The sequence below is a fragment of the Rana temporaria genome, chromosome 9 (genome assembly GCF_905171775.1).
Source record: "Rana temporaria chromosome 9, aRanTem1.1, whole genome shotgun sequence".
Taxonomy (NCBI): Eukaryota; Metazoa; Chordata; class Amphibia; order Anura; family Ranidae; genus Rana; species Rana temporaria.
Window position 1 is genome coordinate 149,235,706 of NC_053497.1, and position 288,358 is coordinate 149,524,063.

Consider the following 288,358-nt stretch of genomic DNA (forward strand, 5'->3'; position numbering starts at 1 on the left):
CGTGGAAAAAAAAAAATCCTATCCAAAATTCCGATCGTCTGTGTGGAACTCCAACAGAGAAAAAAACATGCATGCTCAGAATCAAGTCGACGGATTCTCGGAAGCATTGAACTTCATTTTTCTCGGCTCATCATAGTCTTTTACGTCACCAAGTTTTGGATGGTCGGAATTTGGTCTGACAGTGTGTATGCAAGACAGAAAATAAATGGAATACCCGCGCTTAGGATAAGAGGTGGGAAATGTAAATCATGTAAATTATAAGACTGCGGCCCCCCCCTCTTTTGTATCCCCCAAGAGGATACAAATAAAAAAGGAATAAAATTGGGGTGTGGGGATAGTGGCGCTGTCTGTTCAGTAGCCACTGGCTAAAGAAAAAAAAAATAAAAAAAAAAAGAGAGACACACGGCAATATATATGCACTAGTTCCACCAGAAATGGCGTCCACCAGCCTGGAATTATGATATAATGCTAGGCACAGCTGAGTATATCTAAACCAAAATATGAAGCAGCATCTAAACCAAAGTAATGTAACTATATAGTGAGTCACTAGAGTGGAAAACTATTGCTAGTTAGACCAAACATACTATGTGGATAAAAATAGGCGCATATGTGTGAAATAGATGCAAATAAAAATAAATTGAACTAGAACTCCGCTAGCAAAATATAAATATATGTGAACCTAAAGTGAGATAAAGTCCTGTGATGCCCGTAGCATAATAGTTGAATATAAATATAGTATGCGCACAATTGTGCAAAAAACATCAGCATATATCACCAAAAAGTATTGAATCCTGTGATAACCAGAGTTGGATATATGTACCCAACTGTGTTGGATAATGAAAAGTGTAACACAAAAACACCAAAAAGTGAAACCAAAAAGTCATAAGGTCAATCCAAAAGTATGTGTAAAAAATGTCACAAAAATCAGCAGTAAAGTTATGAATCCTCAAACAGTTAATTGAAATTCAAATTCAGCTTGAGTGCAGTAATCAACTTGAAACAGTGCTTCTTGCTGTGCTGGGTGATCACACTATGCAGTTTGTGTAAGCGCGGTGGTCCCGGTGCTCCCCCACTTGGGTCCCCACTCACCAGAAGCCCTCACCCCTGCAGGGGTAGGGTGCAAAACACGCTGCGATGTCTCTCGATCCCAATCCTTCCTTCCCTGAGCTCTCTGGGAATGACTTCCACCAGGTGGCAAAGATCTTCCTAATCGTCCAGACTCCTCCAGAAAAAAAGACAGGCTCCCATAGCGTGATATGTAAAAACCAGGGTAAGCTTTATTGCACTGCCAATAAGAGCTTGGCGTGCTAAATAAAATATGAGCGTGTACAAACAGTGTATAGTATTGCCCATAAACTAATCAGGACAAGGATAATTAAAAATAAAATTGAATAAAAAATAAAAAAGTTGAAAAAATAGTAAATAAGAGATGAGCTGTCTGCGATAATCGCAGATGTGCAGACACGGCACTATCAGTCCGGTATGTATGTGGTAGCAGCTGCCGGACGCCGTGCGCTCCACTGAGCTAGTTAGCTGTTCCACCCGGAAGTGCGTGTAACCGCTTTACGCGCGTTTCGTAAGGTAACTTCTTCTGAAGCGGGTCACATGCAAGACAGCTTGAACGGAATTCCGACGGAAAATGTTATCAGATTTTATCCCATCGGAAATGCCGATCATGTGTACAGGGCATAAGGGTTGCAATTCTTCCTCCGGACCACCAATGTAAGGGGCATTTTCACAATTAACGGGTTCCCTGAGATCTAAAAAAATATTTTTGGGGTTCTTATGGGGTAAAAAAGGTTGAGAAAGGCTTCTCTGGAGAGCTGCTGGAGATATAATTTAGCTGACAGCAATTCTGGTGGCATTTAGCAGGGCTGTCCAGACTAATCCATAAAAAGCCACAACAAAGCCTTAATTTCGTGTGATTATTACTCTAACATAAATATTAACTAACAACTGGACAAACTTAATTATATTCAGAAATGTTTATTTTTTGTTATATAAAACCTCATTCTATCTAGCAGTGGTGGAGACCCTTGTGTGACACCAGTTTTTGAGCCAAATTCACAGCTAGCTAGAAGTTGGCCATATCCAGGTCTATATGACAGCAAGAAGGGGTCTCAGCATCTGTAATGCCGCGTACACACGGTTGTAAAAAAATGACGTTTTTAATGGTCTAGAAAAACAATGTTTTTTTCAACCCAATCATTAAAACGGCCTTGCATACGATCCTGAAAAATAAAATGCTCTAGCAAAGCGTGGTGACGTACAACACGTACAACGGCACTATAAGGGTAAGTTCCATTCGGATGGCGCCACCCTTTGTGCTGCTTTTGCTGATTCACGTTTTTTTAACGTCGTTAAAGCCCACACACAACCATTTTTTACAATGTTAAAAACTACAACGTTAAAAACGATGTGAAAAATTAGAGCATGTTCGAAATTTTTAATGCCCATTTTTAACGACCTGAAGACAGGGGAACAAAACAGGAAGCGCCACCTAAGTGCAATATGTTAGTCACAATTTATTGAGTTAAAAAGGAAATGCACTTACAAACATGTATAAAAAACAGGCTCATCTGTGTGCTGTATACACAGTGCGGTCCGGTCTCAGGTGCATCCAGGCTCAGGGGTAGGCAGGAGAGTGTAGAAATTCATCCTGTAGTAATCAGGAAGCCAGCCAGAACCAGCGTGAAACACAGACGATGATGTCACAGGAAGCGGAACCAGAGAGAGCACCAGGTGAAGGACAGTATGAGGCAAACCACTGAGAATCTAGGCTATGCGCTCGGAGCCTTCTGCTCCTTCTAAAGGCCTAACACGGTACTGCAGCTATTGTGCTATTTATGTGCTGTGACTGTCAATGGGACAACAGGTCCCAGCACACAAAATAGAGGCAGTGAACAGAAGAAAAAAGAAACATGTTAAAGTGGAGTTCCACCCATAAATAAAACATTACATCAGTAGTTGTAATTAGTCCTTTACGGGGAAAAAATTTTTTTTTAGATGCCTTCAGAGTGTTGTTGCTAGGCAGAATAGTTAATCTTCCCACTTCCTGCACCTAGGTGCTTAATGCTTCCTAACCTACACCGCACAGACTCCTGGGAATGTAGTGGGTGTAACTTTCCAGGAGTCTGTGCACTCCCCAGTCTCAAAGAATCATGTGACTTGGACAGCACAGGTGCTGAAACCTGATCTGACACTGCTTGTGCAGCACTAAGCATGTACGAGATCTGCAAGGCTGAAATCCAGGAAGTCATACAGTCTGGCTTCATGATGCCCACACTTAAGATGGCCCCAGTCAATTTCTATTTTATAAAGTGTCTAAATGCTGTAACAACCTAACAAAACGGACCTTAGTTTACAGACTAACTTTACTAGAATACATTAAGCTTGTGTATTACAGGGGTATTTATATTTAAAAAGTGAAATTGTGGCCGGAACTCCGCTTTAAGATACCAAGACCCAAGGAGAAGGAAAAATCAGATAAAGGGGAATAGCAATGGGAAAAGAAAAATAAAGAAAGAAAAATTAAACTAAAGATATTATATAAACAATATAAAAAAGGTCTTAAAGCGGAAACAACCGCTAAAATAGGAACAATCATAAAAACGGTATCTCCACCAAGTGATACACGTCAATAAATGCATACCGGTGTATACTATGAGAATACACTTAAAACATATATGTGCATATACATTAAATAAAATACATTCTCATATAAATGTTAAGACTAATTAAAACTAATTACACCTAATTAAAATGGATCACATATCCACAATTCTGCACTGATATTCCACATGAACTGCTAACCAACAGTGGTGGGATAGGTTTTTTCTCTAACAGTACACCTCCTGTAAAATTTCTCCGAGGGGTCTTAGGAATTTAAAACAATGTAGTTTTTTGGACCAAGACCTGCTTAACGAGTGGTCACATATTTCAGAATTCTGCACCACCAAATGGATGGATATTATCATCCAGCAGAGAGAAAGGAAATTTCTCGTTCTGAAAGAAAAAATCCACTGCTTATGCACTGATATTTGCAAGGTTGTTCCACATTTACCAAATACTTGGCTACAGACGCTAAAGAGAAATATCATTCAACGTGAGGACGACCTGATTCGTAATAAACCTGACAAGTTTAGGAGAGATCTAGATGATTATAACCTTAAAAGGGTATTTTGCTGGAAAAAGCCCAGACATAACACTGGTTTAGTTCCACTCATGTCCTGCCATCCTTACGGCAGGAAGCTTATCCAGCGGAGCTCCACCAATCCCAATATGGGATAATTTCCAGCCATTCCTAACTCTCATGTACAACCTGTTCCTTTGGTTCCTGCGCCAAAGCCACAACGTTATAGATAATCCCCTAAACGGATCCCCGCTCTCAATAGGTTGTTCAGCCAGGTGGTCTTGCCCCCATCCACTTTGGACACCTCTAGGTCGATCATAGCCCATTCGAGCATACCCTCAGTATCCCCTGCCTCTCTAGATGTGATCAGTCTTCCTGACCACACATCTGACCCATCTCCAAGGCCCTTAAGTGTGTCTGAGAGCATAACAGTACATGTGCCTCTCAAAAAGAAAACACGTAGAAGAGGAAGGGAGAGAGGGTCGAAGTAGAAAGAAGAGAGAAGATGAAAATGAGCAAACTGTAAAAATTTACAATTTGTCTGGCATGGAAGTATCACCCTTTGATATTTCCCTACTTAGCAAGGGACTTACATTTGCACCCACTACCCATCCAAATCCTTTTACTTTGTTCAAAGATTTGAACAAATTTATTAGAGATTTGACTGTTCAAAGGTTCTACAACATACAAGCTACCAAAAACTCTAAACCTTCAGATATACGAGAACCCACCAGTCCAATGTCCACTAATATTTCCCCTGATACAGATCTTGCTGTTCTACAGGAACGTTATGATGAAAATTTTCACGATGAAGTCTAATGCCGCATACAGACGGTCGTTTTTTGTGATGAAAAAAAACGATGTTTTAAATCATGAAATAAAACGACGTTTTTGAAACATCATTTTCAAAAACGATGTTGCCTACACACCATCGTTTTTTCACAATGCTCTAGCAAAGCGAGGTTACGTTTCACCACTTTTTTCCATTGAAGCTCACTTCATAACTAGCTTCTGGGCATGCGCGGGTTTAAAAACGTCGTTTTAAACGTCGTTTTTTGGTACACACGGTCAATTTCTGTGAAACAAAAAACGACGTTTTGAAAAACGACACCAAAAATTTGAGCATGTTCGAATTTTTTTTTGGTCGTTTTTTTGAAGACATAAAACGACGTTTTGCCCACACACGATCATTTTAAATGACGTTTTTTAAAACGTCGTTTTTTTTCATCACAAAAAACGACCGTCTGTACGCGGCATTAGAGTGGCTAACTCAACATGTTTCTACACCCCCCCCCCCCCCACTATACATACCTCCCTAAGGCCAAAGTCCATTTTTAATTCCACCCATTGCAAAGGCCCCTATTTACAGTCTTTTTATCAGGTAGTTTACACAGACTTAATTCAAATGTGCAAACAGGATTCTTCCCATTCTCAGTTCAGATCTAATCTTAGTAGTATGGAACGTCAGTCTTTGGAACAGCTTACCAAGAATGATAGTATTATAATCAGATCAGCAGATAAAAGAGGGAGTATAGTTATCCAAGATAAAATTGAGTATTTAGATGAATCTCTGAGACTTCTGTCAGATACTAGCACATACAGAGTACTTGCCCATGACCCTACTAATCTTTTCTCCATTCTGGCACCTTCTCTAACTCTCTAAAACAGACTAGTCACCCCCATACTTAAAAAGCCTTCCTTGGACCCCACCAATCTTAACCTACGCCCCATCTCCTTGCTCCCCTTTTCCGCCAAACTCTTAGGCCTAGTACACACGAGAGGATCGATCTGGCAGATTTTGATCTCATGGTTGTACTAACCATGAGATCAAAATCCCAGCGGAATTCCCTCCGCGGTGACGTGTCGCGCCGTCGCCGCGATGATGACGCGGCGACGTGCGCGACGCTGTAATATAAGGACTTCCATGCATGCGTCGAATCATTACGACGCATGCGAGGGATGGAATCGGACGGATTGATCCGCTGAGTCTGTACAGACCAGCGGATCAATCCGCTGGACTGGATTCCAGCGGATAGATTTCTTAGCATGCCAAGAAATTTTGATCCGCTGGAAATCCATCGGCCCGAAAAAAATCCGCGGATAAATATCCGCTGGATCGTACACACCAGGGGATCTATCCGCTGAAACCGGTCCGCGGATAAATTTCAGCGGATCGATCCTCTCGTGTGTACGGGGCCTTAGAATGCCTGGTCTACAACCAAGTAACCACCTCATTAAGAATAACCTTTGTGATCCCCTTTAGTCTGGATTTGACCCTCAGCACTGCCAAACTCATCCACCTTACCACCGCTCAATGTCCTCTCCTCTCTGCCATTCCCTCCACTGGCTGGCACTCACCCAACTAATTAAATTCAAAATACTAACAACAACTTACAAAGCCATCCACAACTTACCTCCCAGGTACATTATTAACCTCTTCATTCCTCCTCTCTAGCTCCCTCGTCTCCTGCTTCCCTACAGAGCCTCTTCAATCCTATGGAACTCCCTACCCCAATCTGTCCGACTGTTTTTTACTCTGTCCACTTTTAGGCGATCCCTAAAAACCCTTCTCAGAGAAGCCTATCCCACCTCCACCTAACAACTGTGGGCCATATTCTGAGTAAAGTTACGATGGAGTAACTCAGGATACTCCATCGTAACTCCCTTTTTTGACCCGTGTATATATGCTCCTGATTCTCAGAATCATTTTTGCATAGATACACTTAAGATCCGCCATCTGTAAGTCACTTACACTGGCGGATCTTAAATGCAATGACGCCGGCCGCCGCTAGATGGCATTTACATGAAGGAGTCATTTGCATATGCAAATGATCCTTCTACGCCGATTCACGAACGAGTTCGCGTCGCGTAACCGTCGCTAACGTCGTTTGCGTAAGCGGAAACTTACCCCTGCTATATGAGGGGTAAGTTTCCGCAAGTCTCACGTAGGCCATGTTACGGATGGCGTCGGGTCCCCGTCGTGTTTTTTCGTCGGATACGTCGTTTACGTAAGTCGTTCTTGAATACGACTTTACGTCAATGACGCACACGTCGGCGTCATTGACGTTTTCCGCCGAGAACTGGAGCATGCGCACTGGGCTTTTTGCAGCCCGGCGCATGCCCAGTTCTTTTGCATCGGGGGCGCGCTTCATTTGAATAGAAGCCGCCCCCTTGGAGATCCGCCAGGCTACGCCGGGACACTTACACTCCGCTGTCCCAACTTATGGAGCAAGTGGTTGGGGAATACAACACCTGCTCCAGTAAGTTGGGACAGCGTAGTGTAAGTGCCCTAAGCGAAGCAGGCGGATATTTAGAGAAAATATGGCCCTGTATCTCCACCAGCTCATCCCCCGTAGCTACTACTTGACTCTCCCTTTCAGATTTTATGCTTTAATGAGCAGGGCCCTCCGATTCCTCCTGTATTGTAACTGTACCATGTGCCCTCATGATGTAAAGCGCTGCGCAAACTGTTGGCGCTATACATTGTAGAATAATGAGCTTGCTTTTGCAGCTCTTTTTGTTTAACTGAAACCTCAAATTCAGTTGTCTGATAAAGGATGAGTCACTCTTCTGGCAATTCATTGAATTATATAAAAAAATGCTTTAGCTGTATAGGCAACTGCATAATATTAAATATTTATACCCCTGGTGCCCGAACGGTGGCCTGCAGGCCATATGATGCATCGCTCTTGGACCTCAGTAGCCTGTAGTGCAGGGGTGTCAAACTCAATTTCATTGTGGGCCCCCATCAGCATTATGATTGCCCTCAAAAGGGCCGGCTGTACCTGTAAGATTAGATGTCCAGCGCATCCCCTCCCCTTTACATTCGATGTCAAGAGCCACCCCAACATCAGAAGTTGAGTCCCCCACTCTTCCTTACATCACAGAGCACCCACCTTTCCTTATGCTGCTGCTGGGAAGAAGCTGGATGCATTGATTAAAAGCAGAAAGTAGGGGTCTGGAGTAGGACCAGGAGGGCTGGAGTTCTCCTGCAGCTGCAGGAGAGGTGCGAGGATCACATGAAATGGCCTGGAGGGCCTGATTCGGCCCACAGGCCTTGTGTTTGACACCTGTGCTGTCGTGGGAACATTGATTAGGGCAGGGGTCTCCAAATTTGGAAAGAAAAGGCCAGTTTACTGCTCTGAAGACTTTAGGGGGGCCGGACTGTGCCCAGTGGAAGTAAACAATGCCGATCTTTGGTATTAGAGAGGGAAAATAGTTGGTGTCAGTAATAATGCCTAAGGGCAGAATAAAGGCAAAGTTTGAAGACCACTGGACTAGAGTAATTGCATTGATCTCTACTAGCCTCATGTAACAGGTTTCCCATTTTCGTATTGTCTTCTGCAGGATATCTCCAGCCAAAAATGTAGCATGTCCCCACTCTCTGACCCTCATTTCTACCATTAGGTCTCTCAAGCATTACATCTATTAAACATTATGTGTGGACCTTTGGTGATGTAAGGGGCCGCATTTGAGGCCACCTTTAGCGCATAAGTTAACCATTAAATTATAAAATATTTTATATATCTGTCAGATCAAAAAACAAATACAAAATAATATTGAAATTCTGCTCTGAACACAATATGTTAAATATGTAGTAGACCATTATACATTCCCTAAAGGTAGAGATGCACTTTAGGGCAAAAAAGGAAAAAAAGAAGACAAAAACCTGTATGCATTAAAGTATTTACTAATTCAGAAATATCAAAATAATAAAAAAAGGTAAAATAAGCACATAAACATTGCAACAATCCTGTAACCATCTAAACCTGTCAATGAAACTTCTAATATGCAAGCACAATTCTAAACAGCATTCCTTGTGGTACCAGTTCTGGGTAGGAGTGAGACAGAGAGGAAGATTTACTAAAACTGGTGCACACCAAATCTGTTGCAGCTCCGAATAGAAACCAATCAGCTTCCAGGTTTTATTGTCAAAGCGTAATTGAACTACAGGATTGGTTACTACGCACAGCTGCGCCAGATTATGTGGGCACCAGTTTTAGGGAATCTCCTAAGAGTGTTTAGGGCCCAGACACAGCTACAGCTTGATGCCCCAAACGACTGACAGCACTATTGGGCATTATCAGATGCATACATCCTTATACACCCCTATGGTGCATGTACCTCGCAAAAGAGACTCTATACTGAATAATAAAAGCTGTGGACAGGTTTAAAGCGCAATTACCCAAAAGTGCAAAAGCTTTTCGTAACCTCGGCTGCACCTGAATTCTGGACAGTTAGAATCAAGCAAAGCTCCAAAATTTATGGGTAGGGTCAGAGCGCGCCAGTACACCACACCCAATTTCTATTGGCCCATCAGACGGTTTGCCTTACTGGCCACTAGGAATGTGAAGGTGGCAAACAAGCAAGGGGAGAAGTTTTGCCCAATCATGACTGCCTGGCGCTCAGGTGAAGTCATGCTATTAAAGGAGAATTTGGGGGAGATTTGCTGAAACTGGGGCATTTAGAAACCAGTGCAACTGTGCGTGGTAGCCAATCAGCTTCTAAGTTCAGCTTGTTCAATGAAGCGTTGACAATAAAACCTATTGGTTTCTATTTGCATAGTGAAAATATGGAAAGCTGCTGCAGGCATGGGTACCTGCGCTATTAAACAGTTTGATTTGGACCTTACATTCAACCCAGGTTGACACTGATGCAGGCTTCTCCTGACCGGTTTCAAAAGCCAACAAAAGCTGGTCAACTCGGGCCCTAATGCTGCCAGTGCTTCCTAAAGCTGATGTCCATGTTTCCGGTCACTTTAAATAGTTTGTGTGGACCAGGCTGGTCCAAATGAACTATTTGCTTCACCAAGTACTGCAGCATCTCTGAGCACTTTATGTAGTTTAGCTACATACAGTGCTGGATTCCGGCTGTGAAACAGAGACTTACCGTCTCACATTTTGAAAAAAAAATATTCATATGCAGTTTTGTATTCTGTGAATGGGCACCATCACGCTCTCTGACTCGGCCAGAGGAAGATTTGTATTTATTCACAGAATACAAAGCTGCCTATGAATTGCTGAGCACTGCTCGGCCAGACTCTGTTTTGTTCCAGGTATGAGACGGGAAGTCTGTCTCACAGCCGGAAATCCAGCACTATGGGCCAGATTCACCAAAGAGATACGACGGCGTTTCTCCTGATACGCCGTCGTATCTCTGTTTCTATCTATGCGACTGATTCATAGAACCAGTTACGCATAGATATCCATAAGATCCGACAGGTGTAATTGTTTTACACTGTCGGATCTTAGGATGCAATACCGCGGCCGCCGCTGGGTGGAGTGATTCAGGCACTTGCGATGAAAACTTGCGGCTGTGTAACGTATCTACGATACGTTACGCCGCCGCAGTTCTGTGTGAATCTGGCCCTATGTACTGTATGTAGCTGAAGCTACATGCAGTACATAGAAGTGCTTAGAGACACTGCAGAACTTAGTGAAGCAAATAGTTCATTTGGACCAGCTTGGTTCAAACAAACTTTTTAAAATGACATGAAACATGGACATAAGCTTTAAGCTTACCTACGTCTTGCTGTACCTGTGTGAATGGGCCATTAAAGTGGTTGCGAACCCTTTTGCCTTACCTTTTATCTATAGGTAAGGCTTACCTATAGAGGAAAGATCTCCTAAAACGTGCACCATTTAGGGGATATTTCACTTGTAGTGCGCCAATGTTGTCATCGGCGCATGCGCTGTGAAGAAACTGACCTCTGTACAGTTTCTTCCCTAGCGTTTGCCGCGAATGCGCGGGAGTGACGTCATGCGGCTCCGGCCAATCACAGAGCCAGAGTCTGCGGCCCCGTAAAAAAGAGGGGTGAAGATGGACGCGCGGTGCACAGCGGATGGCGTGGGCTTCGTTTGCAGGCAAGTGTCATAATGGGCTAGTATGCGATGCACTAGCCCTTTATGCTTTTCATTTGCAGGGCTTACACACAGCAAAAGAGGAAGTAAAACCTGTCAGGGTTTACTTTCTCTTTAGAGTGCAAGTTACATTTTTTGCAACATTTCACAAAAAAGCCCCCCTATGCAGTTCCAGATCCCCTGAACAGAACATAGTCGCTACAGCTAGAGAAGGAGCGAGCTCATTGCAGATGCGCACAGATTTAACAGGCCCAGGCAGCCGCTAAGGTTAGGGTTGCGTCCAGCCCATCCTGCAAACTTTAGAACACAGAAGGGATTGGAGGGTCCAGCAGTTTCTGCAGAGAGCCTCCCTACATCTGCAGTGGAAAGCAGGTGCAACATTTGAAAAGGAGGACTATGTACCATTCAGGGGGATCTGGAATTGCATTGGGGAATTTTTGTAAAGTGCTGCTGAAGGTGACCTTACACTTTAAGTTTATGTATAAATCAAAACTTTTCTTTTCAGTATAGGGCAGGGAAGTGTTAAAACCCTATACGTTTATTTTTTGCAGTCTGTCTCATTAGGGGCATTTATTTTCACTTCCTTGGATGCAACAGGAAGTCAGAGGTGAATTCTCCTTTTAGACAATATCGAAAGAACAGGTGTGCTCATGGGAAAATTTCCCCTCACTTCCTGTTCTGGTGAGGGCTGTAAAAATCTGACAATGGTCAATGTGAATCAATGCTGCAGAGATACAAACAGCAATGAAAACTTGGAAAGGGGGGTTCTAAGCTTTCCTCTATCAAAAAAAAAAAAATAGAAAATAAATTGTCTATGCATACAATTTAGGAGAAGAAATTGCGACACTGATGAAATGTAAACTTGTTAAAGCACAGCTACTTTGTATCGCTGAATAGTGACATTTCGCAATGTATGAAGAGTGGGTGTAAGCCGAGACGTCAGCGCAGGAGAAGTTGTGCTTTGGTCCCCTGGGATTTCTGAGGTTGTGGTCTATTGTGACGGCAAGTCTTCAGATTGTTTCAGGCTCTGAAGTCTTCAGGGAGGTGGTCACAGTTTGTTTGGATTCACCCATTTGTATGTTCCTTCATACCGGAAGCCAGCGTTCTGCATTAACACGTCACTCTCTGCAGGGCCCCGGCTGAAACAGAACAAGGTCAGAATCAGGAGAGACATCAGATCTAAAAGTGCGCAAGTGGAGTTCTAAGGAGATATAGGGGGACATTTACTAAAAGTGGAGCACTCAGAATCCGGTGCAGCTGTGCATGGTAACTAATCAGCTTCTAACTTCAGCGTGTTCAATTAGGCCCCCAGTCACACCAGCGCGACTTGTAATGCGATTTGACAGTTTAAAATTGCATGCCAAGTCGTACCCCGTTGTCTGCACTGGAAGCAGTCAAATCTGTGCGACTAGTCGCTTCCGCACTACTTTTTGCAAGTTCAGGTGCGACTTGCATAGACATCAGTGCATGAAGTCACACAGATGTCTTCCAAGTTGCACTGAAATGCTACTTTGATATCGTGAAACTTCAAGAGAAGTAGCAAAATTTCAATGTCACAATCAGTTTGATCTGGGTGTAAAGGATAAGTTCACCTTTTGTAACATGTTACACCCATATTCAGGATGTTACAAATGCTGGACACAAGTTACGTGCCCGCCATCATGCAGGGTTTTGTTTAAGGGAAGAATAAAATATCTGTTTAGGAGCTCAGGTTCAACTTGCCTTGGGTTTGGCAGACCCTGTTTAAAATTCAGCGCACCCAAACTGAGCTGCAAATCACATTACAGTCGTTTTGGGGCAATGCTTGTTTGAATATTGTTCCTAATGGGCAGAATTTACAAACTACTGTGAATAATAAAAAAAAAAAAAAAGGCATTAGAAGATGTGCACTGCCATGGGTGACGTGTATCAAAGTCAGGTAGAGGGTCTTTTCATGAGGCTTTAGGGGGCAACATTAACTATACACAAATAAAGAGGTTGTAAATTCTAAACTTTTAAGGTAAAAAAATGTTTAGGTGTCAGAGTGGCCACGTGTCTTGTTAAACTCCCTTCCACAAAAAGTCCCTATTGTGAGGTCACCAGTACGGTATTTGTAAATTTAAGTCATATCCCCTCTCAAGCGTCTCTTCTCCAGAGAGAATAGGTTACAAGCACTGAACTTTTCTTCATAACGAATATCCTCCAGACCCTTTATTAGCTTTGTTGCCCTTCTTTGTACTCTGTACTCGCTCCATTTCATCCTTTCTAAGGACTGGTGCCCAGAACTTAGAACTGGATGGCATACTCCAGGTGCGGCCGGACCAGAGTCTTGTAGAGCAAGAGAATTATCGTTTTATCTCTGGAGTTAATCCCCTTTTTAATGCATGCCACTATTCTGTTTGCTTTGTTAGCAGCAGCTTGGCATTGCATGTCATTGCTGAGCCTTTATACTACTAGAACCCCCCAGGTCCTTTTCTATCCTAGATTCCCCCAGAGGTTCTCCCCCCAGTGTATAAATTGCATTTGTATTTTTGCCACCCAAATGCATTATTTTACATTGAACCTCATTTGCCATGTAGCCGACCCCATTATTTGTTCAGATCTTTTTGCAAGGTTTCCACATCCTGCGGAGAAGTTATTTCCCTGCTTAGCTTAGTATCATCCGCAAATACAGAGATTGAACTGTGTACCCCATCCTCCAGGTCGTTTAGGAACAAATTAAACAGGATTAAGTAACTCTTCACTCTTCAACCTTTTAATCCTGTTTAACCACTTAAGCCCCGGACCAAAATGCTGCCTAAAGACCCAAGGGGTTTTTACAGTTCGGGAACTGCGTCGCTTTAACAGACAATTGCGCGGTCGTGCGACGTGGCTCCCAAACAAAATTGGCGTCTTTTTTTCCCCACAAATAGAGCTTTCTTTTGGTGGTATTTGATTACCTCTGCGGTTTTTATTTTTTGCGCTATAAACAAAAATAGAGAGAAAATTTTGAAAAAAATGCAATATTTTTTACTTTTTGCTGTAATAAATATCCCCCAAAAACATATATAACATTTTTTTTTCCCTCAGTTTAGGCCGATACGTATTCTTCTACCTATTTTTGGTAAAAAAAAAAAATCGCAATAATCGTTTATCGGTTGGTTTGCGCAAAATTTATAGCGTTTACAAAATAGGGGATAGTTTTTTGGCATTTTTTTTTTTTTACTACTAATGGCGGCGATCAGTGATTTTTTTTCGTGACTGCGACATTATGGCGGACACTTCGGACAATTTTGACACATTTTTGGGACAATTGTCATTTTCACAGCAAAAAATGCATTTAAATTGCATTGTTTATTGTGAAAATGACAGTTGCAGTTTGGGAGTTAAACACAGGGGGCGCTGTAGGAGTTAGGGATCACTGTGTATGTGTTTACTAGTGTAGGGGGGTGTGGCTGTAGGACTGACATCATTGATCGTGTCTCCCCTATAAAGGGGATGACGCGATCGATGCGCCGACACAGTGAAGCACGGGGAAGCCGTGTTTACACACGGCTCTCCCCGTTCTTCAGCTCCCGATCGGACCCCCCACCCACGTCAAGCAGAGGACGTACAGGTACGTGATTGTGCCTGTCCGTGCCATTCTGCCAACGTAAATGTACATGAGGAGGTCGGGAAGTAGTTAATGTACCCCCTATCAGGTTATTTTTGTCTGAGTGCTACTGGAAAGATTTCCCTTCACTTTGTCCCAAAGATGCATCCGAAGAGGAGAGGAAATCTCTCAAAAGTGAATGGAATTCCCTCTTAGCGAGTTGTCATAGGAATGGGTGTCCCCACTGGAGGATTTTCCCCATTTCTTGCTCTAGTGACAACTCAATGTATGGTATTCCCGCCTACTTTCTGCCTCGGTAACAGTGGTTATTAGGACAAAAAGAGTGTGAATCCTGCCAAAGAGTCCAAACCTTCCCTACGCTATCCAAAATTAAACAGAAAAGCAGTAAAAGTTTTTTTTTTTAAAAAGCTAATTTATTCTCTCTCATGTGATTATTATCTCCAATGTGATTGGCTTACTCACCTCCCATATTTGTAAGGCAGGGGTTTGATCTTTTCTTGCTCCAATTTGTGCAGAATAGGAGTAAAGATTCTCCAGGCTTCCCGCAGCTCATCACTAGAATAAAGAGACAAAACAATTACAAATACAGGACTAGAGACATCCACCTACCTCTCTGTTATATGGATAGGGACCTACCTGCGCACAAAGTGCATCTGACTCCCACAGAACACATCCAGGATTAGTCTCTCATAAGCATCTGGCAACTTCACATCCTGAAAGAGCACCAGAGACGGACAATGGGCAACAATTCCACTAAACGCAATGATATGGGAACATGTAATTCTTATGTATGCAACAGATAATTAAAGTGGAGGTCCTGCGAAAAAAAAAAAATATATTAAAAGCCAGCAGCTACAAATACTGCAGCTGCTGACTTTTAATAAATGGACACTTACTTGTACCTGTCCAGGGTGCCCGCAATGTCGGCAGCAGAAGACGAGCAATCGCTAGTCTCTCGGCTGCCCCTGCCGCCATCCTTGGTGAGGGAATCAAAACCCCCCCCCCTCCCGCTACACACGGCGGTCGGGTTCCATCGGGGAGCGATCCGGGACGACGGCACGGCTATTAGTTTATAGCCGCTCCGTCGAGATCGCTCCCCGGAGCTGAAGAACGGGGAGAGCCGTATGTAAACACGGCTTCCCCGTGCTTCACTATGGCGCTGCATCGATCGAGTGATCCCCTTTATAGGGAAGACTCGATCGATGACGTCATTCCTACAGCCACACCCCCCTACAGTTGTAAACACACACTAAGTGTACACTAAATCCTACAGCGCCACCTGTGGTTAACTCCCAAACTGCAACTGTCATTTTCACAATAAACAATGCAATTTAAATGCATTTTTTGCTGTGAAAATGACAATGGTCCCAAAAATGTGTCAAAATTGTCCGAAGTGTCCGCCATAATGTCGCAGTCACGAAAAAAAATCGCTGATCTCCGCCATTAGTAGTAAAAAATAAATAAATAATAAAAATGCAATAAAACTATCCCCTATTTTGTAAACGCTATAAATTTTGCGCAAACCAATCGATAAACGCTTATTGCGATTTTTTTTTACCAAAAATAGGTAGAAGAATACGTATCGGCCTAAACTGAGGAAATTTTTTTTTTTTTATATATGTTTTTGGGGGATATTTATTATAGCAAAAAGTAAAAAATATTGAATTTTTTTCAAAATTGTCGCTCTATTTTTGTTTATAGCGCAAAAAATAAAAACCGCAGAGGTGATCAAATACCACCAAAAGAAAGCTCTATTTGTGGGGAAAAAAGGACGCCAATTTTGTTTGGGAGCCACGTCGCACGACCGCGCAATTGTCTGTTAAAGCGACGCAGTCCCGAACTGTAAAAACACCTTGGGTCTTTAGGCAGCATATTAGTCGGGGCTTAAGTGGTTAAAGGAGCGCAATTCAATGATACTTGAACAAAAAAATATCTGCATGGTTGAGCTGCCAAAAGGAAGCCTTTACTGCGCCAATGCCACAAAAAAAGCCAAATGAGGCATGTCAAGGTGTTATTGGGCATATTGTATCCAGGCTTTTTTGTGGAACTTGTACAGTAAAGGCTTCTTTCTGGCAACTTGACCATGAAGCTCTTATTGTATCATTGTATTGTTCTCCTTAAAAACAACTACACCATCTTTTTCTAGAGCAGCCTGTATTTCTCCTGAGGTTACCTGTGGGTTTTTCTTTGTATCCTGAACAGTTCCTGTGGCAGTTGTAGCTGAACTCTTTCTTGATCTACCGGACCTTGGCATCAAGAGATTCCAAACTTTTACACTTCTTATTAAGTGATTGAACAGTACTGTCTGGCATACTCAAGGCTTTGGATATCTTTGTATATCCTTTTCCATCTTTGTAAAGTTTCATTACCTTGTTAAGCAGGTCTTTTGACTGTTCTTTTCTATCTCCTCAAAGCTCAATGTCTAGCCTGATTAGTACATCCATGTGAGAGCTAACAAACTCATTTAGCTAGATTCAGTAAGAGTTAGGCCGGCGTATCAGTAGATACGCCGACCTAACTCGGAATCTGCGCCGACCTAAGTTTAAGTGTATTCTCAAACAGAGATACACTTAAACCTATCTAAGATATGACAGCTTGCGCCGTCCTATCTTAGGGTGCAATATTTAGGCTGGCCGCTAGGTGGTGCTTCCATTGCGGTCGGCGTAGAATATGTAAATCACTAGATACGCCTATTCACGAACGTACGCCCGGCCGACGCAGTACAGATACGCCGTTTACGTAACGCACTATCAGTCCTAAAGATATTCCATCAAATAGCTGGAATAGTAATGTTAAAGTATGGCGTCGAAATTCAGATTTACGTCATTTACGTCCACGTCGAAACCAATAGGCCCGTGCGGCGTATGTTGCCGCAATGCACACTGGCATATGTAGGCGGACAGCGCATGTGCCGTTCCAAAAAAACGTCAATCACGTCAGGTCAATCAAAATTAACATTAAACACGCCGCCTCAGCCTATTTTGAATTAGGCGCCCTTACGCCCGCCTGCTTTAGGCTACGCCACCGTAACTTAGCAGGCAAGTACTATGTGAATCATGTACTTGCCTCGCTAACTTACGGCGGTGTAGTGTAAACACGATACGCTATGCCGCTGCAAAGTTAGGACGCTCTTTGTGAATCTACCCCATTGACTACTTATACACAGACCCTAATTGTGATATGAAAAGTGTGAGAAATGAACCTTTAAATTGACATTTAATCTGTGTGTGCCACCTTCTGTGTTTGTACCAAGGCCAAACATTCCAGGGTATGTAAACTTTTTATCAGGGCTATTTGGGTGATTTGTTATGATTTAGAAAGGATCCCAAAAACTATAATAAAATCGCTTCATGTGATTGCTATCCTTAAATAAAAAAATGTTTTTTGGCATGATCATATTTTTAATACTAAATGCCAAAAATGTCACAATTTTTACCAGGGTGTTCAAACTTTTGAGCACAACTGTAGTAGCAGCTAGACAGAGATGCAGAAATAAAATGTAGCTGTGTGCAATATAACTATTGTGCAATTTTTATTTTAATCAAGGAGCCCCTCTAAGTATGAACCCCACATCCCATGACCAGTTCTCTACATGTGTTGCAGATACCTTGTATCTATTCCCATATGTAAGGTCCAACTCGGACTCCTCAGGATTAAAGAACATCCCTGGCTTCTTGGTCATCATCTTGGTGTAAACGGCTTCATTGGGCTGCACTCTTATCACCAGCTCATTCCTCTTAGACTGTCCCTGGAAAATGTCACCTGGAACATCTCGGAACTGCAGCCTCACCTCGGCCTTCCTCTCATTCAGAGCCTTCCCACAGCGCATGATGAACGGGACACCTGGAGTATGACAATCACACATGAGTGCTTCACCCTGAACGCAGTTTGTGATATTTAAAATTAGAGTTACAAAGAGCAAATATGGCTCATGTCAACAAATCAACTGTGCAAGGTGTCCTACTTCACCCAATCAGCTCTGCAAACTGTCCAACTTCAACCAATCAGCTGTCTTTGTATTCAAGTATTTATGGTTTCAGAATGACCAGATGCGTAGAGACGTTATAGGTGCCATCTTACTGCATATGTCAGGCATGCAGGGCAATCGCGGCCCGCATTCCGGTTTTGGACGGCCCGCCTGGTTATTTTGACATGTCTTTTGTGGCCCCCAACAAATCCCCGAGTGCCAGGGGCCACAAAAGAAATGCATGCTGGCTGCCTTGGAGGAGGCGGGACGAGCGCTGTGCATACAGGAGTACTTCCTGTTTACACGGCGACCTGTGTAAAAGGAAGTCCTGTCTCTTGCACTGCCATTGGACGACTGTTCTGTCCATCACAGGAGGTTGGACTTTCGATTAAAGAGGCTGCCAATAAAACAGAAAATTCTCCTGTATGCCTGTCGGCGCTTGTACTGCCCCCTCCCTGTCTCCTCCAATGCTGCAGATGAATAAATCAGGCTGCAATGGTGAGTCTGCATTCATGGCAAGGGGGTGCTGCATTCAGGGCAAGGGGGGTGCTGCATTCAGGGCACTTGTGAGGCTGTATTGATGGGCAGTGACCCTTATTTTGATTCACAGTTCTTTATTTAAAATTTAAGATTTTTTAAAGTGAAGGTGCGTGTTATATGCCGATAAATTCGGTATATCCAAATACGCCCAAGCTCATCTCCTCACCACACACAGCCACAAAGGCAAGAGAATTCTTGTTGGGCAGTGTATTAGTGCTCAAATGAACACACTTAGACCAAATTTTAATGGTTCACAGAATGTCAGGCAAAATGGCCGGCCCCCGCGCAAAATGGCCGGCCCCCCGCGCATGTGCACTTCATCAAATCTGGCCCTCTTTGAAAAAAGTTTGGACACCCCTAGCATATGTAAACATGAGCATAATCTAAAAATGCCAATATAGACGTCAGCCAGCTGTAGGCCTCACGCTGCAATATGAAATAAATATACTGAGAATGAGAGCACAGACAGGACAGAATGACCTCTTACCATCCCATCGTTCATTCTGTATATACAGCACAGCAGTGGCAAATGTTGGGGTGGAAGATCCTTTAGGTACTGTGGGATCGTCCAGATAGCCCTTTTGCTCTTCACCTTTTCCTTCCGGATTTCCAACGTATTGTCCCAAAACAATATTGGGAAGGGTCAGCTCAGGAACACACTTCAGTACTTTCACCTGCAAAGAGATCAAACTTATTTAAAGCCCAATGACTTTAGTTTGTCTGGTCTACACAGTCGTTTGCTTCGATAGCAGATGCACCTGCTGGTAGTGCTGTATAAACTGTATGTAGCTGATGCTGTATACAGTATACAGCGCTGGAGACTTCCCGTCCAATTCTCGGAACAAAATAGAGTCGGGCAGAATACTGCTCAGCCATTCACAGGAAGCATTGTATTTCCTCAAAGTAATGAATGGGCACACAGGCCGGAAGATGTCACAATCTCCACCTCAGCCAGAGGAAGCCCTGTTCTCATTGATAAAATACAATACTTCCTGTAAAATGGCTGATCATCACTCAGCAGACTTAAAGGGGCTGTAAAGGTAGAAAAAAAAAAATCCCTCGATTGCTTCCTTTACCTTAGTGCAGTCTTGAGTGAGTGAGTGAGAAACTTGTAAAGCGCAACACATGCGAACTGAATCGCCTCTGGGCGCTGTATCCATTTCATGGGTAAGGAACCCCTTGACCTCAGAAGAGATGGGTTTTAATCTTTCTCCTGAGGGCCAAGTGGTCCGACTCCAGTCGGATGGTGGTTGGTAATGCATTCCACAGGCGAGGTCCTTGGACTGCAAATCTTCGATCTCCTTTGGACTTGTATCTGGCTTTGGGTATCTGGAGGAGGTTTTGATTGGTGGATCGCAGAATGCGATTGGGGTTATGGGCTTTTATTTTTTCGCATAGATATTGGGGGGCGTTGCCTTGAATACACTTATGTATTAGGCAGAGTGCCTTGAAAGTGATTCTGTGTTTTACTGGCAACCAATGAAGGGATCTCAGTGAAGGTGAGATTGATTCTCATGGTTTTTTTCCGGTCACTAGTTGAGCGGCCGTATTTTGAACAACTTGTAGACGAGTGATTTGGTATTTGGGGAGTCCTAGATAGAGGGCATTTGCGTAGTCGAGTCTGGAGTTGATAATTGTCCCCACCACGACTGCAATGTCCTCTTTCGGGATAAAGGGGGTGAGTCTGCGTAGTAGGCGCAGCAGATGGTGGGATCCGCTGACTACAGACCCTATTTGTGCATCCATTGTCATGTAGGTATCGAAAATGACTCCGAGACTTTTGACTTTGGTGCTAGGGGTGATAGTTTTACCCAGAATGGGTGGGGGAGTCCATGTTGACGCGGGGTGATTTTTCCGGTTAGCGTGAAACAGGAGAAGTTCTGTTTTCGAACCGTTGAGTTTAAGATAACTGTTTGTCATCCAGTTATCTATTAGGCCCCGTACAGACGAGCTGACAGTCTGATGAAAACGGTCCGCCGGACCATTTTCATCAGACATGTCCGCTGGGAGATTTCGGTCTGATGGCTGTACACACCATCAAACCAAAATCCGCGCGGACAGAGAATGCGGTGACGTAGACGACACCGACGTTCTCTATCGTGCGAGTTCAATGCTTCCACGCATGCGTCGAATCAATTTGACGCATGCGCGGGATTTCAGTCCGCTGGTTAGACGTACTAACCAGCGGACATGTACGACGGACAGCTCTCCAGCGGACAAGTTTCTTAGCATGCTAAGAAACTTTTGTCCGCTAGCCTGTACACACGATCAGATCTGTCCGCCGACACTGGTCCGCGGACCAGTTTCAGCGGACAGATCCGGTCGTGTGTACGAGGCCTTAGAGTGAGGCATTTCTCTAGTCCAAGAGAATGATCCTTTTTGTTGCAGATGCGGAAATACAGTTGTGCGTCGTCTGCATAGGAGTAGTAAAGTAACTTCTGGTTACTGATGATTTCAAAGAGAGGGCGAAGATAGATATTAAACAATACGGGTGACAAGGGAGATCCCTGAGGGATTCCGCATGATACCGTACGTTTTTCAGAAGTGAAAGACCCCAGTTTCACTATTTGTGATCGGTTTTCCAAGAAGGAGGAAGTCCTCCTTCACTTACCTCATCCTTCCATTTTGCTTTTAAATGTCCTTATTTCTTCTGAGAAATCCTCACTTCCTGTTCTTCTGTCTGTAACTCCACACAGTAATGCAAGGCTTTCTCCCTGCTGTGGAGTGTCGTGCTCGCCCCCTCCCTTGGACTACAGGAGAGTCAGGACGCTCTCTACGTTGCAGATAGAGAAAGGAGCTGTGTGTTAGTGGGCGTCCTGACTCTAGTCCAAGGGAGGGGGCGAGCACAACACTCCACACCAGGGAGAAAGCCTTGCATTACTGTGTGGAGTTAGCAAAGAAAAATGGAAGGATGAGGTAAGTGAAGGAGCACTAAGGTAAAGGAAGCTATTTAGGGGGGGGGGGATTGTACCTTTACAACCCCCTTTAATTTTGTTCTGGGAACATTATTGAAAGTCCCCATACCATTGCCAGAACACTGCCAAGGCTACATACAGTTTATACAGCTCTCCTTCGCCTTCCTCTGGATCAACTGTGGTTTTTATTGGTTGAACTGGATGGACTTGTGTGTATTTTTTTAATCTGACTAACTAAATTGTAACTAAAGCTTGTGTAGGAACTGGTAAAATGAGAAATCGGGTTCATGTATCAGAAGGCACAATTTATTACAGAATACAATTGATTGGCACATTACCTTCTCATCTCGCACATCATCAGAGCTGGTAGACACCGGTTTCTCCATGGCTACCAAGCACATCATTTGCAGCAAGTGATTCTGCATCACATCTCTAGAGAACAGAGATACACAAAAGGATGAGATAACATCCCTAGGGGTGACCAACAGATATACCCGTTACACTGATATTACCTGATAATTCCAAATTCATCAAAGTATCCTCCACGACCCTGAGTGCCAAATGGTTCCTTGAAGGTCAACACCACTGAAGCGATGTGATCCCGGTTCCATAGCGGCCCAAATATCCGGTTGGCAAATCTAAAATACATCAAGGGACGGTGAGTAAAATATTAGAGGCAGGCATTATGCAAGTAAAAGGATCGTCCATTGATCTAACCTGAGCACCATGAAGTTCTGTACCATCTCCTTGCCCAAATAATGGTCAATACGATAAATCTGGTTCTCCTGGTAGAGTGAAGAGATATGCTCAGATAACGTGTTTGAACTTTCCAAATCCTTCCCAAAGGGTTTCTCCACAATCACCCGATTCCAGCCACTTCATAATAAGGAGAAAAAAAAAAACACATAAAACTCAAAATATAACAATAGATGAACTAAAGTTGACCGATCGTGACCAAATACCAAATATCACTTTGCCGCTATTGACATCAGCTGGTATCAGTAGAACTCCTAAGATACGAGTAATGAAAGCAATAAATAAGGAGTAATAAAATGTTCCCAGGACAACACAATCATAATTCTGCCAGTGGCTGTTCATTCATTCAACAAAAGAATGTATGGTGTTTCTGTAACTTTATTATTAAAGGGTCACTAAATGAAAAAAAATGTTTTGACTGAAATGACTGTTTACAGGGTATTTAGTTTTAGCATGTAATGCTGTATCTGTGCTGGACAGTGCCATAGAGCAGTATTGGTTTGAAAACGAAACTAAAATCTTCCAGTACTGTGGTGATCAGGAAACAGACAACCAGGAAGTGTCCAAAACAGAGGAGAATTACAGCTACATCAGAGCAAAAACCAACAATGAGGACATGAAACCAGGACTGCAGTAAGGTAAAAAATCCTTTAGTAACCCTTTAAGTGCAATTATTAATGTGGTTCTAAAGTCAAAATGTTTTTTTTACCTTAATGCATTCCCTGGATTAGGGTAAACCTTTCCTACTACCTGTTCTATCCCCATCCGTAATCGCTTATCTGGCTCCTGCCACCGCTCCAGCTGCAGCACCGCTGCTCTCTCTTCCTGGTCTCACAGGAGACACTGAGGGCAGCAGGAGCGACAGGCTCCTCCAACTGCTGTCAAACTCGTTAGGAGGGAACAGGGGCATGGCTTGCCAGCACTGTGTGTGTCCAGGGATGCACACAGCCCAGTTAGGGAGTACACACGTGCTTCCATAGCACCCGACTTGCTAAGGAGGCACCAAGAGGAGGGAGGAATGGAGAGCGCAGGCAGGTTAGGGACAGGAGAGGAGGTAAGGGACTTTTTTGTGCAATATAACATTACAAATTTACCACTTATAAGCCAGTAAGTTATATTGTTGAATCGATTCTCAAACCATTTTTGTTGAGACATTCTGTTGCTGTGAACAGTCCGTCGCTTGGAATCGCCATTTGTAGGGTTTGTGTAACTTGACAAGGGTGCACATGTGTACGACTCATTTGACAAGCACAATGCAAAATACTGGAACAGAAATGTACCCCATTCAGATCATTTGCACCAGACTCAAAACAGCCCAAGCACAGCCGAAAGCAGGAGAGGCTTGCACCGGTAATATTCAACTCCCTCTAACTGCCCATTCAGCCTATCACAGGGCAAGGGAAATAGATACATGGATGGATAAGGGTGATTTACAAATTGGACATATGAGCATTTCCTTTTAAATAGAATTGAAGTTTGGCTGTAACAGTAAGCAGGCAGGCTTTTGTGGCAGAAGAGACTTGCAATGTCTCTTTGGCAATAAAATGCCCCTGCTTTCCTGTTCACGATCTTCTCTGGTGCTGTAAACTGAGCTGTGCAGCGCAGCTTACAGTGCTGGAACAATGATGAGACGAGATCTGCGCAGGAGTGATGTCATTCTGCTCAGGCCAATGAAGATGGCCAAAAACTGGCACAAAGAAGAATACTCCGGCACCACTGAGGGAGCATTGGCAAGGCAAGTTTTGTGTTCCACTTTAATGCCCAACTCCAGGAATTAGAAGGGGAAAAAAATAAAAATAAATCTACGCTGGGTAGGGTTAAATAATTCCTATGTGTAGGGGGGTAGAGGAAAAGACAGGATTACTTACCCTATCCCCATCTAGAGCAAGTTCCAGCACTGCCCTCTTCTGCTCGAAGCTCCAGCCTGTGGGTGGTTCCTCAGTACAACATAAATACTGTATTGTACACGGTGGGGGTGAATAGGCGACCCTGTTCGTGAACGGCTTAGAGAGGAGGATGTGGGGGCTAAAGCATGGAATAAGGTAGGTATTACTCCTTATTCTGGCACCCCTAGATGTGTTTTTTGGGGGGCCCAGAGTTGGGGTATGAGAAAGTTGGGGTTCTTACTTTCCAATGGCCCATGTAGCCTTAATGCAGTGTAGCTCCATGTAGCCTGGGTGATCCAAATGTGATATGAAGGATTTTTTGACACTTACAAGGAATTAAACTTCGCTAAAAACCTAGGGCCAGATTCACAGAAGAGATACGACGGCGTATCTCCTGATACGCCTTCGTATCTCCGAGATACGCTTGTCGTATCTATGCGCCTGATTCATAGAATCAGTTACGCATAGCTAGCCCTAAGATCCGACAGGTGTAATTGACTTACACCGTCGGATCTTAGGCTGCAATTCTAGGCCGGCCGCTAGGTGGCGATTCCATTGCGGTCGGCGTAGAATATGCAAATGACTAGTTACACCGATTCACGAACGTCCGCTTTACCCGTCGCTCTAACTTTACGTTGTTTCCGTCGAGATACGCCGCGTAAAACTAAGGATGCCCTCTAGGTGGAGTAGCCAATGTTAAGTATGGCCGTCGTTCCCGCGTCGAAGTTTGAAAATTCACGCAAGTCGTCCGTGAATGGCGCTAGACACCATTTACGTTAACGTCGAAACCAATGACGTCCTTGCGACGTCATTTAGCGCAATGCACGTCGGGTAATTTGACGGACGGAGCATGCACAGTACGTTCGGCTCGGGAACGCGCCTAATTTAAATGGTGCCCGCCCCATTTGAATTAGGCGGGCTTGCGCCGAGCGGATTTACGTTACACCGCCGCAAGTTTGCAGGTAAGTGCTTTGTGAATCAGGCACTTACGCTGTAAACTTGCGGCGGTGTAACGTAAATGGAATACGTTACGCCGCCGCTGCGTAACAGAATTCTCTGTGAATCTGGCCCCTATTTTCTAAAATGCCCCCCCCCAGGAAATTCTTGACATAATATGCACTTCATCCGTCAAAGGAAGCCTCCAGCGTTGTGCTTGGGCACTTGCATCTTCTCCCGGTCTTCCTTCTGGGTTTGCACAGTTCAGCTGGTTAAATGGCCCGGCTATGATGATGTCACTCCTACACATGGGCACGGGAGTCACGTCATAACAACACAGAGTGGGTGACATAATGTAACCTGAGCTGTGCATGTACCGCTGACCAATAGGTTCTCTGCCGTTATAAAAACCTTGCCTGTCAGCGTTTTTTTTTATTTAATAGTACTTTAAAGCAGAAGAATGCAGCCTGCAAAGCATAGTTTGGGAACACGTCTGAGCATGTGACCCATGTCCTATAAACAATAATGCATCAACACTAAAGACAAGGAAATATCATTGCTTACATTGCACTCATGCAGGTTAACTTGATGTTCCGAGTGACGTCATGATACACGCTGGGTGGTACTGCCAAATAGAATAAGCGGTTAGCTTTGCTCCCATTAGGCAGTGACTGCAAATGCTGGTTAAGTGCTTTGAAAGAAGCTTCATCCGAGTACTGTCCAGATACATAGGAATTCCTCTTAAAGAAGGAGTCCAATTTCTGTGCATCACTTGCTGTGGCCTACGGCACAATAAACAGACAGACAGACATTTAGAAGTAGTAACATGGATATTCCACATGGTGGCGACGTCCGTCTTTGCATTAAAGTAGAGATTGTTATAAATCCTGAAATAGGATATCCACTCAAAGTGCAGAACAGGCACTTTAGAGGAAATCTTTGCTAGGATAACTATGGAAGCTTCCATTGCTGATCAGCTGTCAGGCAGTCATACTAATGCAGAGCAAATATGCAAATCAGGTGCTAGAATTTCACTGGCTGCATGCTCGTTACCAGCCAGCGCTTTAGAAGGCACTGTAGTTTGTAAAAGCAAGGCAAGTAGCCTTTTCAGGAAGGGCTAACATTGGCGGTGTATAGATTATAGTTTGTGCATGGCATGCATTACCCCTGGAATGATTTTCACCAAGCAAAGCCAAGTAACAGGCTTCCTCTGTCATGGTAGCCTTTAACTTTGTTAGGTCTACTTTAGCAGGGCTCCATAAAGAGCCATTCTCAGTTTTTTTTTTCCTGCTGTTGGTACACTGTTGGGGTGATTTGCCCTCACTTCCCGTTCCAAAGAGATAACAAGAAATGAGAGAAGCATTGCTTTTCCAGTACATACTAAACTAACTCAAAATTAAGCCTGAAAATTAAGCCACCATAGGACTTTGGCCTATGCAAGGTATATTCAGAACTCCACTGGATAATCTGCAATTTGCTACAATGCTTGCAATATGCTTTACCTGATCATAAACAGATGATCATCATCCATTGGGGCTCCGACAGAGCTCCCTGGACAGCTCTTCATGGAGGGGGAAAAAATTGGTCAGAGAAGTCTGAAAACCTTTTCCAACACTGAGATTGTGCCGTAGGTGTCTCATCCAAAATAATGAAGTGGGGCTATAGGTGCCCCCTTCCAAGATAATAAGATGGTGCTATAGATGGCCTATTTGAAATAATGAGATGGTGCTACAGGTGCCCTGTCCAAGTTAATCATCTGGTGAAAAACAAAGTGCAGCGCCTCTAAGGCTGGGTTCACACTACTACACTACTTTCATCCTACTTTGCTCTGCTACATTGGTCCTACATTTATCCTACATTGGTCCTACATCCATCCTACTTTCATGAACAGGATACTACTTTGGTCCGACTTCAATGACATTCAATGGGCCTGAAGTAGGATCAATGTAGGACCAAAAGTAGTACAGGGAGCATTTTCAAAGTCGGACCGACTTGTGTAGGACGCTACAAGACGCTCTCATAGGGAAACATTGAACACAGAGCAAAGTAGGATGAAAGTAGTGTAGTAGTGTGAACCCAGCCTAAGGCAAAAAGAAGGACCCCCACCGTAGGAGGAGTACTAAATAAGTGGAATAAATCACAAATGTGCAATAATAATATAAAAAAATAGACAAAATGAGATAATTGTCCATAAAAAGTGATGATAAAAAGACATCAAATTATACACGGAGAGTGAGACATGGTTCCTTGCAATATCCACGCAGAAAAATTCCCCTCAGGAGCATAATCCCCATCCGAGCAAAAAAAGAATTGGGTACTCTTATGGGATTTGATGGACCCAAAACACCATACAGCGGTGGGTCTAATGAGCATGGACAGCCAAATGACTGGTCTAGTTGATTCTGTTATCAAACTCCTCACTTTCCAACGGGGTGCAAATCTCCACGATGAATAGCCAAGTTGCCCAACCTCAAGGTTACCAGTTAGGATCCACTTGCCGTAATGGATTGAACCAATTTTCACTGAACTTGATAAGTTCCAGACATAAAAGAAAAAAAAAAAAAGAGGGGACAGGGAGAACGCCTCCCCAAAATTCCATACACAAGATAAAAATCCATTGGAAAGCATCCACATCAAAATAAAAGGTCAAAAAGTTTGCACAGCGTTGGAGTGCCTGGGGCCAGTGTATGTGCCTGACTGGTTTCGTCTGCTAAGACTTCAACTGGGGCATACACTCACCCTCCACTCCACTGTGCTTAAATACTAATGCAAACAATAAGGTGCTTACGTGGGACCCCGCTCCTCAGCACCATGTGAATAGAGCGTGCGTTCCAAACGGGAATCTACGGCCCCGTGGTGACGTCACTGCATGCGTACCAAGGACAGGAAGTTGCAATGAACATGAGCTCTCATAAAAATGCCCTAATATTCCCTTATAAATATATGAAAAGCCCCGATCCCTTGTAGCCACTCCTCTCCAAGTGTACCTCCGTAGGTGTGATCAGAAAAATATAAACAAAACCCAGGAGTACTTACGTCCCACGATACCGAACCGGCCAGAATCATGCTCCCACTCTCCGTGTATAATTTCATGTCTTTTTATCATCACTCTTTATGATCAATTAGTGCTATAGATGCCCCTTCCAAGAGAATGAGATGGCACTATAGGTAACCTGTCCCTTCAAAGATAATGAGATGGTGCTGCGAGTTCCCCTCTCAAGATTATGGGATGGTGCTATGGGTGCCCCTTCTAAGGTAATAGAAAGGGCACCTGATAATAAGATGGTGCAGTAGGAGTCTGCCCCAACCCTATTAAAACATGAGGGTCTATGTTGACAGGCTCTTGTTTGCTTCAAAAGGGTTTTGCATTCCCATGCAAGTATACAGGGAAGCAAAACCCATCAAATCAGGTGAAAAAAGGAGCTGCGGTGGCTCAACGCGATTGGCACTGCGCTGACAAGCCATTCACCTCTGCAGCTAGGGGTTCGGATCCCGGTCTCGGCTACATGTGAATTGAGTTTGGTGGTCTCAGCCCGGCTCCCGGTGGGTGTGCTATGCGAGGTAAGCCTGCGCTTAGTACGTCCACTCCCCTCCCACAAAAACCACCACACCTACACACACGCTTGAAATTGGGTTAACACACGCACTTTGACCACGCGGTCTCTAAAAGAGAGGCGAAGGACTAACGGGGCGGGTTGAGCGGGCAAATCCTCTCACTCCCTTATAGGGAGTCCCTCTGCCCCGTTGGGCTTCAAAGCGGAGCAGGTAGGGCGGGCTGTGTGGGAGGACCCCCTCACACACCCGCCATTGCCACCCAGGGCATGGAGAAAGGTGGCAGATTGCCTCTGGGGGAGGCCTGCCTACTCCCAACTCCTGCAGTCCGGCTCCTCTCTCGAGCACACGCACAAAATACACTTTAAAAAAAAAAAAAAAAAAAAAAATCAGGTGAAAAAGAAGGTCAACTGCACCTTTCAATGATTTCTTAATGATCTCAGAAGCATCTCCAACTGATGCAATTAACACAAGCCCAAAGCCAATTCGACACAGGCCCAAAACAGGAATCCCAAAATGTAGGGCACACCCAACCATCATCTGTTTCTACGGACACCCTTTATTTGGCCTAATTGGTCCATTTCCATTGGAATTTCATGCTATGGTGTGTAGGGCCTACCCAGTGTTCATGAAATCATTACCTTAAAGTACGATTCACTCTGTTTCCTGATGTCCTGTACATTGAGTTTTGAACGGGCAAAACCCACAATATAGGTATCCTCTGGGAGCAGTCCATCATTATACAGCCACCTGCAATACAGTAACAGAGTAAAATATCTCATTCCTGCACATCCACCACAGCATAGTGCTTAGTATTTCTTCCTGCAAGTACCATTCCACTAAGGTGCAACCAGGCTTGAAAAAGTATATCCAAATATATGCATTAACTTTTCTGCTTTAAAATCATAAAATTATGAGATCTGATTCTTATGGTTTACCGCAATTTACACATCACTGCTCTTTGTATTGGACTAGTAAATTAAATCTTTATAGACCTTCATTAAAAAAGGTGGCACACCAAGTAAACCGATAAATACTTATCTGAAAACTGTATAAATGTCAAAGGATTTGTAACTCTGTTCATCCAATTTTGTGATTTACACAACTTAAGCCACGTACACATGTACGGGTGTCCACGGTGGACTTTTTACTGCCGGGAAACCCGAGGGGAAAACCCGAGAACCTGCTCGGTAACTTTTTCCCCCCTACACACGACCGGGTTTCCCGACAGGAAATCTTCCATGAGAGCTTTGGTCGGGAATCCCGGCCGCGAGTATGCTCCATCGCAGGAAAACTGCCAGGTTAAAAACCGCCGGGAATCCAGATTGGAAAAAAAGAGAGCTGGTTCTCTTTTTTTTTTCCTCTGCAGTTTTCCTGTCGGGAAAACTGCGATGGAGCATACACACGGCCGGTTTTCCCGGCCACAAGCTTTCATGGCAGTTTTCCTGATGGGAAAACCGGTTGTGTGTACGAGGCTTAAGTCACACTGCACAGCCAGGTGGGAGACACATTATCTAGGTTGGCATTGCGGTTGCCTATGCTGCCTCCAGCCTGCTCATTGGACAATGGTTAAGTATCGTTACTTCTGTCCAAGTGGCAGGGAGGTCATCCACCTGGAAACATAAAACTGAACCAGGAATTTGTAGAATGAGGTTCCTGGCTGTACAAGGAGTATAGCAAATGTGTGAATCACAAGACCCCCAGCGTAAACTTGACCCACAAGATTCAAAGTTCCCAACTACTTCAGGAGTCCAGGCCAAGGTCCCAGAAGTCCAGCAACAGACCACTGCCCTCAACTGTGTCCTGCTCCATACAATAACTCATGGGCACCTGGTGGCGGTTTCCTGCTCTTTTCAGCCCTCTCCTGCAGGTGGGTTAACCCCCTTCAGGACCACTGTACCCATAGTCAGGATTGGAGGTTCTTTCCCACCCAAGATCTGAGCCTTTGAATTGCAAGATCCTGGAGAACTGAAAATCAGTTTTCCCTCTACTGGATCAAAGCAAACCCCCCCCCCCCCCCACCCTGCACAGGAGAGAACCCCAAACTGCCTCTTGTTGGTCCCCCTTAAAAGGGATCACAACCTGAATAGGAACACATACAGTACCTCCAGTCAAGGACCCATTCATGACTACCTACACAGTATACTGAACCTGTTGCTTTGCCCTGCAAGGGAGCCAGAAGCAGCTCAGAATTGAATAAGATGCCGGGCAGATATATAAATGGAGGGACTGCTTTATAAACAGAATCATATATTAAAATCTTAATAAACGGTACCCCTCTTACCATAGGGTTGGATAGATCTTCTTCTTGGCTAAATCACCCTGTAGAACACAAAAGAACAATGTCAATATGTTTTATGATGTCATCATTGTCATCTTGCTAGTCCATTATCACCCCCCTTCTCCAAGAGAATCTAAGCTACACACACTAAGCCTACTGTTTGAATGTGAAAACACCACTTAACATAAAACACAATGCAATTCATTAAAAGTTAAAAGTTAGATGTAATTAAAAGTTAGATGTAAACCATAACTGGAACATTTTATATGCTAAAGTAGTGCATATAATAATTGAATCCCCCCCCCCAAAACCCTGCTTCTGTCTTTTCTCATTGCTGCCGATCCTCTGTAGGAACTTTCTATCGACATGTACTCCAGTTAAGGCTGCACGGCATTTCAGGATCAGTTATTTTAAATCACTTAAAAGCTACAGTACAGACCAAAAGTTTGGACACACCTTCTCATTCAAAGAGTTTTCTTTATTTCCATGACTATGAAAATTGTAGATTCACACTGAAGGCATCAAAACTATGAATTAACACATGTGGAATTATACATAACAAAAAGTGTAAAACAACTGAAAATATATTTCATATTCTAGATTCTTCAAAGTAGACACCTTTTGCAGCAGACACATCTCTAGAACTGGTAAGAGAAGACTGTGAATCAGGCCTTCATGGTAGAATATCTGCTAGGAAACCACTGCTAAAGAAAGGCAACAAGCAGAAGAGACTTGTTTGGGCTAAGAGTATTTACATATTCTACGCCGGCCGCAATGGAAGCGCCACCTAGCGGCCATCCAAAATATTGCAACCTAAGATAGGACGGCGCAAGCCGTCCTATCTTAGATATGTTTAAGCGTATCTCTGTTTGAGAATACGCTTAAACATACGTCGGCGTAGATTCTGAGTTAGGCCGACTTATCTACTGATAAGTCAGCCTAACTCTTACTGAATCTACCTATTAGTTTCTAAATGTAACAATCATCATTTTGTTGCTAGAAAATGACATAGAACCCCCAAACACTATATATGTTTTTTTTAGCAGAGACCCTAGAGAATACAATGGTGGTCATTGCAACTTTTTATCTCGCATGGTATTTGCGCAGCAGTTTTTCAAACGCGTTTTTTTTAAAGAAAAAAAAAAAAACTGTTTTGTGCTTTCTAAAAAAACAAAACAGTAAATTAGCCCAATTTTTTTGCATAATGTGAAAGATGAAGTTACGCCAAGTAAATAGATACCTGACTTGTCATGCTTCAAAATTGCACACGCCAAAACTTCAGTACCTAAAAATACCAATAGGCAACGCTTTCATTTTTTTTACTGGTTACACTTTTGAGTTACAGAGTGGGTTTAGGGCTAACATTTTTGCTCTCGCTCTAACGTTTGTGGCGAAACCCCACGTGTGGTTTGAACACCGTTTTCATATGCGGGCGGGACTTACGTATGTGTTCGCTTCTGCATGCGAGCATTCGGGGACAGGGGCACGTTTAAAAAAAATTAAATAAAAATATTATTGTTAATTTTACGCTTTTCTTACTTTTCTTTTTTTCATTTTTGACACTTTTTTAAAAAATAAATACATTTTGATCACTTTTATTCCTATTACAAGGAATGTAAACATCCCTTGTAATAGGAATATGGCATGACAGGACCTCTTTACAGTGAGATATGGGGTCAGTCAGACCCCATATCTCACCTCTAGGCTGGGAAGCCAAAAAAACAATCACCGCTTCACAGCCGAAGCGGCGCCATTTTTTTGAATGCAGAGGACGGGCGTGACGTCATAACATTGTGCCCGACCTCCGACGATCATAGAGACTCCGGCAACAAACTGGTCAGCCGGAAATCTCTATGATCAGCATCCGGGGCCGGCGGATCCTGTCACTGACTCACCGATCGCACAGGTGAGTCGGTGAAGGACCGGAGGGCGGCGGGGGACGTCCCCGCTCACCGCCCGTAGGAACGATCAAGCAGCGTAACAGCCGCTATGATCATTCCTATGGTGTAGGCAATCGCCGGCTTAAAATGCTGATATCTGAATGATGCCTGTAGCTGCAGGCATCATTCATATATAGCCCCACAAAGCCCAGGACGTCATATGACGTCCTCTGGGCCTCAAGTGGTTAAAGACTTGACATATTTGGTATCCATTTACTCTACACAATTTCATCTTTTGCATTATACAAAAAAAAAAAAAAAATGGGTATAATAATATGTTTGCTAACACTAAAAATAATTTTAGTGTATTTTTTCATGAAAATGTGCATTTGATAAATAACTGCGGAATAAATTTCATGCAGCATAAAAAATTGAAACTGACCATTTTGTTCTCCAGGGACTCTGCTTCTAGAAAATATAAACTGTACTTTGCAATTTTTGTTAGAAATTACTGTAGATTTTAAAGTGTGCAAAAAAAAGAAAAAAGAAAAAAATTGCCCCAGTAGCAATTGGTTAATGTCAGCTGGTTTGCAAAGCCCTTCTAAAGGGTTTAAGTAAAAAAAAATAATAATAATAATCATTGTCCTTTTATTTACACATCAGCAGGTGATGGTATGTGATCAGGAGTAGAGTGTAGATAGAAGTAAATACATCAATGAACATTCTGAGCATAGCGGGTAGGGAGTGGCAGCCTGGCAGGACACCAGGGAATGGAAGTGCGTAACTCTCAGGCAGAGGGAATATCAGGACAATCTGCTGAGTAATTCTGACACAGCCCAGTAGATCTAGGAGTCTAAAAACAAAGACTGTGATAATGATTGCACTACAACAATCAGCCAAGAGTTATAGGCCCAGATTCTCGTATATGGGCGTATCTGATTTACGTTACGCTGCCGCAAGTTTTACAGGCAAGTGCTTTATTTACAAAGAACTTGCCTGTAAAGTTGCGGCGGCGTAGCGTAAATCACCCGGCGCAAGCCCGCCTAATTCAAATTAGCCGGGTAGAGGGCGTGGAGCATTTAAATTAAGCGCGTTCCCGCGCCGAACGTACTGCGCATGCGCCGTCAGGAAAATATCCCAGGGTGCATTGCTCCAAATGACGCCGCAAGGACGTCATTGCTTTCAACGTGAATGGCGTCCAGCCCCATTCACAGACGACTTACGCAAACAACGTAAATTTTAAAATTTCGACGCGGGAACGACGGCCATACTTAACATTGGTTGCCCCTCATATAGCAGGGGCAACTTTACGCCGCGCAAAACTAACGTAAACGTCGTAACTTCACTGCGTCGACCGCGCGTACCTTCGGGAAGTCGCGTATTCAGCTAATTTGCATACTCGACAGGGAAAACGACGGAGGCGACACCTACCGGCAAAAAAAAAATTTAATTTAAGATCCGACAGCGTAAGAGCCTTACGCCTGTCGGATCTAATGGATATCTATGCGTAACTGATTCTAAGAATCAGTCGCATAGATACGACGGCCCAGATTAGGACTTACGATGGCGTACATTGCGTTGCGCCGTCATAAGCCCTTTGAGAATCTGGGCCTTTATACTTAGTGCAGGGTGCCAACAGGCCTGAAGGGTGCATACAACAGCTAGAATGTCAGTTTAAAAGAGCACCTACTACCAGGCTATGGACCTTGTACCTCTGACAAATTTCTCTTATTCAAGGAGCCTCCTACCCCCAAGACGCTGGATGAAAGTGCAAAAAAACCAAAACTGAGAATGTAGAGTAGCCCAAATCTCAAAAGATGTTCCTGCAGAAGTGTTCCCAGGATATCACCCATTGCACTACAGTAGTTGGGTAAACGCATTTATATTATTTAATCCATCCCACGGGTTCTTTCTCTCTAGCTGCAAGCATTGTGGAACAATTCATTCTCAGGCCAAGTTCACAGCTTTTGGCCAATCCCAGAGGGGGCGCTGTTTTATAAGGTTAGCTTGTGGATTGCCAGGTGTTCAAGCAACGCATCCACACACTACCAACCAGACCCCCCGGCAGCCTTAAAGGGGTTGTAAAGGAAAAAAATGTTTTTTTCCCTAAATAGCTTCCTTTATCTTAGTGCAGTCCTCCTTCACTTACCTCATCCTTCCATTTTGCTTTTAAATGTCCTTATTTCTTCTGAGAAATGCTCACTTCCTGTTCTCCTGTCTGTAACCCCACACAGTAATGCAAGGCTTTCTCCCTGGTGTGGGGAAAGCCTCTTGAGGGGGCGAGCAGGAGTGTCAGGACGCCCACAAACACAAAGCTCCTTTCTCTATCTGCAAAGTAGAGAGTGTCCTGACACTCCTGCTCGCCCCCTCAAGAGGCTTTCTCCACACCAGAGAGAAAGCCTTGCATTACTGTGTGGGGTTACAGACAGGAGAACAGGAAGTGAGCATTTCTCAGAAGAAATAAGGACATTTAAAAGCAAAATGGAAGGATGAGGTAAGTGAAGGAGGAATGCACTAAGATAAAGGAAGCTATTTAGGGGAAAAAATAAAAAATTTCTTTACAACCCCTTTAAGTCTTGTACACGCGATCAGATTTCCATCGGACAAAGCGTAGGGCTTTTTTCCGAAGGGCGTTGGTCGTGAATTTGTCATGCATACAAAAACGGCAAAGAATTGCTGGCCAAACAAACACGAAACTATGCTTATTTTCCAGCTCTTTAGCTCCACCCTCTGGGTAACTTCTGCTAATGTTGTCGTTTGGAGAGGAATCCGATGCTTAATGCTTTTATAGTTTTGTGTGCTGGAAGCACCTAAAATGTGTGAGTACCCTGATGTTATGTTTTATAAATACGTTTTGAAACTAGCGATAATGCACTGTCCAGCCTCTTTCTTGTTTTAAAATTGAGGACAACGTCTCTGTATTTTCCTGTGGGATCCTGCTGAGCCAGTTTCACTTACAGCCCCACTTTTACCTACAGGTGGGCCTAGATTAAGGCTTACCTGTAGGTACAAGAAATATCTCCTTAAGGCAGGGTTTGACAAATTTGCTTGGAGTCTAGGAACCAACTAAAATAGTTAGGAGCCAGAAAACGCGCCCCGTCCCGCCAAGCTCACGCGCAGAAGCGAACACCCCTGGACCTCTTTACATTGCACAGCACCTCTAGACCCCTTTGCATTTTACAGCACTCTGGACCCCTTTACATTACACAGCACCCTGCACCTCTGGATCCCTTTACATTACACAGCACCCTGCACCTCTGGGCCCCTTTACATTACACAGCACCCTGCACCTCTGGACCCCTTTACATTACACAGCACCCTGCACCTCTGGGCCCCTTCTCAGTGCAAACCCCTCCTCAGTGCAAACCCCTCCTCAGTGCAAACCCCAGTGCAAACACCTTCCCTCAGTGCAAACCCCCCTTAGTACAATCCCCCCCCTCAGTGCAACCCCCCAGTGCAAACACTCCCCCTCAGTGCAAACACCCCCAGTGCAAACCCCCCCTCAGTGCAAACACCCCCCCAAGTGCAAACACCCTCCCCCAGTGAAACCCCCCCATTTGCAAACACCCCCCCCCCCTCCCGATTCAGTACCTCAGATCAGGGCAGCAACGGTCACGGCACATGGACAGAAGGTCCACTCCCCTTCTGTACACACAAACAGAGAGGAGGGAGGGAGGCGGCAGTGGCTTCCTCCCACGCGCACAGGATACCCCAGCTCTGCAGCCCCGGGCACCAGGTCGATAATTCTAGGCGCAACGGTGACCTGGTGCCCGGAATTTGTCGAACCCTGCCTTAAGGCCCCTTTCTTCTTAACCCCCGCTAGCGGCCGATAAAGGGTTAATACCGCAGTTTCCCATTGTTTTAAATGGGAAGGAGCGGTATACATACCGCTCCTCTCACCGTTTCAAAGATGCTGCTGACAGGAGATTTTTTCCTCTCCCGTCAGCGCATCGCCTCAGTGTGAAAGCCCTCAGGATTTACATTGAGGTTGCTCTAGGAGTAGTTTGCAAGATTTATATATTTTTATAATGTTGTGTTAAGGTTAGCATTGCTTCTGAGCATGCACATTCGTACTTTGGCATTTTGTACTTGTGTACACACGATCGGAAAATCCGACAACACACATTTGTCGCCGGAAAATTTGAAAGCATTCTATCCAACATTTGTTGGTGGAAAATCCGATGGAGCATACAAATGGTCGGATTCCACACAATTCCAGTCAGAAAATCTGGTCATGTGTATGGGTCTTAAAGCGGGGGTTCGCCCTGTAAAAAAAAAAAAAAAAGTTTTTTTTTATTAGACAATTAAATTCGGCATCGTAGCGCGAGCTACGGTATGCCGGTCTTACATTTTTTATGCCCGTACTCACTGCGGTATCGTTGATTGAAGAATCCGGGGAATGGGCGTTCCTCTGGTGAGAGAAGGTGATTGACGGCCGGCCCTGGCACGTCACGCTTCTCCGGAAATAGCCGAAATAGGCTTGGCTATTCACGGCGCCTGCGCATAGCCTGTGCGCAGGCGCTGTGAATAGCCGAGACCTACTCCGGCTGTCTTCGGGGAGCGTGACGTGCCAGAGCCGGCCGTCAATCATCCTCCCTCTCCATAGGCACGCCCATTCCCCGCGGGAGTCGGATTCTTCAATCAACAATAGCACAGTGAGTACGGGGTTTAAAAATTTAAGACCGGCATACCGTAGCTCGCGCTACGATGCCGAAAGTAATGGAATAATGGGGTGAAGGAGGGTGAACTACCGCTTTAAGTGTGTTTTCTCTATGATCATTATGCTACTAGGTTTCTGTGTTTGTATACCTCTCAGCTTTTTTCTTGCCTTGCTCCTAGGGTCTTCCTTGCTCCTAGGGTCCCAGTGTGCCCCAGCCAGCTCCCAGCCCCGTGTCCCCCTGCCTGTGCCCTGCTTTGTCACCTCTTACACTCTAAGGCCGCGTACACACGATCAGTCAAAACCGATGAAAACGGACTGAAGGTCCGTTTCATCGGTTAACCGATGAAGCTGACTGATGGTCTGATGTGCCTACACACCATCGGTTAAAAAAAAACTATCGTGTCAGAACGCGGTGACGAAAAACACACAACGTGCTGAAAAAAACTAAGTTCAATGCTTCCAAGCATGCGGCGACTTGATTCTGAGCATGCGCGGCCTTTTGACCGATGCTTTTGCATACTAACGATCGGTCTTGACCCATCGGTCAGGTGTCAATCGGTCAAATTTTAAAGCAAGTTATATTTTTTTTGACCGAAGGATAACTGACCAATGATCGGTTTGGACAGGACCTTCAGTACATTTTCATCGGTTTTGACTGATCGTGCGTACGCGGCCTTACAGGCACTCGGTTTCCTGTCACCTTCGTAGCTCTATTACTTGTTCCTCTGGACCAGAACGATTCCCCTCTGTATTCCAGTCTGCCTGGTTATCGGCACCTGGGTACTTCTATTCCATATCTCTTGCTTGTCTCTAAGTGTATCCCCGTGTTCTCTATTTTTTCCCTTTTGTACCATGCCATCTTGTGCCTCCAGCACCCCGGTGCTGCAAGGGTCTCACCTGCTTTTGGTTGCAGCCTGCTTGTGTGAACTGGAGGACTGCAACCTGGATACTGCCTGAAGTGCAACATCTCCACCACTAGGAGCTCTGGTAAAGAGCAGGCGGTATCTTAGATAATGTACCTCAGTCCTTTTCAGGACCACTCTCAGGACTGCTAAGCGAGCAACCATCCGAGTTCTATGTATTCACTCTGGGTCAGTGACTCAGAAAGTAGAGGGAACGTTTACATTGCCTTTTATCCCTTGAGATTCCTTCTGTTCCAGCTCCCTACATGGATTTTCCTTTACTACAAAAATATCTTTCAGTGTGGTCTTTGGTGGTCATTCCGGGGAAGGCTGTTTTTTTATTTTTTTTAACTAAAACGGTACATTTCTTAAAGTGGAAGTAAACCCTCCTATCATTTTCAGCCAAGGAAGCGGCCATCTTGACCTCTGTTTAATCTGCAACTGCCATGATGCTGTACATGTGACCTGTTATGAAACCAGCCATTGGATGGTTTGGCAGTTTGGTTGAGAGCACAATCAAATGTGACAGCTAGCATTTCCGGCATGCCGGGAATGTTAACTGTTTTTGTAACTATCAAATTGAAGGGTTTACTTCCACTTTAAGGCTGGATCAAACAGGGCACTGCACTGTGAGGGAATAACCTTCAGAGCCACAAAGTGGACACCAAATGGTTAGGACTGTGGGCTCAGCTCAGCCATTTTGGGAGAGTCTACATCTCACCATCAAGAAGCAGTGAGTTTCTTGGTTACCTACATGGCAGAGAGGTGGTAGTGAGCTTGTTGTTAGGAGTCCAAAGGTTATACACATACTACCATTCAGCATCTAGTATAGAAGCCAATTATTTTAAATCAGGGATAGGTTATAAAAAAATATCCCAAGCTTGTAACATCTCCTGGAGCTCTGTTCAATCCATCATCTGAAACTGGAAAGAGTATGGCATAACTGCAAACCTACCAAGACATGGCCGTCCATCTAAACGGACAGGCCGGGCAAGGAGAGCATTAATCAGAGAAGCAGCCAAGAGGCCCATGGAAACTCTGGAGGAGCTGCAGAGATCCACAGCTCAGGTGGGAGAATCTGTCCACATGACAACTATTAGTGATACACTTCACAAATCTGGCCTTTATGGAAGAGTGGCAAGAAGAAAGCCATTGTTGAAAGAAAGCCATACGGGTGGCACAGCAAACATGAGGAAGAAGGTGCTCTGGTCAGATGAAACCAAAATTGAACTTTTTGGCCTAAAAGCAAAATGCTGTATGTGGTGAAAAACTAACACTGCACATTACCCTGAACACACCATCCCCACTGTGAAACATGGTGGTGGTAGCATCATGTTGTGGGGATGCTTTTCTTCAGCAAGGACAGGGAAGCTGGTCAGTGTTGATGGAAAGATGGATGGAGCCAAATACAGGGCAATCTTAGAAGAAAACCTGTTAAGAGTCTGCAAAAGACTTGGGCAGAGGTTCACCTTCCACCAGGACAACGACCCTAAACATACAGCCAGAGCTACAATGGAATGGCCCAGTCAAAGTCCAGACCTAAATCCAATTGAAAATCTGTGGCAAGACTTGCAAAAATTGCTGTTCACAGATGCATGCCATTCAATCTGACAGAGCTTGGGCTATTTTGCAAAGAAGAATGGGCAAGAATTTCAGTCTCTTGATGTTTAAAACTGTTAGAGACATCCCCAAAAAGACTTGCAGTGAAAGGTGATTCTACAAATGCGGAATACAAATGCACGCCACACATATTTTATTAGTAAAACATTTTAAAAAAACATTAATCATTTTCCTTCAACTTCAACGTATGTGCCATTTTGTGTTGGGCCATCACATAAAATACATTTACGTTTTTGGTTGTAACATGACAAAATGTGGAAAATTCCAAGGGGTATGAATACTTTTTCTAAGGCACTGTACATGTAGCACACATTGATGGCTGTGCATGTCATGTTCTTACAGCAATCAACAGGATATGGTGTAGAAATCACTCTCTAAATTGGAATCTTCACAGCAAACCAGCGTGGTTGCCTAATGGTAATGAAGCAAGGTATTGTCTTCCTCTATTATGTTGCACAGCATGCACACAAAATGACACAATTCAGCAGTTGTGTGTGACAATGCTGGTGACCTGAACTGGGGGACCTCATTGCCCTGCAAAAACCATCCAAGCTTACATGACCTTCGACTTGTTCCCTTCTCCTTCTTTATGTAGTGAGAGCCATTTCTGAGTAAAATCCAGTTTTTTTATTTTTAGCACAGTATCCAGGATAAGATTTCTAAAACTTGGAAGCTGTATAATGATCAGATTTAAAGCGGAGTTCCACCCTAAAAATAAACTTTCTATTAACAGCTTGCCTTTAATGTAAAAAATAAAATAAAAAATTGAGTAAAAAACAAAAACACACACACCATGGGCCAGATCCAGATCCAGAGGCGATTCAGTTCGCATGTGCCGCGCTATATAAGTTTTTCATTCATTCATTCATTCATCCACAGAAGAATTACGCCGGCGTATCTATTGATACGCCGCGTAATTTAAAATTTTGCGCGTCGTATCTTTGTTTTGTATCTACAAAACAAGATACGACTGCATCTCAGATGGATCCGACAGGCGTACGTCTTAGTACGCCATCGGATCTTAGATGCAATTTTTCGGCGGCCGCTAGGTGGCGTTTCCGTCGATTTCCGCGTCGAGTACGCAAATTAGCTAGTTACGGCGATCCACGAACATATGTCCGGCGCATTTTTTTACGTCGTTTGCGTTCGGCTTTTTCCGCCGTATAGTTAAACCTGCTATTATGAGGCGTACTCAATGTTAAGTATGGCCCGCCTCGCATTTTGAATTTTTTACGTCGTTTGCGTAAGTCGTTCGCGAATAGGGATTTGCGTGGAATGACGTCACCGTCTTAACCATTGGCTTGTTCCGGTTTCATTTCGAGCATGCGCACTGGGATACCCCCACGGAGGGCGCATGCACAGTTAAAAAAAAAACGTTGTTTACGTCGGGTCACGACGTATTCACATAAAAAACGCCCCCATCACAGAGATTTGAATGACGCGCCATTACGCCGGCAAAGATACACTAAGCCATTACGGCGCGCATTCTTTGTGGATTTGGAAAAAAAAAATACGTTACGGCGGCGTAGTGTATCTTAGATACGCTGCGCCCGGCGGAAAGAAGCGCCGAGGTACGTGGATCTGGCCCCTTGTATTGTGAAACGCTCATATGCTGCGTTACTCGTAATCCAAGGTTTTACTGCTGACAGCCTAAAGATTTACAGCTGTTCAGGGGCTCCAGCCTCCAGCAAAAAAGGAAACAATGCTGGAGGCAATTTACAGCACACCAATTTTGGCGATTAAGAACATTTTTTTTTTTTTTTTTTTTTATCAAGTGGTTATGGGTAAAGCCCTATTTTAATACAATACATACCTATAAAGAGGGTCTCGTTCTACAAGTTAAATAGCTTTGTTGTCTATTACCGTTATTCTTATTTAAATTACTACGCAGTCAAAAGATAAATCATGCTTGCTCTTCTAAATGCTGGAGGTGCAGAGCATCTCGGGGGAGAATCACACATACACACCCCTTTTGGACTTGTCCTTATATACTGTATTTATCGGCATATACCGCGCACTTTTTTGCCCTGTAAATCAGGGCAAAATCGTGGGTGCGCGATATACGCCGATACCCGCTTCCCGCGCTGAGTTTGAACCACTGCGCCGGCATATACCGAGTCGGGCAGGCTCGGCCGAGCCTGCCCGACTATACCCGAGTGTACTGCGCTCGGTATATGCCAGCGCAGTGGTTCAAACTCAGCGTGGGAATCGAGCGGGGAGGACACCACGATGGCCGCAGAAGGACGCCGGACCCGACGAGGACATCACCGAAGCCGCAGACGGACACCAAAACTGTAAGCACTAAAATGTTTTTTTTTTTTTTTACAGGAATGCGGGTCAACTCTAGGGGTGCGCGCTATACGCCGGAGCGCGCAATACCCCGATAAATACGGTAGCTATTTTTTGGGTGGAGGTGGTGGATTTATTAAACTATAACCTCTGCTCCTTTACCGGTTTCAATGTCTGTTTGTTTGCTGGGTTTGGTAGAAGCTACTACCCCTATAGTGACTGAGCGAATATTTATTAATACAACACTATTCTATGCAAGAAAAGCCATTGCGATATATTGGAAGAAACCCTGTCCTCCTACGCTTTTCTATTGGAAACAATTGATAAATAATAATCTTCAAATTGTATAGAGACACCTATAGAAATAGGGGTTGCCCTAGTAAGTGGGCAAAGTGGTTAGACAAATCATACACAGCATCTAATATAGATGGGGGCAAGGACTCATAGTATGGGTGTTCCATATAGGGGATACCTGGGGCTATTGGTGATAGAGGGCAACAATGTTTACTTCCTCCTGTTCCTGCAGTATATGGGGTGAGGCTTGACATTAGAATGGATACATGGGATGGCCTAGATAGAATTTTCTCAGTAGATACGCCGTCGTAACTCCGAATCTGCGCCGTCGTATATTTAAGCGTATTCTCAAATTGAGATACGCTTAAATGTTGCTAAGATCCCCCATTGCCGTCGTATCTTAGCTGACTATTTACGTTAGCCGCTAGGGGCGTGTACGCTGATTTACGCCTAGAATGCGTAAATCGGCGAGATACGCCTATTCACGAATGTACGCTTGCCCGTCGCAGTAAAGATACGCTGTTTACGTAAGGCGTTTTCAGGCGTAAAGATAATCCACCAAAAAGATGGCGCAGCCAATGTTAAGTATGGACGTCGGAACCGCGTCAAATTTTAAAATGTTTACGTCGTTTGCGTAAGTCGTCCGTGAATGGGGCAGGCCGTAATTTACGTTCACGTCGAAACCAATGGCGTAATTTGGAGCATGCGCACTGGGTTATGTCCACCGACGGCGCATGCGCCGTACGTTCAAAACGTCAATTACGTGGGGTCATGCCTTATTACCATAAAACACACCCACCTCCTCCCAATTTGAATTAGGCGCGCTTACGCCGGCACATTTACGCTACGCCGCCGTAGCTTTCTCCAGGTCTTGGTATTCCAGCATGGGGCTCTATAGTTTGGAGATTCCATAGTGTCTTGGGTGGGACGGGATCTCTAACCCTGTGCCCAGATTTTGTAGATTACCAGCAGGGTGTGTGCTCAGGAGAGCACAGCCCTTATAATGAGAGAAGACCTCATGGCTCCCAGTTGGAGACTGATCCACACCAAGAGAGACAGGAGGTCTCCAGGAGGCAGAGGGGCTGCAGGAGGCAGTGCAACGACCTGAGGATTAAGGCCATAGCGCTAAAGGGAAGCCGCCCACATTGAAGAATCCTGTGGTCTGTGTGACCAGGATACAGAGCAGAGGTGCTGCTAAAGAGAGCCAGGTGGGCTAGTATTTTCTGTTGTGTCTATTTGCTGGAGAAGAACCCCTGTGTGGGAAATCTTTACTTTATAGACTATTATTTACATTTTTAATAAAAATGGGCTAAAATGCCCTAAAATATAGTTCCCGACTGGCTTGAATCACTGACAAAAGCATCAACCACAAGAGCTTATGGCCCCCCATGTTACAAATGGTAGAGTTTATCCAATTTTCGGAGTTGAGCTTTAGGATCACAAACAATCCAACACATGGTTAGGCCTCCCAAGGTAAGGGGACGGTATTAGTGGGTTGCCTGAATGGGCGCTACCCCATGATGTTTAATAGAAATAAAAAAAAATCTGCTCTGGAGATGGGTGTACTATATGTAGGTGGTGCCAGAGATAGTACAGGGAGGAAAGTGGGTTACTCGGTCTATACCTTATCCAGTCCTAAAACATCCTGTCCCAGAATACAAGGCTTCTGAGAATAGATGGGACAGGGGGAAAGGGTGGATGAAAATTTAAAATTTCCCCTCATCCAATCACAGAATGCCTTGGTATTTGAATAGAACACAAAACATTTTAGGATTGGACAATGTGGAGACTGTATCATTGTACTATTGCCAGAGCTATAAGTTCATTAGAGGATGTGCCCAGGGTTGGGATTACCAGTACTCAGTACCATCATTAGAGGATGTGCCCAGGGTTAGTATTACCAGTACTCAGTATCATCATTAGAGGATGTGCCCAGGGTTAGGATTACCAGTACTCAGTACCATCATTAGAGGATGTGCCCAGGGTTAGTATTACCAGTACTCAGTATCATCATTAGAGGATGTGCCCAGGGTTGGGATTACCAGTACTCAGTATCATCATTAGAGGATGTGCCCAGGGTTGGGATTACCAGTACCATCATTAGAGGATGTGCCCAGGGTTGGGATTACCAGTACCATCATTAAAGGATGTGCCCAGGGTTGGGATTACCAGTACTCAGTATAATCATTAGAGGATGTGCCCAGGGTTGGGATTACCAGTACCATCATTAGAGGATGTGCCCAGGGTTGGGATTACCAGTACCATCATTAGAGGATGTGCCCAGGGTTGGGATTACCAGTACTCAGTACCATCATTAGAGGATGTGCCCAGGGTTAGGATTACCAGTACTCAGTACCATCATTAGAGGATGTGCCCAGGGTTGGCATTACCAGTACTCAGTATCATCATTAGAGGATGTGCCCAGGGTTGGTATTACCAGTACCATCATTAGAGGATGTGCCCAGGGTTGGGATTACCAGTACTCAGTACCATCATTAGAGGATGTGCCCAGGGTTGGTATTACCAGTACTCAGTATCATCATTAGAGGATGTGCCCAGGGTTGGTATTACCAGTACTCAGTATCATCATTAGAGGATGTGCCCAGGGTTGGGATTACCAGTACTCAGTATCATCATTAGATGATGTGCCCAGGGTTGGCATTACCAGTACTCAGTACCATCATTAGAGGATGTGCCCAGGGTTGGTATTACCAGTACTCAGTATCACCATTAGAGGATGTGCCCAGGGTTGGGATTACCACTACTCATACTGTACTCAGTATCCTCATCATTAGAGGATGTGCCCAGGGGTAAGATTACCAGTACTCAGTACCATCATTACATTATGTGCCCAGGGTTAAGATTACCAGCCCTCATACAGTACCATCATTAGACAATGGTGCTGATAGGGTAAATGGAATAGCCCAGGGTTGGCATTACCAGTACTCATACTGTACTCAGTACCATCATTAGAGAATGGTGCCCAGGGCTGGGCTTTAGGGATGCAGCAGACAAAATATGAGCGACTTACCGAAGCACCAACCACAATGAAGATGTGGGTCTGTGTCTGATGGAAATCCTCTTCGCTGTACAGCTCTTCCCTCATTATACCGCACACCTCCGACCTGCTCAGGTGCACATGCTCCTGTGCCGCACTCATCTTGGGTTCTGTAGGGGGGGGGGAATGAGAGGTGAGGCACATGTGAGAAGTGTGATAAATGTCACCAACTACACATTCATGCAGTCTTGTACACACAAAGACAGAGTATGTAAGCTCTAGGGAACAACTAAATGGTATCCTTATTGTCCAAATGTATCCATACGTCACTACTTATGGCCTTGAAAGAAAGGAATTTGGTGGAGGCTGAGAAAATAGGAAGGGAGCTTTCTTGAGTTAAGAATACAAAGTTGCATTGCAAAAAGACCATCTAGGTCAACTTTTCTATTTTTTAAAGCAGAGTTTAGCGTTACTTTAACCACTTCAATACCAGGCACTTTGCCCCCTTCCTGCCCAGGACAATTTTCATCTTTCAGCTCTGTCGCACTTAGAATGACAATTACACGGTCATGCAACACTGTACCCAAACCATTTTTATGATTTTGTTCCCACAAAATAAAGATTTCTTTTAGTGGCATTTGATCATCTCTGGGGTTTTTATTCTTGCTAAATAAAAAAAACGAACATTTTTGAAAAAATAATAAAAATAATAATCAATTCTTTGTCTCCATTATAAAATGTAGTAAATAAGTACGTTTTCTCCTTCACTGATGGGCACTGAGGAGGCTGCACTGATAAGGCGACACTAATGGGCACCGAGGAGGTGGCACCAATGAGTTGTCACTGATCATCTCTCGCCTCGACTATTGCAATTCCCCCCTCATTGGCTTACCTCTGCATACTCAATCCCCCCTTCAAATCTATAATGAATGCTGCTGCCAGACTCATCCACCTTACCAATCGCTCTGTCTCTGCTACTCCTCTCTGTCAATCCCTCCACTGGCTTCTGCTTACCCAACAAATTAAATTCTAAATACTGACAACTACTTACAAAGCCATCCACAACTTAGCCCCCAGCTACATCACTGACCTAGTCTCAAAAATACCAACCTATTCGTTCATTTTAAGACCTCCTGCTCTCTCATCAACTCCTCCCATGCTCGTCTCCAGGACTTTCCCAGAACCTCTCCAGGCCTATGGAAATCCTTACTCCAATCTGTCTGTCTATCTCCTACTCTATTAGCTTTTATACAATCCCCGAAAACCCTCCTCTTCAAAGATTTGGTGCTTCTCCGTGCTCTCCCATGCCATCGGGGACCCGGAGAAAGAATCAGCTGCCGCTGGACGACCCTATTTTCCATCCGTCTGTCGGTCTGTTTTCATCCAATCCCCCATAGAGGAATACGGAGAATTGACAGGTCCATTTCTGAACAGTATGCGGAGACGGACTAGTCACCCGCCGGCTCAGCGGGGATCAACTGAGTGATCCCCACTGAGCAAGCGGATGTCTAAAAATGGATCAGTACGTGTGAAAGGGAGCCCCCCCCCAACTCTAAACTGGTAATCTGTAAAAAAATGAATACAAATGTAAGCGTTGCCTATGGAGTGGGCGTTCCTAACTTGCCGGTGATTGACGCGATGACCAAAAACGAGCTCCCCCCCGTCGCGTAAGGTGTGTCACGATTTCCGAAAGGAGCCGACTCACCATTCGGCTTCTTTCGGCAATCGTGACGCAGCTTATGCGACGGGGGGAGCTCGTTTTTGGTCATCACGTCAATCACCAGCAAGTTAGGAACGCCCACTCCCGCGGGATTCGCAACCCGGAAGCCGCGGGTGAACTAGCTGTACCGAGGTATGTACAGCATAAAAAAAAAAAATAGGAATAATTGTATTGTAATGTGTCATGACATTGTAATACTAGAAAGTAGTTTTAGGGTGAACCCCCGCTTTAAGTACTTAAGTTTGGCACCATTCCACGAGTGTGTGCAATTTTAAAGCGACATGTTGGGTATCTATTTACTCGATGTAACATTATCTTTCACATTATACAAAAAAAACGTATTTTTTATTTATTAAACTTTTTTCTTATTTTTTTAAGCATTAAAAAAATTGTTGTGCAAATACAGTTCGAGATAAAAAGTTGCAACAAGCACCATTTTATTCCCTAGGGTGTCTGCAAAAAAAAAAAAAAGGGTTGAATGTACGGAGTCGGACAATTGATTTGACTTCAGTACAACCAGCCTGCCCATCGATGGATCGAAATTCGGGTGGTTTAGCAGGAATTTCAATCGGTCTATGGCTGGCTTAAGCTTGAGTGACTTTTGGAGCATTTTTTTTATGTGTTTTTAGACTTGAGTGTTTTGTATTAGCCAATGGAAAGCTAGTTACTAGGAAGAGAAGATGGTTAAAGCGGATGCGTGCTCAAAAAAAAAAAATATTAAAAGCCAGCAGCTACAAATACTGCAGCTGCTGACTTTTAATATTAGGACACTTACCTGTCCTGGAGTCCAGCGGCGTCCGCAGCAGAGGACGAGCGATCGCTCGTCTCTCTGCTGCTCCCCCCTCCATCCACGCTGAGGGAACCAGGAAGTGAAGCGCTCCGGCTTCACTGCCCGGTTCCCTACGGCGCATGCGCGAGACGCGCTGTGCCGCTGATTGGCTCCCGCTGTGTGCTGGGAGCCGAGTGTTCCCAGCACACAACGGGGGGGGGGGGGGGGGGGGCAACGGGATGAGAAGCAATGCCCATCTTTTGCCCGTGAATGCCGAGCCGGAAGTGGGTGCAAATACCTGTCTTTACACAGGTATCTGCACCCCCCTCCTCCCTGAAAGGTGTCAAATGTGACACCGGAGGGGGGGAGGGTTCCGATCAGCGCGACTTCACTTTAGGGTGGAGAACCGCTTTAAGAAGAGAGGAGAATTCAATGTTTTTATTGAGGTCTGTTAGGGTCAAGAGCGGGCGATCATGCCCCAAAGAAGCTCCTGTAGTTCTGAGCATTAAAGTGACCAATCATTGCTCAGATATGAATAGACACAACAGAATGGGGTCTCCAAACTTTCTAATCAAAGGGCCAGTTCACTGTCCTTAAGGCTTTAATGGAGGCCAGACTGTGGGCAGTGGGAGTAAAAAAAATGCCCCAGCATCAGTGCCCCATTGGTTTAATGGGAAGAAAAATGCCCCGTTGATGCTGTCAGTAGGGGGAATGGTGCCCCATCATTGGTGCCATAGTGCCCCAAAGAACAAATAAAGACCAGCAAGGGCCACATCTGGCTCCCAGGCCGAAGTTTGCAGACCACTGCAGTAAAACATGGAAATTTGGTGTCAAGCATTGTGATGCCGCATACACACGATCATTTTTCGGCTTGTAAAAAAATGTTTTTCAGCCTCTAGAAAAAACGTTTTTTTTTAAACTTAATCATTAAAACAATGTTGCCTACACATGACAGTAAAAAAAAAAAAAAAAAAAAAAAACACGGTGACGTACAACACGTACGACGGCATGGATGACGCCACCCTTTGGGCTGCTTTTGCTGATTTCGTGTTAGAAAAAGACGAATCGCGCTTTTCTGTCTGTTACAGTGTGATGAATGTGCTTACTCCATTATGAACGGTAGTTTTACCAGAACGAGCGCTCCCGTCTCATAACTTGCTTCTGAGCATGCGCGGGTTTTTCATGTCGTTAAAGCCCACACACGATAATTTTTTACAACCCGAAAAACAACATCGTTAAAAAATAGAACATGTTCGAATTTTCTTTTTTTTTTTCGTTTTTCAGAACCCGAAAAATGCTGTGAAGCCCACACACGATCATTTGAAATGACATTTTTTAAAAACTTCGTTTTTTTTACAAGCCGAAAAATGATCGTGTGTACGCGGCATAACACTTTTGGAAACTTCAGATCGTTCGAGTGAGGACTAGTGAAGAAACAGCCCATACAAAGACAAACATTTATACATTAACTTATTAGAGCGGTAGTAAATAGTTTGCGCAGCGCTTGATAAAATAAGGCCAGGCCCAGGCCACAATGGCGCCACATGCACGTGGGAGCCCTTGGCTACGTCACGGAGTTCTGAAGGTCCGGCACCAGTGGTGCTCAAATTTTTGGGGGGGTTAAAAAAAAAAACACTTTACTACCACTTTAAGGGCCCTTTCACACGGGGCGGATCCGTGTGCGGGCTTCGCTTTGCTCAGTCAATCCCCCGCTGAGCAGGCAGATGACAGGTTGGTCTCTGCACACCTGTCAGAGCGCCGCTCTTCCCTATGGGGGATCGGATTATGACAAACCGTAGAGTCCGTTGTCATCCGATCCAATCCGCCAGACGGAAGGAAAAGTAGGGTTTTCCTCCGTCGCACTTTGGCGGGTCAGATGTCAGCGGGCAAGTCACTGCTGACATCGGTGGCTCCATAGAGGAGCATGTAGCGCCCGTTCAGGTCCGCCTAAAAAAACTGACAGGCGGACCCGTACGGTCCGCCCGTGTGAAAGGGCCCCAACTCAGCTATTCTTAACTAGGGCGCCTCCAGAGGTTGCTGGAGGTTCCTTGAGCTATGGCTGATCGACCTCCCATGTGATGGTCCCTCCATATTTCCACTTGAAGGACCAGTAGCACGACACCAATGATCTTTTCAGCTGACTGTATGGGGGGCCCTTCTTCCGACCTAAAAATAATTTCAGTGGGGTAGATTCAGGTAGATTTGCGCAGGTTTTACGGAGGCGCAGCGCACCGTTTTGCCGCTGCGCCTCTGCAAATTACCTGCGCTACCCTTGATCCACGGAGCAGTAGCTCCGTAAATTGCGTGGGCGCTCAGGCAAAATGCCCGGCGTAAGCACGCGCAATTTAAATGATCCCGTAGGGGGCGTGGATCATTTAAATTAGGCACGTTCCCGCGCCGAGCGTAGTGCGCATGCTCCGTCGGGAAACTTTCCCGACGTGCATTGCGGTAAATGACGTCGCAAGGACGTCATTTGCTTCAAAGTGAACGTGAATGGCGTCCAGCGCCATTCACGATTCACTTACGCAAACGACTTAAATTTCAAATTTCGCGACGCGGGAACGACGGGTATACGTAGCAGGGGCAGCCTTACGCAAAAACCGACGTACGCAAACGACGTAAACTGCGTATGTAGGGCTCGCGTAGGGTTGTGAATCGGCGTTAGTATGCAATTTCGCATACTATACGCTGACCACAACGGGAACGACACCTAGCGGCCTGCGTAAGAATGCAGCCTAAGATATGACGGCATAAGGAGGCTTATGCCAGTCATTTCTTAGGCTGCAGTCGGCGTAACGAGGTTCCTGAATCGGGAGCATTCGTAACGCCGGCGCAAGTAAGCAATTGCGCTGCGTAACTATGGTTACGCAGACGCAATTGCTCTTTGAATCTACCCCAAGGGTTCCTCTGAGGTAATAAGGTTGAGAAAGGCAACATGAGATTGTCTCTGCCACTTCAGGTTCATGCCCAGCATAATATATAGCTATTGCGTTTTACGTGAAGATGATCAGAAACGATTGGGAAGAGCAGACGTGACTCTCCTCTATGACTTGCAGGAATGGAGGTAATCCATCGTGTCTACATTAGAAGCCGGTTGTTGATATACAAGGCAAGCCCTGGCAGATCAAGGTGGCAGGTGTGGCCCCGGCATTGTCTGAAGGGGCAATCACACTGCCAAGGTACAAACACAGCCTAGGAAAAGCCTAAAACACACACAGAGGCAAAAGCAAAGTCATCGTGATACAGCAAACTGCTTCACCCACCCACACACACCCTCTCTCTGCCACCAGCAGGTAGATCCAGCCACTAACCCTTTCTGTGCTAGATAAGAGAGGGCGATGTGTCCATGGATTGTTTCAGAGACCCATTGTGCAAACACCTTTGTGTAACTGCTTTGTTATGCAACCCCAGTGCTGCAAGCGGTATGCCGTCTGACAGGCTGCTTGCCTGTCAGTGCCCTTTAACTCCTGTCTGTTCCGCAAAGTAAAGATTAACCCTTCGCTATGATTCTACTGTGCAAGATTGTGGAGAACAAGCCAAGAACAGAACAAACTGCACAGCAAAGCCTGGCATTAGAGTGTTTGAGGCAGATTGGGCAACGCCCAGAGACTGGAGAACTACAAGCCACAGCTTGCCCATTAAATCCCTGCCCCGTCAACCTTTTCCACTGAGCAATATGGTATTCCAAATCAAGGAAAGCAGTAATCTTAAAAAATAAATAAAATAAAAAAGTCCTGAACACACTAGCTGTCTTCTGGCTTTAGCACTTAACCACTTGCTTACTGGGCACATATACCCCCCTCCTGCCCAGGTGAAACGTCAGCTTTCGGCACTGCGTCGCTTTAACTAACAATTGCGCGGTCGTGCGACGTGGCTCCCAAACAAAATTGACGTCCTTTTTTTCCCACAAATAGAGCTTTATTTTGGTGGTATTTGATCGCCTGTGCGGTTTTTATTTTTTGCGCTGTAAACAAAAAAGAGCGACAATTTTGAAAAAAAATTCTATATTTTTTACTTGTTGCTATAATAAATATCCCAATTTAAAAAAACAAAAACAATTTGTTTTTCTCAGTTTAGGCCGATACGTATTCTTCTACATATTTTTGGTAAAAAAAAAAAAAAAAAAAAAATCGCAATAAGCGACTGGTTTGCGCAAAAGTTATAGCGCCTACAAAATATGGGACAGAATTATTATTTTTTATTATTTATTTTTTTTACTAGAAATGGCGGCGATCTGCGATTTTTATTGGGACTGCGACGTTATGGCGGACACATCGGACACTTTTGACGCCATTCACATTTATACTGCGATCAGTGCTATAAATATGCACTAATTACAGTATAAATGTGACTGGCATTGAAGGGGTTAACACTAGGGGGTGAGGAAGGGGTTAAATGTGTACCCTAATTAGTGTTCTAACTGTGGGGGAAGGGGGGTGACTGGGGGGGGTGACCGATCTGTGTCTCTATGTACAAGGGACACAGATCGGTCTCCTCTCCAGAGACAGCACCGCTGTCTCTGTGTAAAACGGCAATGAGAGATGATCTCATATGTTTACATATGAGATCATCTCTCATTGGCCGCAAAGATCGCATCGCAAACTGATTGGCCGTTCGCGGCGATCTGTGATTGGCTGTGTCCAAGGGACACGGCCAGCACAGCAGTTCCCCGCTGCGCGCTCTGGAGCGCGCGCAAAGGGGCGGACGTCAATTGACGTCCACTTGGATTTTGGGATCCGCGCTGTAGCCGTCATTTGACTATAGCGCGGATCCCAAGAGGTTAAAGTGTATGGCCACTTTTGTACTTAGTTTGGACAGATTGAGTAAGAGTTAGAATCCCTGTCAGGTTTTTACTGCTATATTAGGCTCTGTTAGAGACGGTTTCCCCTCACTTCCTGTCCTAATGACCACTAGCTAGATTCAGAGAGATGGCCGCAACTTTGCGGCGGCGTAGCTTAGCGTGTTTAGGCTACGCCGCCGTAAGTTAGCGAGGCAAGTACTTGATTCTCAAAGTACTTGCCTGCCAAGTTACGGCGGCGTAGCCTAAAGCGGGCGGGCGTAAGGGCGCCTAATTCAAATTTGTCTGAGGGGGCGTGTTTTATGATAATGAGGCTTGACCCGACGTGATTGACGTTTTTTTTTTAACTGCGCATGCGCCGGGCGCCTACATTTCCCAGTGTGCATTGCGGCTAAGTCCGCCGCACGGGCCTATTGATTTCGACGTGGACGTAAATCCCTATTCACGGACGACTTACGCAAAATTTTCGAATTTCGAAGCGGGAACGGCGGTCATACTTTAACATTACTATTCCAACTATTTGATGGAATAACTTTAGGCCTGATAATGCGTTACGGAAACGGCGTATCTGTACTGCGTCGGCCGGGCGTACCTTCGTGAATAGGCGTAACTAGTGATTTACTTATTCTACACCGACCGAAATGGAAGCGCCACCTAGCGGCCAGCCAAAATATTGCACCCTAAGATAGGACGGCGCAAGCCGTCGTATCTTAGATAGGTTTAAGTGTATCTCTGTTTGAGAATACACTTAAACTTAGGTCGGCGCAGATTCAGAGTTAGGTCAGCGTATCTACTGATACGCCTACCTGAATCCAGCTAAACGTTTTTTCAAAAAGCAAGCGAGAACTTTCCAACAGCAACATTTATAACCAAATAGATTTTCTCCTACTTCCTGTCTGGGTCTGGCAAGTGTTGTCACCCCATCCCTTTAAAACTGAAGACATATTAAATTACACAGGTTCTGTGGCTAATTAAGGTGGTAATTAAACTCACTTGGTGCCGTTTCTGCATTAAAAGGGGTTGTAAAGGTTCAAATATTTAATTAAAAAAACAAACATGTTATACTTACCTCCACTGTGCAGCTTGTTTTGTACAGAGTGGCCCCGATCCACGTCTTCTGGGGTCCCTCAGCGGCTGTCTCGGCTCCTCCCCGCAGGAGCTAACCCTCTTCATGGAAAGCTCTCTCCCAAGGGGGTTAGTTTCCCGGCGCACCGCGTCATTGGTTTAATTGACAGCATCGCGAGCCAATGGCTGCGTTGCTATCAATCATTCAATGAATGAGCCGAAAAGCCCAGTCGAGAAGCCTGCTTGTTCACGACGTGGGACTTTCGAGGAGGGGGGGACGGCTGACAAACATCAGATATTTTTTCACCTTAATGCATAGAATGCATTAGGCCCCTTTGACACTGGGCACGGGAGGTGCGGTGGCGGCATAGCGGCGCTATATCGTCGTATTATATATATTTAGCGCCGCTATATCGTCGCATTTACCGCAATATTCACGGTTACCCCCTGCTATCGGCCGAAAAAGGGTTAATACTGCCGGCAATACGTCTCTGCATTGATTTCAATAGGAAGGAGCGGTGTAGGAGCAGTAAACACCCCGCTCTTAAGTTTCGGCTAGCAGGACTTTTAGAGCGGTCTTGCTAGCGCACCACTTCAGTGTGAAAGCCTTCAGGCTTTCACACTGAAGACTGCAGGGCACGATTTTTTTCAGGCGGTATAGCAGCGCTATTTTTAGCGCTAAACCGCCTGAAAAACATGTCAGTGTGAAAGGGGCCTTAAGGTGAAAAAACATTAACCTTTACAACCCCTTTAAACTTAGCCTCAGAACCTGTGTAAATCATATGTGTTCGGGTTTAAAAAAAAAAAAAAAGGAATGAGGTGGCAACCTTAGTTGTCACTAGAGATGGGTTTGGGCTCCTAGTCCACCCACCTGCCCGATCCCACCAGGAAGCCGACACTGCACATCTTCAATTATAGGCAGTGAGACATTTCCTGGTCTGTGCTGCTGCCTCATTGCCTATCATTAGCAGTATGCAGGGTCAGCTTCCAGGCGGGACCAGGCAGGCGGGACGGGACTAGGATCCCGAACATGCCCTAAGCCCATCTCTAGTTGTCACCATGAGAGAAAGTGATGGGAAATTTCTCCAATGTGGCCCCAGAAAGCAGTAAAGACCAGACAGAGGTTCTAATCCTTCCTCACTCTTTCCAAAACTAGAAATAAAAGTTTTTGCCCGACATGCACTTTAACAGATCTCAGACAAGCATGTGATTGGAATGTATGTGGGCTACTCATCCTGACCTCTCCTTATGCCTGGATGTCCTGCTGATCTAATGACTTCAATATAATGGAAGCTGAGAATTCTGACTTTGATAACTGCATGCTTGTGTTGGTTCAGTGTTTTAGAAAACGATTGATGCGTGAGACAGCCAGGTAATTGGCATTTTCCTTTAAAGATATACCATCACCTAGTCCATCCTGACCGACTGATGCTCACTAAGGATGAGCTCTGGCGTGTTCGCATAGAACACGTGCAGAGCCCGCCAGGAAGTCGGCACCCGCGCTGCGCTAATCACAGCCAGGCAGACATTGTCCGATGCTCGGCTGCAGAGATCGGGAAATGTCTGCCGGGCTGTGATTAGCGCAGCGCGGGTGCCGACTTCCTGGCGGGCTCTGCACGTGTTCTATGCGAACACGCCGGAGCTCATCCTTAATGCTCACCTTGCCAGCGTTCCTTCTTCCAACACAGCCGGTGCTAAACTTGGTAGAGTTGGGCGCTGGTGAAGTGGTACTAGCACGCTCTCAGTCATGTGCCAGTGCTTGGGCCTAGTGATTGGTTGCTAGACCCAAGCACTGTCACGTTGGAGGAGGTCACACGTTCCCATAGATCAGTGGTTCTCCACCCTGTCCTCAAATAGCCCCGACAGGCCATGTTTTGGGAATTTCTCTTAGATAAAATAGCTGGCCAAAATACCAAGCCATTGACTCAGATTTAACCACTTGCCGACCTCCTCATGTAGATATACGTCAGCAGAATGGCACGGACAGGCACATGCACGTACCCGTACGTCCTCTGCTTGACGTCGGTGGGGGGTCCGATCGGGACCCCCCCCGCAACATGTGGCAGTCGGTAAGCCTCAGGGAGCGATCCGGGACGACGGCACGGCTATTCGTTTCTAGCCGCCCCGTCGCGATCGCTCCCCAGAGCTGAAGAACGGGGAGAGCCGTGTGTAAACACGGCTTCCCCGTGCTTCACTATGGCGGCGCATCGATCGAGTGATCCCTTTTATTAGGGAGACTCGATCGATGATGTCAGTCCTACAGCCACACCCCCCTACAGTAGTAAACACACACTAAGTGAACACTAAATGTTACAGCGCCCCCTGTGTTTAACTCCCAAACTGCAACTGTCATTTTCACAATAAAGAATGCAATGGTCCCAAAAATGTGTCAAAATTGTCCGAAGTGTCCGCCATAATGTCGCAGTCACGAAAAAAATCGCTGATCGCCGCCATTAGTAGTAAAAAAATAAAATAAAAAAAAAAATGCAATAAAACTATCCCCTATTTTGTAAACGCTATAAATTTTGCGCAAACCAACCGATAAACGATTATTGCGATTTTTTTTTTTACCAAAAACAGGTAGAAGAATACGTATCGGCCTAAACTGAGGGGAAAAAAACAATGTATATATGTTTTTGGGGGATATTTATTACAGCAAAAAGTAAAAAATATTGCATTTTTTTCAAAATTGTCGCTCTATTTTTGTTTATAGCGCAAAAACTAAAAACCGCAGAGGTGATCAAATACCACCAAAAGAAAGCTCTATTTGTGGGGGAAAAAAGGACGCCAATTTGTTTGGGAGCCACGTCGCACGACCGCGCAATTATCTGTTAAAGCGACGCAGTCCCGAACTGTAAAAACCCCTTGGGTCTTTAGGCAGCATATTGGTCCGGGGCTTAAGTGGTTAAAGCACCTGTGCAAGATAAAGGAAAACCTGCAAACATGGCCTGTTGGGGGTACTTGAGAAACTAGCACTAGGTATCATCTATAGCTGCAACAGGATTCCTAGGCGAGCAAAAATCACCATTTACCTGCTTCTCCATTGCCTCTCCTTTGCTGGTCAGCAGCATTCTGAAGCAGTTGGGCCTACAAGGGATCAGCACTCTGGAAGCAGGCCTGTGGTCTATTGCGCTCACCTGTTGCTGGCGTGTTGTCACTGATGACAGGTCCACCAGACTGACCAACCAATCTCAGCACTGCTTGATTAACAATTAGGGTAGTGGGGATGTGCAATGAACTGATAAAAGCCCATACACACGATCAGACTCTTTGACAACAACGGTCCGACAGACGTGTTTGGACAATGCGACCGTGTGTACGCTCCATCGGACTAGTTTTGCTTTTTCATCGGACAAATGTCCGCTGTGAATGCTCTCAAACTATTCGACAACAAATGTCCGATGGAGGAGAATCCTATCGTGTGTACACAAGTCCATCGGACTAATGTCCAAAGTACAAACACACATGCTCAGAACCAGGGCTGTGGAGTCGGAGGAAATTTTGGGGAGTTGGAGCTGGAGTCAGCAAACAATGCACCGACTCCAACTCCTACTAAATTTAGATTGTCGGAACATTTAGGAGTCGAAACATTTATCTACCGACTCCACAGCCCTGCTCAGAACCAATGCTAAAGATCAGACAACAATAGCAGACGTTGCCCAAAGGGTGGCGGTAAAGAGCTGAAAAACCATGATTTGGTGAAAGTTGGCTGAAAAAGTCCTACCCTGTGTATTAGGGTTGTCCCGATACCACTTTTTTAGGACTGAGTACAAGTACCGATACTTTTTTTCAAGTACTCGCCGATACCGAATACCGATACTTTTTTTTAAATGTGTCCCCAAATGCAGCCGTGTCCCCCCACAAATGCAGCCATGTCCCCCCCCAATATGCAGCCATGTCCCCCCCCATATGCAGCCATGTCCCCCCCCATATGCAGCCATGTCCCCCCCCATATGCAGCCATGTCCCCCCATATCCAGCCATGTCCCCCCCCATATGCAGCCATGTCCCCCCCATATGCAGCCATTCCCCCCCATATGCATCCATGTCCCCCCATATGCAGCCATGTCCCCCCATATGCAGCCATGTCCCCCCCCATATGAAGCCATGTCTCTCCCCATATCCAGCCATGTCCCCCCCCCATATATGCAGCCATGTCCCCCCCCCATATATGCAGCCATGTCCCCCCCCATATATGCAGCCATGTCCCCCCCCCATATATGCAGCCATGTCCCCCCCCCCATATGCAGCCATGCCCCCCCCCATATGCAGCCATGTCCCCCCCCATATGCAGCCATGTCCCCCCCATATGCATCCATGTCCCCCCCATATGAAGCCATGTCTCTCCCCATATCCAGCCATGTCCCCCCCCCATATCCAGCCATGTCCCCCCCCCCCCCATATGCAGCCATGTCTCTCCCCATATCCAGCCATGTCCCCCCCCCATATATGCAGCCATGTCCCCCCCCCATATATGCAGCCATGTCCTCCCCATATCCAGCCATGTCCCCCCATATCCAGCCATGTCCCCCCCCATATGCAGCCATGTCTCTCCCCATATCCAGCCATGTCCCCCCCCATATATGCAGCCATGTCCCCCCCCCCATATATGCAGCCATGTCCTCCCCATATCCAGCCATGTCCCCCCCCCATATGCAGCCATGTCCCCCCCCCATATGCAGCAATGTCCCCCCCCCAAAAAAGCAGCCATGTCCCCGCCGCATCCCCGCTTGGTTAATACGCGCGGGGAATATTACAGCTTTGAATAGGTGTAGTCTCTCGCGCCGCGCTGCGTATAGACACTCCCCCTTGCTCGGGATTGGACAGTTCACCCGAGCAAGAGGGAATGTCTATACGTGGCGCGGCGGGAAAGACTACAGCTATTCAAATGAATGCTGTAATGTTCCCCGCCCGTATTAACCAAGTGGGGATGCGGCGGGGGGGAAGTATTCTATTTTGGTATCGGGGGTATTTGCGGGAGTACGAGTACTCCCGCAAATACTCGGAATCGGTCCCGATACCAATACTAGTATCGGTATCGGGACAACCCTAGTGTGTATGCATACCAAGTTCACGGCCAACGCCCATTCGGAGCAAAATCCACAGGAAAGTCCGATGGAAGTCCGATCCTGTGTATGAGGCTTAAGGCACCCGAGTCACCAAAAGCTTCCTCATGTTTTTACCAACATGGCGGCACAAACGGCACGTCTCGGCAATCTTCAAGCAAATGTGAGTTATGAGCTATACCCACCATCCCGCAAAATGCAGCCCATACAGAGCAGTCTTCTGTAAGGTCAATGGTTGAAGGTGTTTCTATTTCACGTTGAGGGTTTGGTGGGTTGTTGGCCTGGACAGAATGCCGGCACATACTCCACAGCCACTGCTGTTCAAATATTTGGAGACGGGAGGTCAAGGAGGGAATGAGACCTTGCTCATATAGCATAGTTGGCAGGCAGAACAGTGATATACTGATGGAATCAGCCACATGCCATCTACATGCCCTCCACTGATGGTGACCGTGTCTACCTAATGAGTGTGGCCACCTCCTAGACTGCATGCTTTAGGGCAGGGGTCTCAAACTGGCAGCCCTGTTGCAAAACTACAAGTCCCATGAGGCATTGCATGGCTGACCGTTACAAGCATGACTCCCACGGGCAGAGGCATGATGGGACTTGTAGTTTTGCAACAGCTGGAAGCCACCAGTTTAACCACTTGTCCACCGGGCCAATTTTGGCATTTCTCTCCAATTTGCTAGAAAATTAATCAGAACCCCCAAACATTATATACTTTTTTTTTTTAGCAGACATCCTAGGGAATAAAATGGCGGTCATTGCAACTTTTTTTTCCCCTCGCACGGTATCTGCGCAATAATTTTTCAAATGCCTTTTTTGGGGGGGAAAAACGGTTTCATGAATTTAAAAAATAACAAAACAGTAAAGTTAGCCCAATTTTTTTGTATAATGTGAAAGACGATGTCACGCCGAGTAAATAGATATCTAACATGTCACGCTGTAAAATTGCGCACACTCATGGAATGGCGCCAAACTTCGGTACTTAAAAATCTCCATAGGTGACACTTTAAACATTTTTACAGGTTACTATTTTCGAGTTACAGAGGAGGTCTAGTGCTAGTGAATTGTTGCATGCGCTCTAACGCATGCGATGATACCTCACATGTGGGGTTTAAATGGCGTTTACATATGTTGGCGGGACTTACATGCGTGTTCGCTTCTGAGCGCGAGCTACTAGGGACAGGAACGTTTTAAAAAATAAATTATTTTACTTAATTTTTTTTTTCCCACTTTTTACATTTTTTTTCCTGGCGATAGAGGAATCGGGGAGAAGATAGAACGATGCGCGCTCCCGTCTTTAATCAGATGGCCTAGGACAGGGGTCTGCAAACTATGGCCCGGGGGGACGGATGCGGCCCTTTCCTCGCTTTTATCCGGCCCTTAGAGCATTTTTCATCCCACTATCAGAAACAGTGGGGCATAGTTCCTGCTACTAACACCGACAATGGGGAACTATTCCCCCCCCCCTCCCCACTGACAGACACAGGCAATGGGGCACTATTCCCCTCCCACTGACAGACACAGGCAATGGGGCACTATTCCCCTCCCACTGACAGACACAGGCAATGGGGCACTATCCCCCCCCCACTGACAGACACAGGCAATGGGGCACTATTCTCCCTCCCACTGACAGACACAGGCAATGGGGCACTATTCCCCTCCCACTGACAGACACAGGCAATGGGGCACTATTCCCCTCCCACTGACAGACACAGGCAATGGGGCACTATTCCCCTCCCACTGACAGACACAGGCAATGGGGCACTATTCCCCTCCCACTGACAGACACAGGCAATGGGGCACTATTCCCCCCCCACTGACAGACACAGGCAATGGGGCACTATTCTCCCTCCCACTGACAGACACAGGCAATGGGGCACTATTCCCCTCCCACTGACAGACACAGGCAATGGGGCACTATTCTCCTCCCCCCCACTGACAGACACAGGCAATGGGGCACTATCCCCCCCAACTGACAGGCAATGGGGCACTATCCCCCCCCCAACTGACAGACACAGGCAATGGGGCACTATTCCCCCCCAACTGACAGACACAGGCAATGGGGCACTATTCCCCCCCAACTGACAATGGGGCACTATTCCCCCCCACCCCACTGACAATGTGGCACTATTCCACCCCCTCACTGACAATGGGGCACTATTCACCCCCACTGACAGACACAGACAATGGGGCACTATTCCCCCCCAACTGACAGACACAGACAATGGGGCACTATTCCCCCCCCACTGACAATGGGGCACTATTCCCCCCTCCCACTGACAGACACAGGCAATGGGGCACTATCCCCCCCCCCCAACTGACAGACACAGACAAACAATGGGGCACTATTCCCCCCACTGACAGACACAGGCAATGGGGCACTATTCCCCCCTCCCAACTGACAGACACAGACAATGGGGCACTATTCCCCCCACTGACAGACACAGACAATGGGGCACTATCCCCCCCCCCAACTGACAGACACAGGCAATGGGGCACTATTCCCCCCCAACTGACAGACACAGACAATGGGGCACTATTCCCCCCCACTGACAATGGGGCACTATTCCCCCCTCCCACTGACAGACACAGGCAATGGGGCACTATCCCCCCCCCAACTGACAGACACAGACAAACAATGGGGCACTATTCCCCCCACTGACAGACACAGACAATGGGGCACTATTCCCCCCTCCCAACTGACAGACACAGACAATGGGGCACTATTCCCCCCACTGACAGACACAGACAATGGGGCACTATCCCCCCCCCCAACTGACAGACACAGGCAATGAGGCACTATTCCCCCCCAACTGACTGACAATGGGGCACTATCCCCCACCCCCACTGACAATGGGGCACTATTCCCCCTCCCCACTGACAGACAGACAATGGGGCACTATTTCTCCCCACCACACTGACAGACACAGACAATGGGGCACTACCCCCCCCCACTGACAGACACAGACAATGGGGCACTACCCCCCCCCCACTGACAGACACAGACAATGGGGCACTACCCCCCCCCACTGATAGACACAGACAATGGGGCACTACCCCCCCCCCCCACTGACAGACAATGGGGTATACCCCCCCCCCACTGACAGACACAGACAATGGGGCACTACCCCCCCCACTGACAGACACAGACAATGGGGCACTATTCCTCCCCACTGACAGACACAGACAATGGGGCACTACCCCCTCCCACTGACAGACACAATGGGGCACTACCCCCTCCCACTGACAGACACAGACAATGGGGCACTATTCCTCCCCACTGACAGACAATGGGGCACTATTCCCCCCCCCCCACTGACAGACACCGACAATGGGGCACCATTTCTCCCCCTAATACTAATGAGGGGGCATTGTTTACTCCCACTGATGCCAAGAAATGTTCTTCTCCCACTGGCCACAGTCCGGCCCCCTAAAGATGGAAGGATAGTAACCTTGCCCTCTGTGTAGAAAGTTTGGAGACCCCTGATCTAGGACACACAGCTGACAATTATCTTCTCCCTCCTCCATGATCCACATTGTGTAGAGTTCTCCTTTACATACTTAGAGGTGTAAACTTGTATGTGCCCCCCCCCATATACACACAGGTGGTATCACCCAGGTTATAACATGTCCTGGGCTGCCAGTATTTCATGATACTTCATATAAATCACAAAGGGGTTTTAGCGACCCGGATCTACAAATCGCACACAATTCTGGGGTATGGGGGGCGGTAAGAACAGACAATGCCAGCTGGCACTGCAGGGCACAGTCTTCTCTTTTGTGTAGATTGGAGAAGCTCAGATGTTGGCTATGAAGCTCAGTGCCCTCTCTGTACAGAGCTTGTGTGGCTTCACATGGAAGGGGCCCTGGGGCATAATGAAAGGAAGTGCGAGTGTACTTTGTGTGAACTCATCAGAGCACACACACACACAGATCAGATCTACAGAGGAGGGCAGAGATCGGGTACTCACTGTGGGTGGCTCTTCTTCTACACGTTCAGCTGGTCCTTATCAGGGGGCAGTGTGCTGTCACTGTGATCTCAGGATGCTGGGACTGAGCCTTGTGTATATGAGACCAGGAGGGGGCGGGGCTACAAGAGAAAGATGACATGTCCCTCCCCACAGAACACACCCCAAAGTCTGCATTCCCCAACTGTGTGCCCCGCCCCCTGCTTCCTCCCAGCACAGCCTGATCACTCCTACACAATGCACAGTGCTGGAGAAGGAGGAGGAGGAGTCACCCACACATCACCACACCCTCTATTAACCTCTTCTGGTACAACTCTCTGCAGCTGGGTTATCACTGATTGTCAGGATTTCCACTAAGAAAAGAAAAGAAACAAAAGATACAACTACTGTGTGTATAAAATATAAAAGTATGGAAAACAAATGGTGTGTGTGTGTATATATATATATATATATATATATATATATATATATATATATACCCATCTAACGCAGCCACTGTGCCCATCAAACATAGCCACTGTGCTCATCAAATGCCGCCACTGTGCCCATCAAACGTAGCCACTGTACCCATCGAATGCCGCCACTGTGCCCATCGAATGCCGCCACTGTGCCCATCGAATGCCACCACTGTGCCCATCAAACATAGCCACTGTGCCCATCGAATGCCGCCACTGTGCCCATCAAACATAGCCACTGTGCCCATCGAATGCCGCCACTGTGCCCATCAAACGTAGCCACTGTGCCCATCGAATGCCGCCACTGTGCCCATCAAACGTAGCCACTGTGCCCATCAAATGCCGCCACTGTGCCCATCAAACGTAGCCACTGTGCTCATCGAATGCCGCCACTGTGCCCATCAAACGTAGCCACTGTGCCCATCGAATGCCGCCACTGTGCCCATCAAACGTAGCCACTGTGCCTATCGAATGCCACAGCTGTGCCCATCAAACGCAGCCACTGCGCCCATCAAACACAGCCACAGTGCACATTGAATGCCGCCACTGTGCCCATCAAATGGAGCCTCTGTACCCATTGAATGCCGCCACTGCCAGAACGTGGATTTGTGTGTTTACACGCACACACACCCATTCTGGCTCTGTCAGGAGCGTTCGCAAGTGAGCACATCAGCTCCTCAGTAATGCGGCGGGCATGCCCCCAATACCCCTTCAAGCGGCTGCCGTACAGCTACGGCGATTTGCGCAGGGAAGCCATTTTGCGATGGCAAAAAAAAAAAAATAGGGAATTTTGCTAGTACATGATTGGATGAGTGACGATATCACTTTTGCCAACTGTACAGTCTTTATTTCTTTAGTAAATTGACCCCTGTGTCTTTTTTTATTTATTATTTTTACAAAAACTTGACAAAAGGAAATTCTACCTTCCTGGCTTCCCATACAAGCATTTTCCATTTTTAAACATGGCTCATGATTAATGACCTATTTGTTTTGTACTAGAGGTCTGCATAGAAACCAATCAGCTTCTAGGTTGTAGCCCTGGCTCACACCAGTGCGGTTTTGAAGTCCCACCACTTCAGTGCGATTTCATATGCAGCTTGCTGATATCTGTGCAACTTTATTTTACAGATGTCAAGTCGCACTGAAATCGCACAGGAATAGCCCAAGGACCTTTTTCAGAGTCGCAGCAATTTGAATGGTTCCACTGCCACAAGTGGGGTGCAACTTGTCATGCAACTTTGAACTGGTGTGAACCAATGCTTATTATGTAAAGCTTAATTGAACAAGCTGAAGTTAGAAGCTGATTGGCTACCATGCGCAGCAGCACCAGATTCTGAATGGGTCAGTTTTCGTAAATCCCATCTTGTTATCACACAGGGAGATTTTTACCTTCCTTGCAAAGGGGCTTAGTGAAATCAAGGGGTTTCATTTCCCCACACTTTCCGCACAAATAGGAACATTTTAGCGCAGTTTCACCTTTTTTATTTATTTTTTTAGCTGAATGCATTGGAGTCAGTGGGAGAAGGGAAATTACGTATTTTTTTCTACATTTGCACAAGAAAAGTGCAGATTACCGCTAGACTAGGGTGATCGGACATCCCCGGATTGTCCCCAGACCAAGTCAGTCCCTGGTTTTGTCCCCGGATTGGATTTGAACAGGGCAATTTCAAAGACAGTCAGTGCAGAATAAAAAAAAAAATCTGAATTGCAAGCCCCCGCTCCTACTAGTTTAGGGGGTGTATTATTTTTTCCATTATCTGTGCCCCTTTCTGATGATCATATGCTGGTCGGAGCAGAGGGACCATTTCTTCAGTTTTGGGTGCATGCCCATTCAACGGCCGGAAAAGGGTTAATACCGCCCGCAATGCGCCTCTGCAGAGGCGCATTGACGCGGTATTACCATGGTTTCCCATTGTTTGCAATGGGAAGGAGCGGTATACACACCGCTCCAAAGATGCTGCTGGTAGATTTTTTTTTCTCCCACCAGCGCATCGCCTCAGTGTGAAAGCCCTCAGGCTTTCACATTGAGAATGCAGGGAATTAGTTTTTCAGGCGGTATTTAGGTGCTAAATAGCCTGAAAAACTCCTCAGTGTGAAAGGGGCCTAAGACTTGACAGGCTATGAGGCGGGTGGCGGCGGCAACGGTCAGAGAGTCGCTGATAGAAACCAATCAGTGTCCAGGATTTGTTGCCAAAACTTAAAATAACCACTTCAATACCAGGCACTTACGCACCTTCCTGCCCAAGCCAATTTTCAGCTTTCAGCGCTGTCGCACTTTGAATGACAATTGCGCAGTCGTGCTACACTCTACCCAAACAATTTTTTATAATTTTGTTCCCACAAATATTTGATCACCTCTGCGATTTTTTTTTTTTTTTTTTTGTATTTTTTTTTTTTTTTAGATTTACGAATTTGCGATCATAACTAATGACCCAAAGAATGAATGAAACTAAAACTAAAACATTTTTTGGCAGCGCACATGTCTAAAATCCACCCCTATGTGACACTCAAATTAAAGCAAAGTTCCACCAAAAAGTGGAACTTCCGCTTATCTGATCCCTCCCTCTGATGCGACATTTGTCACCTTTTCTTTACCAGGTATCCTGTCCCCACTTCTGGGAGACCAGGCCACAGCAAAGAACGTCAGCAGCTTGGTCTCCCTACCGCCGGGCCAGTGAGTGAGCAGCGAGCTTTGCGCATTCGCAGTAGGGACCCGGGTTCCCTTAGTGGCAATGGTGGCGGCAGCACCTGACAGCTGATGGACGTCTGCAGTGCCGACATTGCTGGACTTCAGGACAGGTAAGTGTCCTTATGTTAAATAGTACCATGTACGGAAACATGCATTTCAGTCCCTTACCAGACTTCCCAAAGACAGTAGCCTGTATGGTCAAACACTGCATTTTATTGTATTGCTAGTGCAAATGAACCCTAAGGCCCCTTTCACATTGGAGCGGGAGCCGCGGTTGCGGTATAGCGCCGCTAAAAATAGCAGCGCTATACCGCCGGGATTGCAGCGGGAATCGGCCGCTTGCGGTGCGGTATTAACCCCCGCTAGCGGCCGATAAAGGGTTAATACCGCCTGCAATGCACCTCTGCAGAGGCACATTGTGGGCGGTATTGCCTCGGCTTCCCATTGTTTTAAACGGGAAGGAGCGGTATGCATGCCGCTCCTCTTACCGCTCCAAAGATGCTGCTGACAGGAGATTTTTTTCTCTCCCGCCAGCGCATCGCCTCAGTGTGAAAGCCCTTGGGCTTTCACATTGAGTAGGCAGTGAAGGAGTTTTTCAGGCGGTATAGCAGCTCTATTTTTAGCGCTGTACCGCCTGAAAAACTCCTCAGTGTGAAAGGGGTCTGTAACGGATTATGGACTATTCTGCCTGGACATTGATAATAACTGCAGGACTTGTTACAGTTGGATTTACCACATTGTATTCTGAGCACAAAGGGTTAATTGGACAAGTATCTTTTCATTGCTGGAATGCTAATGTTCCCTTCGCATAGATAATGAACCCTCTTTGTGTGCAGGTAAACAGCCCCCCTGTGAGGTGTATGCTGATGGGGATTATGTGTGAGTGATAATTGTTTTAAAGGTTAATTGAATTCTATGTGCCTGGCCAGGAAATGTTAAGTGGGGTGAGGTGCCGAAGCGGCTAGAAACTGGCCAAGTGATTAATTCAAGGAGATGTCATTGTTTCAGGGGGTCTGTGTTGAAGCCCCCTACTGGGAAAAGGGGAGGGCGGAAACTGTCATTGTTCTTGTAACAGTTGTAAGCAGATATAAGCAGGTGAAATATGCCAAATAAAGTCAGTCTGCTTGACCCTCCAAACGTAGCACGTCTCGTTTCTTGGAAGGGCGTTCGATGGGATATACCGGCGGTACCTGCATATCGCAGCTTGCCAGGGAAAAGGACGTCTCCAACGGCCGATACCCCTCACTACCAGTGGGTAGCCGTTACATTGGTTGGCAGTAGTGGGATGGTCCTTTTATCCAAAGAGCAAGTTCTGAATGGAGTCGCAGTACGCCAGGCTGAAAAGATCCACACTGAAAGATCTATTGGAGATTCGTGGTAGGAGCGCCAGCAACAGACCACGGAGGGAGCTGATAGCTGAACTGCTGGAGCTGGACGAAATGGATGGATCCATGGAAGGAACGGAGCCCCTTGCACCGGTCAGCGAAGAAGATGTAATTACTGGGATTGTACAGCGGAGATTATCCTTGTATCCAGAAACGTCCGTGGAACTAATCAACCAGCTGTTCCGGGAAGCAAGGGAAGAAATACAAACGAAGAGGGGACAAGAACTGGAACTGGTAAGAGCGAGACAGCCCATTACACCTGCAGTTCCTACCCCCCCACCCGCTGCTACAGGAAAGAAAATACCGTTCACTGCATTTAAAGCTTTTGTAGAAAGTGAGGAGGAAATCGATGGATATTTGGCGGACTTTGAGAGGCAGTGCTCACTACACCAGGTACCACCAGACCAATGGGTCACTATTTTGTCGGGGAAATTGTCGGGCAAAGCCAACGAAGCCTTTCGGGCTCTCGCTCCAGAGGATATTTTACAATATCAGCAAGTTAAAAAGGCGCTGCTAACCCGATATGCCGTAACGCCAGAAGCCTACCGCCGGCGCTTCCGGGAGTCCAAGAAGATGGCTGTGGACTCCCACATGGAATGGGCCAACCAGTTACAAAGGGTGGCATCCCTTTGGGTCCAAGGGTGCAAGGCCAACACCGGGGAGGAAGTATTGCAGCTGTTCCTAATGGAACATTTCTTCCAAGACCTGGCCGCAGACATACAAGACTGGGTACGAGATCGCCGTCCCGCTAACTTAAACGAGGCGGCTCGGCTAGCAGATGAGTACGCGGAGAGAAGGAATGTAAGCCAGGGTACGACGCGGCTGGCTCAGAAGGTAGAACCACGTACTCCAACCGTCACCCCACGCCCAGAGTTTCGGGCTCCAGTCCCACCACGTCCTCAGGGGCCTAGCAACTACCCCCGGGATTCGCCTAGGGTGACGTGCCATCACTGCAGCGACACGGGACATATTGCTCGTTATTGCCCTTTGAGATCTACAAATAACAATTGGAGACGCACAACACCCAACACAGAGGGCACTCCATCACGTCCCTCTGCAGCCCACTGCCTGGAGACCGAGGGGGGCCCTGAGGAATGTCTGGGAATTTGGTATGAGGCAGACCCAATACAAGCGGCCTCTCCGGATAACCGTCAGCATCACCGTCAGGAGGTACGAGTGAATGGACAAGTAGCACAAGGCTTAAGAGATTCCGGGACTACTATCACTCTGATTCAAAAACATCTGGTAAAGCCAGAGAACGTGTCCACTCGCACAGTTGCCGTCCGGGTCGCAGGGGGTGCTGTATTTCGCGTACCCACCACCCGTGTGCACTTAGACTGGGGAGCCGGGTCAGGAAAGACCACAGTTGGTATCATGGACAACCTACCTGCCGAGGTGGTGCTGGGTAACGACATTGGCCCTCTGACTTCGGCTTATTTACCTACACCTGCTGCTGCTTGTCCCGGGACCACCCGCGTTGCTGGAATCAACCCGCTTGCTGCTGAGAACCGGGTAAGACTACCTTCCCCGACATGTACTGTAGATCCGGCACAATATCACAGTCTAAAATGGGAATGTGACAAGTTGGCCAGTGAGAAATCAGAGATGCAACGACACTATGTCATGTATTATGAGATGTCCCGTGGCTTGAACATTGAAATGCACAAACAGGCGGAAATTGTCAAAAGATTAAATGGGATTTGCATCCAGGTGGTGCCGTATCTGTCCCAAGAGCATCAGCAACAGGTTTTGGGAGCCATTGAGAGAGCAAAGCAAGTGACTGTTCCAGAACTGAATTCTATTATTCACCGTCACCATCAGCTACCGACCTGGTAAGCCAATGGGAAGGCCGACGGACTGTCCAGGCAAACGGAACTTTTACCCTAACAGCAGACCGGACATCCCCAAGTTGATCCGAAAAGGATCAATCCGGGTCTGCCGAAGTGTTCCACAAAAGGGGGGCAGTGTAACGGATTATGGACTATTCTGCCTGGACATTGATAATAACTGCAGGACTTGTTACAGTTGGATTTACCACATTGTATTCTGAGCACAAAGGGTTAATTGGACAAGTATCTTTTCATTGCTGGAATGCTAATGTTCCCTTCGCATAGATAATGAACCCTCTTTGTGTGCAGGTAAACAGCCCCCCTCTGAGGTGTATGCTGATGGGGATTATGTGTGAGTGATAATTGTTTTAAAGGTTAATTGAATTCTATGTGCCTGGCCAGGAAATGTTAAGTGGGGTGAGGTGCCGAAGCGGCTAGAAACTGGCCAAGTGATTAATTCAAGGAGATGTCATTGTTTCAGGGGGTCTGTGTTGAAGCCCCCTACTGGGAAAAGGGGAGGGCGGAAACTGTCATTGTTCTTGTAACAGTTGTAAGCAGATATAAGCAGGTGAAATATGCCAAATAAAGTCAGTCTGCTTGACCCTCCAAACGTAGCACGTCTCGTTTCTTGGAAGGGCGTTCGATGGGATATACCGGCGGTACCTGCATATCGCAGCTTGCCAGGGAAAAGGACGTCTCCAACGGCCGATACCCCTCACTACCAGTGGGTAGCCGTTACAGGGTCTAAGGGTGACTCCTCAGAAGTGAGCATGCTCAGGTGCCCCCGCAGCAAGCTGCTTGCTGTGGGGGCACTTGGCAGGAGGGAGGGGCCAGGAGCACCGGCGGGGGACCCGAGAAGAGAAGGATCTGGGCTGATTTGTGCAAAATCACTGCCCAGAGCAGGTAAGTATAACATGTTTGTTATATTTTAACAATAAAAGCCAAACCTTTATTATCACTGTACATTTTTTGCTAAAAAAAATAATAATAAGTGTACATTTTTTTTGCAGGTAAAAAAATGGGCATTTTTTTTTTTTTTTTTTTTGAGCCTGCACCAGTGATGAGCCAGTGTATCTTCTTGTCTGTACATCCCGGTGCACGGGCAGGTCTGTTTGTAACATGTTACATGTTGTATCATGAATATGGGTGTAACATGTTACAAAAGGTGAACTTATTCTTTAAATACCCCCCAAGAAAAAAAAAATACCCTATAAATAAAGCAGAAACAAACAAAATATTTTTTCAAGAAAATTTTAACTAAGCAACTCAATGGGGTTGATTTACTAAAGGCAAATAGACTGTGCACTTTGCAAGTACAGTTGCGTTCATTTTTCCCAGAACTTAGTAAATGTGGTGAAGCTCTGCTGATTTCCATCATCCAATCATGAGCAAGCAAAAATGCTGTTTTCTGTTTTCCTTGCACCTGATTGGAAATTCTTTACAAAGTGAAGCTTCACCGCCTGCACTAAGCTCTGGGGAAAATTGGTGCAACTGTACTTGCAAAGTGCGCGGCTATTTGCCTTTATTTACTTGGCCCCAGTAAGTTTTCACTTCAGTGAAATGACAAATTTTGCTGTAAAATTTATTTTGCCAGAAATAAACGGCCTCATTCCTGGTGCTTCACTCCATTATTGCACAAATGGTGGGACTGAACTCTTCTGAACTCTGCTGAAACTGTTGAGTCATCACTACACTGCTGAACACATAAAGGCTATGGGCTGCAGTATGTACGGGCCGCAGTATGCATGGGCTGCAGTATGTACGGGCTGCAGTATGCACGGGCTGCAGTATGTATGGGCTGCAGTATGCACGGGCTGCAGTATGCACGGGCTGCAGTATGCACGGGCTGCAGTATGTATGGGCTGCAGTATGTATGGGCTGCAGTAAAGTGTTTTTTTTTTTTATTTTTTTTTTTATTTAATCTTTTTTTATCCCCAGGGGGCAAACGCAACCAACTGGTCCTTTCATGGTCACGTTCCTGTTGGTTGATTGAGACTGGGGTCACACTATAGATCGCAGCGGCTCACAGCAGGGGTCCGAAGCGTCCTCGTTCAGGTCCGATTTCAGCCCAAGGGGTAGATTCAGGTACCTTTTGCGGCGGCGTATCTCCAGATACGCCGCCGTAATTTGAATTCCGCGCCCGCGTAGCGTTACGCCAATTCACAAAGGCAGTTACGATGAAAAAATAGGCTTCCTCCGCGTAGAATTGTGTGCAATATAACTTTGGCCGCTAGGGGCGCTTCCGCTGTTGTCGGCGTAGAATATGCTAATTTCCTAGATACGCCGATTCACAAGCGTACGTGCGCCCAGCGTTCGTTTTTTACGTTGTTTGCGTTAAGGCTTTTTTGGTGTAAGGCTGCTCCTGCTATTAGGAGCCGCAGCCAATGTTAAGTATGGACATCGTTCCCGCTTCGAAATTTGAATTATTTACGTCGTTTGCGTAAGTTGTTCGCGAAAAGGGCTGGACGTAATTTACGTTCACGTCGAAACCAATACGTCGTACTTGGAAGCAATGCACACTGGGATATGTACACGGACGGCGCATGCACGTCAATCACATCAGGTCATCACATATTACCATAAAACACGCCCCCCCTTTCCCATTTGAATTACGTGCGCTTACGCCGGCCCCATTTACGCTACGCCCGCCGCGACTTACGGAGCAAGTGTTTTGTGAATACTGCACTTGCTCCTGTAAGTTGCGGAGGTGTAGCGTAAATACGCTACGCTGCGCCGCCGTAAATTATAGCGTAGCTTCCTGAATCTAGCCCCAAATGTTTGTCTGACTTCGGAACCTGAAACGGACCAAAATGCATCCAATTCGCATTAAAGTGTGAGCCCAGCCTATAGTGTGCCATGATGCCACATAATGCCACAATTAGTGGCGGGAATAATAAAAGGTGGGCGTTACCAAAAGGACATAGTTTATTGTGACATTTCCTTTTTACTTCTTCCAGCATCAGAGCCAAAAAAAGACTTGGTACTAAAAGGCTTCCCTTTTGCATGTTCTGCCATGATGGTGATAATCATTTTTCTATAACACTCTTCTACCTGGGGACTTAAAGTGGTTGTAAACCCAAGGGGGGGAAAAAACCCTGCAAGGCAAAGGTATAATGAGCTCTTATGCATAGCATCCAAGCTCATTATAAAATACTTACAGTGCCTTGCAAAAGTATTCACCCCCCTTGGCTTTTTACCTATTTTGTTACATTGCAGCCTTTAGTTCAATGTTTTTTTTATCTGAATTATATGTGATGATCAGAACACAATAGTCTAAGTCAGTGGCGGCTGGTGCTCAAACTTTTTTTTGGGGGGGGGGGGGGGTTGCAAACAAACGAAAAAAAAAAATCAATTGCAGCCTCACTGTGCCCATCAATTGTAGCCACTGTGCCCATCAATTGTTGCCACTGTGCCATGCCATCAAACGCAGCCACTATGCCATCAATTGTCGCCTCTGTGTCCATCAATTGTCGCCACTGTGCCCATCAATTGTCGCCACTGTGCCATGCCATCAAACGCAGCCACTGTGCCCATCAATTAATGAATAATGATGAAGTAATGAATAAGCACATCTTTGTGTGAAACGCGTCTACCATTTGAACTGTCTGTAAACACTTGGGTTGTTCGTTCATTAAATAAGAATTTTGATGGATCTTGGAGTGCTGCCATTTCATCTGAGTTGTGCCAATCAATTGTCGCCACTGTGCCATGCCATAAAACGCAGCCACTGTGCCCATCAATTGTCGCCACTGTGCCATGCCATAAAACGTAGCCACTGTGCCCATCAATTGCCGCCAGTTTGCCCCCTCAAAAAAACGACAGTTTGCCCCGTAAAATGCCACCAAATTGCCCCCTCAAATACCACCAGATTGCCCCCCGCCCAACACTTATCTTTCTTGGGTAAGCCATCGTCCCTCGATGTCTTCTCCCGCCCTCGATGTCGCTTCAGCCAGTCAGGTTAGCGATAACCAGACCGGGTGAACCTGATTGGCTGAGGCGCGTGTCAGTGTTAACCAGGGAACGCACACCCTGTGCATCCCCTGGTTAACTATTTGGAAGTCGAGTACAGCCAACAGCCGCTGGCTCTGATAGACACTTCCAAAGCCAATCAACTGCTGTTATTCAGATGGATGCAATGCATAAATCTATGTATTGTTGACTTGAGTGACAGGTGCAGGGGAGAGAGGGGGCGGCACTCCTGCACCCACTATGGACGCACCGCCACTGGTCTAAGTTGGTGAAGTAAAAGTTGAAAAATATATACATAAAACAATTTTTCAGAAAAAAATAACTGATAATTGCCATGTGCGTATGTATTCGCCCATAAAAAGCTCTGGTGCAACCAATTACCTTCATAAGTCACATAATTAGTGAAATGATGTCCACCTGTGTGCAAGTGTCACATGATCTGTCATTACATATACACACCTTTTTGAAAGGCCCCAGAGGCAAGCAAGAGGCACCACTAACCAAACACTGCCATGAAGATGAAGGAACTCTCCAAACAAGTAAGGGACAATGTTGTTGAGAAGTACAAGTCAGGATTAGGTTATAAAAAATATATCTAAATCGTTGATGATCCCTAGGAGCATCATCAAATCTATAATAACCAAATGGAAAGAACATGGCACAACAGCAAACCTGCCAAGAGACAGCCACACACCAAAACTCACGGACCGGGCAAGGAGGGCATTAATCAGAGAGGGAGCACAGAGACCTAAGGTAACCCTGGAGGAGCTGCAGAGACTGAAGTATATGTACATAGGACGACAATAAGCCATACGCTCCATAGAGTTGGGCTTAATGGCAGAGTGGCCAGAAGAAAGCCATTACTTTCAGCAAAAAACAAAATGGCAAGGTTTGAGTTTGCAAAAAAGCATGTGGGAGAACCCCAAAATGTATGGAGGAAGGTGCTCTGGTCTGATTAAAATTTTACTTTTTGGTCATCAAAGAAAACGCAATGTCTGGCGCAAACCCAACGCATCACATCACCCAAAGTACACCATCCCCACTGTGAAACATGGTGGTGGCAGCATCATGCTTTGAGGATGTTTTTCAGCAGTTAGGACTGGAAAACTGGTCATGCCTAGTACACACGATCGGTTTTCCAGACGGTCAAAAGACACACGGCCGGAAAACTGCGAGAAAAGAGAACATGTTCTCATTTTTTAAACCGCACTTTTCCTGTCGGGAAAACTGCTAAGGAGCATACACACGGCAAAAATCGGGGAAATCGATCGTGTGTACTAGGCATCAGGGTTGATGGATGGTGCTAAATACAGGGATATTCTTGAGCAAAACCTGTACCACTCTGTGTGTGATTTGAGGCTAGGACAGAGGTTCACCTTCCAGCAGGACAATGACCCCAAACGCAATGCTAAAGCAACACTTGAGTGGTTTAAGGGCAAATATGTAAATGTGTTGGAATGGCCTAGTCAAAGCCCAGACCTCAATCCAATAGAAAATCTGTGGTCAGACTTAAAGATGGCTGTTCACAAGTGCAAACCATCCAACTTGAAGGAGCTGGAGCAGTTTTGCAAATAGGAATGGGCAAAAATCCCAGTGGTAAGAGGTGGCAAGCTCATAGAGACTTATCCAAAGCGACTTGGAGCTGTGATGGATGCAAAAGGTGGCTCTTTAGGGGGGTGAATAGTTATGCACATTGACTTTTTCTGTTACTTTACCTATTTGTTGTTTGCTTCACAATAATTACGTGACTAAAACAGGGTAGGTTGGACAAGAACTTCTACACATTCCATAGTGGTTGGATCAAGGTGTTGGTGCTACCTGCTTAGATATAAATGCTGGGTAGTTTCTGGCACTCATTAGAACTGAAGAAGTGACATGGAGAAGCTATGAAACGCCTTCAGCATTACAGAACTGGTAAATGTGACTAAGACCTTTCACAGGGGCAGGGATGTAGATAAGCGGGGGGGGGTTCTTCAGAGGGGTGTGGTCCCCTTGACTTTAACCACTTAATCACAGCCCTATAGACGAAAGACGTCTACAAGGCGGTTCCTTAACTCTGGGAGGACGTCAATGGACGTCCTCCCAGAATCGCGCTCCCGCGCGCCCCCTGGGGCGCGCACACGGGAATGTCCGTGACCGCCGGGTTCTCCGGACCCGGCGCATCACGGTAAATCGCCGCTGATAGCGTGTGATGACGCCGGTTCCTCCCTCCCCTCTCTGTACCGAACGGTACAGTGTGAGAGGAGAGGGGAGAGAGCGGATGCAGCACGAGTGCTGTGGGCTGGATCTGTGACAAATGCAGTCACAGATCCAGCCATCCATCCCTGCTCAGCCATCCCTGCCCCATAACAATACTCTGCAACATAACCAAACTGTGCAATACTCTGCAATACCCCTCACTACTCTGCAATACCCCTCACTACTCTGCAATACCCCCACACTACTCTGCAATACCCCTCACTACTCTGCAATACCCCTCACTACTCTGCAATACCCCTCACTACTCTGCAATACCCCTCACTACTCTGCAATACCCCACACTACTCTGCAATACCCCACACTACTCTGCAATACCCCACACTACTCTGCAATACCCCACACTACTCTGCAATACCCCACACTACTCTGCATTACCCCACACTACTCTGCAATACCCCACAATACCCTGCAACGTCGCCTATGGGGATTTTTAAGTAGCGAAGTTTGGCGCCATTCCACGAGTGTGTGCAATTTTGAAGGGTGACATGTTGGGTATCTATTTACTCGGCGTAACTTCATCTTTCACATTCTGCAAAACAATGAAGAGAAAATACTAAATTTGCTAAATTTTATAACAGAAACAAAGAAAAATTCTTTTTTTTTTTACAGAATTTTCAGTCTTTTTTTCTCTTATAGCGCAAAAAATAAAAAACCCAACGATGATTAAATACCACCAAAAGAAAGCTCCATTTGTGTGAAAAAAAGGACGAAAATTTCATTTGGGTACAATGTTGTATGACTGAGTAATTGTCATTCAAATTGCGAGAGCACCGAAAGCTGAAAATTGGTCTGGTTATTAAGTGGGTTTACATGCCTGGTGGTCAAGTGGTTAATGGCTGATTTGGTTGCTAATCGACTCAGAACGACATGGTAATTTTTTTGTGGACATGGGTGGGTGACCAGGGGGCAGTAAAACCGGCGCAAACCCATCTGTTTTTACTGTCCCCTGACCATTCATGTGAAAGGAGGGCTTAAAGGGGTAAAAATATTTGTAAGCACTGAACTTTTTAAGACCAGTATCCGGTCTCGGAGGTCAACAGACAATTCCCTGGACTTCATTTTAATACATTTGAAAAGATTTTAAACAAATTAATTTCACGTTGTCATTATGGGGTATTATTTGTAATAATTCTACATTGCATCCAGAAAGTATTCACAGCACTTCACTTTTTCCACATATTGTTATGTTACAGCCTTATTTAAAAATGGATTAAATTAATTATCAAAACTCTACAACCAATACCCCATAATGCCAACGTGAAAGAAGTTTGTTTGAAATCTTTGCAAATTTATAAAAAAAAAAACACATTTACAGAAGTTTTCACCAGCCTTTGCCATGACCAGGGGCATACCTAGAGCATTTAAAACCTAGGGCGGATCCTATATCTGGCACCCCCCCCCCCCACCTTAAAATGTAAAAACACCCCACTGTGCCCCCTGCATACCTCTGTTCCTTCAAAAAAAAATGTCACTACTGTGTACCCCCTCTCCACAACTGCACCTCTGGACCCCTTTACATTACACAGCACCCTGCATCTCTGGACCCCTTTACATTACACAGCACCCTGCACCTCTGGACCCCTTTACATTACACAGCACCCTGCACCTCTTGACCCCTTTACATTACACAGCACCCTGCACCTCTGGACCCCTTTACATTACACAGCACCCTGCACCTCTTGACCCCTTTACATTACACAGCACCCTGCATCTCTGGACCCCTTTACATTACACGGCACCCTGCACTTCTGAACCCCTTTACATTACACAGTACCCTGCACCTCTGGACCTGTTTACATTACACAGCCCTAGTACCTAATGACCCCTTTACATTACACAGAAACCCGCACCTCTGGACCCCTTTGCATTACACAGCCCTTGTAGCTCTGGACCCCTTTACATTACACTGCACCCTGCACCTCTGGACCCCTTTGCATTACACAGCCCTTGTAGCTCTGGACCCCTTTACATTACACTGCACCCTGCACTTCTGAATCCCTTTACATTACACAGTACCCTGCACCCCTTTAGATTACACAGCCCTAGTACCTAATGACCCCTTTACATTACACAGCAACCCGCACCTCTGCACCCCTTTGCATTACACAGCCCTTGTAGCTCTGGACTCCTTTAGTTACACAGCACCCTGCATTTCTGAACCCCTTTACATTACACGGTACCCTGCACCCCTTTACATTACACAGCCCTTGAACCTCATGACCCCTTTACATTACACAGCACCCTGCACTTCTGAACCCCTTTACATTACACAGCATCCTGCACTTCTGAACCCCTTTACATTACACAGCACCCTGCACCTCTGGACCCCTTTATATTACCAATACAGACCCACCCCCTACCAATACAGACCCACCCCCTACCAATACAGACCTACCCCCTACCAATACAGACCTACCCCCTACCAATACAGACCTACCCCCTACCAATACAGACCCCCCTACCAATACAGACCCACCCCCTACCAATACAGACCCCCCTACCAATACAGACCCACCCCCTACCAATACAGACCCACCCCCTACCAATACAGATCCCCCCACAGTCCCACTATGTACCTCAGATGATCACAGCACTAGTGGACTGGTCGGGTCCTCCCCTCCCCCTGTGTCGACATAAAGGGGGCAGGAAAGGCAGCTTCACTCTGCTCGGCTGTGCCGAGACTGATCAGAGCCGCGACCACGTAGAGAAGGGGATCCGACAAGTCAGGTGTCACACACTCCGGTGCGGCTCGCACCCCTTCCCCCCGCAAAGCCAAGCCCCTACCTTACCTCAGGTTCTCTATGCGTGTGTTCAGCCTCACGAGCTGCCGTCTAAACCCACCCACTGCCTAAACCTGCCCGCTGTCTTTCAAGTTCAACCCACCCACTCAGCCCCGCTGTCTCTGCTTCAGTCACGGAGGGCGGGGTGCCTGCCTCTGCCTAAACCCGTCCACTGCCTAAACCCGCTGTCTCCGCTTCTCTGCTGCCCGCTCTCACCGCTTCAGTGGGGGGCCCAGCCTGACAACTTGATTGGCGTACAGCTTCGGTAAATTCAGTTGATTGGACATGATCTGGAAAGACACACATCTGCCTATATAAGGTCCCACAGTTTACAGTGCATGTCAGAGCACAAACCTAGCCATAAAGTCCAAGGAATTGTCTGCAGACCTCCGAGACGGGATTGTATAGAGGCACAGATCTGGGGAAGCAGAAACAGAAACATTTCTGCAGCATTGAAGGTCCCAATGAGCACAGTGGCCTCCACCAACTGTAAATGGAAGAAGTCTGAAAGCACCAGGACTCTTTCTAGAGCGGGCCATCTGGCCAAACCAAGCGATTGGGGGAGAAGGGCCTTAGTCAGGGAGGTGACCAAGAACCCAATGGTCACTCTGACAGAGCTCCAGCGTTTCTCTGTGGAGAGAGGAGAACCTTCCAGAAGAACAACCGTCTCTGCAGTACTCCACCAATCAGGCCTGTATAGTAGAGTGGCCAGACGGAAGCCACTCCTCAGTAAAAGGCACATGACAGCCCGCCTGGAGTTTGCCAAAAATGCGTATATAGGGGATCTAGGACTCTATGGTAGGTATATAGAAGATCTAGGACTCTATGGTGGGTATATAGGGGATCTGGGACTCTATGGTGGGTATATAGGTGATCTGGGACTCTATGGTGGGTATATAAAGGATCTAGGACTCTATGGTAGGTATAAAGAAGATCTGGCACATGGCAGTCGTTTGGTTCTCCAGGGATGACAGGATAGTGTTGGAGGAGGGTTCCCCTATAGCCATACCGCCCAATTTTTTGAGATGGGAATGAGGGACACCTATCAGCAAAAGTATGCAGGCATAGGACACACCCCTTGCCACATAGATATATAGGAGACCGAGGACTCTATAGTATGTATATAAGGGATCTAATACTCTGGTAGGTATTTAGGAGATCTAGGACTCTATGGTACATATATAGGGCATCGTAGACTCTTAGATCCCCTATATATGTACCCTAGAGTCCTAGGTCTCCTATATACCTGCCATACTCTATGGTACATATATAGGGGATCTAAGACTCTATGGTAGGTATATAGGAGACCTAGGACTCTAGGGTACATATATAGGGGATCTAAGAGTCTACGATGGTACATATTAGGGTTGTCCCGATACCACTTTTTTACACGTACACGTACCGATACTTTTTTTCAAGTACTCGTCGATACAGAATACCGATACTTTTTTTTAATCTCATGTGACAGCGGCACATGTGTCAGTAGTTTTTTTTTTTTTTTTATCTTTAACAATTTGTTTTTAATTTTTTACAATTTTTTTTTTTATTATTTTTTTTACAATTTGTTTTATTTATAATGCTTTCTTTTTTTAAGGGGGGTGGGGGGGGGGTTGGACCGTGTCGGGTTTTTTTTTTCTACAATAATTTTTTTTATTCTTTTGTTTTTTTATTCTTTATTTTTTTAATTTATTTTTTCAGCCCTGTTGGGGGGCTTTGGTGAGACATGTTCCCCAGTCCATTTCTTAGCAGCATTAGCTGCGCTGAAAATGAAAGGAGAGAAGACAGCGTCTTCTCTTCATTCATAAACTGAAACATTGTAATCACAGGTTACGATGTTTCAGTTATGTGAATGGATAGAGTCAGTGATCACTGACTCTGTCCATTCGGAGCAGTAAGGAGCCGGATTTACCGGCTCCTACCCCGCTCTCCATCCTGACAGTTCCAGGGGGTGGAGGAGGAGCACGGAAGGGGAGAGAAACACGGGGGGGGGACATGGAGGGAGGGAGACAGACTGCAGCAAAACAGAGGGGGGCTGGAGGAGGACACGGGACAGTCAGCGGTGATCGTATGTGGGGGAGTTACAAGCATCGATCACTGCTGATTTTAAAGCAGCTGAAAGCCGCGCGGGGGGAGGGGTGTAGAGAGAAGAGGAGAAATTACTTTTAAATCTATACAGCGGTGATCGGTGCTTGTAACTTCCCCACACACTGATCACCGCCGACAGTACAAGTACTCGGGCAAATGCTTGGTATCGGTCCCGATACCGATACTAGTATCGGGACAACCCTAGTTCATATATAGGGGATCTAATACTCTGGAAGATATATAGGGGATCTAGGACTCTATGGTAGGTATATGGAAGATCTAGGATCCTATAGTGGGTATATAGGGGATCTAGGACTCTGTTGGAGGTATATAAAGGATCTAGGACTCTGTAGTAGGTATATAGAGGATCTAAGACTCTGGTAGGTATATGGGAGATCTAGGATCCTATAGTGGGTATATAGAGGATCTAGGACTCTGTTGGAGGTATATAGAGGATCTAAGACTCTGGTAGGTATATAGGGGATCTAGGACTCTATGATAGGTATATGGGAGATCTAGGATCCTATAGTGGGTATATAGAGGATATAAGACTCTATGGTAGGTACCGTATTTATCGGCGTATACCGCGCACTTTTTTGCCCTGAAAATCAGGGCAAAATCGTGGGTGCGCGATATACGCCGATACCCGCTTTCCCGCGCCGAGTTTGAATACTGCGCCGGCATATACCGAGCGCAGTACACTCGTGTATAGTCGGGCAGGCTCGGCTCCTCTCGCGCTCACGTCCTGGACGTACAGGACATGAGCGCGCAATACCCCGATAAATACAGTATATAGGGGGATCTATGATCCTATAGTGAGTATAAAGGGGATCTAGGACTCTATAGTAGGTATATAGGAGAGCGAGGATCCTATAGTGGGTATAAAGGGATCTAGGATCCTATAGTGGGTATATATGGGATCTAAGACTATGGTAGGTGTATAGCGGATCTAGGAATCTATTATAAGTATATAGGGAATGCGGGAATCTATGGTAGGTATATGGGAGCTCTAGGATCCTATAGTGGGTATATAGGGGATCTAGGACTCTATGGTAGGTATATAGGAGATCTAGGACTCTATGGTGGGTATATAGGGGATCTAGGACTCTATGGTGGGTGTATAGTGAATATAGGACTCTATGGTAGGTATATGGGAGATCTAGGATCCTATAGTAGGTATATAGGGGATCTAGGACTCTATGGTAGGTATATAGATCTAGGACTCTATGGTGGGTATATAGGTGATCTAGGGTTCCCCTATAGCCATACCGCCCAATTTTTTGAGATGGGAATGAGGGACACTTATCAGCAAAAGTATGCAGGCATAGGACACACCCCTTACCACACACCCTTAAAGGAGAATTGTACAAAAAACAAGATTGGTTAAACACACAAGTGCCTTTTTTTACCACTACTATTCCTTTATATTGGCAGTTGGAATTTACAAATGCAGCAATTTAGAAATCAGATGAAAGGTTTAGAACAGGGAAACACTTGTTGATAGATAAAAAGTGCCTTTTATATAGATCTGACCACAATGAGGGACACTGCTCTACATCAGGGACAGTTGGGAGCTATGCTATAATATAGCAGATCACAGGACACGGACACGGACTGGATGTTTCTACATCTACAATAGGAAGGAGGACTGGAGGAGGAGTGTCAGGATCCTCCCCTCTCACTCACCCACACTGGCTCTGCTCCCCATTTCTGCCCACCTGCTCTGCTCCTCCCATCCAGTTCTATCCTCTAGTCTAGTCCTATCACATGCCGTTTCTGACGCTGGTGGGCGGGCTGCTAAAGACGACAGGTGATGGAGCAGAGATCGCGCCTCCTGCTTAGACCAATCAACACACACCCCAAAGGCGCGCAACCAATCAGGAGAAAACATCTCAGGTATCAGGAGAGCCGCTTACATATTGTACCGGAAGTTGACGTTTACTAGTCAGCCCCACTTCCGTCCGTGGGGGGGGGGGGCGAGTCCTGCCCCGCTTCCGGTGTGTGTTTAATTTTTTTTTTTTTTTTACAGTCTACTCACCGCCCAGAAAAAGTCCCTTAGTGACTACGTCATGTGGGAAGTAACCCGGAAGAGCGAGCGAAAACATCTGAGGGGAGGCTGTGCAGAGCCCGAGTGGTGTGCCAGGTACACAGAGCTGACTTCACCCAGGAGGTGAGTGTGGGGGGCAGGACTCAGGAGGTGTATAGAGGTGTGAGGGGGCACAGAACTACAAGTCCCAGCACTAGGACTCTATACACCACACAATGGGGTATTGGAGATTACATTCCTTCTCCCAGCAACACATTCATGACATTTGGGGGAAAAAAAACGTTTCCATTATCACTTTCTTTATTTTTGACCCAGTGCCATCATCACAGGTCTCTGTGTTTCTCTATGCACTGCTCATGACTGCTAGGAGGGGCTGGCAGGGTGTTGTACATGGCTTCCTGGAAACATCTCAGCCCCCCACTGCCCCAGTACTCCTCTCAGACGGGATCAGTGGCAGCTGGTGGTCAATATTTGGGGGGGTGTGACAAACAGACCTGGCCCCCTCCCTCACACTATCCCCCCGGCGGCTATCGATTAATCGATCTAAGTGGTGGTCCACTTGCACTACACCCCTCCCCCACTTCGGTGCTCGATGGCGCTCCACTCGCACTACCGCCACAATCCCCGGTAGAGGTGGGGGGAGGAGGACGAGGTGGTGGTGCTCTGCTGAATCCGGAGCTCCTTGAAGAGACTGTTACTGCCGGGCCATTGCTTCTCCTCGCGGCCGACCAGGAGGCGGGTCCTGAGTAAGGATGAGCTCCGGGGTGTTCGCACAGCCCACGTGCAGAGCCCATCAGGAAGTGAGCGATGCGCTAATTCCAGGCTGCAGAGATGGAGAAACGTCTCACTGCCTGTTATTAGCACAGTGACAGCTTCCTGGCGGGCTCTGCACGTGGGCTGTGCGAACACCCCGGAGCTCATCCTTACTGGCGGGCTCTGCACGTGGGCTGTGCGAACACCCCGGAGCTCATCTTTAGTCCTGAGACCTAATTGGCCGAGAGTACTCCCGGCCAATCGGGTCTCAGGACCTGCTTACTGATTGGAGGGGAGGAGAAGCAGGAAGACCTTAGTGAATATTTATTGGCTAATGTCACACAAGTGGGTGGGCTCAGGGAGGGGTGCAGTGCAGTGTTATGCACCATTTTTGAAGCCAATTGGAGACAATCTTGTGCTTAAAAAACAAAGCCCACATTGAAATCCGTACGTCTGGCTGCTCTACATGTAGAGGCCGGGCGCATGGATTAGAGAGGGGGCTACACCACTAATGGACGGGAGAAAGGAATCCCAGAATGACCTTCTACATGTAAGACATGATGTGTCCGGTACCACGTCTTATTAAAGAATCTACACAAAATAAATCCCTAGCAACTAGAATAAGGGCTTTAATGGTACAAAAAAGGGGTTGTAAAGGTTCGTCTTTTATTTTCTAAATGGGTTCCTTTAAAGTGGAGGTTCACCCCAAAAAAAAATGTTTTAACATTACATTCAGCCGAGTTGTCAGAATGACAATCGGCTGTTTTTTTTTTTATCCCCGTACATACCGTATTTTCACCGCCGCTACCGGGTATGTCTTCTGCGGGACTGGGCATGCCTAATTTATTGACAAGCTTCCGACCGTCGCATACTGCACGTCACGAGTTGCCGAAAGAAGCCGAACATCGGTGCGCAGGCGCCGTATAGAGCCGACTCGCAGTCCGGCTTCTTTCGGTAACTCGTGACGCACGGTATGCGACGGTCGGAAGCTTGTCAATCAATTAGGAACGCCCAGTCCCGAAGAAGACATACCCGGAAGCGGCGGTGAAAATACGATATGTACGGGGATAAAAAAAAAAAAAAAACAGCCCATTGTCATTCTGACAACTCGGCTGAATGTAATGTTAAAAAATTTTTTTGGGGTGAACCCCCGCTTTAAGCTTGTGCATTGTTGGTTCACTCACCTTTTTCTGTGATTTCCCTTCTAAATGTTTTTTTTTGTTTGAATTTCTCACTTCCTGTTTCTCCTCAGTAAGCTTTCCACCATCATCTGAGCGGTGGAAAGTCATTTAGAACAGCTTACTGAGGAGGAACAGGAAGTGAGAAATTCAGACAAAGAAAAAAAAACATTTAGAAGGCAAATTGAAGGAAAAGGTAAGTGAACCAACAATGCACTAGCTTAAAGGAATCTATTTAGAAAATAAAAAATGGACCTTTACAACCCCTTTAACCACTTAAGCCCCGGACCAAAATGCAGGTAAAGGACCAGGCCCCTTTTTGCGATTCGGCACTGCGTCGCTTTAACTGACAATTGCGCGGTCGTGCGACATGGCTCCCAAACAAAATTGGCATCCTTTTTTCCCCACAAATAGAGCTTTCTTTTGGTGGTATTTGATCATCTCTGCGGTTTTTATTTTTTGCGCTATAAACAAAAATAGAGCGACAATTTTGAAAAAAATGCAATATTTTTTACTTTTTGCTATAATAATGTTTATCGATTGGTTTACGCAAAATGTATAGGGTTTACAAAATAGGGGATAGTTTTATTGCATTTTTATAATTATTTATTTTTTTTACTACTAATGGCGGCGATCAGCGTTTTTTTTTTTCGTGACTGCGACATTATGGCGGACAATTTTGACACATTTTTGGGACCATTGTCATTTTCACAGCAAAAAATGCATTTAAAAATGCATTGTTTATTGTGGAAATGACAGTTGCAGTTTGGGAGTTAACCACAGGGGGCGCTGAAGGAGCTATGTTTCACCTAGTGTGTGTTTACAACTGTAGGGGGGTGTGGCTGTAGGAGTGACGTCATTGATTGTGTCTCCCTATAAAGGGGATGACACGATCGATGCAACAGTGAAGAACGGGAAAGCCGTGTTTACATACAGCTCTCCCCGTTATTCAACTCCGGGGACCGATCGCGGGACCCCAGCGGCGATCCGGTCCCGGAGCTTCGGACCGGGTCGCGGAAGCGCGCCCGCGACTCACGGCTAGGTAGATGTACAGGACGTACCTGTACGTACATCTGCCCAGCCGTGCCATTCTGCTGGTGTGTGTGTGTGTGTGTGTGTGTATATGTATATGTATATGTATATGTATATGTATATGTATATATATATATATATATATGTATATGTATATGTATATGTATATGTATATGTATATGTATATGTATATGTATATGTATATGTATATATATATATATATATATATATATATATATATATATATATATATATATATATATATATACACAGTAGGCCGTCGTTAAGTGGTTAAAATATATCAAATGTTTATTGTACAGAGGCTAAAAAACAAGTAACAGCAGGAAAGACTCATACACTGATATATAAAAACAACATCTCATACTTCTTGGTTGTTTCCTCATTATCCCTGCTGTAGTTGGGTGGTGGGTTGCTTGCTGTGACATCAACGCGTTTCACACGTTTTGTGTTTCTCACACATGAGACAAGAGATTTGGCTGCTTGGATCCATCACCACACACTTTCTTATGGATATATTCCTCACCATTCAGTGACACTGAATACTTCACAAGTCCATTCTGTCCTATCGGCTGTGGAAACTGAAAACGACTGGTCTTAACTGAGTATTCACCTTTTTTGTATGTTTTAACTATACAATAGAGCTTTGCTGTAGTTTTTCTTTCCTGATGAAGCCGACAGCATTCCGTGGAACACGTCAGTCACAGCAAGCAACCCATCGCTCAGCTACGGCAGGAATAATGAGGAAACAAGCAAACAGTGTCACATGATTTGTATATGGGTATATTGATATCAGTGTATGAGTCTTTCCTGTGGCTACATGGTTTTTAGCCTTTTGTACAATAAACATTTGATATATTTTAATCCAAAGGCTAACAAACAAGTAACCACTAAAAGCACTTGTACACTGATATCAATATACTCCTATATAAAACAACCTATCATACTATTGTAGTTGCTTGCTGTGACTCCTACTAGGGCCGAAACAACTAATCGATTGATCGACAACTAATCAATTCATTTTATAATCGATTACTATTTTCATAATCGATTAATCTGGCAGTAACATAATGGGGTTAAAAAAGTAAATTTAGCCCTTTATAGTACAAAAAGAGCAAATAATTGCTGCTGTAAATATTATGTTAATATGAACAATCTTTGGCCTTTTGCTGAATGAAAGAATGTTGTTTGAAAATTTCACTTGTTTTTAACATTCAGTTTTAAAATGAATGTAATTTCTGAACAAAAAACACATAGTCTGTAAATTCCTTTCGGCAAGAAGTTTTTTCTATTTCTAAATTTTCCCGTCACTGTGGTTGAGAAAGAACGTCGATTTGACCCCACTAACGATTCGAAAATCCAACAAACGTTCTTAAAATTCCGTATATACTCGAGTATAAGCCGACCCGAGGACCTAATTTTACCACAAAAAAATGGGAAAACGTATTGACTCGAGTATAAGCTGACCTTGCTGTGCCCATTGCAGCCTGACCTTGCTGTGCCCATTGCAGCCTGACCTTGCTGTGCCCATTGCAGCCTGACCTTGCTGTGCCCATTGCAGAATCCAATCTGTGTACCATGACATATTCGGACGGCGGCCGTGCAGTTTTAAAAACTCGCGCTCCTCCTTGTGCTGTGCTGTGCTGTTCTGTGATAGGCGAAACACTCGGTTTCCCATCACAGAACAGCACACGGAAGAGCGCAAGTTTTTAAAACTGCACGGCCGCCGTCTGAATATGTCATGGACTCGGGTACACAGATTGGATTCTGCAATGGGCAACGTGTGTGTGTGTGTGTGTGTGTGTGTGTGTGTGTGTATGTAATATATATATATATATATTACACACAAGTGCACTAAGGTAAAGGAAGCTATTTAGGAAAAAAGATTGTACCTTTACAATCCCTTTTAAAGCGCTTTTGTTTACTATTAGTGTTTTGATATCTGGGGATATTGTGGTTGCCGCTGCAATTTCTTTTTTAGGTAGTTCTACCAAGTACAGAGATTATATGATTTCTAAATATCAGAATGCCCTGATTGGTGGTCTGGAGAAGTGGGTGTTCCTAAGCAGCCTGTGTTTGCATTGCACCAGATAAGATGTGAGCCTCATCTGTTTCTCTGGCTGTCCCTGTCTGGCCTGCAATGCCTCTGATGGCTGCATGCCTGTTTGAGCCGGTGTCTTGTCGAGCTGGTTCCCCTATCGGATAGGTTTCTGGCCTCGACTGCACAGGAGCGGCGCATGCGCAGTAGGAGGCCACGGAAATCTCCGAGCCTCAACAGCTGATCGTCGGCTGTTGACGCACTCACTCCCGATTATACACGGCGCGCACTCATGTGATCTTCACACGCCGCAAGGGGCGGAGGACACGCCGCTCTATACTACACGCCGCTCTTTACTACACGCCACAACAAGGGCTGTAAAAAGGGGCGGAGCCTCACGTGATATTGAGCAGTACTTTTACTTGCTGCCCCTTGCTGTATAGAGTGGCGTGTATAAACAAACAAAAAAACACTGCTCAATATCGCATCTGATCCGCCGCTTGTTGCCCCTTCCTGTTATAGAGCAGCGTGAAGAATAAAGCGGCGTGTATAACTAAGCATCGGGAGCGAGCGCGTCTACAGCTGCCAAACAGCTGTTAAAGCTTGGAGATTTCCGTCGGCTCGGATTGCGCCTGTGCAGTCGAGCGGGAACCATATCGATAGGAGGAACCAGCTCAGCAGAACACCGACTCAGAGAGGCATGCTGATGGATGTCTGTGTGGACAGTGCTAGATGATGCTGGATATCCTCTATCCAGGAAATGAGGCAGGCTCTACTTTAAAATCTAAACTCAAACATTTCTTAAATTAGAGTGAGGAATAGTGTGTTGTGTTTTTTTTTTTTTTTTTTTTTTTCCAATGTTGGCTGTCTGTGTCCCCTTCTATCTTCTCTTCTGGTCACAGATACACAGCTGGTAGTAAGAAGAAATTCCAACATGGAGTATTGCGCCTCCTAAGAACTGCTGTCACCATTGGAAGATTTACCCTCACTTCCTGCTGCTGTAAATGTTACATTTAGAGCCCTTTCATACCGAGCAAAGTTAGATGCGTTTTTGGGCTGCAATCTAACTGCGTAGACCAGGGGTGCCCAACCTTTTGAAGAGCAATGGCCATTTAAGCGACTTGGTAACCAGTCGTGGGCCACAATGAGCGGAGCAGGTGGTTGGCAGCCCACTCAGCTCTATAGAGCCCGATCTACTCTCAGAACACCAAATTCGCAGGTAATAACAGAAATATATGGCTCAGTGCAGGTAACACCCAGGTGCACTTCTCTGTACCTGTGGATTAGTTTGAAAGCAGCCCAGTAACCTCTGCAGAACAGATATGCCCGTATATACAATGTGATTTTAGTAATTATTGTTATTATTATACAGGATTTATATAGCGCCAACAGTTTACGCAGCGCTTTACAACATCAGGGAAGACATAGTTACCATACAATTTAATACAGGAATGATCAGAGGGCCCTGCTCGTTAGAGCTTACAATCCAGAAGGGAGGGTCAAGTGCAACAGAGGGTACTAGATGTGGGGGGTGATCAGGTGGGCAAAGTTAAAATACAGTTGTTAGATGTGGTTAGGATAGGCTTCTCTGAAGAGGAGGGTTGTCAGGGATCCTCTAAAAGCTAATAGAGAAGGAGATAGACAGATAGTTTGGGGTAAGGAGTTCCATAGGCTTGGAGAGGCTCTGGAAAAGTCCTGTAGACGAGCATGGGAGGAGGTGACAAGTAATAAACATACCTTTTAATAACAGTATTCTACTCTATTCCATCCCAGAGCAGGGGGTCGTGGGCCACATCAGAGGGCTCCACGGGTCACATGTGGCCCCCGGGCCACTGGTTGGGCACCCCTGGAGTAGACAGTCCAAAATCCAGGCTATCCTATGGGCATAGCTTACACCATTGTACAGCATGCTGCATTTTTCCACACTACAAATGCATGGAAACGCACTGCAACAAATCGCAGTGCACGTAGAAGCCCAAGGAAAGAAAGGAGGTGATCTCACAGGACAAATACAGATAGAAAAATGGCAATAGACACCAGAACCAATGGGGAGATTAAACCTTCGACAGAGAGTAATGAAAACCTAGCATGAAGATGAAGCCAGCAGAGAAACCTTTCATTGACTCTTATGAGATCATCGTCCAAAGGTTATGTAAAGTGGAAGCAAAGAATTTGGTGCATAATGCTTCCTTCTGCTTTTTGGAACCTTTTGGATCATGACCTCATAAAAATAGTTTTGAGGTTTACGCTGTGGTGCTGGATTTTTCTTTATGTAAGTTTTTAGATACAGTATCACCATTGGCCATGCACTTTGTCATTGTGGCAGTGAGCGTTTGGTGCTGGATGGATTTGTCCACACCAGGATCCAATGCTTCCAAATTGTGTCCAAAGCAAGTTTTGAATTTTACATACACCTTTACCTTTACATACACCTTAACCGGCACTCATGTATTTTCGACCTATATAGTTGACTCTAGCAGGAGCTGCTTGTAGGCAGATATTATGAAAGTATAGTCATTGGGGGAGATTTAGTAAATCTGGTGAAGCTGTGCATAGTTAAAGTGGAGTTCCACCCATAAATATAACATTACATCAGTAGTTTTAAAAAAAATGTCATTAGTCCTTTACGATTTTTTTATTTTTTTTAGATGCCTTCAAAGTGTTGTTGCTAGGCAGAATAGTTAATCTTCCCTCTTCCTGCACCTAGGTGCTTAATGCTTCCTAACCTACACCGCACAGACTCCTGGGAATGTAGTGGGTGTAACTTTCCAGGAGTCTGTGCACTCCCCAGTCTCAAAGAATCATGTGACTTGGACAGCACAGGTGCTGAAACCTGATCTGACACTGCTTGTGCAGCACTGAGCATGTTCGAGATCTGCAAGGCTGAAATCCCAGAAGTCATACAGTCTGGCTTCATGATGCCCACACTTAAGATGGCCCCAGTCAATTTCTATTTTATAAAGTGTCTTAGTTTACAGGCTAACTTTACTAGAATACATTAAACTTGTGTATTACAGGGGTATTTATATTTAAAAAGTGAAATTGTGGCCGGAACTCCGCTTTAACCAATCCGATTCTAACTTCAGCTTGTGGTAGTAAAGTCGTTTCAGCCATTTTTACCTACAGGTAAGCTTATAATAAAGCCTACCTGTAAGTAGAATGAATATCTCCTAAACATGCACCGCTTAGGAGATATTTCACAGAGCAGCAGCTGGTGATGTTGTCAGCAAATGAGCCCTGAAGGAGCGGCATACCGTGCTGTAAACTGTGCCTCCATGCGCATGCACAGGAGTGATGTTATCCCAGCTCAGGCAGTCTGACTGCCAGAGTCCGCCAACGGGGAAGGAAGACCGGGTAAAGATGGAAGCCTGGTCAGTGGTGACAGTGCGCCATCTCTCATCATTATGATATTGCTTCGCAGGGTGAATTTTTTTTTTTTGGTCTACAAAGTCTATCACCGCTTTGAGCCTGGGTTCGCACATATGCAAAGACATTGCATGTGATTCGCACCGCATTGCTGGTGCAGATCACATGCGATGTCTGTGCAATGAGAATTCGGCCATACAGTTGTACAGCTGAACTCTTGCATTGGATTTGCACGAAATAGGTGCAGGAACCTTTTTTTTTTTTTCTGCACTGGAATCGGATTACACCGATTTGGGGGTGTCATTAACTTTGCATTGACACTCGCAGTGGTTCGCAGAGGGCAGTGTGAACTGCCTGCAGGGGAGATGTGTGAACCGGCACCGGAATCACGCTGGTTCCCGCATCGCAATCGTGTGAACCCTGGCTAAGAATTGACAAAACCTAGAAGCTGATTGGTCATAATGTACAGCTGGACCAGATTCTGTGTGCACTAGGTTTTGGAAATCTCCCCCATGGTGCGTCCCTAACTGTGAAGTGTCTCATGTTATGGACAATGATGGAGGCTGCATTACTGGAAAGGGTGGAAGGCTAGGCAAGGAGTATAGTGTCTTTTCTTCCTGGGACCTAATAGTTTGATGGATGCTTTGGAGGCCTGACAGGGTCTCTTTACAGTTGTGTGTCTGTGGTAAGCATAGTCCTGCTGATGGCCTGCCAGACTAACAGTTCCCTTTTTTGTTCTTTAGCTGAATTCCATTGCACTGGACAGAAGCAAAGAGTGTTCCCTAAGATATGACTGATCTGTGATAATCTGACAACCACACACCAAATTCATCTTTATTTTTTTTAATCAGGTAAGTGCGATGTTATGTTATTGCAATTTTTCTTTTGATAGTCACCTTGTTCTAAAGCGGTTGTATGCCCTGACCAAAACCCCCAAAACAACCTGAAAGGCATAATGAGCTAGTATACACTGCATACTAGCTCACTATGAAATACTTACCTTGGAACAAAGCGCCCGCACCGCCTTCCGGTCACCTCTGAGGGAGCTGACATGTTGCCTCTGAGTTTCTTCTGGGTTTGTGGCTCCGGAGCCGTGATGACGTCACTCCCGTGCAAGCGCAGGAGTCCTCTGTTCAGACAAGGGGCTCTGATTTTCTGGCAACATCCGCTGGACCTTCAGAGTGCACGCACCGTTGACGTCAGTGGCTGTATGCAAGGTGAATATCTCCTAAACCGTACAAGTTTAGAAAATATTAATTCTACCTACAGGTAAGCCTGTAAAAATGTGCAAGAGGAGGATACAACTGCTTTTAACTGATTATATATATATATATATATATATATATATATATATATATATATATATATATATATATATATATATATATATATATATATATATATATTTGTTTAGAATGTTTGTTTAGTTATTACTGCCATTACTTTCTTCTCCAATTTTTGTTTTTATTATGTGTGGTGACCTTGGTCACATTTTTACAGTTGAATAGCACAAAGTACTCCAAGTTCCAGTAAAGAAGCCTTCAGTATAACTGTCCAACCAAATAAAATGCAGCAATAAACGAAAACACTCTTAAGCGAAGACCCAGATGGACCATTCGAGCTTAAAGAAGAACTAAACCCATTGATCTGTTTCCCAAAACCATGATATTTAAGGCCTGATGTGAATAACTGTCACAGCTGCTTGTGCTCTCGACCAATTGTCAAGTCATTAAATGGCTGGTGTCATAATGTGCAGCGCCTTGGCAATTGCAAATCAAACGGGGCCTACAATGGCAGCTTCCTTGGCTGTAAATGATAGGAGGGTGTAGTTCAGCTTTAAGGTCTCATGCATAGGTGAACATTATGCTGTGTTCAGATTAGGGTTGTCCCGATACCAATACTAGTATCGGGACCGATACTAAGCATTTCCCCGAGTACTTGTACTCAGGGAAAATGCTCCGATACTTCACCCGATACCTGACTTTCCCTGTATCCTTCAGTTCCCCCCCCCCATCCGTTCTGCTCTCCCCCTCCACGCTCCGTGTCCCCCCTCCATGCCACTGCTATCCTCCTGGGTTCTGCTCTCCCCCACCATGCTCTGTGTCCCCCCTTCTGTACCGCTGCTATCCTCCTTGGCTCTGCGCTCCCCCTCCATGTCCCCCCTCCGTGCCGCTGCTATCCTCCTCGGTTCTGCTGTCCCCATCCGTGCCGCTGCTGTCCTCCGTGCTCCGCTCTCCCCCTCCATGCTCCGTATCCCCCCTCTGTGCCGCTGCTTCCCCCTCCATGGTGTCACTCTCCATGTCCTCCTTCTCCACCCCCTCTGTCAGGTTGGAGAGCGGCGGTAGGAACCACTGAACCCGGGTCCTACCTTTTCCGAATTAACAGAGTCAGTGATCACTGACTCTGTTCATTCATATAACTGAAACATCGTAACCTGTGTTTACAATATTTCAGTTTATGAATGGATAGGAGCCTCTTTCTTCTCTTCATTCATTTTCAGTGCAGCTGAGAAAGGGACTGTCCTTAGTCCCTTTCTCTGTCTCAAAGGGGAGATATCAGAGGTCTGTTAAGACCCCTGATATTTCACCAAAGCCCCCTCAACAGGGCAGAATGAAAAAAAAATTATTTGCAATAAATAATTAAAAAATTAAAATGTTAATAATAAAAAAAAAAAACACACTGACACTATCAACACCCCCCCACCCTAAAAAATAAAAAATAGTAAAAAAAAAATTGTGCAAACAAAAGAAAAATACCGCCACTGTTACATGACATAAAAAAAAAAAAAGTATCGGTATCGCCGAGTACTAGAAAAAAAGTATTTGTACTTGGTCTCAAAAAAGTGGTATCGGACAACCCTAGTTCAGATCCATACTTTGTACGATCATGCACACAGCTCTGTTATCAGTATTTTGAACTTGTTTTATGTGGTATGTGCATGCTTAGTGTTGCTAGTCTCTGATTCTGAATAACTATAGGCTGAAGTCATCCTGCGCCTGCTGTCGCTGCCTAGTGAATGACTTATAAAGTGTCTCTAAGGCAGTCCACACATTATGCATTTATTTTTATTTTTTGTTCAACCAGTGGATTGAACGAAAGAAAATCCCTTGTTTTCCCCATCCAAATCTCTCCCGCTGTGGTATTTTATTCTGACACTGGGGAGCCTTCCCCACCATCAGAATATAATCAGTGTTGCCACATATAGCTGACGGCACTGATTGTTTGGGAATAACCTGACCAGCTAATTGTACACATGTGCGTATAGGTAATATTGGAACTATGACCCCCTTTTTTTTTTTTTTTTTTTTTTTTTTTTAATGCAGGATCCTGAGTACATGCCACAATTTTTTACTGCTGCAAGTGAAGTCCTGCCCAGTTTTCTTCCACTAAACTTCTCAAGCCACACCCCTCCCCCCATCATAATCTACAACGTCAAAAATTGCTCTGTAGTCTCAAGATAACTGGGGAGACTCCTTAGGCTCCTTCCACTCCATTTTCCAGGCGGACCAGTGGACATGTGTTCGCTGTCCCCCGCAGGCATCTGATCCAATCCTTTCTGCTGAAAATAGCCAGATGGGGATGCGTTCGCCATCCATCTATCCATCACATCAGATGGAAACAGACATGCAGACCGTTTCCATTGGTCTGCCCCATAGAGAACAGGCTGTGTCCGTGTATGCTCTGCATATTCGTAGGGGACAAGGACCTGTCATCTGCCTGTTCAGTGGGGATCAGCGAAGAGCCTGACGCCGGAAAAGGGGCCTTAAAGTGATTGTGAAGTCAAGGTTTTTCACCTTAATACATATGCATTAGGGTGAAAAAAAACTTCTTTGCTAGCCCTTAGGCCCCCCCCCTGTTTCAATTTAAATTTTTAATGTGCAGGAGCACAGCGGCTCCAGCCACTGTCTGTCCTCATTGGGCAGCAACTGGCTCCCTTTGCTGTCGATCAAATCCAGTGACGCGGGGGGCGGGTCCAAGTCCCTGTCAATAGATGTAGCAGCGGGACTTGGGAGCGTGCCCGCATGGGTGCCCCGCAGGCAATGCAGCTTTCCATGGGGGGCACCTGATGAAGGGGAGGGGCCGGGACTGCTGACTGGGAACCCCAGAAGAAGAGGATCGGAGCTGCACAGAGCAGGTAAGTATTGCATGTTTGTTTTTATTTAAAAATAAAGTGAACCCTTTACAATTGCTTCTGAGACACAGGATAGTGTTTTTTTTTTTTTTTGGAGATATATATATATATATATATATATATATATATATATATATATATAATAAACGGCAAGCAGCCGGTGTGCCATGAAACATTACAGTCAACAGGGTAGTAACATTCAATGTAAATGCCACAATTTAGCAATATCTGCATATAGGACTGAAAAAGACAGGTATGTGAAATCAATAAAGATTTTGAAACATCTGAAAAAATAGAATCTAATAATGAATGACCATTGAACGGTGAACCATTGGCCCTGCTGCTTCTTGAACACAGGAGGTTGCTTGCTTGGCATGGGCACCATTCAGAAAACGTTGTTTTGTTCAAAAAACAAAATCTTTATACTCACGTAGGTGGATGCAGAATCGATCCTATCTGTCCCCTGCTGCCGCTACGCTGTGAACTGGGTGATCAGACCGTTGATTACTCTTGGTCTTCAGTAAGCCCTTGACTGTCAGCCAGGGGCTCTCTGCTCTGCCATTCTACTAGAGCTCTGGGCTGTGGAGGGGTCTGTGGCTCACTGAGAGGTTAAGCCAGCTGCCGGCCTAGGCACCAGGGGGGATACCTGCATTAAAGTAGGGGTTTCTCCAAAGTCTAGAGGGACAGTGCAGAATGAAGTGCACTCCTGTGATCCACATGACTAAGGCCAAAAGAGCTTTGGCCCTTCTTAGTTAAAAGCATAGTCAACCTTTTTGCAAAAAATGTAGCAACTGCGCCAGCATTGATCAAAATAAAACCATTTAATTACCAAATGTTTGCATTGAAGTCTGCAGAGCATTCCAACTAGTGGATATACTCCTGCAAAGTTTTTCCTTTACGAAGGTTTGCGCCTGTCTGGAGGGAATGCTGCTGAACAACAGCAGGGAAAAAGGACTGTTGGCTCACTTTCTACATTTCTACAATCTGCCGAGATGGAATTGTTAAAAAAACGAGCAGACTTGATGAACCACTTGGTCTCTTTCTCTGCTGTCACTTTACTCTGTTTCTGAATAGGGACTTGTAGTTAAAGCGATAATAAACCCTTTTTATATAATAATAATAATATTTTTTTTTCCTCTTGGGTAAAAATAACAAACACGTTATACTTGTCTCCTCTGTGTAGTGGTTTTGCACAGAGCAGCCCTGATCCTCCTCTTCTTGGGTCACTCACTGGCGCTCCTGGCCCCTCCCTCTTGTCAAGTGCCCTCACAGAAAGCGGCTTGCTATGGGGGCAACAGAGCCAAACCGCAGCTTTTTGACTCCATTCAGACACAGAGCCATGGTTTGGCCCCACCCCATCAGGAAGGAGAGTCCCAAACGGCTGAGGCTTGTGCAACATCGCTGGATCGAGATGGGGTCGGGTAAGCATGAATGGGGCTGCTGCACACAGAATATTTTTTATTTTTTTTATCTTAATGCATTAAGATAAAAAAAACCTTCTGCCTTTACAAGCACATTGAAAAAGTAAACCATAACACATCTGGGTCATGTGGCTGTTTTAGCAGAGGCATACGCAGCTACGTTGAATTAAATGAAACGGGATTCCCTGGAGGGTGCGCCCCATGAATCGGGAGAGGGGGTGGAAGTGTACAATGAAACGTGGTTTAAAAGGTGTACTATGCCTTGGTGTCATTTTTTACATGGGGGATTCTGGCTTTGGTGGGTTCCCTCTCCCAGCACACCTATTGCTTTTTCTGTAAAGGTGAAACTTGAAAAATTAGAATATCGTGCAAAAGTTCATTTATTTCACTAATGCAACTTAAAAGGTGAAACTAATATATGAGATGGACTCATTACATGCAAAGCACAATAGTTCAAGCCGTGATTTGTCATAATTGTGATGATTATGGCTTACAGCTCATGAAAACCCCAAAGCCACAATCTCAGAAAATTAGAATATTACATGCAATCAATAAAACAAGGATTGTACATAGAACAATATCAGACCTCTGAAAAGTAGAAGCATGCATATGTACTCAGTACTTGGTTTGGGCCCCTTTTGCAGCAATTACTGCATCAATGCAGCGTGGCATGGAAGATATCAGCCTGTGGCACTGCTGAGGTGTTATGACCAGGATGCTTCAATAGAGACCTTCGGCTCTTCTGCATTGTTTCGGTCTCGTGTCTCATCAATGCCCCATAGATTCTCCATGGGTTTCAGGTCAGGCGAGTTTGCTAGCCAATCAAGAATGGTAATCCCATGGTAATCGAACCAGGTTTTGGCAGGTGCCAAGTCCTGTCACAATTATGACAAATCACAGCTTAGACTCATTACATGCAAAGCAAGATAGTTTATCTCATATATTAACCACTTGCCCACCGCCTCATGTCAAAAAGACGTCCTGTTTTTAAAGATGTATATCTCGGTAACGGCAGCAGCTGCTGCCACAACCGAGGTATGCATCTTTAGTGCCGACGGTCCTGTAAACGATAACGACGGTCTCCACAGCGGATTCGCCGCGAGATCGCCGTTATCGGTGGCGGGAGAGGGGCCCTCCCGCCGCTCTCCCGCGCCTTCCGCCGCTTACCGTAGCCGCGGAGGCGATCGGGAACGTTCGGCAAGTGACTGGGGACGAGACTGAAGGAAAAATCTCCTTCGCCCGTCCCCATAGTTCTGCTGGGCGGAAATGACGTCAAAACGTCAGTCCCGCCCAGCGTCTTAAAGCAACATTTTTTTTTTCTGTCATTTAAAAAAATGACAGTTTAATTTTTTTTTTAAATTTTTTTGCATTTAAGCCTAAATATGAGATCTGAGGTCTTTTTGACCCCAGATCTCATATTTAAGAGGACCTGTCATGCTTTTTTCTATTACAAGGGATGTTTACATTCCTTGTAATAGGAATAAAAGTGATATTTTTTTTTATTTTTTATTTCAGTGTAAAAAATTATAAAAATAAAAATAAATAAAACAAAAAACTATTTTAAAACGCCCCGTCCCGACGAGCTCGCGCGCAAAAGCGAACGCATACGCGAGTAGCGCCCGCATATGAAAACGGTGTTCAAACCACACAAGTGAGGTATCGCCGCGATCGTTAGAGCGAGAGGAATAATTCTAGCCCTAGACCTACTCTGTATCTCAAAAAATGCAACCTGTAGAATTTTTTAAACGTCGCCTATCGAGATTTTTAAGGGTAAAAGTTTGACGCCATGCCACGAGCGGGCGCAATTTTTAAGCGTGTCATGTTGGGTATCATTTTACTCGGCGTAACATTATCTTTCACAATATATAAAAAAATTGGGCAAAAATTATTGTTTTATTTTTTAATTCAAAAAAGTGATTTTTTCCCAAAAAAAATGCGCTTGTAAGACCGCTGCGCAAATACGGTGTGACAAAAAGTATTGCAATGACTGCCATTTTATTCCCTAGGATGTCTGCTAAAAAAAATATATAATGTTTGGGGGTTCTGATTAATTTTCTAGCAAAAAAATTGTGATTTTCACATGAAGGAGAGAAGTGCCAGAATAGGCCCGGTGGTCAAGTGGTTAAGTTCACTTTTTAAGTTGCATTAGTAAAATTAACTTTTGTACGATATTCACATTTTTCGAGTTACACCTGTATATCCGGCCACAGTACACTCCATGCTTCATTGTATGCATGCCTGCAGTGAGATGATCTCTCCAGTACACAGGATTATCTTTGATGTATAGTGCACTGTATAAAAAGAGAAAGCATTAGAAACATCTCTTTTTTTGGGGGGGGGGGGGGGGGGTAAAAGGGGTGGAATATTTAAATTTTTACATTTTCCTGAGAAAGTTTAAAAATTTGGTCTATAGAGAGGAGTGGGCTATAGGACAGATCCATCTTTGTGTTTTCTGGCTGTTTTGTATACTTGTCTTTTGAAATGACATGGTAGGTTTTATATGTGTATGAAAGATGTAATAAAAATTATTGAAAAGAAACATCTCGCACGCGTTCAGCTTTATAGAAAACGTTTTACAGCTTTACAGAAAACGGGAGCATCCACTTTCAGGTTTTAGTGTATGGAGTAATTCACACAGGCTCGGAGGCCTGTACAGCATGTGTTTATTGCAATTGTTGGCCAGCAGCCTGGTAAAAATCAATGGCCTTGCTGACAGGCGCAGTGGCTGTACAGATATTCCCTGCAGCCTGTTAAAAAATCAATGACAGGAGCTAATGTATGTATGTTACTGAACATCAGAGCATTTACATCAGTTCAGGGACGGGTGCACAACTCTGGATGCAATCAGAGCGTGTCCAGGGCCATGAATTTGTTCTGTACGGATGTATATTCTCTGATGTGCAGTAAGATCCATACAACTGCTTCTGTCCTTGATATCTGTCATTCCCAGCTGCCTAAACACATAGGCCCAGATTCACAGAAAGCAAGGCGCACATAACGCCGCCGTAGAGCAAACACTGTATGCTACGCCAACGTAGCGCAGAGAGGCAAGCATTGCATTCAGCAAGCCAGTGCTCCCAACGCTGCCCCAGTGTGGCGTGGGTTTCGAAGGCGTACGCCGGCGTAGGTGGAAGTGGGCGTGACCCCATGCAAATGATGGACCGAGCGCCAGACAGGTATGTATTACGAATTGCGCATGTGCCGTGACGTGGACGCACCCCCCTGCGCCTGCTCATAACCACGCCGGCACAACTGCCTAAGCTACGCCGGATCACTGCTTACGCCGTGAACATAACGTACGCCCAGCCAGGCACACGTCCCACGCACAATACGCCAGCTTGTGTTCCCTGGTGCAGACCTGAGCATGTCTGTTGCTGCGTTGCACCTCCTTTATGGGGAATAACTTTACGCTGGACGTACAACTTGCGCGCATCTAGCGTAGCATTTGCCAGGCACACGCACGTTTGTGAATTGCCGTATTTCCCTCATGTTTGAATGGCTAATCAATGGGAGCAGCACCATGCTCCCAGCCTAAATGTGCGCCCACTCTACGCCAGCGTAAGCAAGATACGTCGGCGGGGTGTAGCCTGTTTTTAGGCGCATATTAGTTTGTGGGTCTGGCGCACAGATACGACGGCGCACAGTTGCACCTACGTCGGCGTAACTTGTTATACGTCGGCGTAAGTGCTTTGTGAATCTGGGCCATATACTCTACAGGCTTCAGTGCCTGTGTGAATAAGCCTCAACAATGAACTTCACTTATTTACTCCCTTTTTTCAGTCTTCTGACTATGCCTTTGATTTATCATATCTGTGCGCTAAATGTAAAAAAAAAAAACTCTGTTGATCCTACTAGAGATTTGTGATATACAACACCACTCCCTGTGCTTTGAGGGGCACAGGAGGTGTTCTCTCCTCTGGGCCAACAAAACTTCTCCATGATGTATGGTAATGGTTGTCACCCTAAATACCGTATTTATCGGCGTATAACACACACCTTCATTTTAAGAGGGGAGTTTCAGGAAAAAACCTGAAGGTTAAAAATAACAAACTTTGAAGCAAAGAAAGGGTCAGTACCCATCAATGAGGCCTGATCTATGCCCATCTGCAGCCTCACCATTGCCCATCAATGCAGCTTAATCAATGCCCATCTGCAGCTTCACAATTGCCCATCAATGCAGCTTAATCATTGCCCACCAATGCAGCTTAATCAATGCCAATCTGTAGCCTCACAATTGCCCATCAATGCAGCATGGTTAATGTCCACCTGCAGCCTCCCCATTGCCATGAATGCAGCCTGATCAATGCCCATCTCAGGGAGGGGGGTGGGATAAGTGCCGTCAGATTACATACAGCGAAAATCTCCTGTTTACTCAGCGGCCACTTTGAGGCACCGTACACACGAGGAGACATGTCCGATTAAATCGGTCTGCGGACCGTTTTCATCGGACATGTCTCCTGGGATATTTTGGTCTGATGTGTGTACACACCATCAGACCAAAATCCCCGTGGACAGATAACGCGGTGACGATGACGCGGCGAAGTGCGCAAACCAGGAAGTTCAATGCTTCCACGCATGCGTCCAATCACTTCGACGCATGCGGGGGATTTCGGTCCGATGGTTAGGCGTACTAACCATCGGACATGTCCGACGGACAAGTTTCTTAGCATGCTTAGAAACTTTTGTCCGCTGGAAACCTGTCCGCTAGGCCGTACACACGGTCGGACATGTCCGCGGAAACTGGTCTGCGGACCAGTTTCAGCGGACATGTCTCCTCGTGTGTACGGGGCCTCATACAAAGTCCCGACCTTCCTGTACCGGCTTCTATGATAGACAGAACACTGGTCCAATGTATGTAATCTGACGGCACTTGTCCTGCCCCCCTCCCCGTTATCGGTGTATAACACGCACACACTATTTGCAACTGATTTGCATGGTGAAAAAGTGAGTGTTATACACCAATAAATTATGTCATATGCATGATGGCCAGATTAAAAAAATAGGAAAAAAGCCTTGGAAAAAAAAAAAACATATTTAAGGACTGGTAATCTGCAATATATGTTATATGTGTTCTTGGGTTGAGACACTCTTTTAGGTACCCATTTTACATGGTGGATCCAAGCACTGACAGCGCAGAAAAATATGAAATGGGTCTTGGCTATTAGAAAAGCTTATATTTTTTTTTAAACTTTGACTACAGTGTTTTTTATAAGATGGGTGCATATGTTGTGGTTGCTCTGTTAATCATCCCTGCCTGGTGATGTAAAGACTTGCTAAAGACCCTGGCCCAGATTCAAGAAGCACTTGCGCCCGCCCAACCATAGGTTGCGCGGCGCAAGTGCTTACTTGCTCCGGTGTAACGAGTGCTCCTGATTCAGGAACCTCGTTACACCGAATGCAGCCTAGGATCTGACAGACATAAGCCTCCTTATGCCTTCACATCCCAGGCTGCATTCTTGCGTTGGCCGCTAGGGGGCGCGGCCATTGTGATCGGCGTATAGTATGCAAATTGCATACTACCACCGATTCACAAAAGTTGCGCGGGCCCTGCGCACGCAAGGTACGGAGTTTCCGTACGGCGACTTTAGCGCAAGGTTGCTCCTGCTATAGCAGGGGCAACCTATGCTAAAGTATAGCTGCGCTTCCCGCTCGTGAAATTTGAATTTCATGTTTACGTAAGTGATTCGTGAATGGCGCTGGACGCCATTCACGTTCACTTAGAAGCAAATGACGTCCTTGCGACGTCATTTGCCGCAATGCACGTCGGGAAAGTTTCCCGACGGAGCATGCGCTGTTCGCTCGGCGCGGGAGCGCGCCTAATTTAAATGATTCCCGCCCCCGGCGGGATCATTTACATTAGGCAGCCTTACGCCCGGCTGTTTAGCATATCGCCCGCGCAATTTACGGAGCTACTGCTCCGTGAATCGCTGGGCAAATCGAAATATTTGCGTGGGCGCAGAGAAAAATCTTTGCTCTTTGCCCACGCATATATTGCTCCATTCTACCTGAATCTGGGCCCTTGTATAGAATGGAAAGCATAGAGCAACGCTGAGTCCTAAGCCAGCTTAATATCTCTATAATTGAGGGCTATCCTGTGATGGCAGAAGTTCTAAAGCTGTGAGCACCTCCTGTTGCAGAGTATACAAGGAAGAATAATTAGAAGCTGTAATCTTTGACCCAGTGAAATATTTACAGAGGGAAACCACCTTCTGTGAATGTATCATCTATAACCTGGGTTTGCCATGTGGGTTTTCCCCATATTTTCAAGTGAAATTTTCTGACCTCAGTTCAACATTACACCATGTCATAGAGGAACATTCCACCCTTTTAAAGCAAGTATGACACTTGGTTTAAAATAAATAAAATTTTGGCTGAAGTTCTTTTGTAATGCAATACCCATTCTACCCTTCCAAAATGTATGCTTGGTGTATGGAGACCTGTTCTTATAGCATTGAGTAGATGTCTAGGGAACGAGAAGTTGCTTGCAGTGTGGGCTTGTATAACTTCTTGTTGGCAAGGCTGTGTTCAGGCCTCAGCTTTGCCTTCATCCCCTTGGAAGTCAGCTGTCCTGTCTCCCACGCCACAAAGTGGGGGGGGGGGGGGGTCGGATCAGGAGAGCAGAACCTCTTCTAAATCTATTTTCAGTAAAAGTGGCAGATTTTTCTTTAAGAACAAAAGTTGTTCCGCTTTCTCACAGGAGAGACGGTTTCTCTTCTCATCAAGAATATTAGGTGCTAGACTGAATAGTTTCTCACTCTCTGTATTGGTGCTTGGGGCAGATAAATATCTGCCTGTAATCTGTGCAAAGGAAAGCGTTGTTTGTTGATGCGCCAGTACTCAAGGGGATTGTCGCTTCTGGCGATGGGCTGTTCAGCTAAATGTCCAGCTGTTGGGTAGCTGCACTTGTTGTGGCACTGCTATGGACCGGGGTGCATTCATGTAAAATGTCTTCAAACATATGGATATGGAGGGAGTGTGTTCCTCTTCACTTGTATGCAACCGTTTCTTCTCACTTTCCTCTGTGCTACACCTCGAAACGCCTTCACCAGATGCTTCCACCACCTCCATTTGTTTCTGTATCATTTCCCATGCACGCTGCTTTTTCTCCACATTAAAATAATGCTCTTTTTTAAATTGAGGATCTAGAACTGTTGCAATGCAGTACAGAGGGTTGGACTCTGTGTCTTGTCTTGAAACCGGTTGGTAACGGCCTCCAGTAGAGTGGTTTTAGACGTTTTTATGCCATGGTCTGTTTCTACCTCTTTTCCTAGCAGACGCTTCAGTGCAGCAATCAAGGGAATAACTTCAGCAATGGAAGCATTAGTTGAGCTTATTTATTTTGTTAACTGTTCAAATGGAGATAGAAGAGACAAACTATTTTCAACTAACATCCACTGATGTGCGCTCATTGTTGCCGGCAGCTCGTAATCTGCAACGTATGCAGCTAAAACACACTTTTGTTCAAAAAGACTTTGCAGCATATAGTAGGTGCTGTTCCAACGAGTGACTACATTTTGCTGCAGTCGTTTCGGTGGCATTCGAAACTTTATCTGCAAAGTTTGTAATCTGGAGTAAGCAAGCGGAGAATGCTTAAAGTGACCCACAATTTTTCTTCCTTTTTGATACGATATCAGATATGGTGCGCTGACTCTGCAATCCTTCATTCACAGCCAATTGGAGCGAGTGCCGTACACTGTATGCTTAGGTTCACTGTCCTCTATTGCCTTTGCCATGTTCCATGCATTAGTCAGGTCCATAATTATTGAGACATCGACACAATTCTAATCTTTTTTGTTCTACACACCATCACAATGGATTTGAAATGAAGCTATCAAGATGTACTTTAACTGCAGACTTTCAGCTTTAATTTGAGGGTATTTACATCCAAATCAGGTGAATTGTGTAGGAATTACAACAGTTTGGATATGTGCCTCCCACTCTTTAAGAGGCCAAAAGTAAAGGGACAATTGGCTGCTCAGCTGTTCCATGGCCAGGTGTGTGTTATTCTCTTATTATCCCATTTACAAGGAGCAGATAAAAGGTCCAGAGTTCATTTCAAGTGTGCTATTTGCATTTGGAATCTGTTGCTGTCAACTCTCAATATGAGATCCAAAGAGCTGTCACCATCAGTGAAGCCATCATTAGGCTGAAAAAAAACAAAACCCATCAGAGAGATGGCAGAAACATTAGGTGTGGCCAAATCAACTGTTTGGAACGTCCTTATAAAGAAAGAACGCACCGGTGAGCTCAGCAACACCAAAAGACCCGGAAAACCAAGGAAAACAAATGTGGTGGATTACTGAGGAATTCTTTACCTGGTGAAGAAAACACCCTTCACAACAGTTGGCCAGATCAAGAACACTCTCCAGGAGGTAGGTGTATGTGTTTCAAAGTCAACAATCAAGAGAAGACTTCTCCAGATTGAATACATAGGGTTCACCACAAGATGTAAACCATTGGTGAGCCTCAAAAACAGGAAGGCCAGATTAGAGTTTGCCAAACAACATCTAAAAAAACCTTCACAGTTCTGGAACAACATCCTATGGACAGATGAGACCAAGATCAACAGAGTGATGGGAAGAGAAGAGTATAGAGAAGGAAAAGATGATCTCATGATCATGATCATGAACTCATGATCCAAAGCATACCACCTCATCAGTGAAGCGTGGTGGTGGTAGTGTCATGGCGTGGGCATGTATGGCTGCCAATGGAACTGGTTCTCTTGTATTTATTGATGATGTGACTTGACAAAAGCAGCAAAATGAATTCTGAAGTTTTTTACGGGCAATTTTATTATCGGCTCATATTCAGCCAAATGCTTCAGAACTCACTGTACAGCGCTTCACAGTGCAGATGGACAATGACCCGAAGCATACTGCGAAAGCAACCAAAGAGTTTTTTAAGGGAAAGAAGTGGAATGTTATGCAATGGCCAAGTCAATCACCTGACCTGAATCCGATTGAGCATGCATTTCACTTGCTGAGGAAAACTGAAGGGAAAATGCTCCAAGAACAAGCAGGAATGGAAGACCGTTGCAGTAGAGGCCTGGCAGAGCATCACCAGGGATGAAACCCCAAAAGTGAAAGTTTGATTTATGATTGTTAATCTGCTCCATTACTTTTTGTCTTTTTTTTTTTTTTTTTTAAAAGTGGGAGGAAAATATACAAACTGTTGTATTTCCTACACCGTTCACCTGACTTGGATGTAAATGCCCTCAAATTAAAGCTGAACGTCTGCAGTTAAAGCACATCCTGTTTGTTTCATTTCAAATCCATTGTGGTGGTGTATAGAGCCAAAAAATATATAGAATTGTGTCGATGTCCCAATATTTATGGACCTGACTGTATTTCGGGCAATCAAATACACTTCAGACTTCTCGATGTGCCAAGTGTCAAGCATGGTTTTTAAAGCGTCAGATATTGCTGCTGCAGTATGTGATCCAACAAACTTGTTTGCGTTAACTAGGATGTTTTGCAATTGAAATTTGTCATCTAGCCACTGCGCTGTTAGGCTAAGCATGCTTGTTGGACTGACGTCTGAACTCCAAATGTCGGTAGTAAAACTGATTGCTATGACATCGGTAGTCATGAGCTCATGAACGTGTTTTCTAACACTGCAAAACAATTCAGGTAGACGGGTATCTGCAAAGTAGCGTCTGCTTGGTAGTGAGTAATGCGGCTCAATACATTTTTTTTTTTTTTTTTTTTTTTTTAACCTTTTCAAAGACTGGCCACAGATGGTGTGAAGCCTGAGGCACTTATTGGAAGTGGTGCTGTTTTCTTGTGTTCTGGATGACATGTTTTCAGGTGTATCAAACCTGTTGTTGAAAAATGCCTTGGCACTGTACCCCCTCTTGAAATTTCTGCTGAGCAAAGACTGCAGACTGCAAAGTTGGGGTCTTTATCAGAAACTTTAAAATATTTCCACACTTCAGACATGGTCCACCTTTGCTAGTAGTGCAGAATAATCCAACCCCACGCTGAAGAAGTCCCGCCCATGGACGCAACGGTACAGGGGAGGAGTCACCATCTTTTTAGTTTGAAACTATTACACGTCTATATGCCGGCACTCGGTTTGAGTGCTATACAAGTATATTTCTTACCTTTTTTATTCATTTATTATCCATACAGAGAGCATTAAATAGTCTTCTGTTTCTGTACATATGCTGTGGACTCGGCGTTCATCAAAGGTGCTGAATTATGATTGATACCCTGAGTGTGGTTTCACTGCTGAATGATCTGTTTCAGGTCAAGTACATGATGTGAGAGGCCAAAATATCTGTGGTGGAGGGATTGATATCACCTGCTTATCGTCCTGCTCATCACTGCACCAATTGATTTGTGCTTCTTCCACATGCAGTAACTTTCATCATATGGACTTCTTATGATTCATTTTATGGACTTTGTTAGGATTTGATTGCACTGCACTATTTTGCTTTTATAAGCGCAGAAGAATTTTTTTTTTTTTTTTTTTTTTTTTTTTTAAGCGCACTCTTGCCATGCAAGGTAGTTATGTCTGCACTGCAGTACATCTGACTTGTACCAAAAAGATATGTAATTAAATTGATTAAATTTGATTTTTAAATGGAATGGATAGCATGCCATTTGTTTTCAATTATTCTGTTTGTATTACTAGTAAGTAGTACTACTATATTTATTACTTACTGTTATGTTTAAAAAAAAATTACAAGGCCATGTAGTAATGTTTGACTGCTATAGAAAGATCATAATTTCTGTAGTTGGATTGTCCGTTTTAAGTAAGTAAGGGAAAAGCGGCAATGCTCACGGGGAATAGTAGTAATGGTGTCCATCCAGGAGAGACAGTGCCCACTCTTGTACTATGCGTATGCTATGCAGCCCTCTATGAAGCCGTCTCTTGGGTCCCAGCAGCATTTCTCAACCACAGGGAACCTGCTTACGAGTGCGGCGTCTTAACCGCGAGGAACGTGCACGCCGTCCACACGAGTGATGTCACCTGCTGGTTCTCCCACCGCTACTGCGCATACGCCATTTTTGGCAGGATTTCTCTTTCGGCACAGTGACGAAAAGGCAATTTTCGGATGATATGTTTTCGGCCGCGAAATTTCAGTGCATCCCTAGTTCCTATCGATGTAGGCACACTCCCACAACTAACTACATATACCGAGAGCCTTTTCACTATGCACATGTAGTGAGAGGGGTGGAGATAGAGGGTGTTCTGTAGTTCAGCTGGCAGGACTGACAATACAGGTTGGCATTTCGTTGTAGAAAAGGCACTGTTGTCGGCCCAAATGGGAAGTAAGAAGCACAATGGGTCTCTGGCAGATCAGTGGCTATTTTTCTCTGTGTGCAGATATTTAATCCCCCTAAAATGTATCCTAAACATTAGCATGCTAAAATGTTACACGTTCAAAAAAATTTGCCTTAAAATTAACCCCCCCCCCCTAAATCTGTGAGCGGGTAAGGGTTAGAACCTCTCGGGTTTTTACTAATGACTGTGTGCTTATTGGCATCTAGCGGGCTGGAGCAGCCGGCATCTAGCGGGCTGGTGCAGCCGGCATCTAGATCAGCTGTGCATGGCAATCAGTCTGATCTATCTTCTTCCCCCCCCCCCCCCCCCCCTTTTTTTTTTTTTTTTTTTTTTAAAGCTTGAATGTGTTCTAAAGTTTAAAGTAGAAGTACAGCCAAAGCTTTTTGGGCTATATTTCTCCTATAGATCAGAAGTGCAATTCGTTCTGCACTCCTGTGACCCATTTTTTTAGCTGTCAATGGGCTGAAGGCCGATGTCGGCTGATGTTACTCATTCGGTTCTGGGTTGATCCCGACTTTACAGTCAGGATGCATCCAGATGCCTGGACCGTCAGCTGGCTTAGCCTCTCAACGAGCCACGGGGACATTAAGCCAGCCGCTCCCACCCCTTGCACAGCACGGTGCTCCAGTGAGACACCAGCTCTCTGTTCAGAGCAATTAGTGGACTTTAATCACTCAGTTCTCAGTGCAGAGGTGGTGTGGGGACAGATGCATCATCGGATCAATGCTGCATCTACCTGGGTGAGTATAAATGTTTTTCTGTAAAACCCATACTTTTAATATTAAACTGTGAGCAGGCAGGTTCTTTATTGCAGAAGAGACATGCAATGTCTCTTCTGCAATCCAATAAACCTTACTGCCTGCTCGCAGTTTTCTGTAGACTGTACCCTGAGCTGTGCATGCTCGGTTTGCATCCTGGCACAGCGCCTGTGTTGGGATGACTCCTGTCCCTACATGGGAGTGGTGTCATCCTGTGACAGCCTGGCACCTGGAAGAAGTTGGAAAGAAGATGCCGATGAGGGACCTCACTGGTGTCAGACCGTTGAAGCAAAGGTAAGTATCGTTGAGTTTACTCCCGCTTTACCTGAACCAGCTAAATGTAGAATCTGGTTACAATGAACAGCCGCTCCAGGTTCAGTTGGCATCTGTTTTAGTAAGTTCCCCCCAGATTGCCTTTTTAAAGGAGAAGGGACCATGTCTCCAAGTTCATTGTATTTCTTTTTAGGAGAATGGCCACCAATGAAGGAGGTGACTATTGTTTACCCATGAAACAAGCCCCAAGGGGGCGCTGCGACTGGATCTCAACACGGTGAACGTAAAAAACAGCTTTCCATCATTTACATATTTTATCTATTCTGTATTCCTTGAGCAAAAAAAGTGCTCACTGCAAACACATAGTATTACTGCATGAATCTGGAGCAGATGTCATGCAATGTTGTGCCATGCTGTGTTTGTTATCTATCCTTATCCTGTGATGACTTCCCTATGATTACTGTTTAATGCCATCAAGTGCCTTTATGGTGATTATTCTGTGTTATCACCACTGAATTTTATTGTCTTTGGCATTTCTCCACATCATATGACCTGGGAATTTTAAAAGGAAGTCAGCTGTCAGAGCTGAGAAATAAAAGTGAAAGCAGCAGATTAGAGAGACTGACACTGCAGCACGGAGGATTGTCTTATCATTGCATCATTAGCAACCTAAAGAATAATAGCTGCTGCCCTTATTGCTTGTCCATCAGATGATTCTTGTTGTCAGGCCTTCTGCTGTGTTACTGAGGAAAGGACATCTGAACAGGGAAAAGCTTCTCTTGTGCTGAGTGAATCAGACTTTAGAAAGGTCTTTACACCATCACCAGCTGTACGCCACATCACTGGATCATAATAACTGGAGATACTGAATTGAAATTTTAATGAAGGATATTTGTTTCATCCAAAAAAGGATTTCATGTGTTATTTTTTTCTTCTCTGACCACTCTTTGTGCAGCTTGGTAACCTGAAGGAACTGTGTGCAGTGAATGAGCGCCCGAGGGCAGACGGGGGAAATGGTTCAAACAAAGGATGGCCCTGAGGATGGGTCTCTGGGAAAAACGGACACTCTCCCACCTGAAGTATCCAGTCCTGAGGCCTATCAGCGCTTGTGGATTGAAAACCAGGACTTGAGAAGTGAGTAGTTAAGAACATTAGTTTTATTTACCACCTTCTTTATTTTTAGTGAGCGATCTCATAGTTACTCGTGTATAATGTAAACCCTGCTTCAACTTAAAGGAGTTGGAAAGTCTCAAGGTTTTTCACCTTCATGCATTAAGGGGAAAATTCTTCTGTGGTTCAGCTTTAAAATGGTTGTGGGAATTTGTAAATAAAGAGACTACAAGTCCCATCTTCAACTGCTGTAGATGGTTTGTAGTCCTCCATGGACTGTGAGGGTGCTAATTGGCAACTTTGTGGTCCACTGACACATCCAACTTTCTAAGTAAAGGCCCATAGAGTGGTATGGGCAAAAAAATGGAGTATGTATCTGCAGGAGCATGACATCGCCCCTGTAAGCCACTGATGATTAATTATTATTTTTTTTTTTCTTGCAAAAATGTGTATTCATTATTTTATTTAAGAAAGGGGGGGGGGGGGACAAACTTGACCTTTCAGCACAAACCTTAAGTCACAACCAATATGTGACATGGCATTTTGGGGGCACATAGGCTCCCTTTTATCAGGTTACAGTCACCTGATGAAGAGAACACACTTTGTATGTGTATGTCCAGGATATACATGCAGTGCCTTGCGAAAGTATTCGCCCCCCTTGAACTTTGCGTCCTTTTGCCACATTTCAGGCTTCAAACATAAAGATATAAAACTGTAATTTTTTTTTTTTTTTGAAGAATCAACAAGTGGGACACAATCATGAAGTGGAACAAAATTTATTGGATATTTCAAACTTTTTTAACAAATAAAAAAACTGAAAAATTGGGCGTGCAAAATTATTCAGCCCCGTTACTTTTAGTGCAGCAAACTCTCTCCAGAAGTTCAGTGAGGATCTCTGAATGATCCAATGTTGACCTAAATAACTAATGATGATAAATAGAATCCACCTGTGTGTAATCAAGTCTCCGTATAAATGCACCTGCACTGTGATAGTCTCAGAGGTCCGTTTAAAGCGCAGAGAGCATCATGAAGAACAAGGAACACACCAGGCAGGTCCGAGATACTGTTGTGGAGAAGTTTAAAGCCGGATTTGGATACAAAAAGATTTCCCAAGCTTTAAACATCCCAAGGAGCACTGTGCAAGCGATAATATTGAAATGGAAGGAGTATTAGACCACTGCAAATCTACGAAGACCTGGCCGTCCCTCTAAACTTTCAGCTCATACAAGGAGAAGACTGATCAGAGATGCAGCCAAGAGGCCCATGATCACTCTGGATGAACTGCAGAGATCTACAGGTGAGGTGGGAGACTCTGTCCATAGGACAACAATCAGTGGTGTACTGCACAAATCTGGCTTTGGGAGAGCACTTCTCCTAGGGGGTTATCTAATGGGTAGAGGAGCTGCCAGAACAGGTGGATCAGGCCGCTCTGTGCAAAACGAGCTGCACAGTGGAGGCAAGTATGACATGTTTGTTATTTAGAAAAAAAAACTATCCTTAAAAATCACTATATGGTTTTATGAAAAAAAGGGAGAGTGCACAAACGGTAACTAGCAAAATAACGTATCGTAATATCAATGTCAATCCTTCACAACCACAAGAGCTTGTCTCACACAGAAATAAACCACCTTACCAGGGCTGCCAGGAAGCCCGCACAAGGAACATAGAAAGACAGACATAGCTCAGCATTTCCATAACCCACTGGCCAGCCGGCGTGGATCACAATCGCTTCCAAGTACTGCATATCAAATCGCAAATATATAAACCATAGAAATCTAAAGACGAAAAGAGAAGGGAAGAGAGAGACGAAAAAACAAGGGAAAGCTACCCAAGAGTTCTGTCAGAGAGCCCAATGCCTCATCTCGCACTCTTCCAGAGTCCAAAGGATGGAGGCATTTAAGCCAAAGGTCCCAAACACAATCAAACCTAGCAGATCTGTCTTTCAGTATACTAGCCAGCGTACATTTCATTACCGCCAAGTCAACTACCAGTTTCTTTCAGGCAGTCACTAAAGCGATTTTTGCTGCACTGAACATAAAATAGATGATGGCCTGGGTATGTTTCACTATTTCTATTTTTCAAACACCTTACTGACTGAAATGGTACCAACTAATTGGAGTAGAACAAATGGGCTACCAGTTTACAAAAAAGGATCAAGATAGATGCCAGGAAACTAACCAGTTATCTTAACATCTGTAGTATATAAGGTATTGAGGAAATGTTAAGTGACTCAATCCAGAAATTTGTCTGATAAAGGTATCCTAAGTGACAACCAGCATGAATTTATTAAAGTCAGGCCAACCTGTTATCATTCTGTGAGGAAGTAAGTGAGACATTTTTGATGGTGGAAATTGCATGCCGAGTGAGGTATCTACTGAAGAGAGAACTATAATTCTACCACTTTACAAAACTTGGGTTTAACCACATCTGGTTATACTGTCCAGTTCTGGTTACCAATCCTCAGGCTAGATTGGGTGACTGGAGGACCTTCGTGATGAGGAACGACTACGAACCTTAAGCTTATTCTCTCTGGAGACAAGGCACTTAAGAAGAGATATGATCACAATATGCAGATGTCCTAATGGTAATTTTAGCATAGGGAGGAACCTGTTCAATCTCAGTTTGCTCAGGACACGTGGTCACTCAATGAAACACACACACAACTTTTCAGGGTTTTTCCCTTCCCTCTTTCACCTAATGATCTCCCTTTATTACCGTGGCTCCATGCTGGATGAAGGAGCAACCAAGACACCTTTTAGACTGCATCGTCGGTCTTGGGGGAGGGTAGTATTGGATACACTAGTAGATTTAGATACACTAACAAATTGAAGCTTTTATTTAAATAACAGTAACAGTTCTGTTCCTTTTTTTTAAGAGGTTTTACATGAATAAATATAAGTTGATCACTATAATCGCCCCTCTCAGTGGTTAATGGTTTGACTCAACTCTCCATTTGCTACATCTGCAGGACAGCTTTTTTCTGTTGATAAGCAACAGACTTACTAGCCAGATCTCAATGTAAAATAGCCTTAAAAGAGAAGTAAATTTGTTTTCTAAAGCGCTGTATATCCTAATCAATCAGAACAACTGCTTTTGTCCTCTTCAGAAGAGCACCATAACAGGGTGACAACATTAGAAGCACATTTTGAAGATGGGGGCAGAATGTTTTACCCTGATACAGGAGGGGACTGTATGTGTTCCATTATGTCAGAATCACTGGATAATAATGAAAGCTAAAGACTATTTTTAATACATTCTTTATTCAGGAAAATTCTGAAAACAAATACAGCATATAGCAAACACCATACCGGTGGTATATAGTAGAAATTCGGCACAAAATTCAACGATTGGTGAGACACAACACATCAATAACAAAAGTAATAACACCAGACCCTATTGATCTAGGGAATATCTGGTTGCCTTAGAGCAGGGGTCTCCAAACTACGGCCCTCTAGTTGTTCAGGAACTAAAAATTCCCATCATGCCTAGTCGTGTCTGTGAATGTCCGTTTTACAATGCCTCATGGGATGTGTAGTTCCCTACAACAGCTGGAGGGCCGTACTTTGGAGATCCCTACCTTTTAGAGGATCAGGAAGCATTTTTTTCCCTGTTGGAACAAATCGGACCATGCTTTCCCTACATCATTTCTGTGGATCATGTAGTATACAGCCAACCTGTACATGTCAATTTCAGACTAGCTGTAGCTGTGGCTGTAAAGGTATATAAGCAAATTCCACTGTTTTATACAGTATGTTTATTTGGACTTGCACACTGCCTGAATGCAGACCCTCTATGCATAGGTCCCATAGACAGTAGGAGATGCTGTCACTGTAAAATTGATAGTTTGGGGGACACAGGGGCCCGGATTCACGTAGAAGCGCGCATCTTTGTGCGGGCGTAACATATCCTATTTACGTTACGCCTCCGCAACTTTGTCAGGCAAGTGAAGTATTCTCAAACCAAAGTTGCGGCGTAGCGTAACTAGGCCGGCGTAAGCCCGCCTAATTCAAATGTAGAAGATGTGGGCGTGTGTTATGTAAATTTAATGTGACCCCACGTAAATGACGCTTTTTCCGAACGGCGCATGCACCGTCCGTGAAAGTATCCCAGTGCGCATGCTCCAAATTAACCCGCAAGAAGCCAATGCTTTTGACGTGAACGTAAATGACGCACAGCCATATTCGCGAACGACTTGCGCAAACGACGTAAAACGTGAGAAATTTTACGCTGTTCCGACGTCCATACTTAACATTTCTACGCATCATATAGCAGGGGTAACGTTACGCCGGGAAAAGCCTAACGTAAACGGCGTATCTGTACTGCGCCGGCCAGGCGTACGTTCGTGAATTGGCGTATCTAGCTGATTTACATATTTCTAGGCGTAAATCAGCGTACACGCCCCTAGCGGCCAGCGTAAATATGCAGTTAAGATACGACGGCGTAGGAGACTTATGCTGGTCGTATCTTATACAAATTCTGGCGTATCTGATTCTTTGAATCCAGGCGCCAAGATACGACAGCTCAGAGATACGACGGCGTATCTGGAGATACGCCATTGTATCTCCTACGAGAATCTGGGCCAGGGTGTGCACATTTGCTTGGTGCAAGACTGCAGAGCATAGATGTGGACTGGAGAAAACTGCTTTTGCAGCTTTCGGTATTCTAGAATAGGCCTCTGTAGTTTGGAGATTCCATAGTGTCTTGGGTGGGACGGGATCTCCAAACCCTGTGTCCAAACTTTTGTAGATTACCAGCAGGGTGTGTGCTCAGGAGAGCACAGCCCTTATAATGAGGGAAAACCTCATGGCTCCCAGTTGGAGACTGATCCACACCAAGAGAGACAGGAGGTCTCCAGGAGGCAGCCAGAACGTGTAACTGCAGGAGGCAGTGCAACGACCTGAGGATTAAGGCCAGAGCGGAGTTGTGGGCGCTAAAGGGAAGCCGTCCTCATTGAAGAATCCTGTGGTCTGTGTGACCAGGATAAAGAGCAGAGGTGCTGCTAAAGAGAGCCAGGTGGGCTAGTATTTTCTGCTGTGTGTATTTGCTTTATGTTACAGACTTTTATTTGCCTTTTTAACAAAAATGGGCTACCGTGCCCTAAAATATAGTTCCAGACTGGCATGAATCGCTGACAAAAGCATCTACCACAAGAGCGAATGGTCCCCTATGTTATAATACCCATACAGCTTCAGCCAGCCTGTCATTGATTTGCACAGGCAGTGCACCATAGGGTGGTTGAGGGCGTGGGCTTTACACAGGCATGGATGGGCAAAGTGAGTCTCATTGACAAGGGAATCTGAGTAATTGCAGATTGACTGTTTGCACCCCCTAGTGGTAAATCAACAATATTTCTATAAATGACACAAATAATAATGGAAGAACAAGCACATGAAAACCTAGAAGTTGCATACATTTTTTTATTTACAGTAAACATGACAAAAATGCATTGGAAATATACTATATACCAGGGATATGCAATTAGCGGACCTCCAGCTGTTGCAAAACTACATGTCCCATCATGCCTCTGACTCTGGGTGTCATACTTGTGGCTGTCAGAGTCTTGCTATGCCTCATGGGAATTGTAGTTCTGCAACAGCTGGAGGTCCACTAATTGCATATCCCTGCTATATACTTTCCTTTTTAAATGTTCTGATGGGTTTCTTCTTTTCTCCTCCAGTGGCCTTGGAACAGAGTAATGCAATGTTGCGGAAAAGTCACAGCGAGATGGTTGAGTTTCAAACTACGCAAAGGAGAGAGAGGGCATTCGTTGCATACAAGTTCAACGAGGCGAAAATCCTTGTACAAAGGCTGACAAATGAACGGGATTCTCTGCACGTTCAACTTGAAGCAGCTAAAAAGCAGCTGTCTGAGGTGACATCTAGGGATGAACAAATTGCAACAACTGACGGAACTGCTATGGAGGAACAGGTCTGTCCCCAGATTGCTCAGAAGAAAGCCTTTGAAGAGGTACGAAGGCCCTGTTTGCACCGCTTAGATTTAAGGCACATGTGGTTTGCTATTCTTTTCTATAGGGCCCATTCACACCTCTGCACTGCTCTATTTGGGGGAGGAAATGGTACAGGTGTGTTTTTGGCATAATAGACTTCAATAGCAGAGCATGAAAATGCATATAACATCCATTTTTGGATGTGACAAAAAGACCCCCATCCCCTATAAAATTCTACTATACTATTACTACTACTTATCCAAAAGAAGAAAAAACAATGCAGTACACATGAAAACACACTAAAAAGGCATGTCGGTGCTCGTTAAAACATGCATCAAAAATGCAGATGCAAAGGTGTGAACCTATCCCAACCCCTGTTTACTTTTACTGTGTGAATGCCGCTGATGTCTACATGAGCATGAAGGCAAGGTGTCCTTTCACTAGGATGACATGCATTCACTTCTGAGGCACCGTACACACGACAGAGAAACTCGACGCGTGCCAAGCACGTCGAGTTCCTCGTCGAGTTTTGGGATTGAAGCCGCCGAGGAGCTCGGCGGGCCGCCTTCTCCCATAGAACAACGAGAAAATAGAGAACATGTTCTCTATTTTCTCGTCGAGCTCCATCGAGCCAAAACTGTACAGACGACAGAGTTTCTCGGCAGAATCCGGGTTTTGACCGAGTTTCTCGGTGAATTCTGCCGAGAAACTCTGTCGTGTGTACGGGGCCTGAGAGGTTTCCTTCATGACACTTCTCTGTGATATGAGAGGGAAGATGTCTAAAAGATGATGTGTAGCTAAACTTTAGGAAAGTGACATTGAGGAAGCCACAACTCATGGAGATTTTTGGTGGTGGCCTTCATGGCATGCAGACATCAATGGCAAAGTTTCAAATATCAAATGTAAGGGGTTTGCCTCAAACTAAATGTTCATCTTTTATCATTTATAATCCTGCACCTTACACATGAATAATGTCAACTAGATTCTGATTGGTTGCTATAAATTATTTGAAAAAGGACCGTTTACGTGACAAGAATCTGAATGTTTATTCCTAAATAATTGTAATTGCACAGACTTATGAAAGATTTATATTTTACCCATTTATTTGGTTTGATTGTTGCTGCTCAGTCAGTTGTCTGACCTCCAGCTCCTGAGTCTGCATAGCCGTAGCAACAACGCTCCAGAGCTTTAGGTATTTGGTACTTGGTGTGCACATATAGGGCCAGATTCACGTAGCCCGGGCGCAGCGTAACGTAACCGATTTAAGTTACACCGCCGCAAATTTTCTGTCTAGGTGCCCGATCCACAAAGCACTTGCCTGGAAATTTGCGGCGGTGTATCGTAAATCCGTCCGGCGCAAGGCGGGCCAATTCAAATGGGGCAGGTACCATTTAAATTAGGCGAGCTCCCGCGCCGGAAGTACTGCGCATGCTCCCGACGCAAATTTTCCGACGTGCTTTGCGCGAAATTACGACGCGCCGACGTTTTGTGAATCGCGACGTGAAAAAAAGACTTGCGCTGGGAAAAAGAAATGTAAAAAAAATTCAAAAGCGACGCGGGAAAGACGGGTATACTTTTACATGGTGGAGTAATTTTCCACTTTGTAAAAGGTGCCCTATCTTTGCGACGGAAAACGAACACTCGCGGTGACGTAACAACGGGAAAAAGCTTCGTGGATCGCCGTAACTCCTAATTTGCATACCCGACGCTGGTTTACGACGCAAACTCCCCCCAGCGGCAGCCGCGGTACTGCATCCTAAGATCTGACAGTGTAAAACTATTATACCTGTCGGATCTTAGGGATATCTATGCGTAACTGATTCTATGAATCAGTCGCATAGATAGAAACGCTGTCGTATTCCTTTTGTGAATCTGGCCCATACTGTTTTTTAGGCAGGTGTGAAGAAATACTTTAAAGGAAGAATGCTTTCAGAAATTGGAATAGTTTTAGCTTATTTTTATCAATTCACAAAATGCGTAAAAACAAAAAGTAAATCAATAGAGAAATTCAAATCAAATCAAAAATGTTGAAACTAGCATCAATTGTTTTAGGTACACTTTGCACACAGTTTTTGAAAAGTCGTCAGGTAGGTTGTTCCAAACATGTTGAAAAACGAACCACGGATCTTCTGTGGATGTAGGTAGGCTGCCTCAAATCCTTCTATCTCTTCATGTAATCCCAGAAAGACTCAATGATGAGATCAGGGCTCTGTGAGGGCTAAACCATCACTTCTTAATGATTATGGCTGTATGTTTGCGGTCATTGTCCTACTGCAGAATAAATTCAGGGCCGATCACACACCTCCCTGATGGTTTGGCATGATGGATAAGTTTCTGCCTGTATTTCTTAGCATTGAGAACACCATTGATCCTGACCAAATCTCCAACTCCATTTGCAGAAATGGAGCTGTAAACTTGCAAGGAACCTCCACCATGCTTCACTGTTGCTTGCAGACATTTAATTTTTATTTTATTTTTTTAATGCTCTTCAGCCCTTCACAATTAAATTGCCTCCTGCTACAGCCAAATATTTCAAATTTCGACTCTTCAGTCCAGAGCACCTGCTGTCATTTTTCTGTACCCTAGTTCCTATGTTTGGTGCACACTTGAGTCGCTTAGTCTTTGGCGGTATGGCTTTTTGGCCATAATTCTGTGCAGACCACTTCTGGACAGACTTCTCTGGACAGTAGATGTTTGTCTCTCGGTCCCACTGGTTTCCGCCAGTTCTGGGTGGATGGCACTGCTGTACATCTGCCAATGTCAAAGAGAAATAAACATGATGGGTCTTTCATCTGCTGCATTGTTTTCCTGGCCGACCACTGCGTCTACGTTCCTCGACTTTGCCCGTTTCTTTGTACTTCTTCAAAAGAGCTTGAACAGCGTATCTTGAAACCCCAGTCTGCTTTGAAATCTTTTCCTGGGAGAGATCTTGCTCATGCAGTAAAACCATCTTGTGTTCTCGGTCTTGCCATGGTGTACGACATGAAACGGTCTTGCATAACCTCACCTTAGAAGCAGATTTTGAATGTTTCTTACCCAGGTTTAAGCCTCCTACACAGGTGTTTGTGTTAATGACAGTGTTTCAACATGTATATGAAATTGATGATCATTAGCACCAGCTTGGTATAATTAGTTAATCATACACCTGACTCTAAAGCCTCGTACACACAATCAGACTTCCATCAGACAAATCCGTGGATTTTGGTCCAAAGGGCATTGGCCGTGAACTTGTTCTGCATACAGACGGCACAAAATTTTCAGCCAACAAAACCTAAATATGTGGTTTTTATGCTCTTTAGCACCACCCTTTGGTCAACTTCTGCTAATGTTGTCTTAAAGCGGAGTTCCACCCAAAAGTGGAACTTCCGTTTAATCCACTCCTCACACCCTTACATGCCACATTTGGCATGCAATTTTTTTAGGGGGGATTCGGGGCTTCAGGAGGAGTGGGACTTCCTGTCCCACTTCCTCCTTCCGCCCAGGGACCGCTAAGGCGATACGTCATATCGCCTTTTGGCGGCCCCTCCCTGTAGACGATCGCCTGGGACACGTGACAGGTCCTGGGCGATCGCCTGTCCAATTAGGTAGCGCATGCACAGTGAATGCCCGGCCGAAAGCTGTCACGGCCGGGTGCCCAGTTAGGATGGAGGTGCCGGCCGGAGAGGGGGAGGAGCAGAGCGTCGCTGGACAGTGAAGGAGGTGAGTGTGTGTTTATTAAAAGCCAGCAGCTATGCTTTTTGTAGCTGCTGACTTTTAATAAAAAGGCTGGAACTCCGCTTTAATGTTTAACGTTGGTTCTGAGCATGCATGTTTGTACTTTGGATTTTAGTTGGATGGGTTTGTGTACACACGATCGGATAATCCGACATAACAGATTTATTAGACAGTTAGTGAGCATGAACAGCCAACATTTGTTGTCGTTAATTCAGCCAACAATTGTCTGATGGAGCATACACTCGGTCGGATTATCCGACGCAACACGTCCATCAGACAATTATTGTCATAAAATTGGATCTTTATTCTACAAAATCCCTGACTGTGCAAGTGTAAGCATTGGTGCTGGTTTGAAGACAAAGAGTAGTCGTATCAAATATTCATTAGATTTTTCTTCTGTTCACTCATTCTGCATCTTGTAAATTGATGAACATAAACAATTATAATATGTTTTTGAAAGCATTCTTTACACCTGCCTAAAACCTGTGCACAGTAATATAGGTGCTGGAACGTGAAATGTTTTATGTGCTTTTAGTCAGACGGCTGACGGGCATTAGTTGTCAGTGCAAGGTGGATGGGGCTCTCAAATCTGACATTTTAGCTTTAGATTTCATTTCAAAGTGGTTAAGTGTAAATAAGAGGCAAATATACATCTTTCATAGAGGCGGCTCGCACAATTTTAACCATTTAAATCTATACATTCTAACATAATTGTAACATAACCCCAGTTGTCACAGGTTCTCTTTAAAATATGCTTGTTTTCCTGGAATGGCTTAAAGCTTCCTTTCATGCCTGCAGCGGCCTCTCTAAAACTGCCTATTTTGCGCTTCCTGCTTTTTTTTTCCGCTTTGCACATTTAATATATAGTTAGTAGTTCTAGCTTTAGTGGACAAGTACTTGTAAATAAGTGTCCCTGTCACCCACATTCCCAACGGAATTGTGTGACTTTTCCAAAAGTTTAGGTTTTCGAGGGCGTTCCACTTTACTATTCTACATAAAGTGGAGTAACTGTGTCAAATGTTTATCGGTGACAAGACATGAAGTTTTGGTGAATCCCCCCCAGTGTGGACTCTGAGACTAGTTGCTTGGCTGTTTGGTCACCCACTTGCTTTAACACAGAGTCGCTTACTCAAAACAAGTATGCAGATTAGCCCAGGTTCACACTGGGGTGCGGAAATGGAGCTGTGCGTGTTCAGCTGAACTCAAACGAATTCACTCCTGCTTTGTCCGTCCTGATTTCGGCCACGATTACGGAGACATCTGTACAGATGTCTATGTAGATCGTGGGCCGAAATTGCAAAAAGTAGTACAGAAACGACTTTTTGAAATGGGTGGAGCGTCGCACCGATTTAGGATGGTGCCATTGCCGGCAAATGACGATTTAACATATTGCACCAGTGTGAACCAGGGCTCAGTCAGAGTGGTGTGAGAAATCCTTATCGGAGTAACTTTTCTGGTCAGTGACTCAGTTTTAGAGGAAGAGGGACAACATGACTGCACATGCCAGAAATGCGGCCTCCAATTTTCTTACAACAGGTTTCATCTTTAGAAAAGTTTGGGCTGATGTTCTAGCTTCAATCGAAACACCGATTGGCTGCTACAGGCAAGCAATTTTTATTTCCAGCATTTCCACATTGGGGCCCTTTTAGACTTGGACTGTTGGTTTAGTACAGGCCTGTCCGTGTTCCCCAAGCGTAGCTGGACTTGTTGGCGAATTTCATTGGTGTTGCAATCTATATATAGCTGCTGTTGATTTCCAGATTCCGCTACAGATTTGAATGCTGAATCCAGTTGCTAAGCACAACACAATCACCTTTCTATTGCTCTAGCCTCCTGCATATTCTTTCCTGTGCCTGACCCCTTGGCTTGGTCCGGCCCCTGCTTGACTGCTGTGCTGTATATCATTAGGCTAACAGCCCTGGGAGCTCTCTGTCCTCCTCCTGTGAAACGCTAACCCCCAGTATGTGTGAATCCATCAAAGAGTCAGCACGACATCACCAGGGGCCACCCCGAGCTGAGCAGGTGAGAGCTCCCTTCTTTTACTAAGTGAAGCCTCTTAAAAGTGCTAAAGATTGCAAGAGTATTTAAAGAGAGAGATCATGTTGTTTTCTTGTAGTACAGCCCAATGCCAAATAAACACCTCGCTCAATGCCTGTTCGTTATCAATGTTTTGCACTAGGGAGTGCTTGGCACTTGCCAGAAATGTGTATCGGGGAATGCACACCCTGGTTTGCTCTGGTTGAAGGTCCTTTTTTATCTGCTCAGCTTAAACCCACCATTAGTTTTCATAAGTGGCTTTTCTGCTCTGCGTGGCACGATGAGCATTCTACTTTTTTAGTAGTGTGCGTGTTTTACTTTTTATTTTTTTTAAATGGCCCGTTTGCCATCTTTCCCTGACAGTTGTTCACATTTTAAAGCAATATTTTGAAAAACACAGCAGTTGCCATTACCAATCCCCAGCTCAAGATGCTAAAGTCAAAGGGGTCAATTCACTAATGCCCTGTACACGCGATCAGTTTGTCTGATAAAAAAGGTCTGATGGATTTTTCCATCAGTTATCCGATGAAGCTGACTGATGATCAGTCGTTCCTACACACCATCAGTTAAAAAAACGATCGTGTCAGAACGCGGTGACGTAAAACACAACGACGTGCAGAAAAAAAATGAAGTTCAATGCTTCCAAGCATGCGTCGACTTGATTCTGAGCATGCGTGGACTTTTAACCGATAAACGTGCCTACAGACGATCGTTTTTTTTTTTTCGATCGGTTAGTTAACCATCAGATAATTTTAAAACAAGTTCCTATTTTTTTTTTTTAACCGATGGGGCCCACACGATCGGTTTGGTCTGATGAAAACAGTCCATCAGACCGTTTTCATCAGACAAACCGATCGTGTGTACACGGCATAAGAGTTCACGACTAATAAAATGCGATAACAATTGTGCAAGCGTTCAATAATCCTCCTCCTGAACTATACCAGTCCACATGCCCTCAACATGGGGGGGGGAATGTAATGTGGACAAGGGCCTCATCCCCACAACTGTGGCTGGTTGTTATTGAGGTCTGCGGACAGAGGGCTTATCTGGAAGCCCTCCGATCCCGGCCCATCTCATGTGAATGCACATTGTAACCCTACCTATTTACCCCCAAAATTTTTAAAAGTAATGAAAACGGACCGTTTTTGACAATTCCTTTTATTAAAAAATGTAAATCTATTGTCGCTCACGCCGCCCCTGAAAATAAACAAAAATGCTCTTGCCGTCAATGAAGGCTGGCCACCCACTGCAGGCTCCGCCATTTGACATTTATTATATATGTGAGGAGTGGGGACACCTGGCTACATCACCTGGTGGTCCCACCCCCTTGTGACATTACTGACCCAACATGCATCGGTCTGTGACGTCACAAATGGAGGGAACCACCAGGTGATGTAGCCAGGTGGCCCCACCCCATGCCTAATATAAGAAATGTCAAATGGTGGAGCCTGCAGTAGGCAGCCAGCCTTCATCAACGGTGGGAGCGTTTTTTGTTTTCTTTGTTTTTTGGGGCGTGATTGACGATAGATGTACATTGGGTGAAACCTGTTTTATTTCTTTTTAAATAAAGGAATTGTCAAAAACTGTCTTTTTAATAATTTTTGACGCTTTTTTTGGTGAATGGGTAGGGGTACGATGTATCCGATACTCATTCACATGGGGGGGCGGGATCTAGTGGCCCCCTTATGGGGGACTACCAGATTCCGATAAGCCCCCAGACCCCCACAACCACTGGCCATGGGACAAGGTGCTTTGGGGGGACCCCTCCGCCCTCGCTCCCCCCCCCCCTTTCCTGGGTTGCATTTTCGGATTGGGAACAGTTATGGATTTTTGGGCGGGGGGACCCATGCCGTTTTTTTATTTTTTCCTTTCTTTCTTTCTCAAGTTTTGGCGCGGTGTTGCTATTGCCATTTGCCCAACCCCCCCCTCCCCCTGCCAATTTTTGGACACATACCACATGTACTACCGCCAGCAAATCCCTGGTGGTAAATATTGCATATTTTTTTAACTCTGGTTCGATTTGTGAGTTGGACGCAAACATTCTTAATTTTTTTCCAGTAAATGCCGCAAAATCGGTATATATGTCTTTTGTTATGAATTGGAGTTTATTTACTGCATGCAATAATTTATGCAAATGAGTAATATGATACCCTTATCGCATGCGGTAAACATTAGTGAATTGACCCCAAAGTCAGACTTTCTTATCTGCATGTTTGTTCCAGGTAATAGGCAAAATATTGAAGCAAGAGGATAAACATGGTAGGAAACATAGCACTTGCAAAATATTGTGTGGCATTGTGGCAGCATCCAGTTTTCTCTAACTTGGCCTATTCAGCGTAGGTAATGATGCTGGTCAGTACACTGCATATTGTATGAAGAGGATACATGAAGTACAGTCCCACAATGGCATGCATGCTCCACTTTTGTTAGTCACTGTGGCACATGTGGTGTTATATGGGATGCCAGACCTCTAACTTAGAGTAGCGAAAAATGGTTTGTGGGGGGCCTGCCAAGAGATCATTAAGGGGTTAGCATAGGCTTCTTGCTTTGGACTATACAAGGCTCCTTGTGAATCGCTATTAAAAGTGCATGAGTCAGACCTCTAACTTGAGGCCCGAATCAGGATTAATATATGAAGTGCTCGTTCGTTGGTTTTGGGAGAAGGGGGTCTTCAGAAACACAGAGGACAAAGGTATGCACAAGCGCCTTTCCTGCAATTGGTTTGAAGAGCACATTTTGGAGTTTTTCATTCCTAGATTCAAGCATAGGTTCCTTAGAGGCAAAGGGGGAATTCACTTTACACAGGTTGTAATCATTTGTGTAATGGCATTGGAAAGAAGGATTTGTATTTGTCTATTTGGCCCTGAGATTTATGCAGCCTGCCAGACACCACAGCCACCCTGGTGATCTAACCACCCTCTGCTGCAGCATGTTCCTTGTCTGCACCGGTGCATGCAGCTCACATGCTTGGTTTCTAGTGCTTTCCTTCTTTCTTCCAGTCTCAAGTGCTGTTTTTTAGGACATTACAAGAATCTGATACCGAGTCAAATTCTAGTACTTGCATTTCTTGCAGGTAAAATGTACTTGTAGTAGGGCTGCACGATTCTGGTCAAAATGAGAATCACGATTCTTTTGCTTAGACAAAAGATCACGATTCTCAAAAATGTAATGCCAAAACCCCCCCCCCCCCAAAAAAAAATTAATAAATAAACCTGTGATTTATCTGAAAATATGAATATATAAAAAAAAGAGACCAGTGATATGTCTATAATGTTAAAGATCATATAACTCCTATGAAAAAAGCAGAATAAAACTTTGATTCTGATTTTTTCATAGGAGTTATATGGTCTTTAACATTATAGACATATCACTGGTCTCTTTTTTTATACATCAGAAGCAGTACTGCCAGCAACCATTGGGTGGCGCATGGATACACACAGTTGTACAGAACTGTGAGAAGGTTTAATACATCAGAAGCAGTACCGCCGGCAACTACTGGGTGGCGCATGGATACAAACTACTGTTGTGAGAGAAGCTCAGGCATCTATCCAGCGGCGCAGGCTGCTGACGTCGGTTTCGATGTCGGCGGCATTTGCGTTCCACACTGGTTACGTGGATGGCGGTGACATGTAGGAGAATCGTCGGTCATTCTGAGGGGAGATCGCGGAGGAGGAGAATCGAAATCGCGATTAATCGTGCAGGTCTAACTTGTAGTGTTACCTAAAGTAACTAATGTTAAAGTGGAGCCATAGCAAATGGCCACCAATCAAATTTAATCTTTCTCTCAATAAGGCAATGAAAAAAGTCATCTAGTTGCAATGGGACGTTGTCCTTAGGTGATGGACTTATGCCCTTGGGTGATGGATGTCTTATGTCTATTAAGAGCCGCTTACTTTTTTTATTTTATTTTTATCCTCAAGAATCTTCTATCCATATTCTTAGTTGCACTATAGCCACTGTAACTCCATCTCAGCAGCTTTCCTAATAGGGTAACTCTTTGGCTAAGCCTTGGGGGACCAGACCATGGGTGGTGGAAGAAGAGGATGGGGTGCCCGTAACATTGTTTTGGATACTGTATCCTACGTTGGTGCTGACCTCGTCATGTAGTGCATATCATTGCGGTAGCTGCAAGGTGCTATACAGGTCCAGGGTTGTGGTCCATCTGCAGTGGCACTCAGTCCCTGAAGATCCCTTTGAGGGTATGTCCATTTTGCATCTCCCTCCATTTGGCCCTAGTACTGTTTTGCCCTGACCGCTGTCTCCTGCCTTGATTTGAGTAGTATATTTACTGTGTTGCACATACCTCAAATGGACTGTTTTTAGACATTCTATGGTTAACACAGATCCTGTGAACAATTTACAAAATTGGGTATTTGACTGATAACCCTTTTCTTGGAGTACACCCCCCCCCCCATTTTTTTTTTTTTTTGTATGTTTTCCCTATTGCATGCTACAAAACTGAGGCTTGCCTAAAGTGATAGGGGGGCTATATAGGTGATGTCTCTGGAGCATTGTTGTCCAGTTGCTTGAAGGAGGCTGCATATAATCCATGACCAAGACTAAAGATCCTGTGTCATGTACAGTACTCCAAGGAAAGAATTTTACAGGCAAGTCCAAATCCTATTATTCTACCTGAAATTTGTGTGAGAGGCTTGTTGGGGCCTCCTAAAGCGAAGATCCACCCAAAAGTGGAACTTCCGCTTTAAAGACTCCTCACCCCCTTCTATGTCACATTTGGCATGTCATGGGTCCTAGAAGATTGCCCGGCCATTGAGGAGGCGCAGTGTGACTCACGCATGTGAAGCTGCAAGCTGTCACAACAGGGTACCCAAACTTGTGATGCCGGAGAGAACCAAGGGGGAGAACCGAGGGTTCAGGGGGGGCGCATTGCTGTATCGTGGGACAAGTGAGTGTGTGTGTTAAAAGTCAGCAGCTACGCTTTTTGTAGCTGCTGACTTTTTATTTCTGGTAACACAGAAACTTCTGGCACTCCGCTTTAAGGTCTAAAGCTGGCCATAGGTGGGTAGAATATTTCACAAAAATGTGTAGGAAACACATGTTCTAAGAAAGTTTTCGACTACAGTGACAAGAAAAAATAAAGGCGCAGGATGGAAAACCTTTTCTCCAACAAACGGATTTCTAACAGTATATGTGATTTATCCCAAAAATCTAATGATGAAAGCAAACCCAATATTTTGAACAACATTCACATTTTTGTACACATTTTCTTTAGACATTTCTTTTTTTCTTTTATTTTGCATAAGCCCTTTGGCGATTTTTTGTTCTCTTTTTAAAATATTCATCAGGTAAATTCTAGAATTTCTGCAAATGTCCCAGAAACCCAGTTGTGGCAGAAAGGAAAAGGGTTTGTATCCCACTCCATGGCGTTTAGAGAATCATACATTTAAATTGTATTTTTTATTAAAGATTCTTTTTTACTGCGCATAGTGAAAATATGGAAGTAAATTCTGCATTGCTTTCTGTTTTGTCACTGTTCTGTGCTTTTAACCATTTGTATTCATTATCCTTTTATGTAACCTTGTTTATTTTTTGTCCTTTCTTGTCACAGGGTGATCTCTTAAAGGAAAGTGAAAAGAATCGACTGTCTGGGCTGCCAACTAAAGACTGGGTCAGGATTCGGGTGAGGGATTGGCAGATCAGTGGGCTGTTCCGTATTTTCCTTGTTTATATTTACTGACTGTTTGTGCTGTTTGCAGGAGGAACCCGCTGCCCGGAAGGCGGTTACAGAAATAGAAGTCCTGCAAGGTACAAATGAATGGTGAGTTGATAGGGAGAGGGGATAACTATGCATGTGCAATGTCGGGGTACACACTATCAGATGTTATGTTATTTTGAACATTTACAATATCAATCTGACACATGAAATTCTAATTATTTGTGGACAGCTATAAGCTAGGTAGACTTTTTTGCCCACGGATTTAGGTAGCTACAGTAATGGCCAGATCTTGACAGATTTGGGTGAGGCAGGTGGGTTCTCATCACCAAGACTGTTAAGGGGACACTGGAAACAATTGTTTAAAATTAACCATTAGGCAGACATGGGTCAGTCCCTATTGGTGGGTGGAATAGGGAAAGACGGGGGAGGGGGAGGGCAGGTGATGAGAAGGTTCCCATGTTAAAAACAACCAGTAGAAATGGTACTATTTGTATTAAAATAAAAAAATATGCAAAATGTGACTATCAATTCAAGTTTATGTTCACCAATGTCAGAAGTCTGCCAAGCAAAATGGGTGAATTTTGAAGCTTTTCTGCATGAAGAGAACTAAGATTTAATTGGTATTGCTGAAACTTGGCTTCATTCTTCACATGACTGGGCTATTAATTTTCCTGGCTAAGCTCTCTTTTGGAGAGACAGTGTAAAACAGAGGGATGTATCGTCTGTCTCCATGTGAGAAGTGATTTGAAATGTATGCCCCTAGAACACCTGATGATGCTCCCTGCATTTTGGGCCTTTCTATGTGACCATGCTGTAGAAAAGTCTCACACGTGGTAGTGCCATACTCGGAAAGAAGTAGGATAATCTATTTTGGGGTGTAATCTGTGGTTTGCAGATTCTATGTGGTAGAAATATTGTATAAATGGACTACTTTGTGTAAAAAAAAAAAAAAAAAAAAAAAAAATGCATTTTCTTTTTTGTACATCACGGGACACAGAGCCTTGTTAATTACTTAATGGGTTATATGTCGCCATCAGGTGATTGGACAATGGCACACCTTAATTACAAGACCTGTCCCCCTCTATATAACCCCTCCCATATGGAGAGTACCTCAGTTTTTTTCGCCAGTGTCTGAGGTGATGTTTATGGTTAAGAATGTGCTAAGAAGCTCTGCTGAGGATCCCTGTGGGGGTTAAGGAGCTACACAACCAGATCCATCCAAGAGGACCAGAAAGAACGCCAAAATGCATGGTACCCGGGCCTTGTGGAACAGCGAGGATTTGCCTGTAATGTCTCTCTTGTAGGGCTGGACTCTGGGATCCAGCACATTGGGCACGTATTAAAAAATGCCCAAAGGTTTCTGGCAGAGTGCTCTACATGTTCAGGGAACAGTCCTCTAAGTAGGAACCCAGAACCCTGAAGGTTGGCACAACACAACCCGCCGTTATGGGTGAAGGTTGGATCTGTCTGATCTTCAGCAGTATCCTGCGGCGGGGATAAGGTAAGCAAAGACAACCCTGAGAAAATTCTTAGGGTCCTCTTCTGTGAGTAGTTGCATGTCTTACCTGTTTTTTGCCAATAGAGGGAGTAAGGAGACATGCCTGGGGTTTTACTTGCATGCTCTCCAGGACGAAAGCTTAGTGCAGCTGGTCCGTTGATCTCCTCACCGCCTCTGCTTCAGGCTCTGCCACAAATGTTGAAAGGTGGGTTCCGCAAAGTCTGGGGTCCCACAACTGCCCTCCAAATAGGGTTCCTTCCTTCACCCCTGTTGGCCGCCATCTCCTACGTGCGCGCAGGAGGTGCGCTTTTCACTCGGCTGGAACGGCGGGGTGGTAAAGGGGGTGTGGTTGCTGCCGCCATGCAGGGCGGGTCATCTATTATAAACCCAGATGCCAAGAGCTCTGTAAAGAGTTGGGACACAGTAGCTTGGGGCACATAAGCATCTTGTGGATTGGATTCAGGCATACTATTAAGACACCTACTTGGCATCGGGCTGTGCAGATTAGCAGGCATTTTTTTGTTGCTGGACTAGGCTCAGCAGTTGATGCACCTGTGTTAGTACCTCTGCTTTTGGGCTTAGGACTATGTCTTTCCATAGAAGGGGTTCAGGGGTAGGGAAAAGGGACACTAAAGTGTCGCCGTCTGCATCTGGGGGTCCTAGACAGGCCTGCATGATGCCATCCTCCCCTGAGAGACTTGAGGCAGCTGCACAGGATAAGCCATTGCCCCTGTCAGGCATTGCAGCCTCTCCCAACATTGTATCTCCTGCATATGTCACTGAAGACACCATAGCAGCACCATTGGTTGGTTTAGAAGGGAGGATAGCTGCTTTAATTACAGCATGTAGAGAAAAGGGAAACTGCCGCTCCAGGTGAGTGCACTCAGCAATCGGTGTCCTCTCAGAAGCGTGGGTGCAGGCAATGCAAGGAGCGAAGACTGGAGAAAAAGACTGGACAGCCGCACTTCCACGAAATTCTTAACATGTTGCTTTTAATGGTAAAAAATGGAAACGGCACTACAGATCACAGCAGACAGTGGGGTGGATAGCTGACGCGTTTCGCACTGGGGTATCAGCGCTTAGTCATAGCTTAATTACAGCATCCTTGCAGAAGAGCAAAAAGCGGGGTAGGTCCCCTTCCTCTGCTCTGGGTTCACTGTCAGACGATCAACAATCTGGTAAGGATGATGATGATGATGAATCTGGGGACAAGGATCAGGGGCAGTTGGATGAATCTGGGGATGAGGAGCTCTTTTCTACCTCTCGGGCTCTCAAGATGCAGGTACAATACTATACAGAAGTTGTGCATGCTGCGTACAAGTTGCCCTCCACTGAGTCAGCCGGGTCCCCTGTCCCCTATTTGGGGTCTTTATACCTTCCCAATCTATCCATTACTGGAAAAGCTTATGTATGCTGTCTGGGATTACCCAGATAAGTTTTCTCCTCCCAAGAAGTTTTCCTTTCTTTATCCAATGGAGAAGTTCACCAAGAAATGCAGTTTGCCGGCAATAGACGCAGTTATCTCTTCCGTGAATAAAAGTCTGACCTGTCCTGTGGACAATGCTCAGGTATTTAAAGATCCAACTGAGAAAAGGCTGGAATCTTTACTGTGGCTGGCGCTGTAACCCAACCTGCAGTAGCAGCGATTTGTCATGTGTCAGTTCCTAAATGATCAGATAAAGCAGGTGATTAAGATCCTCCCTGCTGAGCAGGCCAGGGATTGGGCAGACCTACCTAAGGCCTTATGTTTTGCGGTGGCTGCTATTAAAGATTCTATTCAGCTAGCATCCTGCCTTACACTCCTGCTGGTACACATGCGCAGGATTCTTTGGCTAAAGCATTGGTTGGCTGAAGGTTTGTGCAAAAAGCTTTTGACCGGATTCCCTTTTAATGGGGAGCGCTTATTTGGGGATGACCTGGATAACTATATCCAAAAGATTTCTAGTGGTAGGACTACTTTGTTGCCATTTAAGCTAAAAGAGTAAACGTCCCTCTTTTAAATGTTTGCTTTCCCCAGTCCCGGGTGCTAGAGCCTCCAGGCAGTGGCGACGGCCTCCCCAGCCAAGTGCAAGAGGGAAAGCGCAGGGACAAAAAAAATCTTGGGGTCAAAGTTTGGCAAAGCAGAACCCCAAAGCCTCCATATGAAGAGGCGCCCCCGCTCAGCCGAGTGGGGGGGGGGGAGGGGGGGGACACCGACACCTGCGATTTTTTTAAGGGCTAGGCAGGAGGACATTCAGGACAAGTGGATAATCTCCACAGTATCTCTGGTTTACAGACTGGAATTTTGGGGGTTCCGGACATCCTGTTTTCTAAGGTCAAGCATACCCAAAATCCAGTAAAAAGAAGGCCCTTGTTCCTAGCGTTGGATCACTTGTTATGCCAAGGGGTAATCGTAGAGGTTGCCTCAGAGGAGCAGGGTTCAGGGTTTTATTCAAACGAAACGGAGATGTCGGACCCATTCTAGATCAAAAAGATCTGAATCGATTCCTGATCATTCGCTCTTTCCGCCTGGAGTCAATCTGCTCAGTGGTCTCCACCCTACGAGGGGGAGTTCCTGGTGTCAATAGACATCAAAGATGCATATCTACATGTGCCAATTTTTCCCGCTCACCAAAGGTTCCTAAGGTTTGCGGTAGAACGGCTCTACTTTGTTTGTGGCTCTACCCTTTGGTCTAGCTACAACTCCTCGGGGATTTACCAAGGTTCTAGCCCCGCTCCTGGCAAATCTAAGGGCTCAGACCATAGCGGTAATGGCATATTTAGACAATTTGCTACTGGTAGAGCAGTCGGTAGCACGTTAAACCACAGTGTGCTCAACACAGTGAAATACCTAGAGCACCTAGGCTGGGACCTCAACCTAGAAAAGTCATCTTTGCAGCCCCTAAAGAGGCTGGAGTATATGGCTATGGTCATGGACACGGCCCGAAGCAGGGTATTTTTACCCAAGTCAAAGCCTTAAAAGAGTTGGTCCAGGTGGTCAAAGCAGGAAGAGACCTTCCGTTTGCATTTCCATGAGGTTGTTTGGGAATATGGTAGCCTCATTCAAGGCTGTTCCTTACGCTCAGTTTAATTCAACACTGTTGCAAAGCAGCATACTGTCTGCTTGGAACAGGAGAGTCCAAGCCTTGGACGTGCCCATGTGGCTGGCATCAGAAGTGCGCCAAAGCCTCAGTTGGTTGCTAACCAAAAATTGGCAGAAGGGAAAATCCTTTATCCCAGTCACCTGGAAGGAAGGTGGTAACTACGAATGCCAGCCTTATAGGCTGGGGAGCAGTTCTAAAAGAATCTATGGTCCAAAGCGGAAAAGATCCTGCCCATCAATATCTGGAGATACAGGCAGTACATTTTGGCCCTCAGGGCCTGGACCTACAGGTTACAGGGCTGTCCTGTCTGGATACAATCCAACAATGCTACAGTGGTGGCCTATATCAATCACCAAGGTTGCACCAGGAGTCTGGATGCCCAGAGGGAGGTGAACCACATTTTTGGTGTGGGCAGAAAGGCATGTTCCTTGCCTATCTGCTTTATTCCAGTGGAGATTTGGCAGGCGGATTATCTGAGTCACCAGCAACTATTTCCAGGAGAGTGGTCTCTGCATCCCTACATGTTTCTGACCATATGCCAGGGATGGGGTACCCCGGATGTGTATCTACTAGCCTCCAGGTTCAACACGAAGTTGGACAACTTTGTTTCAAATATAAGTGATCCACTAGCATCCGGAACGGATGCGTTTGTAATTCCTTGGGATCAGTTTTCTCTGATCTATGCGTTTCCTCCGGTGGCGGTCTGATTTTTGATCTGTGTCTCCCTTCCCTCAAGTTAAGCATTGCTCTGGAACATCCCATTAAGTAATTAAGGCTCTGTATACTGTGATGTACGAAAAGGAAAATAGGATTTTTTAAACGGCTTACCTGTAAAATCCTTTTCTTGGAGTACATCACAGAACACGGAGCTCCCACCCCTCTTATGGGATTCTTATTGCTTTTCTACAAAAACTGATGTACTCTCCATATGGGAGGGGTTATATAGAGGGGGACTTGTCTTGTAATTAAGGTGTGCCAGTGTCCAATAACCTGATGGTGACATATAACCCATTAAGTAATTAACAAGGCTCTGTGTCCAGTGATGTACTCCAAGAAAAGGATTTTACAGGCAAGCTGTTTAAAAAATCCTATTTTCATTTTCTTTCCACGTTTTCCAAAAAATGACATGTTCAAAAGACTCATTATGCCTCATAATTATACGTTGGGATGTTTTTTGGCCACGCTGTGTAAAAGTCTCACACATGTGGTATCGCCATACTCAGGAGGAGTAGTAGATGTGTTTTGGGGTGTAATTTATGGTATGCATATGCTGTGTGGTGAGAAATAACTTGTTTATATGACAATTTTGTGAAACAAATAAAGAAAATAAAAATATTCATTTTGCAAAGAATTGTGGGGAAAAAATGACAACTTTAAACTCACAATGCCTCATTCTAAATACCTTTGGGATGTCCTTTTTTTTTTAAAGGGGACATTTGGGGGGTATTTGTACTTTCGTGGCCTGTTAGGCCCTGTACACACGATCAGTCCAAACTGATGAAAACGGACTGATGGTCTGATGTGGCCTACACACCATCGGTTCAAAAACCGATCGAGTCCAACGCGGTGACATAAAACACAACGACGTGCTGAGAAAAACAAAGTTCAATGCTTCCAAGCATGCGTCGACTTGATTCTGAGCATGCACGGGTTTTGAACCGATGCTTTTGCGTACTAGCCATCGGTTTTGACCGATCGGTCATTAGTCCATCAGTCCGATTTTTAAAGCAAGTTCTAAAACTCTGGTCTGAAGGACAAAAGTCAGATGGGGCATACACACGGTAGGTTTGGACTGATGAAACTGAACTTCATTTAGTTTTTTAACAGTTTGGACTGATCGTGTGTACAAGGCCTCAGTGTCTCAAGAAATGAGATAAGCTGTCAGTACATCAGGCACTTGTAGACTCTATAACTTTCATAAAGACCAAAAAATGTGCACTTATTTGGGTTATTTTAGTTTAAGATATGTAGTAGTGTAAATTTTGGCCAAAATGTATGAAGAACAATTATTAGTTTGCAAGATTTTACAATGGAAACACAAAAAATGCATTTTTTTTTTTCTTTTTACAGAATTTTTTTTTTTTTTTTTTTTTTTCATTTATAGCCCAAAAAATAAACCCAGCAATGATTCAATACCACAAAAAAGAAAGCTCTATTTGTGTGAAAATAAAAGGACAAAAATTTCATATGGGTACAGTGTTGCATGACTGAGTAAATGTCAAAATGTGAGAGCACTGAAAGCTGAATATTGGTCTGGTTAGGAAAGGGGTTTAAATGCCCAGTGGGTAAGTGGTTAAGGGAAAAAATGTATAAACCTACTACAAGACAATTTTATGGTCCAGTACATAGAGGCCCGACTAGGAATGATACTCGGCTGGATCTGGTAATCTCAAGCCATTCAGATCTTATTACTAGGGTTGTACCGATACTACCAAGCATTTTCCTGAGTACTTGTACTCGGGCAAATGCTCCAATGCTTGAAACGGGACTGGATTATTTCCTAAATGTACATAATATAATTGGATACTAACATTTTATAGGTAAAGTTGATCCAGGGAATATCCAATTTCCTCTTGGGGGATCAGGAAGGAATTCTTTCCCCTTGCTGTAAGCAAATTGGATCATGCTTTGCTGTTTTTGTTTGAGCCTTCCTCTGGATCGACTGTGGGTATAGGATTGTGTATATAGGATTGTAAATTTCTCTTTGACCTTTTATTGGTTGAACTAGATGGACTTGTCTTTTTTTTTTTTTTTTTTCGACCAGACTAACTATCGAACTATATAAAAACATATTCTGGCAGTGTAACTGACTGTGTTCAGTGAATAAAGTAAAACATTTTTGTTCCTCTGCTTGCTTGCGTTTTTGTCTGCCTCATGGGTAATGGCAGCTTTTGCATCATTGGCTAAGAGCTCTGATCGGGAGCCGATCGGCAGACCTTTTTCAGTCATGCCCCTTCAGCATAAGCCGGCCTGGCTGCAGTACACACAGCCAGAATGTCGGCCAGTTTCTATTAAACCGGCCGATGCCCCCCGATAGTCAGCCTGTGTGTACTAGGCTTAAAGGGGTTGTAAAGTCTCAAGGTTTTTCACCTTAATGCATTCCATGTATTAAGATGAAAAAACACCTGTCCTCAGAGCCCCCCACCCTTTTTTCTTACCTGAACCCGTCCGTTCCAGCAAAGAGCCTAGCAGCTCCAGCCGATGTCTCGGTCCTCATTGGATAGATTTATAGCAGCAGGAGCCATTAACATGCCAGTAACATGAGAGGAGTGCAGAGTCCTGCTATATCGGGTGTCCCCAGGGAAAGCGACTCTCCGTGGAGGCACCCGATGAGGAGGAGTGCCGCTTGGGGAATCCAGAAGAGGAGGATCGGCCGCTCTGTGCAAAATCACTGCACTGAGCAGGCAAGTATAACATGTTTGTTATTTAAAAAATAAAATAAACCTTTAGAATCACTTTTAAGTGTGTGTTATGTTTTGGCATTACTAATACAGATATAATCCTTCTGGTGTGCCTGGAGTTCAAATATATAGACAACCCCCAAACCCAATAATGAGCTCTGCCGGGCCACAGAAACGAAGCCTGTATAACAGCCAGTTATACACATAAAACAAGCTTCCCTGCTTTGTTTAATTCTGCTTTGTAGAATAATGTGAATTGCTCTTTCCATGAGATCCCTTTTTCTACATGGATTGAACCACTATAATGCTTATTGAAACCACATGCCCTAGTATTCAAAATCCTGAACAGCACCATGCAAAGTTATTGCATAATATACAAGGATGTCTTTTGTTTGGGATTCGCACCGAGGCTTTCTTATGTTTGTTGCAGCTGTGCACCTGATCATACACCGCACTAACCGCCTGTCTGTTTTAGGTCTACAGCACAGGAGCAGGATCTGCAAAAGAAGCTCCAGGAGGCAGAGAGCCGGTAAGCGTCTCATAAGTACTAGCAATGTATACATAAAGTGGAGAAAGTTGTTTTGGGCATAAAACCCAGGCATCACGGAGGCATCTGATGGGTTGCTAGGGCTACACAGACGTGTTTGAATTGGTCCTGTTTGTTTAATAAACTGATCCCTGAATCTGCTTTTTTTTTTTTTTTTTTTTTTTTTCCCGTTTTAACAGGAATGTTCAGGTGCAGGAAAAAATTACAGAGCTGCAGCTGGAGGTGTCAGGCCTGAAGGACCAGCTGAAAGAGAAAGGAGTCGAAGCTCAAAGACAGCTCCAGGTTAACATCTATCATACTACAATGTTATATGATCAAGACAAACTGACTTATAAGACCTTGTGCACACAGACCTCCTGTGTTCATGCCAAATAAATTGATATGGGGGATAATAAACAAACTTTATACATCCCAGATCCATTTTTCCTGCATGCAGATGTCCACAGGATGAACAAAATTCCTTTGTGCAAACGCAGCTAGACTGAATGTACCTAAACACAGCTGAACGTCTGGGTGTGACTTCCGCTATACCAAAGCAATACATGCTTCCAAACTATCTAAAAAAGGGTGTGACACCACGTGATGCCATGCTAGATCAGTGGAGTTAAGAGATAGAGATTTCACTACCAGAGTATCCAAGATATTTAAGAAGGGGTAGATTTTTAGCTACGGACAACCCGCTATTTTAAACACCACATCCCTAAATTTGAGTGGGTACAAGAGAATTTGTGCGATTTTCAAGGTGCAAGTATAATACAGTGATCTCAAAAATTATGCATAAAATTATTTTATTAAACCGAGACAGTAAAATTTTTATAGCGTGGGTTGTCAGCACCCAAGGTAAGACAAGTCATTTGCGCCCCTAACCCACGGACATTTAGCGCTCCCTGAGTCCCTTCCACTTGTACAGTAATATAAAGTGAGGTGTAGCGCTAAAATAATACAACAAAAAGTTCTAATAAATCCCTCCAATATATTGCAATTGAAGCATGGATACAATCCAGGGAAATTCATGGGTAATGCACATCTAAGATATCCCAAATCATGGAACATGGAAACTCTCAATTCACCAGATCTCTCTCCACAGACCAATCGAATTTGGGTATGATTGGATATCAGCAAGGGGTTAACCAGAGCAGCTCCAATAGCAGACCAATGATATCGCGTGTAAAAAATGAGAGAGAGACTCATTGCGCAAACATCCCATCAAACTAAAAAAGTATTGTCAATATAAGTATGAATGCACTCACATGTTAAAATAAAATGGCAAGCATGTAACAAGATTGCGACCAGCGCTTCCTACCCATCAGATGGCGCACGTCGGCCATCCTTCTAGAGGAATCCTCCAATCATACCCTAATTCGATAGGTCCGTGGTGAGAGGACTGGTGGAAGATCTTTCTGGGAGAGGGATCATCTGGTGAATTGAGAGTTTCCATGTTCCTTGATTTGGAATATTCTTATATGTGCATTACCCATGATGGTAAGGGTCAGTGTGTTTGGGTGCAGGTGGTGGCTCTCCTATTCCCTTTACACTCGATCTTCTATTTTTTCCCATAATTTTCTGGATTCTATCCATGCTTCAATTGCAATATATTGAAGTGATTCATTAGAACTTTTTTGTATTATTTTAGCGCTACACCTCATTTTCTATTAATATCCATTGTATCCAACAATATTGTGTTAGCTGCTCCATTTTTTTTATTTTGTTTTGTATTTGATTTAGCGCAACAAAGCAGTTTATTTCACTTGTACAGTAAGAAAGCCCCTTATGGTACATTTTAGGATGTACTACTCTTTGTTCTCTTTTCTTTCCCTTTTATCTCTCTCTATCCTAATGTCTTGTTTTTTTTCCCCCATCCCTCTCTAGTCTTCTTTCTTGTTCTTACTCTCCAGTTTTTCTTTGTTCCTCCCTCTTTTCCTCTCCCTTCCATGTACACCAACACACGCTCCTTTTCTTCACCGACATTTACTCTTTCACTCTCCACCAATACATGCTCCTCCATTCACCACCACTACACCACTATTGACTCCTTTACTATCCACCACTACACCAACACACGCTCCTTCCTTCACTCTCCACCAACACACACTGCTTCCTTCCTGCCACTGCACCGACATTCAAGGCTTTATTCTCTACCACTACACCAATATACGCTTCTTCCTTCACCTCCACTGCACCGATGTGCACTGTAGTTTTGTATTCAGAAGTCGCCTAATCTGCCTAGTTTCCATTAATTGTGTGTTTCATGGGTGCACAGAGTTTCCTGAGAGGTGGGTGGCTCCCAATCATTGTGGTACTGGAGAAGAGGCTCCCTTCTCCGTCCTGCTGGTTCCATGGGCTGTGTTACAAATACAGTGAGGTAGATGCCGCAGGCCCTGTTTTTTGTCAAGCCATAAAGCACAAAGGATCAGTGCCTCGCTGTCCTATCTCTGGGTGTAGAGTATCCTGGCTGGGCTGAACATGCACTGCATTTAATCCATTAACTTCTATTAAAGGTCATCTACCATTGGAACTTGTGTTGGATGGCCTTCTCATAGAAATGAATAGGGATTCAAATGCATTATGTCCAATCGGGACACTTTTCACAAGGAGGCTGTACAGCTCCTAGTGGGCCACATGGTGACGGTCTATGGGGACAAGTACGAGTATGCTCTAGGGGTGATGCTGAGGATGGAGGTGTTGGCTTTTAAATCAGTTATACAATAATGATTCAAAATGTGTGCTTACTACAAATATGCTTGCCCAGTGAAGTCCATGTTTTAATCTGTTAAATTCATTGTAAATATCAATCGACTTATGTTGGTAATGTTGTTACATTGTTGCCTTGTAGCTATTGGCTGAGGAGAAGGCTTCTGTCAAGGCTCAGGTGACATCTTTACTAGGAGAGTTGCATGAGAGTCAGACGAGCCTGGAGTCCTCGCAGCAGGAGCTGAAGAAGGTGGAAGGGAGGTAAGGGGTGCCAAATACGTGGCAAGTATGACCAGTCACAAGGCATATTGATGGTATTCTGCACTGTACTGTGGTTTCTAGTACACCTAAAACATGGCATGGTTTTATACCAGAAATTGGACTGGGCTTTAAAAAGTTGTAGGGAACAGTGACTTACCTGATCACACAGAGACCTTCCAGTTGTTAGGAAGTCTACTATCCAGCCAGGAGATGGCACTCCAGTCTTCTTTTCACAGAAAAAGCCTGTTTACTCAACCAGCCATCACAGCAGAGATTCCCTTTTTAAACAGCTTAATGCCAGCGTTCTGACAAAATGGGCAACTCAGCAGAATATCGAACCACGTCACTTCCGAATTAGTTAAAACATGATTTGCAGATTTCTATGAAGTCATTTCACATGATGAGGAATGCGTGTTTTGACACAAGAGCGACTGAATGCAGTCCTGTGCACGCTATTCTCAGTGGAGATTGTTACTCTGCTCCAACACTAACCAACAAAATGGCTGCCTCCGAGGCAACTTCATCCCCGTTTCCTTTACCTGACTGCATTCGGTTGCCGCTGTTGTGTCCAAACACAAATTTGTCAAAATCTGCAATTGCTGTGGGTTTTAATAAACCAAAAGTGACGTGGTTCGATATTCTGCCGAGTTGCGTATTTTGTTAGGACACCAGGATTAATCAAACACGTCTGATGTGATGTCTTTTTAGTTAACCCATAATGATTTAGGAATTCTTTGTCAAGTATTACATTTTTTATTTTGTAAAATTAAAGAATATATCTATATCTATATATATATATATATATATATATATATATATATATCTCTATATATATATATATATATATATATATATATATATATATATATCTCTATATATATATATATATATCTATATATATATATATCTATATATATATATATATATATCTATATATATATATATATATAAACAATAAAAAGTGTGTAAAACATATAAAGCAAAAAATACCAAAATAAAATTGACAAACTATTCTAGTATCCCTTCTGAAGTAAACTGAGGAACAGGTTGTGTGATAGGTTAATGTAATAATTGGTAATCATGCATGTATGATAAAATCTGAAGGATCAGAGCTTAAACTGACCTGTTCTTGTGCCAAGCCTCCTATATATGATGTTTGAGATCCAGTAGTTATGGATGATTTATTAGACTATGGTCCTGAACATGAGTATGACTCAAACGGATATCAAGTGAGTGAGATGTCTCCTTTTCTTTGAAAGTGGAGATTTGTAACATCTCTTTGTATATTATACGACCATAGCCTTACAGAGCTTTGGTACAAGGCCAGTCCTCACCAGCGGGTTTCAGTTGCCCTTTGTAGGCCCCCTAAAGAGCCCCAGACTGTTTTTGGAGTACCTGGTTAGGTGAGAGTTTTGGTAAAAAGGAATAAAATATATTTATAGCAATAAGCTAGTCCGTTATCTTTGTTATTCATCCGTTGTAGATAGGAAATCTCCTCTTTGATAATGGTTACTTGATTTGAAGATTCCTCTGTTCTGATGACAAATAAGTTTCCTTCTCTTTAAAGGCTAACTCCGCCTTTTGTAACATGTTCTACCTGTATTTAGAGTGTAACAAAGCAGGGTGGGAGGGAGATTGATTTTTTTTTTTTATCAAAACTGTAACTTTCTGCAGTTGTATAAGAGGGATGGGGAGGAGACAGGTGGGAGGTTGTTATGTAAATGGTGAAGGTCTGCTTTAACTCGAAGGACAAATGGACAATAAGACCCATTTCACACTGAAGGCGCTTTTCAGGCGTTTTAGCACTAAAAATAGCACATGTAAAGCGCCTCCCCAGTGTGAAAGCCTGAGTGCTTTCACACTGGGGCGGTGCGCTTGCAGGACCGGAAAAAGAAAAGTCCTGCAAGCAGCGTCTTTGGGGCGGTGCAGAAGTGGTGTATATAACCTCCTGCAATTTGAAATCAGTGGGCAGCACTGCCGAAGTGCCTGAAAAGCGATTCAGCAGATGCACTTTGTGGGCAGTTTTAACCCTTTCCTCGAAACTAGCAGCGTTTTGCCGCGAACGCAGCCACTCCAGCAGTGTGAAAGGGCTCTAAATCTCCCCAGTAGCGACAGACTGCAATGAACACCTCAGAGGGATCCTAACCTCTTACTAGTCAATGCTAAACTTCCTTAATCTGTTATGAAAAAGTGTCAAAGGGTTAGTCCACCTAAAACCGTTCATTTAGAATGGACAGTGGTGTGTTCATTTTCTGTTTTTAATTGGCCATGCCATGTGTATGCCACCATTTAAAAGACTGTATATGTGATCTTACTCTGGTGTGTGTTCTATTGCAGCCTGTGGAAATTGAGAGAGCAGCAGCGAGAGTGGGAGATGCAGATGAAGCAGCATGTGACACAGCTGGACCAGCGGCGGATGCAGGTGCAGAGCCTAGAGACGGCACTGAAGGTGGAGCGTCAGAATGCCAGTGAGGAGATGTAAGTAGATTTAGGATGAGAGTGATGCGGACCCAGGGCCGATCCTCCCTATAGACTCACTATGCAAGCCGCTTGGGGTCCCCGCAAAGCTGCAAAGGGCCCCCCAAATTACTAGAGGCCCCGCCTGGTGAGAAGTAATTTTCGCCCCCTCACCCCGTTTCTAAACTCGCTGGCTGAGTCATTTCCGACAGCAGAACACCCCCTCCCCCGCTTCTCAACTTTCTTTAATGTGACATGTCACTATCGTCAGCGCCCCCCCGCTTCTCATTTTTAATGTGCCATGTCATTTTGCTTAGGGCCCCAGGGAGGTCAGGATCGGCACTGTGCGGACCTATCCTTTTATACAGTGTCCACTGGTGTTTAATAACCTAAATGTCATTGTTTCTGGCCCTATCATAATATAAACCCTTTCATATGAATATTATCCAGCCGTCTAGTTCAGAATCTGATGGCGGGGCTCTGATGGGCACATAAGCCATACACCTAGGACACAACTGCTAATGGCTAGGTGGAATCATTGATACAAGTTTTTTATGAAATGAAGGTATTTTCTGTACCTTCCCTGTTGCTCCAGTATGATGTGTTCCATCCAGGTAAATCTTTGTATCCACCCACACAGCCAACAGACCCAGTGCACACAGGATGGACGTGTGGCATAGGAATAAGACCAGTAACTGGTTTCATAGGGTTTTTTTTTTTAAGGTGGCTGAAAATCATGACTCCTTCCTTTATCGAATAAAAGGTCCAGCTTCCATTTTGTCACTGAGGATTCTACCTCCAGTGGTAATTTCTCTTACTACTTCTTCCCTGTCTGAAACGCTTGTGATCCCACTACCCTCACCTCTTCCTTTCTGCAGTCCCAAAACCACACTCTGCTTCTGAAGCCAAGCACAAGGTAGGTGTAGAGGTTGGTACTGATCCCTCCAACAGGTGATACTGGTCCGCAATAGGGAGGTGTACTCCCAACATATGTCATTGGTGTAACATATTAATTTTGGTCCTTCTAAAATAAATGTGAAAGTCCTTTGTGCAAAACCACAGAATACCAAAAATAAATATGTGCACAGTGCAATCAATCTCAGAAGAATTGTGACAATCCTTCCTCCAGAAGTAGTAAACAAACTCGGGCTACTTGTACAACACCAAAGGAGGAAATGGCTCACTCTGAATGCCTCCTGATACTCCGCGTTACGCCAGAATTCCCTTTTCAGGGGAAAGAGAACCATTCAGGAATAACACAGAGGGCAAGGAGTCCAGCCAGCACTAAGGCTGGGTTCACACTACTACACTACTTTGATCCTACTTTGCTCTGTGTTCAATGTTTCCCTATGAGAGCGTCTTGTAGTGTCCTACACAAGTTGGTCAGACTTTGAAAATGCTCCCTGTACTACTTTTGGTCCTACATTGATCCTACTTCAGGCCCATTGAATATCATTGAAGTCGGACCAAAGTAGTATCCTGTTCATGAAAGTAGGATGGATGTAGGATAAATGTAGGACCAATGTAGCAGAGTAAAGTAGGATGAAAGTAGTGTAGTAGTGTGAACCCAGCCTGAAGCTGTGACCTTGAAGCCAGGGAGAGTGGTGAGAGATGGGATATATTCCGCTCTGCAGCCTTGTTGTTTTGCCTTTGAATACTGAATGTGATTCTTGGCTTGAATAAAGACTTTGTTTATAAAATAGAGGGCACTATTTGTTTTTGTATCTTTTTCATGATCCTTGTTTTTACATTGGAGAGGATTCTTGAATAAATATTATCAGCTTGTCAGTATATTGAGCGTGTCCCTTTATTTATTTAAAGGTATTTTTTGAGGCGAGAACACACCCATTTGTTACCCTGGAGGTGGTCTGATAGGAGCACATACACATCAAGATTGTTTACTACTTCTGACAGGAGGATTGTCACGATTCTTTTTGAGATATCCTGCACTGTGCATGTATTTTTACTTTTGTACACGTTTATTTAGAAGGACTAATGTATAGTATCTGTAAATAGCCGGATGCCCGCTCTTAACAACCAATGCAAAAACAGACCGTTTGTATCTTTTTAGGGCCACTTCCTGAACGGAAATGGATGATCATTTGTTTACATCCATTTGCCATCTGTCAACGGGTGTATGAAAACCAGCCGTGTGAAAGGACCGTGACACCTGTACTATTATATACACGTTATAGATTGCTGGTGTCAAACACAAGGCCTGCGGGCCAAATCCGGCCCTCCCGGCCATTTCATGTGGCCCTCGCACCTCTCCTGCAGCTGCAGGAGAGCTCCAGTCCTATTCCAGACCTTGTACTTTCTGCTTTTAAGCAATGCATCCAGCTTCTTCCCAGCAGCAGTATAAGAAAAGGGGGGTGCACTGTGATGTAAGGCAGAGTGGGGGACTCATTTTCTGATGGTGAGGTGGCTCTTGACGTCTAATGTAAGGGGAGGGGATGTGCTGGACATACAATTATACAGATCCAACCGGCCCTTTTGAGGGCAATGATAAAGCTGATGTGGCCCACAATGAAATTGAGTTTGACACCGCTGTTATAGATGAACAATACTGCCAGAATGTGACGGTGTTCTACAGGCTGAAAGCTTATTATTGTGGTTGAGCTTTCAGCCTGTATATAATCGCTATCACAGATGATATAGTAATGACATATTCAGGAACAACTCTGATTAGTTATTGATCAGCAGTGGGGACTCTGTCAATTACAGCTAAAATTGGAAGTCAGCAGTCTTCCAAAGTAATGGCTGCTGGTCCTTAAAGAAGAGAATATAAATGAATGTATCCTCAGCCAGGGCATCATGCCAGCAAACCTTGATTGCGGGCAGGAAGGGGTTAAAGAACCACATGTAACACTGAACTGGTTTCCTATTCTGGTGCTCACCAGACACCTAATGTCAGCCACACACGTGCACAATGACCCTCTTCTCTCCATCCCTGGATCCACATCAACTCCCCACATGCCTGGAGCATTCTAATGCAACGTCTTACAATTTGCCATGGCGGAAAGTTAGGGCTCTGTAGACCTAGGTCAGTGATGGTGAATCTTGGCACTCCAGATGTTTTGGAACTACATTTCACATGATGCTCATGCACTCGGCAGTGTAGTTGAGCATCATGGTAAATGTATTTTCAAAACATCTGGGGTGCCAAGGTTCGCCATCACTGACCTAGGCGAATGCCTAAGGCAGGGATCCTCAAACTACGGCCCTCCAGCTGTTGTAGAACTACACATCCCATGAGGCATTGTAACACACTGACATTCACACACATGGCTAGGCATGATGGGAATTGTAGTTCCTGAACTGGAGGGCCATAGTTTGAAGACCCATGGCCTAAGGCCACTAAGACTTGGGGGGGGGGGCCCCAAAGTCACTTGCCATGTGATACAGTGAGTTCTTCTCACACCACCAGGAGGGCGACAACCTCCCCTCATACCCACCAGGTCCTGGGCTGATACGATTTGCATGTTATACATTTAAAGTGTTTCATTAGCTTTGCACGTTACTTGCTTAATTCAGCTGTGCATTACAATACATTTTGAACACATTACTTGGCTTTTCTTGCACACATGAACAATAATAAGCCATTGCAGTGGCTTTTCATAAACTTTACTGAACATTCTGAAAGGGTTTGGCATTTCAGTCCCAGCACAGGTGGTGGTAACTGTTCCAACAACATAAAATATGACTAGGATAAACTTGTCAAAGTCCCACTAATGCTCTTCAGGAGAGGTTGCTGTAGTGCCCATTTACTTAATAAAATTATTGGTGATGTCTTCTCCATGCCATAGACCTCATGGTATCGCCTTTCCTCAGAGGATCAGTGCTTCTACTTCAGACTTGCATCCTGCTGTTCTCTATACGCAGAATTGAGCCTCCTCCTACCTTATAAAGCAAACCGGGAGCACACCCAAAAAAGGGGAAGTGGTCACACATTAGAGGAACACCTTACCACACATTGGGCTACATTGCTTAATGCAGGACCAATGAAACATGTTTCACTAAACATTGCCGGGTCTGCTGCAAGGCAGATTACAAAACATCATTGCAACGCATTAAAAAAAGGGATGTCGAGGCTTGTCAACGCAAGTGTATTAAACATTATAGATGCAACACAATGTACATCAAGCCCAAATTTATCGGTAACAAAAGATTAAAACTGTCCTGTCCCTTGGCTCCAGTGATAAACTATTTAAAGTTCAACTAAATTCCTGGTACCAGAGGGTCACAGCTGAGGCCCCTTTATACCTTGTAAGTTGACTGCCTAGTGGAAATCCAGTTCAAAGTTCTTTTGCATAAGAAACACACAATTTAATATACACGTAAACTAGCCTTTAAGGGCCAGTTCACACCAGACGCAGTTCCGTACAGTTTCGTGTGCATTTTCCTGCACTAAAAATGTATGCACAGTGTTTTCCATGTATTCCAATGGCTCTAGTTCACACAATGCAGTCAGTTTCCGGTGCAGAAGCTGACTGCATGGTGTGAACTGGAGCCATTGGAATACATGGAAAACACTGTACATGCATTTTGTGCAGAAAAATAGCACCCGAAACTGCGTCTGCTGTGAACTGGCCCTAAAAGAATTATGGGGTCTTCCACTCCCATTCTTTCTGAAAATGATAGTTCGCTGGCTCTCATGCAGATCCTCTTCTTTAAGTATGAAATGCCTTACCTTGAAAGTATGCAGATAAGACCAGACATACTCTACTGTACTTGTTCTGGGGCATTGCCATGAAAATGATTGAAGCAAGAAGGTTGGCATAATGCAAGGTAACTTGTATTTTTAGGAATTGAGGGAAGTGGTTTCCTTGAAATATATTCGCCATGCGTAATCTGTTTGCACTATACTGTTTTTCAGGGATTTTGAGTCTTCCTGTCATTGTTCCTGCCCTGCAGATTGTTTAGGATCATCCTGGCTCATGCTCTGCTCAAGCTGTGGCAAACTCTTTAGTTGAACTTCTGCATCTCCCTAGTTTTAATGAAATGAATACAGTGCCAAAAGAGCCATCACATGAAAGTCGGACCAGAGTAGTACAGGGACTACTTTTGAAGTGGCACATATATGAATGGTTATCATTGGAAACGGCTTGTCATGCGACTTTGTAGTCCCAAGACAAATCGCACAAATGTGAACGAGGCCTAAGGGATCTTCTACCACTTTACAACAAATTTTTATCATATAGCACACAAGTGGTTTGAGCAGGTGAATAGGCAAAACATGGTAGTAAGTGGACATTTTTTGGGGGGACAGTTGGCTAGGCTAACTAATTACTGGCAAAAGTGTGTATGAGAACAGCAGCTATGCCAGTTTAGAACTGGCTGGCTTGTAGAGTTGTCCACCCTGGGAACCCCAGAAGTGGCTCCAGTCTTCTCCTATCTGTGAGCCTCTGTTGGAGTATGGGGTGGTAGGGCTTGTGACATGCTGGGTGCTCCTTACTATGCACCAGCACATCGCATACCATTCCTCACCCAAATGCATGCTAGGGTCAGGTAGGAGTGAACAGATGGATGTTATTCCTGGTGGCACAAGGGTTAAAGCACCAAAAGCCAGCTGACTTTATACATGTATACTATATTCTCCGCTTATTTTTTTGGTTGTTGTTGTATTTAGTCAGCTTATCACCCATAAATGTATAAAGAGAGACCCAAGGTAGAAGCCTCCAACATGAAATTGAAAAATGTTTTGGATAAAATATTGAGTAGGCCAACTGAAAGGAAACTTTTTGTTTCCATAGGAGGAAGCTGGCCCAACTTCAGGCTGCATACCACAAGCTGTTTCAAGAATATGATGCTCACATCAAGAATGGCCTTCATCAAGAAAAGCTCATGAAGGTGAGAAGTATCCAAACCATGGCTGGAGTGGTTGGTTCTGAGGATGGTTCACTAACATGGAATTTCCTTTAAAACAGAACGTGGATCTCCAGCTGCAAGACCTAAAGCAACAGCTGCAGGAGGCCGAAGAGGCTCTGGTAGCCAAACAAGAACTCATAGACAAACTCAAGATTGACAAAGATGAGCAGAAGAGCCTGAAAGAGACAATTGGTGTACTCAAAGCCCAGGTAAACCAGTCTACATTGGTCATGTTAACAATGGTTGCCAACAGGTTGTGTTCATAATGAGGGGCAAAAGCAAATAAATGGCATTTGAAAGTGGATGCTGCCATGTCAGACCTATTTCTGAAGGTGCAATCTGCAGGGTCATCCCATTTATTCTTCCTTCACGAGTGACTGACCTAGGACATGCCCTATGTAGATTTGGAGTGTGACACCGATATGCACGCACTTGGCCTATTTTCAGCTGTCGCACTTTGAAAGTTGCGCGGTCATACAACACTGTACCCATATAAAAATGTTTTTTTTCTTTCACACAGATGTTTTTTTCTGGTATTTAAATCACCACTGGGTTTTTCTTTAATAAACTGACAAACCTTTTTTTTCACAGTTTGCTATAACAAACAGGTAATTTTTCTTTTTCACTGATTGGCTGCACTGATAATCAGTGCACGTGTCCCTTTCACACAAGCCTGATATTGTCTCTCTTCTCTCCTCACGCTGTCAGCCTGAGGAAAGGAGTGCTGATAACCGGCTTCCATTTACACCTGTGATCGGACACAGCTGATCGCATTTTAAATAGCCGCTGATTGGCTCTTTACCTCAATCTGTGATCAGCAGTGTCCAGAGGACACTGTAATCAAAGAATGCACCGATTGCAATCACAGAATGCCGTTGTATAACTGCTCCCAAGGGCTAGCCGGCCACGCTGTAGCAGTAATTCGGCTATAGCATGGTCGGCAGGTGGTTAAAGTGGAGGTCCACCCTAAAAAAAAAAAAAAAATTACCTAAAAATGCTCAAAAAATAAATACATTTTTTTTACTTACCAAAAATGGCAGTTGCCAGGTGATCTGCCTCTTGCTAGTCTGCGGCTGGTTGTCCTCCTCGCGTTGTCTTCTGGGAACTGTGTGTCTCAGAGAACAGCCGCACATTCATAAAGAGCCGCATGCGCTGTAGGAAATGGGCAGTGAAGCCGCAAGGCTCGGCTGCCTGTTTCCCTTAGGGAGGATTGCGGCCCTGGGACCTGCAACGATCGAGGGATTGGCCTTGGGGGGGCGCGACATTGCGGGCGCCTAGGACAGGTAAGTGTCCTTATTAAAGGTCAGCAGCTACAGTGTTTGTAGCGGCTGACTTTAATAAAAAAAAAAAATTGCGGTTGCACCTCCGCTTTAAGCTGGCCATAAACTGGCTGAAAATTAGCAGGAATTGGCTGAATTTTGATCAGTGTGTGGCAGTCTTCACTTGATAGACTTCTGTCAAAGGAGGACATTTTCTATTAATCAGCACTTACAGCCACTAATTCATGTACTCCTGCTAGTGGCAGGTGATGCTTTTAGAATACAATGTCCTAGTGGGGTGACTCTTCCATCCACCTTGTTTGTGTAGATGGAGGAATCCATTTAGCCGGCTGTCTGAATGAAGAAACAAATCGTATATGGCTAGCTTTAGGTTTGTTGTGGCAACTTTCACATTACTAACATGAAATGCGAGTGTAGCGATTCTACTGCGATCAGAAAATTCTGGTGCCCAGCACAGCCCCAATGCAAGGACAAGGCAATCTGGCCCCAGTTTACACTACTGCATTGCGGTGGTGAGCACTGAAAAGTACTACATGCAGCGTAGTGGTTTGTGACAGAAATTGCATCCTCCTGCCAGAATACACAGATCATCTATTGGCTGCAAGCGCTATTCAAATGCTGGTTTTCCAGCAGGACCATTCGACAGAAGCCAGTAAAGACCAGCTTCTGTTGAACAGATAACAGTACACATGGACTAAAAGTCTGCCAATTCCTGTTGAATCTGCTGATTTTTAGCCAGCGTTTACCCTGCTTTAATAAAATGTCACTCATAATGTGCCTGGATCTGCTTACTAAAGCTGGAGAGTGCAAAAATCAGGCGCACTTCTGCATAGAAACCAATCGGCTTCCAGGTTTTATTGCCAATGCTTAATTGAACAAGCTGATGTTAGAAGCCGATTGGTTATTTTGCAGAAGTGAGCCTGATTTTGGACTCTCCAGCTTTAGTAAATCCTTCCCAGCCAACACCAGGGGGCCTTGTCGTCAGCAGATGTAACAAACCTTTACTGTGAGCTGCGCGTGTTGTCGGTGTATAGAGCTGGAAAATAAACTAGTGGTCATATCTTGTGAACAACATACTACGCTAAAGTTTATGTATAGTTAATTTTTTTTACCCCTCCAGGCTGATATTTTTTGCGCAGACTTCCAGGCAGAAAGGCAGGCGAGGGAGCGGCTTCATGCAGAAAAGGAGCAGCTACAGGAACAACTGGAGGAATTTAAGAAAGAAAGGTAAAGGAACAAGTCTGGGGGTAGGCAGATCTGTCTGTGTCCCCACATACAATGGATTGTATTATAGATAACGTGTGTCTGTTGTAGGTCGAGGATGGAAGACATGAGGAACAGGCATGTGGATAACGCACGACCAAACCAACCATGTGAGTAGCACCAATTTATCCTCTCTATTTTGCTGTCCTTTTTTTTTGCTTTGAACATTAATACATTTTGCCATTTCTTTACAGCCCTCTACCCTCTGCCATACTCTAATGTGCCAGCGCCTTCTTTCCATCCTGTAGTAGAACCTCAGGAATTTCGCTGCCCCAAGTGTCAGTACAAAGCCCCAGATATGGACACATTGCAGATCCATGTCATGGATTGCATACAATAACCACACAACACTAAGGACTGCTCAGCCTGCTGCCTTAGGCTCCATAGACCTCAGCGTGCTGAAGACTGCAGATCGCAGCACCCGTTGGAAATGAAGATCTGCTCCTGATTGTGAATGCACGGTACCTGTGGCAGGATTTGTATTTCACCACAGCGCATCTTGGTATTGCTTTGTGAAAGATTCCTTGGCCTGTTATGTGGTGTGCACTGGAGTTCTCTATTCTGACAAGCCTAGTTATTGAAGGATGATTAACAAAATATGCTGTTCCAGCTACTTATGTTTGGGGGTTCTCCCCCTTTTATTACTGTAAATATTCTACTACTTTAAGAATGTATATAATATATATATTTTAGAGAAAGAGATTGATGGTGTTTTTGGAACATTGGAGTTTTGCCGGCACCCTGGAGGATGACCAAGGACAGTGCTCGCTAGTTGAAATTGTTATACAACAGTGTCAAGTCAAATATACTTGTTTAGCAATTTACGGTCATAAAAACGGTGGCCCAGAAGTCATGAAGCATCTAATGGCCAATAGAAACAATCGGATTTTGTTTCAAGCACTAGATAAATTGCAGGCAGAACCGGCTTGGTTGCTACAAGTAACAGAGTTCTGTTTTCATAGGCCGGGTCCCATTATCAGACTTGGTTCTGGCATACTGGTGTCTTCCTGTCTCAATAAAACACAGCTGCTTTTAAAAGATTTTGCTTTAAAAAAGGAATCCAGATATTTTTTTTGGAATAGCTTAAAGTACCCCCTGTAATGAGAAAAATGGGAGCTGACATTACTTGGTTCCCATATGAAAATGCTAGTTGCCTGGCTGCGTCTGCCTTAGGCCCCTTTCACACTGGGGCGGGAGGCGCAGTGGCGGTATAGCGCCGCTAAAATAGCAGCGCTATACCGTCGGAATTGCCACAGGATTTGGCCACTAGCGGTTTGGTATTAACCCCTGCTAGCGGCCGATAAAGGGTTAATACCGCCTGCAATGCGCCTCTGCAGAAGCGCATTGCGAGCGGTATTACCGCAGTTTCCCTTTGTTTTAAATGGGAAGGATCGGTATACACGCCGCTCCTCTCACCGCTCCAAAAGATGCTGCTGGCAGAAGATTTTTTTTTCTCTCCACCAGCGCATCGCCTCAATGTGAAAGCCTGAGGGATTTCACACTGAGTATGCAGTGCAGGGGTTTTTCAGGCAGTATAGTTTTTAGCGCTGTACCGCCGGAAAAAACTCCTCAGTGTGAAAGGGGTCTAACAAACCTGAGTCACTGACCAGCAATATTTCTATGTTCATACTATTGATGGTATAAAACACACGCGTTTCTACAACCGAAGAAGCAAAAACGTGCTGTTTGGCAGACACACGGTGGTGCTATTCTCAATGGCACCCCTACACATTGGAAAACGTGCCACGTTTCTCAGCGCAGAAACACATTGTGCCGAAGCTCCACAGGTTTCTGTTCTGCTGCAGTCTTAGTAGAGAGTCGGGGTCCTTTTCCCTGTTTCCCGCTGGTACAGCAGCCCATTCAAATGAATGAGCTACTGTGCAAATGCAGCTGCAAGGATGTGAACCTAGGCCAGTGTTTCTCAATTCCAGTCCTCAGGCCCCCCCAACAGGTCAGGTTTTCAGGATTTCCCTCAGATGAAAAGGCTGTGGTGATTACTAAGGCAGTGAAACTGATCAAATCACCTGTGCAAAATAATGGAAATCCTGAAAACCTGACCTGTTGGGGGGGGCCTGAGGACTGGAATTGAGAAACACTGACCTAGGCCAAGTATGCAGATACTAGCAAGCAGGCAAATAATGTTCACAAGTTCAGCATAATTATCTGGTAACAATGTAGTACCTTGATTGTGTTATGGTTTTCTCACAGTGCACATAAGTTTGTTGTATAGCTTGATCTCCAGGTTTTCTTTCACTATAACTAGTTTGTTTGGACCAAATTAGCCATTTCCTTCACTAAGTGCTGCATTGCCTCCAAGCACTGGATGTAGCTTCAGCTGTGAGACAGAGACTTTCCATCTTACACCCAGAAAAAAAAAAAAACCAGTTGGGCTGAGCGGTGCTCAGCCATTCAGAGGCAGCTTTGTATTTTGTGAATGGATACAAAAAGCTTTCTTTTGATGGGTGGAGGATGTCACAATCATCAACTCAGCCAATCAGATGAATCTTTGTGTTCATTCACAGAACACAAATCTGCCCAAGAACAGCTGAGTGCCGCTTACCTGGACCCTGTTTTGTTTCGGGTGTGATCCGGGAAGTCTCTCACAGCTGGAACCCAGCACTGTGTACTGTATGCAGCTGAAGCCACATTCAGTTGATACAGCAATTGGTGTTGGAAATTGTTTGTTTGGACCAACTTATTCCAAACTGTTAAGTGTCAGGAAACCTAGAGCTCCACATTAAAGTGGTGCAGACTAATAAAGCAACTATTGTGAAAATTAACACTTAGCCATCCTGCTACCCATGCCCTAGATCTTCGTTATTATGAAGAACTATGTTGACCAAATTTTCAGCATCACACTTCAGGCTGCGTCGGCTGCCTGGTATCCTGTTGTGGCATCTCCCTCAGTCAGACAGTAGCAACAAGAGTCAGTCATTCAGAAGGTACTTAAGCTCTTAACAGATTTTTTTATTATTGATCTTACCTCAGCAGCCGTTTAGTAAGATTGCCAACTAACTGTACCAGGTTTGGCATACAGACAGAATATTATATTTTTTTTAAAGCGGTAAAAAAAATTCTCCCTGCAAGGTAAGGCCATAGTGTGCTTGTATACATCGCCTACGAGCGCATCATGAAAAACGTACCATAAAATAAAGCCTCCCAGCAGCATACTGTCACCACGGCAGAGGCTTCCTGCTGGGTCAGCCACTTGAGTGGTCAAACCGCAATAACGTCACTCCCATGAGCGTGGGATTCTCAGTCATAGCACACAGCTCTGAAGGAACAGCATGGGTATGCCATGTCTTCAGAGCGCATGCAGTGGCTGCTGACTGGAATATCTCCTAAATGGTGCACCTTTGAGATATAATAAAACTTACCTGTTGGTAAATGAATAAGTGTACTTGTAGATAAACACTTTCAGGAATTTACTACAACTTTAAAAAGATGCAGATATGCAATACTGGGAATGTCTCAAATGACCTTCAAGCAATGTTACAATAGCTGAAAACACAACTGTTTCTGTAAATAAAAAAATGGGAGTACAGCCAACTTACGAATCAAGAACAAGAGGTTTATTTGGTTTGACATGAAGTTTATTGATAACATTGTAAAGGCCCAAGCCAAAGTTTTTAGCCGTCTTCCCCTCTTCTGGGTTTCTCAGCCTTTTCTAGCCCTTCATGGGTTTTAACAGAAAAAGGCATCATGAATAGATGAGGGGTCCTCGGGGCTTTGGTGTCCATTCTTCACAATCGCACAAACCCAGCTGCTCAGGCCTGGGCTGAGGAGTGAAGGTTAGGGGGAAAAAAATAGAAAGATAGTCTTTGGGCTTTTGAAAATGTTTCCATTATGAAGAGAAAAAAAAAAAAATCAAGTTTCTGATCCAGGTTTATATTTCGCTCCCATCAACACCGCAATTAAAATGTCCAGCTATAGTTTTATAGCAATCACAGGCACTATGCTTATTTAACATTGTCCATCAAGGCTCTGTGCAGTGCTGCTATCACTACTCCCAGCCCCTCTCGGGATCACCTCAATGATTCGTGGTTTGTCAATAATCCGGGCTGACCGGTTTCCTTTTTCCACTATGCCAATGATCCATGCTTGGTGACCCTCTCCATACTTGGGTGATTTGATCTCTGCACAGAAGCGAGCAGCCTGCTCTCGGGGAAGGCAAATGAGCAAGCCACCTATAAGACAAACATTTCAAATTGAAATACATGCATAAATTGGTTTTCTTTATTGTTAACGGGGGGACACAGGGTTTATTTTGAGACAAGGGGGTTATACTGCTGCCTACAGGAGAATGGACACTAGCAAACAAAGCTGTCATGCAGATGTACCCCCTTTGCTCCAGTTGTATGCCAGTGTCTTAGTTGAATGCAGATCTTCTCAGAGTAGCAATCCCATTTCCTTTATAGTATACTTTATTAAAGATCTCTCCCCCCCCCCCCCCCCCTTAAAGTCAAGCTTCAATGGATTACAATAGTGCCAGAGAGCCAATTGCTTTCCCTTTTTCAGAACAGCTGATCCTAAACAGCCTTACAGAGGGGCCGACTGCCAGCTTTGTTTTCTAATGTCCAACTTGTTCTCCCATTTTGGATAGAATAAGGTTTTACCACCTGTGTCCCATTTGGGAGGTTTCCTTTCACTTCCTGTTCCATGGCCAAAACAGGAAGTGAGAGGAAATCCCACCAGAACTATTGTCCCAATTGGAAGATTTCCCCTCTATTACTGTTCTGGTGTCAACTCGGTTTAGAATTTTCTTTTACTTTCACCTTTGATGATAATAGTAAACAGGACAAATAGAGATCGGAATCTCCTTTACTGGAACACAGCTAGCAAAAAAAAAAAATTGGTGTTCTAATCTTTCTCAACCCTATCCAAAATGAATAAAGTTTTTCCTTTAGTTACTACACTTTAACCCCATGGAGAAAAAGAATGTCTTGCAAAGTACAAAAATCCTTTTACACTTGACTAAGGAGCTGTAGTCTCTGATACAGACAACATTATGTACACTGTAACCTACCTTTGACTAACAACCAGTCACCTTAAGCCTGGGGCTGTATGGCCTAGTAAAACTCATCTCCATAGCAAAGCAACCTCTCACCAACTCTGCATAGAGCAGAAATAATGTTTAACTAGTATGGGTTCTTTACAGAGATCATTCAATTTCCTGCAGTGCCATCACAGCTCATGGGCTGGCTGACTGCACCCATATAGGGGTGCCCTGGCAAACAAACTCCCATGATCCTTCTACCAGCATGCAGTATGTGAATTTACTATTCAAATGATTGTTTTCCTGCTCCTTATCAAAATAAAGGTCCATCAGTTGGCCAACCTAATAAAAAATATATATATTTCCTGTGTGGCTGATAAGTAATAAGGCAGAGCCACTGCACTGTTTTCTTCCTTGTGGTTCATCTCCCAGAGACTCCAGTGGTTGGGTCCACCCCCTTTATACAAGGCCACAGTTTTACATTTCTGAAATCAATCTTTGGAAACGTTCACTCACCAGATGTCTCTGCCGATGTTCCTTGAAGTAAACTAAATCGGTTTCCACAGGCTTTTGTGATGGCAGTCATTTTGGCTATAATGGGCAAATTGTGGATAACAAAGCTGACCTCGCTGTGCTGTTCTTGTGCTAGGTTCTGCGCATGGCCCAAGATCCCAAATCCAGTGATATCGGTGGCAGCATGGGCATTAAACATGTGCATCAAAGCTGCCGCTGAAAGACAAGATGGACAAAGAATTAGGATAAATTCTTCATGCTGAATTCAGATCATTTGCTGTGGCCGACGGCGATTGTGGGATTCTTGGTATTCATCTATACATTCCTTTATCATCCAAAGAGGGGTTAAGTATTAACCACTTCAATACCAGGCACTCCCCCCTCCTGCCCAGGCCAATTTCTAGCTTTTAGCGCTGTCACACTTTAAAATGACGACACTTGTGCAGTCATGCTGCACTGTACCCATATGAAATTATTTTTTGGGAGACCAAAAGTTGAGAGAAAAAAAAACCCCAAAACACACAATTTTCTTTGTTTCGGTCATACAATTTTGCAAATAAGTCATTTTTCTTCATGGATGTGTGCCAATGAGGCTGCGCTGATAATGAGGGTAAATGTCCCCTGTAACTGGAAAGCCAGTTATTGCCTTTCCTTTCCTCAGACACTGATAGCTGAGAAAAGAAAAAGGGCCGATAACGGGCATTTGTTTATAAACGATCAGCTGTGATTGGGTTACACTTTGTGAACCGTCTCGCAGCGTTCTCGGACCAGTGATGTGGGTGACGAGAGAGGTTGAACGTTTGTTCAGATTGCCTAGGCGAGGGAGGGGACAGACTTGAAGTATAACTTTCCCTTTTGGGTGAAGTTCTGCTTTAACTATTGCAGATCTCTATATGTAGCTAGACTAAGTAAACTGATCTTGGGAGGGTCTCACAGACAAAGCTCAGCTTTGGTCCTCCCATGAATCTTACCAAGTGTAAAAGAAGGTTACAGAGGTACATACCTGTACGGTTAAGGGTAGCCATATTAAACATGGCTTCCTGATATCCCAGCTCAACATCTTCTCTGGTCACCACTAGGCGGATCTTATTCCAGCGCTCAGGCTAATGACAGAAAAATAAAAAGAATGAAAGTAACTATAGATCATTCCAGAATTGGTCTGTTACTATATCTTTCTATTACCACTTACATTATCCAACCACTGATGTGCATTCACAGCCACCTGTGTGCCTAGAGGTTTCGTCAGCACGAGGACATCCCCAGGAACTGCGTTGTGTGGCCTGGGAAACAACAAGTTACATTGTCTAAGGTCATCATGACTACTATTCTATAGACCACTTGCATCTGGGCAAAACAAACTCTGCCAAGTACAATCTGTATCCAGATTGACAAATTAACAACCCAGTGTAATCTGACAGAAAAACCAACATTATAGGCCATACTATTTCTGGGGTAGTGTGAAGGTAGGGCTATCCACCAGCCTACAACTAGTATTTACCATGCAATGGGCTACCAACAAAGTTCTCTGCTCATCCATAAGCCAGGCTTAAAAAAAAAAAGAAAAGACATCTCGCAGAGCAGAAAGATGCCTCAGGACACACAAGTCTCTAACCAACAGAACCACATGACCTCCTCCTGATATTTCGCAGAATCCTCCTCCCCGTGTGACTGTGGCACTTCAATGGTAAGTGTAATCACAGTTACTCCAAAGTAAAGGCAGGGAAGTCCCAGAACATAACCTACTAATGGATCGTTGAACCCACCAACATTAACCTATACCTGAAATATCAATCATGGACAGACTAATCCTTTTATGGAATAAATGTAACACTATTCATTAAAAGTAAGATAACGTTAAATGTGAATAGAACACGTTAAAGAAAAATGGAGCTTACATGATGAATTCGTTCGACTGGCAAACCACTGTAGCCACTCCACCAATGATTATCCAGGGATTAACCACGGTCTGGCCGCCAGTTACTGACGTACCTCCTTCTTCAGCCGCATCTTTAAAGCCTTTAATCATGAGGGGTGTGACCTTCTCTCTCTCCTGGGAGGAACAAACAACGCATGCTACTTATATCTACAATTCAGTAAAGGGAGAGTGTATTTCAAGACGAAAAAGGATATTATGACATAACATATTACACTTCAGCATTTACTACTCATAACAATGGAAAAATCAGGCTTCTATTTCAGCACTAGTACCTCTCAGTGTGGCAATAAAAATACTTGATTTTTCTGTGCTGTTGCCTGCAATGGTTAAGTTGGTTACAGGATCTCTATTAGGACACGTGTGGAATCTGTACACGTCTACAAAGCATGCAACTCCGGTATCCCAATGTTTACAGAAATACCTTCTAAGTGTAGACTAGCCTGCCTGCAGCATACATTAAATTCCTTGCAACTTTAGGTATGTGGGGGCACACTAGGAGATGATTAAGGGGGTTGTAAATTGCTTTTAGAAGTGTAGGTACCGCGCACCCTCTGTGGGGGAACCCCAGCCTGCCACATTTACGTACTATTCCAGATCCCAAGGGGTGGGCCAGGTATGGCATTATTACCCTGGGCCAAGTTATGCCCCGGTGTACCCTGCTACCCCTTGCAGACCTGAAGGCTACATATGACCTACCACACTGGATGCAATTCAAATATATGCAATTGCGCCATGCCATCAGGGCTCAATTCCAGAGTTTGCCTCTCCTCCAGGCTGATCCCATTGAAGAACTCTTGGTAGCCGGTGACCTGCTCAAACCTCTTTCCACACTTTACGGAGCACTCCTGGGCACTGAAGCCCCCAAGCTAGATAGATGGTGGGAGGCATGGCACAGAGACATACCTTCGCTGGATAGGACGACTCTTGACTATGGCCCCAAACTGGTCATTTCCTCCAGGGACAAGCTCACTCAGGTTAAGTTTCTGCACAGGGTTTACTTTACGCCCCAGAGGCTGCACCAAATTTTCCCTGATAGGAACCCTGAGTGCCCCAGATGTATGGTGCAAGTTGGCACGTTCCTGCATATGTTTTGAGAGTGTCCTGTGATTTCGGCCTTTTGGACGAAGGTATTCACAGTCATTACCTCCAAAAATTACAACTCTCTCTTCCACTGAAGCCTGAGTTGGCCTTGCTGGGGGTGCATGGGAACGAGCAGAGGTCCCATCACTCCAAATTGTTAATCTCTTACCTGCTATTCTACATGAAAAAAAAAAAAAAAAAAGAAGGATACTCCTTAAATGGATTGAGCCCGCCCGTCTCCTCCTGGAAGGCACTGATTAACGCTGCCCTTCCCATGTATAGGATTACATACACAAACCGAGGCTGCCAATGGAAATATGAGAAAGTCTGGGCCCCTTGGACGTCCGCTTAAGTAGACAGTCACGCATATGGCTTGGTGACATTAGTAATACGAGACAGCAGAGGGAGGTGAATGCCTATGCCCCTCACACTTTGCAGATGTGTACTAGTACTGCATGTTGAAGTGTTTGCAGTATTCTTACCCATTTCTACGTATGTGTATTACACTGCTATGCTCTGTACTCAATGGATATGCTGTAAATTTTCCGACGTGATAACAATAAAACATGTTTGTTTAAAAAAAAAAAGTGTAGGTACCGAGTCAGACCTTTGAACTGAAGCTCGAGTCAGGGATAATATACAGAATGCTCCTTGGTTGAGGGAGGGCAAAGGTGCCTTTTCTGGACTTTGTTATACACCGTGTGCACAATTACTAGGCGAGTTGCATTTGAGGATTAATTTCATTATTTAACAACTACAGCGCTCTCAGTCAATCCCTAACGTTAATAAACCCCAAACTTGACCAAATACTTAAAGTAAAAGTGAGGTTTTGGCTTTCTTAGGAGAATATCTATGTGTGCACAACAATTATTGGGTAACTATTAGTGTGCAGAATTATTATGCAACTAAAAGAAAAATGAAAATTTTCCCATCTCACTTGTTTATTTTCATCTGTTAAAAGTGAGAACAAACAACTCTAAATTTACAAACATTACAAAAAAAAAAAAAAAAAAAAAAAAAGTGACCAATATAGTCACCCTTCTTTTCAATAACAGTCATAAGCCTTCCATTCATGGAGTCTGTAAGTTTCTTGATCTGTTGACAATCGACTTTTTGTGCAGCAGCAACCACAGCTTCCCAGACACTGTTCAGAGAGGTGTACCGTTTTCCTTCACCATAAATATCCCATTTAAGAAGAGCCCACAAGTTCCCAACAGGGTTTAGGTGAGATGAGGAAGGGGGCCATGTTATTCTTTCATCTTTAAGGCCTTTGCTGGCTAGCCACGCAGTACTTCAATGCATGCAATGGAGAATTGTCCTGCAGAAATCTCAGTCTTCTTGAAAGATGCTGACGTTTACTGTACCACTGCTTGAAGAAAGTGTCTTCTTAAAACTGGCAGTAGGCTTGAGAGTTGATTTTTATAGTAAATTTTCAAAACAAAAAGCCCAACTCGCTCATCTTTAATAATACCAACTCATACCCACCTCCACCTTGCTGTTATTGCTGGAGTTGAAATGGAGCTCTGTGCCCATTACTGATCCGGCCACAGGCCCATCCATCTGGTCGGTCAAGAGTTGTCTTCATCTCATTAGTCAATAAAACCTTTGAAAAATCCGTCTTCAGATATTTCTTGGCCCAGTCTTGACGTTTCAACTTGTGTCTTGTTCAGTGGTGGTCGTGTTTTCAGCCTTCCTTACCTTGGCCATGTTCCTGAGCACTGTATACCTTTACTTCTGGCACTCCAGGTAGGTTGCAGTTCTGGAATATGACAGCCCCGGAGGATAATGGGTTCCTGGTTGCTTCACGTTTGATTCTTCTCAAATCTTTGGCATTTAATTCGCTTTTTCTTGCGACTCTGTTGACTATTTGCAACAAAACATTGGTTCTATGATCACGCCCCAATATCTTAGCAATTTCAGGAGTGCTGCATCCCTCAAACACTTTAAAATGTGACTTTTCAGAGTCGGCTAAATCTCTTTTTTGGCCGATTTTGTCCGAGGAAAAGAAGCTCTCCTGATATGCCTAAATCAAATAATCATTCAAGTTTATAGCTTGGAGACAATATGCATACAATGTATGGATTTAGTCAAAATACCCACTTGCCTAATAATTGTGCACACAGGTTAGATTTTAAATTCAAAGCAAAGGGTAAGGGGAAAGGCAAATACAATTTCATCTTCCGGAGAAGCAATCCAAGTTATACTCAAACTAAATTACGAATCTATATTAAATACGTGCACATGTGGTCACTATCTGCAGTGTCAGATCCTGGTCCCCAGCAAGGTCTTCAGTAAGCGGGGGAGCTGGTGGTAAAGCGTTCTGATACCTGAGCAACCATGAGGAAGTGCAGGAAGCCGTACGGGACGGCGTGCGTCTTAGGGTGGATCTGAGAAAACAGCGGAGGCTGTGAAACGCGTAATCCGATTGGTCCATTCCCGTACACCACTTCCGGTGCGACGATCCTGTTTGCGGTCCACCCTGAGACGCACGCAGTCCCGTACGGCTTTCTGCACTTCCTCATGGTTGCTCAGGTATCAGAACGCTTTACCACCAGCTCCCCCGCTTACTGAAGACCTTGCTGGGGACCAGGATCTATCTGACACCGCAGTGACAACGGACCCAAGCCATAGATATGCCCGATATTTGATACAATTTGTGAGTAGCCATTTGGCTGTCTGTTTACTCAATTTTATTAAAAGTTCTCTTTATACTGCACTTAGATTGGCGCATCCTTTGTTCTTCTTTGTATACATTTTTCAGAGCGTGCTTCTGCTTTGGGATTGCTGCCGCTAAGTGCCTTGGACTATATTGACTTTTTTCTGAAATAAGGACTACCATTATTAATTTATTAATTAATTTACTATCATATCATCACCTTACCAAGAATTATCCATTTTGTATTCATGGGCCATTGTGTTCTATACTCTGCTAAATCTTGCGCTGACAATTTTTCCATACAAATAGATCACTACTGTACATATATGAGATGAGTATTGGCCGATAAAGACTTACTTCTAAACCTTGGTATCCTGTAGGTCGGGCTCGTCTCTCATCAATTGATAAGAGTCTAAACTACATCAACCCTCAGTTTAAAAAGATGTCACTTACCTCCTCTGTCATCTTCTGACTGACACTAAGTAACATCAGCATGTTGTCACACTCTGTGATTCCCATGGCATACAGGTCACTCAGCACATTCGCACACGCAATGCGTCCCTGAGAACGGGAGAAACAGTATTCATGTCATTATTCATCGGATTCAATATTGTTATTTTAAAGTTCATCTCCAGGCAAACAGGTAAATATATGGCTGAAATTTATATTTTCTGTTACCAGCCAAAAGGATTTATTTCAGCCCTCTAATATTATGGCACACAGCCCTCTGCTAGTCAGGACATTCATTCTGCTAATTGGCTTAGCATTTCTGCTTTCTGGGCCAGCTTCGTGCTGATTGGACAGAGAAGAGGATGACAATTCACTAACCAATAAGGGGGCTGGAGGTTAGGGTTGTCCCGATACCACTTTTTTAGGACTGAGTACAAGTACCGATACTTTTTTTAAATGTGTCCCCAAATGCAGCCATGTCCCCCCCACATATTGCAGCCATTTCCCCCCACAGATGCAGCCATGTCTCCCCCCCATCCAGCCATGTCTCCCCCCCATCCAGCCATGTCTCCCCCCCATCCAGCCATGTCTCCCCCCCATCCATTCATGTCTCCCCCCCCATCCATTCATGTCTCCCCCCCATCCATTCATGTCTCCCCCCCATCCATTCATGTCTCCCCCCCATCCATTCATGTCTCCCCCCCATCCTTTCATGTCTCCCAGCCAGCCAGCGTCTCCCCCCAGCCAGCCAGCGTCTCCCCCCAGCCAGCCAGCGTCTCCCCCCAGCCAGCCAGCGTCTCCCCCCAGCCAGCCAGCGTCTCCCCCCAGCCAGCCAGCGTCTCCCCCCCGCCCGCCAGCGTCTCCCCCCAGCCAGCCAGCGTCTCCCCCCCAGCCAGCCAGCGTCTCCCCCCAGCCAGCCAGCGTCTCCCCCCAGCCAGCCAGCGTCTCCCCCCAGCCAGCCAGCGTCTCCCCCCAGCCAGCCAGCGTCTCCCCCCCATGCAGCCATGTTCCACTTACCTGCATCCCCGCTGCCGCCGACTGTGTAATACAGGCGGGAACGTTACAGCTTTGAATCGCTGTAATGATTGGCCCCGCGCTGCGTATAGACACTCCCCCTTGCTCGGGATTGGACAGTTCACCCGAGCAAGGGGGAGTGTCTATGCGCAAATCATTACAGCGATTCAAAGCTGTAATGTTCCCGCCCGTATTACACAGTCGGCGGTAGCGGGGATGCGGCGTAACGGCGGCGAATCGCGGCGGCGGATTGCGGCTTCGGTTGCGGCGGTCGGCGGGGGGGACGGCAAGTATTCTATTTGTGTATCGGGGCGGGGTATCGGCGTCTGAGTACCGCCGAAAAAACTCGGAATCGGTCCCGATACCGATACTAGTATATAGTCAGTCAGTCAGGATTTAGTCAGTCAGGATTTACGTGTGTCATCTGTGTGAAAAAAAGGCTATAAAAACCACAAGATTAGTTATACAGGAATAAAAGGTAAAAGGCAGGTAAAACCGTATTTGTTCATGCATTTCAATGGCATCTTTATCCATTTGCATGAAGTGTCACTTTAAAAAAGTAGAATTTTGTTTAACACCAGTGATGAGCTCAGGCATGACTGTACTATACCCGGAAGCCACATGCGAGAACCCACCAGGAGGGTGTCATCTGTACGGATCAATCATCTACGATTCATATACACCCCTTGTATACTTGGCTGTAGATGATTGGTCCGTACAGATTACAGCCTCCTGGTTGGCTCTCACACGTGGCTTCTGAATCTAGTATGAACAAGCTCATCACTTTCTTAGCACCACGATGCCTGCAATCTTAAGTGAACATTCCCAGGCACAGCACAGTGGATGGATGCTCATGGGCAGACAATCTGGACCGCTAGTGCCCAACCTGTGGCCCTTTATCACTGTTTGTGTTGTCCTCGGAGCTCCTGAAGACACTAATCTGTGTTACCCTACTGCCCTGTTATAGTAGTGATTTCTAACATATCTCCAGTCCCTGTCTCCTGTCCACAGCCTCCGACTATCTCAAATAATGAAAATTCACTGGATTTTATGTGCTGCCCTTTGGTGAAGTCAGAGGCGGCCATTCCAAGAAGTTGGACCACTACTAATCCAGACTGGTACATAAAAAAACTCCATAAATCTGGTCATGTTAGTGCCCATTTCATCAAAGAATGCTGCACCAATGAGGCCATAGTGATCATCTGTATTTTGAGCACATTTAGGGCTTTGTTCACACTTGTGGCCGGGGTGGGATGGTTTTACAGCCCCCTTAACCCAACACAGTGGCAAGAGAGGGTTATACGCCTGCAGCAAACATAGTAAAAATGATACCCCCTGTTGCTTTCAACAGGCAGAACCGCCGCCTAACGTGACCCATTCAAGGTAATGAAGCCATGCCGCCACCACTCTGCAAGGCACTCATTTGTGGTGCAGGCTTTTAAGGGTTAAAATGGGCCCTGGGAGGCAACATATTGCCTCCCAGCTACCCTCTGAAAAGTGCTTTATCACAGACTGCTTTTTAGAGGGGCAATAAGGGCTGTCGCAAATGCAAACAAACCCTAAATATAAAAGGGAGGCAATACACTTTAACCGCTTGCCGACCGCCTCCTGTAGATGTACGTCAGCAGAACGGCTGCGCAAAGCAACATACCTTTAAGTTGGTTTGAGTTTGCCACCCTGCGGGCACAAGCTCCATGCCCGCGAGCTAGATGTCCTTCGGTGTCCCACGATCGTGTCACGGAGCTGCAGAACAGAGAGATGCCTAAACAAGGCATTTCCCTGTTCTATCTAGTGACAGGACAGTGATCTACTGCTCCATGTCATCGGGAGCAGAAATCACTGTCGTGTCACTCATAGCCCATCCCTCCGCAGTTAGAATCACTCCCTAGGACACACTTAACCCCTTCCTTGCCCCCTAGTGGTTAACCCATTCCCTGCCAGTGTAAAGGCAATCAGTGAATTTCTATAAAACATACATACATTATACACACTATATATATATATATATATATATATATATATATATATATATATATATATATATATATATATATATATATATATATATATATATATATATATATATATATATATATATATATATATATATATATATATATATATATATATATATATATATATATATATACACATACATATATACATACACACACACACACACACACACACAAATCTATCCCCTATTTTGTAGACGCTATAACTATTGCGCAAACCAATCGATATACGCTTATTGCGATTTATTTTTTTTATCCAAAAAATATGTAGAAGAATACATATTGGCCTAAACTAAGAAAAACATTTTCCTGGGGATATTTATTATAGCAAAAAAAAATATTGCTTTTCTTTTTCCAAAATGTTAACTTTTTTGTTTATAGAGCAAAATAAAAACCGCAGAGGTGATCAAAATACCACCAAAAGAAAACTATTTGTGGGAAAAAAAAAAACGAAATTTTTTGGGTGCAACATCCGTGCAATTGTCAGTTAAAGCGACGCAGTGCCGAATCGCAAAAAATGGCCCGGTCATTGGGCAGCCAAATCCTCTGGGGCTGAAGCGGTAAAACAATGTTTATGTCGATATTTTGCATTGATGCACTGTATATTGCGCTGGTTGATGATTTTTATGAATTGCTGTATAAGGGTCGCTCTGTTTTATTGTATTTGAGCATTGCTATTGAGTTGTCCATGCCCAGTTTTCATGGTGAAGCAGAAGAAAGAACAAATTTAAAAAAAAGGTACCTCAAACATGCTTGACCTGTCTAAATAAACTACAGGAGCCAAGGCATACTACACACCTAGATCCTTCTGCACGGTGACTGAGCTGGGCTGTGTAGAGCAAGCTATATCCTAAACAAAATCAGACTCTGCCCCGTTATACTTTCTATACACAATGCATTAAAGCGGAGTTCCACCCAAAAATCCAACTTCCGCTTTTCTGAACCCTCCCCCCTCCGGTGTCACATTTGGCACCTTTCAGGGGGGGGAGGGGGGTGCAGATACCCGCATAATACAGGTATTTGCACCCACTTCCAGGGAGAAACTCCCACGAGAGTCACTCCACTTCCCGTACCCCCCCGTGCTGCCTTCTGGGATACACACTGGTCCCAGGCTACAGCGGGGACCACTGGGAAAGCACCACGCTACTCAGCATGCGCAGTAGGGAACCGGGAAGTGAAGGCTTCACTACCCGATTCCCTCACAGAGGATGGCGGTGGGGGCAGCAGAGAGACGCGCGATTGCTCGTCTTCTGCTGCCAACATCGCAGGCACCCTGGACAGGTAAGTGTTCATTTATTAAAAGTCAGCAGCTGAAGTATTTGTATTTTTTTTTGCGGGACCTCCGCTTTAAAGGTGCCCCCACCAATGGGAAAGTGTAAAGATCTTTCCACCTTTTCAAAATGTTCCGGTTGTTAGGGGTTCTACATTACAGAAAATAGTATAGCTCTTTACCAGCAGTAAAAAACCTCACCCTTCTACTGATACGTAGGGTAGTTACCCATTTACAGAAGACACAGCAGATTCAACAAAGAAAGTTCACATTGGCAGTTCTATTCTTACTGGATTATTGCAAAATGACCAGCAGAATGTGCACCAGACGCATATTTATCACCCCTCCGCCCCTCCCCCCCTCTCCTCAGGCAGACACAAGAACTGTCATGGTGACTCAGCAGTTATGTACGGAATATCCTTATACACACACACACACACACACCGGTCACAAGGGAGCCATTAAGAAGATTACATTACACAATGATTTTCTTTCTAGTCACCTGCATGTAGGGGTCTTCCACCGACGGATAAAAGAAATCTGTGGTCTGAACCAGGGACAGCCCCCGATGTCTAAGAGGTATAACACACGAGTCCATCCCGATTCCTGGAGAAGGAGCAGAGAAAGCCATTAGTAACAGAGAAACTTTACACCTTAAACTAGCGGACATTTGCCTAGAACTCTTGAGGTTCCAATGGTGGGATGTCTGTGCTGGTCCTGCACCAAGTTTATGGGCCCCATTGCCATGAAGTCTTTCAGCATCCCTGTGTTTACTTGTTTTATATTACAGATCAGAGGTCCGAATCGCATGTTTGTGCGACGACTCCGATCCTTCCCATCACGGCCCTCCTCCTTTTAGGTGAAATCCTGTGAGCGGCTACGTTAATCTAATTAAAGCTGCCAGCACTAAACACATGTTGCACTTTATGTATCACGCACTGAAAGCACTTTATTTAGCGTTGCACTTTTTTTTGATTTTAGTTCTTTTTAGGTTCACATCTCTGTGGCTGGAAAAATACACAAAATTGAATGCGTTCCCAACCAGCAGAGGAATGTGCTGCCCTTTAGCATGTGCGGGGGTGCCATTAATGCCCACCACAGTCTTGTTCTCAGTCCTCTCATTCACATTACTGTATTCAGCTCCACTCACCCCCCACATTACTGTCCTAAGCCCCCCCTTCCTGTCCTACCTTACACAGACAGGAGAGAGGGCAGGAGCTGCAAACTACTGATTGGTTGCCAGCAACCAATCACCTACTTGATAACTCAGCAGCCCCAACCCTCCATCCATAGCTTTCCTGCCTCCCTCTGTTGGCTCTTTTATAATGACAGCGGTGGTGGTCCAGACAGGACATTGGCTTGGTCCAGACTCAGCCGCAGTCCACCATTCAGCTCCTTCTGTAAATGTTAGTTGGGAGAATTTCATGCTTATCAAATGTCTTTAAAAAAGGGCTGTAATGGTGTATTTTCTAATTGGGTTCCTTTAAGCTAGTGCATTGTCAGTTCACCTACCTTTTCCTTCTAAAATGTTTCCCTCCCCCCCTTTGTATGAATTTCTCACTTCCTGTTTCCCCTCAGTAAGCTTGCCCCCATCATCCGAGCCGTTCTGGTTGGGGGTTAGTCAGCGTGCTCGCCCCCTCGCTTGTGTTCACAGCTTCTCCCCGCAGGGATGAAGTCCCAAGGGAGGAGGCAAGCACACTGACTAACCCCCAGCCAGAATGGCTCGGATGATGGGGGCAACCTTACTGGGGAGAAACCGGAAGTGAGAAATTCAGACAAAGAAAAAAAAACAATTTAGAAGGGAAATGGAAGGAAAAGGTAAGTGAACCAACAATGCACTAGTTTAAAATGAACCCATTTAAAAAATAGAAAACAAACCTTTACAACCCCTTTAATACTTTCAGTATTCAGTTTGGGAAGCAGCAAGGGTGGAAGCAGAAGTATACTGCAGCATACACACTTCCCCTTATGAGCACCACCCTATATTACACCACAGGCAGCAATGGACAGTTACACAAGAGTTGTACAGGTCAACAACAAAAAAAGACAAAGCCAATCCTCCCCCCACCCCCTCCGTTAGGGTAGTTGTACACACTACAATCTAATTGTCACATCCTTGTACAATCTACATTTAGATAGATATACTTTATTGTATACAAACAACAACACAAATCTGGGTACACTTTACAGCAGCAATAAGACACTTCTCATTAAAACCACACATACATACTCATACCACATGCACACATTATTTAAATATATCAAAATATAAAATGTTATTTTAAAAATAAACTTTTTTTTTTTTTACTACTTCCACATAAGATTGGGATTATGGACAATACAGCCCTAGGGGGAAAAAATAGGCTTTAAAAGGGGTTGTAAAGCTTTGTATCTTTTCACCTTAATGCATTAAGATGAAATGACACAGGAGCGCACCCGCAAGCTAACCCCCTCAGGAGAGAGCTTCCCAGAGGGGGTCAGCTATTGCGGGGAGGAGTCGAGAGAGCTGCCGTGGGACCCCAGAAAAGGCGGGTCGGGCCACTCTGTGCAAAACAAACTGCACGGTGGAGGCAAGTATGACAGGTTTGTCATTATAAACTTTACAACCCCTTTAAGCGATTAGTGTGCGTTTTAAGTGTCCTATATCTATATCTAAACACCCTGTAACCTGGGTGGGATGGATCAATACTAATCGCTTTTGCCCGCTTTTTTTATTTTTTTTATCAGCTGCCATATGCTGTGTCCAAATTCGGTAGCTCTGTTCCTATGATCCGCTGTGCCGTTTTCACCACACAAGACAGGCACTTCTTATCCTCTGCCCTGCAGCTGGCACACCACACTACAGGGCAGTGGAGAAGAATACTCTCAATGGTACACCGATAGAAATTGTCCAGAAGCCTTAAGGGCAATCCAGCCTGCTTCAGTCTCTGCATCAGTTTTTTCACTACAAAAAAAAGTATTTTGGGACCATGACAACTCCCTTGTAATATGCACTCCCAAAAATGAAATAGTGTCCACCCTTTCCACCTCCTCACCCCCTATATATACTGGGCAATCACTGATCTATCTTGATCTCCTACAATCCACTATTATTTATTTAGTTTTTTCAGTATTGAGTATTAAATCATTTTCATCCCGCTGTATTTACCAAAATCAAGCCTATACATAGGATAACACAGGCTGCCCTTATATTACCGTATTTATCGGCGTATACCGCGCACTTTTTTGCCCTGAAAATCAGGGCAAAATCGTGGGTGTGCGGTATACGCCGATACCCGCTTTGCCGCGCCAAGTTTGAATACTGCGCCGACATTTACCGAGCACAGTACACTCGTGCATTGTCGGGCAGTCTCGGCTCCTCCCGCGCTGACGTCCTGGACGTACAGGACGTCAGCGCGAGAGTAGCAGACAATACATGAGTGTACTGCGCTCTGTATATGTCGGCGCAGTATTCATACTCAGCGCCGGAAACGAGCGGGGAGGACGCAAGGACGCCGCAGAAGGATGCCGGACCCGACGAAGAGGACACCCGAAGCCGCAGACGGACCCGACGAGGCCGCCGATGGACGCCGCGCAAGACACCAAAACTAAGTACAAAAAAACTTTTTTCCACAGGAATTCGGGGCAACTTTAGGGGTGCGCGCTATACCCCGATAAATACGGTACATAGTGCATCTAAAGAAAATTGTACACCAATACCCCATAATGACAAGTTTGTTCAAAGTATTTACAGCCTTTGATCAATACATTGGTGAAGCACCTTTGGCACCAATTACAGCCTCGAGTCTTTTTGAGTATGATGCTACAAGCTCGGCACACCTATTTTTGGGCAGTTTCTCCCATTCTTTCTTGCAGGACCTCTCAGTCCATCAGGTTGGATGAGGAGCGTCAGTGCAAAGTTATTATCAGATCTCTCCAGAGATGTTCAGTCAGTTGTCCTGTAGCCACTCCTTTGTTATCTTGGCTGTGTGTTTAGGGTTGCTGTTCTGTTGGAAGATGAACCTTCACCCCAGTCTGAGGTCCAGCGGGCTCTGGAGCAGGTTTTCATCAAGGATATCTCTGTACATTGCTGCATTCATCCTGACTAGTCTCCCTGTTCCCGCTGCTGAAAAACATCCCCACAGCATGATGCTGCCATCACCATGTTTCACAGTAGGGATGGTATTGGCCAGATGATGAGTGGTACCTGGTCTCTTCCAGACATGACACTTGCCATTCAGGCCAAAGAGTACAATCTTTGTTTCATCAGACCAGAGAATTTCTCTTCTCATGGTCCGAGAGTCCTTCAGGTGCTTGTTGGCAAACTCCAGGAGGGCTGTCCTGACTCCTGTGATCTTTACTGAGGAGTGCCTTCCCTGTGGCCACTCTACCATACAGGCCTGACTGGTGTAGTGCTGCAGAGATGGTGGTTCTTCTGAAAGGATCTCCTCTCTCTACAGTAGTGATATGCAATTAGCGGACCTCCAGCTGTTGCAAAACGACAAGTCCCATCATGCCTCTGCCTCTTGGTGTCATGCTTGTGGCTGTCTTGCTATGCCTCATGGGACTTGTAGTTCTGCAACAGCTGGAGGTCCGCTAATTGTATATCCCCGCTCTACAGGAAAGTACTGCCGATGACATGCAATGTCTGTGCAGTGCGAGTTCAGCCTTACAGTTGGATGGCTGAACTCGCATTAAAAAAAAAAAAAAAAAAAAAAAGCGCAGGGACTTTTTAATTTCCCGCACTGGAATTGGATCGCATGGGTATTCTCATCCACGTGATGCGATTCCTGTACGAATCCACAGGTCGCACTGCGATCTGTGAACTAATCTGGGGGTGTCACTACCATTATATTGACACCCACAGAGGTTTGCAGAGGGCAGTGTGAACTGCCTGCAGGAGAGATGCAATGCCGGCACCGGTTCCCGCATTGCTACAGTGTGAACCCAGGCTCAATGCTGCAGAAACATTTATGTACCCTTCCCCAGATCTGTGCCTCAATAAAATCCTGTCTGGGAGGCCAATGGACAATTCCTTGAACTTCATGGCTTGGTTTGTGCTCCGACATGCACTGTTAACTGTGGGACCTTATATAGCCAGGTGTGTGCCTTTCCAGATCATGACCAAGCAACTGAATTTACCACAGGCAGGTGGATTCCAATCAAGTTGTAGAAAAATCTCAAGGGTGATCAGTGGAAACAGAATGCACTTGAGCTCGATTTTGAGTATCATGGCAAAGGCTGTGAATACTTATGGATTTTTTTATTTTTAATACATTTGCAAAGATTTTAAACTTCTTTCACGTTGTTATTATGGTGTATTGTTTGTAGAATTTTGAGTAAATTAATTTAATCCATTGTGGAATAAGACTGTACCATAACAAAATGTGGAAAGGGTTAAGTGCTGTGAATACTTTCTGGAAGCACTGTATAGTGGTATGGAATATACATCTAATATATTGTCAGTTTTAAAGTTTAAGCCCTGTGCACAGATTAAAACGTCCATAAATGAAGCAAATGGAGCCATGTTCTTTTCTACACGCGTCTTTCTGTAGGAGTGGTACCTCAGCCTGGTCTCCATACACTGGGGGACCAGTCCCCTTGTTGTTGAACTCCAGGGAGCTCTGACCCCACAGTGATGGCTGAAGTATAAGGATGACAGGATGCAGCATGGCAGCCCCTTCACTCAGAGCAGTGCTCCCCGCTACTATCCTCGCCACTCTCTGTGCATTTCTTCCTCGCTGATCCCTCCATCCCAGACAATACAGTTCTGCCCCCTCATGTTCCTGACACCCAGGTGCAATGGGGTACTAAGCAGAGGATCCCTGTGCTAAATAGATATCAGAAGAAATCTGCACATTCCACAACACTACAAGGTCCCCCGTGCACAGCTCTGCCCCTGCCAAGGACCCCTCCACAAGCGCAGCTCTGCCCCTGCCAAGGACCCCTCCCACAAGCGCAGCTCTGCCCCCTGCCAAGGACCACTCCACAAGCGCAGCTCTGCCCCCTGCCAAGGACCACTCCACAAGCGCAGCTCTGCCCCCTGCCAAGGACCACTCCACAAGCGCAGCTCTGCCCCCTGCCAAGGACCACTCCACAAGCGCAGCTCTGCCCCCTGCCAAGGACCACTCCACAAGCACAGCTCTGCCCCTCCCAAATACTCCTTCACCAGTACAGCTCTGCCCCTGATGTCTGCAATCTGCACAACATAACCCACACAGCGCCCAATTACCAGGGAGCTGAGGAACCCATCTGCAGAACTAGGGCTGTTCACACCTACTTTGGTCTCTAAAGAACGATTTGCAGTTGGACTGCTTTTCAGAGAGTATTTGACAGCTGGTGAAAAAATGTATCACATCCTCACTGCCTACCTAACCACCAGACACCCATACCACATGGGAGCTAACAGAGCAACCATATTGGGGGGGAGGGAAAGAGAAGAAGTGATCAGGGAGGGAAGAAGGGGGAAGTAGTAGTAGTCGGAGAAGGGGGGAGTAGTAGTAGTCGGAGAGGGGGGAGTAGTAGTAGTCGGAGAGGGGGGGAGTAGTAGTAGTCGGAGAGGGGGGGGGGAGTAGTAGTAGTCGGAGAGGGGGGGGAGTAGTAGTAGTCGGAGAGGGGGGGAAGTAGTAGTAGTCGGAGAAGGGGGGAGTAGTAGTAGTCGGAGAGGGGGGAGTAGTAGTAGTCGGAGAGGGGGGAGTAGTAGTAGTCGGAGAGGGGGGAGTAGTAGTAGTCGGAGAGGGGGAAGTAGTAGTAGTCGGAGAGGGGGGGGAGTAGTAGTAGTCGGAGAGGGGGGGGAGTAGTAGTAGTCGGAGAGGGGGGGGAGTAGTAGTAGTCGGAGAGGGGGGGGGGAGTAGTAGTAGTCGGAGAGGGGGGAGTAGTAGTAGTCGGAGAGGGGGGGGGAGTAGTAGTAGTAGTCGGAGAGGGGGGAGTAGTAGTAGTCGGAGAGGGGGGAGTAGGAGTAGTCGGAGAGGGGGGAGTAGTAGTAGTCGGAGAGGGGGGAGTAGTAGTAGTCGGAGAGGGGGGGGGAGTAGTAGTAGTCGGAGAGGGGGGGGGAGTAGTAGTAGTCGGAGAGGGGGGGGGGGGGAGTAGTAGTAGTCGGAGAGGGGGGGGGGAGTAGTAGTAGTAGTCGGAGAGGGGGGAGTAGTAGTAGTCGGAGAGGGGGGGAGTAGTAGTAGTCGGAGAGGGGGGGGGAGTAGTAGTAGTCGGAGAGGGGGGGGGGGAGTAGTAGTCGGAGAGGGGGGGGGGAGTAGTAGTAGTCGGAGAGGGGGGAGTAGTAGTAGTCGGAGAGGGGGGGGAGTAGTAGTAGTCGGAGAGGGGGGGGAGTAGTAGTAGTCGGAGAGGGGGGAGTAGTAGTAGTCGGAGAGGGGGGAGTAGTAGTAGTCGGAGAGGGGGGAGTAGTAGTAGTCGGAGAGGGGGGGGAGTAGTAGTAGTCGGAGAGGGGGGGGGAGTAGTAGTAGTCGGAGAGGGGGGGGGGAGTAGTAGTAGTCGGAGAGGGGGGGGAGTAGTAGTAGTCGGAGAGGGGGGGGAGTAGTAGTAGTCGGAGAGGGGGGGGAGTAGTAGTAGTCGGAGAGGGGGGGGAGTAGTAGTAGTAGTCGGAGAGGGGGGGGAGTAGTAGTAGTCGGAGAGGGGGGAGTAGTAGTAGTCGGAGAGGGGGGAGTAGTAGTAGTCGGAGAGGGGGGAGTAGTAGTAGTCGGAGAGGGGGGAGTAGTAGTAGTCGGAGAGGGGGGGGGAGTAGTAGTAGTCGGAGAGGGGGGGGAGTAGTAGTAGTCGGAGAGGGGGGGGGGAGTAGTAGTAGTAGTCGGAGAGGGGGGGGGAGTAGTAGTAGTAGTCGGAGAGGGGGGGGGGAGTAGTAGTCGGAGAGGGGGGGAGTAGTAGTCGGAGAGGGGGGGAGTAGTAGTAGTCGGAGAGGGGGGAGTAGTAGTAGTCGGAGAGGGGGGAGAGTAGTAGTAGTCGGAGAGGGGGGAGTAGTAGTAGTCGGAGAGGGGGGGGAGTAGTAGTAGTCGGAGAGGGGGGGGGAGTAGTAGTAGTCGGAGAGGGGGGGGAGTAGTAGTAGTCGGAGAGGGGGGGGGGGTAGTAGTAGTCGGAGAGGGGGGGAGTAGTAGTAGTCGGAGAGGGGGGGAGTAGTAGTAGTCGGAGAGGGGGGGGGGGAGTAGTAGTAGTCGGAGAGGGGGGGGAGTAGTAGTCGGAGAGGGGGGAGTAGTAGTAGTCGGAGAGGGGGAGTAGTAGTAGTCGGAGAGGGGGGGGAGTAGTAGTAGTCGGAGAGGGGGGGGAGTAGTAGTAGTCGGAGAGGGGGGGGGAGAAGTAGTAGTAGTCGGAGAGGGGGGGGGAGTAGTAGTAGTAGTCGGAGAGGGGGGGGGAGTAGTAGTAGTAGTCGGAGAGGGGGGGGAGTAGTAGTCGGAGAGGGGGGGAGTAGTAGTCGGAGAGGGGGGGGAGTAGTAGTAGTCGGAGGGGGGGGGGGGTAGTAGTAGTCGGAGAGGGGGGAGTAGTAGTAGACGGAGAGGGGGGAGTAGTAGTAGTAGTCGGAGAGGGGGGGGGGGAGTAGTAGTAGTAGTCGGAGAGGGGGGGGGGGTAGTAGTAGTAGTCGGAGAGGGGGGGGAAGTAGTAGTCGGAGAGGGGGGGGAGTAGTAGTAGTCGGAGGGGGGGGAGTAGTAGTAGTCGGAGAGGGGGGAGTAGTAGTAGTCGGAGAGGGGGGAGTAGTAGTAGTCGGAGAGGGGGGAGTAGTAGTAGTCGGAGAGGGGGGAGTAGTAGTAGTAGTCGGAGAGGGGGGAGTAGTAGTAGTAGTCGGAGAGGGGGGAGTAGTAGTAGTAGTCGGAGAGGGGGGGGGGGGGAGTAGTAGTAGTAGTCGGAGAGGGGGGAGTAGTAGTCGGAGAGGGGGGGAGTAGTAGTAGTCGGAGGGGGGGGGAGTAGTAGTAGTCGAAGAGGGGGGGAGTAGTAGTAGTCGGAGAGGGGGGGTAGTAGTAGTAGTCGGAGAGGGGGGAGTAGTAGTAGTCGGAGAGGGGGGGAGTAGTAGTAGTCGGAGAGGGGGGAGTAGTAGTAGTCGGAGAGGGGGGGGAGTAGTAGTAGTCGGAGAGGGGGGAGTAGTAGTAGTCGGAGAGGGGGGAGGAGTAGTAGTCGGAGAGGGGGGGGAGTAGTAGTAGTCGGAGAGGGGGGGAGTAGTAGTAGTCGGAGAGGGGGGGGGGAGTAGTAGTAGTCGGAGAGGGGGGAGTAGTAGTAGTCGGAGAGGGGGGGGAGTAGTAGTCGGAGAGGGGGGGGGAGTAGTAGTAGTCGGAGAGGGGGGAGTAGTAGTAGTAGTCGGAGAGGGGGGAGTAGTAGTAGTCGGAGAGGGGGGAGAGTAGTAGTAGTCGGAGAGGGGGGGGAGTAGTAGTAGTCGGAGAGGGGGGGGGAGTAGTAGTAGTCGGAGAGGGGGGGGGAGTAGTAGTAGTCGGAGAGGGGGGGGGAAGTAGTAGTAGTCGGAGAGGGGGGGGGAGTAGTAGTAGTCGGAGAGGGGGGGGAAGTAGTAGTAGTCGGAGAGGGGGGGGAGTAGTAGTAGTCGGAGAGGGGGGGGAGTAGTAGTAGTCGGAGAGGGGGGGGAGTAGTAGTAGTCGGAGAGGGGGGGGAGTAGTAGTAGTCGGAGAGGGGGGGAGTAGTAGTAGTCGGAGGGGGGGGGAGTAGTAGTAGTCGGAGAGGGGGGGAGTAGTAGTAGTAGTCGGAGAGGGGGGGAGTAGTAGTAGTAGTCGGAGAGGGGGGGGAGTAGTAGTAGTAGTCGGAGAGGGGGGGGGAGTAGTAGTAGTAGTCGGAGAGGGGGGGGAGTAGTAGTAGTAGTCGGAGAGGGGGGGGAGTAGTAGTCGGAGAGGGGGGGAGTAGTAGTAGTCGGAGAGGGGGGAGTAGTAGTAGTCGGAGAGGGGGGAGTAGTAGTAGTCGGAGAGGGGGGAGTAGTAGTAGTCGGAGAGGGGGGGAAGTAGTAGTAGTCGGAGAGGGGGGAGTAGTAGTAGTCGGAGAGGGGGGAGTAGTAGTAGTCGGAGAGGGGGGAGTAGTAGTAGTCGGAGAGGGGGGAGTAGTAGTAGTCGGGGGGGGGGGAGTAGTAGTAGTCGGAGAGGGGGGAGTAGTAGTAGTCGGAGAGGGGGGAGTAGTAGTAGTCGGAGAGGGGGGAGGAGTAGTAGTAGTCGGAGGGGGGGGGGGAGTAGTAGTAGTCGGAGAGGGGGGAGTAGTAGTAGTCGGAGGGGGGGGAGTAGTAGTAGTCGGAGAGGGGGAGTAGTAGTAGTCGGAGAGGGGGGAGTAGTAGTAGTCGGAGAGAGGGGGGAGTAGTAGTAGTCGGAGAGGGGGGGAGTAGTAGTAGTCGGAGAGGGGGGAGTAGTAGTAGTCGGAGAGGGGGGAAGTAGTAGTAGTCGGAGAGGGGGGGAGTAGTAGTAGTCGGAGAGGGGGGAGTAGTAGTAGTCGGAGCGAGGGGGAAGTAGTAGTAGTCGGAGAGGGGGGAGTAGTAGTAGTCGGAGAGGGGGAGGGGAGTAGTAGTAGTCGGAGAGGGGGGGAGTAGTAGTAGTCGGAGAGGGGGGGAGTAGTAGTAGTCGGAGAGGGGGGGAGTAGTAGTAGTCGGAGAGGGGGGGAGTAGTAGTAGTCAGAGAGGGGGGGAGTAGTAGTAGTCGGAGAGGGGGAAGTAGTAGTAGTCGGAGAGGGAAGAAGGGGGAGTAGTAGTAGTCGGAGAGGGAAGAAGGGGGAGTAGTAGTAGTCGGAGAGGGAAGAAGGGAAAGTAGTAGTAGTCGGAGAGGGAAGAAGAGGACAGGGTCTCTTTAATGCCTGCACGCTCCTGTGGCCCTCGGGGGCCCAAGCACTTTAGAAGGAAAGCAAAGGGCGGCCATGAGAAGAGAGTCTGCGGTCTCACCTAGCCTGGGAACCCCGATGTCCTCCGGCTCTCCCTCCTCCAGTCCCGTCAGGAGTCTGAGCAGCGTCTCCTGCGGGACTTTACAGCCTCACCCCTTCATGTCTGAGAAGGAAGTGAGCCGGAAACCGTCCCCCAGTCCCAGAGACTCCGGGTCGAAGGGCCGGTAGCCCGGGAAATAAGGAGCCATGGAAGGCTGCAGCGAACCGGCCGCCATGACAGCTGCTCGTGGATGACACTTCCGAGGTCGGAATCCAACTCTGCTGACACGCCCACCGCGTGACTCCTGTCTGCGCTCGATCCCGCCCTCCGGAGATACCACAGAGCTGAAACGTGTGGGATAGAGCGTTCTATACCATAAAGATGCACTTAGCTGCGCGGGATAGAGCGCCTAATACCATAGAGAAGAGCTGAGCGGCGCGGGATAGCGCGTCTAATACCATAGAGAAGAGACGAGCAGAGCAGGCTAGAGCGTCTGATACCATAGATAAGATAGAGCGCCTGGTGACACTTGTACTATAGAAGACAACTAAGCGTGCGGAATAGAACGTCCGATATCATAGAGAAGAGCTGAGCGGTACTATAAAGAAGAACTGAGAGTCGCGAGATAGAACTGCCTTTGTGCCATAGAGAAGATCTAGGATGCTGATGGTTAGAATGTCCGTTACCATAGAGACAGTGAGCGGCGCTCCTGGTTCCATAGAGACCTCTTTATGGTAGAAGCTGACCGCGGTGCTGGGGAATTCAGCTTGTAGGAAGATGAACGGCCCTCCCCAGGGCTCCTCCTTGGCCTCTCCTATCCATGCAGCAGCTGTGACAGGGACAAGGCGACGTCTGCTGCGCCCTGATTGGCTCCAACTCAGATCTAATAGACCAGGAGGACCAGCTGGGGAGAAGCCCTCTGATGTACAGCGTGCTGGGTGATCGCAGAGCATGTGCGGAGGCTTTGCTGCGCTGTGGGGCCCAGGTGAATCGCTCCGATAGAAGCGGACGCACGGCACTCCATCTGGCCGCACAGACGGGCAATCACCGCCTCTTGAAGCTTCTCCTGTCCCGCAGAGCGGACTGCACCCATCGTGATCTGCGCGACATCACCGCACTGCACCTGTCCACCCGTCACAAGGACACCCATTGCCTGGCTCTGCTCCTGAAGCACACCCCACCGGGGCAGGTGGATGCTCAAGATCAGAGGAAGCAAACCGCACTGCACTGGAGCGCCTATTACAATCGTCCCCGGCATGTCAGGCTGCTGGTTCGGCACGGCTCCAATATCGGCATTCCCGACTTGGAAGGGAAAATTCCTCTGCACTGGGCAGCTGGACATAAAGACCCGGAAGCCGCACTCACAGTTCGCTGTTTGCTGGAAGCGGCCCCAACTGAGTCTTTACTGAACTGGCAGGATTACGAAGGGCGCACGCCTCTGCACCTGGCTGTGGGAGATGGGAACCAAGAAGTGGTACGGCTTCTGACTTCCTATCGGGGCTGTAATGTAACGCCGTACGACAATCTGTTTCGTACCCCTTTGCATTGGGCAGCGTTATTGGGTCATACGCCCATCGCAAATCTGCTTCTGGAAAGAAATCGCTCTCCCAACATCCCTTCAGACAGTCAGGGAGCCACCCCCCTCCATTATGCTGCTCAGGGAAACTGCCCGGACACCGTCCGGGTTCTGCTGGCCCACCCCTCTGTAAAAGATGAGGCTGACTTAGAGGGAAGGACTGCATTTATGTGGGCAGCAGGGAAAGGGAGCGACGAAACCATAAAAGTTATGCTTGAGCTAGACTCTGAGTTAGAGATCAACAGAACGGACAAATACGGTGGTACAGCACTCCACGCAGCGTCCCTTTCTGGCCACATCAGCACCATACGAATATTGCTGCAAAATGGTGCCCAAGTGGATGCTGCAGATGTAATGAAGCACACCCCACTTTTCAGGGCTTGTGAAATGGGGCACCGAGAAGTAATTTATACACTAATTAAAGGGGGGGCAAAAGTTCATCTTGTGGACAAAGATGGCCGTTCCCCCCTTCACTGGGCAGCATTAGGTGGCAATGCCAACGTATGTCAAATACTTATAGAAAATAACATCAACCCCAATGCCCAGGACTATGAAGGTAGGACGCCTTTGCAGTGTGCAGCCTATGGAGGTTACATCGGATGCATGGAGGTATTAATGGAGAACAAAGCGGATCCAAATATCCAGGATAAAAATGGGCGCACAGCTTTGCATTGGTCATGCAACAACGGGTACCTAGATGCAGTAAAACTTCTACTACACTATAATGCCTTTCCTAATCAAATGGAAAGCATTGAAGAGCGGTACACACCTCTGGACTATGCGCTGCTTGGTGGGCATCAGGAGGTTATACAGTTTATGCTGGAACATGGTGCCCTCTCTATTGCTGCAATCCAAGACATCGCAGCCTCCAAAATTCAGGCTGTGTACAAGGGACACAAAGTACGAAGGGCCTTTAGAGATAGGAAGAACTTGTTGATGAAGCATGAGCAGCTGAGGAAAGATGCAGCTGCCAAAAAGCGAGAGGGCGTAAGCCAAAGGAAAATCAAAGTAACCAGCCTAGCCAAGGTGGGCAGGATGAGGACAAACAGACCAACTCTATTGAGAGATTCACGGACAGAGGGAGCAGCATGAAATACAACAGAAAAGTACTACAGAGGAAAAAAGACTGGAAGGTGCAGGTAGGACAAAGATAAAAGAGCGCCAAAGCAGGGCCGGCCATGCATCTCCAAGACAAGGAGAAGTGTGTGATCCAAGCAGAGCACCTAGTAGGATATCTCATGCAATGTCCTGTCCAACAGAACTGTCTGTAAAGGAGTATGATGAGGAAGGTCAAAATAACAAATGTAAAAGAAGCTCCAGACATAGAAAGGAACATTGTAGCTCTCCAGTCCATGAGGAAAGGTGCCAAAGCCAGAAAGACTATCATAGAATATCTCCCAAGGAGATTAAAGAAGGCTCCCAGTTGTCTTTAAAAGCTGAATGTAACACTAGACCATGTGTAATGGAAAAGGACTGTGCAGAAAAGGTCACCAGCAAAGAGCTGATTGTGGAAAAGCCACTGAAAGGATCTAAAATACATAAAAAAAAGAAAGCCGATACGGACATGGTTACCCAGATAATGGCGTCCTGCAGTATTACAGAACCTCACTCGCCCAGGATAAGCAAAGAACCTGACGGTATAGTAATCCAGGTGACAAGTAATGGAGACAATTCTTCGAAGAACAAAGAAATCTCTGGAAGACGGCATTCAGAAAGAAAAAGTAGCTCAGCCAGAGCAGGACAGCAAATTGCCTCTGGAGGACAGACTACATGTGATGAAGAGAGACCATCAAGAAAGACGAGACAAAGAACATCGAGTTCACGTTCCAGACATAGCAAACAAGCAGATCTAGAGAGGAAAGGTGTAAACTTCTCCCCAACAAGCCTTATTAATGCCAGCAGGATGCCAGCAATTCCAAGAGACAGTTTAAGAGCAGGTCTCAGCCTTGCTCAGTGGCAGCAGCTAGACATTGAACTGATTCCCTTAGAGGCGAGACTACAGTTAGTAGAAAGAGAGAAAGCCAGAAAACAACTTTTCCAACGCAAGAACCAAGCGGCAGTCCTTATTCAGAGGGCCTGGAGAAAGCACAGGAGCAAAAAGACGGGATGGACTGTTTACTCAGCGCGTGTTCTCTGACTCGGCAATACTAGCAGACACTTATATAACTTTCTACAGTGTTTACATAAAGCTAAGGGGTTAGTACACCAAAAACTTTTATTATGTTTTTGATAAAATGGCAGGAGGTGGAATGCCCCTCAGCTCCTTCTTTTACTTATAGCACTTTGAGATATCAATTTTTACACTTCATAGACTATAGCAGAAAGATAAAGGGATTGGTTTACTAAAGGCAAACAGACTGCACGCTGTAAGTACAGCTGCATTCATTTCCCCAGTGCCTTAGTGAATGTGTTGAAGTTTTACTTTGTAAAGAATACCCCAATCAGGTGCAAGGAAAAAAAAATGAAAATGATTGGATGAGAAAAATCTGAGTTTCACTAAGCTCTGGGGAAAATAAGTCTAAGTGCACTGTCTATTTGCCTTTAGCCCCATTCTCACCTAGGGCGTTTTTACGCCCTGTAGTGACTACGCCGCTGCCGCCCAGAGGGATGAAAAACACCATGTCCCTCTATGGAGATGGTTCACATCTCCACGCTGAACACCGGACGCCTGCCGCCTGAAAAAAGGTCCCGGACCTTATTTTCAGGCGGCGTTCGGCCTAGGAGATGGGAACCATCTCCATAGAGGGGGTCAATCTGGGGCACATCCTAGGCGGACAATACCGGCGTTTTGTCGCCACAAATCGCTATTTGTACCGCGATTTGCGGCGACAAAACGCAGCGAATTTGTCTGCCTAAGTGTGAATGGAGCCTTAGTGAATCAACCATGAAGTGTCGCCTTCCTCCAGAAGAGAAATTAAATATTAATTTTGGGTGTACTAACCCTTTAAATCACACTTGAAATCTATGCAGCTGTTTATTTTCTGTACACTGGGACCTTCAGTAATTGTTATTTATGTATGTCAGTCTTAAAGGGCCAACTCCGCTCTCAGCTACAAATAGAGGATCAGGGATAATGTACAGAGTACATACATTTTAAATACAGATAGGTCTTTATCAAGTTCCAGTGGATCCACATCATGGACTGTATCGGCTCATCATCTTCCCTGTATGTGTGACACCCTTGCAAATGCAGGGGATGAGGGAGACCCCTTAACATGTGCAGTAGGTGAGCATAGGTCTTTAACCACTTCTCTACTTTGGGTGTTTTTCAGATTTGGTGTTTACAAGACTAAAACATTTTTTTTTGCTAAAAAATTACTTAAAACCCCCAAACATATATATTTTTTAAAAATTACTTAAAACCCCCAAACATTATATATTTTTTTAAAAATTACTTAAAACCCCCAAACATTATATATTTTTTTAAAAATTACTTAAAACCCCCAAACATTATATATTTTTTTAAAAATTACTTAAAACCCCCAAACATTATATATATTTTTTCTAACACCCCTAGAGAATAAAATGGCGATCATTGCAATACTTTTTGTCGCACCATATTTGCACAGCGGGCTTACAAGCGCACTTTTTTTGGAAAAAAATTCCCTTTTTTTAATTAAAAAATAAGACAGCAATAAATTTGTCCCAATCTTTTTTATATATTGTGAAAGATAATGTTACGCCGAGTAAACATGGTGCCCAACATGTCACGCTTAAAAATTGCACCCACTCGTGGCATGGCGTCAAACTTTTACCCTTAAAAATCTCGATAGGCGACGTTTAAAAAATTCTATAGGTTGCATTTTTTGAGCTACAGAGGAGGTCTCAGGCTAGAATTATTGCTCTCGCTCTAACGATCGCGGCAATACCTCACTTGTGTGGTTTGAATACCGTTTTCATATGCGGACGCTACTCACGTATGCGTTCGCTTCTGCGTGCGAGCTCGTCGGGACAGGGCGCTTTAAAACTTTTTTTTCTTATTTATTTGTATTTATTTTATTATTTTTTTACACTGGGGAAAAAAAAAAACTGATCACTTTTATTCTATTACAAGGAATGTAAACATCCCTTGTAATAGAAAAAAGCATGACAGGTCCTCTTAAATATGAGATCTGGGGTCAAAAGACCTCAGATCTCATATTTAGACTTAAAAGCAAAAAAAAATAAAAAAAATATGAAAATTTTGTCATTTAAAAAATGACAACAAAAGAATTCTCTCTTTTAAAACACTGGGCGGAACTGACGTTTTGACGTCACTTCCGCCAGCAATGGCTATGGGGACGGGTGGGGGCCATCTTGCTCTCACTCGTATTCCCACAGAGCAGGCTGAAGCACCCGATCGCCTCCGCCGCTACCGACGGCTCCGGTAAGCGGCGGAGGGCCCCCTCCCGCCGCCGATAACGGTGATCTCGCGGCGAATCCGCGCGGAGGACCACGTTTTCTTTCTACAGGATCGCTCACACTAAAGATGGATACCTCGGTTGTGGCAGCAGCCTGCTTGCCGTTAACAGAGATATCCATCTTTAAAGTGCCGACGTAAAAAGATGTAAGGCGGTCGGCAGCACAACAGAAACTCAGTATCCTAAAATTATACCTCTTACTCAATTGTACCTGAAACTGGAGTTTTCCTTCTATGTCTAGTTCCATCTAAAAACATTGTTTTGGATTGAGCCAGGGAAAGGGTAAACCCCCTGCCAGGTTTTTATTCTTTTTTACCAGGCTGTGGAGATTTCTCCTCACTTCCTGTATGGTCACAAGGACAAGAAGTGAGCCAAATCTCTTGAACTATTTTAAGGGGTTTCCATGGTAGATACAATGGGTACGGCCCGTCGGTTTTGAAGCCTTGTTGGAGCGTTCTCACTTGTTTCCTGTGTGGTCAGCAAGAAAGGGAGTGATGGGATATTTCCCCATCAGGGACATACACAGCAATAAAAACTTGATTCCACCTAAAACGTGAAGTGGAATTTGATGGAAATACATTTGATACATTTTAATGGCCAAGGTGTCATTTTGGGCAGCCGTTGCTTGTCATATACACACACACCTCTGCCTGTAGGACAGGCTGCTACTTCCAGGTTTACATTACACCTTCATACGTCTGGGGCCAGCTTCCTACTCCTAAGGCAAAGGTGATGATTCTCACTCACTGTCCAACATACAATGAAGTGACACAGAGCTGCATATGAATGAAGCGGGGAAGGAAGTGTCTCACCCCCCATGTAGATGTGCCTTACTCGTATAACTGGTTTACCAGAATTAGGCCAGTGTCTAGGCTTAAAGTTTGTTTAAAGTGGCAATCAGCAATCCTATTAGGATCTGTGTTTAATATTTACAAACTGGGGCTGAATGGTAATTTAACCACTTCCATACAGGTACTACGCAGCTTCCCGCCCCAAGCCAATTTTCAGCTTTCAGCACTGTCGCATTTGAATGGCAATTGCGCGGTCATGCTACACTGTACCCCAACAAAATTGGCGTCCTTTTATCCCCACAAATAGAGCTTTCTTTTGGTGGTATTCGATCACCTCTGCGATTTTTTTTTTTTTGCGCAACAACTAAAAAAAGGCTGAAAATTTGGAAAAAAAATACGTCTTTTATTTTTTTCTGTTAATTTTTTTTGTAAATAAGTTTTCTCTTTCAATTACGGGCACTGATATGGCGGCACTAATGGGCACCGATGAGATGGCACTGATGGACATCGATGAGGTAGTACTGACGGGCACAGATGAGGGTGGCACTGATTGGCGGCGCTGGTATGCGACACTGATGGGCACCATAGGCGGCACTGATGGGCACACCATAGGCGGCACTGATGGGCACACATAGGCGGCACTGATGGGCACACATAGGCGGCACTGATGGGCACTCATGGGCGGCACTGGGCACTCATAGGCGGCACAGATGGGCACTCATGGGCGGCACTGATGGATACTTATGGGTGGCACAGATGGGCACTGGATAGGTGGGTACTGGGCATGGATGGGCACTGTGGGGTGGCACTGATGGACACTGGGGTGGCGCTGATGGACACTGGGGTGGCGCTGATGGACACTGGGGTGGCGCTGATGGACACTGGGGTGGCAGCACTGATTTTTGCCAGGTTGCAGTCAGTGCCCATCTTTTTTTTTTTCTTTATGCTTTTATTTTTTTTTATTTTTCTGTCATTTTTTTTTTTTTTGCCCACCCTGGTGCTCCAGGGTGGGCATCCCTGGTGGTCACCAGTGTGGCGATCCGAGGGGGGGCTGCGCTGATAAACAATCAGCGCTAACCCCCCTGTCAGGAGAGCCGCTCGATCGGCTATCCTCTACTCGCGTCTGTTCAGACGCGACGTGAGGAAGAGCCATCGACGGCTCTTCCTGTTTACATCGTGATCGCCGTGGTTGGACACGGCTGATCAGTGGTAAAGAGTCTCCGCCGGAGGCTCTTTACGAGATCGGAGTGCAGGGTGTCAGACTGACACCCCGCATCACGATCGCCGCGATGCGCGCCCCCCCTGTAGCGCGCGCGGCATGAAATCCTGCAGGCCGTTCTAGAACGTCCTGTAGGATTTCATAACCACTTTCCGGACGTAAATCGGCCATAGGCCGGGCGGGAAGTGGTTAAAAGCTTGCTGAAAGCTCTGCAAATGCTTTTTAAAGCTTGCTGCCCACATTACTCTTAGCCAAGCTGAAGCCAGAGTGAAACAGGCCTTAGAGCGTGTGTATAGGGTTGTGATGGCATCAGTTTGAGATACTTCGGAGATCATTTAGAACTCACTAACTGCTTTAAGTGGGGTTTACATTCTCAGACACAGGCCTCTAGGATTGTAGTATTCGTAAAGCTGAACTCCAAGAGAAAGGAAAAATGCTTCTGTACAGTAGTGATGCCCTGACACCGCAAGGGTTAAAGGCTCGTTTAGGTCTAAGGTTTTGCAAAAAGCATATTTAGGTGCCCCTCTCCCACAGGCCCCCTTCTACGCTGCTAGACTGGTCCCCACAGCCTGTTCTACCTTATGCTTCAGCAGGTCCTCTTATGTCATCATAAGATGACATAAGCCTATAGCCCTGCACTGGATATGAGAATACAAGGTGACAGTCCACTGCCAGAGGAGAGTTGCTGCGGGAGTGAAGGAAGGTGTAAATAAAATGGCTCTTGCCCCCCCCCCCCCAGACAATCAACCAATCAGGGGACTACTCCACTGCAAGGGAGCATTTTTCCTTTCTCCAGCAATGGGCATTGACTTAGACCTGTAATGGCAGTACACTGAATAAACTGACAGCAAGAGTCAAAAGCAGAACCCTCTAGGTGCCCGAAAATCTACCAAGGTCAAATCAGAAAGGGAATCGTACTGTGTAATTCCCAACTACCTGAGGCTTTCCAGTTGTGAATGAAAGCAAATGTCCCTCAGCTACCTATAAGTGTCCTAATGGCTTCCAGCTCCAGAACAACCCCATTCACTGCCCCCAGCATTCATGGGAAGGCTGCCCAAGTTCAGGCGATAAGTGCAGAGAATAATGTGCCTGTACATTTAAACAGAACGCCAGATAAGCAGGTGGATACACAGCTCAAACACATAAATAGGAACCGTTTTTCTTGCCAAAAGACTTATGTTCTGTGCAGAAAGTTTTGTGATCCATATCCCTACCAGCTAGGTCACTGAGATTCAGTTCAGCAGCACAGCTTGGTCAACAACACACCCACAGATTGCTGATTGGACAGTATGGCAGCTTCACACTGATGAAGTCTTCCTTCTGCTCACTTGTCAGCATGTATGCACTATATCAGAGCTGGAGTGGCTTCTCGTGATGCCCACCCTCTCCTTGTCTGAGTGTTGCCGTACAGGGGATTAACAGACATATATATATTAGGATAAACTCAGTGCTTCTACTGGTTGCATTTTAAATATAATTTTTCAAAAATTATAGACACAAAACCCCCCCCCCCCCCCCCCCCCCCATATGCAGTAAAAGGGAAAGTTCACATACCTCACCCTCCCTCCTACACCCCATGACAAAGTCCATCAATACTGATACAGCAGAACTCCTGTTAGATCGGCACTGATGGGCAGCTAACCCCAATTTTAATGAGTGTGGCCTTTCAAATAGAATTATATTATTTAAGATATAAAAAAAAAAAGTTTCTCATCTTCTGGAAAAAAAATAAAAAAAACTGGTGTACAATATTCCATTAAACTGTACAAATTTTACAAGTGGGGGCTTCTAGAGCTACAGCTCTTAGCCCATCATAGGTTAGGCAGCCAAGGACTGAGCAAACTCTGAGCTATTCTCCAATGGGGGTGCAGCCATAGTCATCAATCTTAAAGCATATGTATAGCCAAGACTTTTTTTTTTTTTTTTTTAGGTTTGGATGAAGTTGGGAAGGATTGTCAAGTTTTTATTGCTGCTTGTATTCTCAAAAGATAAAAGTGACCCCCTCACTATGGATCCTGGTTACCATTTTTACCAACGCAGGAAGTGATATGAAATCCAACAATTTTCAGTCCATTTAGATCTATGCATGGGCGTAAAAGCGTTCTTTTGTAGCATTAGGTGGCGGCATCAATGTGACTATTCTCTATGACTTGTTTTCAATACATTTTAAACATTACGAATTGGTAGTGGATTCGGGTTAACAGCTATTGACCAAGTCTTGTTAATACCTGTTGTAAGTGCAATAAATGCCATTGACTTCTATAGAGCAGATGTGTTTCCAATGAAATAGAAATGCATAGATAGATATTAACATGCCTTAAAATGTGCGTCAACACGCACCTCAGTCACATTATTGTACAATGTGATGTGCGATTATAGAGTGAACTGCACCTTGCACTTGCATGAAGGTCTACTGGTGTTAGGGCTCTTTCACACGGAGCGGATCCGTATTGATCCGCCCCGTGTGTGTCCGTCATCATCCGTAAATCCCCGCTGAGCTGTCGGCGGACAGGGCGGTCCCCGCACACTGTGCAGAGACCGCCCTGTCTTTCCTCCACTTTCCCCTATGGGGAATCGGATAAATACAGACCGTTCCGCCCGACGGAAGAAAAATAGGGGTTTCTTCCATCTGAAAAAGCAGATCTTTACAGACGTTAGCGGATGCATCATCCGCTAACATCTGCAATCCCATAGAGAAGCATTACAAGTCTGTAAACAGACTTGTAAAAAACGGACCGTTCATCCGCCCATGTGAAAGGGCCCTTAATGAAAAAAAGAACATCTGGCAAAAATACACAGGTGTGAATGAGCTTTAATCAGGTTTATATTATTGTGTCCCTATTGGAGGGATTTCCCCTACTTTCTAGCAGGAAGGTATTCCTGTCCTTGAATTCCTACACTCGTGAAACCCCCCTCCCCCTCCAAAAATAAAATAAAAATAATTTAGCTGGAGATGGACTTTAATGCTTTTCTGAAGATGTCCTTGAAGACCTGTTTTTATGTCATAAGCCTCATATTTATATATTCGATTGCAGAAGTACATTGTATGCAAATGTCTATTATTGTTTACATGTATATAGTATATTTATTGAACCAATGTGTTATATACCAAAAGTATTTTTCAAATGTGCCTTCAGATATATATGCAAAATAGAATAAACATGGTTGATTGACATAATGTGTTATCATGACTAGATCTCACTTGGAAACGTTTGGCGTCATTAAATAAAAGTTACAAAGAGAAGTGGTATGCAGTGATGGCAACTCATCACAAAGTCAGGTTTCAGTGAGAACATCAATGAAAACCAATATTAACCTGGTTCCTGCGCAACATCCCAATTAAAGACCGCCATCATGACATATAGGGGGTTATTTACTAAAGGCAAAGCCACTGTGCACTTGGAAGTGCAGTTGCGGTAGATCTGAGAGGGACATGCAAGAAAAATAAAGAGCATTTTTGCTTGTATGCGACTGGATGATAAAATCAGCAGAGCTTCCCCTCAGATCTACAGTGATTGCACTTGTAGTGCAGAGTGGATTTGCCTTTAGTAAATCAACCCCGTATTGTATTTTTATACCTACATGTGGTTAAAGAGTATCTTTCCACAAAACATTGCCTGCAGTGATGTCCGGGGTGCCCAGCTAGAACTTTACTGCTCCTGCAGTAAAGGATATAATACCATTGGTCAAAACTATGCAACTGTCTGCGATTTCATAAGGATGTCACAGGAAAAAAAAAATAAAAAAAAATAATCCCTTCCAAATAATCAACAGAAAGCAGGTAAAACCAGACAAGTTGCATTCACAGTTCTGAAAAAGGAACTTCAAACAAACTGTACCCCACACTGATTCCTAGTTAATGGGCATGCAAGGTGCACAGCCACAGGTACTGTGTAAATCCAACAAGTCATGAATGCCAGCAATTTAAGGTCCCAGCCCGAGAATTTACTGAAGATCCAGATCAAACGTAACGTTTTGTAGACGTGTGTGCGACCTTGATAAAGGGGACCTCCGTCCCCGAAATGTTATGCAAATCCTCTGGTTGTGGACCTTCTGAGCACTGGCTTTCATTACTTGTTAGCAGTTAAAACCCGACAGATATCCTAACCCTTCCATAGGATTAAAAAAAAAAAAGTTTGCATATTGGTTACTAGATATTTTGACATCAGTCTTTACTTTAATAAGTAAACCCTTATGTCTTTGCTCAGGTGCCAAATAATGGATAAGAAAGGATCATCAGTACACAGGAAATCACTTGTTCCTTTCTTTTGGTTGGAAGCCAGAACAGACCGGTTTCTGGAAATAAAAAAGCACCTGCTCATTTTTATGTTTTATTGCAATAGTGATGCAATTTGGGTACTGTACAGGACTGGGAAACAAGTACATTGTGAAGGGGTGTCAGTCCAGGAATCCGAGGTCTATGGTTTCTGGTAGCTGTGGGTGAAGAATTCGTGTCGCCAGCCGCTCAATGTCATCCAGGCTGAGTAGCGACAGGCTGCGGTCATAGTCCTAAGGAAAATAAAATAAAGGGGGATTACAAAAAAGAAAGCAACATACACATATGTGCAGCAACTGTAGCAGTTAGAGGGTTGAGACAAACCATTTAACACTCAGGAGGCGCTTAGGTTAGTCAGCTTTAGTTCATTTGTGTCAAACCTTTAGATGCAATAGGGAATAATATTTCTTGCTGTAACTATTTAAAAAGTGTAAGGCTCCTTTCACATGGGGCGGATCAGCGGGGATCGCTTTGTTGATCCCTGCTGAGCCGGCGGATGACAGGGTGGTCACCGCACACTGCAGGGACCGCCCTGTCTTTTCCACGCTTTCCCCTGGGGGGGGGGGGGGGGGAAATCGGATGAACACTGACCGTCTGTCCGTGTTCACCCGATCCGCCAAACGGATAGAAAAGTAGGTTTTTCCTCCGTCACACTTTGGCGGATCTGAGCGGGTCTGATGTCAGCGGGCATGTCACTGCTGACACTCGCGGCTCCATAGAGGAGCACGGAGCGCCGCCCGTTCAGGTCCGCAAAAAAAAAAAAACTGTCAGGCGGACCTGAACGGGCCGCCCATGTGAAAGAGCCCTTAGCTAGAGGAAGCCTTCAGTTTGTTGTTCATGTCAGTAAACTTGGATCTAAATCCAACATAGTAGGCGAGGTTGAAGAAAAAAAAAAAAAAAGACAAGTCCATCAAGCCCAACATATGTGTGTGATTATATGTCAGTGTGACCTTGTATATCTCTGTATGGTGGTCGTTCAGTAATTATCTAATAGTTTCTTGAAAACATCCATGCCCCCCGCTGAGACCACCGCCTGTGGAAGGGAATTCCACATCCTTGCCGCTTTTACAGAAAAAAAAAAAAAAAAAAAAAAAAAAAAAAAACACCTCTACGCAGTTTAACCCCATCATGGCTAAGCTTATTTCTGACATTTGGTGTTTACAAGTTAAAACCTGTATTTTTTGTTAGAAAATTACTTGGACCCCCCAAACATTAAATATTTTTTTTAGCAGAGAATCTAGAGAATAAAATGGCGATTGTTGCAATATTTTATGTCACACAGTATTTGTGCAGCGGTGTTTTAAACACAATTTTTTGGGAAAAAAATACACTTTGATGAATAAAAAGGAAAAAAATAGCCCAATTTTATTTGTAAAATGTGCTATAAATCTAAAACACCCCCAATCCCTCCTTTACACTTCAAAGTATTCAGATGGCTGAAAACGGCGATTCTGAATACTGTATATTTTTTTTAATCCGGTGCCATTGGCAGCCGAGTAAACCGGAAGTGACGGGCATCATCCCAGTATAACCCCCAAAAGCGGAGGACGCATACAGTATATGCGTACGCTGAGTGGGAAGGGGTTAAGGTTAAACTTATTTTCTTCTAATTTTAATGAGTGCACGTGTCTTGTTAAACTCCCTTCTGCAGAAAAGATTTATCCCTATTGTGGGGTCACCAGTACGGTATTTGTAAACTGAAATCATATCCCCTCTCAAGCGTCTCTTCTCCAGAGAGAATAAGTTCAGTGTTCGCAACCTTTCCTCATAACCATTATCCTCCAGACCCTTTATTAGCTTTGTTGCCCTTCTCTGTACTCTCTCCATTTCCAGTACATCCTTCCTTGGGACTGGTGCCCAGAACTTGACAGCATACTCCAGGTGCGGCCGGACCAGAGTCTTGTAGATTTGGAGAATTATCGTTTTATCTCTGGAGTAATCCCCCTTTGCATGCCCAATACTTCTGTTTGCTTTGTTCGCAGCAGCATGTCATTGCTGAGCCTATCATCTACTAGGACCCCCCAGGTCCTTTTGCATCCTAGATTCTCCCAGGAGGTTCTCCCCCCAGTGTATAGATTGCATTCGTATTTTTGCCAACCAAATGTATTTTACATTTTTCTACATTGAACCTCATTTGCCATGTAGTTGCCCACCCCATTAATTTGTTCGGATCTTTTTTTTCAAGGTTCCCCACGTCCTGCGGAGAAGTTATTGCCTTGCTTATCTTAGTATCGTCCGCAAATACAGAGATTGAATGCTTACCCCATCCTCCAGGTCTTTTATGAACATAATAAACAGGATTGGTCCCAGCACAGAAACCCTGGGGGACCCCACTACCCGCCCCTGACCATTCCGAGTACTCCCTCATTTAATTACCACCCTCTGAACTCTCCCTTGTAGCCAGTTTTCAATCCATGTACTCACCCTATGGTCCATGCAACGGACCATATATTTGTACAGTAAATGTTTATGGGGAACTGTGTCAAATGCTTTTGAAAAAATCCAGATACACCACGTCTACTGCCCCTTCCCCTTTATCTAGATGGCAACTCACCGCCTCATAGAAGGTTAATAGATTGGTTTGACAAGAACGATTCTACTTGAATCCATGCCGACTTACTGCCAAGGATACCGTTCTCAATTACTAAAACCCACTGGATATAGTCACCTTATATCCCCTCCAAAAGCTTACATACTATTGATGTTAGGCTAATTGGTCTGTAATTCCCAGGGATGTATTTTGGCCCTTTTTAACCACTAGAGGCCCGCGCTAGGTCCCAGCCCCTTACCAGTGTTCAGCTGTCCACCCACGTTAGATATAAGGACGGCAAATCCCCTAGTAGGGAAGGGCAATACTGGGCATGATCATGTGAATGCAAGTAGCATCTTTCCCCCCGGATGACAATGGTAATGTCAGTACCCATTTATATTATGTACACTTTAGGAAAGAATCCAGGCTCTATTTAACGTAAATTACTGAACTGGCCAGAACTAGCTCCTGAGGGATTATATTCCACATTTTCACTGCTCTGTACTGAGAAGAAACCTTTCCGTATTTCGGAGATTAAATCTGTCCTTTCTCCATGCCTCTTATCAGTTTGGTTGCTCTTCCCTGCACCCCTTCTCCCAGTCCCCGATATCCTTTTAGAGAACTGGTGCCCCAAAACTCGAACTGCATATTCCATTATGAGGCCTTACTAATGATTTCTGTGATAAACTGAGTGCACAGTGCAGTATACAGGACTGATGTTTCTGGCAGCGGAGTTGGGAACTTCCAATTGTGCTTCTGAAACAAAAGCGAGTCATACTGAACGCTGCTCAGCCATTCACAGGGAGCTGTGTATTGTATGAATGAATACAGCGTTTCCGCCGATTGGCTGAGATGGATGATGTCACAATCTCCACATCCAGCCAATCGGTGGAAACTCTGTATTCATCATAGAATACACAGCTCCCTGTGAATGGCTCTTGAATTTGTTCTGGTAGTGGAATGGGAAGTTTCCATCCCGTTGCCAGAACATCGCACTGTATACTGCATGTAGCTGAAGCTACACACAGTTTATGGAGTGCACATAGCCACTGCATCTGTTAGTAGAGTTAATTTGCAATGAAACATGGAGCTCGGCTTTAAATGTGAAGTGCTGTCTGTTGAACTACAGGTTTGCCTTTACATTCCCTTTGAGTTGGCTCCTTTGTTTGTTAACAGCCTTACCTCTGCACATGCTCCAGAATTCTCTCTGCATCGGAGGGGCTAAAATGTCTTCCAGGATAACAGCTAGTGATTTCCCTAACTGGGTTCCTCCCGCCTCTGGGACGCTCGTTCTTTCCCCATCAGGTTGAGCCTGGAGTGCAGGTCCAATGCAGTAAAAGGATAGGCTATGCTTCATCTGAATGGGAATCATCAAAATGCTTTATTAGAACAATGCCGTGGACAAGCATATAAGAAACAGCACGAAAAAGTTGCTCACGAACAAACACACAGTAAACCAATACCCCGCAAAATTCCCCTTTTTTAGGGGATGGTTTGGGGATTACATTTTAAACTTTTACTATTTAAGCGGAGCTCCACCCCTAAAGTGGAACTCACGCTGATCAGAACCCTCCGGTGTCACATTTGACACCTTTCAGGGGGGGAGGGGGGGGTGCAGATACCGGTCTAAAGACAGGTATTTGCACCCACTTCCGGCCACACAGTCTCAGGCAGACTGCGGGCATGACATCACCTCCGTTGTGTTCTGGGAACACTCGGCTCCCAGTACACAGCGGGAGCCAATCGGCAGGCGTAGCGCGACTCGCGCGTGCGCCGTAGGGAACCGGGCAGTGAAGCTGGAGCTCTTCACTTCCTGGTTCCCTCACCGAGGATGCACGAGAAGAGAGCAGAGTGCGATCTAAGTGGAGGGAATGGACACCCCCCCCCCCTCTACTCTTACTTCCAGGGAAACATGCACAGATGAGGCCTGTCAATCACCTAGGGGGGGGGGGGGCTCAGGGCCATCCCTCTGAGTTGATTGGTGTTGAGTTGGATAGTCAAAAGTAAATCATGCAGAGGGAAGAGAAGTCAGATGGGAACCAAACTAGGTGCTTTGGGTTGAGACTAATACATACTATAGAGGTATATGCTTTGTTCATTTTTCCATTTCAGAAGTTTACAACCACTTTAAAAATGAAATATTTCAAATTTTGTTAAAAACTACTGTGGCTGCAACATTCCCTCCTCTCCAACACTGTCTCTCACAGACTTCAGTCCACCACCAGTCCTCTTGTGGCCCGTTAAGGCTTTTTATGAACCCCAGGCCTCAAGGACCCACCCCTGGGTGTGGGGGTATCATTAAGCTGCCCTGGGCTTACAGAAATTATTCTGTAGGAGAACTTTGCCAACATCATTATGTAAGCAATGTTTTCTGCAGTATAAGGCCGTGTTCACACTATTGCAAATTGGATTTCCCTGCATACAATTCGATGGGGCTGCGGAGCGAATTGAACAGGAGTCCTGTGCGTCTTCTGGTCTGTTTCAGGTCGGAATTCCAAAAATTGGGACCACAATCGGACCTGAAAATGGTGAACAGGGATGCAACGGATCCCTTTTGTGAGCCGCTCTGTACAGCAGTGTGAACCCAGCCTAAAGAACTAGTCACGGGTTGAGAGAATTGGAGATAAGAAGAACTGGAACATCACATGATCAACAACAGCAGAAAAAGACAGAGTACTAAACAAAAATGAGAGGGGGGGGGCTTGGAAATGAGACAGGAGCATGAAAGAATTTCCAGAGCATTGTTCTGTCTGACAAACTGGGACATAGGGCATGAAATAAAGACAGGAGTCACTTCTCTGACTCATTCCGTTGTGTGCAAAATTCATCTTTGGCTACTGAGCTCTGTACATTTTTTTTTTAAAACAGCAGATGGTAAAAAAAGACAGAAGAAACTAAAAAAAAAAAAAATATATAAGGAGCCTGGATCGACTGAAGATTTGTAATAAACATATCAAAATACAAATATTTACTTTACTGGACAAGGTTTATACTTACCTTGCCTTCACATGTCAGCCATTTGGTTTGCCTTTTGCAGTGAAGCGATACACCTTGTGCTTCAGTGTATAAGGGAACATACAATTCTCTCTTTCCTATCACCATGTAGTACTGGGTGTGTGCCCAAGTAGCTAATGCCCGACTGATGTCATGTAAATGTCTTTAAAGCGTTTGTTACCCCAGCATTTCATATTTCTGATTAGTGCCCGCTGTACCATGTACTTGTATGAGAATGTATCCTGGTCACTTTGTATGAAATCCCTGGTGTTCCTGCCAGTCCCTCTGCTCTCCCATGAAAAACTTACTACATTAAGCAGGAGAGCACAGCGTGGTCAGTTCTCTAGCTATGCTGGAAACTCAGCCTGCTCAGCTCCAATGATCAGACAAACCCCCCCCCCCCCCCGCACAGCCATTGACTGAGACAATCAGAGTACCACTGCTCCTCCTCCCCACAGCTCTTATGCAGCTAAGAACAAAGTGAATGTGGTATATATATATATATTTTTTTTTTTTTTTTTTTTTAAATCGATCCACAAATGTTTTGCTTTTCATTTTTCAGTTTTAAACAAGCTATCTTAGAGCTTACACAGGACTTCCCTCTTCTCCAGCAGCCATAAAGGGCAGTAGGAGAGTGAAAGCAGCAGGTAGGTTTACTGTACACAATCCTTGTTCCTGCTTCATTTCTTAAGTGTATAATACATCACTAAAATATTTTTTTGTTTGAAAGGTTAGAACCTGTGCACTGTATTGATGAGGATGAAGTCCTGACTCAAGACAGGGAAACATGTACTGCCCACTGACTCAAATTGTATGGCAAGAATGGACACACAGTCTGCTTGCTTCGTTCCCAATGTGAAAGAGGAGGGGCTGCAGCCTGGGCGGCTGCCTTTATTAACAATATGACATCACAAACATATGCATTCAGATTGGTCAGCTCATAAAATTCACTCCCATTTTACACGCCCCCCTGTGACGTCTGTACTTTGCACATGGCACACATTCCATATCACATGTATTGTCCTTTGTGCCATGTTCATATACAGGGGTTCTTGGCCAACTTCTGCAAGGGTTTAGCCATATACGGTATAAACAGTTCCCTCGTCACGAGACACAAAGTTCCTTCAGTGAAATGAGGAGAAGGGGGGAGGTTGAACACATCTGAAGCATATGGGGGGGGGGGGGGGGGGCATCTGCTTTTGATTTCAGTTCTTTGTCCTTCATTTCAAGTGGTAACTTTTAAAACTTAATATCTGACACAACCTTTTTAAAGGAAAATAAACCCTAATTTTCCAGGAAAAATTTTGGTTTTGGGATATACTCGCCATATAAGACTACCCCCTTCCTACTAGTCTTTCTGGAAGCAGAGGGGTAGCCGGAACCGCTGAGAGAAACAGGCTTTTTTCAAATCTCACTGTGCCATTACATGCCCACACTGTGCCATCACTTGCCCACACTGTGCCATCACTCACGTTTTGCTGATTTGTTTCCAGGCCGGTGACAGTCTCCGTGCTGTTAGCGCCCATGATTTGAAAGCCGCGCCTTCTTCTCAGCATGTCCTGTGATAGGCGGAACACAAATTTTCCCAGCAGAGCCTCTGATCTGTGTTCCGCCTATCACGGACATCCTCTCGTCCGAGGATGAGAAGGCATCTGTGATAGGAGGAACACAGAACAGAGGCGCTGCTGGGAAGATGTGTGTTCCGCCTATCACAGGACACGCCGAGAAGAAGGAGCTGCTTTTAAATCATGGACACTTGCAGCACGGAGACTGTCACCGGCGTATATACGGTATATACTTTTCGCACATGCATACATAGATAGAGAATATAAAAATAATATGAAAAAAATATAAAAAGAAATTAAAAGAATATAAGAAGAGAAAACATTTCAGTGGTTCCAATAAAAGAATTAGCTTAACTCAAAAATAGGAATTTTAGTATAATCCATCACAGTATTAGTCCTGTTAACTCTTCCCATTCTAAAAGAAAGTAATAAAAAAAAAAAAATCCCAAATTTTACAGCTGTCGCCATAAAAAAAAAAAAAAGTGGGCTGCTATGCACTGCATTTCTACAAAAAGGTCAGGTGCAGTTTAAAAAAAAAAAAAAAAAAAAAAAAAAGGGGGACAGGGTGCGATGACATTCAAAAATGAACAGGCTGTTTTAACACACACCACATAGTGGTAGTAAAGTATTTTCTGGTACTTTTACCTACAGGAAAGCTTACAATGAATAGCTCCTAAATGTGTTAAAAGATATATTTCACAGAGCAGCAGCCGGCGACGACACCATGCCGTTACTTCTGTGCGTAAACCATGACTCCGGTGCGCATTTGCGGGAGCGACGTCATCATGGCTAGGCCAGTCAGACGGAAGGTGCCCGTGAACCTGGAAAGAAAACTGGGTGAAGATGGAAACCCTGTCAGTGATGACAGCATGCCGCTGAAGAGCTTCGTTTTAGACAAGTCTCTCATAATGTGCTAGAATGCGATACATCTCAATTTGGTGTGCAGCCATGCGGATTTTCCTTCCATTGCCGTTTTAAAGTGGTTGTAAGCCCTTACAAATACCAAGTGAAGTAAATGGCCTTCAATCCTCCTACAAACGTTGTATCTGTACCTTCAGTAAGAGCTGTGAAAATGTGGAACAGACTCCCTCCAGAGGTGGTTCTGGCCAGCTCAGTAGATTGCTTTAAGAAAGGTCTGGATTCTTTCCTAAATGTACAGAATATTACTGACTACTAAGATTTGTAGGTAAAGTTGATCCAGGGAAAATCCGATTGCCTCTCGGGGGATCAGGAAGGAATTTTTCCCCCTACTGTAGTAAATTGAATCATGCTTTGCTGGGGTTTTTAGCCTTCCTCTGGATCAGCTGTGGGTATAGAATTGGGTGTATGGCAAGGGTGTCCAAACTTTTTTCAATGAGGGCCAGATTTGATGAAGTGAACATGGGTGAGGGCCGACCATTTTGTCTGACATTCTTTAAACCATTAAAATGCAGTCTAAGTTTGTCCGGGCACTAATACACTGCCCAATAAGAATTCTCTTGCCTTTGTGGCCGTGTGTGGTGAAGAGATGAGCTCGGGTGTGTTATTTGGATATACCGTATTTATCAGCGTATAACACTCACCTAGCCTAATCAGTGCCCATCTGCAGCCTCACCATTGCCATGAATGCAGCCTCACCAATGCCATCAGTGCAGCCTGATTGGCGACAATCTGCAGCCTCGGAGGGGACAGGCAGGGTGGCGGGACGACTGCCGACAGATTACATACAGGAGAATCTCCCATTTACATGGCGGTCTCTTTAATACAAAGTCCTGCCTCCCATGATAGTCAGAACAGTCATCCAATGGCAGTCCAAGAAACAGGACTTCCGATTACAGATGCCGCTGTGCAAACAGGAGATTCTCTTGTATGTAATCTGACAGCACTCGTCCCGCCCCCTCCGAGGCAGCGCTGATAATTACAGTATGGCCCTGAGGGCCACAAAAGATATGTATATCCAAATTACCAGGGGGGCCACATTAAACCAGAACGCGGGCTGCAATTGGCCCACGGGCCGGACTGTATGGGATTGTATGATATTATTATTATTTTTTTTATGGTTGAACTGGATGGACTTGTGTCTTTTTTCAACCCGACTATGTAACTTCTCTACATCCGTTTAAAGTATAGAATTTATAAGCTTACCTGAGAATTCAGAAAACAGGGCACGGAGAGCAGAAATTACACTCTGCCAAGCTCAGTGAGGAGAGCTCTGACAGCTGATTGGAGGGATGTCCCCCTTACACAGAATCCAGGAACAGAGCTGAGGCTGTCAATCACAGGCTGTGTGCTGGAGCTCCCCCCCTTAAAAGGACAACCAGGCATTTCAGGCGCTACAAGGGGCCAACTTACACAGCAAAAGCACTGTACAACATGCTTTTAAGGAGAAGCATTTTATTTTTATTTTTTAGGGTAGCAAACTCTTTAAAGCAGAACTTAACACCAGTATACTTACCTCCTCCAATTCACAAATGCAACATCTGCAAACTCACTCACGAATGCCAACATCTTCGCCAGGTCTTCTTAGTTTGGCATCTTCTGCTATCGTGATTGGCCAGCATGATTTGATACAATTCCTGTGCATGGGAACGGATTCATCCTGGCGCCCAGCAGATGCCATTTTTTGTACACACAGCTCTACATGTGCAACTCTGAAGCAGACAGTGGGCAGGAAGGTAAGAAGTGTTTACTGTAGAAGAAAGCTGGCATGCCTTTTCTGCAGTAAAAAAACCTTCCTGCTCAGTTTTTTTTCACCTTATAAAACATATGGTGGAAGGAGGACGTCTCATTTGTTCCAACAGGTTAACACATTAACAAGCTACACTATACCTGAGAGGGCTTTGCCTCTAAACAGCAGCCTCTGCTGGGACACTGGTACCTGCAACTTGTCTTCTACCAGTCTTTTCACTGTGAGGATGGTGTCATTTTCAGAGACCTGGAAAAACAGAAAAACCACGGGATGTAATCTTGGCACAATTCTGGCAGATTCCATGCAGACAGAGCACACCATCAGTCGGTTCAGTTCTAGGTAGTGCCCAGATATGCCGCCATCATCAAAGATCTTCTCCAATGCCGAGCCCCTCGACTGCTGACACATACCATGCCCATGCTCTCTTGTAGGCCCACATGAGGCCAATGACAAATAAAGTGCTTCTAGATATTGGGGGGGGGGCACATGATTCAGCCCCCTTCCTTTCATGATACAATTCACTGTCACAGAAGTATGGGGAGGACCCTGGTCCACGTGTAAGCTCCAACTAGGAACTTATGCCCCTTTCATACTGGGGCGGGAGGCTATACCGTCGAATTTGCTGCAGGATTCGGCCGCTAGCGGTGCGGTATTAACCCCCGCTAGCAACCAATAAAGGGTTAATACCGCCCGCAATCCGCCTCTGCAGAAGCACATTGGGGGCGGTATTGCCGTGGTTTCCCATTGTTTTAAATGGGAAGGAGCGGTATACACGCCACTCCAAAAATGCTGCTGGCAGGAGATTTTTTTTCTCTCCCGCCAGCGCATCGCCTCAGTGTGAAAGCCCTCCGGCTTTCACATTGAGTATGCAGTGCAGGAGTTTTTCAGGCGGTATAGCAGCGCTATTTTTAGCGATGTACCGCCTGAAAAACTCCTCAGTGTGAAAGGGGTCTTAAGGAGCTAAGTCAGTAAAAACACACTATCACTTCTGTGATGCAACACAGAAGTGTCCACCAACAACACATATACACAGTTGAGACATAGGGCCAGATTCACAAAGAGTTACGCCGGCGTATCAGTAGATACGCCAACGTAACTCCGAATCTAAGCCCGTCGTATGTCTTGTATTCTCAAACTGAGATACACTTAAACAAGCCTTAGGGTGCAATATTTACGTTGGCCGCTAGGTGGCGCGTCCATTGAGGTCGGCGTAGAATATGCTAATGAGTAGTTACGCCGATTCACAAACGTACGCTTGACCGTCGTAGTAAAGATACATCGTTTCCGTAAGCGATACGCGGCGTAAAGATAAACATGCCTCCTAGGTGGCGTATCCTATGTTAAGTATGGCTATCGTTCCCGCGCCAAAATTTTGAAATTTAACGTCGTTTGCGTAACTCATCCGTGAATAGGGCTGGACGTCAATTACGTTCAGGTCAAAACCAATGACGTCCTTGCGACGTCATTTAGCGCAATGCACGTCGGGAAATTTTAGGGACGGCGCATGCGCATTAGGTTCGGCGCGGGAACGCGCCTAATTTAAATGATCTACGCCCCCTGCCCGGCTGATTTGAATTACGCGGGCTTGTGCCAGGGGATTTACGCTACGCCACCGCAACTTTACAGGCAAGTGCTTTGTGAATCAAGCACTTCCCCGTAAAACTTGCGGCGGCATAACGTAAGTGCGATACGTTACACCGCCGCAGATCTACGTGAATCTGGCCCATAGTATGTCCTATGTAGTAGATAAATCCTGTGTACACAAGTCTCACTTTAACGAGGGCTTTTTTAGGGGTTGCAGCAGATAAATGGGTCAGCAGGGAGCATGGGGGGGGGGGGAAGGCGATTATCAGCTGTAGAGGGGCATGCTCAAGCGTGTTCATTAAGGATGAGCTCTGGCGTGTTCGCATAGAACACGTGCAGAGCCCGCCAGGAAGTGTGCACGGCGCTGCGCTAATAACAGCCAGGGAGACATTTCACGATCCCTGCAGCCGAGCATCGGGACAATGTCTCCCTGGCTGTGATTAGCGCAGCGCCGTGCTCACTTCCTGGCGGGCTCTGCACGTGTTCTATGCGAACACGCCGGAGCTCATCCTTAGTGTTCATGTACAGATCCTGGTCTGAATCTACCCGAGGCCCAGTTCACACCCGAACCATTTTCTACCTGAAGCTTGTAGCTCTAAAAACGCTCAACAAACCAAATCCCATTAATTTCAATGTCTCCCGTTTACACCTGAGCATTCCGTCACCTGAAGCAAAACGCCTGTCACTCCATCCCCCCCCCCCCCCCCCCCCCATCTTATCAGTACTGCCCATCATTAAAAACGACGGGCCCTTCGTGTAGACATCCGCCCCTTCGCACAAACAAATCCGCCCCTTGCACGAGCATAGGGAGCGTGTGTCAGAATATTGGATATTGTGCGCAGGCGCCGTCATATAAGGAAAGGGGGGTGCACTGTGATGTAAGGGAGAGTGGGGGGACGCAACTTCTGATGGTGGGGTGGCTCTTGATATCCAATGTAAAGGGGAGGGGATGCCTGGACATCTAATCTTACAGATACAACCGGCCCTTTTGAGGGCAATCAGAATGCTGATGCGGGCCACGATGAGATTGAGTTTGACACCCCTGGTTTAGAGGGTACAGACTAGGGGTGCAACAGATCACAGGTGATCCGAACGGGTCGCCCCCTTTGGATCGGCACACACTGTGATCCGCGGATTGCCGCGGCTCCGGAGCTAGGCCTAAGCCGTGGCCTTTCCTAATGTTATGGCAGCGACTCCGGAGCTAGGCCGAAGCCTTTCCTAACGTTATGGAGCCGCGGCCATAACATTAGGAAAGGCCGCGGCTTCGGCCTAGCTCCAGGGCCGCGGCCATCTTGGTACACCCGGAAGCGGCCCTCCTCCTGTTTACACCCACAGAGGAGGAGGAGCCCGCACTTGTGGCCGTGGGACACACCGCTGGAAGTGTCTGTACTACCTGAGGGGGGTGAGTTGTCTTACCTGGGGGGGGGGGGTTGTTTGTCGGTACTACATGGGGGGGTGTCTGTACTGATGCTGGTGTCTGCACCGAGGGGGGGACTATAGTTGGTGGGGGGGGGGGGGGTGACTTTTTTTTTCTGCACTGGGTGACACCAACCCTAGTGAAGCCACTGCAGTGGGGGAGATGTGGATACTACAGTGGGGAGGGGGATGTGGATACTACAGTGGGGGAGGGGGATGTGGATACTACAGTGGGGAGGGGGGTGTGGATATTACAGTGGGGAGGGGGGTGTGGATATTACAGTGGGGAGGGGGGTGTGGATATTACAGTGGGAGGGGGGTGTGGATATTACAGTGGGGTAGGGGGATATTACAGTGGGGAGGGGGATGTGGATATTACAGTGGGGAGGGGGGTGTGGATATTACAGTGGGGAGGGGGGATGTGGATATTACAGTGGGGAGGGGGATGTGGATATTACAGTGGGGAGGGGGGTGTGGATATTACAGTGGGGAGGGGGGATATTACAGTGGGGGGGGGGGTGTGGATATTACAGTGGGGAGGAGTGAATATTACAGAGGGGAGGGGGATGTGGATACTACAGTGGGGAGGGGGGTGTGGATATTACAGTGGGGGAGGGGGATATTACAGTGGGGAGGGGGATGTGGATATTACAGTGGGGGAGGGGGATATTACAGTGGGGAGGGGGATGTGGATACTACAGTGGGGAGGGGGATGTGGATACTACAGTGGGGAGGGGGATGTGGATATTACAGTGGGGGAGGGGGATATTACAGTGGGGGAGGGGGATGTGGATATTACAGTGGGGGAGGGGGATATTACAGTGGGGAGGGGGATGTGGATACTACAGTGGGGAGGGGGATGTGGATACTACAGTGGGGAGGGGGATGTGGATACTACAGGGGGGAGGGGGATGTGGATATTACAGTGGGGAGGGGGATGTGGATATTACAGTGGGGAGGGGGAATGTGGATATTACAGTGGGGGAGGGGGGATGTGGATATTACAGTGGGGAGGGGGAATGTGGATATTACAGTGGGGGAGGGGAATGTGGATACTACAGTGGGGGAGGGGGATGTGGATACTACAGTGGGGGAGGGGGATGTGGATACTACAGTGGGGGAGGGGGATGTGGATACTACAGTGGGGGAGGGGGATGTGGATACTACAGTGGGGAGGGGGGTGTGGATACTACAGTGGGGGAGGGGGATGTGGATATTACAGTGGGGAGGGGGATGTGGATATTACAGTGGGGGAGGGGAATGTGGATATTACAGTGGGGGAGGGGAATGTGGATACTACAGTGGGGGAGGGGGAATGTGGATACTACAGTGGGGAGGGGGGTGTGGATATTACAGTGGGGGAGGGGGAATGTGGATATTACAGTGGGGGAGGGGAATGTGGATATTACAGTGGGGGAGGGGAATGTGGATACTACAGTGGGGGAGGGGAATGTGGATACTACAGTGGGGGAGGGGGATATTACAGTGGGGGAGGGGGATGTGGATACTACAGTGGGGAGGGGGGTGTGGATACTACAGTGGGGAGGGGGGTGTGGATACTACAGTGGGGGGGGGGGGTGTGGATACTACAGTGGGGGAGGGGGATGTGGATATTACAGTGGGGAGGGGGATGTGGATACTACAGTGGGGGAGGGGGATGTGGATATTACAGTGGGGGAGGGGGGATGTGGATACTACAGTGGGGAGGGGGTGGATATACAGTGGGGAGGGGGGTGCTGGATACTACAGTGGAGGGAGGGGTGTGGATATACAGTGGGGAGGGGGATGTGGATATTACAGTGGGGGAGGGGATGTGGATATTACAGTGGGGGGGGGGATGTGGATATACAGTGGGGGAGGGGGGTGTGGTATTACAGTGGGGGAGGGGGATGTGATACTACAGTGGGGGGGGGTGTGGATATTACAGTGGGGGATGTGGGATAATACAGTGGGGAGGGGGATGTGGATATTACAGTGGGGAGGGGGATGTGGATATTACAGTGGGGAGGGGGTGTGGATATTACAGTGGGGGGAGGGTGTGGATATTACAGTGGGGGAGGGGGATGTGGATATTACAGTGGGGGAGGGGGATGTGGATACTACAGTGGGGAGGGGGGTGTGGATACTACAGTGGGGAGGGGGATACTACAGTGGGGGAGGGGGATACTACAGTGGGGGAGGGGGATGTGGATATTACAGTGGGGGAGGGGGATGTGGATACTACAGTGGGGGAGGGGGATGTGGATACTACAGTGGGGGAGGGGGATGTGGATACTACAGTGGGGGAGGGGGGTGTGGATACTACAGTGGGGGAGGGGGGTGTGGATACTACAGTGGGGGAGGGGGATATTACAGTGGGGGAGGGGGATGTGGATATTACAGTGGGGGAGGGGGATGTGGATACTACAGTGGGGAGGGGGGTGTGGATACTACAGTGGGGAGGGGGGTGTGGATACTACAGTGGGGGAGGGGGGTGTGGATACTACAGTGGGGGAGGGGGATGTGGATACTACAGTGGGGGAGGGGGATGTGGATACTACAGTGGGGGAGGGGGATGTGGATACTACAGTGGGGGAGGGGGGTGTGGATACTACAGTGGGGAGGGGGATGTGGATACTACAGTGGGGAGGGGGATGTGGATATTACAGTGGGGGAGGGGAATGTGGATATTACAGTGGGGGAGGGGGATGTGGATATTACAGTGGGGAGGGGGGTGTGGATACTACAGTGGGGAGGGGGGTGTGGATATTACAGTGGGGGAGGGGGATGTGGATACTACAGTGGGGAGGGGGGTGTGGATACTACAGTGGGGGAGGGGGGTGTGGATACTACAGTGGGGGAGGGGGATATTACAGTGGGGGAGGGGGATGTGGATATTACAGTGGGGGAGGGGGATGTGGATACTACAGTGGGGGAGGGGGATGTGGATACTACAGTGGGGGAGGGGGATGTGGATACTACAGTGGGGGAGGGGGATGTGGATACTACAGTGGGGGAGGGGGATGTGGATACTACAGTGGGGGAGGGGGATGTGGATACTACAGTGGGGGGGGGGATGTGGATACTACAGTGGGGGAGGGGGATGTGGATACTACAGTGGGGGAGGGGGGTGTGGATACTACAGTGGGGGAGGGGGATGTGGATACTACAGTGGGGAGGGGGATGTGGATACTACAGTGGGGAGGGGGGTGTGGATACTACAGTGGGGGAGGGGGGTGTGGATACTACAGTGGGGAGGGGGATGTGGATATTACAGTGGGGGAGGGGGATGTGGATATTACAGTGGGGGAGGGGCATGTGGATATTACAGTGGGGGAGGGGCATGTGGATATTACAGTGGGGGAGGGGCATGTGGATATTACAGTGGGGGAGGGGCATGTGGATATTACAGTGGGGGAGGGGCATGTGGATACTACAGTGGGGGAGGGGGATGTGGATATTACAGTGGGGGGGGGGATATTACAGTGGGGGAGGGGGATGTGGATATTACAGTGGGGGAGGGGGATGTGGATATTACAGTGGGGGAGGGGGGTGTGGATATTACAGTGGGGGAGGGGGGTGTGGATACTACAGTGGGGGAGGGGGATGTGGATACTACAGTGGGGAGGGGGATGTGGGATTACAGTGGGGGAGGGGCATGTGGATATTACAGTGGGGGAGGGGCAGGTACAGGGGGAGGGGGGGGATGTGGATATTACAGTGGGGGAGGGGGATGTGGATATTACAGTGGGGGAGGGGCATGTGGATATTACAGTGGGGGAGGGGCATGTGGATATTACAGTGGGGGAGGGGTGTGGATATTACAGTGGGGGAGGGGCATGTGGATATTACAGTGGGGGAGGGGTGTGGATATTACAGTAGGGGAGAATTATTTTTTATTTTTTGCCAATCCGAAAAATGATCCGATCCGTGACTCCTGATCCAAGGAACGATCCGAACCGTGAGTTTTTTGATCCGTTGCCCCCCCCCCCCCCCCCCCCCCCCAGTACAGACATATGTGGGCTCATCCCTGGTCCCAAGCAAGGAAAAGTAAGATGTGGTGCAAAGCCAGGCACAACCCGTGAGAGGCTGTCACATGATCACATCCCCGATGGCCCAATCAGTAGCACCCAGGGAATTCCCTGCATGTACACAAAGGGGCGGGGATGCTTGGGACACCGTAGGGCCCAACGCCTGCGCATGACGCCGTGGGACCCAACGCGCATTATATCATGGGACTCAACGCGTGGGACCCGAATATGGTCACCAAAAGAAGTGCTGCTTCCCCTCCCAGTCACAGTGCAGTACATAGGTGTGACAATAATGTGATATTTGGAGTCTTATCACTGAATGTGGGTGTCCTCACCATGTCCCCTCATGTCCCCTCCTAGTCTCACCATGTCCCCTCCTAGTCTCACCATGTCCCCTCCTAGTCTCACCATGTCCCCTCCCAGTATAGGGCTCCACACAGGGTGGGGGATGGAAGCACGGTGAGGACATCGGTAGGTGACACACCCAGAACACTGACCAGGCCCATGAACAAGGACTAGAATGTTCCTCCTCACCAGGCCTCATCTCTCCAATGGCACTGTATGGGAGGGCAGGGATATACATTGCTGCTGATGCCTATTGAACACCCATATGAAGCATAACAGACACCTGGGGAGTCTCACTCCCACCGTTGCACTTCATACAGCACAGGACCCCCTCTCACCTGAAGAATCGTCTCTTTGCCTTTTAACGCTTTCACTGTGAGCTGCATCTCCGGGTCCAGCCGGGATCACCATAGAGTCTGCCGAGCGGCCTAGAGCGGCTTTCACTGCTGAAGTCCTCCAAGATGACAGCGCTGTCACGTGGAGCGGAGGCCGCTCCTGGAGATGAGTGTGGGCGGAACGAACGTCCCTGCCGTATAGCGCAGTTGCCGATGCTGAACACCAGAGGGAGCTGCTGCATTTAAAGTGCCCCTGAGCTCACACACAGCTCTTTAACCTCTTCACCTCCAGGGAGATTTATACATTTCTTGAACATGGATTTTTTGGTTAGAAAAAATGGCTTACAGACCCCAGAAACATATATATTTTCTGAAAGCAGAGGCCGTGTAGAATATAACATGTTTAGTGTGACACGATTATTGCTCAACTGCTTATCAGTTGTATTATTATTATAATACAGGGGGCTAGATTCACATACAATGGCGGATCTTTATGCCGGCGTAGTGCATCTTTTTTCCGCTGCACCGGACCAGCGCGGCGAGGCCTGTACATGATTCACAAAAAAAATTCTCACCCAGATGCACCAGCGGGGCGTATTTTAGACGGCGTAAGGCGGCGTAACTGTAAGTGGGTGTCACCCTATGCTAATGAAGCTCCGACGGTGGCGCAGGGAGATACGTTGGGCGCAACTTTTACCGCACATGCTCAGTGACATCGACGGGCTGACTGCCCCCATCTGCACATGCTCAGAACTGCGCCCCGGCGTGACCCCTAAGATACGCCGGCCCACTGCCTCCGCCCAGTCCATAAATACACCCAGACATGCGCCCTACAAGTGCAAAAGTACCCAAGCATTTTTGGTTCCTGCTAGGTCTTTTGCACTTGTTTTTTGGGGGAATTATGGCTGCTGGAGATCCTCTCCCGTGCCCTCCTACGTGCCCGTCGACGCAGTAGTGCTATGACCACGGCTGCCCCTGGCATGTTGGCACACAGATGTGTTGTCCAGCAAGTGTGGTTGCTCAGGTCGTCTGTAACAGTGCTGCTGCAGCTGCTCTCCAGCTGACCTGTGCAAGTGTGGTGCAAAGTTACCCCTGCTTTATGAGGGGTAACTTTGCGCCGGAATTTCCAGTTACATGCACCGGGAGTAGCCTGCGCCGGCCAAACGTACTTTTCTGAATCGGCGTATCTCCCTCATTTGCATATTTAAAACCAAAAAACCATGGCCGCGCCAGATCCGTCCGGCGTAAATATGTGCCAACGCCGCTCCGGCGTAGAAAAGTTACGCCGGTAGGAAGAAGTCTATTTTGAGGCGTATCTGGTTCTGTGGGTACGGCGCAGAGATACGACGGTGCACATTTAGACTTACGCCGCGCATCTTGAGATACACCGGCGTAAGTGCTACATGAATCTGGCCCAGGATTTCTATAGCGCCAACAGTTTACATCATTAGGGCAGACGGTACATTTACAATACAATTCAATAGAGGCGGAATCAGAGGGCCCTGTCCGTTAGAGCTTACAATCTAGAAGGAGTTTTACAGGAAAAAATATAATAGAATACATTTTAGCACACACACGCACAATATAATTCAAAATTGTTTGTACTAAATCAGGGGAACCCAACCAGTGGCCCGGGGGCCATATGTGGCCCGCGGAGCCCTCCCATGTGGTCCGCGACCTCCTGCTCTGGGATGGAATAGAATAGAATACTGTTATCAAAGGTCTGTTTATTACTAAAATCACGGGGGTAATTTCAAATCTGCGCCGGCGTATCGTTACGCCGATTCTCAAAGGCAGATACGCTAAAAAAATAGGCTTCCTCCGCCGACGTAACTTGAATGCGGCGGCGTAGAATTGTGTGCAATATTACGTAGGCCGCTAGGGGCGCTTCTGTTGTTTTCGGCGTAGAATATGCGAATTACCTAGATACGCCGATTCACAAACGTACGTGCGGCCGGCGAAATTTATTTACGTCGTTTACGTTAGGCTTTTTCGGCGTAAGGTTGCTCCTGCTATTAGGAGGCTCAGCCAATGTTAAGTATGGAAGTCGTTCCCGCTTCGAAATTTGAATTTTTTACGTCGTTTGCGTAAGTCGTTCGCGAATAGGGCTGGACGTAATTTACTTTCACGTCGAAACTAATACGTTGTTGCGATGTACTTGGGAGCAATGCACACTGGGATATGTACACGGACGGCGCATGCGCCATTCATAAAACACGTCAATCACGTCAGGTCATCACACATTAGCATAAAACACGCCCCCCCTTCCACATTTGAATTACGCGGGCTTACGCCGGCCCCATTTACGCTACGCCGCCGCAACTTACGGAGCAAGTGCTTTGTGAATACTGCACTTGCTTCTGTAAGTTACGGCGGCGTAGCGTAAAGACGATACGCTGCGCCGCCATAAGAAGAAGCGCAGGTACATGAATCTAGCCCACAGTGTATATATGGACATGTCTGTTCTGCAGTGGTTACTGGGCTGCTTTAAAACGAATCCGCAGATGCAGACCAGCACCCCTGCGGGTTACCTGCACAGAGCCATAGACTTCTGTTATTACCTGCAAGTTCGGTGAGCTTTCTGAAAGTGCACCAAACCTGCAAAATATATTAGAAGTCTATTGCAAAGTGCAGAAAAGCCAAAGGTACCTGCAGTGCAGGTAAACAGCAGCGCATCAGTGTGAAAGCAGCCTTTGGGCCCTTTTACACGGTCAGTCCAAACCAACTGTACCCTCCATTCACCTCTAAGGAGTGGCCGACTTGTGTCCTACCTCCAATCCGATCTGGCTGTGTCTGCAGAGCGGACACGGATCTGCCTGTTCCACTCATTGTGGCCCGCGACCAGCTACCAAGTCGCTTAAGTGGCCCTTGTACTTCAAAAGGTTGGACACCCCTGTACTAAATGAAAGATTTGGTTGTATCTAGTAAATGGATAGCTAAAGTCTCAAAACAACAACAAAAAACTACAATACCCCAAATCACCAATAGGTGGCGCTTTAAATCATCTACTGCCAATACCATAAACACTACATCAGTGGCTTTGGGGGGGGGGGGGGGGGGGGGGGGGCAGTTAGCAGGTGGTACCCACACAAAGTTGAAAGGGCCAGATTCTCAAAAGAGATACGAAGGCGTATCTCCAGATACGCCGTCGTATCTCTGAGTTGCGCCGTCGTATCTATGCGCCTGATTCTTAGAATCAGTTACGCATAGATTTCCCTAAGATCCGACAGGCGTAAGTCTCTTACGCCGTAGGATCGTAACTGCATATTTACACTGGCCGCTAGGGGCGTGTACGCTGATTTACGTCTAGAAATATGTAAATCAGCGATATACGCGAATTCACGAACGTACGCCCGGCCGATGCAGTACAGTTACGCCGTTTACGTTAGGCTTTTCCCGGCGTAAAGTTACCCCTGCTATATGGTGGCGTAAGTGCGGCGTACCAATGTTAAGTATGGCCGTCGTTCCCGCGACGAAATTTGAAAATTTTACGTTGTTTCCGTAACTCGTCCATGAATGGGGCTGGACGTAATTTACGTTCACGTCAAAACCAATACGTCCTTGCGGCGTATTAGGAGCAATGCACACTGGGAGATTTCCACGGACGGCGCATGCGCCGTTCGTGAAAAACGTCAATCACGTCGGGTCACAGTACATTTACATAAAACACGCCCACCTGTTCCAAATTTGAATTAGGCGGGCTTACGCCGGACGATTTACCGCCGCAACTTACGGAGCAAGTGCTTTGAGAATACAACACTTGCCCGTCTAAGTTGCGGAGGCGTAACGTAAATAGGTTACCTTACGCCCGCACAAAGTTACGCCAAACTACGAGAATCTGGCCCAAAGTATATAAATGAATGGACTCTGATAGATGTGCACATACAGGATATTAGCAAGGGCTCATTGTTACATTACACCTTGAGTACAAAACTCCACCCCTCAATAACACACTATTCTATTTATGAGGAAAAAAAGTGCTGAATATTCATTGTTCACATTATGTATGTCCATAAGATGGAGGGACAATCTCAACGCATCTTAGGGTGCATATTTACGATGGCCGCTAGGTGGCGCTTCCGTCGTTTTCGGAGTAGAATATGCAAATGACCTAGATACGCCGATTCACAAATGTCGTTTGCGTAAAGCTTTACCGGCGTAACGTTGCTCCTGCTTCTATGAGGCGTACGCAATGTTAAGTATGGACGTCGTTCCCGCGTCAAATTTTCAATTTTTTACGTCGTTTGCGTAAGTCGTTCGCGAATAGGGCTGGACGTAATTTACGTTCACGTCGAAACCAATATGTCCTTGCGGCGTACTTTGGTGCAATGCACACTGGGATATGTACACGGACGGCGCATGCGCCGTTCGTAAAAAACGTCAATCACGTCAGGTCATCATACATTAACATAAAACACGCCCCCTCATACTCATTTGAATTAGACGCGCTTACGCCGGCCCCATTTACGCTACGCCGCCGTAACTTAGGAGGCAAGTGCTTTGTGAATAAAGCACTTGCCTCTCTGATTTACGGCGGCGCAGCGGAAATACGATACGCTACGCCGCCGTAACAATGCGCCCAGGTACCTGAATCTAGCCCTTTATTAGCAAAAGTATTGGGACACCTGCCTTTACATGCGCATGAACTTTAATGGCTCCAAACTCGCTCATCCATGTCTTTATGGACCTTGCTTTGTGCACTGGTCCAAATCCTTTGGTGGAGGGGGGATTATGGTGTGGGGTTGTTTTTCAGGGGTTGGTCTTGGCCCCCTAGTTCCAGTGAAGGGAGAACTCTTAAGGCGTCAGCCTACCAAGACATTTTGGACAATTTCATGCTCCCAACTTTGTGGGAACAGTTTGGGGGACGGCCCCTTCCTGTTCCAACATGAATGTGCACCAGTGTACAAAGCAAGGTCCATAAAGACGTGGATGAGCGAGTTTGGGGTGGAGGAACTTGACTGGCCTGCACAGAGTCCTGACTTCAACCCAATAGAACACCTTTGGAATAAATTACTGGAGACTGCGAGCCAAGCCTTCTCATCCAACATCAGCGCCTGACCTCACAAATGTGCTTCTGAAGGAATGGTCAAACATTCCCATAAACACGCTTCTAAACCTTGTGGACAGCCTTCCCAGAAGAGTTGAAGCTGTTATAGCTGCAAAGGGTGGGCCAACTCAATATTGAACCCTACAGACTAATGCCGCGTACACACGACCGTTTTTAATGACGCGAAAAATGCAATCTTTTTAAATGGTCATTAAAAACGATCGTGTGTGGGGGCGTGGCCGGGATGTGAAACGGAGCAGACGTGCGTTAGCTGAGCTCCGCTCTTACCCTTATCCTGACTGACTTCCAGCGCAGATTCCTGCATCCAACACCCGTTTCTCAGACACCCTGGGGCGGAAGAAGGCACCCGGTACCCCGCGAGCCCCTCCGCTGTCGCCGGGCAAGCTCCGTTCATCCTCGACGCCTGGAGCCCGGGTCGGGACGGCCATCTTGCCCACGAGGCTCTCAGCCCTAGAGATGTCCGTCGATTTTCCACCCCTGCCTAATCCATCGGCATCCCATGCCGCTTCTCATGCTGAACTCCTGGCAGCAATCAAGGAGGGCCGGGACTCCGTGATGGTGAAGATTGACCATCTAGTGGCGGATGTCAGCCTCATTAGGCATGACATGGACAAATTTAGGGCCCGGTTCGCCGAGGCGGAGGGCCGCATCTCTCAGCTTGAGGACTCCACAAGGGTTGACTCCAGAGATCTCCATGCCCTGCAGATACAGGTCAGAGCCCTACAGGAGAAATCCATTGACACGGAGAATAGGCTCAGGAGAAACAACATCCGGATCCTGGGCCTCCCGGAGCGGGCGGAAGGGCCCAAGCCTGCGGAATTTACTGAAACCTTCCTCATCTCCCTGCTAGGCCTACCAGTCATGCCGCCTACGTTTGTGGTCGAGCGGGCACACAGGGTTCCTCCTAAGCCTCTGGTCCCAGGGGCCCCTCCGCGGCCTTTCCTGCTTCGCCTACTGAACTATCGTGACAGAGATCGGATCCTGGCGGCTGCCAGAGAAAAGAGGGATCTGATGTATGAGGGAGCCAAGATCATGCTGTTCCCGGACTACTCTCCCGAGGTGCAACGCCAGCGCCGCTCCTTCACGGAGGTGAGAAGAAGTCTGCGTGACCAAGGCCTTAAATTCAGCCTGTTGTACCCTAGCAAGTTGCGGGTGATAGATGGGGATCGCACGCGCTTCTTCACGGACCCGGAGGCGGCTATGTCGTGGCTTGAGGCCCGCTGATGGAGTATACCTCGTGGCAAGTATGGCGACTAGTTTTTCTGTTTTTTCCCTGGGTCACCCCTTTCCCCCCCCCCGCTGTGGTGGGGACTCATTATTTGTTTTTTAGCAACAGAATATGGCCTCTTGGATCTCCTGATGAACTGTACTGTGGTACTTCCTCTTTCCACTGTGCCACTACCACCCGTTCTTTGCTGCCTGTTGTTGCCCTTGGTCCCTGACCCTGCCGCCACGGGGAGATAGCTGCTTTTGTGCCCCCCAAGAGTTCTCTCTCTACATTGTGGACTGAGATCCGGTCCCCCCTAACCCTCTTGTTTCTCAGTACATACATTTTATTTTTTTTATTTTTTTTGTTTATCTTTTTTCCTTCTAATGTGCTGACTTTGCTCCGTCAACATGGCATTACACTCCGAGTGTCATTACCCCCCGGGCCTTGGCCCCTATGCCCTGCCCAGGCAGGGAATCTGCCCATATTACTACACAGAGTTGGTAGCTCGGCGCGCCGACATGGAGGCGCATCACTCAGAAATCCAGGAACTGTGACGTGCGGAAGCCGTCAAACCCCCCCCCCCCCGCACTCGTGCTCTATACTGAATTTTATTTCTTTGTTCTAAGTTTTTCTTTTTTTTCTTTTCTTTTCTGTCCTATTTTTGTGCCCTATCCCACTGGGGCACTGTGTCCATGAACATTGACCGCAGGCCTCCGCCGTGAGAGGGCAGCCTCGCGGATGCCGTGTAGGGCCCAAGTTTGAGGGCTCATTTACACCCTATGTTTTTGACTGTTCTTGTTTGGGGAAAAACTATTCCCACCCCTCGGGCAGTTGCTGGAGGGATGGGACATAGTCGGATAGGCACCTGGTGCCTGGGAAGTTTGTTGTTTTTTGTGTTAAATGTGTATGCTATGCTCAATGTCTTTTGCTCTGTAAGGATGGTGCCCTGCACAGGTTATGTTGACATGTTTTGTGGTATACTCGGGGACCTGCTGCTCCTGGGGTGTCTCGAGATGCTCATATATTGGTGTGCCGCCCTCCCCCCACCCCTTCGGCCTGATGGCTGACCACCCGCCTAACTCATTCTCTATCCTTTCTTGGAATGTCAGGGGTCTCAACTCCAAGTTTAAAAGGGCCACCCTTTTTCAGTATTTGAAGTCCCGCCCTGCACAACTGATCTTACTCCAGGAGACTCACCTCATGGGCAGCAGGATCCTGACCTTAAAAAAACCCTGGGTTCAGCGAGCGATACATGCTACATATTCCACGTATGTTAGGGGGGTGACGATCCTTGTCCATAAGAACTTTCCCTGTGTAATTGAGGAAGTCTGTACGGACCCTCTGGGTAAATATGTGGTACTTGTTTTTACATTATGGTCACAGAGGTACATTGTTGTCAATATATACATTCCCCCTCCCTTTTCTTCAGCCCTATTGTATGAGGTTTTGAATAAGATTGCGCCTTTCTGCCCGGGGAAGATTATGGTAATGGGGGACTTTAATGCCACCCTGTCCCAGGAACTAGATAGACCTACCCCGCCGAAATCTCGATCCTCCGACCTACTGGCCTGGGCTCAGGCGGTGGGCCTGGAGGAGGTCTGGAGGTGGAAGCACCCGGATGTGCGTGCATATTCCTGCTACTCTGCTTCTTACAAGACCGCGTCCCGGATAGATCTGGCCTTCTCCAACCCCGCACTTTTAGCGGATGTGTTGGAGGCGGACTATCTCCCCAGCGGTCTGTCGGATCATAGCCCGCTGTTGGTGGTGCTCCGCTCTCCGGCCTCACGATGTGCCGCTCTTTGGAGACTAGGTGTGCAATGGGTAAATCATCCAGACGTGGCCGCTACTGTACCCCCCCTACTGACTGAATTCTGGGAGCGCAATGCTGATACGGCCCCCCCGGCCGTAGTTTGGGACACCTTTAAGGCATATACAAGGGGGCAGTACATCTCCTCTATAGCCAGTGTCAAAAAACAGCATTCGGCACAGCTGGGTGACTTAGAACAACTGGTTACAGACCGCACTGCTACATACAATGCTGACCCCTCATCGGACCACTTTGAGCTGATGATGGCGGCCCAGCGTGACTTACACCTCCACGTGGCCGAGGCCACTCGTCTGGAAATGCACAAGGGTAGGCAGAGGGCCTTTGAGCAGGGTGACAGAAACGGACGGTTTCTGGCCATGATGGCTCAACATGATCAACCTCTTACAACTGTATCTCTCCTCCGGACCCCGGGAGGGGGGACTGTGTCCTCCCCTCAAGAAATACTGCAGACCTTTAAGGACTTTTATGGGACGCTCTACTCTTCTGGGCTGCCGGCGGACTTCCGGCCTGAGACGCTAAATGATCTATTAGATCCTTTGGCGCTGGGCTGGCTCTCCGACCAGGAGAGGGAGGCCCTAGTACAGCCGTTTACAGCTCTCGAGGTCCAGAATGCCATCCAGTCCTTTCCACCGGGCAAAGCGCCCGGACCGGATGGGCTTCCCTTAGATTTCTATAGGGCTCATGCTAGCCTCCTGGCGCCCCTGTTGGCTCAGCTATACACTACGTGTTTGGCTGCTGGCAATCTCCCAGCTTCTATGTACCATGCCCACTTGACACTGATATACAAACCTCCCAAAGATCCTACCTCCTGTGGCTCCTACCGCCCTATTGCATTACTGAACACTGACTTTAAAGTACTTACCAAGCTGTTAGCCCTGCGGTTATATCCCATGTTGCCCACGGTAATAGACTCTGACCAGACGGGGTTCATGCCCAGAAGGTCTACGGACGTTAATCTCCGGAGGCTTTTCACTAACATCCATACCCGACACATTAATACCGGAACAAGGACTGTGGCCTCGTTAGATGTGGAAAAGGCCTTTGACACGGTCGAGTGGCCTTTCCTGTGGGAGACTCTGCGCCGAATGGGTTTTCCATTACTCTTCATAACTTGGTTACAGGTAATCTACAGGGCCCCCACATCGTCAGTACGCCTGGGCGGTGGTGTTTCCGCCCCCTTTCAGCTTTCCCGTGGCACTAGGCAGGGCTGCCCTCTTTCCCCGGCCTTATTTGCCCTTGCCATCGAACCAGTAGCAGAGGCATTACGTACATCCTGTCACATTAAGGGACTCAGGATGGGTCTGCTGGAGGAGAGAGTGGCCTTATACGCTGACGATATGTTGCTTTTCCTAAACGATGCTGGTCCCTCCCTGCAGGGTGCTCTATCTATACTGGACACGTTCGCCCTGGTCACTGGACTCAGGGTAAACTGGTCCAAATCCCTCCTATTCCCAATAGACCAGGCTGCCAGATCTACCTCCCCTCAGGACAACCCCCTATGCTGGGTAGACACGTTTAAATACTTGGGAGTACAGGTTTCTACCTCGGCCTCTGACTTTATCCCCCTTAATCTCTCCCCTGTTTTGGTAGACGCCCAGTCCAAATTCAAAGCATGGGGCAATCTTCCTCTGTCGGTATGGGGGAGGGTGAATCTTCTTAAAATGAAAATAGTCCCCAGACTTCTCTACCTCTTCCGTCATTCCCCGCAGTGGGTGCCTAAGTCCTTTTTTGCTAAATTGAATAGACTTTTCTCCTCCTTTATCTGGGGGACCTCTTCGCCGAGGTATAAACTATCTACCTTAATGAGGCCGCGAACGCAGGGTGGAATGGCATTTCCTGATTGCTACAAGTACTACCTCGCCGCCCAGCTGGTAACGGCGGCCTGGTGGCTGAAGCCGGATGGTACAAACACCTCCACTGCTCTTGAGGCCTCGGTGGTTGGTTCGTTGGAGGCCCTTCAGCTTTTGCTTTTCAGGGGCCCCCGCGCGCCATACTCTCTGACCCCCTCTATGACCACCACCCTGCGGGCGTGGCGAACCGGCCTGGCCATTGAAAAATGTAAGCCCACTGAAATTTCACCCAACGCCCCAATCTGGAAAAACCCTACATTGGACCATTTTTACAGACTGATGGATCCCCTTGCGTGGTCGAAGTACGGCGTGAAACTGATATCACATATTATTTCGCAGAACGCGCTGAAAACCTTTACCGAGCTTTCGTCAGAATTTAATCTGCCCTCTCATTACCGTTTCAGGTACCTACAACTAGCGCACGCTTTCTCGGCTCAGTTTCCTTTGTCCTCCTGTATTGTGGCCCAGTCGGAGTTGGAGAGGACGCTTAGATTTGATTGTGGCGTGAAGCCCACCTCGCATGTATACTACTTCCTACTCTTTGTGTCCCTCCCTCCCCTTGACGGGCTGCGAGCCAGGTAGCAAACGGACATTCCCACATTAGATACAGACGACTGGGATGACATTTGGGACCTTCCCTTCTCCACGCTGGTGTCAGTTCGCGACAGACTGGTGCAATACAAAATAGTGCATAGGGCATACTTCACCCCCCACAGGTTGCACAAAATGAACCCCACACACTCACAGGAGTGCTGGCGTTGTGGCGCCTCCCCAGGCGATTTTTCACATATTTTCTGGAAATGCCCAGAGGTGGTGCATTATTGGGAGGCTGTGTTGGAACTGACCAACAAAATTGCTGGGACTCACTTACCCTTGACTATGGAGGTGTGCCTTCTGGGCATCGTGGACAACATTGTCCAAACCTCAGCCAAGCGCACACTAGTGAGCGTACTGCTCTTTTATGCCCGTAAAAATGTGGCCATGCATTGGAAAAAACCCTCACCCCCATCCCTGGTACAGTGGCGGCGCCTGGTAAATACCAGCCTTCCCTTATATAAAGACACATATGCTAATCGCGGATGTCCGCAAAAGTATGATAAGGTATGGCGGGTCTGGGTGGAGGAGCCGGAGACCGCTGGCTAAGGCATTCTTTTTGGTCTCGTTTGATGTGACATTCCCCTTCCCCCCCCCCCCCACCACCTCCTTCCTTGAATGTGTCGATTGGTACGAACCTCAGTTTGATATCATGTCTAGTGGCAAGGGTTACTGTCTCTCTGATGTATCAGCTGCATCTCATGACGGATTGTAAGACGTTGAGCTGTCTATGTCTTGTATTGTCTAAATGTACTGTGTATTGTGTTTGAAATTCTTCAATAAAAATATTTTTCAAAAAAAAAAAAAACGATCGTGTGTAGGCTCCAGAGCATTTTTCTCTACGTGAAAAATGGGCATTAAAAATTTAGAACATGCTCTAATTTTCTCGTCGTTTTTCACGTTGTCGTTTTTCACGTTGTGAAAAACAGTCGTGTGTAGGCTTTAACGACGTCAAAAAAACGCGCATGCTCAGAAGCAAGTTATGAGACAGGAGCACTCGTTCTGGTAAAACTGGCATTTGTAATGGAGATAGCACATTCGTCACGCTGTAACACACTGAAAAGCATGAAGACTGAAAAGCGCACCAAACTTTTACTAACACAAAATCAGCAAAAGCAGCCCAAAGGGTGGCGCCATCCCAATTGAACTTCCCCTATATAGTGCCATTGTACTCGTTGTACGCCACCGCGCTTTGCTCAAGCATTTTTTTTTTTCACAATCGTGTGTATGCAATAAACATGAAGCTCCTAGCAAATGGCCAAGGCAAATATCACTTGGCAGATACATTTAAGAGCAACCCTGCCTAAACATCAGGGTGCGACATATATATATTGTATAATGCAATGTTTCTCAACTCCAGTCCTTAAGTACCCCCAACAGGTCATGTTTTCAGGCTTTCCATTATTTTGCGCAGGTGATTTGATCATTTTCGCTGCCTTAGTAATTACCACAGCTGTTTCATCTGAGGGAAATCCTGAAAACATGACCTCTTGGGGGTACTTGAGGACTGGAGTTGAGAAAAAGTGGTATAATGTATCAATCTCAAAATGAAAGTGAATGTAACCAAAAACTCCTTCCTAATCATTGTGGCAATCCTATGTAAAGAAATGGAGTATGTAGCCATAATAGCAATTCCCAGATGAAGCCACCATTCTGAAGGAAAGGAGACCAGGTCAGGAACACCACCAGGGTAAATACAACATACATTGTACATCCCAAAGTTAAGTACATGAATCCGAGTTACCTCCTCCAAGATGGAAGACTTTGACGGCTCTGAACTCAGAAGTACTCATAGCTGAACACTTCCAAGATACACTCTGCAAAGGACATTGGGAAATACCTTTTAGCGGTTGGGCCTTAGCGGCGAGAGGCCGCATATAGGCATACCAAAATGTAAACAATGCTGTTCGAAGAGCGTACTGCCGGCACATTAACCGGCGGGTAATGAAAAGTTAAGTAGCGATCTGGAACTTTCCGATCATGTGACCGCTGTGACAGCCAATCACAGCGCTCACATGACAGAAATGCCAGATACATACACTCTTATGGCAAAGTCGGTACAGTAAAAGAGAAGTACAGAATCACTTCATTAATGGCAGAACTGGTCAGAGGGAGATATTTCACATGTCCCGCCAGCACACAGAGTGATAATGCTAATTGATTAGGGTGTGCCCAGGCACATCCGGCACACCCCCTGCACATGCCTATGGTATCTTGTACAGTTTTTTTTTGTGTTCAACCAGTTGGGTGAATGAAAAAACACTGACAGATCCCCTCATCAACATAAGCGATGTTGATGCTGGGCTGGCATCTTTCGCGCTGTTCTATTGTATTCTGACAGCGGGGACTCACCACCACCAGAATACACAGATACATGCTTGCAGCCATTGGCTGCAAGTGCTGATTGAATGCTGTTTTTCTAGCATGCCTGCTCAACTTCTGTTAAACAGACAACAATACATGTGTAACAAAAGTTGACCAGTTCCTGCTGAACCGGCTGACATTCGGGCTTTACAGTTAACCATGTCTCCTTGTCCTGAGAAACATCTAAAAGGTTAGAATTAGGGTTGTCCCGATACCACTTTTTTAAGACCGAGTACAAGTACCGATACTTTTTTTCAAGTACTCGCCGATACCGAATATCGATACTTTTTTTTGATGTCATGTGTCAGTATTTTATTTTATTTTACAATTTAAATATTTCACAATTTTTTGTTGTTTTTTTACAATGCTTTCTTGGGGGGGGGGGGGGATGGATGTGTCAGTGTGTGTTTTATGTATTATTTTTTACAATTAATTATTTTTATTATTTATTGCCATTTTTTTTTCTTAGCCCTGTTGGGGGGCTTTGGTGAGATATCAGGAGTCATAACAGACCCCTGATATCTCACCTTTGAGACAGAGAAAGGGACTAAGGACACAGATTCCCCAGTCCCTTTCTCAGCTGCACTGGAAATGAATGGACAGGAGACAGAGGCTCCTATCCATTCATAAACTGAAGCATCGTAAACACAGTTTACGATGCTCAGTCATATGAATGGACAGAGTCAGTGATCACTGACTCTGTTCATTTGGAAAAGGTAGGAGCCAGGTTTAGCGGCTCCTACCACCGCTCTCCATTCTGACAGAGGGGGCGGAGAAGGACATGGAGGGGGAGAGCAGAATAGAGGACAGCAGCGGCACGGAGGGGGAGAGCAGAATGGCAGCGGCACGGAGGGGGGACACTGAGCATGGAGGGGGGAGAGCAGAATGGAGGACAGCAGCAGCACGGAGGGGGAGAGCAGAACGGCAGCGGCACGGAGGGGGAGAGCAGGAAGGTAGCGGCATGGAGGGGGAGAGCAGAACGGCAGCAGCACGGAGGGGGGACACAGGAGCATGGAGGGGGGAGAGCAGAATTGAGGACAGCAGTGGCACGGAGGGGGAGAGCAGAACGGCAGCGGCACGGAGAGGGAGAGCAGAACGGTAGCGGCATGGAGGGGGAGAGCAGAAGGGCAGCGGCACGGAGGGGGGACACTGAGCATGGAGGGGGGAGAGCAGAATGGAGGACAGCAGCGGCACGGAGGGGGAGAGCAGAACGGCAGCAGCACAGAGGGGGAGAGCAGAATGGTAGCGGCATGGAGGGGGAGAGCAGAACGGCAGCGGCACAGAGGGGGGACACAGGAGCATGGAGGGGGAAGAGCAGAATAGAGGACAGCAGCGGCATGGAGGGGGAGAGCAGAATGGCAGCGGCACGGAGGGGGAGAGCAGAACGGTATCGGCATGGAGGGGGAGAGCAGATCGGCAGCGGCACGGAGGGGGGACACAGGAGCATGGAGGGAGAGTCAGGTATCGGTAAAGTATCGGAGCATTTTCCCAGAGTACAAGTACTCGGGGAAAGGCTTGGTATCCCTTGGGAGACGGATGGGAAGGCGGCGATCAGAGGCCTATTGTCACACAAGTGGGTGGGCTTAGGGCGCAGTGGTCTGCGCCCCAAGCCCATCCTTTTTTTAAGCCATTCAGTGCCTTGGACTCTAATCATGTGCTTAAAAAAAAAAACCCCATTGAAATCCACGTGTCCTGCTCCCTGCATGTAGATTAGGGGCCCGGTGCATGGATTACGGGGCAGCGCCACTTATGGACAGGCTGCCACTGATAAGAGCGTGGCACATGCTGCCGCTAAGACCATGTTCACATAGGCATACTATAGCGTACACCCATGCGAGGGCCGACTTTGTCCACTATGCAGTCTCAATACTGATCAGGCTGCATTGATGGGAGTTCCCTGCTCTGTGTAAACTGGCAGCTCTCCTCTCCCCATGGCTGCACTGGTCAGGTGCATTGATGGGCACTGGTCAGGCTGCATTGATGGGCACTGGTGAGGCTGTATTGATGGGCACTGATCAGGCTGCATTGATGGGAACAGGTAAGGCTGAGCTGATGGGCACTGGTGAGGCTGCATTGATGGGAATTGGTGAGGTTGCATTGATGGGAATTGGTGAGGCTGAGCTGATGGGCACTGGTGAGGCTGCATATGAATGCAGCCTCATCAGTTGGGCACTGGTGAGGCTGAGGTGATGGGCACAGATCAGGCTGCATTGATGGACACTGGTGAGGCTGCATTGATGAGCCATGGTGAGGTTGCATTGATGGCCACTGAACAGACTGCATTGATGGGCACTGGTGAGGCTGCATTGATGGGCACTGGTGAGCCAGGCAGCAACCAGTAAGTAAGCCTAGCTTCTCTGTATTGAAATCGGGCTCAGGTAAGGGGAAGCTGGGGGGGATCCTGCAACACAGACAGTTTTTACCCTAATGGAGAGTAAAACAATCTTAAGGCTGTTTTTTTAACCACTGTTTTTTTTGGTTTTTTTTTACAGAGAAAAGTTTTATTAGACAAATCAGCATTACGGTACAGATACATCACAGAAATTACATCAATGTATAAATCAGAGTGTACATCACTTCCAGGGGCAGAACCCAAGCAATCGATATCAATGAGGATTGGGTAAATGTCAAACACACATAACAAATATATCTTATCAGGTACGTCCTGGCTACTTCAAACAACCAACAACAGCAAACCCCGAATTAAGCATAACCTGCTATTTAACCACTTCCCGTCTGGCTGGCTATAGCAGAATGACAACCGGGAAGTGGTTCAGGTATCCTGAATGGGTGTCATATGATGTCCAGCAGGATAACAAGCCAGTGCGGCGATCAGTGGTGTGGTGTGTCAGTCTGACACCCTGCATCTTTAATCTAAGTAAAGAGCCTCTGACGGAGGCTCTTTACCACGTGATCAGCGGTGTCCAATCACAGCTGAGAAAAGCCGTGTATCAACAGACACGAGTAGAGGAGAGCTGATCGGCTAATTGATTGATTGATTATTAGTGCAGCCCCCCGAGGATGCCCACCCAACCCCATGGCCACAAGGGATGCCCAGCATGAATGTGGGGGCCTTTTGGTGGCCCATCAATGCAGCCTACCAGTTCCCATCAATGAACGTTTGCTTGCTTCCATTCATTTGGAAGTTGGGACACAGACACAGTCACAGTCCTCCGCTGAAGCGCCTCTGACATTATGTGCGAACGGAGTGGCCGCTACCTGCTAATGCTGGGAATTAGTTGCTTGCTGCAGAGCCAGAGAATAGAGAGTAGGAACACCAGTGGCCAGTGGCCGGGCGCCCTAGGCAGGGTGATCATTTTAGCACTGAAAGAATATCCTCTAAAGTACCACTGTGCCAGTTCTCATTTTTACTGACCATAATGCCGCGTACAGACGAGCATACATGTACGATGAAACCGGTCCGCCGGACCGTTTTCACAGTACATGTATGCCCGGGGATTTCTGTATGGTGGCTGTACTCACCATCATACAGAAATCCGCGCGTAAACAATACGCGGGGCGTGTCCGCGCCGTCGCCGCGACGATGACGCGGCGACGTGGGCGGCCCTGCCAGTTAAATGCTTCCACGCATGCGTCAAAGTCATTCGACGCATGCGAGGGATGGCGGGCGCTCGGACATGTACGAGGGGTCCGAGGGGACAGGGAAAAGGCCCGGCGGGCAAATGTTTGCTGTAATCCTGCCCGCTCGGGCCTACACACGACCGAACATGTCTGCTGAAACTGGTCCGCGGACCAGTTTCAGCAGACATGTTCGGTCGTCTGTACGGGGTCGAAGAATCTCACATTCTTGTCTGATGCTAAATGCCTCTCTCCCAGAAGGGCACGATGGGCTCTTTTCTTGTCAAGTTTTAATTGCATTGTCTCATTGTTACCTGGTACTAAGAATGTAAGGGCTGACGCATTGTCATGGCGATTTTCCTCCACTTCCAAGATGGAGTCAGTTCCTGTGATTCCTCCTAATCATATTTTGGCTACGGTTCGCACCAGTCTCACTTCTCCTTTGGGTAACAAAATTCTTGCTGCTCCGGTCGGTACTCTGAGAAACCTTGTGACCGCTGCTTTGTCCCAGAGAGTCTCCGTACTGCTGTGCTCCAGACTTACCATTCTACCTAGGCTGCTGGCCACCCTGGGAAGAATAAACTCTTTTGGGCCATTTCCCAACAATTCTGGTGGCCTAGTCTACGTACTGATGTAGCCACCTTCGTAGCTGCCTGTTCTATGTGTGCTCAGAGTAAGACTCCACGACACCTTCCAGTGGGCCTCCTACAACCCACACCCAATGGAGAGAGGCCCTGGACCCACCTGTCTATGGATTTCATTGTGGCATTACCCAACTCCCAGGGCAACACAGTTTTCCTTATAGTGGTTGACCGGTTCTCGAAAATGTCTCATTGTATTCCAAGTCTTAAGAAGTTGCCCACTTCTAAGGAACTGCCTTCCATTTTTGCTCGGGAGATCTTTCGCTTACATTGGCTAACCAAGGTGATTGTCTCAGACAGGGGTAGTCAGTTTGTGTCCCGGTTCTGGTGAGCCTTTTGTGCACAGTTGGGAATTCAGCTTGCTTTCTTCTCTGCGTATCACCCGTAGTCTAATGAGTCCGCAGAACGAGCCAATCAGTCCTTGAATCAATTCCTATGTTGCTATATTTCTGACCATCATAACAACTGGTCTAACCTCTTACCGTGGGCGAAGTTTGCTCACATTAGTGCCTTGAATTCTGCTTCCCGATTGTCCCCGTTTATGGCGAACTATGGTTTCCAACCTTCCATGTTGCCTGACTCATTCGTTCCGCAGACTATTGCTGCGTTAGAGGAGCATCTCTGTGGTCTTCGTTCCACTTCGGCACAAGTCCAGGAGGCTTTGCAACATGCTAACGTTAGGTACAGACTCCATGCTGTCTGCAGACGCCTGCCTGTGCCTTCCTACCAGGTTGGGGACCGAATCTGGCTGTCATCTCGCAACCTCCGACTTTGTGTACCTTCTTTGAAGTTCGCACCTCGGTTTATTCGGCCTTTCTGTATCCTTTGCAGGATTAACTGCTCGTCAGTCCTGCCTACTTAAGCCGTCCAGCTCAGATGATCTCTGCCTTCGCCTTGGTCAACATCACAGATACTATGTCCTGCGTTCCTGTTAAAGACGTTCCTTCTGGCTCTTGATCCTGCTTGCTGTTCTACTACGTTTATATCTGGTTCCCTGACGTTTGGCTTGGCTGACTATCCGATCCGGTTCCTGAACTCTGGCTATGTTTCGACTACTTTTAATCTGTTTATCTTTTTATTAATATTATTATTAATAAACAAGTGTGATTTAACTGTACTTCTGTCTCGGTCTTATTCATGGTTTCTGACACAAGCAAACATTCATTGATGGGCACCGGTAGGCTGCATTGATGGACGCTGGTGAGGCTGCATTGATTAGCGCTGGTAGACTGCATTGATTGGCGCTGGTAGGCTGCATTTATTGGCGCTGGTAGGCTTCATTGATGGGCGCTGGTAGGCTGCATTAATGGGTGCTGGTAGGCTGCATTGATGGGTGCTGGTAGGCTGCATTAACTTCTTGAGACCCGGGTCATTGTAAAAAGACGGCCACAAGGTGGCTTTACAGGTCCAGGAGGCCGTCTTTTTACGGCCTCGGCTTCTCCGGCCACTGGGGGGCGCGTGCCCGGCGCGTCACTAAGATGCCGATGCGCGTGCCTGGCAGCCGCGATGTCCGCCAGGTTAAACGCGATCAGCCAATACACAACCAAGGACGTGGATCTCTGTGTGTAAACACAGAGATCCACGTCCTGTCAGGGAGAGGAGACTGATGCTGTGTCCCTTGTACATAGGGACACAGATCGGTCACCTCCCCCAGTCAGTCCCCTCCCTCCACAGTAAGAATCACTCCCAGGGAACATTTAACCCCTTCCTCTCCACCTAGTGTTAACCCCTTCCTTGTCAGTCACATTTATACAGTAATTAGTACATACAGTATTTATAGCACTGTTCGCTGTATAGATGTGAATGGTCCCAAAAATGTGTCAAAAGTGTCCGATGTGTCCGCCATAATATTGCAGTCCTGACAAAAATAGATAGCCACCCATGCTAGTAAAAAAAAAAAAAACATAAAAAAAAGGCAGAATTCTATCCCCAATTTTGTAGCCTCTTTAACTTTTGCGCAAACCAATCACTATACGCTTATTGTGATTTTTTTATCAAAAATATGTAGAAGAATATGTATCGGCCTAAACTGAGGGGAAAAAAAATGGTATTTTTATTATAGCAAAAAGTAAAAAATATTGTATTTTTTTCAAAATTTACGCTTTTTTTGTTTATAACGCAAAAAAATAAAAACCGCAGAGGTGATCAAATACCGCCAAAAGAAAGCTCTATTTGTGGGAAAAAACAGGACGTAAATTTTGTTTGGGAGCCACGTTGCACGACCGCTCAATTTTCATTCAAAGCGTGACAGTGCCGAAAGCTGAAATTTCGCCTGGGCAGGAAGGGGGTATATGCAGGGCCGGCCCTATGATGGGACCGGGTGGTACCATGGGTACCAGGCAGCACTTTTAGGGGGGCAGCATACTGATGCCCGTCAGCCCGTTCCACCAGCTCCGCTACCCAAATAAAATTGATGTCCTTTTTTTCCCACAAATAGAGCTTTCTTTTGGTGATATTTGATCACCTCTGCGTTTTTTATTTTTTGTGCTATAAATATATATATTTTTTAACTTTTTGCTATAATAAATATCCCCAAAATTTAGAAAAATAAACTATTTTCTTCAGTTTAGGCCAATATGTATTCTTCTACCTATTTTTGGTACCAAAAAAAAAACACAATTAGCGTACATTGATTAGTTTGCGCAAAAGACATTGTGGCCGCCGGCAATTCACAGGTCCCTTTATACTCCTGGATACATGTATAGAGCCATGGCAGGTCCTTTTATACACCTATATGCATGTATAGAGCCATGACAGGCCCTCGTTATACTCCTTTATACATGTATAGAGCCATGACAGGTCCTCTTTATACTCCTATATACATTTATAGAGCCATGTCAAGTACTCTTTATAGTCCTATATACATGTATAGAGCCATGACAGGTCCTCTTTATACTCCTATATACATTTATAGAGCCATGACAGGTCCTCTTTATACTCCTATATACATTTATAGAGCCATGGCAGGTCCTCTTTATACTCCTTTATACATGTATAGAGCCATGACGGGTCCCCTTTAGTTATCATGATATAAAATAATGAATGTGGGGGCCTTTTGGTTGGCGTGATTTTTTTTCTGGGGGGGGGGGGCAGCATTTCATTCTTGGTCCCAGGCAGCACAATGTCTTGGGCCGGCACTGGGTATATGTGCCCAGTAAGCAAGTGGTTAATGGGCGCTGGTAGGCTGCATCGATTGGCACTGGTAAGGCTGCATTGATGGGCGCTAGTGAGGCTGCATTGATGGGCACTGGTAGGTTGCATTGATTGGCGCTGGTGAGGCTGCATTTATGGGCACTGGTGAGGCTGCATTTTATGGGCACTTCATTAAAAAGATGGGGTATACATGGGCAAGGCCAATGGAGGGGGGGGGGGGGGCAAAATGAGGTTTCATCTAGGGTGTCAAAAATCCTTGCACCAGCCCTGTGTGCTGGTCTGCGGGAAGGGAACAAGGCAAGCCAGGAGCAGACTATCAGTGCTGTTTGGACTGGAGTGGACTGAAGGGACCACCTGGCATGGAGAGAGATTGTCACTGTTACTCAGGAGGGAACGTGTCGTGTCGGTGAGGTGTCATCATCATCTGTGCTGCTGCACACTGCTGTCAATATCACTGTGAGAGTCAATTTCATGTGTGTCTGCCATTCTAATTTCTTATCCTCCTGTGTCCTGTCACTGAGCTGCTTACTTACTATATCGAAAATAAAATAGGAAATATGGGCCATATCCACAAAAGAGATACTCCGGCGTAAGCCGTCGTATCTCTGGTTCTAACTTTTGAACTGATCCTCAGAAGCAGTTTTCCTAAGTTAGGCAGAAGATCTGACATCTGTAAGGGACTTACACTGTCAGATCTTAGGATGCAGTACCGCATCCGCCACTGGGGGCATTTCGAGTCGAAATGCCTCTTCTGGTATGCAAATTAGCACTTAGGGCGATCCTCAAAGCTTTTGTGCTTCGTTTTTTCGCCGTAAGTGTTAGTTTGCCAAGTGTAAAATTAGGGCTGCTTTTACAAAGTGTAAAGTTAGTCACACCTTGTAAAGGCCCATTCAAGCGACGGCATTTGGTATGCATTCCCGAGGGAGAACTCCACGGCAATTTGTAAAATCCAAACCGGCATGGGTTCCCCCCCAGGAGCATACCAGGCCCTTAGGTCTGGTATGGGTTGTAAGGAGACCCCCCCTCCGCCGAAAAATCGACGTAGGGGGTCCCCCTACAATCCATACCAGACACGTATCCAAAGCACGCTACCCGGCCGGTCAGGAAGGGAGTGGGGACGAGCGAGCGCCCCCCCCCCCTCCTGAGCCGCGCCAGGCCTCAACATGGGGGGGTTGGGTGCTCTGGGGCAGGGGGGCGCACTGCGAGCCCCCCCACCCCAGAGCACCCTGTCCCCATGTTGATGAGGACAGGACCTCTTCCCGACAACCCTTGCCGTTGGTTGTCGGGGTCTGCGGGCGGGGGCTTATCGGAATCTGGGAGTCCCCTCAAATAAGGGGGCCCCCAGATACCGGCCCCCCACCCTAAGTGAATGGATATGGGGTACATCGTACCCCTATCCATTCACCTGGAGGCAAACCGTAAAAGTTATTAAACACACAACACAAGGGTTTTTAAAATAATTTATTATTCTGCTCCGGAGGCCCCCCCTGTCTTCTTTATTAGCTCTATTACCAGGGGGGGCTTCTTCTTCCGCTCTCCGGGGGTCTTCTCCGCTCTCCGGGGGGGGTTTCTTCTTCCGCTCTCCCGGGGGGGGGCTTCTCCGGACTCCGGGGGTCTTCTTCTATCTTCTCCCCTCTTCCGCTGTTGACTCGGCGAACCCCGGTTCTTCTGCAGCTGTCCGGTGCCTTCTTCTTCAGCGCTGGCTGCCTGCTATCTTTGTGTGTTAGCTCAATTAGTAACAGGCAGCCGGCGCGGTCTTCTGTGACGTCACCTTCTTCTCTTCTGTTCTTCTCCCCTCTTCCGATGTTGCCTCGTCGCCTCTTGTCGCTGTAATGATGGAAGCGCGCCTTGCATCCCATTTATATAGGCATCACCGTCCCATCATGCTCCGGCAGGTACCCACGCGCGCTTCCATCATTACAGCGACAAGAGGCGACGAGGCAACATCGGAAAAGGGGAGAAGAACAGAAGAGAAGAAGGTGACGTCACAGAAGACCGCGCCAGCTGCCTGTTAGAAATTGAGCTAACACACAAAGATAGCAGGCAGCCAGCGCTGAAGAAGAAGGCACCGGACATCTGCAGAAGAACCGGGGTTCGCCGATTCAACAGCGGAGAGCGGCGAAGAGAGATGAAGACCCCCGGAGAGCGGAGAAGCCCCCCCCGGAGAGCGGAAGAAGAAACCCCCCCGGAGAGTGGATGAAGACCCCCGGAGAGTGGAAGAAGAAGCCCCCCCTGGTAATAGAGCTAATAAAGAAGACGGGGGGGGCATCCGGAGCAGAATAATAAATTATTTTAAAAACCCTTGTGTTGTGTGTTTACTAACTTTTACTTTTTGCCTCCAGGTGAATGGATAGGGGTACGATGTACCCCATATCCATTCACTTAGGGTGGGGGGCCGGTATCTGGGGACCCCCTTATTAAAGGGGACTCCCAGATTCCGATAAGCCCCCCGCCCGCAGACCCCGACAACCAACGGCAAGGGTTGTCGGGAAGAGGTCCTGTCCTCATCAACATGGGGACAGGGTGCTCTGGGGTTGGGGGGGCCCGCAGTGCGCCCCCCTGCCCCAGAGCACCCAACCCCCCCATGTTGAGGGCATGCGGCCTGGCACGGCTCAGGAGGGGGGGGGCGCTCGCTCGTCCCCACTCCCTTCCTGACCGCGTGCTTTGGATACGGGTCTGGTATGGATTGTAGGGGGACCCCCTACGTCGATTTTTCGGCGTGGGGGGGTCTCCTTACAACCCATACCAGACCTAAGGGCCTGGTATGCTCCTGGGGGGGGAACCCATGCCGGTTTTTTCTTTGAAAATTGGCATGGAGTTCTCCCTCAGGAATGCATGCTGAGCGACGTTATTTTTTTTATTAATAATTATTTGTTTTCCCGGCGCATATATTTTTTTTCACCCGTCGCAACTTTAGTGTCCCGTCGCAATCCACAAAGCCGCCCGGCGTCAATTACGTTCGCGCGCTGCACGTCGGGAACATTACGTCACACGCATGCGCAGTACGGCCGGCGCGGGAGCGCGCCTCATTTAAATTATAAACGCCCCCTGGAGAGGAGGACCGCCTTACGACGGCGGCACTTAAGTTACACGGCCTGAAATTTCTAGGTAAGTGCTTTGTGGATCAGGCACTTAGGTAGAAACTTTAAGTCAGTGTAACTTAACTGCTGAAAGTTAAGTTACGCCGCCTGGCTGAGGATTTGGCCCTATGTTTTTGCCCCTAAAATCTACCTTAACCACTTGCCTACAGGGCACTTCCCGAATGGGCAGCATTGGTAGGCACTGAAAGGTGGCACTGGTAGACAGCACTGGTGGGCACTGATAGGTGGCATGGATAGGTGGGACTGATGGGCACTGATTGGCACTGATGGGCACTGATTGGCACTGATGGGCAGCACTGAGGGACACCAATGAGCAGGCACTAAAAGGCACTGATTGGTGGCACTGGGGGGCTTTACTGATGATCAATGCTCTGATTACATGTCCGGGTGTTCCTCGCCTCACTGACATTTCCGTGTTTACAAGTGACCGGCTGTGATTGGACACAGCCGATCACATGGTTAAAGAGCCGCGTGATTGGCTCTTTACAGAGATCGGGGTCGCGCCATGTCCTAGCAACACGGCGGGGCCTTTTATAGTACAGGCACACTTTTGTTAGTATTTGTTATTTATAACTTTTTTGTAAATACAGCTCTCTAAACCTCTGCCTTTATATCAATGTCACTATAACCCAGTGCTTCTCAATTATTTTCTGTCATGCCCCCCCTAGGAAGAAGAAAACATTTCGGGCCCCCCGCGCGACTGTAAATAGTATCTTTTGTCTATAAAATTGTTATTGCTCTATACGTTTTTTAGGTGAGCCTCCACTTTAACCACTTGACCACTGGGCACGTAAACCCCCTTAATAACCAGACCAATTTTCAGCTTTCGGTGCTCTCACAATTTGAATGACAATTACTCAGTCAAACAACACTGTACCCAAATGAAATTTTCGTCCTTTTTTTCACACAAATAGAGCTTTCTTTTGGTGGTATTTAATCACCGTTGGGTTTTTTATTTTTTGCGCTATAAGAGAAAAAAGACTGAAAATTCTGTAAAAAATAATAATTTTTCTTTGTTTCTGTTATAAAATTTGGCACATTTAGTATTTGTTCTTCATTCTTTTGCTTAAATGTGAAAGATGAAGTTACGCCGAGTAAATAGATACCCAACATGTCACCCTTCAAAATTGCACACGCTTGTGGAATGGCGCCAAACTTTGCTACTTAAAAATCCCCATAGACGACGTTGCAGGGTATTGTGGAGTATTGTGGGGTATTGCGGAGTATTGTGGGGTATTGTAGAGTATTGTGGGGTATTGTAGAGTATTGTGGGGTATTGTAGAGTATTGTGGGGTATTGTAGAGTATTGTGTGGTATTGCAGGGTATTCTGGAGTATTGCGGGGTATTGTGGAGTATTGCAGGGTATTGTGGGGTATTGCGGGGTATTGTGGGGTATTGCGGGGTATTGCGGGGTATTGCGGGGTATTGCAGAGTATTGCGGAGTATTGTGGGGTATTGCAGAGTATTGCGGGGCATTGCGGAGTATTGCGGGGCATTGCAGAGTATTGCGGGGCATTGCGGAGTATTTTGGGGCATTGCGGAGTATTTTGGGGCATTGCAGAGTATGGGGGCATTGTAGAGTATGGGGGCATTGTAGAGTATGGGGGCATTGCAGAGTATTGCACAGGGAGGGATGGATGGATGGCTGGATCTGTGACTACATGTGTCACAGATCCAGCCCGCAGCAGCAGCAGCTCTCCGCTCTCTCCCCTCTCCTCTCTCACACTGTACCGTTCGGTACAGAGAGGAGAGGGAGGAACCGGCGTCATCACATGACGCCGGTTTGTTTACTAGTGATCGCTCCGTCATTGGACGGAGCGATCACGTGGTAAATCGCCGCTATCAGCGGCGATTTACCGTGATCCGTGATCAGCCGGGTCCGGAGGACCCGGCGGTCACGGAGACTCCCGTGTGCGCGCCCCACAGGGCGCGGGAGCGCGACTCTGGGAGGACGTACATTGACGCCCTCCCAGAGTTAAGCAACCGCCTTGTAGACGTATTTCGTCTATAGGGCGGTTGCTAACTGGTTAAGCTGACAACTGCGCGTTGGTTTTTGATCACCTCTGCGTTTTATTTTTTTCCTTTTTTTTTCAATAAAAGATCAATTTTGAATTTTTTTTTAACGTTTTATAAACTGGCCCTCCTCATTGGAGTAAAGGTGAGGTGGGAGGAGGGATGACACCCGTCAGCCTGCTGGATAAGGTGGAGGGGACGGGCGGCCTTACCTTTACTTTTCTTCAGCGCACTGTGTAAGGCGGCAGTCTGTCAGTCCCGTCCTGGTCCCGCCGTTAGAATTTGAACTGCATGCCTTACGCATGCACGCAACGGCGCCGCGCTACCACCTGACCACCTGACCTGAGACGCGGAGGAGGGAGGAAGGGAGGGCGTGCGTGCCAAGGGGACCAGACAGTGTCGGACACTTCGGGCGCGTCGGCACCACCCCCCCTCTGCAGCGCCGGGGTGCCGTGCAGATCAGCATCATTTACGATCAGCCCGGCCCTGGTCGCTATGGCGGTAGTTCCGCCACTGGCTGGAAACGAGGGATAATTGCCAGGTCACATGAGCCCCCCTTTACGGAGCCTCGCGGCCCCCCAGGGGGGCGCGCCCCACTATTTGAGAAGCACTGCTATAACCCCAGATATGTATTGCAGCAAAATTCTTTTTTTTGTTGTTGTTAAGTTGACATTTGTTGATCTGGATGCACAAAACATTGTCTACAGGACCATGTTTAATATAATGGCTATGCTTTTCACTGTCACAAGCCTGCTCTATTATAAAAATGAATAGGCTCTGCCATTCAGTCTGTATATTTGAGTTGTCATGAATTTGTGCATTGGTCTTGTTTGCTTTCCGAGCTCAATCCTCTTGCAGTATATTAATAATATCCAGCTGAAGCTTAAATGTCTTTACTATTTACAGCACTATATGTATTAAAGTGAAATGCTACTTCTGGGGGATTTCAGCTCTTTAGAGGATTACTCTATATAACGGACAAAAAGGGTTTTCTTTGTGATTGAAACCCATATTCGGCTTCCATTCTCCTCTAACTAGTACTTAACACACAGTTGGCAAAGGTCCTGTTTTTAGTTGGTTGTCATGAACTTTCCATCTTGATATGAGACCAAACTGGTCGTAGCTTACAGATACAACCGGCCCTTTTGAGGACAATCATAATGCTGATGCGGCCCAAGATGAAATTGAGTTTGACACCCCTTAGGCCCCGTACACACGACCAAACATGTATGCTGAAACTGGTCCGCGGGCCGAATTCCAGCAAACATTTGCCCGCCGGGCCTTTTCCCAGCGGGCAAATATTCCTGGACGTGTTTTAAAACCGTCCGCTGGAATCCTGCCCGCTCGGACATGTACGGTCGTCAGTACAGACCTACCGTACATGTCCGAGCGCCCGCCGTCCCTCGCATGACTTTGACGCATGCGTGGAAGCCTTTAAATGGCAGGCCCGCCCACGTCTCCGCGTCATCGCCGCGTCATTGTTGCGGGGACGACGCGGACACGCCCCGCGTATTGTTTACGCGCGGACTTCTGTACGATGGTTAGTACAACCATCGTACAGAAGCCCTCTGGCAGGCATGTATGGTGAAAACGGTCCGACGGACCGGTTTCATCGTACATGTTTGCTCGTGTGTACCGGGCCTAACAGTGTAAGAGATCACAGCGTGGACCTGCATATATTGAAAATTAAAGTGAAAACCCTGGAGGCTCTGGCAGAGGATGCTGAGAGCCGCAACCAGAGGAATAATCTAGGGATCCTGGGCCTCCCTGAAGGTGCTGAGGGTAATGATCCTACAGCCTTTACTGAGCAGCTCCTGACCATATTGCTCCCTAATGCCCGGTTTTCCCCAATTTTCACTGTGGAGAGTGCATCGCATACGTGCTACTATTTGCCACCTTGCACCTTAATTTTTAAGCCTAGTACACACGAGCCGAATACCAGCCGGCATTGTCCGGTTCAATAGAAACTGGCCCGTGCGTATGGCAGCTGGTCCAACAGAAGCCAGCTGAACAATTTATAACCGAAAAAGGTCTGCCAACTCTCTGCCAATGGTTGAGAGTACTGACCAGAGTGTTCTTGTGGGGGGCTTTCCCTCTGTCAGAGCACAATAGCTCAGCAGAGGAGATCTATATCTTCTTTTTAAACCCCCCCCCCCCTAATTTTTACTTCAATTTTGTTCAGACTACCACACATTTGTCTGGCTATAACCATGTTGTCGTTATGTATACACTTGATGAAAGTCTCCTTATTGCTCTCCTATTTGAAAGCCCTAGTCAGGCAAAGGTCTTTTGATGTTTCCAATTTTATTGGTACTGGCATACTTTACTGCTTATTATCAGGAACTGTATTGTTCCCCGGAAAATGCAAGCGGAATTGTTAACCTATCTTGATAGTATTGATTTGTCTTATTTGATTTCCTCTACTAGGGATAGTTTGGATAGCCCTATTACCCTGAAAGAACTTCAGCTTGCGGTGTCCTCCCTCGAAGCGGCGAAAACACCAGGCCATGATGGCCTTCCAGCTGAGTTTTTCAAAACATATGGATTAATTACCACTGTGATCTCGGCCAGGGATCATTTTATACAGCTTAAAATAAAAATAGTAAGTAAAATAAAGTATATTATACATAATATAAAGTATATTATATATAAATATAAAGTAAAATATTGCACCTGGGGAAAATAATCCTGACAGTACAACAATGGGGGTACAGTGTTGGCCATCACTACAGAGGAATTTTATCTCCTTTCTGAATCCGGCCCTATTATTTTACTGAAAGGGTATTTAAGGCTTGAAATAAACTTCCAGCAGAGGTAGTGGGCCAGTGTTCTGGAAATTTTATGAAGATGTATTTAATATGTATTGTCATAGTGTCTCCCAGTGTTAGTACTCCTGCAGCCCACTCTAAAGAGCTGACTGGGGCAGACTGATGGTGGTAGTGGAAAACTTCCTGAGGTTGGAGAGAGGTGTTTGCAGAGTGGGGATAAGTCTGCAGACGAAAGGGCCCCTGTGCAATGCACAGAATGTTCGTCTGGGGGGATGTATTCACTCTGCAAAGACATTATCGGATATAAGCAGATGTACGCTCATATCACCCCTGTGTGCCTGATCAATACATTCGGGAGGCCAGGGAGTGCCCCTGAAGATAATCTCCCATCAGCAGGAACGGTAGTATAATCCGAGTATGCGTTGTTCTCTGAAAAACGCAAAATAAAAATTCATACCAACGGTAAAATGGGAGCTTTTTAATTGTTATGGTCGGGGACAGAGTTCATGATTCCAAGACCAGCCATGATGATGGCTTCCAGGTACGGGGGGGGGGGGGGGAATCATACACGTTGTCCCTGCCCAGACACACCCATAAGACTCCCCTAGTCATTGTTCATTGATTGTATAAACTCATCCTTGTTGGGGGATTTCCTGTGTTGACATTCATAATCCTGTGAGGTCATATCCTGTGATGTAATTTCCAATGGAGGAAGCAATTGGCTGTTGGGGCCATGACTTCCTGTTTGTCATTTCCTTTTGTTGTGGTTCAATAAAAACCAAGTGCTTTGCTCGGGAGGGGGAGTCGTGCGATGATACTGAGATGAGGACGTAAGCTGTGGTCATGTCTATTTACTTGGGGATATGCAGGAAATAGAGTGATAGGTAAGATGCATTACACCATTAGACTAAATAGGGGCTTATTAGCACAGGGGATATGGATTACGCGTAGTGTTTAGCCATAATTCCCTAATACCAGTCAACAACAAATCGCTTCAAACATGCTTGAGATAAACCTAGATCTGTACATAGACAAAAAATGTAATGGGTAAAAAAAATTAGCACACTCGATGGACTACTCGGTCGCTTTCTGCCGTCACTTTTCTATGTTTCCTAAATTTCTACATAGAGCCTACTATATCCCACAGAGATTGGCGGCCATCTACCCTGATGTCTCATCGTCTTGCCCCCGTTTTGGTATGCTGGTGGCATCCCTTTTACACATGGTTTGGTCCTGTCCCTCACTTCAATTCTTCTGGGAGCCGGTACTGGGTGACCCTAATAAGGTTACTGACTTAACCCTCGAGTCGGAACCCAAATGTGTACTACTAAGTATTTTTAGAGATCAAGCTATGGGAAGGTATACTAAATTGTTTATCTTTTATGCCACCTATTACACATGTAGAGAAATACTTCTTAGGCCCCGTACACACGGTCGGACAAAACCGATGAGAATGGTCCGATGGACCGTTTTCATCGGTTCACCGCTGAAGTGGCCTGATGGTCTGATGTGTGTACACACCATCAGTTCAAAATCCGATCGGGTCAGAACGCGTTGACGTAAAACACACGACGTGCTGAAAAAAACGAAGTTCAATGCTTCCAAGCATGCGTCGACTTGATTCTGAGCATGCGCGGGTTTTGAACCAATGCTTTTCTGTACTAACCATCGGTTTGGTCCGATGGGGCAGCGGTCCATCGGATTGGTTTTGAAGCATGTTTTAACATTTTGGACCGAAGGAAAACAGACCGATAGCCTATACACGCGGTCGGTTTGGTCCGATGAAAATGAACTTCGGTCCATTCTCATCGGACCAAACCGACCATGTGTACGGGGCCTTAGATAGGAGGCTCCTGCACTGCCAACCGTTTCAGCGTGGTGGGCCACTCTTAACTCTACCATTGTATAAGCTCACATACATTAATAGAAACTGCCCCAAAAAGTTTGACAAAATCTGGTCCGATTGGATAGACTCCTGCGGCTCTATGCTGATTGATGTTTCTCTTCCTAGCCGAGATGTGGAACCTTCATCATTATGTTTCCCTTTGTCTGGCTGCTCTCTACCCACTCTTCTGGCTATCCCCCTAGCCCCTCCGCCTCTATTTTCTCCTCTCCTCTCTTTCCAAATGTTCCTCAATGGTCTCTCCTTCCTTACCCTAATCCTCTCCCACTTAACCTTTTTGAACCCCCCCCCCCCCCCTCTTCTTTTTTTTTTTTTGTATCTTTTTTTGAGCTTTGAATGGTTTATTCCTTTCTAAATGGATATGATATGTATGTTTTACATTCTGGTGCTCCTCTTGCTCCTATGGTTATAGGAATGGTTGGTGTTGGTTGTATGTATAATGCCTTGCTCATGTTGGAAGTAACTGTACACTGCTGGCACCTTTTGATTGTTACATATTTGTAAAAAAAAACAAAAAAAAAACACACCTAAACCTTGATGCATTTTCTACAAAATGCCTAATCATAAGACCCCTTTTACACTGGAGACGTTTTTCAAAAATAGCGAATGAGAAGCATCTGAAAAAAGCCTCAGCTGCAAACCCAGTGTGAAGGTCAGAGTTAAGAAAAGTCCTGCCAGCAGCTACTTTGCAGCGCTTTAGGAGCGGTATTATTTTACTGAAAGGGTAGTTGATGCTTGGAGTAAACTACCAGCAGAGGTAGTGGGACAGTCAACAGTAAATGGCTTTAGTCATGCTTGCGACAAACATAGATTAATAGTCAGACAATAAAGTTAACGGAATAAAAAAAAATCAGACTCGATGTACTACTCGGTCTTTTGTGCTGTCACTTTTCTATCATTCTAAGGGGCAGATCCACAAAGATCTGCCCCGGCTGCAGCGTATCTGAGATACGCTACGCCGCCGTAACTTACTTTTTTTGGTTTGAATCCTGAAAGAATTCACGCCGTAAGTTACGGCGGCGTAGTGTATCTCTTGCGGCGTAACGGCGCCTAATTCAAATCGGCGAGTAGGGGGGGCGTGTTTCATTTAAATGAAGCGTGTCCCCGCGCCGAACGAACTGCGCATGCGCCGTCCCTAAATTTCCCGCCGTGCATTGCGCTAAATGACGTCGCAAGGACGTCATTGTTTTGACGTGGACGTAAATTACGTCCAGCCCGATTCACGGACGACTTACGCAAACAATTTTTTTTTTTTTTAATTATACGCGGGAACGACGGCCATAATTAACATTGAGTACGCCACCAAACAGCAGCTTTAACTATACGCTGAAAAAAGCCGACTAGAGACGACGTAAAAGAATGCGACGGCCGCTCGTACGTTCGTGGATCGTCGGAAATAGCTAATTTGCATACTCGACTAGGAAAATGACGGGAACGCCACCCAGCGGACGCCGAAGAATTGCATCTTAGGCCTCGTACACACGACCGAACATGTCTGCTGAAACTGGTCCGCAGACCAGTTTCAGCGGACATGTTCGGTCGTCTGTACGTCCGACTGGACAATTTTCCGGCGGATCGGACAGGTTTCCAGCGGACAAATGTTTCTTAGCATGCTAAGAAACATGTCCGCTGGAAGCCTGTCTGTCGGACATGTTCGGTCGTCTGTACGACTTACGGACATGTCCGCTCAGTCGAAAGCCCTCGCATGCGTCGAAGTGATTTGACGCATGCGTGGAAGCATTGACCTTCCAGGGTCGCGCACGTCGCCGCGTCATCGTCGCGGCGACAGCGTGGCCACGTCACCGCGTATCCTGTGCGCGGGGATTTTGGTTTGATGGTGTGTACAACCATCAGACCAAAATCTGGCAGCGGACATGTCCGATGAAAACGGTACGGCGGACCGTTTTCATCGGACAGTCTGTCCGTGTGTACGAGGCCTTAGATCCAAAGGCGTACGAAGACGTACGCCTGTCGGATCTAACCCAGATGCCGTCGTATCTTGTTTTGAGGATTCAAAACAAAGATACGACGCGGGAAATTTGAAAGTACGCCGGCGTATCAGTAGATACGCCGGCATACTCGCTTTGTGGATCTGCCCCTATGTTTCTATGCATTTTTCACATGTGGTTTTAGGTGCACATCAAAATCCTGCATGCGCCATCTAATAGAAATCAATGGGAGTGCACCTAAAATCACTTAAAATGCACTGCACCCAAACCATAGCACACTGGTTTGAACCTGGCCTTAGTACTAAACATAATACAAAAATAGATAACACAAGACACTATTTATTCCATTTAATAAAAATGACTTTTCAGCTGGGCTAAGCCCTACTCAGGCTCACTAACCCTAGGATTTTACCAATTATGTTAGTAAATATGCTTCTCAGCAGTAATTGCATAAGCTTATTCCTTCCAATCCTACTTGCTTTCTGGAAATATGTTACGATTTAGGACACAGAGCTGTCATATTACCATATTGTCTTTCTGTTTCCTAGAAACAGAACTCGCTAACGATTTGAAAGTAAAGAATGATATTTAGGAGGATGTGGTACGTGCTGTACTAAGGGACAGAAAGCGTGTGTTCATATAAAGATCAGCCCTCTGGAATACATCCTTTCTATTAGGCTTGTTTAATGATTGTTATCACACTGCAATCAGAATAAAGCTGGCCCTACATGTAGGCTGGTTCCTGCTGAATCAGCGGAAATTCATTCCATGGGTGGCAACTCATAAATTGTAAATAGCAGTTTTTAAATTGACTTTTGCCAAGGGAACTGGGTGGAGAACAACAAAGAAGGCCTGCATCCAATCAGATGTAGGCACTATTTGACTCTAGGTTCACATCTATGCGTATTTTAGTGCATTTTGCAGTTTGTCCATTTAACACTTTATTAACATCATTTTTAAATGATCCCGTAGGGGGCGTGGATCATTTAAATTAGGCACGTTCCCGCGCCGAGCGTAGTGCGCATGCTCCGTCAGGAAACTTTCCCGACGTGCAATGCGGTAAATGACGTCACAATGACGTCATTTGCTTCAAAGTGAACGTGAATGGCGTCCAGCGCCATTCACGATTCACTTACGCAAACAGCGTAATTTTCAAATTTCGCGACGCGGGAACTACGGGTATACTTAGCATTGGCTGCGCCTGCTAATAGCAGGGGCAGCCTTACGCAAAACCCGACATACGCAAACGACATAAACTGCATACGCAGTGTGAATCGGCGTTAGTATGCAATTTGCATACTCTACGCTGACCACAACGGGAACGCCACCTAGCGGCCTGCGTAAGAATGCAGCCTAAGATATGACGGCATAAGGAACCTTATGCCAGTCATATCTTAGGCTGCAGTCAGCGTATCGAGGTTCCTGAATCAGGAGCATTCGATACGCCGGGGCAAGTAAGCAATTGCGCTGCGTAACTATGGTTACGCAGACGCAATTGCTTTTTGAATCTGGGCCAGTGTGTTTTTGGAAAGGGTCAGGGACTTTTTTCCCACGAGTCAATACTTTATAGAACCACCTTTCTTTGCAATGACATCTGCAAGTCTTTATGGGTATGTCTCTACCAGCCAGGGGCGAACTGACAACGGGACCCCGGGCAATAGGAGATTATGGGGCCCCCAGGCAATAGGAGATTATGGGGCCACACAGTATACACACACACACATACACAGTATACACACACAGGGGTAGATTCAGATAGATTAGCGGATCTTTAGATCCGCGTAATCTATCTGATTTACGATCCGCCGGCGCAAGTTTGAGAGGCTAGTGCAGTATTCAGAAAGCACTTACCTCGAAACTTGCGCTGGCGGATCGTAAATCCCCCGGCGGAATTCAAATTCCGTGGCTAGGGGGAGTGTAGTATTTAAATCAGGCGCGTCCCCGCACCGATTTAACTGCGCATGCGCCGTCCGCGAATTTTCCCGGCGTGCATTGCTCCCAATGACGTCGCTAGGACGTCATTGGTTTCGTCGTGAACGTAAATTACGTTCATCCGTATTCGCGACCGACTTACGCAAACGACGTAAAAATCCAAAACTTGGCGCGGGAACGACGGCCATACTTAACATAGGATACGCCGCATATAGCAGGGGTAACTATCCACCGGAAAAAGCCGAACGCAAACGACGTAAAAAAAAAGCGACGGGCAGGCGTTCGTTTCTGAATCGGCGGATCTCCTCATTTGCATATTTGTCGCGTATACAAATGGAAGCGCCACCTAGCGGCCGGCGGGAGATTGCAGCCTAAGATCCGACGGTGTAAGTCAATTACACCTGTCGGATCTAAGGGAGATCTATGCGTAACTGATTCTTATGAATCAGTTGCATAGATCCCACCATCGGATCTCAGAGATACAACGGCGTATCAGGAGATACGCCGTCGTATCTCTATCTGAATCTGCCCCACAGTATACATACACACAGAATACACACACACACACACACACACTGAAAAGGTACTGTAGAGGCGGGGCAGCTATAATCTTGGGATTTTTTTTAAAACACAGATTTTTACATACTGTTCCTGATTTTACTGAGGCTGGCAACCCTGATGGGGCCCACGGGCAGTGCCCGAGTGCCCGAATGGTCAGTCCGCCTCTGCTACCAGCTTTGCACATCTAGAGAGTGAACTTTTTGCCCATTTTTCTTTGCAAAATAGCTCAAGCTCTGTCAGATTGAATGAAAAGCATCTGTAAACAACATTGTTCAAGTCTTTCCACAGATTCTCAATTGGATTTAGGCCTGAACTTTGACTGGGCCATTCTAACACATAAAAATAAAGCTTTGATCTAAACCATTCCATTGTAGTTCTAAATTGTATGCTTAGGGTCTTTGTCCTGCTGGAAGGTGACCTCCACCCCAGTCAGTGCTGGGACAAGGCCATTTGGTCCCCAATGCGAAGATGGCAAACTGCGCCCCCCCCCCCTACCGTTTTTAAGAAACGGCGGCAATTGATGGGGCAAACTGGCAGCACACTGGCGGCAATTGATGGGGAAAACTGGCAGCACACTGGCGGCAATTGATGGGGAAAACTGGCAGCACACTGGTGGCAATTGATGGGCACATTGGCAGCAATTGATGGGGCAAACTGGCAGCACACTGGCGGCAATTGATGGGAAAAACTGGCAACACACTGGCGGCAATTGATGGGCACACTGGTGGCAAATGATGAGCACACACTGGCAGCAATTGATGGGGCACACTGGAAGCAATTGATGGTTACAGTGGCTGTATTTGATGGCACAGTGGCTGCTTTTGATGGGCACAGTGGCGACAATTGATGGCACAGTTTCTGCGTGTGATGGGCACAGTTTCTGCGTGTGATGGGCACAGTGGCTGCGTTTGATGGGCACAGTGGCTGCGTTTGATGGGCATAGTGGCGACAATTGATGGCACAGTGGCTGCGTGTGATGGGCACAGTTTCTGCATGTGATGGGCACAGTGGTTGCGTTTGATGGCACAGTGGCTGCGTTTGATGGCACAGTGGCTGCATTTGATGGGCACAGTGGCTGCGTGTGTCGGCACAGTGGCTGCGTTTGATGGGCACAGTGGCTGCGTTTGATTGGCACAGTGGCTGCGTTTGATTGGCACAGTGGCTGCGTTTGATTGGCACAGTGTGTAAGAGAAGACCGTTGGCGCACGCACGTGCGCATGCGCGCACTGTTAGAACGCAACAAGCGTCTCGGAATTCCGGCGCGCATGCGCGCGCACAAAGGATACACCAGCCACTTCAGCGCGCTTCTGCGCATGCGCGGGCGCAACGGACGGCGTGCACGCGCAAACGCCGTTCCTGACTCCTCCCGTTGGCTACTTAAAGGGGGCTCTGACAGCCTGGCGGTGCTGACTGGTCTTCAGCAAGTGCCCTGTTTCCTGACACCTGTTTATACTTGGATCTTCGTTGCTGACTTGGCTTCCCTGACTCTCCTTTGGATTCTGATACTTACCTGATCGTTTGGTTCCTGATCCCGGCTTCCCATTGGACTTCGCCTCTGCTGTTTCCCTGATTACCACGCCACCCGTCTGTTACCGAACCCGGCTTCCCTCTGACCCGGCTCCTGTTGATGATTCGGTACTCTGCTGTCCGTGTGTGCTCTGACCCGGCTAGTCATCCGACCGCTGCAACCCAGCAGTTCCTGCTAGTTTCCTGTTCTGTTCCTGCGAGACAGTTGGAGTTCCTCTACACCAACTGGTTCCCTCAACCTCACCGGTGTCCTGTTCCTACTGGGCCTTCAGCATCTGCAAGTCTTCACCTGCTTCCGGCCACGAGCCTATCAACACTACAGGCACTCGTGTTCCTCCTAGCCCTAACCGCCGTCTGACCTCGTCATACCGGACTCCTACCAGGTACGTGACAGTACCAGTCAGCCAAGAATGGAGTCTGGAAGGGAGGCCCCTCTTCCAAGGGACATTTCTGAAACAATTTCTGCACTTACCCATACTGTGCTGAACCTGCAGAAGGACCTTAATCGCATGAATGAGCGAGTCCCTTATGAAGGGAGTGTGCCACCAGCTCCTCCCCCGGAACCCAGGGTGCCTATTCCCGAACGCTTCTCCGGAAAACGAGAGACATTCAGAACTTTCCGGAACTCCTGTGAGCTCTACTTTTCCTTGCTACCCCGGACATTTGTTTCAGAGGACATTAAGGTGGGATTCGCAATCATGCTTCTATCCCATGAACCACTTTCCTGGGCTCTTCACCTTAGAGAGCAGCGTGACCCAGTCCTGACTACCATCGACTCCTTCTTCTCTGCTATGGCTCAGCTCTATGCTGATCCTTTCTGTCAGCAGTCTGCGGAGTCCAGGCTTATTAGATTGCTACAAGGGACCAGGCCTGTTGAGGACTATATCACGGACTTTCGGATCCTGAGCGCTGATACCCAATGGAACAATCCTGCCCTTTGCCACTGGTTTCGTCTCGGCCTCTCAGATACCTTAAAGGATGAACTAGCCAGAACTGGAATTCCAGCGTCGTTGGAAAGACTAATTAATCTGGTCACTCTGATTGACCGCCGACTACGTGAAAGACAGGTGGAGAGAACCCAAGAAATTCTCTCTGTGACCTCAAGCCTGAATCTGTCTCCTACCCCTTCCAGCCAGAAGACACCACATAAAGGGGTCCACAGAAGTTTTCCAAGGGCACCCCTTTCCTCAGCTGAGCGCCTCAGGCGTAAACGCGCCAATCTGTGCCTCTATTGTGGGGAGGCAGGTCACTTTGTACAGACTTGTCCAGTAAGGACCACCAGAACTCGTCTTCGACAGCCCCATGAGGAACACCCTATTGGAGAGGGCCGGTCACAGCTTTCCCTCCCAGTCATCCTTCAGTTTGCCGGGAAGACGCTCACAGTGGCAGCAATCATAGACTCTGGGGCCTGCAGTTGTTTTGTTGACTCCACATTTGTTTCCCAGCATCAGCTTCCCGTGTGTGCTAAGAGACAGGGGTTTCAGGTTCACTTGGCTGATGGCTCTAGTATTAAATCGGGTCCGGTCACACAAGAGACTGCTCCTATCTTCTGCCAAACTCCATCCGGTCACCATGAATTCCTCCGCCTGGATGTCATAACTTCACCTCTGTTTCCCATTATCCTTGGCGTTCCATGGTTAAGAGCTCATAATCCACACATTGACTGGCCTACTGGAGTTGTTACCTTTTCCTCTAATTATTGTCTGGCACACTGTTTTCCGGAAAGGACTGTTAGCCCCGCTCCTCTTCTGAGTCTTCAGCCTGACCCAGAGACCATGAATCTGGTTCCTCGAGCTTACCATCAATATCTGGACGTGTTTAATAAAAAAGGTGCTGACACTCTTCCGCCCCACAGGACATATGATTGTCCCATCGAACTATTACCCGGGGGCGAGATCCCGTTTGGCCGTATCTATCCCCTCTCCGAACCTAAACTGGAAGCCCTACGTGCCTATATCGACGAAAGTTTAGAAAAAAAGTTTATCCGGCCCTCCACGTCACCAGCCGGTGCCGGTATTTTCTTTGTTGAGAAAAAAGATCACTCTTTAAGATCATGCATCGACTACCGGGACCTTAACAAAATTACTGTTAAAAACAGATATCCTCTTCCGCTGATTCCTGAACTGTTCCAGAGACTACGTGGGGCACGGGTATTCTCCAAATTAGATTTGAGAGGAGCATACAACTTGGTCAGAATAAGGGAAGGAGACGAATGGAAGACAGCCTTTCGCACACGGTTTGGCCATTTCGAATATTTAGTCATGCCATTTGGGCTCTGCAACGCCCCAGCCACTTTTCAACATCTAGTGAACGATGTTTTTCGGGACTATCTGGACTTATTCGTCATAGTTTATTTAGACGACATTCTAATATTCTCTGAAACCCTTGAATCTCATCAGACCCATGTAAAGAAAGTTTTGGACCGACTAAGAAAACACTGCCTTTATGCAAAGGCTGAAAAATGTGACTTTGAAAGACAAACTATACACTTCCTCGGTCTGGTCATCTCTGCCGATGGTATTTCAATGGACCCACAGAAAGTTACATCTGTTCTGGAGTGGCCTGCCCCCACGGACAGGAAAGCCGTTCAGCGGTTCGTAGGATTTGCCAATTTCTATAGGAAATTTATTAAGAATTTTTCTGGTATCATTTCCCCCATCACACAACTAACTAGACAGCACATACCCTTCCAGTGGACACCTGAGGCACAAGAAGCCTTTGAGCAACTAAAGACTCTGTTTACTTCAGCTCCCATTCTGAAGCACCCTGATCCTTCCTTGGCCTTTGTATTACAGGTTGACGCTTCTGAAAATGCAGTCGGGGCTATATTATCCCAACGTCAGGGCCCCAAGTCCTTGCTGCACCCTGTGGCTTTCTTCTCCAAAAAATTAAATCCTTCTGAAAGGAATTATGATGTTGGGGACCGGGAACTGCTTGCTATTAAGGTGGCGCTCGAAGAATGGCGCTACCTCCTGGAAGGGGCCTCACATCCAATCCTCATCTTCACGGATCACAAGAACCTGGAATATTTGAGAACAGCTAAACGATTAAGACCTCGGCAAGCTAGATGGGCACTGTTCTTCTCTCGATTCATGTTTCATATCACCTTCCGCCCGGGCTCTAAGAACGGTAAGCCAGATGCCTTGTCCCGTATGTTTAACGATCCGGTGAGTTCTGCAGAACCTGATACCATCCTCCCGGCTAAGAGCTTTTTAATTCTGCAAGCAGACTTAATTTCTCAGATAAAGGCGAGTGTGCTGAACCAACCACCTCCGCAGGCCTTGGGCCTTCAGTTAAAGAATGGTCTTTTTCTCCATGGAGAACAGATCTTTGTTCCGGAACAATACAGGATTGCCATTTTTGGACGTTGCCACGACCACCCTCTAGCTGGACACTATGGAATTCGCAAAACTGCTGATTTAGTTGCCCGCTCTTTCTGGTGGCCAGAGTTGGTACAGGACTGTAAGAAGTATGTAAATTCCTGTATCACTTGCCTTCAAAACAAGACAGATAGAGCCAAGACTTGGGGTCTTCTGGAGCCTCTCCCTGTACCCAATAAACCGTGGAGTATGATCTCCATGGATTTTATTGTGGAACTTCCCCCATCTGAGGACTTTAATACCATCTTTGTCGTGGTGGATCGCCTCACCAAGATGGCTCATTTTGTACCCTTGCAAGGCACTCCGTCTGCTACTGAAACTGCCACAGCCTTTATCAAGGAGATTGTCAGACTTCATGGTATTCCCGACAGTATTGTTTCAGACCGAGGGGTGCAGTTCACCTCTAGGTTCTGGAGGGCCTTATGTGAAGCGCTAAAGATTGAACTTCGTCTCTCCTCTGCTTACCACCCTCAAACCAACGGTCAGACCGAGAGGACGAATCAAACCCTCGAGCAGTACCTACGGTGTTTCTCCTCCTTCGCACAAGACGATTGGCTTTCCCTCCTTCCACTTGCGGAGTTCTCTTACAATAACACCATGCACTCAGCAACGAAGCAATCTCCATTTTTCGCTAATTTTGGCTACCATCCCTCTTTTTTACCTGAACTTCCTGCAGAATCTTCTGTACCTGCTGTACAAGACCGGCTTAACTTCCTTAACACCAATAATCAGGTACTTCAAGATGCAATTTCTAAATCCCAGGTCAGTAACAAGAAGTTCTTTGACAGGAAGAGAAGGGGCAACCTGAACCTGGAACCGGGGGATAAGGTCTTGCTGTCCACAGCTAATCTTAAGTTGAGTTGTCCTTCTAAAAAGCTGGGTCCAAAATTTTTGGGGCCTTTTCCTGTAAAACGAAAGATCAATGCAGTTGCCTTCGAATTGGCGCTACCCGAGACTTTGAGGATACACCCAGTATTTCACGTTTCTGTACTAAAACCAATCACACCGAATCCCTTTCCTAACCGGGTCTCCGAAGTTCCTCCTCCTGTGTTGATCGAGGGGAATGAGGAGTTTGAAGTGGAGGCTGTATTGGACTGTAGATGTAGAAACAACCAAACACAATTTCTTGTCAAGTGGAAAGGTTACGGCCCTGAGGAAAACTCTTGGGAACCAGCTTCAAATATACATGCCCCAAGACTGGTGCAAGCCTTTTTTCTACGTCACCCAGAAAAGAGAGACCTGAAGGGCATCCGGAGGCTGCCCTTAAGGGGGGGGGCAATGTAAGAGAAGACCGTTGGCGCACGCACGTGCGCATGCGCGCACTGTTAGAACGCAACAAGCGTCTCGGAATTCCGGCGCGCATGCGCGCGCACAAAGGATACACCAGCCACTTCAGCGCGCTTCTGCGCATGCGCGGGCGCAACGGACGGCGTGCACGTGCAAACGCCATTCCTGACTCCTCCCGTTGGCTACTTAAAGGGGGCTCTGACAGCCTGGCGGTGCTGACTGGTCTTCAGCAAGTGCCCTGTTTCCTGACACCTGTTTATACTTGGATCTTCGTTGCTGACTTGGCTTCCCTGACTCTCCTTTGGATTCTGATACTTACCTGATCGTTTGGTTCCTGATCCCGGCTTCCCATTGGACTTCGCCTCTGCTGTTTCCCTGATTACCACGCCGCCCGTCTGTTACCGAACCCGGCTTCCCTCTGACCCGGCTCCTGTTGATGATTCGGTACTCTGCTGTCCGTGTGTGCTCTGACCCGGCTAGTCATCCGACCGCTGCAACCCAGCAGTTCCTGCTAGTTTCCTGTTCTGTTCCTGCGAGACAGTTGGAGTTCCTCTACACCAACTGGTTCCCTCAACCTCACCGGTGTCCTGTTCCTACTGGGCCTTCAGCATCTGCAAGTCTTCACCTGCTTCCGGCCACGAGCCTATCAACACTACAGGCACTCGTGTTCCTCCTAGCCCTAACCGCCGTCTGTCTCAACCTCAGAGGGGTTTGGGCTGGAGATACAAGAGGGGCTGACCTCGTCATACCGGACTCCTACCAGGTACGTGACACAGTGGCTGCGTTTGATTGGCACAGTGGCTGCGTTTGATGGGCACAGTGGCTGCGTTTGATGGGCACAGTGGCTGCGTTTGATGGGCACAGTGGCTGCGTTTGATGGGCACAGTGGCTGCTTTTGATGGGTACAGTGGTTGCTTTGATAGGTTGCATGGCTCATTTAAAATCACACACAAAAAACATTATCTGACATTTTTTATTAATAAGTGCTGGTCACCTCAGTCAGCCCCCCCAACTAGCTATTTTATTATCTGCTTACTTTACAGTTCAGTAGTCCGTTTTGTAGCAAAGACACAGGTTCCAGCTAGAGCCAGGCAGGCTTCTCTTCCTTGTCGGCGGCTCCTCCTCTCTAGCTCCCAGGCTGTGAGTCACAGGCAGCGCCGACACAGCTCCCTGGGCAGCCCTTGGAGTCCTCCATCTCCCCCCTCGCCTCCGGCCGTGAGTGGAGTGACGTCACGCCGCTGGCAGGGAGGGACTAAGACTCCTCCTTAGGGGGAGTAAGCAGACAGGGAAGGGAGCAGGGGCGAGAGCCAAGAGGTGACGGACCTGGATGCAGGAGTGGCGAGCGCACACGGCAGTCGGCATGCTGGCTATGACACACAGGTCACTTTACTGGCGGCCGTGGCAGAACTTCACCTGTGGCTGCACCCCCCCTATACAAAATGGTAGCGCCCAGGGCACTTGACCCTTCTGCCCCTGCCTTGTACCGGCCCTGACCCCAGCCTCAAGTCTCTTGCACACTCTAACAGATTTTCTTCTAAGATCGCCTTGTATTTGGCTCCATCCATCTTCTCATCAACTCTGAGCAGCTTTCCTGTCTCTTCTGAAGAAAAGGATCCCCAAAATATGATGCTGCCACCGCCATGTTTTACGGCAGGGTGATGTGCAGTGTTCTGCCACACATAGCGTTTTGCTTTTACGCCAAAGAGTTACATTTTGGTTTCATCTGACCAGAGCACCCTGTTCCACATGTTTGCTGTGTCCCCCACATGGCTTCTCACAAACTGCAAACAGCACTTTTTATGACTTTCTTTCTACAATGACTTTCTTCTTGCCACTCTTCCATAAAGGCCAGATTTGTGGAGAGCACAACTAATAGATTCTTCCACCTGGATCTCTGCAGCCCCTCCAGAGTTACCATGGGCTTCTTGGCTGCCTCTCTGATTAATGCTCTCCTTGCCCAGCCTGTCAGTTTAGGTGGACAGCCATGTCTTTGGATGATGGATTGAACAACTCGCATTCGGCGCTCTATAAGTATTTATTCCAATCCAATCCAATCCAACAGTGCTCCGTGAGATGTTCAAAGCTTGGGATATTTTCTTATAACCTAACCCCGTTTTAAACTTCTCCACAACCTTTTCCCTGACCTGTCTGGTGTGTTCCTTGTCTTTCATGAAGCTGTTTGTTCAGTAAGGTTCTCTAACAAACCTCTGAGGGCTTCGCAGAACAGCTATATTTATACTGGCCCAGATTCAGTAAGCAATTGCGCCTGCGTAACCATAGTTACGCAGCGCAATTGCTGACTTGCGCCGGCGTAACGAGTTCTCCTGATTCAGAGAACTCGTTACGCCGACTGCAGCCTAAACTCTGCGTGGCATAAGGCTCTTATGCCACGCAGATTTTAGGCTGCATTCTTGCGTTGACCGCTAGGGGGCGCTCCCATTGTGGTCAGTGTATAGTATGCAAATTGAATACTTACGCCGATTCACAATGTTGCGCGGGCCCTGCGTACGCAAGTTACGGAGTTTCCGTACGGCGTCTTTAGCGTAAGGCTACTCATGCTAATAGCAGGCGCAGCCAATGCTAAGGATACCCGTCGTTCCCGCGTCGCGAAATTTGAAATCTACGTCGTTTGCGTAAGTGATTCGTGAATGGCGCTGGACGCCATTCACGTTCACTTTGAAGCAAATGACGTCCTTGCGACGTCATTTGCCGCAATGCACATCGGGAAAGTTTCCCGACGGAGCATGCGCTCTACGCTCAGGCGCGGGAGCGCGCCTAATTTAAATGATTCCCGCCCCCGGCAGGATCATTTACATTGCGTGCGCTTACGCCGGGCAATTTTGTCGGCGCGCCCTCGCAATTTACGGAGCTACTGCTCCGTGAATCGAGGGCAGCGCATAATATTTGCGGGGCCGCAGGGCAAAATCGTTGCCCTGCGCCTCCGCAAATAGAGCGCAAATGTACCTGAATCTGGGCCACTGAGATTAAAATTACGCACAGGCAGACTCTATTTACTAATCAGGTTGACTTCTGAAGGCAAATGGTAACACTAGATTTTAGTTAGGGGTATCAGAGTAAAGGGGGCTGAATACAAATGTACGCCACACTTTTCACATATTTATTTGTAAAAAAAAAATTAAAACCATTTATCATTTTCCTTCCACTTTACAATTATGTGCCACTTTGTGTTGGTCTATCACATAAAATCCCAATAAAATACATTTACGTTTTTTGGTTGTAACATGACAAAATGTAGAAAATTTCAAAGGGGGTATGAATACTTTTTCAAGGCACTGTATTGAGTATCACCACACACATGGAGTAAGAGCAATATATTTAGGTCTATTATTTGCTCTAAAACGCTAAACTGATGACCTGTAATGATTTTAAAGTGTAGCCTATGAAAATGTTGTACTCTGAAGTTTATCATCCTTTCAGGAGTACATGCAATTTTAAGACTTGACATGTTTGATATATTTTTACTCGGTGCAACCTTATCTTTTATAGTTGACCAAAAACTTGGGTAATATGTTATGTTTGTGCTAATAATCATGTGACATTACTAACAACATTTTATTCCTCAGGGTCCCTGCTATGAAAATATATAATAGATTACACCTGTAGAAAAGCAGTGCACAAATGTGGAATTTCAGCAATGGAAAGAGGTGAGTAATGAATTAACAGGGAATATACTGAATATATACAGTATTAAAAAAAAAATATATTAGAAAAAAACACGTATACAGAAAGCGGAGGGATACAGCAGTGTACATACAATGGGCCAGATCCACGAAGCAGTTACGCTGGCGTATCTATTGATACGCCGCGTAACTGCTAGGTTGCTCCGGCGTATCTTTGTTTTGTATCCACAAAACAAGATACGCCTGAATGGGGGCTAGATCCGACTGTCGTACGTCTTAGTACGCCGCCGGATCTAAGGTGCATATTTACGCTGGCCGCTAGGTGGCGCTTCCGTTGATTTCCGCGTCGAGTATGAAAATTAGCTAGATATGCGAATCCACAAACGTACATCCGGCCGGCGCATTTTTTTACGTAGTTTCCGTAAGGCTTTTTCCGGCGTAAAGTTACCCCTGCTATATGAGGCGTATCCTATGTTAAGTATGGACGTCGTTCCCGCGTCGAATTTAGAAAATTTTACGTCATTTGCGTAAGTCGTTCGCGAATAGGGCTTTGCGTAGAATGACGTTCACGTCTAAAGCATTGGCTTGTTGCGGGTTAATTTGGAGCATGCGCACAAATTACGTTTTTTCTGAACGGCGCATGCGCCGTCCGTGGGGGTATCCCCACGGACGGCGCATGCGCCGTTCAGAAAAAACGTAATTTACGTTGGGTCAAGTAAAATTAACATAAAACACGCCCACATCTTTAACATTTGAATTCCGCACCCTTACGCCGGCAGATTTACGATACACCACCGTAACTTTAGAGGCAAGTGCTTTGTGAATACAGCACTTGCCTCTCAAAGTTGCGGCGGCGTAGCGTTACTACGATACGCTACGCCGGACTAAAATTACGATCCGCTACGTGGATCTGGCCCAATGTCTGTGTCTTATATTAGGAGTGGTGACCATGGTAGAAGAAGGTGCCAACATTTTTATGTTAACCCTTGGTGTAATTGTACTCCAATTTAGATATTGCAGGCAACTGCAAAGAATCTGTTTTTCCGTAAGTGCCGGTTCACACTACAGCAACTTGGGATCCAACTTGTGTCGCCCCAAGTCGCGCGACATGAGAAATTGATGTGAATGAGAGCCGTCTTAATGAACACTACTGAAGTCGCTCCGACTTTCGAAAAGGTTCCTGTACTACTTCAAGGCGACTTCTAGGCAACTTGTACCCATAGGGCCAGATTCTCAAAGGCGTTACGACGGCGCAACACCATTAGCGCCGTCGTAACACCTCATCTGGCCCCCGGGTATCTATGCGACTGATTCTTAGAATCAGTTGCGCATAGGTACCCATTAGATCTGACAAGCGTAAGGCTGTTACGCTGTCAGATCTTAAAAGTAATTTTTTTTCCCGCCGCTAGGTGTCGCATCGTCGCTTTTCCCCGTCGTCTATGCAAATGAGGTAAGTATGGCGATTCCCGAACATACGCGAGGTCGACGCAGCGAATTAACGTCGTTTGCGTAGCGTACCCGACGCGTAAGGTTGCCCCTGCTAATTAGCAGGCGCAACCAATGTTAACTATGGGCGTCGTTCCCGCGTCGAATTGAATAAAAATTACGTTGTTAGCGTAAGACGTCCGTGAATGGCGCTGGACGCCATTTACGTATACATCTAGGCAAATGACGTCGGGGCGACGTCATTTAGCGCAATGCACGTCGGGTAATTTACCCGACGGAGCATGCGCAGTACGCTCGGCGCGGGAGCGCGCCTAATTTAAATGGTGCCCGCCCCATTTGAATTGGGCGGGCTTGCGCCGAGCAATCTAACGCTACACCGCCGCAAGTTTACAGGTAAGTGTTCTGAGAATCAGGATTTAAACCTGTAGACCTGCGGCGGTGAAACGTAGAGCTCATACATTACGCTGCCCAGGAGCAACGCTATTGTATGAGAATATGGGCCATAGATTTCAATGGAAGTCGCCTCCAAAGTCGAATCACTGTCTTAACTGAAGCAACTTTACAGGAAAAGAAAATGGTTTTCTCAGGCAAACCCCTCCCTCCCACAGAGCTGATTATTCTGTGATTGGCCACAGCCAAGAGGCATGTTCGTGTATAGCTTGCATTAAGAGGTTAAAGAGGTTGTAAACCTTTGTGTTTTTTCATCCTATGCATTAAGGTGAAAAAACACCTTTCAGTGTCCGTCCCCCCCCTGTTTTACTTACCTAAGCCCAGAATTTCTGTGGGCGCGATCCCGCATCGCTCTCTCCACGGCTTCTCAGCTCTTCATTGGATCGATTGATAGCAGCGCAGTCATTGGCTCCCGCTGCTGTCAATCAAATCCAATGACGTGGGCGCCGGGGGGTGGGGCCGAGACATACACTTGGCGTCTATGGACGCCGAGTGTATGACACGGGAGCACGCCCACAAGGTAACCCCCTCGGGAGAGAGCTTCCCAGAGGGAATCATCTAATGCGGGGAGGAGCCGCCGTGAGACCCCAGAAGAGGATGTTCGGGGCCACTCTGTGCAAAACGAACTGTACAGTGGAGGTAAGTATGACATGTTTGTTATTAAAAAACAAAAACAAAAAAAAACGAAGGGGCAGATCCAGGTAGATCGGCGCATTCCTCCGTCCGGCGTAGCGTATCTACCGCCGCCGCCGTAACTTACATTTTTTGGGGTATCCTGAAAGGATTTCCACCGTAAGTTATGGCGGCGTAGCATAACTTAGGCGGCGTAAGGGCGCGCAATTCAAATGTATGTGATGGGGGCGTGTTTTATGTAAATACGTCTTGACCCGATGTAAATTACGTTTTTTTTCAACTGCGCATGCGCCGTCCGTGGGGGTATCCCAGTGCGCATGCTCGAAATGAAACAGGAACAAGCCAATGTTTACGACGGTGACGTCATTCTACGCAAAGCCCTATTCGCGAACGACTTATGCAAACGACGTAACATTTTCAAAATTCAACGCGGGAACGACGGCCATACTTAACATAGGATACGCCTCATATACGCCGGAAAAAGCCGAACGCAAATGACGTAAAAAAATGCGCCGGCTGGACGTACGTTCGTGGATCGCCGTATCTAGCTAATTTGCATACTCGACGCAGAATTCGACGGAAATGCCACCTAGCGGCCAGCGTAAATATGCACCTAGGATCCGACGGCGTACTAAGACGTACGCCTGTCAGATCGATCCCTCATTCAGTCGTATCTTGTTTTGTGGATACAAAACAAAGATACGACGCGGGAACTTTGAAATTACGCCAGCGTATTAATAGATACGCCGGCGTAATTCTTTTGTGGATCTGGCCCGAATACTTTTAAAAATAAGGGTTTAATAATGAAAAGGTCAAAATTGGTGCAAATAAAATATTTACAGAAAAAGATGTTTCAAGGGGATAAAGACAAGGAAATAAGGTTGGGGAGGAAGAATATTGCAATTAATGTCCGAGGGTTGATCAGAGTTTCGATCGATGAGCTGGGTAATCGGTTCTCAAACTTGGCAGATGTTCCTGGTTCGATGTTAAAAGGAGAACTTATTACTATTATTATTTTTATTATACAGGATTTATATAGCGCCAACAGTTTACGCAGCACTTTACAACATTAGGGCAGACAGTAGAGTTACAATACAAATCAATACAGGAGGAATCAGAGGGGCCTGGTCATTAGAGCTTACAATCTAGAAGATAAATAACAACTCAGGGAAGGAGCACATCAATCTATTTTGTAGCACTGACACGGTGACACCCTCCACGCCCTCCGCTGTCCAAAATACATCCCCATTGACGGCTGCGTGTAATGTATCCATCTAGATTGTATGCGTTACCATGTATCTATTGGAGCACTCACTGCTCAGCAGAGGTTTACCAGGACATCACCATGACAACCTACCATTCTAAACTCTACACATAGAAATATCTATGTTCAGATACTTTACTGATGGGATTCAGGGTCATTGTTCTGTAATCGACGTCCGTTTGACCAGAAAAAGGGTTCTAAAATCACTTCAGTATCAAACGGAACCTGTCTACCTTTCTATTTATCAGTAGATATCAATGTTTATCAATTATAAGTGTGAGCAGCCTATGGCATTAGGGTGTAAACCTAGAGTTGCCACTTGTCCGGGATTCACCCGGACAGTTTGGGTTTTGAATCATGTGTCCGGGTTTAAGTCTGAAACCTTGACACAATGGGCCAGATTCATGAAGAGATACGACGGCGGATCTCCTGATCCGCCGTCGTATCTCTGAGATACGACGGTCGGATCTATGCGACTGATTCATAAGAATCAGTTCCGCATAGATCTCCCTTGGATCCGACTGGTGTAAGTGACTTACACCAGTCAGATCTTAGGCTGCAATCTACCGCCGGCCGCTAGGTGTCGCCTCGGTTTTTTACGCGTCGGATATGCAAATGAGGAAAACCGCCGATTCAAGTCCGAAACGCCCGCCCGTCGCTTTTTTTTTTTTACGTCGTTCGGCTTTTTCCGGCGGATAGTTACCCCTGCTATATGAGGGGTAGCTAATGTTAAGTATGGCCGTCGTTCCCGCGCCGAGATTCAAATTTTTACGTCGTTTGCGTAAGTCGATCGGGAATACGGATGGCCGGAATTTACGTAGCCGCCAAAAACAATGACATCCTAGCGACGTCATTTGGAGCATGCGCACTGGGAAATGTCGCCGGCGGCGCATGCGCAGTTAAATCGGCGCGGGACGCGTCTGATTTAAATTGTACACTCCCCCTAGCCGCGGAATTTGAATTCCGCCAGGGGAGTTACGATCCAACGGTGCAATTTTCGAGGTAAGTGCTTTGTGAATACTGCACTCGCCTTGCTAAATTGCACTGGCGGATTGTAAATCACATAGATTACGCGGATCTAAAGATCCGCTAATCTATGTGAATCTAGCCCAGTATTCGGACATGAATGTGGCTTGGACCAGGGCCTGACAGGAGGGTGAGGGGGCACTATGCACGTCACATTACTATTCTCTTTGGAGTGCACAAAGCTGTCCCAGGTCTGTTACAATCCTATAGTGTATGCTAAAAAAAAAATGTTTTTGATGTGCGCTGCTAAAGTGTTTGGGTTTGGCTTGAAGAAAAAGTGGCAACCCTATGTACACCCCAAAACTCAAACACACGTTGGTACTATAGAAATCTTGTTTATTAATAATAATAATAATAATAATAATATACTGTGTGTCAGGGGAGGGCTGGGCCAGGGGGCAGGGTGGCAATTGCCTCCCAGACCGCCCTGTCTTATGTTCAAAATGGCCGGCAGCCGCTGGCCATTACCATTTTTTTTTATTATGGTCTAGGAAGTTGGGCCGGGGGCATGGCCACAGTGGCCGACCGCTAGCTGTTGCATTTCCGGGGATGTAGTAGTCCACGCTCAAGCTCCCGGTGGAGCGCAGAGGAAACTACAACTCCCGGAGACCGGATTTTTGGAAGCAGGCAGAGGCAGGGTGTCCCAGCGAGCTGGGACGCATGGCTGGGTGCTGGCTGCAACTTGGCCCCCAGGGCCAGGAGCATTACCCCCCCCCCCCAGGAGGATGTGGCATGCAAGGACCTGCTGAGATCACTGAGGTGAGACCCTGAAACCCATAGCTGACCCCCCATACACGCCATGTAACCTGCCCCAGTGATCAGGCTGCATTGATGGGCACTGGAGTTGGCTGCACTGGTGAGGCTGCATTGAAAAACCAGATGGGCCATAGATGGTGAGCTGATTTGGCGGTTCAATGGCCACTTGACTGAACTTGCCCCCCAGGCCTAAGGCTGCCAGCCCTCCCCTGCTGTGTGTGTATATATATATATATATATATATATATATATATATATATATACACATATACACACACACACACACACACACACACACACTCTTATAAATAAATGTAAACAAACATTTTAAAACGTCATGTCAGTAGAGCAGTGGATGGTCCAGGTGAGGCAGTGGATGGATACCCATTGGGGGACTTTGGTGAAATATCAGGGGTCTAAACAGACCCCTGATGTCTCACATTTGAGACAGAGAAAGGGACTGAAGGCAGAGATTCCCCAGTCCCTTTCTCTGAAGCCTCACCTGCACTGGACAGTGAATGAATGGGAAGGCCTCTGTGGCTTCCTGTTCATTCATAAACTGAAGCATAGTTAACAGTTTACTATGCTTCGGGTGTGAATGAACACAGTGGGTAATCGGTACCAATTTATCTATCTATATATCCATATTTAGGTGTAGCGCCCTCCTCCAGTTAGGTTGCTAGGTTAAATTCATGTTTTACGTCACTGTAGAGTGGAGCAGTGATTGATTGTATTGGTCTGTTCCAGGTTTCCTGAGCTGAGAATTTGAGTCCTCCCACCTGCCTCTGAAAGAAGTTTCCTGAGTAATAGGGCAGGAAGATCCAAATGATCAGTTAAATATTTATCATGCCTCAGTTAATCCCTGGAAGGAGGCATCCAGAAGGTGCCTGGGGAGGGTATAAATGCCCAAGGTGCCTGAGCAGAGTTTTCTTTTCCCTCCGAGAGAGGGGGGGAGGGTCTCTTGGGGTTGCTGCAGAAATTGCAGCAATTGTAGTCTGGACCTCAGCAGCTGCTGGGCTGAGGACCTGGTGAAGACTGGCACTGGATGTCTGCTGGAGGGCACTGCGCTGCACTGAAGTCCTGGTCTGGAGAGAGTCTTGCTGGAGACTATTAGTTGTGCAGCAGCCAGAAGAGAGCTATGCGGAATGCCAGAGGTTGCTACATGGACTGCTGTTGTAGGGTCCTAGCTATACCGGCCAATCCATTCCCTGCTACCTCCACAAAAGCTGCTATTTGAAGATTAGAAAGAAGTTCTCGCCTTGCCTAGAGCAGTGGCCGCCAACCTTTTGAACCTCACCACTAAACGTACAATTTTGAATCCCACAGACCACTAGCATGAATTTTACATGCCTTATACAAAAAACAATGCTCTGGCTCTGACCCCCCGCCCAGTGGCGTCTCCAGCTTTCATATTTAGGGGGGGCACATGGGGGGACAAGGAAAAAAGTAGGGGGGCCAACTATAAAATGCAATTTTATATATATACAGTATATATATATATATATATATATATATATATATATATAAAATCTCCTGGGGCCCTTTACTATGATCCCACAACGGGTCCTTTTACATGTTCTGTCGTGAGCTCCCTTCCTACTATACTGGGGCCCCCCAGGGTGGCAGAAAACAAGAGATATATGTCACCAGCACACCAAGAAAATATAAGGGTCCAAAGCAGTGGGAGAACTTTCAGGGTTGCAAAGGTTGTCTTGCCACCGGGGCCTGGTGTTCTGCCACTGTGGGGTTCCCCAGCTGTCCTGTCCCTGCTATTGACAGCGCTGGTCTGGCGTCTGTCTCCTTGGCAGGGGCGGCAGTCTATTAGGACCTAGTGCTGGTGACATTATGGGTGCATGCAGGGGAAGGCTGGCACTATTGGTTATAGAGAGCTGAGCCCCCAGCTGGTCACCTAGCAGCAGTAATGCTGTATAACCTTCTCTGTTGACATGCTGATCGGGATGTGATCCAGGTGATGCTCCCAGTCAGATCTAATAAACACAATATTTATTAGCATCAAGAGTACAACCACATATATATATATATGTAATCAAACGTATGTTCCGCAGCCATGTGGGCTCTATGCCTGTAAAGTGTGGGCTTTGATCAATAAAATCTCTGATATTTAACACTAGGATTTGACTAAGAGCATCACCTGGATTGGATCACGATCAGCATGTCAGAGAAGCGCCACTGCTGCTAAGCAACCTGCAGGGAGCTCAACTGTCTACAACCAATAGAGATGGGCTCGGGTGTGTTTGAAATCCCACATGCCCGATCCCGCCAGGAAGCCGACACTCCACAGCGCTAATCACAGGCAGTGAGACATTTCCTGATCTGTGCAGCTTCAGACAAGGAAATGTCTCACTGCCTGTGATTAGCGCTGTGCAGTGTGGGCTTCCTGGCAGGCTCTGGCATGTGGAATTTTGAACATGCCCAGCCCATCTCTAACAACAAATTGTGCTGGCCCTCCTGTACATCAGCCCCATAAAGTAACCAGCTCTGGGTTCCAATGTCCTGCCGCCGCTGCCATGGAGACAGAGACCAGCGCTGTGAATAGCCGGGACAGGACAGAAACTCTGGTTGTTCCAGCACTGGTCCACACTGGGGAGATTCCCCCATCCACCTATAATGTGTAGGTGGGGGAATTGGATCATTTCTTTTTTTTTATTATTCAACCTAATAGTTGAATGAAAAAAAGTGATCAATGTATGGGCTGCCTAAGAGCTAAGACCAGCCATAGACAGTTTAAATCTCAGCTGGTTCAGCAGGAACTAGCTGAGATTTGAACCATTAATGAGCAGATTCTCTTATGATTATCACCAGTGGTTACTGTATAGAATACAATTGCTGGGCAGGAGGGATATTCCCGTCAGCACTGTTTGTGTTGATGGGGGAATCATGCAAGTTTCTTTCCTGCAATCTGTGGATGTAGGAAAAAAATTTGCATTGTATATTACCTGCCTAACTGAAAGTGAAAGTGTAACAGAATGGCCCGTGACACCCAGAGACTTTTGAAGGATGGGGTTTACTCCTGTGCCAGCGTCACTATGCCCTTTTGGGCATAGGGTGACTGAGAAATGATAATTATAAATTACATGAGATGGGACATTAATGATAATTTATGTATTGCAGGATATCTTGAAATATTACAAGTTGTTAAAGTCTGACTCCGACAGGTCAATAGAGTGTTTTCATTCAATGGGGGGACACATGCTTTTGAGGTGTTAATTGAGTCTGCTCCTAGACATTCCTTTGTGTGATGCTAATACTGTTTTGTGTCCATTGTGCTAATTAGGTCTGCTCCTAAGACCTGTTCATTGTGTATGCTAATGACACTGTTAAGATGTGGAATGTGACTTGTCAAGCTGTAGTAATTAACCCCTCTAAATGCGGAGCCAGACCGTCTGGGTAATAAGTAGTAATTAACTCATCGGAATGTTATTATCTAAAAGAATGTGTATGAAGCCCCCCCATTGTGTGATGTGTGGGTGGAGTGTGTCTTTGTCCCTGTGATTAACTGTAACATGCTTGTACTGTATATAACAAAGCTAAGTTACCATTAAAGGATTCATTCATTTTGGAGCCAGTACCAGAGCTTGTTTTGTCTCGTTTATTCTGGAAAATATGAAATGGGTCGTGTCTGATGTCTGTCGGACTGTCGGATAACCTGTCGTGGGGCGATGGATTGGAATATCGTAAATGGTGGTGACCATTACAGAAAGTAAATTGTGAATGTCTTGAAAGAACAGGAGAGGGGGAGGGAGACAGATGGGGGAGAGAAGGGATAGAGATAATGCAGTTCAGTGATTACAGTGTACTGCAGTCTGCAGTGCACACACATACCCACGGTCCAGGCTAGAATCTCAGGCATCATTCACACACATGCTGCTGATTTTCATATTTCCTGAACACACATCCCCTCTCTTCAGATACAGCACACCAAGATAGTGTGGGCGGGACTAAAAGGAGAAGGAGGAGGAGCTTTATTCCTCCCTGCTCGTATGTGAGGAGAGTGGGGGGGGTGGCTAGACTCGCTGGGCTGAAAAAGAGTGTCATAGACTGACACTTGGCTCAGCTTGCAGTCACCACTCTCGGAATTTACAGGCTGGTTCTCCTGTCCTAAGGACGGGAGAAATCAGTCTGTTTTTTCAGTAACTGAGATGAAGGCTTGGGCCCCCCTCCCCCACAGTGCTCATGGAGTCCTTTCTGCAACTCGCTCTTCTCCGTGCCAATGAGGATGCAGGGGAAGGAGCAGATCGGGCGGCTGTGGTTGTGTGAACGCTCGCATTATGCAGTGTCAGCGAGCAGAGGGAGGGGGAGGAATGCCCCGCAGAGCTGACTGGGGACGCTCTCCCTCTCAGGAGAGACTGTTACTCCAGCGGCGGCCCAAAAAAAAAAAAAAAAAAAAAAAAGCAAAAAAAAAAAAATTTTTTTTTTTTTGGGGGGGCACATGGTGGGGCACAGCATAATGTTGGGGGGGTCAGGGCCCCCTCTGGCCCCCCCCTAGAGACGCCTCTGCCCCCGCCCCCCTTTCTTGCACTCTGCTGCCTTACACAGACTTCTCATTGGATCTCACCTCCTTATCCAGCCATGTGCTCGATGTTCCGTGCTCCTTCCCACAGTCTGTGATCAGTGTTGCCATTGGAAGTCCCCTTCACCTCCCGCTCTCTGCACTACTCCCGGCGGCTCCCTCTGAGTTCACAGGAGCCGGTGTCATGTCGAGCTGGTTCCTCCATCGCATAGGTTCCTGCCTCGACTGCGCAGGCGCAGCGCATGTGCAATAGGACGCCACGGAAATCTCCGAGCCTCAACAGCTGATTGTCAGCTTAGACGAGCTCGCTCCCGATGCCTGCTTATGCACTGCGCTCTATAGTATACGCCGCTCTACACAGCAAGTGGCGGATGTGATATTGAGCAGTGCTTTTTTCATTGGTTATCCACGCCGCTCTATACAACAAGGGGCGGATGTGAGATGTCTATTTTATTGAGAAAACCATCCCCCATAAAAGCACTGCTCAATATCACATCCGCCCCTTGCTGTATAGAGCGGCGTGGATAACTAATCAAAGAAGCACTGGTCAATATCACATCCGCCCCTTGCTGTATAGAGCGGCGTGGATAACTAATCAAAGAAGCACTGGTCAATATCACATCCGCCCCTTGCTGTATAGAGCGGCGTGGATAACTAATCAAAGAAGCACTGGTCAATATCACATCCGCCCCTTGCTGTAAAGAGCGGCGTGGATAACTAATCAAAGAAGCACTGGTCAATATCACATCCGCCCCTTGCTGTATAGAGCGGCGTGGATAACCAATCAAAAAAAGCACTGGTCAATATCACATCCGCCCCTTGCTACATAGAGCGCCGTATATTACCAGGCATCGGTGGCGTCTATAATCAGGCATCGGGAGCGAGCGCGTCTACAGCTGTTCCTGCTCTGAGATTTCTGTCACTTCGGATTGCGCCTGCAATATTAGCCATATTAACCATATTAGTAGGAGGAACCAGCTCGGCAGAACACCGGGAACTTCAACATTTTCTCGTGGACCATCGATGGTTGGCGACCGCTGGCCTGGAGTCATTCTACCATCTATCAATTGTTTTAGAATTGGCTCTTAGCATGTGTTAATAATCTAATAGCCAGATTCAGGAAACTTACGACGGGCATATCAGTAGATACACCGTCGTAACTCCGAATCCGCGCCGTCGTAACATTAAGCGTATGCTCAAACTGAGATACGCTTAAATGTTGCTAAGATACGACCGGCGTAAGTCTCCTACGCCGTCGTATCTTAGCTGCCTATTTCCGCCGACCACTAGGGGCGTGTATGCTGATTTACGCCTAGAATGCGTAAATCAGCGAGATACGCCTATTCACGAACGTACACTTGCCAGTCGCAGTTAAGATACGCCGTTTACATAAGGCGTTTTCAGGCCTAAAGTTATTCCACCAAAAAGATGGCGCAGCGAATGTTAAGTATGGTTGTCGGACCCGCTTCAAATTTAATTTTTTTACGTCGTTTGCGTAAGTCGTCCGTGAATGGGGCTGGGCGTAATTTACGTTCATGTCGAAACCAATAAGTCTTTGAACCAATAAGTCTTTGTGGCGTAATTTAGAGCATGCACACTGGGATATGTCCACGGACGGCGCATGCGCCGTTCGTAAAAAACGTCAATCACGTCGGGTCACGATTCATTAGCATAAAACACGCCCACCTCTTCACAATTTGAATTAGGCGCACTTAGGCAGGCACATTTACGCTACGCCGCTGTAACTTGGGACGCAAGTGCTTTGTGAATACAGCACTTGCCTCTAACTTACGGCGGCGTAGTGTATATGCGATACGCTACGCCTGCCTAACGTTAGGCTCAACTACCTGAATTCAGCTATAAAAGTTTTGTTTTAAATCTGATTTAGATATTCAGTCTCTGTTCTATAAATACATGTAACATTTAATACGCTACAAACATAAGGCTTTTTTCAAGAAGTTGTGAATAGTTTGAAATACAAAGCTCACCCGCTGCCTCCGAATGAGAACTCAAAATATTAATATGCTGTATTTTATATTTACCTAATATTTTCAAAAACTGATTTTTGTTCAACTCAGTTTTTTAGTTCTAATCATAATACCTATAGATTGAAATGATGTACGAAATCACTATTCATTCCCTTTAAAGATACAGCAGCACAAGAAATCCAGACAAGTTAGCGGCTGAAGATTTCTAATATGTAATAGAAGAATGTCAGCCAATCAATCTGCTTATAAACTAGGAAAAGGGGTGTACATGGGTGGGGCGATTTGCAAAAAATATATACAATAGGAAAATTCCCCAGCACTCAAATGTGTTGCCCAACAAAGTTGGATACTTTCATGTGTAACCTCCCACCCCTCTTTGAATGCAACCCACCTGCTAAAATACATACCTTCTTCTCCACTGCCGAGACCTTCACTGCTCAGCCCACCTGGTAAAATACTCACCATTCTAACTACTCCTGGGACCTTCACTGTGCAACCCCCTGGCAAAAAAATAAAAAACATGGTTGATGTGCTTTTTACCACTTGCCGACCACCTAACGCACATATAGGTCGGCAAAATGGCTCGTGTGGGCAAAGCAACGTATCTGCACGTTACTTTGAAAATCCCGCCATGCAGGCGCGCGCCAAGCGCGAGCTCCATGACCGTGCCCGCGGACTCAATGTCCGCCTGTGTCCCACGATCGTGTCATGGAGTGGCACAACGGTGAGTTGCCTTTGTAAACAAGGCATTTCCCTGTTCTGCCTTGTGACAGGACACTGATCTACTGCTCCCTGTGATCGGGAGCAGTGATCAGTGTCGTGTCAATGGTAGCCCAGTCCCCACACAGTTAGAATCACTCCCTAGGACACACTTAACCCCTTCCTCGCCCACTAGTGGTTAACCCCTTCCCTGCCAGTGTCATTTACACAGTAATCAGTGCATGTTTATAGCACCGATCGCTGTATAAATAACAATGGTTCCAAAATAGTGTCAAAAGTGTCCGATGTGTCCGCCATAATGTCCCAATCACAATAAAAATCGCAGATCGCCGCTAATTCTTATTAAAAAATTGATTAATAAAAAAATGCCATAAAACTATCCCCTATTTTGTAGACGCTATGGGCCAGATTCACAGAAGAGATACGACGGTGTATCTCCTGATACGCCGTCGTATCTCTGAGTGTATCTATGCGACTGATTCATAGAATCAGTTACGCATAGATAGCCCTAAGATCCAACAGGTGTATTTGACTTTACACCGTCGGATCTTAGGCTGCAATACTTTGGCCGCCGATGGGTGGAGTTCGCGTAGTTTTCCAGCGTCGGGTATGCAAATGAGCTTTTACGGCGATCCACGATGGTTTTCGCATTCGTTACGTCGTCGCTAGTAAATTTTTCCCGTTGCAAAGTTAAGCCTTTTTTTACGTGGCTTAACTTTAGACGAGCCGTGTTAAAGTATGGGCATCTTTCCCGCGTCGAATTTCAAATTTTTTTTTGCGTAAGACGTCCGGGAATACGAAAGTACGTTACGCACGTCGCCGTTCAAAAAAATGACGTCATTTCGCGCAAAGCACGGCGGGAATTTCAAAACGGAGCATGCGCAGTACGTCCGGCGCCGCCGACGTAAGTTTACACGCAAGTGCTTGGTGAATCAGGCACTTGCGATGAAAACTTGCGGCGGTGTAACGTATAGACGATACATTACGCCGCCGCAGATAACTGTGAATCTGGCCCTTTAACTTTAGTGGAAACTAATCAATAAACACTTATTGCAATTTTTATTTTTTTACTAAAAATATGTAGAAGAATACATATCGGCCTAAACTGAGAAAGAAATTTTTTTTTTTTTATATTTTCTGGGGATATTTATTATAGCAAAAAGTTAAACATATTGCTTTTTTTTCAAAATTGACGCTCTTTTTTTGTTTATAGTGCAAAAAATAAAAACTGCAGAGGTGATCAAATAATACCAAAAGAAAACTCTATTTGTGGGAAGAAGGGATGTCAATTTTGTTTTGGTGCAACTTAGCACGACCGCCCAATTGTCAGTTAAAGCGATGCAATGCCGAATCGCTAAAAATGGCCCGGTCATTGGGCAGCCAAATCCTCCGGGGCTGAAGTGGTTAAACAAGAGAAATATGCATTTCTGCCACTAGGGGGTACTGCAGGGGAAAAGCTCCAGTTTAGTATGCTTGTGGGCTTTCTTGTACCTCTTAGGCCGCTTACACACGATCGGTCAAAACCAATGAAAACGTACTGAAGGACCGTTTCATCGGTTAACCGATGAAGCTGACTGATGGTCTGATGTGCCTACACGTTAAAAAACCGATGGTGTCAGAACGCTGTGACGTAAAACACACAACGTGCTGAAAAAAATGAAGTTCAATGCTTCCAAGCATGCGTCGACTTGATTCTGAGCATGCCCGGCTTTTTGACCGATGCTTTTGCATACTAACGTTCGGTTTTGACCTATCGGTTAGGCGTCCATCGGTTCAATTTTAAAGCAAGTTCTCTTTCTTTTGACCAAAGGATAACTGACCGATGGGGCCCACACACGATCGGTTTGGACCGATGAAACGGTCCTTCAGTCCGTTTACTCGCAAGTGCAGTGTAAATTTTGAGGGCTGCAGTAGATGATAGTTTCTGTCCTCTCAGGTCTTAATTGACAGGTTAGAGCAGGGGTCCTCAAACTAAGGCCCGCGGGCCGGATCCGGCCCGCCAGTGTGATTTACCCGGCCCGCGGACTGCCCCATTAATATCACAGCAATCCCCCTCCCCTCTGCTACCTTTTTATCACACAAGATGAGAAACATGACAGGTCCGGTCTTTTGAGTTAAGCAGCGGGGCGGTTTCAGCAATCAAACACCTGCCTTTCACTAGCAAAGCCCCGCCCTTTGTCCGGATTTGCCATGCTTTGCGTCTTGTGTGATTGAGGTAGCAGAGAGGCGGAGTGCTGGGATGTTATAGAAGGGGCAGCAGTGTAATAGGGTGGGAGATCTGTGATGGGGAGGCCTGTTATGGGGGGCTATGTGAGGAGAGGAGTTTGTTTTGGGTGGGCTTTGTGATGGGGGGGGAAGTCTGTGATAGGGAGGATCTGTTATGGGGGGGACCTGATATGGGGGCTTTTTGATGGGGGAAATCTGTGATGGAGAGGAGTCTGTGATGGGGGAACTGTTATGGGGGTCTATGATGGAGTGGTCTGTTATTGAGGACTTTGTGTTGAGGGGCTTTATGATGGGGAGGATCTGTTATGGGGGGCTTTTTGATGGAGAGGAGTTTGTGGTGGGGGGTCTGTTATTGGGGGCTTTGTGATATAGAGGAGTTTGTGTTGGGGGGCTTTGTGATGGAGAGAAGTTTGTGTTGGCAGGGCTTTGTGATGGGGGGCCTAATATGGGGGAATCTTTGATGGGGGGAGGAATCTGTGATGGGGTGGTTCCGTGATGAGGGGGGTCTGTGTTGTGGAGGGGTTCTGTGATGAGGGGAGTCTGTGAAATACTAATAAGTTTATGTTGATTAAAATTGTTCTTTATTTTAAATATTGTATTGTTTTTTTCCTGTTTTTTTAAACTATAGTCCGGCCCCCCAACAGTCTGAGGGACCGTGAACTGGCCCCCTGTTTAAAAAGTTTGAGGACCCCTGGGTTAGAGGGTACATTTGTCTGACAAGTTTATCTTTTTTAGCCTTATAATTATTCCTATTAATTTTCTCCACCATCACAGCATAATGTTTCCCTATAGTCTGGTCACTTTCTTATACTACTCTCAGTAAAATGGTGAGACCAACATCTAGAGTTTGCAAACATTTCCACAGTGCCATGTCTGCTGCAATTTGCAAATATTGTGAGAAGAAATATTCTTTTCCAGATGCTACAAGGATGACAAAACGCACCCTGGCATGCCAGAGGTGCCCTTGAGAAATGAAAAAATACTTTATCCCCTTAGCGCGGTCCGTACGCATATATGCTGCCTCGGCTTTAAGGGGTTATACCGGGATGTACCGTTTTTTAGAGCCAGCGGTCAGCTCTTCAGGGCGAACAACTAATGCGGCTAAAAGCCGATTGGCTGTTATCCCCCTCCCGCTGCCTTTCGCCACTCTTCCCAGGCCCCCCGTCCCACGAGAGACCCGATCTGCACTTCCACCAGCTAGAGCGAGACTGGAAGGAAGCCGGAATAGGCTTTGTTACTGTCTCCGATGTGTAAGCAGACAATGCAGATGATCAGTGTCCTGTCACTATGCAGAACAGGGAGATGCCTTGTTTACAATGGCACCCCCTGGTTCTGCCGCTCCATGACACGATCGCAGGACACTGGCGGACATCGAAGGCACAGTCATGGAGCTTGCGGTGGGCGGAGATTCAAGGCAACATACCTGTACGTTGCTTTGCCTGCCCGTGCCATTCTGCCGACGTATATCTACGTTAGGCAGTTGGCAAGTGGTTAAAGCGCCCCCGTCTCTGCGAGCTCACACAGCAAAGAAAACACACATGTAAGTCAGGCCTGCATATGTGAACGGTGTTAGATTCTAGCACTTGACCCCCTCTCTGTAACTCTTATCTGGTAACCGTAAAAAAAAATTAAAGCGTGGCCTATGGAGATTTTTAGGTACTGTTGTTTGTCGCCATTCAACGAGTGGCTGCGCTTGATGGGCACAGTGGCTGCGCTTGATGGGCACAGTGGCTGTAATTGATGTTTTTTTTTTTTTTTTTCAGTTCGTTTGGGCCCCCCAAAAAATTTTGAGCCACTGCTTGTAAGCAACAAATGTCGGAAATAGGCTTAGGCATTAAATGGTTATGGAATGAAATGATGAAGACCAGAATGAAAGTGTGAGGAGCTTTTCCATCCAAAAACACTATTTCTGCTGCTTATGGATCATCACAAAGTGTTTGATAGGGGCTTGCTGTAGGGAGACGGAGGTGTGTGTGCGCATGCGGGTTCCTGTCCAACGAGCTGGGCAGCAGCGTGTGTGTGCATGCGTGCATGAGGGTACGCGCCAGATGCGATGCATGCGTTCTAACACTGTGCTAGACACTGCTTGGCGCTAATGGGCCTTTAAAAGAACAGCAGCTGCTGTTTGATCTCCAGCTTCTGTGTCCTGAAACCTGTGTCTGCTACCTGATTACCGGTATTGACCTGGCTCTGTTGACTTACCCGATATCTCCAATCCTGACCTCGGCTTGCCTTGACCTTGCTAAAGACTTATGCTTGATATCCTGTTGCCGACCTCTGCCTGTTCATCTGACCCTGCTCCAGCCTTCCATCTTGCTCTCACTGATCACCTGTGTTGTCCCGGCTCGTCTGACCCTGCTCCAGCCTGCTGCTGATCCTGCACCATCCAGCTCACCGGGTCGCTGACCTGCATCTAGCCCCTGCTGTCACCAACCTTTCCGGTCCTACCTGGTGGTTCATCTTACATCCATCTGTGCCAGCTCCTACAGATCTCACAGGCACTCCTACCTCACTGTGCTCTTGAGGCCAATGTTTCCACTCCAGTGGCTCCTGAGCCAGGGCTGTAAGAGAGGTCTCTTCCTACAAGTCAGGCTCTAGTACAAGGTATGTAACAGTGTTTCTACTCCAGCAGCATCCTCAGGCCTTCCAAAAATACACAGTCCCTTAATTTATAAAGAAACTTATACCTGAAAATCAGGAGAACATTCATCAAGCTCTTGTAAGAGCTATATGAGTACAGTACATACGGTACTTCTGGATCAGCACTGTCAATCACTGAAATGCATACTGGCAGGAAGCCTTTATATTATTATGAGGGAAACGGGGGTGGTTACCTGTTCTTGTATATAGTTGAAATGTTCCTAACATACAGTATACAATACTTGTTTCTCTATTTGTAATAAAAAATAACATTTTAAATTTAGTGAATAAGCTGTACTTTTATTTCAAGCACAAACTTTTATATACAATGCATTTCACATTCCCAGTGTAACAAAATGACTTTCAATTTGTTAAACTACTCCACACTGATTTTTTTTTTTACCGTGAGCTACATTTTTTACTGGAAAAAAAGTTTTCAAATGTCCCAAAATTTTACATCTCTAACCCTCCTCTTATGTTGGCTTTCTGTTACTATCCATGATGTTAACGGGTCGGTTTTGACCCGTGTCTTAAATCAGCCATAAAATACCCTCTGAACAATTATTTATCATCCAATTTGTTTCTTACCTCTTGGTTACCTTGTTAGGCTTCTTTATCCTTGAAAAGATTGGTTTTAATATTTTTGGTGTGACCCCTTAGACCAGTGGTCTCAAAGTACCGGCCTGCGGGCCATTTGCGGCCCGCGGACCAGTTATAAATGGCCCACAGGCAGGTTGGAAGTGGGGGAGCACTGGGGGGAGCTGGTGCTATCTGGTGGTGAGCCGTTGGTATTACAAGTTATTACCACCAGATGTGAGCTGGCGCCATCTGGTGGTGGCCGTTGGTATTACAAGTTATGCATTACAAGTTAAACAGCAATTCTAATGTCATTTTACACTATTTTCACTGCCATCTTCTTCCCTCTAATTAGAACCCCCAAACATTATATATATTTTTTATCCTAACACCCCAGAGAATAAAATGGCGATCGTTGCAATACTTTCTGTTAAAAAATGGGGATAACTTTACTGTTGTCTTATTTTTTAATTAAAAAAAGTGTAATTTTTTCCCAAAAAAGTGCGCTTGTAAGACCGCTGCGCAGCGGTGTTACAAGCGCACTTTTGTGGGAAAAAATTACACTTTTTTTACACAACAGTAAAGTTATCCCCATTTTTTTTTTAATATTATGAAAGATAATGTTACCCTGAGTAAATTCATACCCAACATGTCACGCTTCAAAATTGCGTCCGCTTGTGGAATGCCGACAAACTTTTTTACCCTTTAAAATCTTCATAGGTGACGTTTAAAAACATCTACAGGTTGCATGTTTTAAGTTACAGAGGAGGTCTAGTGCTAGAATTATTGCTCTCGCTCTACCAATCGCAGCGATACCTCACATGTGTGGTTTGAACACTGTTTACATATGCGGGCGCTGCTCGCGTATGTGTTCGCTTCTGCGCGCAAGCCTGTCGGGACGGGGTGCGTTTGCTGGCTCCTAGATTCCAAGCAAATTTTTCAAACCCTGCCTTACACCAGTGCTGGTGGTAATAATGCGCTCGCTGACACCAGTGCTGGGGGATAATAATGTGTTCGCTGACACCAGTTGTTTTTGAAGTTTGAAAGTTTGCATGCGGCCCCCCATGGCATATGAAAACTTGTCTTGTGGCCCTCAGGTAATTTGAGTTTGAGACCCCTGCCTTAGACCTTTCTTTTGATAGCATACCTCTCATTTTCAAATTTAAAAAAAGGTAAAATAAACCTCAGCAACTCTGAAATGTATTGGTCCTATGTTTCTTTACTTTATTTAGAGAAGCAGACAAGCAGGCAAAGAGATAGGCCCCTCCCTAACTACAGCTCACAGGGTTGAGAGGTGATTGGCTGTCAGTGTTACTAAGCAGAGAGAGTGTTTATGATTTCAGTTTTGGCACTTATTAGTGTCCTATAATCCTATATTATAACTGGGTCAGAATTGACCCTAACACCATAAACGTCTTAATTTTCACCACAGTATTTTATAATTTAGTGAAAAGGATTCTTTTTTTATTACATTGTTTAAATAGAGGTTCCTGACAAAGTAAAAAAATCTTGATGCAATAAACAAATTTATGTGATACTTATAGACATTCAAAACCTGAAAACTGGTCGGTTCTGACCCTAACACAAGAGGAGGGCTAACCAACTACCGCTGATTTCTGGGAACAACAGATATCAGACAAGGTCTTCAGGCTGGCTCCACACATATATGTGAATGGGATGAGGGTTTCTCTGCATCCAATTCGCATGACAGGCAAGTGTGACCAGCTCTTGAGGGAGCCGGTTCACACATGTCCGGGGCATCTATGATCTGGATTGAAAAAGGGTCCAGTGCGTGTTTGGGTTCAGGTGCGAATTCAGGTGCTAATTTAGGCTATAATTCGGACCTGAATCGTACGTGAACAGGTATACAGGAACACCCCAGACCCCATGCTGTGAACCGCGGCGGCAGATATGTGAACCCAGCCTCAAAGTAAGTTGAATGGAAAGCGGTGGAGGGGGGTGGTGAACCATAAACATCTCTTTTATGGACTTCTATATGTATTTGGCTTCATATCGTTTCATGTTCTTTTATTTTAGCTCTACTGTTCCTCCTTTGATTCTGTTCCCCCGTCCACCTCTCCACCTGTCTATCATCTCCACTCATTCCGGCACATAGTTAGCTGTAATTATAGCCTGGAAAGGTCAGGGCCAATTCCTGGTGTGCTCCTTGCATGTCACATGTCTGCAGCAGCCCATCTCTGTACAGCCTTTAACCCCAGCCTTCACACACAAGAGAATTTCCTCCACAGGCTCCCATGCACCAGAGGGGTGGGGGGGCTTTATATTATGAGTCACTTTGAGTCAGTGCTTGTCGCGGGTGTGCAGAGTGCTGCAGCAGTATGTAGGCTAAGCAATGTTTTGCTTGCATAGACACTGTATTTGCATTGCTAATACATTTCCAAGGGTGCATTGTTGCTAGACAAATGCTGGGCGCAGAAGTGATATCACTGGGCTGAGTGCAGAGGATGAGACGGGGGCTATGATTCATGAGACCAATCATAAGAAAAATACTCATTTAGAGTTAACTGAGTGAAGAACAGCACATGAAAAATATATTTTAGGAATGTGCAATGGGGGATTTTTCAATGACAATGTGCAGACACGCACATGTACAGCAATACATAGCAACTAATCAGTAACTGAATTAGACAATGAAAGCAACTGGCTAATTAGCTGCTAAGGATTTTCTGAACATTTTCCTCACGTTAATAGATAACTCCTATTGAGTAGGCATAATGCCTGTAAATTCACTCACAATGCAGTCTTTTAGGTTCTATTGCCACCAAGTCATGAATAAGACAAAGACAGGTTTTAGTGCCAACACTTCATAAAGGAGTAGCGGGCTCGAGTAGCGGGCTCGAGTAGCGGGCTTGAGTAGTTTGCTTTTAAAAGGGTCTTTCCAAGCAACTAATAAACACTAAGGGCCAGATTCTCCAATATTCTGCGGCGGCCTCGCGTAAGCTATTTACACTACGCCGCCGCAACTTACTGGAGCTAGTGCCGTATTCCTCAAGCACTTGCTCCGTAGTTTGCTGAGGCGTAGTGTTAAAGGCCTGGTGTATCCCCGCATATTTCAAAGAGGGCGGCTTATATTTAAATTAAGCGCGCCCCCGTTTCGATCGAACTGCGCATGCGCCGGGCTAAAAATAGCCTAGTGCGCATGTTCTAGTTCTCGGCGGAAAACGTCAATGACGCCGACGTGTGCGTCATTGACGTGAAGTCGTATTCAAGAACAACTTAGGAAAACGACGTACCCGACGGGAAAAGACGACGCGGCCCCGACGCCATACTTAACATGGCATACGTGGGACTGGCGTAAGGTTACCCCTCATATAGCAGGGGTAACCTTACGCTTACGCAAACGACGTAAGCGACGGTTACGCGACGCGATTTCGTTTGGGAATCGGCGTATCAGGCTCATTTGCATAAACAAATGAGACCTGAACGTAAACGCCACCTAGCGGCCGGCGGCGAATTACATTTACGATCCGACAGTGTAAGTGACTTACACATGTCGGATCTTCAGCGTATCTATGTGAAAATGATTCTAGGAATCACTCGCATAGATACGCGGGTCAAAAAAGAGAGATACGACGGAGTTTCCTGAGATACTCCGTGGTAACTCTACTGAGAATATGGCCCTAAATTGAGATATAAGCAGAGGCTGATGAGCTGAGCCAAAGTAGAGTTACACTTGAATCTAATTTGTCATGTGACTTTTATATTGTATTGTTGTATAAAAACTTACAAATGAGATCTGTAGATTTTCTACTAAGAGGAAGGCCAGATTTATTTATTTAATTTTATTGAGGTACTAACGCTGAGAATGTACGCAACGCCACACACACATACACACATATATAAATATATATATATATATATATATATATATATATATTTGTCAGGTCATCTGAGATCAGGTGACAAATGCACTCCATATAAGAGTGCACCGCTAAGGTAATGGACCCTAGGACTGACTGCTGCGGATTGAACTCTGGGAGGTACAGGAAGGCAGGTCCACTGGAGCACCAACACAGATCCCACTGGAAGCTACAGCATGAGATTCCCCAGGGCGCGGAGTCTAAGAGCCAGCAGGTGTTCACCAGAGCCTCTAGTGGTGAGGATGGACTGGGCTGCAACTGGCTCCAGGTCGCGGCCCCCAGCTCACACTCACAGTAGGCTACAGAAGGATAGAGAGGAAGCAGCAGACCAGGATAACAAGAGACAGTAAGGGGATAAGCCAAAGGTCGGGGTGACTAGCAGACAAGTATAAACATAGAACACGCCAAAAAGGTCAGGGTCACGAGCAGGCGAAAATAGTCGAGAACAAGCCAAGATTGGTAAAATAGAGACAGTAGAGCACCTGGCAAGCAGGAAAATAAACACACAATAGCTAACAAACAATGTTGATCAGCAGGGCTGGCTTGCAGTGCACAGGTTAATATAGAGTTCCCTGATAGGGCCTGGGGTGGAGCCATGCTTAGAGAAGAGATTACTTAAGCAGCCAGGAGAGAGTGGCTGGCCTCTACTATTACTGCATAACCATGACAATATTGTACATTCATATTAGTTAGATTAGTTATTACAACAGTTCTGCCCAACTGTTTAAAGCCTAACCCTAAAGCAAAACTCGTCTTTAGCCTGAAGCTGTCCTCTGCAGTACTTCTTTTTTTGCCAAAAGGTGTACGTTTTCTGGGTTGAAGGACAACCAGTGCACACAGCGTCATGGCCCCACCTCTGACGATCATCACCACGACACCCTTTATTCACAGTAATGATGCAGAGGGTGGAGCTGAAGTGATGTCATTCAGGACCAACCACTACCAGAAAAAAATCACAAGCAAAAGAAGCTCCTTCTCATAAAACCACACTCCCTTTGCCTCCAAGACTGCTCTTTCCTGGTTCTCCTCCTACCTATCACAGCATTATTTCACTGTTGCCTACAACTCTGTCTCCTCCTCTCCACTTCCTCTTTCTGTTGGGGTCACCCAAGGTTCTGTCCTCAGAAACCTTCATCTTCTCCATCTACACCTCCTCCCTTGATCACTTGATAAACCATCTCTATGCTGATGACACCCAAATCTATCTCCTTACTCCTGACTTCACACCTTCATTATCCTCCTGCAATACTAACTTATTGTTATCGGATTACATTTCCGGTCATGGTTGACGTTTGAAATACATTTCTCTGCCACAGTGCGAGTGGAAGCAAATACAGGTCTTCCCAAATTTTCTTTAAAAGAGATTATTATTTTTTATTTTTATTTTTATTTTCTAATTGATACTATACCTATACATATATGTTGTGGTCTGATTTTGAGAAACTTTATAAGTAATTTTATGGGTATTTCTATTTTTATTTTTATTTCATTTTGATTTTCATTTAGATATACACAGGTTTTTCACAAATCAATATGTGTTTTTCACGTTTTCTCCCTTTTTTACAAAGGGACACACTTGAGGGAGGTTTGACCCATACTTGATTTACTGCTTGATTAACTTAATTGATTCCTCCCTGCTGTAGGCAGGGCTTTTTATCACATGATTGTATGTTTTGTGTATATATTTCATTTGTAGTGTGAACCTTGTTAGCCATGACTAAGCACTGACGCCAGTGCGAAACGTTGGCCATACTGATTTTTGTGGGCTTGCAGTGACTGTATGCACAGTTGAAAATAAAGACATCTCTTTTAAAGAAAATTTTGGAGTGCGGCTGTCCAGCTTTTGTTCTTTTATTTTTGCTATTACCGCATTGCCAGCACCCTGGTGGTTCAACAACCCCTGATCATCACGAGGCTCACCTGGAGCGGTGAGAATTCTGTCTGTGTAAATACAGGTCTTCCACTCCCTTTGGGTTAAGGTTTCGTATTTTCGATGCACTGTTTATATTAGTATTGAAACTTTTCAGTTCTCTATCTCTAAAATGTTGTGTTTTAGACTATCTCTTGAGGTATTTACATATTGTGGCAACATGCAGCAATAGCCTTGTTATTTATATTGATACTAATTAATGACATTTTGTTTGGTTATTTATATCTTGCTGATTTTTATATATATTTTATTTTATTTCAGACCCATTACAGGTCATTCTCAAAAAATTTGCATATTGTGATAAAGTTCATTATTTTCTGTAATGTACTGCTAAACATTAGACTTTCATATATTTTAGATTCATTACACACAACTGAAGTAGTTCAAGCCTTTTTATTGTTTTAATATTGATGATTTTGGCATACAGCTCATGAAAACCCCAAATTCCTATCTCAAAAAATTAGCATATTTCATCCGACCAATAAAAGAAAAGTGTTTTTAATAAAAAAAAAGTCAACCTTCAAATAATTATGTTCAGTTATGCACTCAATACTTGGTCTGGAATCCTTTTGCAGAAATGACTGCTTCAATGCGGCGTGGCATGGAGGCAATCAGCCTGTGGCACTGCTGAGGTGTTATAGAGGCCCAGGATGCTTCGGTAGCGGCCTTAAGCTCATCCAGAGTGTTGGGTCTTGTGTCTCTCAACTTTCTCTTCCCAATATCCCACAGATTCTCTATGGGGTTCAGGTCAGGAGAGTTGGCAGTGGTTTTGGCACTGTGAGCAGGTGCCAGGTCGTGCTGAAAAATGAAATCTTCATCTCCATAAAGCTTTTCAGCAGATGGAAGCATAAAGTGCTCCAAAATCTCCTGATAGCTAGCTGCATTTACCCTGCCCTTGATAAAACACAGTGGACCAACACCTTGATTACCGAATGACATGCAAAATTTGCTTTCATCCGAAAAAAGTACTTTGGACCACTGAGCAACAGTCCAGTGTTGCTTCTCTGTAGCCCAGGTCAGGCGCTTCTGCTGCTGTTTCTGGTTCAAAAGTGGCTTGACCTGGGGAATGCGGCACCTGTAGCCCATTTCCTGCACACGCCTGTACACGGTGGCTCTGGATGTTTCTACTCCAGACTCAGTCCACTGCTTCCGCAGGTCCCCCAAGGTCTGGAATCGGTCCTTCTCCACAATCTTCCTCAGGGTCCGGTCACCTCTTCTCGTTGTGCAGCGTTTTCTGCCACACTTTTTCTTTCCCACAGACTTCCCACTGAGGTGCCTTGAACAGCACTCTGGGAACAGCCTATTCGTTCAGAAATTTCTTTCTGTGTCTTACCCTCTTGCTTGAGGGTGTCAATGATGGCCTTCTGGACAGCAGTCAGGTCGGCAGTCTTACTAATGATTGCGGTTTGGAGTAATGAACCAGGCTGGGAGTTTTTAAAAGCCTCAGGAATCTTTTGCAGGTGTTTAGAGTTAATTAGTTGATTCAGATGATTAGGTTAAGAGCTCGTTTAGAGAACCTTTTCATGATATGCTAATTTTTTGAGATAGGAATTTGGGGTTTTCATGAGCTGTATGCCAAAATCATCAATATTAAAACGATAAAAAGGCTTGAACTACTTCAGTTGTGTGTAATGAATCTAAAATATATGAAAGTCTAATGTTTATCAGTACATTACAGAAAATAATGAACTTTATCACAATATGCTAATTTTTTGAGAATGACCTGTATATCATAACTTAAAAACTTTGTTACACTCTTGTATTCATTATGTGCTGCTCCTGTTCCCACTGGGGCCATGTTTTCCTGCCACCATGCACACAGGCCCACAGCTTGGCGTTGCTATGGGGACCTTATTTTCCTCCGGGCCCCCATGTGCTCCACAGTGGCCATCTTCCGATTGGCCACTTGAGGGAGCTTTCACCTGCCGGCGGCGTCCCGTGATCTTTTCCGGACGTCACTGATTAACCTGCGCATGCGCACAGCGCTGTGCGCGGCACATCGTGACGTCACGCCATGTTGGTGGCAGAAGTGACGACTGGGTCGGGGCTTTGTCCTTCCGGAACGCCGGGGAGGCCTCATTTGGGCTGCGTCACGGCGTTAGAGTGAGTTTGCTGGGTTTTTTTTTTTTTAGGGGGGGGGGCCCATTAGGAGGACCTGTGTTGGCCATTTGACTCGTTACCTATCAGGTGTGCCCAATTATAGCATTAAACTTATACCACTAGATGGACTCTTTGGGATCCTTTGCAGATCCCAGATAGCCACCACAAGGAACAGATCCTAACTGGTATCAAGATGAAAGTAAGTAATGCCTGATACTTTAGGGCCTTTCACTAGAGCTCTGTTTCCTGGTATATATAATTTTTATTTCATCATTTTGCAATTTTTCTACAGAGTCTTCGCAATCTGGGCACCTTTTTTATCTATTTACATTCCTCTCTGTTCCCTAATTACTTATCTTGGACCTTCCCTCTAATGGATTCCTTTAAGAAAACCTGTTATCTCTCTACTTAATAGCCCAGCAGGTATCCTATTTCTTGACCCTCACACCATCTTTCTTTTTTCCACCATTCACACTCCAATATATTTCAGTCCCCACTTGCACCTTTTTTTCATCATGCGTTTTTGCACACTTATTTCATTCCATTTTCTCCTTACACTGTTGTCTCAGTCAACTACACTCACACTCTTCCACACTTCACGTCACATTTCACATGCACTATCTTCACACTTACATTCTTTTTTGCACCCAACATTCACCTATCTCAATATTCTACTGGGTTTCTTTATCAATTATTCTTTCCATCGCAAATTCCATTTTTACTGTCTGCTACGGCATTTAATTATGGCTTCAATTATTATTTTTTTCATATATTTCAGTTCATCATTATTATATTAGTACTACATTTCTTCAACTATTTTTGTATACTATTTGTTACTTTTTATTATTACTTTTACAGCTTGGGGTGCCCCCTTTTTTGGTTCTAGTCTTTGATGGCCACCTTTTTGTTCTTTTGGGTCTCTCCCTCCGGATCCCCCCTCGCCCCCCCACGCATGGGGTATCAGTGCGGCCCCCCGCAGGCTCAGAGCCCTTTTTTGGTCTGCCCACTCAGCCGAGCCTTTTCCATCTTAGCTCCCCCGCCTCCACGGGGGTCGTGCAGTGTTTTGGCGGCAGTTACATGGTTCCCAGTCGGTCCACAGTCGCAGCACATGGGAAAGCGCTTTTTCCCTTTCTTTTAGCCATTAAAGGGTAAATATATTCATTAATCACAATATTGTCAATATAGTAGATGTTTCTCTGTTGAGAGTGTTTTTGTTTGTTTTTTAACAATCTCACCTATATGATGTATTTTATTCTAGAGCATCTCCTTCTTACCCCCTGAAGATGACCGTCCTCTACAAGGTCGAAATGCGTCAGGGTTTATTATATGTATCATGTTCATCATGTGTACCATTGTTATAACATTATGCCATGCCTTTGCAGGTTTGCCCTTACGGCTCAATTAATATACTGTTAATCTTGTATGTACATGTTTTTATTGCCATTACTTGACTGTGTTTTGGTTAAAAAATATATCAGATACGTTTCCTTGTGAGACATATAACTACGTTAAAACTCTTGTATTTACTAAATAATATCCATTTATTTATTTTTTGCTGCAATACAAAGCCCCCCGGGGTAACATTTCCTTTTCTTCTTCTAAAACTATCGGGGGTGTGCAGCACTATATCCACTTTTCAGTATCGCGTTTTCCTTGCTAACATTGTTATTTACATAACTTAACTACTGGCATATCAGTGTGGATGTCAAACGACTTCCTCAAACTGAATCTTTCCAAAACCGAGCTCATATTATTTCCCCCTACCTGTACCCTCTCTTCTGATCTCTCCATTATGATCAATAATACAGCTGAGCTATCACTCCCACAAGAGCCACTCCCCCTAAAAACAGCTGCTATGATCAAATGCGTCGTTCAGAGCCAACGGAAGTCACGCCATCACGCAAGTTGAAACACGGAAATGAGCTTTGTCGTGGACACAGAGCCTATGTGGCTAGTTTCACAATGTACAGTAAATGCATTTTAACCATTTTTAATAAATTAGTGATTGGTTTTACTACACTATGAGAGGTTCTTTACTTTCCATATGTGTTTCCATTTTTGAAGTGACTTATAGTTGTGAAGGAGATGAAGATCACTGGATTCCCTGATGTTGTTTGCATCATGAGTGTTTTTTGACCATTCTTTGATTGAGGGTCATACATATTCTGTAAGGTACTTATAAACACCAAGGTGATTGCAGAAGCGTTTTCCTTCCTTTTCTTACAAGTGGAAAAACACTGGTTGAAGATTCCATTGCTCTACTTGTTGGAATATCACAGTATGCTGTTATCCTGCACGGCTATTTTATTTTGAACTGTCACTTTATATTATTTTTCACTTCGATTTGTGGGACAAGATGGACACATTTTGACTATCATTGCTTTTATTTACTGTTTTACAGGCACTAATGTGTGATTATATTATTTTGATTATGTAATTATCACATGTGTTTTGTTTATAGTGCTACACTTCTTTGCACAACTATCAATCCCTCCCCCCATGCCAGGGTGCTAGGTGTAATCCTGGACTCCTACCCCGTCCTTTCAGCCCCAAATCCAATCACTGTTCAAAGCTTGTAGACTTCACCTTCATAACATCTCCAAAATATGCCCATTTTCCACCAATGAAACCACTAAGCAATTCATTCACTCCCTCGTTATCTCTTGTTTTGACTATTGCAACTCCCTCCTCTTAGGCCTACCTCTACACAGGCTTTTCCCCCTTCAGTCTACCATGAATGCTTCTGCCAAGCTCACCCACTTTACCAACCATTGAGTGTCCACCACCTCTCCTTGCCAAGCCCTTCACTGTCTTTCGATTGCCCAGCAAATAAAATTCAAAGTACTAACGACAACATACAAAGTAATTTACAACTCTGCCTCATCTTGTCTCAATATATTACCCAAGCCTTCTCTCCACTCCTCCCAAAAACTCCTACTCTATATATACAGCGGGGATCGAAAGTTTGGGCACCCCAGGTAAAAATTTGTATTAATGTGCATAACGAAGCCAAGGAAAGATGGCAAAATGTTTGTCTTTGTCTTCCAGATCTTGCTTTAACTTCCACTGTTCCTGATGACTGACATTTCTTAATTACATTCCGAACAGAGGACATTGACATCTGAAAACGCTTTGCTATCTTCTTATAGCCTTCTCCAGCTTTGTGAGCGTCAACTATTTTCAGTTTCAGTTTTCTAGACAACTGCTTAGAAGAACCCATGGTGCTGATTGTTGGGGCAAGGTCAGATGAGTCTGGGATTTTAAAACCTTTGAGATTGACATCACCTGGTCTTCCCAGACGTTGATTGAGAACAATCCATGACACTGGCAGGTCTCAGCTTTGCAAAGGGGGCAGTACAAGATATTAACTCTGCAGGGTGCCCAAACTTTTGTAATTTTGAAAATGTAAAATGATGGAAATAAAATCTAACTTTTTTTGACATATTATAAGAATGTCTAATCTGTAATTTGATGCCTTTTGGAGATTTTTCCATCTTTCCTTGGCTTCGTTATGCACATTAATACAAAGTTTTATCTGGGGTGACCAAACTTTCGATCCCCACTGTATATATATATATATATATATATATATATACACACACACATACTTCTTTCTACTGGTGACTTGACTACTATTCACCCTCATCTTTCTCCAGATGTTCCATGGTTGTTAGAGGTTCCTTAAACAGTGAGAAATTTCTACTCTCAGTTACGTAACCACTGACAACAATGATCTTTTTAGCAGTGGCGGCCCGTAATGCAGGGCGCATTGGGCACCACCCCTTATCCATGCACCCAGCCCCCTAATCTACATGCCGGGTGTTTTTAAGCACGCGATTACAGCCGGAGGCTCCAATAGGCTTAAAAAAAGGCAGGAGACTCAGGGGGAGCCACCGCCCGTCACCTGGATAGAAGCATTGCCCACGCCATAGATGGGGTAAGTGCAGGGCTGGTAATGGTAACCGACAGACCGGAGGTGGGGGTTGCATTGGTGAAATATGAAATATACCACCAGCCACCACTGCTTATTAGCTATCTGTAAGTGGGGTATTTTTCTATTTTTCCCACTGGCCACAAATAATAAGGAGCAGTTTTTTTTTTCAAACCATCAAGCTGATTTACTGTTAGCTGTAGCTTTAGTAATTATTAGCAGGGATTCTCTTACCAGAAAGATATTTGAAAGGTTCCCCCACATTAAAAATTTTGAGAATTACTGCTGTAATGACATTGTGCTGCTTTCTACATTCTCCTGTGATCCAGGGAAAGGGGAGGGAAGAACAACTTGGGTTCACAGAAAGAGGGTTGAATCATGTTGATCATCATTCAACTTTGGAAGAGGATTGACCTCACATCTCTTTATTGCAGGTGCACATACTTTTTACATTTTAATTTTCAGTCAAGCTGAAGATCTATTTAACCAGTTCCTGACCGGCTCACATAAATATATTGCTGCAGAATGTCTCTCCTGGGTGAAACCCAGTACGGTTACGGTTTTCCCTTTAAGAGCCGTAAACACAAAAATCCCTGGTTTGTCAGGGGAGAAGAGACATATCGTTTGTTCCTAATAAGTAGGAACAACGATATGTCTCCTTCCCCAGTCAGTCCTATCTCCATACAGTTAGAACACACTAAGGGAACACACATTTAACCTCTTGATCGCCCCCTAGTGTTAACCCCTTCCCTACCAGTGACATTTACACAGTAATGAGTTCATATTCATAGCTGTATAAATGTCAATGGTCCCAAAAATCTGTCAAAAGTGTCCGATCTGTCTGTCGCAATGTTGCAGATCACCACCATTACTAGTAAAAAAAAAAAATGCCAAAAATCTTTCCCATAGTTTGTAGACGCTATAACTAATATACGCTCATCACAATTTTTCTTTACCAAAAATTTGTAGAAGAATATATATTGGCCCAAATTAGTTTTTTAAAAATATTTTTGGGGATATGTATTATAGCAAAAAGTAAAAAATATATATAATATTTTTTCAAAATTGGTGTTCTTTTTTTCTTTATAGTGCAAAAAATAAAAACCGCAGAGGTGATCAAATACCACCAAAAGAAAGCTCTATATGTGGGTAAAAAAAAATTGTTTGGGTACAGCATTGCAATTGTAAGTTAACCACTTCCTTACCGCGTCATTGTGAAATGACGGCGGCAGGAACCCCTCCTCGATCCAGGAGGACGTTGTCATGAATATGTATCAAGCCTGTCTGCCTACCTGATCTCCATGTGTTCATTAGAGGCAGATCCTGCTCTGGTTCCCCTTTTTATCACTTCCTCTTCCTGTATGGCTCCACCCTAGTCCATCCCAGGAAGCCTATATTAACCGTTGCTCTACAGGTCTGCAGTGCTGTTCAACAGTGTTCCATGCTTAGTTCCTGTCTGCAGTGTATTGCTAGTTCCTGTTTGCAGAGTGCTACGATCATCTTCCGTGTACCGTTTTGGCTTGTCCCCGACTTCCCTGTCTGCCTGTGCCCCTGACTATTTGCATGTTCCACGGTTATCCTTGTCTGCCTGTTGCCCTGACCTCGGCCTGTCCATCACCACTGTTTGGTCTGCTGGCTGCTTCCCCCTTCTCCCTGCGGAGTGTGACTTGAGGAATCTCGGGGATGCGACCTGGACCCAGTAGCGGCCAAGACCATCCTTACCATCAAAGGCTCTGGTGAATACAATACTGGGTCTTAGACTCCGCGCCCTGGGTGATCTTAGGTTCACGCTTCGTCTCCGCTAGCAGCAGTCGGCCATAGGATTCACCACCCTGTGGTGCATCCCTGACCCCTACGGGGTGCACTTGTCACCTGGCTACGGGTGACCTGACAGTTTGAACAGCCATGAATCCGGCCGACATGCCGCTCCCCGCAGATGATCCATTACAGTGCATTGTTCGCAGACTCGAGACGCATGAAGCTAATCAGGATCAGGTGATGCGTTTCCTTCAGGATCTGGCTTCCCGCTTTGATCAGCTTCAGACCTCGCTGGGAACCCCGAATCCGCAACCCCAAGTACAACCAGCAGCTGCACCTGTTGCACCAGTCGCAGAGTCGCATTCACTGAAGTTATCACCTCCAATCCGTTTTTCTGGAGACTCCAAAGCCTGCAGGGGATTCCTTAGCCAATGCACTATTCATTTTGAGCTCCTGCCCCAGTACTTCTTGTCTGATCGGGCCAAGATAGCCTATATCATTTCTCTCCTCTCCGGGGAGGCCTTAGCCTGGGCTGCCCCTCTGTGGGAATTGAATGATCCAGTGGTTTCTAGCCTGCCTGTTTTCTTGAAACTTTTTCGGAATATCTTTGAAGAACCGGCTCGTGTCTCTTCAGCAGCCAGCGCCCTTTTACGTCTCCGCCAAGAATCCCGTTCAGTGGGACAATATTCTCTGCAGTTCCGTATCCACTCAGCTGAACTGAGCTGGAACAATGAGGCCTTAGTCGCAACCTTTTTGCATGGCCTATCTGATAGAGTGAAGGATGAACTAGCAGGAAGAACCATCCCCACTGATCTGGACGGAGTGATCTCCTTGTGTAATCAGATCGATATTCGCTTTCAGGAAAGGACCCTAGAAAAGCGACGCCAACATTCCTTGGCCCTTAGTCAGCCTGAGCTCCCCTCTCTTCGACCCGTGGAGCATCCCTTGCCAACTGAGGAACCCATGCAGCTGGGTCGGACCAGGCTATCCCCTGAGGAACGTGCCAGGCGCAGAACTCTAGGCCTGTGTCTATACTGTGGGGGCAAAAGTCATTTTCGTGACACTTGCCCTCTTCGCCCCGAGAAACGCTCGGGTTCAATACATCTGGAAGGTGGAGTATTGGATCCAGAAATATCTCCTTCACCTTCTCGTCTTTTTCTTCCTGTGTCCCTTCATTTTGGTGCTTCTTCTCATTCGGTCTCGGCATATCTGGATTCCGGAGCCGCTGGCAATTTCATAGACTGGGAAATCGCATCGTCCATGAGACTTACCCTTTTGCCCCTCACCACACCATTGGTGGTCTCGGCGATTGATGGCACTGTTCTCCCGGGGGGTCCTATTCGCTTCCAGACGGTCCCTGTTAAGATGTCAGTAGGCACACTTCACCAGGAGTGGATATCCTTCCTTGTTCTACCTAAGACCTCAGCTCCTATCGTTTTGGGTCTTCCTTGGTTAAGACTCCATTCTCCTCACATTGACTGGACTGCCGGACAGATCCTGGCTTGGGGTCCCTCCTGTTCCACGTCTTGCCTACCCAAGGTTGCCCCAAAAGAGAAACTTCCTGTTGCCACCATTCCAGAATCTTTTGCTCGTCCCACCACATGTAGTGATGTCCGGAATGTGTCCTGCAATAGTCAGGCTGATGCACTTTTTAGCCAATGTAGCACTCTGGATGAGGAGCCCGTCTGTGAACCTGAGCCGATCATTCACTCCAGTTTACCGTTGACTGTCCCTAAAACGCACAGCCAGGCTAACTTGTCTGCGAGTTCTGCAGTCACTACGCCTTGTGATGCGATTCGGGTAATCGCTACACCTGAATATGCTATTCAATCGGCCTCTGCATCAGCTATGCCAGGTCAGCCCATGCCCAGTGAGCCTCCTACCTTTTCTTGTTCAGGCCCTCCTGCAACCTGTCTAAGGGGCTCAATCCATCCTTTGGATAGATTGCCATCGTCGGCCAAATGGGGTTTTCTACCTTGTTTTCAGGGCTCTCTGCATTCTGCTGGTTTCCCTGCTATCCAGCTTGACTCCTGTGCCCTGTCACCTTCTAACCAACCTGACTTCAGGGTTACTCTGACCTCTGCCCAGTCTGATGGTCCTGTGCTTAATCCCCAGTTCATCTTTAAGGGTCTGCTTGATCCTCCTCGGATTCCTGTTGACCCTCTCATGCCCTTACTTATTCCTAAAAGGCCTTTGGTCCTCAATAAATCCTCTCCTCCTGTCCCTACTTCGGTTCTGGTCAATGAGGATACTCAAGTTCTGGATTCTCGTCTCCGCAGAGGCGTTCTTCAGTACCTTGTGCTTTGGAGAGGATTTGGTACTGAGGAGGCGTCTTGGATTTCTGCATCTGAGATCTTTGCGCCCCATTTGTCGAAGAGGTTTCTTCTGGGATTCCCCTTTAGCCCTGGCTCCAGGCTGGGGAGGGGGAGGGGCCTTAAGAGGGAGGGTACTGTCATGAATATGTATCAAGCCTGTCTGCCTACCTGATCTCCATGTGTTCATTAGAGGCAGATCCTGCTCTGGTTCCCCTTTTTATCACTTCCTCTTCCTGTATGGCTCCACCCTAGTCCATCCCAGGAAGCCTATATTAACCGTTGCTCTACAGGTCTGCAGTGCTGTTCAACAGTGTTCCATGCTTAGTTCCTGTCTGCAGTGTATTGCTAGTTCCTGTTTGCAGAGTGCTACGATCATCTTCCGTGTACCGTTTTGGCTTGTCCCCGACTTCCCTGTCTGCCTGTGCCCCTGACTATTTGCATGTTCCACGGTTATCCTTGTCTGCCTGTTGCCCTGACCTCGGCCTGTCCATCACCACTGTTTGGTCTGCTGGCTGCTTCCCCCTTCTCCCTGCGGAGTGTGACTTGAGGAATCTCGGGGATGCGACCTGGACCCAGTAGCGGCCAAGACCATCCTTACCATCAAAGGCTCTGGTGAATACAATACTGGGTCTTAGACTCCGCGCCCTGGGTGATCTTAGGTTCACGCTTCGTCTCCGCTAGCAGCAGTCGGCCATAGGATTCACCACCCTGTGGTGCATCCCTGACCCCTACGGGGTGCACTTGTCACCTGGCTACGGGTGACCTGACAGACGTCATATGACGTCCTGGGCTTTCCGGGTGGATATCTGAATGATGCCTGCAGCGAGAGGCATCATTCAGATATCCTTCTCTCCTGCCGGCGATTCTGCACAACGTAAGAACAATCATAGCGGCAATTCCGCCGCTAGATCGTTCTTACAGGCGGCGGGAGGGGACATCCCCCCCCTCCCGCCGCCATCCGGTGCTTCTCCGGGCTCTCCCGTGCCATCGGGGGCCCGGAGAACGAATCGTCCGGCGCTGGCAGGAAGCATAGAGATGACTGGTGACCAGATGGTCACCAGTCATCTCTATGACCGTCGCAGGACCCGGGCGCGATGTGATGACGTCACGCCCGGGTCCCCGTAAGTAAACAAAGCCGCAATTGCGGCTGCTAAGCAACCACAAGCATGAGATCGGTGAATTTTTTTCACCGATTTCATGCTTTCCAGCCTGGAGGAGAGATGTGGGGTCTTATTGACCCTGCATCTCTCCATAAAGAGGACCTGTCACACACATTCCTATTACAAGGGATGTTTACATTCCTTGTAATAGGAATAAAAGTGATAATAAAAAAAAATAATAAAAAAAAAAAGTGTAAAAAAATAAATAAATATGTAAAAAAAAAAAAAGAAATAAAAAAATGTTTGTTTAACGCCCCTGTCCCCAGTAGCTCGCACGCAGAAGCGAACGCACACGCAAGTCCCGCCGACATATGTAAACGCCGTTAAAACCACATATGTGAGGTATCGCCGCGTGCGTTAAAATGCCAGCAACAATTCTAGCACTAGATCTCCTCTGTAAATCTAAACTGGTAACCTGTAAAAAATTTCAAAGCGTTGCCTATGGAGATTTTTAAGTACCAAAGTTTGGCGCCATTCCATGAGTGTGCGCAATTTTAAAGCGTGACATGTTAGGTATCTATTTACTCGGTGTAACATCATCTTTCATATTTTACAAAAAAATTGGGCTAACTTTACTGTTTTGTTATTTTTTTTAATTCATGAAACAATTTTTTTCCAAAAAAAAGGCGTTTGAAAAATTATTGCGCAAATGGCGTGCAAGATAAAACGTTTCAATGACCGTTGTTTTATTCCCTAGGGTGTCTGCTAAAAAAACATATATAATGTTTGGGGGTTCTGTGTAATTTTCTAGCAAAAAAAATATGATTTGTACATGTAGGAGAGAAGTGCCAGAATAGGCCTGGTATGGAAGTGTGTATAACTGCCCTGTATGGAAGTGGTTAAAGCGACGCAGTGCCAAATTGTAAAAAGTGCTCTGGTCAGGAAGGGGTTAAAATCTTTCGAGGCCGAAGTGGTTAAAATATAATTTTTAGGTTTATATCTGTATCTGCGTATGCTATTTTTTTCCTTCCTTCTTCCAACTTCTATTTTTGGCAAACAAATTTTCATTTTTTTTTTTTTAACGGAATTCTACAAATTATTTTCATAACAAACAACAACTGAACCACGAAAGAAAAATTTGTATTTTCTACAATAAATATAATAATATAATAACTAAGCTGAAAAAAAAAAAAAACACATTAACTCATGAAAAAAAAATCACATAACAACACAGCAATCACTTGTCTGTCTTCTCTCATCTCTGCACATGTAGATTTATCTATTTAAAACAAGATTTAAGAGTTTTTGAGGCTGCACATAGTTTCATAACTACTTCAGCTGTCATCTCTGGTGTCAAAGTAAGAAAAAAATCATAAATTATTTGACATCAAGATCAAAACTTAGGTGGGTGCATGATCTGCAAACAGGTTTCCTGCTATGAGTGCCTTACTGCTTCTCCAATCTTTATATGATCCAGGCTGAAAGGGTGCCCTAAATTTCATAGGGTACTAAGAGTTAAATAACAGCTAAAAAATGCAGTAAAATACTGCATGTGGAAACAATTCATTAAGAATTTTGCGTTAAATACCGAATTTGGTATTTGTTAGATTTAGCGGTAATTGGCGCATTATTTAATGCAGTAATTTACCGCATTGAGCTGGTTGCATTGGAGCGGGTCGGGAAGCCTGCCGCCGAGTCCTTAACAATGGATGACTTATCAGCTCCCTGCTGAGAGCTGAATGTAAAGAAAACACACTGACAATTAAAAAGTATGAAAAAAAACCAGTCCATACCAGGCCCTACGAGTTACGCCAAAAATGTAAAAAAAAAAAAAATGTGGCCCCGGTGGTTGTGGGGGTCTGCAGGCAGGGGGCTTATCAGAATAAAGATCTCCTATTAACCCCCGTTTTATACAGGATGTAGAGATGGCCATAGATAACATTTTAGAGGCATTATTATATTGCAGCTGAAAATTTAAAGTTTGACATTGTAGTGCATGACGTATTTGAAGATATTAATAAAAGTTCTTATTTGATAACTGATAACGTTCTTTAAGTGTATTAAAGGGTAACAAGACATCTTTTTCATATAACGATATAGAAATTCTATACCAACCTGTTTCCACCTTACAAACACAACTAACTTATGTATTTCACTCAAACATGGATTGTCCCATATAGGCATATGTTTTGTGTAGCCTATATGCTGGGTAGTAGTCCGTACTGCTTCCCATAACCTATGGATCAGGTGAAAAGTGGGGAACAT

The 288,358-nt window shown here is 46.1% G+C and overlaps 5 protein-coding genes across 11 annotated transcripts; 2 read left to right on the forward strand and 3 right to left on the reverse strand.

The window, feature by feature from the left end:
• Positions 1-11,691: 11,691 nt before the first annotated feature.
• Positions 11,692-82,604, reverse strand: G6PD (glucose-6-phosphate dehydrogenase). 3 transcript variants are annotated; one of them, XM_040324828.1, is made up of 13 exons: positions 82,568-82,604; positions 46,073-46,209; positions 31,400-31,437; positions 29,757-29,865; positions 26,128-26,345; positions 22,703-22,861; positions 22,498-22,623; positions 22,324-22,417; positions 19,558-19,744; positions 18,171-18,406; positions 15,200-15,276; positions 15,026-15,118; positions 11,692-12,131 (listed from the first exon to the last, which is right to left on the reverse strand). In XM_040324828.1, exons 1-13 carry the CDS (start codon positions 82,587-82,589, stop codon positions 12,041-12,043), a joined length of 1,587 nt encoding a protein of 528 aa, XP_040180762.1. In that variant the 5' UTR covers positions 82,590-82,604; the 3' UTR covers positions 11,692-12,040. The 3 variants fall into 3 exon arrangements, with proteins under 3 accessions (XP_040180762.1, XP_040180763.1, XP_040180765.1); XM_040324829.1 differs by lacking the exon at positions 82,568-82,604 and adding an exon at positions 63,434-63,562; XM_040324831.1 differs by lacking the exon at positions 82,568-82,604 and adding an exon at positions 57,424-57,512.
• Positions 82,605-82,915: 311 nt separating this feature from the next.
• IKBKG (inhibitor of nuclear factor kappa B kinase regulatory subunit gamma) lies at positions 82,916-151,075 on the forward strand. Of its 5 annotated transcripts, none has more exons than XM_040324832.1 (16): positions 82,916-83,051; positions 92,057-92,164; positions 110,142-110,320; positions 115,974-116,263; positions 121,866-121,979; positions 127,564-127,635; positions 127,712-127,773; positions 136,129-136,182; positions 136,380-136,482; positions 139,034-139,152; positions 141,490-141,630; positions 147,363-147,459; positions 147,537-147,686; positions 149,878-149,984; positions 150,072-150,130; positions 150,215-151,075. In XM_040324832.1, exons 3-16 carry the CDS (start codon positions 110,173-110,175, stop codon positions 150,358-150,360), a joined length of 1,662 nt encoding a protein of 553 aa, XP_040180766.1. In that variant the 5' UTR covers positions 82,916-83,051; positions 92,057-92,164; positions 110,142-110,172; the 3' UTR covers positions 150,361-151,075. The 5 variants fall into 5 exon arrangements, with proteins under 5 accessions (XP_040180766.1, XP_040180768.1, XP_040180770.1 ...); XM_040324834.1 differs by having other exon boundaries at positions 82,920-83,051; positions 127,564-127,623; XM_040324833.1 differs by having other exon boundaries at positions 82,927-83,024.
• Positions 151,076-153,570: 2,495 nt separating this feature from the next.
• On the reverse strand, positions 153,571-177,033 carry LOC120914231 (selenide, water dikinase 2-like). Its single transcript, XM_040324837.1, has 8 exons — positions 176,785-177,033; positions 166,453-166,556; positions 161,655-161,762; positions 157,425-157,579; positions 156,719-156,809; positions 156,533-156,632; positions 155,533-155,745; positions 153,571-154,207 (listed from the first exon to the last, which is right to left on the reverse strand). The coding sequence occupies exons 2-8, from the start codon at positions 166,546-166,548 to the stop codon at positions 153,984-153,986; spliced, it is 987 nt and encodes a 328-aa protein (XP_040180771.1). The 5' UTR covers positions 166,549-166,556; positions 176,785-177,033; the 3' UTR covers positions 153,571-153,983.
• An 83-nt stretch (positions 177,034-177,116) lies between these two features.
• LOC120914603 (inversin-B-like) lies at positions 177,117-180,476 on the forward strand. Its single transcript, XM_040325283.1, is given in 3 exon segments — positions 177,117-177,624; positions 177,626-179,432; positions 179,434-180,476. Coding segments are annotated over 3 exon segments (2,934 nt in total). The 5' UTR covers positions 177,117-177,540.
• An 8,591-nt stretch (positions 180,477-189,067) lies between these two features.
• Positions 189,068-206,674, reverse strand: UBL4A (ubiquitin like 4A). The gene is given in 5 exon segments (XM_040324838.1): positions 189,068-189,260; positions 192,739-192,789; positions 192,792-192,906; positions 198,918-199,028; positions 206,476-206,674. Coding segments are annotated over 5 exon segments (438 nt in total). The 5' UTR covers positions 206,524-206,674; the 3' UTR covers positions 189,068-189,147.
• Positions 206,675-288,358: the final 81,684 nt, after the last annotated feature.

Excerpts from the sequence above, each read along its gene's own strand:
- G6PD (XM_040324828.1), bottom strand. The coding sequence starts at position 82,589 with ATGGGGAGCAGAGCCAGTGTGG. Across the intron at positions 26,346-29,756 it reads AGAGTGAATCGTACTTTAAG|GCCACAGCAAGTGATGCACA; the intron begins GTAATGATTTCA and ends ATTGTGCCGTAG. Across the intron at positions 22,418-22,497 it reads GATGAATTTGGAATTATCAG|AGATGTGATGCAGAATCACT; the intron begins GTAATATCAGTG and ends TCTGTTCTCTAG.
- IKBKG (XM_040324832.1), top strand. The coding sequence starts at position 110,173 with ATGAGCGCCCGAGGGCAGACGGGGGAAATGGTTCAAACAAAGGATGGC. Across the intron at positions 127,774-136,128 it reads CTGCAAGGTACAAATGAATG|GTCTACAGCACAGGAGCAGG; the intron begins GTGAGTTGATAG and ends TGTCTGTTTTAG. Across the intron at positions 147,460-147,536 it reads ATCAAGAAAAGCTCATGAAG|AACGTGGATCTCCAGCTGCA; the intron begins GTGAGAAGTATC and ends CCTTTAAAACAG.
- LOC120914231 (XM_040324837.1), bottom strand. The coding sequence starts at position 166,548 with ATGGACTCGTGTGTTATACCTCTTAGACATCGGGGGCTGTCCCTGGTT. Across the intron at positions 156,810-157,424 it reads CAGTCGAACGAATTCATCAT|GCCACACAACGCAGTTCCTG; the intron begins GTAAGCTCCATT and ends GTTGTTTCCCAG. Across the intron at positions 156,633-156,718 it reads CACATCAGTGGTTGGATAAT|CCTGAGCGCTGGAATAAGAT; the intron begins GTAAGTGGTAAT and ends TTCTGTCATTAG.